The 259987-nt window shown below is 39.6% G+C and overlaps 4 protein-coding genes across 17 annotated transcripts; 2 read left to right on the top strand and 2 right to left on the bottom strand.

Moving 5' to 3' along the window:
* Positions 1 to 19510: 19510 nt before the first annotated feature.
* Positions 19511 to 25761, top strand: CCKAR (cholecystokinin A receptor). The gene is made up of 5 exons (XM_074865050.1): positions 19511 to 19631; positions 20379 to 20630; positions 22601 to 22862; positions 24474 to 24601; positions 25235 to 25761. The coding sequence occupies exons 1-5, from the start codon at positions 19511 to 19513 to the stop codon at positions 25759 to 25761; spliced, it is 1290 nt and encodes a 429-aa protein (XP_074721151.1).
* A 16816-nt stretch (positions 25762 to 42577) lies between these two features.
* Positions 42578 to 199152, bottom strand: RBPJ (recombination signal binding protein for immunoglobulin kappa J region). Of its 8 annotated transcripts, XM_074865940.1 has the most exons (12): positions 198749 to 199152; positions 197202 to 197335; positions 68583 to 68621; positions 64987 to 65082; positions 56949 to 57114; positions 55635 to 55809; positions 53996 to 54133; positions 53670 to 53782; positions 51324 to 51464; positions 48405 to 48560; positions 47597 to 47700; positions 42578 to 46807 (listed from the first exon to the last, which is right to left on the bottom strand). In XM_074865940.1, exons 4-12 carry the CDS (start codon positions 65073 to 65075, stop codon positions 46492 to 46494), a joined length of 1398 nt encoding a protein of 465 aa, XP_074722041.1. In that variant the 5' UTR covers positions 65076 to 65082; positions 68583 to 68621; positions 197202 to 197335; positions 198749 to 199152; the 3' UTR covers positions 42578 to 46491. The 8 variants fall into 8 exon arrangements, with proteins under 8 accessions (XP_074722041.1, XP_074722047.1, XP_074722042.1 ...); XM_074865946.1 differs by lacking the exons at positions 197202 to 197335; positions 198749 to 199152 and adding an exon at positions 103075 to 103129; XM_074865941.1 differs by lacking the exons at positions 197202 to 197335; positions 198749 to 199152 and adding an exon at positions 87509 to 87596.
* SMIM20 (small integral membrane protein 20) lies at positions 175566 to 210180 on the bottom strand. Of its 5 annotated transcripts, none has more exons than XR_012628653.1 (4): positions 209668 to 210016; positions 205808 to 205864; positions 178433 to 178531; positions 175566 to 176137 (listed from the first exon to the last, which is right to left on the bottom strand). XR_012628653.1 is itself a non-coding variant. In XM_074865947.1 (3 exons), exons 1-3 carry the CDS (start codon positions 209774 to 209776, stop codon positions 178485 to 178487), a joined length of 213 nt encoding a protein of 70 aa, XP_074722048.1. In that variant the 5' UTR covers positions 209777 to 210016; the 3' UTR covers positions 175566 to 178484. The 5 variants fall into 5 exon arrangements, 3 of the variants coding, with proteins under 3 accessions (XP_074722048.1, XP_074722050.1, XP_074722049.1); XR_012628654.1 differs by lacking the exons at positions 175566 to 176137; positions 178433 to 178531 and adding exons at positions 203966 to 204494; positions 207534 to 207636 and having other exon boundaries at positions 209668 to 210180; XM_074865947.1 differs by having other exon boundaries at positions 175566 to 178531.
* A 200-nt stretch (positions 210181 to 210380) lies between these two features.
* Positions 210381 to 248268, top strand: SEL1L3 (SEL1L family member 3). Of its 3 annotated transcripts, none has more exons than XM_074865937.1 (24): positions 210381 to 210581; positions 214763 to 215330; positions 216886 to 217012; positions 219836 to 219957; positions 221342 to 221457; positions 224166 to 224221; positions 225237 to 225369; positions 225957 to 226089; positions 226819 to 226965; positions 227388 to 227593; positions 229154 to 229333; positions 230436 to 230555; positions 231191 to 231331; positions 232435 to 232497; positions 234783 to 234959; positions 236588 to 236715; positions 237335 to 237418; positions 239787 to 239877; positions 239979 to 240063; positions 242127 to 242236; positions 243541 to 243668; positions 245408 to 245510; positions 245605 to 245677; positions 246989 to 248268. In XM_074865937.1, exons 1-24 carry the CDS (start codon positions 210510 to 210512, stop codon positions 247153 to 247155), a joined length of 3330 nt encoding a protein of 1109 aa, XP_074722038.1. In that variant the 5' UTR covers positions 210381 to 210509; the 3' UTR covers positions 247156 to 248268. The 3 variants fall into 3 exon arrangements, with proteins under 3 accessions (XP_074722038.1, XP_074722036.1, XP_074722037.1); XM_074865935.1 differs by having other exon boundaries at positions 210390 to 210581; positions 227391 to 227593; XM_074865936.1 differs by lacking the exon at positions 210381 to 210581 and adding an exon at positions 210970 to 211072.
* The last annotated feature ends 11719 nt before the right edge of the window (positions 248269 to 259987 follow it).

Below are 259987 nucleotides of genomic sequence, written 5' to 3'. Positions count from 1 at the left end.
CCTTTGCTTCTGTGTCCTCGTGCCCACAGCCTGGGGGACTGCTTCAGCCCTACGTGCGTGTGCCAGTGCTCGCCTAGCAGAGGCAGGTTTAGGACAGCAGCCCATTAAGGCGTTTGTAGCTGCTGTCACTGCTAGTTGCCACCTGGCAGGACTGTAACTGGCTATGAGCATTCCAGGTCTGTCTCACTAATGAGTTAAGTAGTACCTTACATCATCATTACTTACCTGGTTGGCCTTGCCTTGGAAAGGACTAAGCTTTCTCTTACAGCCAGCTATTGCACCTCAGTTGGGCCGCTGCAGTCAATAGCTACGAGGCATCATTTTCTTGAATTGCTTCTCAGCTAGAGCTGACAGTGAAAGGGCTTCAAACCCACTTCAGAGCAGTCAGAAAGATTAGCTTAAAAACATCCTTAGCTGCGGTTTAAGTGGCTTCACATTAGTATGAGGTAGTGGGATTCATATCATTAAAGCTTGAGAGACACATTTAAAAGCTGCTTTTTAGGGCCTGAGGTACCACATCCAGAAGGTGTTGAAACAAAGAAATTAACAGTCAGAATCCAATCTAACTGTTAAGCAGGTATTCTTTTATTGGCAGCGCTGGGGTCACCCTGGTGATTCTCCAAAGGGCTCCCAAGAATTAGCAAGGGACATCAGTTTACATACACACAAATTATACATATTCATTAGATTTCCTAGAAAGGGGTGTCTTATGATAATGAGTTCCTGGAATTCATTTACATAGCCCAAGCATGCGTAGTGAAAATAGGGTGAGGGTCTGCAGTGGTCAAGGGAGGAAGTAAGTAGTCTTCTTCATGGTGTTCACTAGTTGACCCTCTTTCCAGAGTGTGTGCTGTGAAGTAAAGTCCAGGTGTCTCCCTCCTAAATCAGCAAAATAATTTTTTCTATAATAGGGTCTCTGAATCTCTTTGTTAGAGCCCCCCTTATCTCATTCTATGCGTTGCCCAAGTGTCCCCTGAAGGACTTGAGTCTGCTATCAGTGATTTACATAGGGAGCCTAACGAGCGTTTTAATCTTACCTAAATAGACAAAGAGACCCAAGGAAAGACTTGAGAAATTAGGAGTCCTTGAGAAACAAATGAAGCAAAACACAAGCAAAGCTTTGAAACAAATTAAGCAAAGCACAAGCAAAGCTTTCATACATCACATCACAGTTTAGTCTTAATAATTGTTAGAAATTCATTTGTTTGAGCCCTTTCATTCCCTTTCAGTGTGAAGAGCAAATTCATCCCCAAGGCCCCTTTCTGTGTGCTTCTTGAGGAATACTAGTTGACCTGTACTCAGCTGAAGTTTTATTGTGCTCTTGAATACTTTAGCCCTGTCTGCTCAGCATGGTGAAGCATTATTAATTCAGGCTCAGTACCAGGGGCTGACACAGCCCTCACTTAAGCAGCGCAGCTGTGTGGCACTACGTACATCTCATTGGGTGATGTAAATGCAAGGAACTCTCATCCACTTAGTCCTTCTCAGAAAACTTATTCCTGTGTCCGTCAGTAACAGGACCATGTAATCAAATTCTCACTTAATAAATTAATTTACTAAGCCAAAATATTAATTTTGGAAATCCCAGAATAATTAATAAATAAGCTACGAGAGTTCAAGGAGGTAACATGGGAAAGCTGATCATTGACCTCCAAAGCCAAACTTTACACCCTTTTCAGCTCTGAGGATGGCCATACCCCTGTAAAACAAAGAATGTTTCAAGATTCTGAAATGTCAAGTTGTAAATTTTTCACTGCTGTGAGTGACGTAGATGTGAGGAAATGAAGATAGATGTCATCAGTTACCTTGCTAGACAAAACAACTAGATATAATGGGTATAAAAATGCACCTGTACTCATCTGTCTGCAACCTCTTTTGACTTATCTGTGAGCATTTCTGGGTAAAATAAAGTTTAAAGAATAGTAATAGAAGATCAACATAAAAATTATTTAACCAGCTGTAGAGAAACCTGAAAAAGTCACTTATGGTAAATCAAAACACTGAGGAGAGCTCGCTTCTCAGTTCATGAAGAGCATGGGGATATCAGATGCCTAGTTGTCTACAAATGTCTTGAATGTCTATTCTGATTTACATCAAGTTTTCTGTCAGTTCTGCACTTACATGCGTATGTTAAGGGGAAAGAGTGAGCACATTTTTTTCTCTGTGTATTGGGAGTTAATTAAATATTTTCCTACATTCCCAACTGAACAAGCATACAAAGTGTAATAGCTTTTTGTGCTAGTTCATAATAAAATTCTGCAAAGAGTTCACATGAAGGCAGTAGCTTTCCTTGGGTTTTGTGGTTTTGGTTTTTTTTTTTTTTTTAATTGAGGAGAATTATTTGTTTGTGTAGGAACTTTACAAGCACATGCAGAAAACCAGGGCGTGCCACTAAGCTCCACAGCTCAATGCCTGTAAATCCAGGGTTTTACATTGCATCTGCAAGTGTGAGAGGAAGCCCTCCCGCCTTGCCTGGCACTATCCTCAGCAGCGTTTTCTTTTCCAGTTTTTGAGAGAACCTGTGGACTGCCACAGAGATGGCAATCTTACATTGCATTTGGTAAGTGTGTTATTTATCAAGACTGCTTGATATGTGGGGTCTCAGAGGTTGGGTACATTCCAACTGGTAGCACAGCATAGTGTCTGGCTGTTTCCCATGCTGTGATCTGCAGGCACCACATTCAGCCAGATGACTGGTGGTGGAGCCGCACAGAAGCTACCACACCTTGCTGGTTAAAAGTCTGAGTTCCCCTACTTCTGGGGAGTATGGGGAAATGATACATCAGGTGAATTTTATGTGCAATGCATAAGACTTTGCAGGTGTGAAAAAGACATCCTTATATCTATAGGTCAACAAAACAGGAGAAAAAGCTACTGTCAGCTGTGGATGAGGAATTTCCTTCAGTTGACTACCTCTGCTCCAAATCTGCCTTTGTTTGTTACCCTCTGCATGTGCGCATCTGTCACTCTTCTAGGCTGTTTTTCTAGGCTATTTCCAGTCTGGTTTCCTTCCTCCTATGCACTGGATTTCTCTTTGGTCAGTTACATGTCCAATATGGGTAGGAAAACTTCTTGTAAATGCCAGTCAAAGCTAAAAAGCAAAGCGATATAAAGAGATAATCTTCACAGAATCTCACTGAGGGCTGTTAACAGCTTCTTGTGTATCCTTACCATATCCAGTTAAGAAATCTCATGCTCAAGTGCATGCCTCTTTTTTGTTTCCTTACAAGGAGCTTACTGCATAGCAGCTTGAGAAATACAGGATCATTGTTAAAAAATATCACTTAAATAACAGGCATTGGCAGAAATCCCAACCAACTCTTTAGCCTGTCCCCCTGGTATCACGTGACTGGTTTAACTTGGTTCATGTGATAAGTGTTTGACAATTACTGCTTTTTCATCATGATTTACTTTTAAATTGCAAGTAAGCAACTGCAGTACAGTCAGCGTAGAGTGGTGTTATGATGTCCAGTACCACATACCACAGGTAGCTTGCTGGTTTTATCAGAAGGAGTGGTGTAGGCATCATTGTTTTTCTGTTTTGTCTTTTTTTTTTGTTGTTGTTGTGGTCTTTCCCTCTCTTTGTCTCAGTCCTACACCTTTGAACACTTCTTTCTTCCCCATTGTATTCCACCTCCATTTACAGCTGCAGTGCTCTACAGTGTTATACCTTTCTTTACTGTCTTTTGTGTCAAGTTACTGCAGTTAGCTGTACCTGATACTGGTATCCCAAGTGTCTTTTATTTATCTGCCACTGCAGGTCTGGAAAGCATCAAGAATTTGGCAAGGGAAAGTAAAAATTACATAGTCAGTATCTGAAGTGTTTCACCCATATTCTCTCCCTCTTTCCCCTGGTGGGTTTTTGGTTGAGAAGAGGAGAGGATATGAAGCAACAGATAAATCATACTGTCATATTTAAGGCCACATGAGACAAAATACACTTTAATGCTTCCAAATGATTCTGAATACCAGTTTATTTCCTGGAATGTAAATGCAGTCAGTAAAAAGGAAAAACATCCAAAGGATGCACTGAGTGCCTGGAAGCTTGTCTTTTTCTATACAACTATGTTAGCTGACCTAATAAAAACCAGGGCTGTCTGCAGGTATCACCAAAGGAGGCAGCTGCCTTATATGACAGAGTAATGGCTGAGAGAAGTCAACAAAATCCCAGCAGTGTCAATAAAGTTCCAGCAGTCCCAATTCCAAAATCCCAGCCCCAGCACTTTCAGTCAGCTGCTCCCAAGACGCTCTTCCCCTAAGCAATTCACAACACTTATGGTGCCCTGATCTCACCTTCATCTTTCATTCTTTTGCTGCTAGGAATGCCAAGTCATGAAGTCTCCTCTTAGGGCTGCTTTCTCTGCTGGGGAACAGGAGTGCAGAGGGATGGGAAGGGAGACACTGCCCCTTTACCTGTGCTGAGGGTAAGCGCATTCATGCAGTCAGTGCTGGCAGGGTAAGGAAACAAGGTATGGTGCAGAATAGGACTAAGCATGCAATCATTGCCACTTACTATTGTAGATAAGCCACTTACCTTTCCTTGACACCCTGAGTAATAGGGGGTTAATGCTGTGCAGGGAGGGCTACATATTGCATTCACCCTGATAATGTATCATAAATATTGTGTAGATCTCCAAGCTGTTCCCTTTTTTTGTGCTACATGAGACACTTCCAGGAGAATGAGGACATGTGCAAACTCTAATGACAGACTGGGTCACATGTAAGGATGGCTGTGTCCCAGACAGATCAGTCAAGTGCCACAGAAACTCGGGTTTAAAAAAAAAACAAAAACAAAACCAAAACACCCCAAAATAACCCAACAGCATTTTTGCTACCAAAACAAAAGGATAAGACATTAAAAGAAAAAAAACCCAAACTCAAACCACACACATCCTCCCCACCTCCAAAGCCCTCCAAATTTGCTTTCCTTCAGACAGAGTAACAGGGCATTTTTATCCCTTCAGGTGAACTGGATTCTTCTATTATTGTTTTGGATTTTTTTCATCTAGAAAGCTACTCCTGTCCAGGCCTTCATTTCTTCTTTCTCCACTTGGAACCATTTTAACTCATGAGTGTTTACAACCCATAACCCCAGTCTTCCATCTCAAACTGTCAGCAGAACTTCACTTGTGAACTAAAGTGTCAGGTTCAAACAGCTACTCCCTGGATTTCTCATCCAAGCAGGTTCTTTCACAGAACATCATATTCAGTCCTTTGCTCAGTGTGCTCACTCTTTATATTAGACTAATGTATATTAAACTTTAATCTCCGTTATGGGCCAATCCTGCAAGCTCACCTTTATAACATCCACTGGTTTCCTTGTGCAGTCAGAACCACAATGTATTGCTTGGCGCTGATAACAGAGAAGTGTGACAAAAAAGAAATTTCTGTCAGTGACTCAGCCTCATCAGTTTCAAGCTTTACTGAAATTACTGCCCAAAAAGTGACAATGTATATTTTGACAAATTTCAATCCTTTATTTAAAATAATCAGTTCCTGTTGAGTAATGAGATTTTTTTACCCAAATACCACTGATGCAATCTGAAGAATGTAAGAAGCTTAGATGATGTATCTTCACTTATCAGGGCAGAAAACATCTCTTATTGCAGACTATTGTTCATGAGAAGTAATATATTTTATCTAATACGTGGCTGAACTTGAGAGCTAGACTTTGACTACCAATGACATCAAGGATTATCAGTCTAGTTTTAGGAGTTTCACGTTGCTTCAGTTCTTGATTTTAGGTAATTTCCTACCAGACCTTGGCTTTAGATAGGTATAAGCCTCCCTAGAGAGGATCGTGTATCTCAGGTCATAATATCTATTACTGGTACTTTTTAATAGCATTGCTGGGTTATAGCAGCAACTGTGAGTTATCAGGTATGTAAAACAACTAACATGCACAAAGTCCCTAATTTTTCTAGTGTTATTATATTTAGTCCATTTTTCATGTGTTTTGTTATTAATCAAGTGACATGGGCTTTAGAAGTAACATTCTGTATCTTTTGGTTCATAAAATCCCATGTGTACATTGACCATATATTAAGATATAATTACAGATGTAGGATTTCTTGGGCTTAAACAGAAATGGAGTCTATTGATCTAGATCCATTTTGAAGAAAAATACATGTTGAATCACAAATACAGTTTATATGCTGAGTAGTTTATGCACTTCATACATGGCATATATTTTATATCTTAATTTTGAATTGTATATTCACCTATCAGCAAGTCTGCTCGGAAATTTACACAACTATTGTACATATCCAAACCTTTTAAAAGACATGATTCAGCATTCATGATCAAACATTTTCCCAGTACACATGTAACAAATTAGTTTAGCCACTTTTAAGGGTCCTACAAACTTTAACCAGTTGGTCTGTAAGCAAGAAATGCCATAAAAAGAACTGTCTCATGAGATTCTTCGTTAACATCTCCAGGTCAGAGTTTATCAGTACATAGGTATGCTACGGTGAGATTCTGTGTTCTTTTCAAACCTATTGATTTCAGTGAGGCTATGTGATGTAAATACAAGAAGAACTTGGGTTTCATCTGTGACAGGAAGTATTCCCTTTTTCAAAATATCTAAAAAATATGTGGTGGAGTTTTATATCTCCTATTTAAAAATATCAAAAACTCTGTTTTTCTATTTATCTATTATACAGTATTGAGCATTACTGCACTAACATAACTTCTTGATACCATATCCTAATTATTGCGGTAACGGAATTTGTCTTCTGTGGAAAATGTAATAAATGTTTTAAAGTAGTCTGTTATACTTTTGTTCCCTGCCTGGAATATATACAGTTTATTAGAGTCATGTCAGTGTGTGTCCAGCAACCAGCAAGCCACCCTGAATACATGATTTAGTGTCTAAATAATGGCTTTCTTAATCATTAAGAAGAACTGTAAACTTCAGTGGCAGAACAAGGATATCTCCTGGGCATTTTTTATTCTTCTGATTAAGATTTTATGACAATTAAAGTGGATTAATCCTTTTTAGATTGGTTGTGGTAAATAACTCTTTTTCAAACTGGCAACCTGTCACAAGTGGGGTCCCCCAGGGATCAATATTGAGCCCAGTGCTGTTTAGTATCTTCATAAGTGATCTGGATGATGGGATCAAGTGTACCCTGATGAAGTTTGCTGATGATACCAAACTGAGTGGGGAAGTGGACACTTTGGAAGGGAGAGCCACCCTGCAGGAAGACCTGGTTAGGCTGGAAGAGTGGGCTGACAAGAACCTTATGAAGTTCAACAAGGCCAAGTGTAAGGTCTTGCACCTGGGAAACATAATTCAGGAGTGCAGCACAGGCTGGGATCTACCTGGCTGGGGAGCACCTCTGTGGAAAGGGACCTGGGGCTCCTGGTGGACAACAAGCTCAATAGGAGTGACCAGTGTGCTGCAGCGGCAAAGCAAGCCAACAGCATGCTGGGTTGCATCAACAAGGGCATCACCAGCAGAGATAAAGAAGTCATTATCCCACTCTACTCAGTGCTTGTCAGGCCACAGCTGGAATACTGTGTTCAGTTTTGGTCCCTGCTATACAAAAAAAATGTGGTCAGGCTGGAGAGGGTCCAGAGAAGGGCCACAAAGATGATGAAGGTACTGGGAAGCCTGTCATAGGAGGAAAGGGTGAGAGAACTGGGTTTGTTCAGCTTTGAGAAGAGAAGGCTTAGGGGAGACCTTATCACTGTGTTCCAGTATTTAAAGGGTGGTGGCTACAGAGAAGATTGTGATTCCCTTTTTACAAGGAGTCAGATGGAAAAGAGGAGGGGTAATGGGTACAAGTTATTCCTGTGGAGATTCCGATTGGACACAAGAGGAAAATTTTTCACAATGAGGACAGTCAGCCATTGGAATAATCTCCCTGGGGAAGTGGTGGATTCCCCAACATTGGACACTTTTTAACATTTGGCTGGACAGGGTGCTGGGCCATCTCGTCTAGACAGTGCTCTTGCCAAGAAAGGTTGGACCAGATGGACCTGAGGTCCCTTCCAACCTGCTATTCTAAGATTCTATGATTTTTCTAATTTTATTTTAATATGAAAGATTAGTAGGCTGATTGGTTTCCTTATTTGTTACATTTCCAAATAGAAGATTCAAAAGTGAAGAATAAATGAAGAGGGTCTAGAAACTCTTGTAGGGTTTTTGTAATTCTTTCTCGATGGTTATGATCTGATATTTTTGAATTTATTTTAATATTTCCCACAGAATCCAATTTTAAATTTCCAGCCTTGTCTGTATAAGGTCTTGTGAACAAGATATCCCAGTATAAAATGACTCAGTTTAATAGCTGATGAAATAAATAGTGCTTTACTTTTTATTTTGCCAGAGAATTCGCATTTGACTTCTAATAACAACTTTTATGAGCAGTCATTAAGAATTAAGTGAAGACTTTGGGGAGGTCTGTCTTTACAAAGTATAAAATTGCAGCTGACACTTCTGGCTTTCTAACTGAAATGTAAATTAAATTAAAAGAGATAAGATGACTGTAAGATTATAGTTTAAGCAAGATTACACTTCTGGTACTGCTGGGTTTAAAAGCAGAGTGAGTGAGAGTAGTGGGAGCATTTCACTAGTATATCGCTTAAAATATTTTGAAAACCTTTTACTTGCTCCAGCAACTTCAATAAGCAAAGCATGTAACAATAAAATACTAACTGTGACTTATCTTTTATCATGATCTCATCAGAAATACCTTTCCTACTTCAATTTACTAATTTTTGCCACATTGCAGGATTGCAAAATGAATACATTAGAATAAAAGGAGAACACTGGGAAGAAATAAGGTATCCGAGAAGTGGCACAGTAGCCACAATTCATATGATCTGTGACTGTTTTGCACTGCTTTGTCTGTGCAAAGTATGCTTAACACCAGTGCAGTTGACTACAGAAAGGGCCAAACCATTATGCATGAAATTGCAAATGTAAGATAATGACTTCAGGCCCACAAAAAATTTATTAAAAGAAATCATCCACGTTAGTTACAAATTTTCAAATGTTTGTTAAAGCAAAATTGGCAGTGTATTGTATAACTTTTCTGTTTACATTACATCCCAAAGATCCAACTTCTGATATGTTTGTCTGATTTATAAGCCTCAGAATATCTAGGGATACCATAGCATCCTGAGTCTGGATGTATTAAAAAGTGAGTGTAGAGAATTCAGAGCAAAATTTGTCCTTGGACTTTTATTTCTCCTTTCTTTTGAGAGTTGAGTATTCTCCTTGGCAGCTTTAAAACAGTTTTGTAATGTAAGCAAAGGCTTAACAATGAAAATGAATTTAAAACTTTCATGCTTTCAGTCACATTAACTCCCTGCACAATGTAATATTGTATAAACATGGGCAAATAGTCCAAACTAACTATGGCAATTGTTCCTTGGAGTGTGTTTTCTTAAGCATTATATAGACAAAAGCATGGCAAGTAAGGCAAATAATACTATCCTTTAACAGCCCATCTGTGCTGAAACTCTGGAAATTACTATTGTCAGTGTTTCACTGTTTGAATAATGTTCTGAAGTCACTCTGTATGGAAATACTATCAAATACTCCCAGGACAGCTTAGCAAAATAGTTGAAATAAATCGGAGTATTTGCTCTAGCTATAGGCTTGACCCACCTTTCTCAGTTTCTCAAAAAATTATGGCTGACAGCTTTCTACATCCAGTTATTGGACAGCATTATACCTCTCAAAGAAGTCCAAAATGCAAAGATAATTTGGCTAGTTTACAAATAAAGATAAACATTCTAGAAATGAAGACCTAGAACAGAACTTCAGCTGGGGTAAACTGTCTTTGCTCCCAAAGGTCTCCCTGTACCTCATCTTACTTGGTTCAATAATTAGTCCAAACTGTCAGGTAGCAGAGTTCCAGTTAACTGAAAAAACTGGCCTGGAGATTGTCACAGTAAAAGAACAAGAGTCAAACAATGAAATACTTAATTGTGTACAGTGAAATACATAGCCATGAGCCTAACTTAAAATCTTACTTTCATTGTAGGAGCCCCAGAACTTCAAGGGAACAACCCATCATCTCACTGTCTGAGTATCCTTCCATGCAAAATCATGACAATGGAAAACCAGTGAAATTCTAAACAATCTTTTGCTTTTCTTTTTATTAGATCAAAATCCTATTTGGATTAAGTGCTTTCAGGGAGGGAGTATTATTTCTTTGTGAGGATTGCTGGTAGGCATTTATAGACAATAGTAGCTGTCTGTGTTGCACCAGCAGTAATGATAGAAAGGTCTTCTAAAGGAGAGGCATTTTGCAATAGATCTCTCCTAAAATTTTTAGATATAGCTCTGGATTTAGAAATAGCTCTGGGTAGCTATTTCATAACTAGATACCCTACTGCAAATACTTTATTTCCTGTTCTCTTTTTCATATTCTTTACCCTCACTTCATCATCTGAATTGTCTCAAATGACTAAAATTCATACTCAGAATTCAGTTGTTAGTAGGAGACTTAGCCAGTTAGATACTTTGAAAGAAGTAAGGCTACGTACCCTTCTTTAGCTACTGAATAATAGAAAATTTGTCAAAATTTAAGCAAATTGTATGTTCAATTTCTTGTGCAGACCTGTCCAAATTTATGTCAAATCCAAACACTGCTATTCATAGAAATTTTATGATTTCTATAAAAGCTGAAGTTTTCAAGAATTACTGTGCTGATTAAATGAATTCTTCTTCTGTAAGTGTAATTTTCAGTATTTTTCTAATAGAGACAATACTCCTCTTGCTACCCATAGCTTAGGCTCCCTTAAACCAAGGATTATGTGATTCTTGGGAACTCAGATGTCAATGAACAAATTTCAATAGTATTACCTTAAAGGTATTTATCATCTGTTACAGAAACTGATACTCCTCCAAAAATGTAGATGCCGGATCAGATGTCATGAAACACAAAGTAACTTCTCTCCGTACATATGATACGTAAACTTTGAAATCTTAAATTGAAGCCCTGACTTCAGACATGCTGGTACCAATTCACTCAATAATACATCAGCTGACTTTCTCTATTTCCTCCCTACAAACTGCACAGCCAGTCCCTTAATGACTTAGTTGGTGATGTGAAACTAACATCTCTTTATCTAATTCTGCAGAAATCTATTTGATCTTTATGTCATGAGTATTGCATGGCTTCTTTTGAGAGCAGAGCTCTCTGACAAATATAACACTGGACCAAGTCTGAAGAGACTGCCTTCCTTTTCCTGACTCTTCCACCAGCCCACTGAGTGACCTGTGCCAAATATTTCACTTTCCTGTGCTTCATTTTTTTCAACTTTAAATTGAAACTCATAGTGACTGCAGTTAATTAGCTTCTTTCATATACTTCTGTGAGATCTACTAATGAAAATCTCTAGTGGTAAAATAGTGACTGCTATGTACTTAACTGGAATCTTAAAGACTACTGTTCTTGATTGTTACAGGTAGGGATTTGTTTAGCAGTCTGTTCCAGTTTTGAGCTTTGTTAAGGAGTTGAGTAGTGTCAAGAACAGTTATACCATTTTGTTGCTGACATTATAACCTAAGGGGGCTGTTTCTGGTGGCAGCCCCTGATCTTTTATCTGTTTGTTACAAACCACATCATGACTGTACCTCAGAAAACAGTCTCAGTTAACTGGTACCTTAAATCATGTGACAGAATTTGACTTTGACTGATGCTCATCTAGTATGCAAAAATATGCTCAAAGAAGCCCATTAATGGTACCAACACCTGATAATGTTAAGATAATCCAAAAAAAGTGACTTCTTGGGCCATGTGTTGATGCTGGTAAGTTGGCATGTGGTTTTAGTACCCCCAACATAAGGGTGTACAGGGCTATTTCCTTGCATCTCTAGCTTGAACCCTGACCTGTTTGTTCTGACAAATGAATATATTCACAGGGGGAAGAAAAAAACAGGGCTGTACAACCCAGTGTATAGCCTACAAAAGAAACAAGCACCTTTTGAAAATATCTATGTTCCTCTTCCAAGTGTTTCTATTAATTTGTCATAAGCACTTATGCATCAGATAAGCCACAAAAACGAAAAGGGTTAGCTTCAGTTGTTCATCAAGCATTGTTATAACTTCTTCCCTCAATTTTAACAATTAATTAGAGGGCTAGGGATATGGAGAGAGGGAGATGCAACTGAGCCTAGTGATAAGCCAACATTGGCTGAGAAGTGCCAACATGAGTCGCAACATACACGATAAATCATGTGGGAGGAATGAGTGGATAATGATTCATCCCAGACCTCACTAATGGTATCTTATTGTCTGTCACAGGGTGCCATAAGGAATTTTATGTGATCTTATGTTATACTGGACAGACCTTTTACTCATACTTCCTTGAAGCGGTTTTCCCTAAACTTTATATAACACTTGCATCATGATCTCTGGAGTGAAACTGAATTTCTGGCTGTTCTTTCACCCAGAAAGCCCACAGAAACTTTAACGTGATTATAAAATTGGACCTGAAGATTTACAGAGACAATATGCTTTATTCCTCCTGTTCATCAGTGAGCCTTGAACAATGTACAAAAGTCACAGCCATCACCTGGGAGTCCTCATTTCCTCTCTTCTGAGGAAGATGGTATGACAGACTGACTGGATGCCCATGAAGGCATTAGGGCCAGCTGTAAGGTGTCTCACAGGTAGGTCAGATGGATGATACTGCAAACATCCAAGAAATTCAAATACTATGAACTGGCGCTTCAAAAGAAAGAAAAGTGGTCACCCCGTAAAAAGATACCTTGTGTCCAGCTGGAGTATCATCCATCAAGGCCTGTGGAGTGTTCTAGACATTTATTAAGCTACATGCCACAGCACTGTCATACATGACCACTGGAGATGCACTGCAGGGGCAGCAAGAGCACCTTGTTTGCCTTTGATCTCCTCTATGGTTGGTGAATGCTGTTTCAGAAATCATTGACGGTACAAGGTGCTGTGAAGTAAATTTCATCCTTATGTTATTGAGTTCAGATGAGTATGATATAAACTGGTCTTAACTGCAGTTACTGTGAGACACTGATAGGACTCAAGCTTAGATCACCTTGAAAAAGCTTATAATAAACGTGTTCCTGAGAATTTTGTGTGTTCTCTAAAAGTGTGGCCTAATCCAGATCTCCCTGCAGTTTGTATTTATCTGTGTGAGTAACTCCACTGAATCAGTGGCCTAATGCCAGCGTAACCCTGGCAAGTGAAAACAAAAGTAGATCATGACTTTCCATATATATTTCTTCTAATCCATTTATTTTATTTCATTTGCCAGGACAAAAAAGACCTGGTAACAAACCCAAAATTATTTGTAGGTTTGACACAAGATAAAGATAAGCTTTTCCAAATTCATAATTTTACAAGTGGAGTTTCTATTTAAATTTAAGTAAAGATATTTGTCAAGTTAATGAAAAAACAGAACAGACGCTTATTCTTCAGGAAAAAGAATGAGGCAACTGTAAATTGATGTAGTTCGGTTTTGGATGAGAAAAGCATTATACACATAGCATGAAATGACAGAACACAGCAACTGTTTTGGCTGCAAAGCCAGTGTGTTCAGTATTTGACTTTACAGGGAAAAAAAAAAGAATTAAGACTAAAATTTAAAAAAAAGCCCTAAAACGGCAGATTCTTTTGTTATCATAGATTAGCAGGCCTCCTCTTCTTCAAATACAGGGGAAAAATATTTGTATATACTTTTCTCTAAACTATCTACACAGGTACACTATGGTACCTAAATTATTTCTTAATTACAAAGGCCAATTTTATTAATAAACAAGTGTTGTTAATAAAGCAGCCAACTCAAAGGCAATTCTTGCCTAAAACTTTCAACATCCCAAATAATGCATGATTAAGTTCAAGTGGGACAGACATTGAGGTTTTTGTTTCTCCTAAACAATAAAATTACATCTGTGATTAGCAAGCATTTCATTAAAACGGCATCCTTTTTTTCTCTCTCTTAAAGCTTGCAGGGAGACAATGAGATGATACTGATCTGCATGGAGAGTGATCTATCATGCAATTAGCTAAATGCAGGGGAGAGAAATGATGTTAAAAAGGCACCTCAGAACTATCCAAACATGAAGATTATTGGCTGTACATTTGAGTAAATCTATGCCAAAAAAATGCCTAGAAAAACAAAAGTCTTTGATCTTAATACGTTTCATGCAGAAATCCACTCCAGAAAGGGAGTCAAGGGTTCGTAGCAAATTCTTACTCATTTAGTCTGGCAATTTAACCAGCATACACTGAATCCAGCTCAGCCCAGGACCAGATGGTATTCATCCAGAACTTCTAAAGGAAATAGTAAAATTATTAAACGTGATGTGTAATCTATTGCTTAGAACTGTGTTGCTGTCAGAGAAAAAAAATGGTGCAAATGTGATGCCAATGTTTAAAAAGGGCTCCAGGGTAACTAAACCCTTGGAATTACAAGACAGTCTGTAAGCCTGGCACCCACAAAGGAAAACTGGTAGGGATGGTAATAACAGATAAAAATCTCTGGACACATGTTCTGCACAAATTTTGTAGAGGAAAGATACACCTTGCAGATTTAGAGATCTGAGTATGTGAACAAGATGATCCAGTTTGTTTTAAACAGTAACTACATAGTTGTTGGGATTTGCATGAGATAGCATTCCCTCACTCGTTCCGTGCTTGCTTTTGGTTGAAGTTAGTACTTTCTGTAGTCAATCACAGCTCAGTACTTATTCCTCAGCCCTTCATGTCTATGCTCCACATGGTGCCTCCCAGCACCATGCTCTCCACTCATTTGCACAGTACATGACTATGCTGAGAGGCTTCACAAAGCAGGCTGCATCCAAGGCAGTTTGGCCCATTTTGCATTTCTGCTGACTACATGAAGCCTCCAGCAATGGCTGCTGGCCTCATTGGCTTCAGCCCTCTTGCGTGTGCTTAGGAAGCATGTCTTGACACTGTAGTGGGCCCATCCCTTGGGATGGGGCTAGGTGAGGGGCTCCTACAGTTCTGAGGAAGCTGGTCCTTCATACCTTCCCACATACAGTTGAGACCAATGTGAGAGACATGCACTGGCTTTATATTGTTGTACTGACCTGCAGCCCTGGCCAGCCTCTCACCCCCTGAGAGCAAGGGGGTTAGTGAGACCATGCAGTAGTATGTACCACTGATGACCAGCTGCATCCAGGACTTCCAGAGGTGAAGAACATTATGGCAAGTCCTCCACAAGAGCCCACTCCTCTCTGACAGTTCAGCCTTTTTCATGTGGCATGGGCATGGCAAGCTTTTTTCTGCACAGCCTAACACTGACACTGCCACCACCAGTGGGCTTCCATTGGGAAGACGTGAATGGCGAGGGATGAAGCCACCTGCTCGCATGTAATTCAGGACAATAAGCTTGACATATATCATCTGAATTTGCACGTCCAGAAAAAGTGAGCTGCAATGCAAACATGGCTCTGCGCTATCTTTGCGAAAGTGGAGTGGAAAGGTCTGATTTCCTTCTCTCCCCAGAAAAAAATAAAAAAGGTCAAAAAGGCACTCTCTCCTTAGGCTGTCAATCAGGGGCAATTACTTGGAAGCCAACTTCCTGGCATCCATGAACATCATGTGGACACAGAGCCAGTGAGCCATGAGTGATTCAGTGATGGCAATGCCAGTAAAGGTCTTAACTCAGTAGACTACATGCTGAGTTTTTCAACGACTTGCATGCATACTTCAGGCTTCATGTTTTCTTTCTTTAACTTAAAACATTGTTCCCTCATGCTGTGTGCACAACCCACATCACTGAGCTGCTGTATCACTTGTTTTGTTTCTTCATTGCTTTTCTAGGTGGAGCTTCCTAAAGCCTGGGATGATTTAACACATGGCAATCAAAGTTCACAGATAGTCATGGAAGACTTATCATCTGGGCCGAGGGAGCAAAGTTGGCATGGATTTGCTTGTCAGAAGGAGAATCATGGAAGCAGGAGTTTGGGAGCAATTCAGCATCGTGGACAAGTAGACCATTGGTCTGGAGTGAAACAGGGAACAGCACAATTAGAAGATTGAAAATAAAAAGTAGGAATGAAAAGCAGGAGTAAAAGACAATTATGAATAGAGCCTCACAGGAAGCTTTTCTACAGTTCATCTCTTTCACAAATGCTCCAGAAAATGGGAAGAAGGGTGAGGTAAAAGACTTTTCTGCTCGCTAAGTCATGCAAGGAAAGGAGAAGCAAAAACTGACTTTGAAGAATTGCAGAAAGCTCTTTCTGATAAAATGGGAGAATAAAAATCACTGCAAAGCAGAAAACAATTATGATTTTTCATGACCAGTATACTGTTCATGTACAGAGCTCTAAACTAGATATTACTATGCAGGAAAGAGACTACTGAATTTGCAGTAGGTTCTTCCATGAAAACATCAGTTCAATTCTCAGTAGTCATAAAAAAGGCAAATAGGATTACAGGAATTATTAGGAAAGGAACAGAGGAAAAAACAACACAAAAACTCAATATGCCATTATTTAAATCCTTGGTTCATCTTGTTGGCATCTGTGAAAGACTGTAGAATAACCAGAAAAGATTTTAGACCTGGGCCACAATGCTCATGGACAGTACAAAACCACTTGTTTACAAGGAATGAATAATCAACCTGATGTTCTTCAGCTATGACAAAATCATGACAAGTACAGAGAAGTGAACTTCAGAATGATAATTCACTGTCACGATACAGTGAGAGGCAATAGCCCCAGTGTAATCTCTTTTGATTGCAATGATCCCCCTAATCTTGTCTTCCCTCCTGATCACTATGTCTCCCCCAGATCTCCATTCACTATGTTTCTACTCTTGGTTTTAACCAGGTCCTGAAGACTTCATGGAAGACTCTATGCAATCCAGTTTAGAAAGTCTGGAAGCCCAACAGGTGATGACGAGTGCACAGTCTCAGTCTATATTTGACAACATAAATAAAAATTAATCTTTCTCTTTAGTGCAATGTTGCTTCCTCAAGGTACAGGAATAACCAAGCTGTAACTCATCAGAACACCATCAATTAACCCCTCACCCCAAAAGTACAGTATAAAAAATGTAAACTAAAAAGTAATTGAGAGAGAATCCAACCCCAAATAGGAACATATCTATGGTAAATAAATAATACAGTAAATAAAAATACTGCTAATATCAGCCATTCAACACAACTGTAGCTGAAAACATATCAAATAATTTCTCTAATGCAGATCTAATAGAAGGTGGCAGGAATCCAGAAAGATCTCTTCCACATCAAGAATAATATCTTTTGATACACAACCATTTCTTAAAGCTCAAAATCATTCAGATTGAATGCTACTTTATGACAAAAGAAAATAGTCTAAAATTTAGACTTCATTGAAGTAAGTCACGTTATGGACATGGAAAGCAGGATCAGTATCTCAAGTGTAAAGGACACCTTAGAAAGGCAGACATAGGCTACAAAGTTTGGTCTGAGTTGGTTTGCCCTTGATTTTTCTTCTACGGAAAGTAATTTACAAAGGAAGGAGAAGTTGTTAACCAAAAGTTTGGGCAGCTTAGACTACTCTGCATCTTTCTGTTATCTATGAAGAAGAGCAAAAAACAACCCACGTTCAGTAGTCCTTTCCAAAAAGTATCCATTACTTTTCCTGTGCATTACTACTACTAAATCAGCACCTGTCTTGGCTACCATTTCAGCTGTTTGGGACATTATAGTAATTTTAAATTGTCAGAGAAAAAGTTGAGGAAATACTGAAATAATTACAAATAAATTCATAACTAAAACAACAAAAAAATTCTCGATTTAATTAAATGGGCGACGCTTGTCATTTAATAGAGTGGTTGATTAGGAACACCCATCAGTTTAAGCATAGAAAACATATTAAAAATTTAAAGCTCAGTTAGGCAGCTAAGAGAAAATTTAGTTTCAGAGACATTGGTACCTAATGTTCGATCTTAATGCTCAATCATTGCAGAAATGAAGCATATTTTAACTTTTGTTTCTTCAATATGATTTTCTCCCATTTTGAGATTCATGAGTGGAAAAATAAATGAGAACATGTCATTCTGCAGTATGTTACACCTTTGAAACTGGAATTGAGTCCTGCTGGACTGAATATTTTTTTCAGCTGAGAGTTACACATTGTATACACCGCTTACCATTTTGAGTTGTTTTATCTCAGATTTTAAAAACTGCAAAAACCTGTAAAAGAAATGGAAAAAATATAATTAATCTGTTAAAGAAAAGATAATTTAGAAATTAGAATTTTAGATGTAACTTTTCAATCCACTCTCCTATGTACCTACTCCCATTAATGGCACTATAAAGTGAAGTGGGCGAGATTGGTAAAGAAATCCAGGCCTTCCAGTCTGTATATATCCACTTTAAGGGCTCCAGACTTGTTATTAGGAACCTGTTACTGCTCTACCTCTCTCTTAAAAGAGATTTTAAATGCGAAATTTGTTTTCCCTTGAGTTACAGCAGGGACTCATTTATAATATTAGTTTACATTTTTGGCCATAAACAAGCTGTGTACTGGAAGTTAAAAGCCCATGACTTTTGTAAAAACACCAGAGAGAATGGTGTTTATGTATTCAAAAGGCAGAACTCAGAAGAAAGGGTTTCTTTTAAACAATCAAGATTGTTGTGTTTTACACTAATGCGTAACTAATGTGCCACAGTTTATCAGTTCATCAAGTTTATATTCAAGTCATACACAAGTCCATGCACTGAGAAAATATGTAGGCTTCTGTTTATATTAACTGATAATTCTAATATCATACTTTCATAAGGTTTGATCCAGAACACTGAAATTAGTGAGTCTTTCTACTGACTTGCTGGGGTTTGAATTAGGCACATACAGTGCTTTTGTATGAAGTTAGCACTTCACCAAATGAGATAAATGTAACAGCTCTTGTTTTTCTAAGCATACCCAGTCTTCAGTCTGCTCTGAAAAATACAAAGATAGGCATCATTTTCATGTAAGGCATGCAAAATCTTCACTATGTTTTTCTCTTTTCTGCCCTTTTATTCAACTAGTCTTACCATTTTAAATGTTGTTGGTTGAGAGAAGGATTTATCACTCTCATCACTCAGTGGCTGTGATTTATTGGCCATGGCGTAACAGACTCCCTCTGAGAAATATTGCAGAGATGTGAGTAGAAGCAATCTTGCAAGGGGTTAACACTGAAATCTGTTTCTAGCCTGTTTATAATCCCAACAGTAGTCCAGTAACAGAAGAGGGTGGATCTAAAAAATTGCTGAAGGGGATGTGTGTGTGTGTGTGTGTGTATGTGCGTGCATATGTGTGAGCGTGTTTGTGCACGCATGCTTTGCTTTTCTGAACTGCCTTGTGTGCCCCTGAAATAAATCTTCTTCAGCCTGAACAGAACTCTGTGTGCCGGGTGCTCCTGACAGAGAGTTAGAAGAGCTTCCTTGCACAACTGCCTCTCTTGTATTTCTCCTGAACATTTCATTCAGAAATGTGTTTGTTTACTGAAAGAATGGGCAGATAGTTACAAACCTGCCCTCTTCTTCATCAAAGATAACCTTTGGATACTGAAGAATGGAAATAGTTGATGCTAGCTTCCTCGGGAATGGTACCAATATTACTGCTTTCCTGTGCGATATAATCTTGGAAAATGATACTTTTTTCTGTGTGTCTGATCCACCTTATCCTTCTAAAGGTATGTATAGAAAAATAGATTTTTTTCAGACAGTTTTAGTTCTATCTGAAAGTAGAGATACTATGGAAAGAAACAGCTACACAAGGCTTTTTCTGTGAGGGAGTGCAAAATCAACTGCTTGCTGATAAGTAAGGATGAGAAACAGGCAGGAAATAATTTAGTATGTGTTGTTTTTCCAAGTTAAAAATTCAACTAGAACAAAATTTGGCTATAATGGAAAGCTAAAACAGTACCACTATTGGGCACAAAATGTAAACAGCTGCTAAGGACTTGGAGAAACATGATTTTTACTCTTTGAGCAATTCAATAATAATGAAGTTATCTGATCTGATACTGTGTATGAAAGTGATTAAATATGAAATTATAGCACTCTGAGGCTGAAAAAAATATCCATATTTTAAAATATTTTTGACTGCTGTATTGTTTCTTACTTCTGCATAAAGGAGGATCTCCCATGATGAGTGAGTGGTGCACATGAAGTAGTGTGAGCAGAACGTGCTTTTAAGAAGTTGTATTTGGCTCTCCAGATGTGCATTGTATTGTATTGTAACGTTATGCAATTCAGGTAGATCAGAATAAGTTTAAGCATTTCAGCACTTCCACTGATTTTGCATTGGTGTAAAGACATAAACCTTATTAAAACTGAATAGAGAAAGGCTTTTACCTTTTGAATAAAAGATGAAACATATAATACTAGTCTATGAGCTCTATACTGCATAACTGACTTTTCCTTGTGACAATTTTCAGATTTGCATCAGGTAATTCGGATTCTGCTGTATTGTTTGATATTTCTGCTCAGCGTTTTGGGGAACATGCTGGTAATTACAGTGCTGATAAGAAACAAGCGGATGAGAACAGTTACAAACACATTTCTGCTGTCACTATCAGTCAGCGACCTGATGCTCTGCCTTTTCTGCATGCCATTCACCCTCATTCCCAACCTGCTGAAAGATTTTATTTTTGGTAGTGCTGTTTGCAAAACTGCCACTTATTTCATGGGTAAGTCTTGGAAGCTTATACTTATTTTGAAGACTGACTAATGAGATAGGTGAGAAGAACATTAAGGACTAGTAAAAAACTGACTGTTTCCATCTGCCATTCAAGAGACACCAAAAATCACAGAGAAACAACTTTGTGATGCAAATCTTCATGGTTCTGGTTTCCTCAGTCTTATCCAGCAAAACACAGAGGCATCCACTTAATTTTAACGACATACAGAAGTGTTTTGCTGGATCACATTAAGTGAGAAGTACATTGCATGATCAAACTTTAATGAGGAGCCTGTCACATGCGCTTGCTTACCTGTCACTGACAGAGTTATTAGCAGCGTTCAGATCACCCATCAGAAATAGCAGGGTTGTGCAGTCCTCACTAAGGGCAGATTCTGCCCACAGATTTTTGGTAGCAGTGATACATGAAAAAAAATAGGCCAAAGTAGGTGTCATTTGCAGAGCTGGAAGTTAGAGCAAGCACTTTTTGAGAACAGACCAGGTGTGATCAGAGCTCACCAGGAGACCACAAAATACAGATACAGCTTTTGAAGGCTGATTTTGAGAAGCATCACTTTTATATGCCTTGCTGTACTCCTTTTGGCTGGGAAGCCAGGAGTTTAAAAATGCCTGGATTATGTCAGTGTAAGTGATTTTTGTCTCACATTCAATAATTCCTGTCTGTTTGCTTGTTTCTTTTGGGGGAAAAAAAAAGCTAACATTATGTAAAGTTTTTACTACCTTGGGAGACCCTTGGTTAATTACAGAAACCTTAGCTCCCCTTTCAACCCGTGCCCTTGAGAACTTTGATGTAATGTGAAAGTACACACCTCAAGTGTGCGAATGGGAAATCAACATATTTTTGTAGATAAAACCAATAAAACTAAAGGCCATGTTTAAACAATTATAATGAATTGCTGCCATAAATACCATAAAATATTACTGAAGTGTTGTCATCTTTCTCTTATTCCACACTGTGTAAATTACTTTATAAAAAAAAAAATCCAGTGAAATATTTTTGAACATGAAGTTTTTCATTATGAAGGTGTTTTATTTTATGAGTCAGAATGTGGATATTTCCCCTTAGCAGTTCAGGTCAACAGAAGCTTCAGCTGACAAACAGACACTGACATCCATTGCATCACCTATGCTCAATTTTTCATTTCTAGATGTAGGAAGACTTAGTTTAAACTACAGATAATTTGAGTAAAGCAAACTGTAAAGATACTGACATTTTATATTTTGACCCACAGTAGAACATTCACAAAGACTGTTAAAGGAAAGCTCATTCACTGAAAAAAAAAATTGTGACAAATTTAAGAAGATATATTTATAATCTTGCAGTGATAAACTGGGGCACCTCAGTGGCAGAAATACAGACCATTGCATTATATTTTATAATATATGAACAGGAGACATTAAGGGCACTCAAAGGACAAAGATTCTGCTTCATTACTTCATTGCTCCTGCTTTGTAACTCTATTAGCATCTAATTAATAAAGTGATAACATATTTAATTCTCTTGAATGAGAAAATGGGATCACCAGTCAAGCAAGACACTTAAAAAAATTAAAGCAGTAGAAGAGGGACTATGAACCTCTGTGTTAAAAGTGTAATTAAGAACATAATCCCACTGATTTCAAATGCTTGTCTGAGTTTCAGTGCAATTAGTGGAGTGGATAAACCACAGTAGCAAAGAGAAGAATTAGGAGGAAAAGTGTCTTCTTTCCCTGTTATCAGAATTTCATGGTTTGACACAACGAATTGTTTCTCTTGGACTTCTGGAGTTAGAGAAGAGCAGAGCAGGAATATCAGTCTGGAGGCCCAGACCCATTGCCCACACATTCTTCGCTGACTTAATCAGTATGATATTTATAAATAATTTCCTATGGTTTTAATTTTCTATATGTATACAGAAAGTTAACAAGACTCTTTGAAAATGACATAAACCTTTAAAACCTTTATTCTTTATATATACAGGTGTCTCTGTGAGTGTATCTACATTCAGCCTGGTTGCCATATCTTTGGAGAGATACAGTGCCATTTGCAAACCTCTGCAGTCCAGGGTCTGGCAGACAAAATCTCATGCCTTGAAAGTGATTGCTGCTACCTGGTGTGTTTCCTTTACTATCATGTCACCATACCCAATTTACAGCAAACTGGTACCTTTTACCAAGTATAACAACACCACAGCAAATATGTGTCGGCTCCTTTGGCCAAGTGATGTCATTCAGCAGTCTTGGTAAGACATAACTGACTGTTAGAAAATGCATAATTATCTGGTGGAAAACAGGATTTCATGGTAGCATTAAGCCTATTGGAAATCAAGTATTAACCTTCAGCAAACATTTACACTTCTATCATGCTTATTTAAGAAGTAAAAAAAAAAAAAACCAACAAAAAACCACCATGTTTTTAAGCTGCTTACATTTTGACACTTCTGTGACTTTTCCCTTGTCATAGGAATAATACCCAACATGGCAATGATTCTCACTCACACTATGGTATGCTAAGCCCCTACTGTTGCTGTAAATAAAGCACCTGTCACTCTTCAAGTAGGAATACTGTTTCACTCATTTTATATAAACTTTAATGTTTTCAGAGAAATCCTTGATTAATCTTTGAGAAATGCAGACACATACAAGTGCCCCTCTGTGTGCTGCCTTGCCTGTTAATTTGTTGGTCTGAAGGTCCTCTGGAGCAGAGAAGTAGAATATGAAAACTTGGAGAGGTTGCAAATGCCCTTCTTGAGAACTGAATCCTTTTGGTCACTTACAGGGCAGGGAGATGAGGGGAGAGACAGTGCTCCAAGTCCTACATGTCCAGGCAGAGTAAGTAAATAGTAGCACTGTCAAGCAGCAATATTACTTAGACATTGTGTCCTTGCACTACGACTAAACACTTTAACTGTCCCTGAGAAGATGTAAGATTTTTTTGGATACTAAAGGTCAGTTGGAATTGGGAACAAAATTAAAGCATGCACCACTTCAGTGTGGTGTATCCACAAACAGTAAATTTGTATTAATGCTTTAGGTAGTCTCAGGTATTTGGCAGTGTGAGTTCAGATGAGGAGGGAGGGTGCAGGGTGAAATTCTGTTCTCTGTGATGTCTTTGCAGATAACCAGGTGCATTAGTGAGTTTGGACCGAAGTCCCGGGTTGCAGAAGAGACATAGACTCGTGAATGCATTTAAACAGACATTTCCCCAGCTTGTAATCACATTACAGAAGCTCCCTAGGAGAGTAACAGATGTGCAACCAAGTAAAAGCTGCTTCCTTTAGCAAAGGGGCTGCTGGCCCTGGGATCCCTCCCCAGGTGCTCTGCACGGCCCCAGGGATGAAAGCCCAGGTTGTGGCTGCTCTGTCCCTGCCTGTGTGTGCCACGACCCCTGGCAAGTCCCAATTCACTGAAGTGATGACTGCCTGTACCAGGGACTCCTTTGAGAATCAGCAGCTGCTCATTTGGCTTCTGCAAGGCAATTTTTACATCATTGAAAGCTACAGGGCATCTGATGCTCATCTGGTGACAGCAGGGAGCCCCACTCATGCGCAGAGAGACCTTCTGCCCCCTCTAACCACTGTGGGAGTGCTCATCTCCTCTGAGCCTACAGAGGTTGGGTGATGGATGTTTTGGAGCCGCAATAGCCTTGTTCCTGCTGTACTATTCTGGGGGAAGAAGGAGGAAATGAGGTGGAAACCTTCTACTTTCCAGAGCTGTCAAAATGATGCTTCATATTAGCATGAAAAAATTTCAGAAAAATCTTGAAATCCCCACCCAGTTCTCACCTAGAGAAAAAGGAGTTTTTTCTGGTTTTGTGCTGTTCCCTGTTCTCAGTTTTTCTTTTGATTCTTTAGGTACACTTTCCTGCTACTCATACTCTTTCTTATACCTGGGATTATAATGATGGTTGCATATGGCCTAATTTCTTTGGAACTCTACAGAGGAATAAAATTTGATGCCAGCCAACGAAAATCTTCACGAGGTAACAATACATTTAGGTTTGGAGGTTTTTTTAAGTTAGAGTTGAAGATATGAGCAGTCATCTTGAAGCTACTGAAAGCAAAATTTTCTATTTGCAAAAATGATTATTATGGCCAGTGAACCTGCCAGATGCATTTGTTGATTGAAGTTTTTCCATTATTCACTAGCAAATAATTCCTCACCTATGGCTTGTTTGCAAATACTCTGGGCAGGATAAATTAAATCTCTAATTTGCCTATTCTAGAAATCCCAAGATTTTTTTTTTCTGGCCACGGATGAGGACAATTTCTGTCAATAAACACCACAATAGAAATTGTCAAATTAAGATAGAAACATATAATTTTGAAAACTGTCTTCAGTGAATACTTGCGCAAACGGTATTCTTACATCTTTTGCATCAATTTGTATAGAGTTAAAACATGAGAATATTGAGAGATAGCGGACGCAGAGCAGCTGAAGCAGAAGCAGTCAGCTTCTGACTGACTCGGAAGTAGGCCAGTGCTTTCTTTGCAGCAGTTGTTCAGCCATGAATTATGTTATTTATTTAGACTTAGACACCATTCTTTGTTTTTTATTTTGAATCACTATTCAAAGATATTTTGCCAACTATTTAAGCACTAATTTATATGTACAGAAAGAAAAATAAGTACCTGCAGCACCAAATATGAGGATGGAGATGGATGCTACCTCAACAAAACCAAAAGAAAAAGGAAAATGCCGTTGCAACAGCTCTCTGCTACTAGCCATAGCAAAATAGACAGGGTGAGAAGCAGCAGTTCTTCTGCCAACTTAATGGCCAAGAAACTCGTCATCCGCATGTTGATGGTGATAGTGATTATGTTTTTCCTTTGCTGGACTCCCATCTTCAGTGTCAATGCCTGGCGTGCGTTTGACACCACATCAGCAGACCAGCGTCTCTCAGGGGCCCCTATCTCCTTTATCCACCTGTTGTCCTACACATCTGCCTGTGTGAACCCTATCATATACTGCTTTATGAACAAGCGTTTCCGCATGGGTTTTCTAGCCACTTTCACCTGCTGTGCAAAGCAAAAGCCCCCTGCAATACGGGGAGAGGTTGGTGATGAAGAGGAGGGGAAGACAACAGGAGCTTCACTCTCCAAATGTTCTTACACTCACATGAATGCATCTGCACCCCCCTGAGCTGCATCAGAAGAGTCAGTGAGTGGCCTGCAGAAATTCAAGTATCTATCATGTGGTCTTGGAAAGTGAATGTGGCATCAGCTGAACACGATTTAGTTCTGAGGTAATGAAACACTTCAGCTGACAGTAAACGCAGTGAGAATTTTATGGGAAATGGATGCTATCACTGTCTGAGCTTTATATCACTTTCTCTCTTCAAAAGTACAAAGGAGGAAGAGGGCCCTTTGAAGATAAGGGACTTTATGAAAAGCCTTACAAGATGCTCTATTTATCATAAATTCTCCTGTAAAAATTGGTGTCCTTTACATCAAGTTTTGCTCAGTTTTCAGGCGCAGTTCTGAATATCTCTTAAGATTTCCAAGACACTAATAGATTGTCTTTAAACATGAATACATGTATTGCAGTTTTCACTTCAATATCTATGCCTCATAATCAAAATATTTCAGTTACATTTGTAGTATTTTTTCACATTGTTTTAGCTGAGCTAATACATGCTGAGATCATTTTGGTGTCAGTGTCAATTAAAAGAAGAATTTTAGGGTGGGGAGAATGGGCTTGTCCATGTGAAAATAATGCTTTCAAGTAAAATAATTTAATCTTTTTTTAATTAAATGAAAATAATATTGGTGACTTTGTGGATGGAATGCATTTTCACTTAGGCAATAACCTAAATTAACAATTTAATGTATTTTTGGTTTAAATAAACCCCATAGAACAAGCACAAAGAACTGGCTTTCTTCTGTGCAGCTGCAAGCACCCACACGTGCAAGTGGTAAGGCCTTAGATGAGCCCCAAAGGCTCACGTGGAAATTGTCACACTGGGAAGCACAGGAATAAATGCTTGGGATAAAGGCAAAGAGGTGATTTTACAAAAGACGCAGGACTGAAGACATAGGATGATGTCCACAGTAGGCATACATTTCACAAATATATTCACAGTCACCCCTGGCATGGTACTGCCCACATGGAAATAAAAGCTATTGGATGTGGAAAGGTAGAAAGAGCAGACACAGCAAGCAAAGGCTGAAAGACTTTGTCAGAAAACATAGCTTTTCTAAACTTTGGAACAAGTATTTTCTCCAACTACATGGATTTATAAACACACTCAACATAGAAAAAACCACTTTGGATGATGTAATTATTGGTGTTTTATTGAGCAAGGAGTCCAGTCTCTTTCCTGTGTAGTGCATGGGTGAGTGTGGGTGTTCAGGTCATGCCCTTTGCTCTGTGGAGCTTGACAGGTGAAGTTATATAATTTATTTTGTTTTGTGAAAATATCCTGTTGGAGATGATTCTATCTTCTAGCTGAATCAATATAATTTTAAAAACTTGTTATTAGACACAGATTAAATTTGAGCACAGCGTGGAATGTAGACGTGGATATTAAATATAACCCCTCTCAAGGCTTTTGATCAGGAGAATCTGATCTCTTTACAGAATGATTTTAAATTGGAAATATAGTTTGAGTTCCAGGCACCCAGATCCATGTTCTGCACTCAATTATTGCCTGAAACAGTTTACCCATACAACTTAGCACACAACTTTGGCTATTATTTTTTTTGCATCCATCTTGTCCACAGACAGGAAATTAAAAAAAAAAAAAATTCTAAACACTATTTATGCACAATCCATAGAAACAATATTTTGCCTGCCACGTTAATAAAATAGCACTGTTCCTGGAATGGTGCTGAAACTACTGACATTGATCTGACCTTTTGCAAATACCCACCAAATTAAATTATGGGATTTAATTCATAACAATGACATGAAAATTTTACTTCACTTAAGGATGCAGGATGAGACCCTCTATAAACCTGCCCTGCGTGTTGAAACTGAAGGAACAAACTTAGCTGCTTTTGGATTTATGTGGAACAGTGAGAGCGGAAAAAATATTTGTGAAGTATTTTATGCTGTTCGAAAGTCTGCCTTTACTATGGGGCATAGTTTAAAAACTGTTGTTTAAGTAAAAAAAAAAAATCACATTTTAGTAATATACTGGATATGAATATTGTTGGCTATGCACTGTATAGCGAGACAGCCTACTTCACAGCTCTGTATGCATTTCAAAAGGCAAATTCCTTTTTTGTAGCTGTAGGTTCTCTGGTACCTTTAGAGCCTGTGTAGTAGTATGTGCACCTTTCACCTGCTCCCACTGATTTAGTTTGAGTATAGTGGTTTCAGATGAAAGGCAAAAGCTATTTTCAACAATGCCTTAATCAGATCACAGCTCCCCGTGGCCTCCAGTACCTGCGGCTGAAAGGAGCAGAGTCTCTGATTGATTCCCCACTCATAACTGTCAGGGAGCACAATTTGGAGGTGATGAAGTGAGGGAGACAGGAGAAGAAGATCCTGATGGAGTGGCAGTCGGGTGACAATCAGGGAAGGTGTGAGAAACAGACACGTATTCTTTTGTCCAAGGCTCTGTCTGTGCATGTGTCACTCTTCCCCTCCATTGCTCCCTAAGCACCTTTTTTGTTTTTAAACCAATGCATTAACTCTTTGATCGAGTTCCCAAAGTCATGACCCTTAACCTAAATTCCAGCAAGGAGTAGGAATTAAGTTTTTAAAATGCAATATTGCAATCCAGTCATTTTATCTTCTTCTGCTCTGGTCTCCTAGCACAGCCTTTCTGCAACCTGCATGCATCTTAATGCCATTTTCCCTAATCTGTGTATTTCAGAAGTCATTCCTGGCTCCAAATGTTGCCCTTTCATTGCTAAAGAGCCATGGAATCCTCCTTTAATTCAGATACTGCTGTTAGTGGAAATGTATCTTCAACAATAAATGTGGGTAGAATAAACATATCAAAATAAAAGATCCCATGAAGTCTCCTTATTTTAACATTAGTTTATAGGGGTTGGGGGGAGAAATCCTGTCCTAAAAATGTACAATGGGCAGTACCTAAAGGCAAAGTGTTTCCCAGATGTAGCAGATAAATGGCAAATCAATAAATTTCAGGTGTATAATGCCCATAAATATATGAAGTCTTTCTCTTCCCCTTTCTCCCCTGACTCTCAGGTTTTTCTCTCCCTTTGTCTTTCTCTTATCTCTTTCAGCTGCATGTCACCATCTTCTTTTCTTCTGTACCCTTCCCAATCTCTAGGTTGCTCCCCCCCCCCCAACAATTGCTAGATTTTTTTTTTTCCTCTTTGACAGGTTTATTTTCCTTCCCAGATTTACTTTCCCAGAAAGCACTCTCATCTTCATTTCCCCCTATCATCTCTGGTTGACAGACTCCTGAAACACATTGCTCCAAGCAATATATCCTGCCCATAACACAACAGTTCTGCAATTGCCTCCTACAACCCTACGTCTGAGTTCACACATCGTCTCTCAAGAACACCGGCTCCTGGCATGCTCAAACAAACACTCTATACTAGTTCCTAAAACAAAATCGTAGCATTAAATAACATCCAAGTCCTCCTTTGCTACTTCTGTCATTATTACTTGCAACCTCTGTTATTAGGGTGTGCTTTAAGACAGGTGCCTAAAATACTGCTAAATACAGCACTTGGTGGAGGGTCAAATGAAAAACGTATTTCACTGTTGCCAAGGCAAAATACAGTTACTCTGAATGAAAAGCAGCATGTGGATATGGAGCTTCAGCCACTAAAGGTTTACATCCCCTTACACAAGTCGTGGCCTCTTTTCCAATGCCGCCAAGCCTTTCCTGGCAAGGTGGTGAGGCTGTCCGGGCTCCCACCTGCTCCTCCATCCCCTGCGGCTCTTCCTGCCTCCCAGCCGAGGGATGGTGCAACCCACATTCACGCATCGCAGCTCATCATGACGCGTTTCTGGCTTGGAATAGGTTATTTCAGGATCAGATGATACTGAAATAATACAATACAATAAAGAAATATTGCAGCCAAAGCATAGCAAATAAACACATGCTCACACAGTATCTAACAGCATGTAGCAGGATTTCCCTTAAAACCAGGCACTTGCTCAGACCACATGCACAACCGTACTAGGGCAGAAGGCTGATCTGAAGATAGCTGCCTTTCGTGGGACCTCACAGATAGAGGCTGCCAGGAAAATCTCGATGAGTGACCCTGTAGCACAGAGTATAACACTGGTAGGGTTTCTGAATCAAAGCTAATCTACAGTCAGATATACTCACGCTATGCACAGACCAGAATGTGGTAGGCATTTACTGACTGCAGTCAAACCACCTTGTAATCTTACAATTACAATGGTGAATGCAGTTGTTTTGTTGTTCTTTTTTTTTCCTGATGAAACATTAATCTTGGAAATATTTGTTTAGGTGCTGAGAGGATTTTAATAGCTACTCACCTCCTTTATTTTCTCAGATGCCCGTTTTTCCGTAGCTGATGTTTTTTTATACAGATCAAGATACACAAAGAGTATCTTTAGATTCAAGGACTGCACTTATTTTCTCTTCCATTTCTCAGGACTTTGGTAAATGTGCTACTTTCTTTTTCCTCAGTCTTAATTCAATGGATCTTGAGCTAACCGTAGGGTTCCTAGTGGCAAAAGGTGCCTATTCTCAAGAGGAAACATAAGAAAGATAGAACTTAATGGCTTTGAGGAAGAATTGTATGAAAGGAGAGGCTGTAATCTTTTTATTACAGCATCAGAGACAGGGTGGTAGAGAGTATAAAAAAAGAGTTGGGATTTTTTGGGTTGGTTTTTTTGTTTGGTTTGTTTTTTTCACAAAATGTCTTGCTCTTCCATTTAAAATACGACACAGACCAACCAAATCACACTTCACTCAGGTGTACATGTAGGTCAGCAATTTGCTCACCCTCTGACGACAGTTTTCCTATCCATTTTTCTATATGCATTATTCATTTCTGTCAAACAGCTCCAGCTTTTTATGCACAACCCATTCCTGGCTCTTTTCTCATTAGTTACAGCCACATCATAGTAATGTGTGCCTTAAAGATGGCAGAATTTCTGTCTAAGTAGTTTATAAAAAGACCCATTTCTAACATAACCTTTTTATTTTTTTCCTCCTGCAATGCTTGTTAGGCTGCCTTGTGTACCTACCAAAGGAAAAAAAAAATAAAGCAAAGGAAATGTTCATGATTTGTAAAGCTCCTGCTTTGCTTGCCTAATCACAAATCATCCCTGCTAAGAGTTATTTGTCTGCATGTCTACAAATAATTATGGCATGAAGAGTTTTCTTTGGCTTCTGCTCCCAGTTGTGTCCAAAAAGCACTAATTTTGAGCCAGTGAGATGTCAGTTGTCCACCGTACTGTGAGACAAGAACAAAACATCTTCATTAGCATCAGCAGGTAGAAAACATCAAGTAGGAATCATCGCCTATGGGGTAAGCACCACTTAATTTATTTCCTGCTATTTTAGCAGTTATTAAAAATTTTGAAAATATCTCCAGATATAATAAAGAAACACAACTTACATACCGAGTTTGATTTAAAACCGTGGACAAATCACTGCATAGCTCCCATGAACGTCATACAAATACCAGTGCTACAAAGCAAGCATGAAGAACAGTCACATGTACAGAACCTAAACCCATAGGAAAGAGGAGGAGCTGCTCATGCTCTTAGCTTGCTGTCAATTTTTTTCTTTTATTAGATGGACAGTGGCTCAGGGCCTTGTTCTGATAATATTCAGCAACTGACAAGAGGCCTCATTCATGACCAAGTGAAGAATGACACACAGAGGTGAAAGCACAGGAGCAAGCGCAATAAACAGATGACACTACCCAAGAGAGAACTGGCCAGCCAGCTGCGAATGCTGCATTGGCTCTTACAAACCTGCTAGGGGCCTTCTAACACCCGACATCTTCAGGATTTCATAGCTAAACTGAAGGTAGATGCAGAGTAACCAGAGCTGCTTCCTTGCTCTGAAACTGGCTCAAAACTCAGTCCATGTCCCTGTGGTGGCATCTGGCAGTGTTGCTACGACTAGCTTGCTATTATTGTAAAGGAATACAAGGATAGTAATGTCATCCAAGACATTCTGTCTTTAGAGTTGCTTTTTCTGGTGGCTTCCCAAAAGATGATCCTGCCACAGTCCACAGGCAAGTAGGAAAAATAACATTATGGGTATGGCACTGAAACTAATTCTTTGTATCAGAGGGGGCACAGCTATGGCTTCTGTTGAAAACCCAACCTCATGTTTTTGATCTTCCCAGGGTGCTACGACTAATTTAATGCACCTCTGATCTTCTGATGGGGAAGGACAGAGGTTATCACAGGAGGAGGAGGCTGCTGTGTCTTGAAGACAAAGAGCTTTTGATTTGCAGTCCAATATGGTTAGTGTTCAACCGAGTTACAAGAAAATCAGTAGTGATTAAAGCAAATTGTTGGCCATAAGACAGGTTCTCACAGTGGCTTTTCAACAAGAGAGTTCTGCTGATACCAAAGTCCTCGCTTTCCTGGGATTGCAAATCTAGGAAAAGTATCCAGAAAACGTATCTCAGTGCCCTTGTGTTTATTAGATAGGAAACCTGTTTAAATAGTGTCAACTGACTGAAGTAAAACAATACAGTCCAGGAGAGACTGTCAGGCATAGCTGTGCATTGCCTGGTATTTTTCAAGCATTTTTTTCCTTTTGTATTTATTTCCTTCCTTTTTTCAAGCACTAAAAAGTAAAAGTTGGTGGAAATTCAAAGAACATTTATTGAAAGGCAGGGTTTTCCACAAGACATCAAATGTTTATTAACATCCAATGTGACTCTTCCGCTGCACTAATTTGTCAAATATTTATTAAAACTGGGATAGGCTTGCTTTGCTACACACTGAAGCCAAGACAGACAAGCCTCCAGTTACAGAGGCTGCCTAGAGAGCGAGAGGAAGAGAGAGAGCACGCAAGCTGCAGGTGTACAGCTTTGTCCTATATTGCTTTTGTAAGATTTGTAAGAGGTTAATAAGACTGGTAGAAGAACAAATATTTAGAAAGCTGGTGACTGAAGACAAAGCTGAATCCAATGCACTTGCAGCTGGAAACGTGGTTCTGCAGAGCCCAAACAGGGTGAGGAATGGAAGGGAAGGTGAACAGGAAACATTTCAGCCTTGTAGAGTGAGAGAAAAAATTATAATAAGGAGACAAGAACTATGCAATTTGATCTGTGGAGAGAGAAAATCTTTGCAAACACTTTTGGTTTTGGATTGTCAAGACCTTCCTGAGAGCAAGAGAAAAGGCAGCTGTGCCCTGTATGTGAAGGAGACATGTGCAGGGCAGACAAAAGTTTCCTCAGGCAGCAAGATGGAAGGAAAAATCAAACTTCATTTTGGGTATGAAAGCACTCATTTTAGGCAAGGCTGCAAGTGGAGATTTGAAAAGAAAACAACTATTCTGGAATTAATTTCTTTTCTACAGGCCTTGCATAGGATTTTGCTGCTGAAGGGATTCTGACAGCAGGACAGACCAGGTGACCCCCAGGAGCTGGGAGTCTCTGCAGTGAGCCCCAAGCAGAGAAGCTGGATGGAGAAGTGCTCTCAGGGCCATGGAGAAACTGCTGCATGTAAAGCACTGCTGCCAAGCAGAGAGCACTGTACCACACCTGTACAGGTCAGGCATCTCTCACATGAGGAGTCTGAACAACACTGCCACAATACTGTAATGTTCTAGTCTAGCTGAGGGGTTAAGAGAACATAATGCTATGTTCCTCTGTCCCCAAAGCCTAATACCACAGAACACTGCGCATCCATGGGACCTCCCCAGAGCTGCACCTCCACATCTTGTCCACCAGACGACACAGACCTCATCTCTGCTACCACTGGCATGGTAGGAGGCGCTCCATAGGGACCCTATATTCCGTCAGTCAGAAGTGACAAAGGTTCAGAAACCATAAAAACCAGTTGCAGTCAGGTAAGTAGAAAAACAAGTACCTAAATAAGCAAGGGATTATTAAAAAAAGAAACAAAAAAATCCCCACAACCAACCCGCTCCTCCCCCACCAAACTGTGGTGCTTGCATTTAACAGTTACCGGTAATTGAAAGAGTCTACTCTTTGCAGCATCCTGTAAAGAAACTTAAAAAAAAAGGTACTCTCTGCTAGGAGGGAATAAGTATTGCCTCTCCTGCCCCACATCCAGCTCACTTTTGCTAAAGCTCTTTTTCACTGCAGAGCTTCTGTGTCCTCATTCTGACGACTGACAGCAGCAGTCTGTTACGCATCCTGGTGCTACCAGTTGGCTTTGCTAGATAGTAATTTCCAAATCTATGTGTCTGCTTAGACTACAATGCCTTGTACATTCAATTATTCTCCTAATTCTACCAAGAGCAACATGTTTCTAAATTAATATAAACTTACCAAAATGCAATTTTATAACTGATTCATGCTGCATCTGTGCTTCCTCCAAATTTAGTTTGAATAATGTTTTCTAATCTCCTACTACATAAAACAAACTGAAGAACTTTGATATTATTTCCATATGCCTGTGGGCTCAAATGTAGCCATCTGTGCAACTTCAGGCTCTGATTCTGAGCCAAGAATTGTTATTTACTTACATTTGTCCTTGGTCCTCTCTGGAGGAACATATTTGTGCAAGTGCATTTGAGTACTTTCCTGTGTCTGTGAGACTCTGCATCTGTGTGAACAATTATCGTAGATAGCAGTCGGGAGGGCTTTTGAAGAAGGGACACTTGGAAACACCTGCTTTTTAAGTTACACGATCAAGTAACTTTATGCCATTTTTCAATACTGCAAAATTTCATCTCTGGCTTAAGTTCTCTTTATTTTGTTTCATAGCTTTAATACAAACCTTTATCTTTCACCTCCTATGACTGATCTCTAATTCTGGCAATTTCTCTTTTCCATGTGGAGTATGTCAGACCTGACACTCTCACACACAGATCACCAACAAAACTATTGTTGCTTTGTATCCAGAAAATTAAAGCGACTTTTTATTGCTCCTCCTGATGCATTTTGGTTGGCTTCATCAAACTCTAGGTTAATTTTATTAATATTTCAGGATTTCCATGTCCTCTCTGAAAAGCTGCCTTTTGAAAATGTTGGATCATCTTGCACATTTTGGTTTCTTGCATTTCAACCCTTCAGCTCTTTCCATGGTGTGAAGCAAGATGTGACAACTAATCTACCTCTTATGGAGTGGCCTACTAATGGCACTGAAAATAACAGGAGACACAGATGTATTTTCTAGATTTTACTCTTTGCAATACATTTTAAAGACTGGCAGCGCATTTATATGTATTGTTAAGGGAGGTGGAGGTTTGGGCAGCAAGGAGAGAGTAGATTAAAATTTTTGGTACTTGGTGAAGTAGGCACAGCATTTCCAGGCCACTGAGTACATGGATTTTGCTGTATTGAAACAAGAAGGAATTAGTTTAAAATGTAGACATTTAAATGTCTTTTGTCCTAGGTGAGTGGATGATGTAGTTTATACCTGCAACAGAAATCTTCAGAAAGGGATAAATGTTGCAAGAAATCATGTAAGTAAAGGTGCAGAATACCTGATGCTGATGACTAAAGGTGCTGATGAGTTGGAAACCTCGTATCCTTTATTAGCTAGTTCTGCTTCAAACCCAGCCTGGGGTCAGTCCCATTTAATCCTGTTTGTTCCCAAACAGCAGCCGCTGCAAACAATCTTGGGCTTACATTTGCAGATTCTGTTGTCATCAATGAGAGTTTGTCTGGGTAAGAATGTCAGAATAGAGCACAACTTCCATTTTCTCTGGGTAACCAAGAGGTGATGGTGTATTTATTTTCAAGAGCTTGCTCCCACTGGTCTTAAATACATCAGCCCAGAATCCTACTCAGGTGTATCCAGTGGGACTTCTAATTCTGACTCCAAGCACTCATTTATACAGGGGGTGGGGCTTGGGAGGCCACTGAAGTCAAGAGTCTCCAGCAGGCCAGTTGAAGTGCAGGTTTGGGTTTTGTTTTTTTTTTTTCAGGTTATTTAGAGCAGATAGAACAGTGTCAGTGTGGCAGTAAGGTGCTGGAGGGTTTGTATCATTTACAAGAAAACAATTCTTCTTTTACCTTCCTAATGAACTGAAATTTTAGCTCTGCCTCGAAGCTGAGATTCCTGCACCTCTCCATGCAAAAGCTCAGCTGATTACCAGGCTGACTTTTTCAGATGGCTTAGCAAGTAAAAACCCAGCACGTTATTGGCATACTCCTCATCAAACAACAGCCAGCGGGGGTTTTCTGGGCAGCAGCTACAGTTTGCAGTCTAGTAGGCGCCAGTGTCCCTTATACACAAATCCATTCTTACCCCTTGCATTTTTGTCTATGGTCTGCTGTGCCCAGATCCTTATGAAGGACCTGAAAGTACCAAAGGTGATCGCTCTTTAAGCATCCTCGGTTAACATGACTTTGCTTTTCATTTGTGCGCATCATATCATTTGTATTTATCCATCTCAGGGATATAATTCACTCTTTGAAGAACTTTATACAGTGTAACTTCAACTAGGAAGGTAGGTGAAGTGCGAGTTTGTCAGGAGCTTTCCTATTAAACTACCTAATCAAAACCTTTGTGATGGAGATGAGCCAGTCAGAGTGAACCCTTTTTGGCAGGGGAAAAGCTCCTCTAGTCTAAGACAGATTTCTGATTTAAGATGAGAGAGAAACAGGCTTTAGTTGTTCCTGTTTCGGAAAAAGGATTTAAACCTCAGTTTGCTCCATTCCAGGTGAAATGGACCTACTAAACAGGTGCCTGGAAAACAGACTTTACAGCCTCTCTGGTCTGGGGTTTTATCAATGCCTATAAACTATTCTTAATTGGAAAATCAGGGAAAACAGATTATAAATCCCTAGAGAAATTATTACTGTACTTCACTGGGATGCAAGAGAGCTACTTGTGTCCCAGCTTTGCATCCAAAGCAAGTATCTTAACCAGACTTTTTTTTTTTTTAAGCTTTTCCACTTTAAAACTTGCTTGATGTGGGTTTGTAAAATATATCAAATTGGTTAAGATTAGGTAAATTCATGACAATTTCAACTTGGACAGCACACATGCCTGAGATTTCCCGATAGATCTTGTATACGATTTGATATTTTATACTTGAGCTATTGACTGTTTACCAATGACAATTAATGAATTGCTAGAGAACAAGATTGTAACTCTCTTCTGCTAGTCCAGATCTTATTGAATTGTTATTATATTTTATCTATTATTTGATTTTTCCCATTTTGCATTGTTAGGCTTTAGGATAAAATGATTTGTAAGTTCTGGCCATCAAGGTGACAGATGACAACTGGTACTTGACAGAGGAGATTCATGTGTGATCATTCCTCCTTCTGAGGCAACACCACTGTTGGCCAGTGGAAAAAAAAAAAAAAACCTAACAAACCACATATCCTCTTGGCCTATATGACAAGTAACACTCAGACTTTAATGACTGCATCCATTACATGATCCTTAACTCCCATCACCCCTGAAATTTCCAGCAGTCTGGCTTAAAAACTAGTGTTCACCTTTGCTGTTACCTCTCTCTTTCCACCTTATGTAAAAATCTGGCAGTGCTTATGTTTAACTTAAGGTCTAAACTAATTTTTTCCACCCCCACCTGGGACCAGGACAAATGTCCTTTGCATCAGGATATTACTGTACTGGGACTGTGATTTTTCTGCATCAGAATCATGAAAACAGTTAAATTTGCATTGAACATGCCATAATGCTTTTGCAGAGGACACTTCACAAGCTGTCTAGCATTTAAACATCATTTTTAAAAGAAAGGAACATTTTCATAGACACATATTGAATTGAAAATCAAGATAAACATCAACATTGTTAGTGTTCACTCTAATATGACCAGCTGCAAATAATTTACTTGTTAAAATAGGATGAAAGTACAGGTGAAAGAAAGAGAAGTTAGATTGTAATATAATGTGAAAATGGTTAATAAACTTTTCTCAGATTCCTGGTAGATGAATGGCAAAACTACCCATATTTCATAACTGTACTCCTCAAGGTAGCTTAAGTAACAAGCCGCATGCGCAGATTCACACATAGTTTTTAAAAGCTATGATTGCATGACATATTTAAATTTTCTCCTTTCTGTGAAGATAACCCCATGCAGGTAGTAAGCCTAGTTTATTGTTTCACCATCCTAATGTCCAGGGAGAGGAGATGGATTTTTTTGTTTTCTAATTTAATACATTTATATTGGTAGCTGGTATCTATTTTCTGTAAGTTTACCCATAAACTGACAGTAAAAAGTGCAGAAGTAGAATGTTACCAAAATTTGTATTTTCAAGCTCTGAATTTCTAAGAGGTCCAGGATATAGACACCCAGATCATAAACTTTAGGATGAAACACACTTGGCTCATGACAGCTCAAGAGCCAAGGTACCTGAGGGTAAAAATACAAAACAACAATACAAATCAATTACATTTTTTCTTTGAATAGCATAGAATTATTAACTTGAAAAAATGAACTACTTGGTAGAAAGTGCAGATGTATCTGAAAGCTTAAACACTTGCTAATTGCATTTATCCTCCCAAAATAAGAATTTTCCTTATCAGCATTACTTCTAAACTAAATAAAGAATAAACCATTTTTTCAGACCATTGTTTGATTTGTATGTCTATTAAATCTCCAAGGTAAAACTGTTTACCCTAAAATTGATTTAGAAGTCCAAAACTTTCTGAATGTGTGAAACTGGGAAGATGATATAAACATCAGTCTCACAACTGAGGTCATCGCATCAAGCTGAGTCTAAAACCCAGATGGCTCCTTAAAACCCAGCATGCTGTAAAAAGCAGTATGGAGCAGCAAAAGTACTGTCAAAACAGATGCACATGCCCACACAAAGGTTAATCCACATCAGGCCCTTCAGAAATAACCTAATTTGCTCAGAAGTTTGTAATTTGTAATAACTAATTAGTAATCTGCACAGCACTGCCACAAGACATTTTCATTTGGAAAAAAAATAAACCAAACTCCTACGTCATCAAGAATTTTGTGTTAGTTGCCTACTTTTGTCAATACAAGATTTAATGTTTTGTTGTTTTTTGGGGTTTTTTAATGGCTTCATATGGCATTCTGCTTTGTATTACTGCAGGCTGCCAGACTGTGCCACTTTAGCAACTATAATTGCTGTCATTAAAATGACTGTTACACAAATCAGGCTGCAACACCTATAAAATCTGAGCAGAATAAAGGAAATCTGAGCAGAATAAAGGAACAATGGCACCACTTCCTTTCTTCCCTGAAAAGAAGAAAGTAGATGTTGTTAGAAACTGCACTGACATCAAGAGGCAAATCTGCAGTTGCCTTGTCTGTATGTTGAGGCTTGTTTTCTCTGTCTTGCTAACAAAAAATTTCACAGAACTTATCTTACACAGTGTGAGAAAGTTAAAATTCCTGCTTTCAAAGGCATAGAAACACCTTTTGTTAAGATCAAGATATTAAAAAAATCAGATTTCCTAACCTAACGATTTCTTTCATATTAAAAATCTAATAATGTTGCTGAATCTCCCCCATTTTTGGGGAATTCCCAATTATGTTTTTTAAGGCAGTAGATTCAGTCACCATGAATCCTGCATCTGCCCTTTCCCAATTTCCACAAAGTAAGACCGTTGGCAGTGAGAGAACTGCAATAGAATTTGAAGCACACCTAATTGAGAACAAACAGAAAAAAGTACCATAAGAAGTCATAATTTAAGACATTATAGTAACGATAATTACTGGGGACAAAAGGGAACAATAGAAACTAACAATAAAAACCAACCATTTGTGTCTTTGGGGTCTTTTTTTGCATGTGTGTGTACATAGTGCTGCATGAGATGTTTATGCAGGTAAAGAAATATTCAGAGCTCACACTGAACTAAACACTGCAATTACATGCACATACAGAAGTATCATGCAAAGTTGTCTTGGACAGAGACCAAAAACCAAGTTTGAAGTCACTGCTGTCACATTTGCCATGTGTAATGAACACACCAATGTGGATCTCAGGATCACATCCCTTTTCACAGCACAGATACCTTGGCTGCATTAGCTCTAAACGGATTATGTACAATTCTATCAAAATTATCAAAATCAAGAAGAAACACTAGAACAAAGAGTCTCAAAAAAAAAAAGTCACTGGGCTCAAACCAGAATTAAAGTCACTTGGAGATTTTAAGAACTAATGATATGTTTGTGAGCAGTTGGTTATTAAAACAGACAATTTCAAGACAGAAAACATAGTACATCTAGATCTGTGCTTCTATCTTTTACACAACTGTTGAAGTTATTCAAGCAGAACTATGAAGTTCTTAAAAAGATTCTGATCATGTGGTCTGTAGGGGTACAGCTTCTGTAACGAAATCCTTCCTTCTGTAAAGGATGGCCAATGGACAGCAATTTATTATAAATGTCTTAATGCAAATGCAGTTGCTATTATTTATTTGTATGTCAAAGGCCTCAAAGTCAAGTCATTCAGGAGAAGCTAAAGCAGAAAGTAAGAGATGGAGGTACGGCACAGAAGTAGCTCGAATGGCACAAGGTCCCAACTTGCCCGTGAAACACATCTGTGGGGATTCACAGAGGTGGAAACGGACAAATTTCCCAGTGAACAAATCAGCAAATACAATAAAGGTATTTTAGTTAAAAACAGGGAAGATTTAAGGTTGTAATGAACATCGATGAGGGGGCAACAAGACAGAAAATATAATTAAAAGATGAGTAAGCAGCAAAGAATTTCTAAATTCAGATAAAGATTCACAAGCACCTTTATATGGTTCCAAATACATGTGTCATCTTCAGATAAAGACCTGCAGATCGTTAAGGTCAGGTCTGTAGAAACTTCCATTCAATGTACCTACAAGCAGCTTAAAAAACAACCATCACTTCTTTCTCCCTCACCCCACAGCACAGAGAGATGACAGCACGTTAGCCTCAAAAGTTACAGTTCACCTTAACACCGACTCCTCTCCTAAATCATGCAGCAGAACTCACACATTCTGAGAAAAAATGCAAACTAATTAAGGATCTGGGAAAGTACACATGAAAAGTAAGGGAACTGAGACTAGAAGACAAAGGCAATAGCGCATGGAAAAGACGACAGCAAACTTTTATGCATCCATTTCCCTACTTGAAGAAGCAGAACCTGAAAGATGTCAAATTCTGAAGGTTTTATCAGATCTTTTTCAGACAGCAGTTGGCTTGCAAGCTTGCTTCTACAAAGAATCAAGACTTCCTCAACCTATTTCTCTTTAGCGTACATAATTAATGTTGATATTCAATACAAAAGTATTTCTAAATAAATATGGGCTGTAACTCTTCGTGCTTTTGGCCTCACACTAAGCATGTGTTGATGGGTATCAGAAATAAATATCCGTAAAGCAATTTATGGACACACTAATTGAGCACATACAAATTTTTTCTGTCCTTATTTGAAGCATGCAACTCCAATCTACATAGGGCACTGTGAAAGGTAAACTACCTGTCCCAGTTCTGCAGTTCTGAATGTTCTGAAATAGCATATACTGCATGTAATCCTCCCAACGAATCCTTTCCTCTAGCCAAATAATTTCACACCATTCTCCTTTTAATCCTCTACTCTGGATTTTAACAGGATTTATTGCTGAGACTAGATATATAGCTAACTGCCAAAATTTAGATAAAGATATTTTTTTATGTCTCTAGTTCACCTAAAACAAGAACCAACCCATGCAATTTCTTCCAACTATGCCAACACTAAAGTTTATCAAGTAACGGTTCTCTTTGCCAAAACCTCAGATCTAATTTCTATTCTGTTCCAGAAGAATCAACTTACCATTCCAGAAACAGACTGCAAGAGCCTTTAAAATAATTTTGAAATGTAATCTGCTCATAATGTTCCTGTTTCAAACAGCAGAAGCTCTACCAGTGTTCATTTTCTGGCTATTTTATGTGTCTTAATAACAATGGCATTCACCTTTGCAGATATTTCAATATAAATCTGTAATGCTTCCTTATAGTCAAATAATCTATTTTTTCCAAGGAAATCTCTCTCTTGCTCTTGCCACACCTTCTTAACAATCACTTCTGGCCCCTTCACAGTGTTACTGACAAGCCAGGAGTTCTTGTATTAGTTTAATACAAAACTAGTACTGGTAGGTTTCTGCCATTCTAAATTCTCTCTCTGCTGTGTCCACTTCCCATCTCAGAAACTTTTTTCAAGTGATCGTGTCACTTGTGCTTGCAAACTACAAGTGCACATAATTTCTAGTTGTTCCTTATGGTCCTACTAGAGTATCCTGTCAAAGCAAGAAATAAGTAGCTTGCTAAATTCCTACTTCTAGTTATTAACCAACTGAAAGAAATATCAGACAGTATGCAACTAAGAAAAGGATGAAAGTAAGTCAGATATACTAGTTACAATAATAAAGTTGCTAAAGTTAAATAATTAAACACAGTTCATTTTTTCTTATTTAATAAATAATACAAAAAAGTGAACCGTTTTGTTTGGTTGTTTTTGGGTTTTTTTTTTTTTTTTTTACATTATTAAAAAAACAGTTTCTTATCTAACTCCAGCAATAATACAAGCAATAATGAAACCGATTTAGATTTCTGGGTGGACATTCCATATCCCGTTTAAGTGGGGTCCAGTGTGCATAGCCGCACAACTACTGATGACTTTTCCACTCCTGGGGCCGGTCTTCTTTTGTGTTGTTCTGGTTCCATAGATGACCTCACTGTTTATTCACACACACACAAAAAATTTAAAAAAATCATATTTCTTGGTTAACATTGAAAAAAACCCCAGAAAAACATGGCAAGTTTCAACACCTGATCAAATGATAACTACTTTTATATAATCATACAGATGTTCAATTATGTTTGTCACATGAACAGTAACATAGCATTTTACCTTTAGCCTTGTAGAAAAAAACCCCGATAGTATATGCACATACACACACAGAGTACACTTGACAAAAAGACTTTCATGTGGTTTACATTTCACTTTTATTTAATCCTCAAAACTGCCCATATTGCAGGGTTTTTCTGGATGAAATATGGAACTGAGCAATTAATTCTACAAAATTATGGTAAAAACTTGCTCATTTTTCTACCTTATTGCTAAGAAACTTTACAGGTGCACAGTTTGTAAAAATAACCCTTTTAAGACTGAATGTATACACATGCTACAGGATTTAAAAAAAAATGACATTAGCATAGCACCTCCAGATGGGGCAAATGCAGTGCTGAACACAGACAGAATGTTTACAAGGTTACAACTGCTCATTTATTTTACAGCTTCTAAAAGGAAGAAATTGTTCAGTCCTAAAAGGGTTAAGTAGAAACCCTAATATACTTCTTTTTCTAACAAAGCTGCCACTCAATCCCACAGTACAGTGCTTGAAAACAAAATCAAAAGTCTGGCACAGGAAAGTATACACATTTGTTCAGTACTCATAAACACAGCTGCTTTTGAAAGAAAGTAAATAATATGGTTAATAATTGCAGAGCATCTTAGTTCCAAGACGGATACCTCTATGGAGTCATTTAATCTATAAGTGGGTAGTTTACTTCCAATAGATAATTTGTTTCACTTGGTATTAATATTTTGAATATGGGGAATTCACTGATTTATGTCTTGAGTTCATGTCTTTCGGGTAACCATTCTGATCTTGCAAGTCTGTGCAATGAAAAGAATTACAGAATACCATTATTAACACAGTTGTGGGATGCCCTCAGGGCAAATAATTAGGAAAAACATCAGCAGCAGATTATTAAAGACTACGCTAGTGTTGAATTATGAAATGCAGTTCCAAACAGAAGAAAACAAGAAAAGGCATAGCTAAATTTGAGCACTTAATCTGCTTTTTCTTTCTATAGTTGGAACTATAACAACATTCCGAACACAGACTCAATTTCTATGTATATAGAATTAACAGCAGACTTAACAGCTAGACTTGAACAGTTATAATAGTTTCATACTGAAACATTCTAAAAGTAGTTTTATCAAAATCTTGAGATATTGTTAATATAATGAAAATTGATTAACAGCTCACAAGGCCAATAAATGTAACAATATTACCCCACAGGAAAAAGTTCAGGAAGATAATATATCTGAACAACTGGACATCTTAACAACAGTAAGGACCTGGAAGACCATTTCTGTACTACAGAATAACTACTGGCAACAACAGAGCTACAAGCCCAAGGGAAAAATGGGGTGTAAAATGGTCTTGTAAGCAGAACTTAATAGTCTCTTCTTTTTCACCCACTTGGCTGTAGTGTGTAGAACAGCAGAAATTAGGCTAAGTCATTAGGTTCTTTACAAGTCAAGGGATATTATATCTATTGGGCAAAATTACTGCAAGTAAAGAAACTGAATATAAAAAGTATTGCATTTACATGTAAAAAATTTAAAATAATGAGTACAATAGCATGTGTCAAGTTCTGAAAAGCTATTTGAAATAGTCTTTGAAGGTTAAAAGGCTTTTTATGGTTTGCCTACTGTGTGTATATCATGGTTTGTTCTTGAATATCCTCTAAATCTGATATATGTATGTATCGCTCATTTTAATTCTCAGTCTAATTAGTGATGAAAATCTGTGGCTCTTGTATTAAGCCGTGCTGCAAGATACTTCTGTGCTTCTTAACAAAAACACCATGAAATGATTCCTGCCACAACACAATTAAAACAAAATTTTATAGCACGTACAAAGGTAAACAGATTTGCAAGTAAATGCCAGTAAACAGTTAAAACAGAGATAAGGCCACAATGAATTCTGCCCTTGGTCACCGAAACAGAGATGAGGTGAGGCAGTATTCACTAGTGCTAAGAACTAGCATTGCGACTATGCCAGGGGAATAAGTTTTGTAATACAGAATAGCAAATACGAAGGCCTGTGGAAGAATACGAGCACATTTTAGGACAGTGGCACTGATTTTACTATTAGCTAAGTATGCTTTATAACCAATTTCTTCCTTTAACCACATTGTTTTTACACATACAACAGAGCACTAAAGCAAACAAGCTGAATGGAGCATCAGAGTACACAAATACGGTGCAGAAACAATGCTTTAAAATGGTGGTGGGTGTTGAAACTGGAATAAGTGGTCACAAATAAAAACCCTGTGAAAATGTTCAACAGATAAGCTTGTATGCAATGCACTGTAGGAAGCCACAGGTTCAGATTTACACAGCAGTTGTGACTCTTGCTTCAGGGTATAGAGAAGGCTGAACACACCATAAAATTTGTATTTTGGCTTTTAAAGAGGAAGATCACGCTATCAGAACTTGTCCTATGACTCTATGCCTAGTTCTGTGACTACAAAGGAACTACTGGGGTATCCTTTCAAATACAAATGAAGCAGGCAGGTCTACAAGGAGGGACAAAACACGGCGAAGTCAAAATGAAAAACAAATGCAATAACCAACAAAGTCAAAGTGCAAATGAGCCTTGAATTTATGATGGAGAGAAGACTTGAATGTTGCACAAGCTGTTGGCAGGGAAAGAGAAACCCATAGGAAATAAGGATGGGAGGAGTTGACATCTTCATAGTGCTTTTAGGATTTCCTATTTGCCCATTTTTAAGTCATAAAATTTACTTCTAGTTATTATGGTATGATCACTTCACAATGAAAGCACGTTCTCAATACAAGTGTTACACCAAAGTCTGGCCTAATTTACTGAACAGAATGAAGAAAAACATGCTTGTTGTGATTCTCAAGTGACGAAGGGCATCACCTACCAATCCCATTTGTAGCACATACTTCTCATGGTATTTTAGTTACATGCCAACAAGACAGAAGACATGCCGCCAAATGAAGTTATTGGGAACATTCCACTTTCGAAATAAAACATTTAACTTACACTTAATACAAATTATGTACAAGATTAGAAAAACCTGAACAGATCCTGAAACATTTTCAGATGCAATATGACTGAGCAAGGAAGAGGGGAAGAGGGGGAGTAACCCAGTAACAACCCTTCAAAAACACCAACGTATGCCTGTGACATGAACAATCATTAACATGACTGCTTGAGATGCCACTTTTTAAAAAAAACACTCATGTAATGTTAGAACCTCATGAATTATCACTATAAATACATATTTAAAAAAGGAAAACAGAAATAACTATTAACAATGACTGAAAACAGAGCACTAAAGTTAACATACATTGCATGTATTGCAGGCAAGGCAGAGGCATTTTTTAAAGCTTTTGCACAGACTTCATATAATCTTAAAAAAAATATGCTGGCCTTTACAAGGTTCTACTTGCTGAAATAAAAACAATTTCAGTTCATAAAAAGTCACAAGACTTCAGTTTAAAAAAAGGAACAGTTCCAGCCACAGACCAAAAATATATATATTTTTTTAAAACTGGAAGAGTATGGTAATTAGATTATACAAGCATGGTCAGGCTTGGAACCTGAATATACTTCAGAGCAAAAGCTCAGAGGAAAAAAAAATATAAACTATTTGGTAACAAAAGTGTACTATATGTTGTGATACAAAAAAGGTATGGTGAAAATGTACCTTTTATACTAAAGCTTATACAAGTTCCTTGGTCCATAAAAACTATGTTGTGTTCATGTTTTCTAGTTTGCTCGACATGTATCCCAGCCACATTTTTTGTTTCTTGCCCATTAAAAAAAAAAACAGCTGAAAAATAGATTTTCAATAAAGTTCTTATGTTTCGGATGTTTGGGGTTTTTTTTGTTGGTTTTTTTTGTTTTTTTATTGTGGCTTCTATATTTAAGATCAGCACTTGCAGGTAACAAGGTTCAAATAATATCACCTAAAATGGAAAGGTGTTTTCCCACGAAACCACAAAAATTGTTCAGTTCTCTTGAATGTAGCACTTAAAAGTCAGTTAAAGTCCAGACAAACAACAGTAGTTAGGAAACTACGGTTGCTGTAGATGATGTGACATTGGTTGGATTTGTGCTGACATTTGTGTAACTTCCCTCGCTGTTTGTATTTGTTTCACTGGAAGCCATGAGGCTTGAGTTGGCTCTGAGGATTGCTCCAGCAGCACTGCAGTGTGGTCGTGGCCCTGGTTCCGGTGTGTATGTAAAGGTAAGGCTGGTGGAGTAAATGATGCCATCATTACGGACCAAAGTTACTGGAACCTGGACTGGCTGACGGACCCACCTCCAACCCTCTCGAAATGCAGAAATGTCTGGAACAACACATAGCATGCTCTCTGCGCATCTGAAAAACAGGAGAGTCAACTGAGCACAGTAAAACTTAAGCTTAAAGAATATAATAGAACAGAATAGTTCAGTTGGAAGGGACGGATAACGATCATCTAGTCCAACTGCCTGACCACTTCAGGGCTGACCAAAAGTTAAAGCACAGTATTAAGTGCATTGTCCAAATATTTCTTAAACACTGACAGGGCTTGGGGTATCGAGCTCCTCTCTAGGAAGGCTGTGCCAGTGTCTGATCGCCCTTTTGGTGAAGAAATGCTTCCTAATGTCCAGTCTGAACCTCCCCTGGTGCTGCTTTAAACCATTCCCATGTGACCTGGTACACGGTAACAGGGAGAAGAGCTCAGCACCTCCCTCTGCACTTCCCCTCCTCAGGAAGCTGTAGAGAACAATGAAGTCATCCCCCAGTCTCCTCTTCTCCAAACTAGACAAATCCAAAGAAATTCCTTCCAGCCCTTCACCAGCTTTGTTGCCTTCCTCTGGACACATTCAAGTACCTTCACATCTGTCTTAAATTGTGGGGCCTAGAACTGCACACAGTATTCAAGGTGAGGCTGCACCAATGCCAAATATAGCAGGATAATCACCTCTTTCGACCAGCTGTGTGCAGTTTACCCTCTCGGCTGCCAGAGCACACTGCCGACTCATACTGAGCCTACTGTCAACCAGCACTCCCAGATCCCTTTCTGCAGGGCAGAAAGTATATTCTTGAGCGTATACACATGAGTATACACTATTCAAAACATCCGGTAAAATGTAATCACCATAAAAGTAGTAGGAAATACTGTACCTGTACATGGTTTCAGCTTCCACATCCCCAAACCAGACACGTAAATTTGGAGTGAAGTTCTGTCCTGTAAGTTCCAACATTGCTACATCCCCGCCACCATTCAACTGGAAAGGGAGCGAATAGAAAAAAGAAGAAAAAAGAAGAAAATTGACCAAAAAACATGTATTAATAAAACACCCCCCTCTCAGAAAAAAAATCTTCGCATGTGTACAAGAACTGTAAACAGTGCTGTTTCTAGCAGCTGGATAAAACTGAAACAAACACACCTACACAACTGAACTGTAAAGTAACACATCTAAAAGATACTGCCAATTAATTTGATATCCTGAAGGAACTTCTAAGGTTTGATAGTGGCCACTCAGAATAGAAATCAACAAGGCTTTGTAAACAAAGAACAAAGATTCTTTCAGAGAATGTGTTAGGAGAGCTCCAAATTTTTCCACAGCAGAATGCTGATCTTCTTAACAAGGTTTCTGTCTCTCTTTGATCTATAATTGGCTGTTTTAAGAGCCAAAATTGATTTCTAAATAATCAAACAGAAGTAGAAGTCCTAAGGATATTACTACCATAGTATTTTAAGAAATAAAATTCTTAATGTATAGAACAATATTATATTATTCTTGTGATGGATAAGCTCATGTATTCTGAAATGTACCTAAGAAATTATTGCAACATGAAGTAATATTCCTATTTATAAAGCTAGTAAGAATGCCTTCCTACAGCATTTCACAGAGGTACCATGAAGGTTAAATCAGTATGACAAAAATAATCTCACATAAAAGAGTTTATTTAAAAAAAATAAACTTACTTGAAGACTTTCTACAACAGGCACAGGTGTCACTGGAGCATGGACCGGTCCCATCCCCTCATAAAATGTGTATTCTGCTTTATCTGTACTAATGATTGTCCAAGAAGCTCCATCATTAATCATTTCTTTATTTGGTTCTTTTGGGCATGGAGTGGCCTTAGAAAGAAAGAAAAATTTTAAATCTGACCTGTAACTTGTTTGCTAAGTTTCAGAGCTAAAAAACAACTCAGCCAGTAACAATGTCTATTATTTCAAAAACACGTTTTCTTGTGTTTTTCCTCTAACAAAATGACTTAAAGAAAGAGTCATATACATTTCAGCAAAACTAGTAGAAAACTAAAACCTGTGAGGACACCGTAAACTCTCACCTATGATACTGTCACCTCTCCAACCTTTGGTTTATTATTGGGTTTTATTTTAGTTCAGCTTTCAAAATTTTAACATTATTCAATAGTCATTAATCAACAAAGTACTGCAACTAGAATTAGCTACTTTAAAATAGATCTTGTTTTATTAATTCAAAGTGACTAAAACAGCTACAGACTGAAGTGGAATACTTTTCATTAGTTATGATTTACATCTGGCCAAGATTTCTTTTTTTTTCCTTTTTAAGAGTTCTTCACCATCCAAAAAATGATGGAAAACACAAGCTTGTACTTCAGTGTTTGTGCAAAGACATGGGAGAGAAGCTAAAGTGACAACCTTGCAAATTAATCAGAAACTTTCACTGTTTCCTCGTAAATATTACTAAATAAGTATACATACATATATACATAGAAAATACACTGACAACTATTTTTTATGGCAACAAAAGGCACTCTGAACAATTCCATCATCTAGTAACAAATAAGGAAATTGTGTGTAGGTTAAACACAAGGCACAGAAAAAAATGGGACACAAAAATTCTAATTTTAATACCTAAATTCTGTTTTCTTCCATGAAGTTTTAAGGATATTTAGGTATGTAACTCTAACCTTCACTCTTCAAAACTGCTAGTTAAACTTCAATTAGCAAGCATTTACCAGTTCAGATGAAAGGAAGTTAAGATCAAATCTGCATTCTCATGTGGACTCTTCGTTCTGATATGTAAAAAAGCACTGAAAACAGCTTGCAAGGGAAGTGTGTGACAAGGATAGTAACTACAGATCTTTCCAAGCTCATGACACAACTGATATTTTTATTAGAAACACATGGAGCTTCTAAATTACTAGCCCAACTTCAAAACAGGAACTGTTGTACACTATTTTGGTGCATGACATTTTTCCTACAGGTTGACTACAATTCCTGTTAGCATGGACTGATGTACTTCAACTCATGAAAAATAAACCCATGAATATAAAAAATGAATAACTCCATACAAGATCCTTAACTAGCTTCTCTAGATCTGCTAAACCCCTGCCACAAAGTGGAAAGCAAATGCCACAGAATTTTTTCTGAAAGTCCTACTATGTAAAGAATCATTTCAGGACACATTACTCCTTCTGTCACAGAAATCCTTGAAAGATCATGACTCCTTCTCTAGAGAAGCATTCCTCCTTGTCACTTCCAAATACAGCAGTTTACCTCCAGGCACCTCCCGCCCCACACTTCCATTTTGTAACTAAACTTTCTCAACAGGTGGCACTGGAAGATTGAAATGCCTTACCACCATGCTGAGTACCTCATGTATTGACTGACTTCACATGGAGACAGGATGGGAAACAAACAATTGCATAACATTAATGGCTAAAGGACAGAATTCCCCAAGAACTGATAAAAACAAGGACACAGACAACAGGAATTCAAGGAATATAATATGTTTGGGTTTTTAAAAAAAAAAAAAATCAAACAACCAAACACCACTAACCCATGCTCCCTCCCAAAACCTCAGGAAAGCTCTATATCAAAAAATATTAAAGAAATGAAACTATAATGGATTAGAAAAAGTTGTGGTTTTTAAAATGTAAAACTTATTGGTAATTCTCCTTTCAAAATGCACAAAACCCAACAGTGTAGTCCCCTCCCCAAGTCTGGTGTTGCGATCAGTTTTATTCAACGTCCTCACCAGTGTGCTGGTAAAACCCAATCTTCAAACTTTTGCACAATCCTGTTTTTCAGGTAGTTATATGCTGTTAGAATTGCAAGGATTGGATGTCCAGAAGGACGTCAAAATGAACAGAGGGGGCAAAAGAGTGGTAATAAGCTTCAATTTAGCTAAAAATTAGGTTTCTAAAAAAAATTCTGTAAATGATGCCCATAAAATACTGAACTTGGAAGTGGTAGTTACAACTCAGGCTCCTAGAGTAACCACTGACAGTTTTCTGAAATCACCAGCTCAACGTGCAATGGCAGTCACAAGTGGCGACTTGTACAACATTGGACACCATCAGAAAAAAATATTGAGAACAAGATATCAGATACTACTTTGTCAATGTAAATCCTTTGTTTGTCTAATTCTGGAACATTGTGCGCAGGTCTGGTCTCCCTGTCTAAGAAAGTCATGGTGAAAAAAGAGAAGGTACAGAAGGGGCAACTAAAATCATCAAGGAGCTGGAACTAGGAATCACTCACAGAAACTCATGATGATTTATTCTAGGAATGGACACACAAGTGGTGCAACTCCACTGGCGTATGTCAACATGTTAAGCTACAGTATCATGATTGCATGCACAAGTTCCTAGTGTGTTTCCATTTCTTCCATTGGAGAAAATAGAATTCATTGTCTAGAAAGACATGGAAGAAGGTTATGAGGAAAGAAAAACAGATTTGGAAAGGGACAGATAAAGCTTCTTGCTTTCCATCCTCTGTCTTTTCAAAACGAAGTATTAGACTTGCTTTCAAAACCAACTGCAAAACTGGCACTCATACATATTCTGAGAATATTTGGGAAAACTTCATAACCATGCTTCCCATCTACTGAAATAGTTTTAAACAACTCACTTGAAATTGGATTATTCTCTCCTGGGAAAGGCACAAATACATTCTCTCAGTGTCTTTAAGGTAAAATGCACATTTATGGAGCTGCGATACTGGATCATCTGCATCCAATAACGCTGTTTGTTTATCTACTTTTCGAATTATCTGTGAATGAAAATTGTACATATATATTTAGGACAATTTCTTCATTACAGTGGAGATTACACACGTACTGTCAGTAAAGAAAGTGAAAGGTCTCTTTTTTTAAATTTCCATGCCTCCTGTTGTAATACCAACATTAGATTCATAATTCTCAATGCTTCTGAAACAAGAACACAATATTGACGCTCAGTACTACAGCTTCAGTGTGCTGCATGCATATATATTTTAACTTTTTTTGCTGAAAGAGTGGGGAAAAAACTTGAAGCTTCAGCAAAATCTACTTTTGTTCCATTTCCTGGTACAAAAGAGCAGTAGGTCAAGTATTAATAGTCTTCTGCAGAACCTTTCACCATTGACAGCATCAACAACATTCTGTGGCAGGCTGGTTGCTGAACGAGAACAGTTGAAAACAAGGATCTACTTTAACAATATTGAGACGTCCTTAAGTACAGTTTTGCAAACACATCAATCATAGCATATTTAACAATAGTTGGTCATTAAATATTACTTGAAGACAACTGCAAAGAACAATTGTTTCTTACATCTGGCAGTTCAGTGAAAAAATATCCGCTGACTTAATTCAGAGCTGTTATACTAACTTATTTTTAAAAATTAAAAAAAGTTATTCCCTTACAGACAGTGGAAATCTGTAGCTTGGGATTTTAACTCAACTTCTAGAAAAAAGTTTAATACTTCATTTTATGCAACATCAGCAGAAGCAGCAGCCAAAGTACTTGAAGATTTCTAAGCCGACAATCAGAAAGCCAACCATGTCCTCTGGGATTTCTGATAATAAATGGCATTAGTAGCAATATAAGTTTCAAGGTTAACTTGTTTCTTCAAAGTTCTTTGCATTAACCTATTAAATGTCTGCAAGTTACCTTTTAATTGCATCACCTTCAATCAATCTTGTAAGGCAGCATGACAAATGTTCCCAATAGCAAACACAACAGGAACCTTTAGCTTAGTTTGTTTTAATCTATTTCTACCTACAAATATGGTTTCTGGAATCATAAATGATGACATGTCCTTGTGGCAATAAGAAAATATTAACATGAAGCCTACAAATAAAGCGAGATCCTCTTACTGAATTTCATGTGCACTAAACCAGAACAGTACTAACCAGGTCTGGATTTTTGTCAAATAATGTGATTTAAAAAAAAAAAAAAAAAAAAAGACCTATTTAAATCATCATTTTATACCATTTACTCTGAGGAGGTCATCTTCTTTTTTAGTTAAGTTTGATACTCGGAGAGCATCTCTCACTGCAGTCCTAGTAAAATAAGTCTGGGAAGAGGAACAAAAACCAAAAACCTGCCTGCAGGGGAGACTGGTTTTACATTGACACATTCTAAAAATTGTTTCTAGTTAAGTGAAATTAGCAAAGTCTTGTATGAAATTCATAATGGGCTGACAAACCACAATTTCACAGAAGATCTCATATGAAACACTGTTTATTATCAGTCACATAAAGTTCCACTTAGGCTGGCATTAAGTGAATAAAACAGGAGGAAAAAAAAATTCTATACTTATATTTATTTATAAAAACCATTACTGTGCATCCAGCAATAAATTTTTTTTTTTTTGGTTCACAAACCTTACCTGGTTATAAACAATTTTGTATCTGTGACAAAGACAAGGACTGAAATTGTCTCTTTCTAAAAAAATGTTATTCCAAAGTCGTTTCCAATGTTCCGTATTTAAAATGGACACTATTAATAAATGTCAAAAATGCTTTTGCAAGCTGATACTGGTATAATTATGTATCCTTAGAAGTATAGAGAACTGCTTTTAGATTCAAATTAAGGCTGTGCTGAACTCAACAAATGGAATAGTCCTACTGGCTGCAAAGACTTTACTAATCTATTAGATATCAATATTTAGAATATTTTGCTACATTGGGACCTAGATTACTGTGTTTAAAATAGACATTTTCTTAAGGACAGCTTGCAGATTAACCTACTTTGGCAGGTTTTAATTCTGAAAAATTCTCTATGCTTATTTTACAAGCTGTTCTTTGCTTACAGAATTAATCTGCAGATACAAAAATACACTTTTATTAAAATGAATGCCATTTTCCATACAAAACATGTATTACCAAAAGGAACATGCAAAGCCAAAAATCATAAACAACGCAAACCCAACTATGCAATTACACTAAGTAGCTTTCTACAAATTAATTACAGCATTAGAGAAATTAAACTGTACCAGTCTTGGGAGTGCCATGCCAGTAACTGAGCATACAAGTTTGACAGTCTGCCCATAATGAATGTAGCCATCTCTCACTGTGAATTCTTCTCCTTCTGATTCATCATCATCCACTGCATGAAACAGAAATTTTCACATTATTTGTTTTAATCACTGTTTTCCTCAATAGGAGGAACATTTAACATCACACTATTACATCAAATACACACTCAGTAACAAAACATATCTGCATACGGGCAATTAATATGGAGGAAAAAATGCAGGACTTTTTTTTGTGGGGATGAAGGAAGGGAGGTGAAAAGATACATTGCTTCATTTTTACTTACAGAGGTGAATGTAAAATGCTCCCCACTGTTGTGAACTGGCATGGAAATTGCCACCTTCTACGTGCAAATATCTGGTGCTAACTGTTTGGGATCGAAGTCTATTAAATAGTGCCACTTTAGTCCCTGACGCAATACATACTGCAAGGAACACATACAGACTTGAGATTATAAAATTACTTCATTATTACATAGAAAAGTAACAAAAAGTCACAAATACAGTAAAATAAACTGATGAATACTGCAAATCAAGAAATAATTCTCAACTATTGGTTAATTTAGAAAATATTTATATTTGTGACAGACCAAAAATAATCACAAAATTACAAGTGGCTGTTCTCCAAAGGCATGCTAGTTCACAGAATTTTGCCACTTAGCCAAACGGGCCAGTGCTTGTCAGCTGAAAACTCCCGTTCATAGTTCTCCAACAATTGATTATTTGAGCAGAAGCTTTAGCTTGCCCTTGTGAAGTACTTAGACAACTTGCAGCGATCATTTGAAATATATTTGAACTATCAAGAAAAATTATTCTTACAAATCACAATCAATTGGAAGACAGACATAACTATGTAAAATTGTAACCATGCAACTTGAGATTTTCTCAGATCTGAACTTACTTATCATTCAAGAGAGAGAAATGATAAGTCTGCTCCCCTAAAAAAAATCAGCAACTAGCATTTTGCCATCAAAACAGGCATGTTTCTTCTACTTGGTTCATATTTACTATTGAAGAATGCTTGATTCATGTTCACTGTCCATCACAACTATCTGTCTGAATACAAAGTCAACAGTGCATACTCTGAGCCCACGGGCGTGTACTGCACAGCAACAGATTGCCTTTAGTCATGTGGCAAGCTAGCGGCCCCGAGATCCACATTCCATAGGTGAATGGGTTCCAGCCCAACACAGATGGAAGAGCCTTTTAAAGCACTAGTGAAGAGAGAGAGAAAAACAAACAAAAAAAAGGGTATCTCTTGAGGTGCTCCAGTGGTATGCAGGCAAAAACTTTGGAGGAAAAGCAAAAATGCTCCCAATTATACATTAGCACCAGAGATATCTTTAGTTGAAAAACACGATAAGCAAAGAAATCTGGGTGAAACATCACCATACAGATTTCTTAACTAATTACTTAAAAGGAACCATGCAAAACATATTAAAAATAAAAACAACATGAAAATGGCATGAGACAGTAAGAAGGTGGCTGTGATGTGACGAAGTGCAGTTGGGATAACATGATGCTACTCATTTATCACAATCTGAAAGCTATCTCTTTGATACTGATCAAAATATCCTAAGCACCAGATCACGGCATCTTAAGAAATACAACAGCTTTGAAAGCTGAGGTAGAGCACTCTTTATGCATTTGTCTACAAGGATTCACTCCTCAGAACAAAGGTTTTTTGGTGGACCCTTTATATTTAGTAAATAATTAACCACGACTGCATAAAACTCAACGGTGTAACCTATCTATATTGGAATACTTTAAAATACACTGATGGGTACAGTTCAAATACATTAGAAAAAACAGAAACTGAAAATTTCATTGTATTCACTTTGTAGTCAAACCTGAAGATACATAAGAAAAAATTAGTAGGAGGCAAAATGAACTGCTACGTAAAGAAAAGAACTGTAAAATACTTACAGTCTGCATTTTTCAGTGACTGTTTCTTTTTAGAAGGTTTGGAGATGACTTTGATCCGTTTACTGAGGAACACACCGATGTCGTCACTATTGCCATAGAACATTTTTACTGATAACATGAAGTGCTTTCTCTTGTCTGAGTCTGATATGTATAATGTTTTGGCAGTGCAATAATTCTGTAGGTGAAAACATACTGTTGTTTCTTCTTTCAAGTCAACCCAGTTCAAGAAACTATGTATATTTAATTCAGAACAAAACAGGAAAACTGATGCAATAGTTTCTAAAACAGATCAGAAACTGCTTTTTCCATCTCTTCCATATGGATATCTTTTATGACGACTGTTTAGCTCTGTGAAGCTTAGCACCCAACTTCAGTACTTTAGTGTCTTTCTGAAGACCCTTACTAGGACTGCCAAACAGATGATTAGCGACTATAGCTGTGTCAAAGCCATCTCTGAGTGGTTAAGAGCACTACTAAAAATAACATTTGAGCAGAACTATACAGACCGTACACTGGGCACGCACAAGAGGCTACCTGAGCAGAGAATGTGTTGAGGCAAACTCTTCCTGAAAGAATGGGAGATGACTGGGTTTTGAAACACTAGAAAATTACTTTCGGGTAAGTGTTTATGCTAGGTGACCGCAGAAGCTTAAAGAAAAAAATCTCAAAAAGAACTTATTATTCTTTTCCTATTCAGCACCATATGAAGCGTTTCTGAGTAGACTGTGATGGAAATACTAGGCAGCTATAAAATACTGCTTAATAAAACAACCAGCTAAAATGAGCACTCACATGCTGCTAGTTCTATTCCAACTGTTCAAGTCATCACAAATATCTTTAAAAAATCTTGTAGCAATTTATATCACTGTAAAAAAAAAATCTAAATTTATTAAGATGCTATTTTAATTGTATTTTTATGCAAAGGGACTTAAAAGACCACTTCTAGCAGTAGATGTTGTTCAGATACTTCCTTGATGAGATTATCCATTCATGCAGAGGAGAGTGACATGGAGTTTGGGCCAGAAACCTTACTTCCGTTAACCACTGATGCGTACCAAATAACCTGACAGCTTACTGACTCTGAATTGACAACCTACAAATGAAAGGTTAGTACCCTACTATGATCCCATGAACCAAATCCACCTATTAAATTGTCCTACATATTTCTGAGGGTTTCTTTTAAACTACTTATGTAATATCTGCTACAGTGTAACAAAAGTTGTCAAAAATAAATAAGGGCATTCCTTGAATTATGCACCACGTAGCTATAATATCCTTTGCAGTAATACGAATGATTTATTACAGCTCTTCTACCTTTCCTTCCAAGTTCAGCTGCTGCATTTCTTGGTCACTGTTTCCTATTCCAATGAAGGCGCAAGGTTGTGACTCTTGCTCAGTGCAACCATCCCGTTCCATTTGCTCTTTTTTTTTCTTCCATCCACTGCCCATAAGATACACACATGGAGGAGGACAAAAGAACCTGAAAATGAAAAATGCATTATGAGATTACACACAGCTTTTGAGAAAATTCTTGAGACAGAAACTGTTGTATACCCAAAGGTTCCTCAGCCCATTAACACTTTGCATTCCAGTTGATACATGCACATGCCCTTCATTTGCCTTGAAGGTTTTCTAAAATGTAAATCAAAAGAGAAAAAGGAAAATCAGCATTAGCTGCACTAAATACCTTTCCAATTCAATATATGATAGGTAACAGTCTGCATCTCTATAAAATGAAAACACTTTCTACCCTTACAAAGAAGAGATGGAACTGTCAACTTGAAAAACAACATAATAAACTACCTCAAAAATAAAATTTAACACTTTCACAGTAGCAGCACAAGAGAATACTTCCACTAGCCCAGCCATGAATCATAAAGCTGAAATTTATAGTTATCTGACATTAGAATGGGCTACTGTAACTTTACTGCCATAAGAATAGAAGTTCTGAAATTTGAAAATTACCACAAATAGAAAAAGTAAGCAGTAATAAATCTTATCAAACAGCACACACTGTGTATCCCGTTTTTGCTTGCTATTATGCCTTTTGCTTCTTATCTTCTGCTACCTGACCTCTGTTCCAGCTTTCTTCATGAAGATGTTGAGTGATACAGTAAGGGTATATTTAAGAACAACATGAGTTTCTGTTATATACCAATTAAATCCCCCCCTTCCTACTACAAATTTTTGATCTCAAAACCAGGAATACATTTCCTACTTTTCAACTGCATTTATTTCAAACAGCACAGATGACAGGAACCAATTTCCCTCAAATGCTTCTCTACCCTAAAGGAAAAATGATCTTAAGAGGACTTATGTTTGTGAGGGAGACAGTGCAATGACAGCAGTCAAGATCATAAAATTCATATTAAAATATAAGGTGAATATTTACTTTCTATATGACTAATCTAATTTATATGCCCTATATCACCCCACATCTACATGTATATAGCATAATTGTTGTTAAAAATCTATTCTGAGGCTCATCTACTGGTTGCTGCAACTTTCGGCATGTTTTAGAAAAATAGAAAACCAAAACAAAGCAAGAAATAACAGCTTTAGCATTACTGAGAAAATTTCTACAGTAGACAACTGTGATCACATTTAAAAAAATATATAGATATACACGTATCATATACCCACATATGTGGGTGGGAAGGAAGCAAGAGGATAAGAAAGAGTCACATCTTTATTAGGCTGGCAAGAGGTCAAGCAAGGGCAATGATCATGCCCAAGTACTGTTTAGGAGGTCTACTCTACTCTACTCTACCATCCCAGATAGGGGAAACATGAGAGTGGACACCCATGAACAATACTTTTCAGCTGGGGGTTGTGGGAATTATGAACTAACTCCAAGGTTAGCAAATGCAATTTTTTTTGGAAGAAACTTCAAGTAACAGATGCATTTATTCAAGAGTTGATCTTTTGGAAACAAATTCAGATTGCCAGAAAAAGCACACCACATATCTAGTCAGCTTCTGAACTCTCAAGCTTGAATGACAATACAAGATCCTTTCAGTGTTAATGAACGTATCCCACTAATTTTCTTCTTAACAATTATAAGCTATTTCCAATAAATAAATTATACACAGACTAAAAATTAATATCAACCTTTTATTAAAGGAGCAATGCTTTGTAAAAAAGAAACCAAACCCCTTGTATTCCAGGTAGGTATAACACCATAAAACAAACATCACACATTTACCTTTCTTCCTCATGTACTCTCCTGTATTTGTCTTACTGGCTAGAACACAAGAAATCCCAAACTTTTTTCATAACATTTTTCATTTCAGCTTTATTCTAAACCAAGTCCTTTGAATAACTATGGCCACTAGATGGCAATGAAGACCTATAAGAAACAAGTTTTAACCCACTGGTGAAGAGAAAACATGCCACAACAATTAAAGTGCTCTTTTTAAATTAGAACACAGAGAAAAACCTTGGAAAACTATGACTTACTGAACAAAGAAAGAAACTTTTGAAGCTGAAACAATTTTAAGCTTGGTTAAAACTACCAAACAAGGAGAAAAGAGTGTGGACATTCACAATTTGAAAGGGTTTTCTTATGTATCAGCCTCTTATAAGTCCTTCAGATATAGACGAGTACAGTCTTGGGGCTTTTAACTTCATATTTATAATCCCAAGAACTCATGTATACAAGATATTAACTACAAATTTTCTATCCAAGAGAATGAGAAAACCATGAGTATCCTCATATTTCTAATTTTCACAGAGGATTAAAGAAATGTCTTGGATATGTATAAAATAGCTGCTGTAAACAGGTTCTCTCATTAATAAAACATTTTCGATGCAAATAGGAATGTAAATGTTTATGTGAGAGGTTGGCTTTCAGACAACTATAGAGGAAAAGAGAGAAAAAAAATCACCTCCCCAAAATAACTAACATAATTTAGGTAATTTCCAGTATTACTGATGTGAAATAAGGTAGGACAATGTTTGGTGGAACAAATGAAAATATTCTTCTTTCGACCTTTGATTTACAGGGCCTACCTCTCTTTTTTTTTCTTTAACCACAAAACTAAAGTAAGACTGTGTAGGAGGTAAAAGTTCTACTGAAGTATTAATCTGACCTATAGGAAAAAAGAAAATTATGTTGGAGGAAAAGGCAGCTGTGTCTGGCTCTTCTGAGCTTGTTCAGAATTTTCACTACAAGAAGCAATGACGGAAAATCATGCAGGATGTAATTTCTTCACTGGATTTATAACATATTCTCTTAATACCTCTTCTCTATGCCATGATCAGACTGGCAATTCCTTGCTGAATGAACAGTAAAACAACTCAGGACATTCTTCCATGAGGTACACACCTAACAACTTTATCTAAAAAACACATGAGATCTGTTAGGGATCAACTCTGTGACCTCTTTCATTATTGGAAGTGTACCAACCAGGAATATCTTTCCTGGACAAAACCTGTTCTACACTTGTTAGAGCTGCATGATGAGATGCAGATTCAGTGCTTTCTACCTGCTGATATAAAGCACAGTGTAACATTTTGGGATACCACATCTCTTCAAATACTTCATGTATTTAACATATCTCTAAAACCTTTTGTTCCAGAGTCGTAGTTTCACAGAAGAGGCTCTCTGTGATGCTCCTCCTAAGCATCTTCCAAGAATTTGTGATCAGTGTAATTAAAACAATGGGCAGTTTTAAATGAAGCTCACACTGGGACTGGTATCAGCCAGGAAAGGTCAGAGGATCAATCTCCAAAAAGTAAAGGGCATCCCTTTATAGTGCTTCTTACACTATAATTTCATGGGCCACTGAGGTGAGGAAAGACCATAGTATTACCAACCTCATGTTAGATTCCAGGCTCAGTAACTCAGTACAGCAAACAGAAGCAAGCTGTTACTCATCTGTTCTGACAGATCTGTTCCATCAGACTAACTGGAAACTGAACATTTTTCCATGGCAAGAAAACCAAGCTGAGATTTGTCTAAGGATGCTCCCCCTTTATTCCAAATGACGTGAAGGGAAAAACAAGATAATTTATAGTGGTTTCTGAGTCTTGACTGCAACAGAGAAAGTGGAATAGGTTGAGTCTTTGGCACCACATGGAATATTGTTTTAAAATCAGACATCACTGAAGGAGAGAACAACATTCCTTCAGTCCCTTCAGTCAATTCAGGCCAATAAATACAGAGAAAATATGGTACTTCAAGTAGAGAAGTTACCCTAACTGAACGTGCCAGGATGCAAGGGGTAGAAAATAAAATCAGCTCATGTCATTGCTACCTAGTTCTGATACACTCAATGCTCTTTTCAAACCACAGGCTTCTGTTCAAAAAGGTTTGATTTTTTCAAATCATCTAAGTCATCCCTGTGTTCATTTTACAGAAGTCTTTGCCTTCAGGAGGATTTAGAGAGGTCTACCAGCTAGATTTCTTTATATTCAGGGTGACATTAGCAAGGAAGTTTTTTCTTTATACCTGTTGGTCAATTCCGAGTCGGTCAAGGCAGGAGGTGCATTTGTCAATTACCCACACTGTTCTGAGCATGAAACTACTCAGCAGTCTTCTTTTCTTCTTAGGAGCTGGAAGAACTAACAACATCCACCAAACAACTCAATACAACAACAAATGCAAAATCATTAGGTGGTAGAGTGCTAAGGATGAAGTAGTGGAGCCCTGGAAAAGGTTATGCTCACAATAACAAGAGCATTAACCAGAGGGCAGGTACACTCAGTTTGGTGAAGGGAAGTATTTGAGCAGAAATTACAGGATCTCCTTCACTAACAGCCGTAAAACAAGACACAGCTAGACCATTCTCAGGCTAATCAGTAGTGATAATGTTTAAACTCAGAACAGCATGTAATCCACAAATACCAATCTGGCTCACAGTCTTTAATGAACTATGTCTCAGAATCCAAAACACTTCAGTTCTCTAAACTGTTGAATACTCACACTGTTCAGACTCTCAAGGGAGACGTCTCAGTGAGTGGTAAATATGGAAAAAATACAAGAAACACAAGCCAAACAGCCACACTCATCAGGACTAAACATCACCTGAGACTCTATCAGGTGAATGCCTTTGGAAGATGACAGCCATGCAACAGAAAACATTAGGCAAAAAGTCTTCAACTAAAGTCCATCCCTGAGCTTCTTACCTCTTGGCTTCTTTGTTAAACTAAACAATGTTAACTTTGGGAAGAGCAAGGCTGGTAAGAAGAGTCCACTCAAAAAAGAAAGAAGCGTCCTTTCATTATTGTTATTTACAGACAAGTACCAAGAACACTCTCAAATTAACCTAGAAAGTCTCCATCTATGAGGCAACAACATGCAATTGTGTTTCTGTGAGGCCTATTTAAACCAGACCACACTATGTGAGATCTGCGTCATCTACAGTGAGTTTTCAACAGAGTATTTCACTAGCTACTAAGCCTCATCATAACACTGAAAGGTAGTTATTGTGCTAACCTTTTAATTATGCCATGCAAAGTTTATTAATAATATTTTCCATGACCTCACAACAAACAAGGTTTAAAGACTGGAACAAAAGGTGGAAGTTCGTTTAGGGTTTTTTTAGGTTCTACTTGAAAGACATGTCAAATTTAAGAAATAATTCCTTTTGTAACTTGAATTCTTAGTTACAAAGATAGTGCACTTTAACTTATTCTTTATGGATCAAAAATTAACCAGATTCTATCCATGCCATAATGAAGTCCACTGAAAAACATGAGATTTCTCCATAAAACCAGGTATGAAATAGGTTTCTGTCTATAAAACAGATGTATGCAAAAATTCACTTCAGAAATGGTATTTAATGTGAAAATGGTGAAAACTTGATTGATCAGTTGCATAAAGCAGCCTTAAACCTTTACTAATTTTGCTCAGTCCAGCAATATGAAGAACCAAAGGGCACATTCTGCTATGAAAAAAGCAGAAGCAATTAAAAAAAAGAAAATTAAAAAGAAAGAAAGTAGCTAATGCATCATTCAGTTTCAAGTACCTTAGGGCACACATGGATCCAAGGATTTAATAGCTGGCGTTTTTCTTTACGCTGATACAACAGGACATCATTACTGATGCTAACAGTCTGGGAACTAGCAGAACAGTACCACAGTCAGTCTAAATGGTGCATTAAAACATTAGAAAAACTATTTAAACTGAAAAATGAAATCTTAGTATGTATTCCACTTTCATTTCATACCCATACCAGAATGGCAATCATTTCACCATCATACTATTTTATAACAAACATCCAACCATTTTCCTTCCTCATTGTTTTTTGCAAGGCTCTGAAACTCTCTACACTCATTTGACATGCTTTCATTCTTAAAGAGGTGAATTTGAGATACCTTTCATGAACAAATGCAGCTGCATTGAGACAAGCAACTGAACTGCACCTCACAAAATCTGAAGTGGTAAAAAAGAATGCCTAATTCTACTTAGCAATTATTTCAAGCAGTGAGAAACCAATGACTAGTTTACTGAACATTACTGTTACTTAGGCAATGTACATGCCACAGTGACTTTAACAACATCAAGTGAAGTATACATGTATGTTCAAAGTAACAGGAGTTTATGGCAAGGCTATGAAATGCACATAGGAGCTTTCAGAAACTGTTAGCAAATAACAATTTGAAGCTTTGCCCTGTAATCTTCAGAACATTTATGTAAGTTTCCAAACAGAAATTGAACTTTTAGTAATCGAAATAACATACTTCATCTTTTTATTTTCTCCCTTTTTTTGATGCAATTTGTTCTCCAAAATAATGATACACAGGGCAGCTTTGCACAATGTTCCTGCCCTCATGAACTGATCTGGCCCCAGGAGAACAAACTGACTGAAGTTACAGCTACACTAGAAAGTCACTTTCTTATCTGCAGGCACACCCATCATTTTTTTGGGAGTAATACACTTAACTATTTGCAGTGATGACTTAACCATGCAACTCCTGAATGACAATATAATCTGAGAAGATAACAGTGGTCCCTATATTGTCATGATAAATCTTTCTGGCTGTTTTAAGTTTGCTGCAAAGGGTTGGTTACCATTTACCGCCTGCAAGACCTTGCATTGCAACCCTTTTGCATTTAAGCGTGGCAGTGAGCAAGAGGGCTGTATAGTTATATAGCAGATACACAGCATACTTGTCTGCTTCCATGCCCTTCTTCCTTCCTCTGTCACTGACTTCCATTTGATTCTCAACAAGAATTTCAGAAATATCTAAAAAGCACTTTTGAGTAAACAATTCCATGGAGCTGCAGAACCTGGACACTGCCCAAAAGAAAGGACTTGAGACACTGGCTAACAGAAAAGACGACACATATTGAAAGCCAAGTACTCAGGCACAGAATACTGAAGAACAGTTGAAAATATAGTCTGCATCTCTGTGATTCAGAGACATCAGGAAGTGTGATTCAGATTGGTAGTAACAAACCAAGAACTTTGCAGGCTTGATTCTAGCATTCCTGTTTTCTAACACTTTCATACATAGACATGTTCAAATCTCAGAAAACTAAAAAACCATAATTGTAACAGGACTTACATAACACTGGCAAAAGAAAGGTTAAAACTTCAAAACCATTAATGTGATGAAGTCTTTTGTGGTGAATATTAATAATACAAAGTATCTGAAAACTAACCAAACACCATGCTATTTATTTCAGTGAAATTTAAGGTAGAAAAGTATCATCTATACTTAAAGAAAATTCTATTTCATCATGAGCGGACTAGAAATCTGCATATGAAAGACCATGCAATTTGCTTCTACCAGTCATGCAATAAAAACATCCCATAGAGAAGACTGCAGGAAATTCACCTTTGCCTAAAAAGCATTCATCCTCACGTCTTCCTTTAGATTCTGTCCCTTAGAAAACTACCTATTATTGAAACTTATACTGTATTGATTTTTACAAGAGAATGTTTACCATAAATATAGTTTCAATTGACCTGTCATTCTGTTTAAAGCTATTATAGGTCTGAATCAGGAAAGTGTCTTACTGAGGCTAGCAATTTCCCTTTCACACTAATTTAGAAATACTCAGTAAAAAACTCCTCTACAAATAGTCACCATTAATCAAGCTTGTTTACTCCAGACTTAAAATGGAAGGTTTAAAATTAGAGCCATTTTAATTCAATGGAAGAAAAACTTCAGCCACAGATAAAGAACCTGTTGCTAGAAATGGGCATCACTATATTGAATGCCATAGGTTTGCAGCATTTGTTACATAATTAAATGATTTACTAGAAGACATGTTGCTTTACATTTCCTCAGACTATAGTACAATCTGACAAATTCCACAATGTACTACACACCAGACTACACACCATAGTTTCACTATCTGGGAGTTCTAGAGGGAAGCCAGGAAAGAATAGAGTCTTACCTTTTTTCATTTCCATATGATTTCTGCGCAACTTTCGCATGGAGTATTAGCACTGTTTGATCACCTCGCTCCTTTAGGTAATTTCGCATTGCTTCCCTAAAAATTAAAAGACAGAATAAGCTTCAAAAGCTCTTTTGGTTTTGTTTATAATTATAATAATCCGAAGACAGCTTTAGGACAAAAAAAACCCAAACACATGAAATTCAAAAAAGGCAACCATTAATAGTGTCAAGATGAGTTTGTTTTGGGTTTTTTTTAAGAGAATTACACAGCAAAAAGAAGCAACCATCTTGCACAAATCTAGTAGCAGAGGTCTGTGGTCATTTACAATTACTACATTTTCCAGAAAAAAAAAAGATGCCTGTGATGTAAAATCATAGCAATGGCAACCACTACACCATGTTCAAAGCTCGATTTTATAAAGTACCATGCCACAAATATTTGATTAGAACACATTTTATTAATTCAACATTGTCTCCCTAACCAATTTAGTCTCTCATGATAATGACAAATTCTTCTGAAATTTTGCTTAAGCTATTAACTAAATCAGTGCAATGTTTATATAAAAGTTTTCTTTTGGTTGTGAAGATGCTAAGAAAAGGTTAAATTTTTCAGCTTATTGTTTCATCTAGTTTTCTAGAGACAGCCTTTACTTCCTGCATGCAATCAGGTAAAAAAAAAATTATATTTTCTATCATTCATCATCACTGTAATGACAGATGTCATATAAAAGCTGTAATTACCTCAAACACACCAACTGCAATTCCTTGAGAGAAGTAAGAGAACAATACACTCTATCATTCTTCTGTATAATAATCTAACTGTTCATTAAGCAGCATGCCAAATTCAACACCCTAGGGTTTAGCTGTATCAGAGTGCTGACAGGAACACTTCTTAAGTCCCTGGAGGAGCTTTTGCAGGTTGAATGCCCACCAATGCACTCATCTTCAAAGTCATCAACAAGAGAAACGAATTATGAATTTAACAGGAGGTTATATGAAGACATGAAACCCTATAGAAGAGGGATTTTTGGTTTGTTTTGGGTTTTTTTTTTTTGTGTGTGTGTGTGTGGGGGGGGGTGGTTTGTGAACTGCATCCAACTGTTTAATTCCCTTTGTACAGATCTAGAGAACCAAACACCTCCAGTGAAAAAAGATCGAAGATAAAAAGCAATATTTTGTTGACAAGACCTTTTCCAAAAGAAATCCCCACACAGAGTTTCACAGAAGAAAACAAGTAGATTGAGGGGAGTGAGGAGGGCAGGTTGGACAACAACAACAATCCAGGTTTGGTAACTATGTTTTGTAAATTCTTGCATTTGTCATGCCTGCATAAGACAGTGATCAGTGTGCTAGATTTTCTGCGTAAATAGCAGGATATAAGAACAGAGAAAAAACTTGAATTACTGTTTTAAATTTGGACTAACTTGATATTTTTACAATTGACACTGGTAAAACTGATGTTTATCCATGAAAGCACAGATGGAAGAACTGTCTCAAAGTGCACAGACTTACTTTATGTACAACCACTGCTTAACAATATATTTTAAACCACAAAACATAATTTACTGTGAAATTATTATTATACATTTCATTATGATATATATTAGCTGCATTTAAGTGGTTTAAAAACTTTTTATCTGACAACTTGAAATACTCTATTAAGAGTACTGTCATACTAAATTAAGAACATCTGTCACACTAAAAACTTTTGACTTGACTACCACTAAAAAAAACCCACTCAAAACCAGCAACCCACGCACAAAAATGCTAGGTGCTATCTAATGTTTATTTAACATTGTATGAGGAAGAAATTCTGCCTTTTCTACTGGTCTGTCTACAGTGAACTTGTACAATCCAAGCTCCTAGGAGAACTAGGAATGTTCCCCTCCAACCCCTCCCACTTTTCTTCCCATAAAGAAAATACATAACCATTGCAATTTTTACATGACATTTTTCATTATTAAATCTTTACACTCTCCATGAAGGTAGTACTATTATAGTTTACACCTAAGAACAACTAGCACAGTATGAACAAAATAGTGTTGTTCTGCTGAAGCTTGCACAACAATGAATAGATTATTAAACAAACAGGACTGCCTTTACACAAAAAAGCAGAATAATTTTTCAATTGAACTAAGTGCCTTTAAGGGTTTACAGATACATTTTTTAGCATTACATAAACAAACCATACTCTTAAAAATTCGTGTGACCTTTTTTCTATTTCAGCATTTTTGTCTTCAGAGAAAAAAAGTTAGGTTGCTTGTTTCCAGTCTCTATCATTATAGAAAGGTTTACAAGCCACTGCTTTGAAGTATGGCTAGCAGCTCCCAGATGCCTACCCTGTACTCCCAGGAAAGAGTACCTGGCACACCTAGGAAGTAGCACATGAAATTTAGTTATTATAGTTAATAGAAAACTTACTTAGAAGACCTTACGGTGAACAGTCATTATTTTGGGGGGGTGGTGGTGGTGGTGGTGTTTAAATCATAGAAGATAAAGTCTATCATTAACTTCAGGGTGATACTAACAGATGTTACTGCTCAAGATGGAAAACAGTTCATCACTTAAAACTTAGTATCTTTAAATATCGCTGAAAATAGGTAGTCCAACAGGAAGCAGCAATTATTTGTTCAATTACTTACAAGTCAGATCAATTTTGCACTGAAATGAAGTTTAACAATGATACAAACTAACCTGAAGCTTATCCAGAAATGCAATGAGATGGATATCCCCAACACAAAATGTAAATGCTCCCTCCCACCCCGTGCTTTACATGAGGCATCATAATTTCATTCAGAACAGAAGTAGGCCAGAGCGACAATGGATTTCCATGTTTCTATACAGCACTATTACCATATGAAACTACAAAAAAATTGCACATCTTTTGTACTTCAAGCAAACAGTGGATTTTAATCTCAGTAGTTACATACAATCAGCACAGTTTGTGGCACAGAATAATAAATATTTGCGCAGACTGTGTTACAAGAGTTTGGAAAAATGGTGACTACTTAACAGCTTTTAGTATAAATGCCTCCCAGGCAGACCAGAAGCAAATCAGGCATGATACTCCAGTCACTCTAAACACTTTTCAGAATGGACTGACTTGATGGTACTATTTGATGTTATCTCTGACTGTTTAGGTTTCACCAACTATTGGTTAAGATCGCTCCTTGACAGCACTGTGTTCATCTTGCTCTTACCTGCTGCATGATAGCAGTAACGTAATAGCTGAATTTTGGCAGTAAAAATTGTTATTTTACATGACCTCACAAGCCACTTTTACCCAAGAAAAGAAATCCAGCTCATTCGTGGTGATTTAAAACTAAACAGATTTACATCCTACTGAATAATCTACAGTAACTGATAGGTGAAGTCAATACCATTTCTAAAAAGGCATTTTGAGTATCATATTAAAAACAAGCCACTCACTGTTCAAAATTTTACTTCTGGCTGCTGACTGCATACAATAATTGAAAAGCTTTGTTATTTAAAATTATTGGATTAGCAACACACATTTTTTTAACTTGGAAATACTGAGAATGAAAAGGGTAACTTTAGAAAAATTGTTAAAACCAGAATTTCTTTAATGCTTACCTGGTGAGCCGTTTTGGTTGAGGTCGCTCTCCAAATTTCCTGAAAAAAAGAAGAAGTTGCTAATTTAATTTAAAACGAAAGTGTTTGGTCATAGTTTTACAGTGAAATACTATCCCAATGTTACAGTTTTTGAAAATGTATTGGAATTTGTGATCTTTTCTTTGTAATTTCCCAGATAGATTACTATTAAAATATCAACTACCTCCTTGCAACAGCTTTTCCCACAGTAACAGAGGCGTTTTTTTATTTGGAATACTAAATAACCTTCTTTTCAAAAGCGATTCAGAAACTAAATGTGACTTTATCAAAGTTCAGATATCACAAGTACGTAAATAACCTTTGCCATAGCACTGACCAGAAGTGCCCACAAAAAGCAGTTATTATCAACATACAGAAAATAACAGACTTATCTCTGAGTTGACAAATCACAGCGAATGCTTCCCATCAGGACAATTTCTCAGAAATCTGTTTTTCCTTAATGACTTCTTACAAAAAGGATGACAACTTATTTCATATGTGCCGGTACAGAATTATAAAAAAAATCTTGTGGAATGTAGCCAAGCATGATCCAGAAATATCCTGCTATACACTTAACATTTTTTACCCATAAAGTGGTTTGAGACAGCTCTATTTCTTTCAGGGCTTTAACACTGTTCTTGAGAGAGAGTACACTCTTTACACTAGGTTAAGAATTTCCACAAAAATCTTTACTTACATAACACACTACATTTACACAGGACAGAAACATTTTCATTAACAAAAACATCCTCAGTTTAAACCAAAATGGTCAGGGTAAAAGACCTGAAAAAAGGAAGGCTGTACCCAGCAATGCACATCTGCAGTGTTCATCTGTTCAAGCTGGTAAGGAAGTATAACCACAAACTAAAGTGAGGACAAAGAGGGAAGGGTGGGGGGGGGAAAGCAGGCTTATCTTAACACCTCTCTATCTAAAAATAAACTGAGGCATAAGAGACTGTGATTCTGCTGCTGTTCATAAATAACTCTATGACTTGCCAAACTCTTTGATAAGTAGGCATATCTTTCCCTTTATGCTTCCTGGATAGTGAAAAAACCCTCTCCTAATATTGCCCTACAACACTATTGGAAGCTCCCTAGGACAAGAACTTGATCATTAAATGATGTGACAAGAAATTTCCCTGTGGGTGCAGTGGATCTGTCCTGAACTCTACAGCAACTGGTGGTGGAATGATTTGAAACATTCCAATTTCATTTGAGTAATTCTAGAAATGTACAAAGTAAAAATACATAGCTATTGCCATTTACACAGTTGAGCAGAATAGCACTCTCCTGAAAAGACAGTGACGAGAACATTAGCAAATCTCAAAGTTATTTTTCAAGACTTGAGAAATTACTCTTCCAAAGTACTAGCAGTCCACTCTATGTAGAGGAATTGAATAAACAAGATGAAGCCAAATTACTTTTTCAGTTTAAACAATTAAATTAAAATTAATTTTTCCAACCAGACAGGAGTTCCTTTCACATTTTACTTTGTTGTTGTCAGTATGCTGTTCACTTTTTTGGCTTTATTTTAACTTTACATTAAGCAATGAACCTAAAATTCTTGCCATAAGATTTGGTTTTATATATTTTAAATTTCAAGGTCTATTGGACATGTACCTCATTTATATTTTTTTCTGTGGTATGTGTATCACTGCACTGTCATACTTGTAATGCAGAAAGGTAACTAGAAAACCTGAACAGCTTTGCAGTTTGGTAGCAGTAAAGTTATATCCCAAAGCCTTTCTGCTTCTATCACTTATCTTTTTATGACCTGCCTAGCTTCATCTCCCAAGCACACCCCACGCCTCTGATTTACCTTGGATAACAGTCTGAATAGGTGTGCATACCCCACCTCCTGGGTACTATCTATGTAGTTACTGTTCTCCCCTGAAGCCCTAGGATCATTACATCTGGCAGAGAATTCACCTGTCTGTGACTCACTGATTAGACAACAGATTATCTTTAAGCAACACTGTACAGACAAACAACATCCCTACAGATTAGCTGCCTGATTTTGAGTAGAACTACAGTCTTTGTTTCAATCCCTCTGTACATTTTAATTCACCATGAAAAAAATTAAGAGGTGCCTATTTTGGAGCAAAAGAGGCATTATGCACACCGCACTTGTTTGTACTGTGGCAAACAGATCCAATCCAAGATGAGGACACTACTACATCAAAAACTGCATTAACACAAAAAAACCTCCTAGACAAAAATATTACACTTCCCTAAGGCAGTATCTACCCATGCAGAACTCTTGAGCACAGCAGATACATTCCTTTTGCATGTACACTTGTTGCTGCCTAAAAAGAGCTTTATTAACAAAGCACCTACACAAAACAGTTGCAATTACTTAAAGAAATAAACTACATCTTTTTCTTTAGTTAAATCCTGACTATATAGCACAGGAAAAAGTACCAAAATCCCCATTCTTCAGAGACAGAGCTTAAAGCACTGAGTCATTCTGGAGGTGCACAGGATAAGCTCTGATCATCTGATGCTCAGTGCAGCACCTTTATAAATCACATGCCGGCTTCCTCTGGCCTCCTCCATCCAAAATAAAGTTAATGATGCCCCTGTAATCAATCTGTGAACACACATAAATGCTATCTGTAGCAACAGGAACCTTCCAAAGAGATGATGCAAACTAAATTTGGTAGGTCTTTTATTATTCTTTCAATATACATTAAAGAGAGAGGTAGAATAGGGACAAATTACATATTCATATGTACTTAAAGTTCGATTTTTAACTGTCTCTAAATTAAATTCGGCTACTTTTTCCTCAATAATGTCATCTTGATGGATGAATGATGGTATCAAATTATTGAAACAAGTGATGAATATGTACATGAATAACGTTGATTGACATTGCATTCTTACACATCCAGTAAAAAACTTCCCTAGCTCAATAGCAATAGTCAAAGAAGTTAGAATTCAAGAATGATAAAGAATGGAATAGGAAAAACAAACATTACCATGCCATAGCATTATTCTGCCACATACCCACAATTCTGAAAACTGCCTGAAGTGCACTGAAAATGTAGTGGAAAAAAAGCTATCTCAAGAGTAATAAAAGATACCACAAAAGTCAATATGGATGATCAATAGCTTTAATATGCAATTGGCTAAAACTCTTTAAACTTAGTGAGAGCGAGAGCATGAGAGAAAAGCGACAAACAGACGCAAAGACCTAAGAAACTAGTAATAAAGATATGCAAAATGTGAAAAGGAGACTGTTATGCTCCCTCTCTCACAAATACAAGAATTAGGAAATATATCTAATATCTGAAAATTTCATTTTAGAATAAAAATTTTTTTCTTTGCTCTACAAACACTGTTATAGCTAAGTTGTGAAACATACTGCTAGAGGATATTGTGGAGACTGAAGGCACAAACGGACTCAAAAAATCCCAAACAAAGTCTGGTACAGAACTCCATTAGCTTCTATTAAGCATAATGACCTCTTTTTTACAACCTTGTTCTCAGAAAAACCTAAACCAGCAGCAAAGAAGTTACTAAGAAGAAAAAAACAGTCTACATTTACTCTGTCTTTCATACTCTTTCCTTAATCATCCACTACTGATGACTAGCAGGCACAGTCCACTATGTATACTGCTATGAATCAGATATATTCTACAGCAGCAATTGCATCCAGGATGCCAGATTTTCAGTCTCATTGCAAAATTCACCATATACGAACAAGACATGAAAATTCAAAAAAAAATTTTAAAAAGTATCACACATATTTCATCTAATGGTTCATCTGGTTTACTCTTTCCATATGTTTGCAACTTCATGTAGATACCTGTATCGACAATGCAACCTGAAGTACAAAAGCTATCAGTAACTACCACATAGAAGAAAAGACTAAGAGGCTTTTTTTTCCGATGTTAAGACAGCTCATTTGAAAGCACAAGAAACACACTATCTATGGTTTTGTACTAAATGACAGACATTGTACAAGCTATGATTGCTGTTATTTCAAACTTTTGTATTTGACTAGCACATTGAAAAATGAGTCAGTTCAGACATTTCAAGGTTACCTGACAGAGATAACAGGCTGCAACATTTTTCTCACATTAGTTTTTCCTGGATTTCACTGTTCTGGAATTTATTTTTATATTCAGTATTTCTATTCCTCCTCTTTGCTTACATCTTGAAAACATGCAGACCGATAGATAACAAAACTATACAGAAGAGGAAACTAAAAATGTATCCTAGTTCTATTCCTATAGTGATTATTAAACAAGCTAAATACATATGGTTTGAAATCCTAATTATAAATTAGATATCATTATATCTGAATGCTTACCAAGTTCCTTTCCTGTGCTGTTTATTTTATTTTACTATCCAAGCCTAAGCGCTGTTTCAAGTGTACTGTATCAGAATTCTGGACATACAGTCAAGTTGTCATTTCAATTCACAAAATAATTCAGTGTAAACTGTATTTTATGATTATTTCCCTAACACACTACACTGCAGACATGAGTGTGATGAGCATTAGTCACCATAATTACTTGCTGTTGCATTGATTCTTTTCCCGGTCCTGTATTTTCTCCAACCACTAGTTTGTATTCTGTTATTTCATTTATTTTATGTGTCTTCTGATGCTTTACATAAATTCATTTCACTTCCACATTCTGCACTGCAGGCATAACTTTTCTCCCACATCATGTCCCAAATCATTCTTCTTTTCAAGTCCATCCTTTTCATTTAGCAAGTCCCAGTCTGCCATTCAAACTTTTATTCAAACTTCTTTTCCCCATTCACAGAATGGGAAGTGAACTTACTCTTTTTCTTTTTACCTATTTACTGCCCTTCAAGTAATTACAGAAATGAACAAGTGCACTAACATTAATCTTAGAGGTACACTAACTAGTTTTGCTCAAACTTTTAATATTCTCAGGTTAGGTAAAAACATGACACAACATATAGGATAAGTTTCAGATGTTTTCAGAACATATCAGAATGCCAAATCCTATTTGGAATTCCTAGTTCAGACACAATACATACTATACTACAGTTTTCTGTGGCTGCAGGAGTATGAATTTCCACTATTTCCAGCATCTACAAAGGAGTACAAAGACAAAGAAAATGTATCAGTTATTATATGCCTCTACTAAAAGTACCAAACTTTTTTTCTGTTATACAGTCTTACTTTCTGGAGATAAAAACTGTTTTGGCCAACTGGTGTTTTTTCAATGGTTCTATGTGTCAACTCAACTTTGGAAGGAAACATAAATTAAATAAAATTAACCAAGACAGTTCTGCCATTTGCAAGAACAAAATTATTACCACAAAACCCCCCCAAAAAAACCCAAACCACATGCTGTTCCATCCTCAACTTTGAAAATCTGTGGTTACTGAACTGTTCTAGCATCCTCCTGCCTGCAATATGAGCTTCAAACGTTTCTGGTATTGGCCTTTCAGCCAAGAACATACCTTTTACAGTTCCCTGAGAAAGTCCATTCACCTTTATTTACCGAGCACAGAAACCATAAAAAAAAAAAAACTTCCACAACATTCAAATAGAGGCAAACTTTAGCAATTTGCCTTATGAATTCTATCTTCACTTGGCCTGACAATTTTTGGCATCTAGTAAGAATAGCGTGGATCTTTCTGTAAATAATGCTCTCCAGAGAGGCAAAAGGCAGAAGGGAGTTGTCAAATTTGAATACAGTAGGAATAACAGCTGAGCAGAAAGCAAGCATGTTGGAGAGGCCAACATGGGGGGAATAGCAGGAAGAGTGAGGACTGAGAAGTGGCAAACTAAGACTTGCTAGGTGAGAAGAATGGGCCTGAGAACATTATGGGAGATGAGGCACCAGAAGAGTCCATGGCAAGGCAAATCATTTAGATTTAACTCCAGAATATACAAAAAACTAGTAAAAATACACTACAATTACTGTTTTCTCTGTAGATTTTGTGACAGAAGTTTTCACGGTATCTTAAAAATTTCAACGTACAAAATAAAAGCAAAATACTTGCCTTACCGCAAAGAATCCAAAACCATATTATAGCAGATATCCATGTATTGAGATCTGAGTTGAGATCTCTTTATTTTCTTTCTGCCTTACACAAGCAAGAATAGATCATCGTGGGTGTTGGGGGCTAAGCCCAGTAGGCAGCTAAGCATCACACAGCCACTTACTCCCCCTCCACCATCGGACAGGTAGAGAGAAAAGCATAAGTAAAAAGCAAGAAAACATGTAGGTCAAGATAAAAATTGTTTAACAAACCAAGGAGAAGTGGAAGAAGAGAGAAACAAAACAAAACAAGCCACTCACTCACCACCTCCGATGGGCAGACCAATGCCCAGCCAGTTCCCAAGCAAAAGCTGGATAATCTCTCTAAACCTCCCTCCTCTCCATTTTATTGCTGAGCATGACATTATATGGCATGGAATATCTCTTTGGTTAGTTCAGGTCATCTGCTTGGTTGTGTCCCCTTTCAACATCCCGTGCACCTCCCAGTCACTGTGGAGGGACGGACATGGGACAGAGTGAGAAATACAGAAGGCCTTGACACTGTGCAAACACTGTTCAACAAGAGCTAAAACATTAGTGTGTTATCAACACTGTTTTGGTCACAAAGAATACAGCACCATACCAGCTGCTATGAAGCTAATTAACTCCATCCCAGCCAGATCCAGTACAATAAGAAAACTAAAGAAAAACGGATGCTTTCTACATGGGAAACAAGTGCCGGATTTTGAAAAGGCACAGAGTGCCTGTCCGTTGAAAGTGTTTCACTCCCCAGCATCTGACTGTCAAATCATTTCCAACTGGACCAACACACTTGTTGGTGCTTTTGACTGATCTAGCAAGGGTCTAACATTTTTCCTGAATAGCAAAACCAATTCTTTATTAGTCCAGTTATATTATAGCACATATCACAGTATTTGCTGCAGAACATATTAGAGAAACTCTTTAATAAGCTACAAGAGATGATAGTAATACCTCAGTATGGATTCTGGAAACAATCCCCAGACAAGTTCTCAAAAGGAAACTTCCCTGGAAGAAAGTTATCTGGTAACTGTTCAGCGCAATCGTTCCAGGTGCTTCTCCTGAAGCACAAACCTCTCAATACTGTCAGAAATAAGATGTGGCAACCACTAATCCAGGGCAGTATAAGACCTGGAGACTGATCTGAGTGGCAAGTCCCATCTGCCTTAAACTAAGCTGTCAAATAAATGGGTTTTGAGACAAATACAGTGTGCTTTGCATAGGCTTACTAGGGGATAGAGATGATTAAGAATACTAAATTAAATACAGAATAGAGTGTCTAAAGAAAGTTTTACTTCCTCAGAGGACGTCTGAGGGAAACGATGCTTGAAGCAGGAGGAATCTAAGGAAAATAATTTCAGATTTTTATATGTCTAGAGAAGTTTCAGAACACACTATGCAATTCAGAAAGAATGAACATAAGAAATTCCAACCTCTGCTCTCCAACAATATGAAGTGACAGTGAAGTTTGCTGAGAGGGAGAAGTCAAGTTCCAACATTTCTAGTATCTACCAAATAGCTGTATCCCAAAAGCCATTAAGCGTGACAGGATTGGGGAAGAAGAAATACTGCCATTTCAACTACTACAGGTATATTGAAGTTAGGAGCATAGCAAAAGAAACCTCTGTCCTTCGCTTAATCCCAGTTCTAAAAACAGTCAACTGTCAGATGCAATCTTCTCCTAGATCAGGGGTTCTCAACTTTTCCTTCATCACGGACCCCCTTTAAATACCTTTTATGGCTGCGGACCACCAAGACTTAATTCAAGATTTAAAGCACTAGAGTGCCTCGAGGGGCGGCGCCAGGACCGGGAGTGCACCTTCAGGCTTGTTACTGGAGGCCAGCCCTGAAGAGCCCAGCGACGGAGGGACTTGCTGGGCTGGTGAATCGAGGGCCGAGTGGAGAGTCACCCGGCAAAGGTGAGGGTGCTGCCACCTCTCATGCACGTCAGGGCAGGCGGGGCTGGGGGGGGCGGGGGCAGGGCTTGAGTATGAGAGGAACATTGAGGGAAGGAGGCTGTGTGAAAAGGAGGCACAGGGCTTGCTGTGGGCCAGATCAAATGTTTCTGGGCTGGATGTTCCCCACTCCTGCTTTAAGCCTTCACGGACCCCCTGTGACGACATCGCGGCCCCCCAGGGGTCTGCGAACCACAGGTTGAGAACCACTGTGGACCTAGACCTTTCATATAGCCATGAAATTTGTGAAAGAATGTAAAGAGTTTGGGGTTGGACAATGAGACAAAAGCCTTTTAAGGAAAGAAATTAAAATAAAGCAAGTAATTTCCAGGTATTTTTTATAAAACAACTGCTACATACCTGGAAAGCTAGAAAGTCTTCCAAATATATGTTCAGCTTTTAGCACAAGATGACCCTCATAACAGGGCCTATTGCTTCTACCATAAATAACAAAAATACTTTTCAAAGAATTCAAGTTGCTATGTGATCAGTTATCACAAACCTATTAAACGTGGTGTACTACAAGCTCACCAGTATGTGACCTCACTAGGTTTACTTGGCCTACTGAGGTTATCTAAAATCTAGGAAAGTGAAATACTAGGTTTTCTAGTTTTATATTTAAAGGATTAATATAAAAGTATTCCTTTTCAGTCACTGAGACATCATCTGAGAAAAGCTAAAAGAGATGGATTCAAGTAGTGTGGTGGGACTCTATTTTCTCTCTTTCTTTTAATCCTCTATCCTCTGCCCATTTCCAGCTTCAATTTGCTTACCACAGACAAATCAGTGAGGAACTGAAGAAGCACTGAGGAAAGTTCATACTCACAGACTTTAAACATGCTTAAAATTAGCAAAGCTAACATATATACAACAGTGCCCATGTACAGGACACACTGAATAGTTCTCAGGAGCTATCCCTTAATCTTTCATTTGTTAAAAACGTTTCATACAGGTTAAGCAGTATACTGCAACCTAATGGTAAGACTCAGCTACTCCACATCAGCCCTGTTTTGGTTTTGCAGATTTCTACATTTAGAATAACATGTTACATCAACAGTAAAAGCAAAGCAGCACATGTACATTTTAAAACACAGGGATTTTCTGTTAATGTAAGTATATTTTTCTGCACACAGATTTCTGTGAATGCAAATACTGAAAATATTTCTGTGCATTCACCTACACAACCATATTTTCCTACAAACATTTTAGGACACAACTCCCAAGCAAAAAGATCATCTATCACTAGAAAACATTATCCTGTCTGGTGGTTTCACAGACACAAAGAGAATTCCTATGTATTAAAAAATGGACATTTATGATCCAGCAGACCAAAAAATTTCAGACAGTGGTTTCTGCTAAGTTTGGTCTATGAAATACACATCAAATGTAGCTGTTGATTCACATCACTTAATCTTTGTTTGCTGTTGGAGGTAACTGATTGTGGTGGTTTAGTCCCTGCCGGGGTCTGAGACCACGCGGCCGCTGTCCCTCCCCCACAAAGGGAGTGAAATACAAAGCCCCAAGACTGAAATAAGGAAAGGTTTAATACAACAGTGCAATAGCAACACAACCAACAACAACAATAACAATAACAGTAATAGTGATGGCAATGAACAAAGCAAAATAGCTACCAAATACAGCAGTTTGAAGCACGATGTACAAAACCACGAGTGCACCGCGCTCCCGCCAGGAAAATGTGACCTGCCAGGATGTGACGTCCGCATGGTATCTGAATAACCCGGCTAGAGCTCCCCCCCACTGCTGGGGAAACTTAACCCTATCCTGGTTAAACCAGGACACTGATGCATTTAATTTCTGTAAGTGCACCTTATTCCACAGTGATACGCTTTAAGTGAAGCTGAAAATATGGCACTGTTATGATTTGCCAATGATAAAAATGCACAGCTCAAAAAAGCGTTCTACAGGTTTAACACATGATTAAAACCCGAAACACCTAAAGGACACAACTTCTAAGATATTAATGCAAAAGACATAATTGGATATATGAATTCAGTTAAGACAGAAGTAAACACAAGCAATTAATAATACTTATGCTCAAATAGAACATTTCACATTTATCTTTTCCATGGATGAGGATATTGAATAAAGGAACCATACAAATGGCTAAAACAAAGCCCTTCAGAAGGAAAATTTTATCTTCTCCAAAACAAAAATGGGTTCAATATCCACAGGTCTGATCACTAAGGGAAACAGAGACAGTTGTACTACCAGTAATATCCAGCACTAAACAAACTCCACACTGGAAACACAAACTAAAAGGAAAGAACTAATACAAGCTTATATTGGCAAAAGAAAGGACAGGTAATGAAGTAAACTCTTCTCTCAGCCACTCTATACTCCACAGCCTACAATTCCATACAACCTTCATTCTTCACAAAGTTCTGATCATATTTACTTTTCTCAGGCTATCCCCCTTCCAATACCCAAACAGGTGTTTTTTCTTTGCCTTCCACTGCTCTTTATAGTTTGTTGTAACTTAATGCCATACAGCCCTAATGCAACACAGCCTACACTGTGAGTGTCCCTAACTACTGTGACTTTATCTGCATAGCATCTTAGAGAAAGAAAGGAGTTTTTAAATCCTTAGACTACTCACACCCTAAACATTTTATGGTCTTCTACTATTTCCTTTAACTTAGCAGAACCACAGAAGTTATTGCTGTGCTACTTCCTCAATAAAAATACTGCTGTGGTTATTATTCAGTTCTAAGAAAGGTGTAGAAGACACTGAAGATTATGCAGATCCATTACTTTGCAGTGATATGTGTATCTTAAAGAGTGTTCTTTTTTTTTTGCTATGAACATATTTAGATTTATGTAATATGACATGTAACTAAACACACAGATAAATGATGCATTTCAGAGGCTCTTCTTTCTATAATATCACACACCTGAGGTACGGAAACCGCTGAAGAAATGACACCTATCTCCCCTGTTGCTCCCTCAAGGTGCAACTGTGTTCATAAGCGCAATCCCCTAGAGCTGATGAAGTCAGCAAAATGACAGATTCCAGATCACCCATCACGCCGCAGGCGTTCATTGTTCAGGATGAACACATGCACTAACAGTCACATGCAGTCATCAACCCACTCTCACTTTCGCCTGCCAGCAGCACTTAGGCCCTGATTCTCATTAGGGTGTCTACTGTAATAAATATTGCTATAAAGACTTTGTCCTGAAGATCACGAGTTGAACTAAAAGCTAACCCATTTTTAAAAATAAATACAGTTTTCATATCCACACATAATGTACAAAGAGCCAACCTCAGCCAATCTGCTTTGAAATACTACTGACCCAACGTACCCTCCTTCTTACCCATCCTACAAAAGGAGATAAAATTAATTAAAACCTCACCAATCGAGAATGTCTAAGGGACATGAACAATGCTAACATTTCTCCTACTCCTAAAGTCCTTTTCTTCTCTGTAAAGAGCGAATGATGGGTGGTCCAGCTGCACTGTGGCTTCTTGGAAGTAGGGGGCACAGCAGCCCCTGAAATCACAAAACCAGAAAGTTTTTGATCGATACACAAAACATTCCCTTGCTTCAAGGGAAAAAAAAAAAAAAAGAAAAAAAAAAGACAAAAAAAAAAAAGACCCACCTGCTCCAGGGTGAATGCCACCAACCATGCACTATCACATCTTTGTACTGCATGATCCTGTACTGCTCCGGCCTACACTTAAAGAATTTAAGTCCTCCAGCAAATGGAATATGTTACATGTTTGAAACAAGTCTTCTACTGTACAGCACTATATACACTTTTGGCACTATATCAAATAATACTGACATAAATACAATAGAAAAAGCTCTGCTTCATTTAGTCACGCCCTCTCACTGGAAGTCACTGGTTCAATTAGAAACTCCCTCTCCCTTTTCTGACCCACTTTCATCCTCCCACGTTGCTTTCATTATTGTACTCTCTTTTCCAATCCCCATAAAAAGAAAAATCACAGAAACACCACTGCAATTTAAACACAGGCTGTACCGTATCAGTAAATAGGCTCACTTTTAAACAACTTACAGAAAGTAAACAAATTCACTTCTTTATAGTAGTCCACCTACATTTGGAAAAAAACTTCATTCAGTAAATCACTGTACTTGTACATGAGTCTAAAAATCAAAGGTCTACTCCAGAAAGGACATAATTTTAATCCAGACAGAACTCACACAACTCTGCCACAGTAAGTAAAAGCAAGGAAGTCAGTAATGACAGTTTACTGAAGAACAAGAAAGTGCCTAAACATGTATCTGCAGATGTGTTTTCCCTGCTTTTGCTTTTTGCTGAGGTACCTGCTGCAAGAAGCTACAGTAGCCCAAAGACCTCAAGTATACTAAAGAACTTAGATATTATCAACTTAGATGATGCCATTAATATGTTGGAATGGTGTAGAATGTGAGAAACATCATAAAAAATTACTCCATTTATTAAGATTCCTTTATATTCACATGCTATTATTTCTTTTTTATTGACTCCCTAATAACATTGGCTCAAATATTCGGTGGAAACTGCAGATTTGCACACACTTACCTTAGCAACTGAAAGAGTTATCAGCTTGAAAAATCAGCATGCCAACAGAATCTCAGTCCCTAAAACACAATATAATTTGGCTCAGCTATTGTAACCGCATAGGGAATGTGCAATATAAGGCTCATTGGTTTTATCTTCATTCACTCAAACAAAAAAAAGAGTGACTGTTAGGAAAATAGGAAAAACAACTGCATGTAGTTTAGAAAATTAGCTACTAAAATAATGGTAAACTGCTAAAACATAAAAACAGTCTGAAGCATGCTTCTACATGTAACGTCCCATATTCACAGCTTTCAGTGACAACTACTTTGCTCAGTGTATATGTATTAGGATTCTTCTTGTCCATCTAGCACAGTAATTTTCCCCTGGATCTCACCTTGCACATCACCTGTGAATAGATATTTCACAAGCAAACTTGACTTTTATTTCCTAAGAAAGTGATTCTGTGTCCCCTACTAAACCATAATTTAAGTACCAGCATGCCTTTAAAAAACAAGCAGCGACCTTTTAAGAAATTAAATTTCTAAGTATGGTAAGAACAGAGCTATTCAGCAATAAGGCAGTGCTTTTTACAGTTACCAACTGCCCATAATTGCAAATAAGACTTAGTCTAGAGGATTTTTTTTTAGATGTATGAGGAATCAACTTTAATAAAGCTACTGATTTACCTCTGTTGCCCGATTACTTGACAGAAGTCACAAATTAGACACAAGATTTTTTTAGACCACTTTCCTGCCAATATAGGAACCCTCCACTATACTATAGTACCTGAGAATTCGCTCAACCTTGCTTTCAATGGCTGAATGTCTGCAGAGTTTAGAGAGCAGTTTCTCCTCTTTAAATATACCTTCCACCCTTAACTAGAAGATAAGCATTCATCTGCTGTGCAGAAGGCAACTTAAAAAAAAACCTGAATAAAAAAAGCACAAAAACTTAAGGTTCATTGTTTTCTTTGAATTGCCACCGTTCACTGTAATGACAAAAATACATAATAGAAGCAGAAATTGTGAATGATTTTGCAAGGAAGTGGTAAAGAACCATACCGAACTTGCAAAAGAGGAAGATTCTCAAAAAGCCAGCCTAACCTCACCAACCATAAAGGCAAATACGTATTTCTTTTGAACACATCTTAAAGAGGTAACAGATTTTTGACAGGGATAGTCATTGGTCAGCTCAAAATTTCTAACCCTTGCTCTATTAAAGTAACAGGTTAATCACTCTTCCATGTACTTTTCCTTACTCTATACCCACATAAACATAAACAAAGAAGCTTCATTACTACAGCGACTGCTTCCTATCAGCAAAAAAACAAGGAGAAGGTACAATCTGTCTATAAGGGGCTTACTGTCCTGCTTCAAGCTCCTCAACCCGTTTCCTCTGCACTACCTGCAGAGCTCAGACCTTCAGAGGGAGCCAACTCACTCTGTCAATCTGTCACACCACTGATACACTAGGAAGCAGGCAACAGAGGGAAAACAGTGGTTTTGGTTGCAAAAAGCTATTTGGTCACCTCAGCAAATTCAGCTTTAACAAAAGCCAAGAGATTACACAGAAGGAGCAGCTAAGCTTGTTTTCTCTTACATTCTAGCAATCCTGTAACTCTCATGGGAAACAACTATATGTAAAAAAATAAAACACAGAAGAATTCTGTAAGGAAAATCACTTGCAAAAAAACGAGTCTTAGCATAATTAAGAGATCTTACTGCAGACTAACATCCTTAGTCAAAGTTTAGCTTAGGATAGTTATAAGACTCTCACCCCAAATGCAGTCAGAACTTAATGCAAAATGACAGCTAAGTATATTAACATCTCTAAGGTTTAAGCAGACCAACTCTGACACGCCTTGCTGTGACAGTTTAAGTCACCACTGTCTCAAATGCCTTTCCCACCTCTCTGCGAGGTCAGGGTAAGCAAACAGGTCTGTGTCCCAGCCGCTCCAGTTCACAGTTGGACTGTGGTTTCACAGGCAGCTGAGCTGATTTGTCAGCCCCAAACACAGGTCTTGCCTGCCAGCTTCCCCCTGGCTGCACCGACCTAACCTTACACACCAAACTCCAGTACTTCTGAGACCTTTCCACAGATAGATTCAAATCAGTAACCCAGAACAAAAACTATCTTTTGGGGGAGGAGAGGGATGAAAGGAAGGAAAGAAAGTAAATTTTACTGATTCAGTCATGAACCCAGAGTGCCAGAGCCACCACAATGCAATCAACAGAAACACTCAGACGAGAATGTGACCTCCCACTTTTGTGGCAGCGCGCTATTAGAAAATGGTGCATCCATAGCTTCAGTTTAGACCCACATAATTGTGTTTTAAATAATGTAATAAAAACCCCAACAACTCATACATTCACTTTACTGATCTTGGTTTAGGAACTGTAAGCTCTGGCAGCAATAGAATAGACAGTACTTAGCCCACCAAAACAAAAGTTTCGAGAGCCACTTTTTAATATCTTCACTGTATTTTTATACTTCTAAAAAACACCTGTAGGAAATGGGGATGATTCCCTACCATCTTTCTCCTCTAGCAACTCAAGTCAGTTGAGTCAACTTTTCATATTGTAGAATACTCTTTTTTTTAACACAGTATTATTACAGTCTGTACCCTCTCCTTTCACTCCCTTTCTTCCTCCAAATCCTTCAAAATGCAAAATGGAAGCAGCTCCTTATATTTGTTAAAAAGGAAGCTGCTCGAGTTATATAAGCTTACTTCTACACAACTATGTCTCACCTGCTGATTCTAGACTTGTAAAACAATTCACAAATGATACCAGTATGTAAGCAGAGAACAGGTTATCAACTCATAAGCAGGTTTCTATGCAAACAGTAATTTCCAAATTGGCAAATAAAATTCATCTTTTCAGTAGATTTAAATGATGACACAAAACCTGTAAATGCAGATACTTTTTAACAAAGCTGTATTTGGCACCAACCTGTTTTACAAAATTACAGGGTTTCCTAGACTTCAGATGTTTTCTTATTGCATCACCCAGGAATTATGTGGTTACACTAATATTAACTGGGCGCAGTTGCAAAATGAGCTGTCAGTATCCTAGAATTAATCAATCTTAAGTATATTGTTTCGTAATTAAGCTTATGAATACATCATGCCATGAATATAAAACCAGCAGCAATAAACACACATCCCAGAAAAGGGAGAATCAGAAGGCTCTTTTTCAACTTTCTAGGACAACTAAATCATCTGGAGGCCATTCTTCGTGGTCAATCTTTTTCACTGTGGTTGTGCTAAAGGTCTCCAATTGGGGAGCATTTTACATAAGCAAATTATGCTTAAACCTTTAAAGTCACATAACTAGACAGCAAAATTAGGTGATACTCCCTCTGCAGTTAACAAATCTGTGTTTTAATAAAAACATAAATGTTTTAAAAGATTTAAAAGCTTTGGATTGGTTGTTGTTGTTGAATTGATTCATAAGTAAATTATTTCTATGTTTCTAAGAGATTAATTTATACTTCAGCTACGGCCCCTGCAATAGAGCAGTCCTACACAGGAAAGATACAGAAATTCAGATTCCCATTTAAGAAATACTTGACTATTGAAAGAGAAAGAGGAAAATAGGGTATGTATAACAAGTATATTTCTGTTTAAATGACGTAAGCTACAAGTTCCTTTCAATTACCGCTATTTTCATTTGCAAAACTCAAATATTTAGAAACAAATTGCTAGAGAAATATAATCTCCACAACACCTATCATCAAATACAATAATACTTTTAATAACTGTTGTGGTAAATGGGTCAATGATTCTTGAACAAGATAATTAAACAGACACTCCAAAAATACACTTTTACTCCTCCTTATCACAGTACATTTACAACAGCCATATGAAAAGATTAGATTACGTGTCTGGGATGTCAGCAGGCTAACACCTTATCATCCTTTCTTCTGGTATTATAATATTACAGTTTTCTGACATAAGTTACACATGCTCCTATTGTGCCCAAATAGCTTCTATGGGGCATTTTTCATAAGAAAAAAATAAATCTGCAAAGCACAAATGCAAAGCAATTATTATTGTCCATTTTTTTAAATGGAAATTGTGTGAATCATACTTAATTCAAGTAGGCCTGCTTTTCAGGTTTGTCAAGTTTAAACTCCACACAGATGCAAATTACTGGCAAAACTTCTCCCTGCATCTTAATGAGGTACACTATAAACTATGAAGCCAACTTGAAAACAAGAATGTTTCTGAGACAAATTTTACTTGACCTAGGTATTCTAAGTGTTTAAGGAACGAGTATTTTAAAAGAAAGTTCTACCTAACAGCACTTAACTTCTGCATGATCTTAAACCTGTGACTGCTACAACACTAGTTTCCCAGAATAATGCCTGTGCTGGCATAAATTTTTGTGTAAGGATTTTACTGCATGATAAGCGTGCCTAAGCAGTGTTGTGAAGACTCCCAACTGCTGAGTTCTGAACCCAACCTCTTTTCAAAACATTGTCTCACCCTTCCAAGTACATTCAGGCCAGAAGGGAAAGTAAATTGTCAGAACTGTTTGAAGTACTAAACAACCAAATTTAAGAAGTCATTTCAGTTCGTAGCTACCACCGACTCAATCGTATCTTGACCAGTTTAAAAATGATTGCCAACACAGGACTGCTGCCTGCGTAGTATGTGGAACATGCTAATCAACAGGGAGATTTCCTTCCCACAATTTCTGCTGCTTCCAACACGGCCAACTGAGCTCTCCAAGAAAAGTGGGAAAATCATGGGCAAATGCAGTCATTAAAGTTCAGCAATCAGATAGATAAACTGAACTCCTGAATTAAAACATGCAGATGCCTGCGCAGCCAAGATAAATGAACAAAAAAAAGTCTCAACCTAAAGAAAAGCAGGAGATGACCTATATTAGAAGTATCAGAAGCAGAGTAGGCTTAGTACACTAACAGCTAATACTCCTTCACTGCTTTAGTTTACCAGATTGCTAAAAAATGAAGCTTATGCTATAAAATTGATTAGCCATCCCTGCAATAACTTTGGAACCCATACATCAGTTCTAACCAAGTTTAAAAAGAAGAGTTTTTAAAGAGAATTAAGTTGCTATGAGTTTTATGAAAACTGGAGACTGGAGAGACATTTCCAAAATACTGATGTCATTGAAAAAGACAAGCAGAACTTGGAAATTACATACTTTCACAGCTGGTCACTCTGCTTACGCCATTTGGATAGACAGTAAGCATATGCCTTAGCTATACTACAGCTACACTTTTCCCACTAGGAATGAAGGAGCTCATCGTATTGTCCCATAAACTTTCCTCACCATACAGGGCACATATGTATAGGAAATACAAGTTCTTTAGTCCTGATGTTTATAGAACAACTTGGAGACCAAAGAACCCCTGTTATTTGACAATAGCATATGCAAAATGGAGCCTAAACAAATGAAGAAAAATCAGAATGCCAATTTTAAAGTGCTTAAATTATCTTATATGGTTATGGGAAAGTTTAAATACTGTCAAAACAGCATTCACACATATAGAATACAGTATCAACGTTCCATCACACAAATCTTTTCAGTTTATCTACATGCTGTTCACCCAGGCATAAAAAATATAAAAACCAACTGTTTGCTCTACTGTCAGATTGTAAGCAGAGGGTCTCCAGAATTTCTAATGACCATAAAAAAATTATAAAATGCAACTTAACTGTTGAGTTACACACAATTTTAGGGCCACTGCCTTAAGTGGATTTTTAAACAAAAAAACCCACAAGTTGCATACTAAATTTATTTATGACTATAAACCTCTTGGAACAGGTATCAAATTATGCTATGTTTACTAGCCCAAAGAAAGCCTAATAAAACATTCTGGCAATTTAAAGATAAACACCAGAAAAGTGTATCACTGTGTAACTTTTTTTTTTTTTTTCCATTTCCCCAGCAGTTCACAGGTTGTTGTAATAATTTTGTGTGCCAAGTTACCTATCATATCAGCTATAATGGTGTCTAGCTTTTTAAATAGATGGTATTGCTATGGGGACAGAGGACTGTTGGACTGTTTCTATGATGAGAGGGGTAGTGGGAGAAGTGAAATGTGAGCAGCAGGTTTGGAAGCCTGAGGTATTTTTCACTTCTGTTTTGTATTTTTTCCATATACACAGGAAACTCCCTTGGGGGGAGAGAAAGACCAACTTCCCTACAGCTAAATACAAGAACATGTGTAAAACAGAAAAGCCATTTAATGCTTCCATACCTTAACATAAAGGAATTTACAGAATCAGACAAAAATTTCAACACTGAGATAGCAAAATCTAATTTTTCCATCTCCAAAATTTCTTCAGACAACAAAGTCTTTGCAGTAGCAGAAAATTCAAGAGAATCAAGAGACAAAAGAGGATTAGGATGCCTCCACACACACATACATCATCACCTACCTTCATATTTAGAGAGTTCATTCTCTTCCCCAGCCCCAGACTACTGTCCATGTATTCCCCTCTACTCCCTTTTGCTGCTTCAAAGCAAGTGAGGCAATGATGAAGCACGGCAGAGTTAAGACAGTCCACCCAGAGGTGTAGGGCCTTCTGCTCCCACTGCTGACAGATGCAGGGGTTATTCTTATACAGGCCAAGGCTCTGGCAATCCATTCTGTCCATCTCCAAGAGCAGAAGAAGAGTAAGAACCAGACAAGCCTAAGTGATACTTCCCCTGAACCCTGTCATGGCCATTTTCAGTTCAGGGGATTTCTCAGTCCAGTGTTGATGCCAAGAATGAACACAGCTTTTAATAAATGGACCTCACATGGTCCAAGCATACTGTAGATAGTAAAGGACGCACACTATGTACTTTGGAGACCAGTGGGGCAGAGAAGAGACCAAGGGACAGTTGTGCTATAGAACAGGACTACACTAAATGTGCACAGGATTCCCAAGGCACCTTGGCATCATCAGTATGATCAGCCTCAAAGGGTCACCCCACCCCAGAACTAAAAATCAGTTTTAACACGTCAGCAAAGCCAGTTTCATATTGGCGTGATGCTTGAAAAGCCTGCAAATCACATGGCTCAGAAGCTGCAGGTGCTCACCGCTGACCTGAGCGGTGTGACAGAATGCCACAGCTGTCTGAAAGTACGCACAGAAAGCCAGCTGTCAAGCGTGGTATGATAATACACATGCTTATTACTAAAATTAACTACAAACACTAAGGAAAAGCATAATGAATCTCAACTAGTCATGTATTTGCTTTTCAGAAAGCTAGTTTAAATAAATAAGAAAACAGAGCTTCTACATTTGAGGGTCCCAAGCAGTTTTGCTTTGGTACCATGCAGTACAGCCCTGCTACCAGATGTTTCTAACTTTTGAGAACAAAATAAGACCTTTTCTTTTTTTTTTTTTAAAAAAAAAAGAAGCTGCAGATCCAGCTGAGGGTGGTTGTTGTGGTTTTTTTTGGGGGGGGGGGTGTGTTGTAGGGGTTTCTTGGGTTTGTTTTGTTTCATTTTTTTCCCAAGGAAAGGATTTCCAGTTTTCCCAAGAGACTGGCAACTACAAAGCACAACATCCTTTAGGAAATATATCTTCGTTAACTACACAAACACTGCCGTGACAGGCACCCAACAGCTGCTTAACTATGCTACTTTTAATAGTTACAAGACCTGGTCCACCATGCCAGCACACCTTGGGACAAACCTAAAGTCTACTCACCATCAGAGCACCACTCTTCACAATACACAAGGAGTACAGAGAAGTCCCGAGAGCTCCAGTTACCCTCAGTTATCCTGACTGGTTTTGTAATGAAAACCAACACAGTCCATACCTTTCAGGTATACTAAAGCCCCTGTTAAAAGGGCTCCCTGAACCTGCGTGCCACCCAACAGATAAAGTTTGCAAGCAGTATGAGTTATAGGTGAATACAGGCTACTTACAGGAATGATATAGCGCCAAGACCTAGGGCACTCTGAACTCAAGAGTCCTCAAGAACATGTTTCTAACAGCTACAATTAACGGTAGACACTGTAGAAAACAGATAGAATAAATAATCAAGAGGACTGACACAGAAAGGCAAAAGCAAGTGGACAATGCAATAAACGGCCTCAGGCAGAAGAAAACGTAGTGGATTCCATTACAGATTATTTGGCAAAGGAGAACCTGATAAATGACTCAACTCTTAGGAGAACAGCATGAAGTTACTTTTGGCTTCCAAGACAGAAATTAAGAAAGCAGCTGAAAAAAGGAAGAGGCCACAGTCAGAAGGAGCAATGAAGATCTGGGACAAAGCTTAAGTGTTTGTTTCCTGTTTCTCCAGCTATGGTCCAGTGTTGCAAGACTCAATGTTTGAAGGTTCCTTTTACCAAAGGAAAAAGGTTGCACACAGCAAGCCTCGCTGGCTGGAACTATTATTCAATTCTGATATCCAAAGGACATGCCTACTGGAATTCTTAAATTTTGTTGCTAAATGACGTGGGGAGGAGCATTTTAGCCGAAGGGCTAGATGAGCTGCTTAATCACTGAGAGTAAACTGAGGCTCACTGTTGAAAGAAAAAGTGCACCAGCATTACACATCTACTTCAGGAATACTTCCACGTTAATCTTTCAAATATGTATTTTTTTGTGATGCAACAATAGCAGACAAATTCATGACAAGTGTATCACAAAATCTACAAACCACTAAACACTACTCTGATGAGAACCACAAATGTAGGAGAGAACTGTTTCAATCAAACTGATAATTTTTAACCTGTACTGGAACACCCTAGTATGAATATTATTTCTCTAAAGTTCTGAAAAGGTATTAAGAAAAGCAAATCTAATGTTTGTATTCAATCACCGAACCAGGCAAAAAGAGAAGTTACAATTTTATGCAGAAAGTTACACATGCTCTTTTAACCCATTTTATATTAGGAGAAACTTTCTGTATAGTAAATATTAATTCAAGTTGTATAACAAAGCTGTATAACAAACAACCTGAAGTGTATCTGTATACACTCCCCTCCCCCTTGTTTTGGGCAATGCTTATTTACAGAATTTAGCTTTCAAAACCTGGTCTCAGCTTTACTTAGTTTGCTTTCATCACTACAAAAACAATCCTTTCTCCCAGTTCTGTTGCTTTAGAAATACACCATGCTAGTAAGAACAAAGTGTCCTGTTTCTTCACAGCTTTCAGTACACTCCTACAAAGCCACTAGCAACAGATTGCAGTCTCTGAATTCATTCAAAGTTCTATTTTATCCATCCCTCTTGGAGTAGCAAAAGGAAAACAAAATAGTACTAGCCTCCCATACACTTCTAAATGATAAAGAGAAATGAAACATCAAAAGAGAGAAGGGTAGTGAAAGGAAATAACGAAACGCCTTCAAAATAAAGTTATCCTCCACTACGTTGTCTTCCTACCCCTCCCAAAATACATTTCCTCCCTTCACAATATTAACACTTAGGATCTATCCTTGGCTTTCCCCATATAACTTAATTTTTCTCATCTCTCTGTATCAATGTTTTGTCTTTTGTTACACAAGATATCTGGGATTCTTGAATTCTTAGATTCTATTTTCTCTCCGGTCCTCACCGGTTCTTTAGCTGGGAGACAAGCAGCATACCAGTGTTCATTAGACACCCTCTCCCATGATCAAAGACACCGATATGGCCAAGCTCCAAGCTCCAAAAAGCAAGGAATAGGGTTTGGACCTGACGTAAAACATACAGTTGATAGATTATCACATTGGTTGAGCAGTGACTTCCCCATTCTGTAGATAATGGTGGTGATGCTTTAAGCATACCGCAAGCTTTACAGGGCTAGTAACAGCAAAAATTGGGGGGAAAAAAAGGAACATGACAGATCCAGAGTAAGGAGCAACCCTGTTGGGAAGTACTCTGGAAGTACTGCTCTGGACAAAGGTAAGTGAACACAGACTGCCCAGGAAGAAAGAGAATAGGGCTTATACAGAAACTTCACAGAGAAAAAGTATTCTGGTGTACTACGCCATAAAAGAGAGATGTAGAAGCAAAACTAATTGAAGGCTGGTCACAAAACTCAGGAAAGAACAAGACTGAAAGCAACTAAGTAAAATAAGAAAACCCCAACGTTATACATGCAGCATACAGAAATAATAAGAGGAAGCAGAATTGACCAGATCTGAATTGGAATCAGAGGAACAGAATGTCAAGCAGTGGCTATACACATTTTTCAACTAATGTCAAAACAAAAAGGGGAAAATATCAGTTAGGGAAGCAATTTGAACACTGGTAGAATCTTCCATCTTAAAAAAAAAGTATTATCATTACTGAAGGAAATTGCCTAAAATCAGGACATTAAGTAGGAGAATACTGAACACAGCACAGAAAGTATCAAAAATGCCACCAGTAAAATCTATGTTAAGGAAGTATGTTAAACAACACTATCCACAATTTGAATCCTATGCACTAGAAGAAGCACAGGAAAACTTTCAGTAAGTGAAGAAGCCTCTTATCTCTACAGACGTAATACTCATCACTGCCTAATAACTTCCGGCAAACATAGTCTGTTGCTTTTTGGGTTTTCTAAGAACTGTTCTAACTGAAAAAGATAAACTTTCAAATTTGAACTGATGCAATACGACTTTCATGACTATGCAAACTGACAAATCTAACCAGTCTACTGCTAACTTTATAAGTACCATACAGCAGTAAGGTGAAACAGCCAAGAGTCAGTTTTCTCTGATTGCTTGCTAAGTACGAATATAAAAAATAAAAATAAAAAATTAAGATTTTGTCCAGAAAAACTCTCTGGATGAAACACTGGAAAACCACTGGGTATGTTCAGAGAGTTCTTTCTTATATATTTTATTTCCATATGGAAATTCAGTCTAGATTCAGGGAACACTCACACAAGGACTGGCTTCAAACTGTGTCTTGACAGGTACCTTCAGCATATCTTCTGAGGTCACCTTTTATTTACTGCAATCTCAAAAGCTATGTGACGTCCCTGGTGACTGGAAAAAGAGAAACATTGCACCTATTTTTAAAAAGGGTAGAAAGGAGGACCCTGGGAACTACCAACCTGTCAGCCTCACCTCTGTGCCTGGGAAGATCATGGAACAGATCCTCCTAGAACATACGCTAAGGCACATGGAGGACAGGGATGTGATTTGAGACAACCAGTACGGCTTCACCAAGGGCAAGTGCTGCCTGACCAACCTAGTGGCCTTCTATGATGGAGTGACTACATCAGTGGACAAGGGAAGAGCTATGGATGTCATCTATCTGGATTTCTGTAAGGCCTTTGACAGTCCCCCACAACATCCTTCTCTCTAAATCGGAGAAATATGGATTTGACGGGTGGACTGTTCAGTGGATGAGGAATCAGCTGGATGGTCACATTCAGAGGGTAGTGGTCAATGGCACAATGCCCAGATGTAGATCAGTGACAAGTGGTGTCCCTCAGGGGTCTGTATTGGGACCAGTACTGTTTAATATCTTAATCAATGACATAGACAGTGGGATCACAGAATCATCAAGGTTGGAAAAGACCTTTAAGATCATCTAGCCCAACCATTAACCTAAGACTGACAGTTCCCAACTTCACCATATCCCTCAGTGCTATGTCAACGCGACTCTTAAACACCTCCACCACTGCCCTGGGCAGCCCATTCCAATGCCTAACAAGCCGTTCTGTAAAGAAATGCTTCCTAATATCCAGTCTAAGTGTCCCTCATCAAGTTTGCTGATGACACCAAGTTGAGTGGTGCAGTTGACACGCCTGAGAGACAGGATGCCATCCAGAGGGACCTGGACAAGCTTGAGAAGTGGGCCCACGTGAACCTCATGAGGTTCAACAAGGCCAAGTGCAAGGTCCTGCACATGGGTCGAAGCAACCCCCAGTATCAATATAGGCTGGGGGATGAAGGGATTGAGAGCAGTCTGGCGGAGAAGGACTTGGGGGTACTGGTGGATGAAGAGCTGGACATGACCCAGCAATGTGCACTCACAGCCCAGAAAGCCAACTGTATTCTGCATCAGCTAGTCAAAAAGAAGAACAGTTATCCCTACAGCTCAAGGGGTCTAATAAAAAAGAGTTGTCCTATACTTTCTAGTAGCCTTTAACACTTGCAAATGACTAAGAGCCTGGTCCACTTTTCCTTTGCTACCATTTGAAGTATGATTTATCACTTCAACAAGCTAATTGTGAGTAAAACTTCTCAATAAGATCTTTTTAAAACGTTGTTTCATAACAACTCATTTGTTTTGCCTGTTAACTGTTGTGAAATACAGGTATTTTGCCCACTGCAAATAAAAACACAAAAAGTTCTGACGTTTGTTTTAGTGTAGTTCTCATGTTTGTTTTAACACAGTTCTTAGTATTTTGAAGAGTGCTGCTATCTAAATGTAAGCACTGCAAACACAAATTTCATTTATTATCAAAACTGAACATGAACCTTGACAACATCTGTTTTATTAATTAAAATAGATATTAGAGTAAGTTTTTACGCCTTAACTTTCCTGTTTCTGATGACCTTTACGGCAAAAAAATACTTCAGATCTAGAACTCCCAATTTTCTATCTCTACATAATATAGTTTTCTATCACTTTGGCAGAGAAACTAAGAGGCACTTTCACCTCCATAACCAGCAGCAAAACAATTATTATTAGAAGCCACTCCTGTAAATTTAATATTTATGTGAAGATCTCTTAAACTTTCACATCATGATTAGGATTCAAAGTTAGTATCATCTGTGCTGACTGAAAGAGTTTGTCACAATGCATCAACTGTGCTACAAGCCTGTTCCAAAGAGAAAGTCTGATCCCAAATACGTATTTTGATTAACTGCTCTGCATAGCTTATTAATGACGGATCTGTAATGCACATGTAAACAAAACAAAACCCACATCAATCATGTGATACTAAAAAAAAAAAAATTGGTATGCAAAAGGAAAAAAACCAAAACCAAAAACAACATCCCAGGACTCAGTGCTGGCAGAGAAGCATTGAACAGCAGAAGAAAAAAATTTGGCCAGAAAAATACTTGGACAGAAAAGACACGTCCAAAATAGTTTTGCTATATCCCCTTCACTTCTGGAAGATATTACATTATTAAGGATTTTACTAGTCATCACTGTGTATCTACTACAAAACTGAGAGAGCGTGAAAAGAAACACACACATGCAGAATAACACCAGTCTTTCAAGAGAGCTTTTTTTTTTCTGAATTCTTACACTCACTACTGAAGCCAGAGGTGGCTGGTTGATTTGTAAAGTGGTAAAATATTTTGAATTTTAAAAATAAATACTTATACAGAATTTCTTCAATAGTATAAAGACACAGCTACAGCACACTGCAGCACCACTTCATTTTTCTTCATGTCACATTTATCCACTGGTCATGCCCTATCCATTGCTTTTATGTCTCAATTATATAAGAACGGCATCTCTCTCTAGTGTCTATTCTAATATCCCTCATATTACCAAAACACATCAATTATGAATACAGTCACTCTTAGTCTTCCTTACCATACCTTTCTGTTACGCAAATTAAAAACCTAAGAAAGTCTGTTATCATCTGACCATCTTTCACAGTTGCAGTAGGGAGAGAAAACGTGATGCCACCTGCCAAAACCCAGCAAACTCTGAACAGCGAACAGCCCATAATCACACAGAGCAAGGAGAACCAAATCAGGAGAGAGTAATTCTATTTCCACCTCTCCATGGACTCTGCATTTGACCTTGGCAAGTCACTGGGTTTTTGTGCTTGTTTTTTCATGTTCAGGACACGAAGGGCTTTTACGCAGATGGCTGGAACAACAACAACAATAACTGAGTAAGTTTAATTATTATTTATTCAATTATGCCAAGCCTTAGAAATCTTCCTCAATGGCAAAAATGCAGAGTGAGGGCAAGCACCTCTGATTCTCCGGACCTTCATTTTGAAGTTCCCTTTACGTAAGAGCACTGGTGAAAGCAGTAACCCATTATCAGAGACACCCCCCCAACTGTGTCAAAAACCGACAAAAGCTTAGTTTCACAAATTCTTCTGCTGAGCAAGCAAGTTTAACCTTATTTTCTACACTGTCAGTTCCTAATCCACAGCTTGCAAAAGAAACACTGCCTGCAAGATACTCAGCCACTGCTCCCAGACAAAACTAGAGTTAAAATAAGAGCCGCCAGGAAAAAGAAAGTAGGATATTGCCTAGAGAGTAGTTACTCTGTGCCATTTCTGTGGTCCGGCAAAAATTAGGGACCAGTATTTTACACAATTCAGTTCCCTTTCTCAGGCTTAGATAATTCTGAATTTCATGGCTGCCTGATCAACTTTCATTCTGATAACAAGTTTCCTGGTAATCTCCCAAAGCACCACACACTGCAAATATGCCACAGGAATAGCTCTGAAAAAAAATAAAGTGCAGATGAAATGTTCTATAGACCAAGCAGTGTTATCAAGAATATCAGTAGAAAGACCTTTTTCTGGCACATACAGAAAAATGTCTACATTTGTCCATACTCATAAAGGGAAAATTTATAAATGTTCGTTCTGCTACTCATATAACTATAAATAATTAGATTAACAATCAGAAGACTGACTAGGACCCATTGCAATATATACCCTTGAATCTCACCTACCAGAAATAGAAGAATTAAATGAAGTTACAGGTGTAATCTCATGCAGAGCAGTCAAAAATGACTACTCGCCAATACAGCTTGTACAACAAGTCTTCTGGATTTTGAATATACTGATTAAGTGGCACTTCATACAATTTAGTCGTGCAATTACAATGAAAAGGAGATAGTTCTTGTTCCTGAGTAAGAAGAAAATGAGGAAAAGTTGTACCTTAACACAACCACATTAATGTCCTCATGTTTTCCGGCTGAAGCAATGAAAACAACTTGATTTAAATAATTACAGAAATATATACTTAAATTCTACAAGAACGTTTTAAAGACTTATCTGCATAAAAAGCCATGTTCAAAAAAGAGGTTCACAAACTTACTGAAGAAACACGCCGTTGACTAAAACATTCAGATTGCTTTAGAAAGAACAGATCATGCCCCAGCAGCATGTCATTCATGAAATAATCTGATTAATCGAAATAGTAAAACATTATAATGATTATATTTTGTGGTAAAATTTTATAGATCAGTCAAGCTTTTCAAAAATTACAAAAAATATTATATGGAACACAAAAATAGCATTTACCCTTGTAAAGTTAACCTTGTAAAGTCCCTGTCTATTGTAAGGATGTAAAACCACAACACTACAAACTGAAATCCCTACCTTCTCTCCTTTCTTGGTAAAAAAGTTTGCCACTGCAAGTATGTAGTTCACGCATTTACAAGCAAACCAGCATGAAGATACATGGCCACATATCACTATCTGCCTACCTAAATTCCAGTTGAAGAGTATGGAGTATTTTTCAGAAAATGGAATTCTTTTAAATAGTATACATAGGCTTTGAAAAGTGGCCTATGATGCCACATAGAAGCAGGCAATGAAAGAGTTTCTTTAGGTTGTAAAGGGTAGTTAACATTTTTTTAAAAAAAGGTACCAACCACAAAATATACACACACGCAAATTATGAGTGAAGAGTACCACAACATAAGTAGAACCCCAGGAAAGGAGATAATGTCAAACTCTAAGTTTACCACTTACTTTTCCAAGACTCCAAGTAAGACTATAATGATATGGAAATTGCTACTTTCTATTAATAATTTTATCTTCAAAGAAATTTATCAGCTGTTTTCTGAGCTTTTTACATTGGAAAGAGATAACCACAATTCCGTATTATTTTCTTGCCTCATATAATCTTAATTATTAATTATTGCAATTATGTTCAAGGCAGGTATGAAAAGTGTACCATATTAGAACATTATAAGCATTTCCACATAAAAATAATTAAAGTTCAGTAAGATCAAGAATATAATTTTACACCTATAATTATAAACTTTCCTTGAAATACTATAGACTTAAAAAGCATATCCAGTTGTCAACAGAATTAAGATTTCATCTGACAATATAACTAGTGACGTTTACCTTTTTCCCTTCTTCATCTAAATACACAGGAAAAAATAAGCAACTCTTTAAAAGCAGGCAGACACTACAATTGCTTAATTTTTAAGAACACTGCAATAACATAAACCAACAAACAAAAAATCCTACTTGAAAGTACACCTTCCCTGTGAAATGCTCTTGGGAGGCAGTGATTCAGCACACTACAGTGCCATACAGGTCAATTAATAACGTGCTTGCAATTAACATTCAAAGAATTTAGGGTGGCAAGTATTACAAAGATAGGAAAGATGTCCCAAAACTTCAGAATTCTGCTGACATGATTTGTTCGCTAAATGTGAAACTAATATTTTGCATAAACTACATTCTTCATTCCCAATAGAGATTCAAATGTATTGCGTAAGATAGAATACTTATGTGTATTAAATATGTATTTTACAAATCTAAAATTACAATATCTCTCTCCAATTTTATCAAAAAACAAACATAGTGTAGAATAGTATGTATTGCACCTTAACTGAATTCCACCAAAAATTAATTACTAACTATAAAACCTTTTTTCAAAATCTTTGCCCATGAAGGCACTACAGGTCTTTTAAGAAGATTTAATAAGTAGCTATAGTCTACTTTAGTATAGTCTACTTTAACTTTTCACACTTTTAAAATATAGAAATTGCTTAAGTTCAAAAACAATCCTAGAATGAATTATTACTGCAAAGTAGAAATTAGCAAGTCAGAGGGAAGAATCTCTCTCATTCACAAACTCATGAACATTTATGCAATTCGTTGTATGGAACAGCATACTTAAAAGAGAGTTATTTCTGCAAAGAGATATCGGCAAAGGATATTGCCTTTTAGCTAGCAGTAAAACACACACATATATTATGCCTAATATAACAGTCTACAGATTATTTCTGGAGAAATCAAGCTATAAAAAGATTATTTTCAAAGTTTCTTTGTGCTCTGTATCAACCAGAATAAGTCAGAAATTACAGAGTTACTTAATACAATGAACAAATAATGAAAGCAAATAAAATCCAAATCAAGAGCTTAACTTCACAAAATTGCTCCTACTGAAACTACAAAAGGTTAAAAGAATATTTGCAAGCATCTCGAAAGGCTCCTTCAAGAACATAGTGCTCACAGAGATTTCCCAATAGCCAAACTTAAGACACTGACATGCTCCTTGATAATGATTTAGTCACACAAAACCATCTACTCATTTGATTGTAAATGAGTTTTTCCCAACCTTTAACACTCATCATGTGCATATACACAATACAATAGCCATAGTTATGCTATTACTCAGATCTTAATAAGCACTATGTTTAAACCTCCAGTGACAGTAAAAACTGTAGCCTGAAGATCCCATCCTTGAATTCTGGTCCTATAGTCTATATAATCCTGTTTCCACTCCTTGAGCTTCACTGAAACCATTCTCACTACTAACATCTCTTGCAGCCTAACCCTATGATGAGGCTCAGAATCAATATGTAATTCTTATCTTCCTAGACCTGTCTATCACCCAAGACTACCAGCGATGCTTCTTTTCCGGAAATATTCTCCATGATTTCCTTGGCATTGGTGCTGTCATGATTCATCCCTTATCATTCTAACTGTTCTTTCAGTGTATCCTCCTGAAGGAGCCTCCTCATTCACCTGTACTATTTTCTGAATCATTTAAGAGGTTTGTCTTGCATCCCTTTCCATTCTCCTTCACTTTATCCAGGGACATGATTCAAATTCAACTATTAACTCTCTGCCCTTAATCAGAAACATACTTTCTACTTTGCATCTCCTGCATTTGTCCAAGCTAAGACCTCAGCTTATGTCTCCCTTTCTCCATACAGATGCCTCACTATCAGCTCAGTCTCAGCACAGACAAAACACAGGTCTTACTCTTTCTATCACTGATGCAGTCTCCTTTCCACTACTGCAAGTCATTAACTTTCAGGACTCTTAACTAAGCATTAGCCCTCAAACCATGGTTTTCTACAGGTCCTAGAAATAACCTGGTTTTGAGATCCTGACAATGTCCACCACATCACTAAAACATGCCTTTAGTAGCTTAAATTTTATCCTGTGACCACAGCAGGTGAAGTGAAGCATCCTTCTTCATCTTTCAAAATCCAGAGCTGACCCTGTTCTATTTATTCTGAACACTCCTCTCTAGATAGCTTTTTCAGCCTAAGGTCAAATCACTCCAGTCCTGTGTCCCATCCACCACCTCTTGAGCAGCATCCACTTCACTCTCTACTTCAAGACCCTTACTGGTCAATGTCCTCACCCTAAAATTACTAATCAGGATGTAGATGAGGTTAAAGTTTCAATAAACTGTTACATTTTCATCTCTGTTGTCCACATGGTTGGGAGAACTCCACAAAGCACTTGCTTTTTTCAAAAACCTCCTACAAGTTTTTCCATAGTTCTCATTAAAAACAAACAAAACAACCACACAGCTGGCACACCTAGACCACTATGCTAAAATTCACTGCACTGATGCCAAAATTCTCCTGTGTCATCACAGATCTGATGTGTCTTCCCTTACCTTAAATCATTAAGTATTCTGGGTCAGGAAACACCTCTTAACTACAGAACTTTGGGATGAGTAATTCAGACACGTAACTTAAATAGTCCAATACTTAAAAAACTGTTAATAAAACAATCTTCTACTTTACAGTGCCTAGGGAAAACATCATACCAGTGGTGATAAGCCCACTCAGTTATCATTGACTTTTTCAAGGCTTCTCAACCTGTTTGAAAAATAATCCAGATACTATCTTGTATACTGCTATCACAGAGGTTTTCACTGGTAATCAAGCACTCAAACCAATGCCTAGTGTTTATAATTTTTATCTGCGCTTTCTAAATTGTGTTCAGTTGTTTGCTGGTATAGGAATCTTTTTTTTTTTTTTTTTGCAATAGCTTCTTGCATTATTTTCTACTATTTTAAAGATCAGGCTGTCCCCGGCTACAGAGAAGACACTATTCCATATTTTATGTCATTTTAAAATGACACAAAATTAAGTTCTTAGGATCAGAAAATCTCTGTCATATGGTTGTATAGACCTAGCACAGCAATTTTCAAACTAACTGAGGCCTACAGGTATTTTTGTAGTATCAGTAATTATTTAAAACAAAGTGTTTTGTACCCAAAATGTGCTTCTCTAATTAAATAATATTTTCATTAATTTTGTCATCTTAAAATGAGTTTTCCTAAATCATTCACAAGCAAAACCAAAAATACTCCACAAAACCCCAAAATACTGTCCTATTATCCCAGCCATAAATTATCCACTTCATTTTAAATAATAGTTCAAACAGTAATTCATTTTCAGTTACTTGTTTCGCGTTTCTATGTACTTTCTCATTATATCCAGTTCTGTCACTGTGCAATTTAGGTTCAGTCATACTGTAAACACAAGCAATTTTGAGCAAAACATTCCTTGTGATGCAAGTAGCGGGAGCGTGCCACATGCTGCAAACAAGGAACTGGTAGTGTACTCTGACTGCTCCCCCAAAATAATGCAGTAAATTCCTACTATTCTGTTCCAACACAGCATAAACCTAGGTACTATAATTCAGGCTTAGGCATATTTTTCACAGGAAAAAAAAAAAAGTGGTTTTACATTCAGCTTACACTGACTGCAGAAAAGCCATATGCTTTATCTCAAGGTTTGAGCACCCATAAGAACTGCAAGCTGCCCATTAAAATATAATGCGTTTTTTTCGTACACTATTCAGTTACAGCTTTTTAATTTCAAGCACTTCTTTCCTGTGCAAGTCAGCTTTTACAGAACAGCCTAGAAAGAAAACCGCCTTTACTATTTTGAAAAAAAATTCAGCTACTGGAGTATCATCGATTTTTAATCCTACTACACACAGACAACTCAGCACTGGAGCCACACTCTAGAAACAGGTCATGTAATAAAAAAATCAGGTTCCTTAATGTAATCTAACTATAACGTTAACCAAAGTTAACAGACTTCATTTTACTAATGTTAAAAATATTTGACAATAAAAAAACAAGACTACTTTTTCAGAGAATTATTTGACTTGCAGGTTTTGAAGAATAAATTTAGCATTAAAGTCCTAAACTACACGCAATTATTTTCACTCTTGTTAAAATACTGTTTCCTAATGTTCAAATTATTCGATCATTCATTAAAAAAAAAATCTGCAATTGTTATTGTCAACATTTTAACAGATTTCCGAAAAGGATAAAAGTAACTCAAACATGAGAACACTTCTGACAAACCTGTAACAATCAATAAACAAAAGGAAATGAAGCCCAAATATTCAGATGAGTAAACTAACAGAAAAGTGGAAAAACTTAATTGCTAACTAGAATGCAGACTAACACTTATAGCAAACTTTAAAAGCATTTGTTCCCTTCTTTCAACTCTAACCTCTAAAACAGTACACTCCAGGAACCATAACAAACAAGACCAGCTTCCCTAAGAACATTTAATTGGGAAAACGTGTATGAGCCACAAGATGCCTTTATCAGGAGAGAAATCAAGCAAAAGCTTCGATTTAGTTTTCAACAAACAAGAGTGAGGAATTGGAAACACTACTGCAGCCAAACAAAACAACAAAATACCATAATGCTACCTTCTCCATGAGAACAAAAGCATCAACCACCAACTCCACCCCACCCCCAAGCAGGCTGTTGCTCTCTAACCACAGAGCCAATGCTGTAGACAATGTAATCCCACAGGGAAGACAGAAGGTCACAGACGCACTGTGAAATCATAAAACAAGGTCCACATTTTAGAAGGACACAGCAGTACTTCCACCAGTTAAGATTTCATTTAGAACAAACAGGTGGAGTATAGAAACGGCCTGTTTTTCTCGATTGTCCCTTCCCTCAACACATAGAGGGAGGTCACACGTGCTCAGCGTGATCCAAAATTAAGGGTATGGCACTTACAATAAGCAGCAGAAGCCAAGATGTGGGGAGGATGGCAATGTGCAATGTAACACTGCAGGTGAGATTGCGTACTGTATGCCAGCAGTGGATCTGTTATTATTCATCAGCTGTAGGTGGCTAAGAGGGTGTCACTTATTACAGTGACACACGCTGCAGCTGGCTAGCCGTGATTAAGTATTACCCAGCGTGGCTGAAAAGGATGGCAACTATCATTCATTATGATCCAGCGTGGCTTAGTGGGGTGGGGAGGCTGCAACCCTTCACTGCAATGCAATGTAATGTTTGGAGGAAGGCGGCTGAAACTCCACAAAGCCCTGGGAGGGGTGTGCTGGGAGAGAAAGGGAACCTCGGTCCCCCAGCCTGCGGGGACGGGCGTCCAGCTCGCAGGGGGACGCCTGACCGCCCCGGGCGCGACCGAGCGCGCTCCGCCGCAGCGCCCGACAGCGAGGGACGAAGCCGCTCCGCAGCCCGGGCCGGGGCCCTCCCGCCGGCCCCGCCGTGCGCGGGGGACTGAGCCACGGCAGGAACGCTGCGCTCAACTTCTCCTCACCGCAGGAGCAAAAGCCTTTGTCCGAGCGCTCCCGGTCCGTGGCCGAGGGAGCCCGGGGGTCCCCCTCCTGCGGCAGGATAAGCCGGGGCGACAGAGGAGGGGGAACGGCCCGTGCCAGCCCGGGGCCCTCTCCCCGCTGGGCTCCGCTGCTGTCGAGGAAGCCCTCAGAGAGGGACCCCCTCCGGAGCAGCCGGGATGAGCGCTGACCCCGCACGGAGTCCCGACCGGCGTGCCCGTGCCGGAGACGAGGAGAGCAAGCGAAGCGCCCGGCCCTGCCGGGACCCCCGCGCCGGGGGGGGCCGCCGGAGAGCCCGGCCGCTCGCGGCCCGTCCCTCGAGGCGCGGGGGGCCTCCTCCCGTGTGCCCACCCGGGGGGGGATCCCAGCCCCCCGGGGTTTGTGTCTCGGGGCCTGCCCCCGGGCCGTCCCACGGGCAGCCCCCGCTTCCCCACAGCGCCGGCGGAGGCGCCGGCGGGCGGGAGCCGAGCAGCCGGCGCCCCGGCACCCCCAGAAACAGACGGCTCCCGGCGCGGCGCCGCGAACCCCCCGCACTTACCCTGTCACAACAGGCGCCATCTTCCACAAACTCTCGCCAAAACTCCTACTCTCGCGAGAGCGCCCCCCTCCCCGGGCCCGGAGCGCGCGTGCGCGGGCCCGAGAGACACGCGCGGGGCGGCGCGCGCCGCCCACTCAGCGCCCGGGCGCTCCCCTCAGACACAACAGCCGAGGCGTGGGAACCGCGCGGCTCTCGCGAGAGCGCGCACCGCCGCCGGCGGGCAGAGCGGGGAGCGGGGCAGCTCTCGCGAGAGCGGGGCGGGCGAGGGGGGGACCGAGGGATTCCCTCTGCCCGCTCGCGCGTCTCGCCCCTGCGCCTCCCCCCGCCGGCGGGGAGGGACGGACCAACGCGGGGGGCGGCGGGGGGCGGCGGGAGAAACCATTCGGGGCGAGGAAGCGGGGGGAGAGGTGACCGCCTGCGCGTGTGGGGACGGGGCGCCGCGGGGCTGGGCCGGAGTGCCGGCCAGGGGAAGGGGCGGCCGCCAGCTCCGCCCCCCCCCGCGGGAGGCGCGTGTGGGGCCGCCCGCCTCGTGCTGCCGGTGGGCCCGGCACATGCGCGGCCTGGAGGGCTCCGGGCGCCGCGCGCGGTGGGGGCGTCACCTGCCCGCCTGGGGCGGGCCCCGCGGCAGGGATATGGGGCCTCCGGGCAGGGGCAGCGGCGGCGGGCGGGGGAGAGCGGCGGCGTGCACGAGGAGGATGGAGAAGGTTTCTTCCCCAGTATAAAATTAATGTTCCCTCAGGAGTTCAGAAAGGAGCGTTTGTGGAAGTTTTGTCAGTGTCACGTGCCCACTCTGTCCAAGTCACTGAAATCGTACAAAACCAAACCCAAGTTGGTAACTGTTTAGCAGCTTGGGTTTCTTGCCAGAGCTGTGAAGAAAGTCAAAATCGACCGACTGAAGGTAACCTCTTATCACTGCCTTTGATGGCTCTGTCAGGCAGTACAGACTAAACGCTTTTTCATTCCTTTTTATTGAGTTTAAAAATTAATTCATACAGAGTTCTGAAACCAGTGGGAAATGGAAAAGAAACTCTTTTCCCAATAGTGAATAAAAACTAACAGTAGGAGGCTGGGATCCAGAGGCACAGCTATTAGATCTATTAGATTTCTTGCATAGAAATGTTACATCACTTTTTGAAAAATCAGTTTTAAATTAAAAGCCTGTGTTCCTAATTTTGTTGTCACCTGCAACCAAAAGGCATAAGATACATTTGTTTAGCAAACAAAAATTGTTGTGTCTGCTAAGACTCCAAGCAAGAAAGCGAACCTTGTAGTGACCTCTCGGATAGACTGCTGAATATAGGCAGGGGAACAGAAGGTGTCTGCAAAACAATTATCTGGATGTGCTCCAATGTTTCGACATAACAAAGGAAGACAACCCCAATTTTGGATATTTAACATTACCATTTCAAGGTGAGGGTCTGATCATCCATTAGAAGACCGTGTTTGAAAATTAATCCTTTTACATCAAGGATTTTGTCCTGTCCGTTCAACTTCCTCTATGTCTTTAGCATAACACGTCAATCTAACTTTAAGCACAAATGCCTACATGGAGTTAAAGATCTGCTGAGATTCCAAAACCACATCATTTTTATTACTTCACCTCCATACCTCTGCTGTCTCCCAAATTAGGGAAAAAGATAACATTTCAGTAATCCCATGAATATGATTTTGGGTTTCTCTCCCACATACGCTCTCTGCTGCTAATACTAATTCAATGAATAATGTCTCAGATGACTTAAATCATGTTTTAAGAGATTGCTTGGCAACAAAGATTGCTGTAATTCTACTCACTGTACAAACAGCTATTGTTATCATTAAGGGACTTTCCCCATCATGATTTCCCCCTCCTCATTAGGTATGAAAGGACTTTGATTGGCTCCCTCGTTGGCGCAGTTCTCGGCAAAAGCACAAGGCATACTGGAAATCCTCTGTATTGTTTGCAAAGAGTAACTCATAATCCCTTTGGAAATCTCTTCCTAAAAACATCTTCTGTCTCTTTTTTTTCTTTTTTTTTTTTTTTTTCTCCCAAGGCTAAAAAATGATCTCAGCTTGTGCTAGCTCCATTCCATTAAGAATGGTTTCTGGACATTTGCCACGGACTGTCTCTAGATGGTCATTTTCTGGGGCCCCTCTTTTAGTGCATTTTGAATCAAACTGGAAAATCTAAAAATATAGCACACAATAATCTGCAGTGTCTAGACTCTTAATATTTTACAAAGAAGGCATTTTGATTAATAACCAGATTAATTGGATACTGGAGCAGGTATATTATTTCGTAGAATTAATAATTACAGAAACTATTGTAGTCCTTTCCATCACTGACAGAGATATATTATAAAACAAATAACCACTGAATTTTTCTTTTATTTTTGATTATAAACAATCTGTAGTTCAGAAGGCCAGGAATACTATTAAAATCAATAGTCTGAAATTATGTGAGTAGCTGGTGGAAGCAAAGATAATAAAACCACAGAGGGTTTTTTAATCTTTTTCATGCATTGAATTTTTCTTCTTGCTGATAAAAGTTTGTATTTCGCATAGTGGAGTATGAGCAATTCCTGTTGACTTTACTGGAAAGTGAAAGCATCTAGTACCTCAAGGAACTAGGCCCCGCTTTCTGATCTGTAATGAATGTAAATGATTCCAGAGCTGAGGTAGAAAAAAATGTAAGGTTTGCACCGTCTAAAATTTTGTGTTTGCTATGCAAATCGATAGTTTGACTTTTTGACTTAAGCCCTGCTGAGGTTGGTAGAAGGGTTCTGAATCAGGCCCATCGCTTCAGAGGTGATTTAGAGAAGCATGGCTTGGAGGCGCCTTTGAAGGACGTGATTGCAACAAGTGTTGGGCTTCACTCTTCTTTCGAGCAGACGCTCTGCCGGGTGACTCCAGCTGGGTGCTCAGAACCATTAGCTGCCTTCAAAAATGGAAGGCTGTTAAAGAAGAAAAATCCAGTTTACTCTCACTTGTAAAGTGGAGGATAGGACAACCTCCTACTTCTTTGGATTCACTGACACGTGCAGCTGTGAACAGAGCCAGGTACGCACATCTGTGCTAAGTGGATGCCAGCAGCTTCACTTGGGAATTCATATGGTTCCTCCGTCCGCTCAGGATCTTTCTTCTTGTGGAAAGAGGAGAAAAGACAGGGAGCCTAGGAAGAGCCCACAGAGTCATTAGGGATCAGGCCCTCTGTGTGGACGGGGAGGAGGTCTTTTGGCCTGGAGTTTTGTCTCACCAGTGGTACTGAAGGAGCTGCTAGCCAGCGGCGCTCGAGCAGCCCAGCTCTGGAGCAGAAGGGCAGATGGGAGCAGGGAGCCCGGGATGCAAGCTGTGATAACCAGGCTGAAAATTTCAACAGCTTGTTCAACCAGTCCAGACCAAACTTTCTCCAGCTCAGCCTTGGCTCTGGGCTTCTCCTAAGCTCATCCCTTTGGGCACAGCACTAGCTAACATGCTGGCTGACTTCTTGTTTGGCAACTGCTTCCCACCTTGCTGGCTTGGAGAAAGATGAGAAGACAACAGATCTGCACCCACTTGTGTAGAAGCACCCCGTGTCTCTTACGTGCTTAGCACAAGCACGTAAGAGACACGCAAGGGGACAAGAGTCCCTTGCTCGGTTGAGTCTGTCTTCTTGTAAAAAATAACACATAGTGTGTCTTGTAAAATCCTAGCTATTCATAAAATCCAGTGACCTTAAAAATCTTTGTAGGTAGTAGAACCACACAGTTATCTGAATCTTCATTATAAGCAGCAGGTTTATCTTGAGATGTTGCAGTTTGTATCTGGTGGTGTAAATCACACGTTGTAGTAGTAAGTACTGTGATACAACCTGCTGGAATTTTATAAGCACAGGATGTACAATGTGGTTTAACCGCATGTCTAGGAAAGAAAATAAACAGGTAGTTGCCCACAGAACATATCTTACATCTGAACTTCAGTGCATATGCCAACAAAAGTTATCACCTAAGCTGCTAGCTGGACAGCTCGATGTCAGAGTGCTTCTGCTCTTCGAAACGGATGCTCTTGTTCAACATAGCTCAGAGGATTTGCAATGTTGTCTTGAGGATGATAGGGAGAAAGGATAGGCTAGTTAACAATCTGCAGCAGGAGCGTTGTTAAATAGTTTTCGCTTGTGTGTCATAACCTCAGAGAGGACAGCAGTGCAAAGAAAAATCTGAATCTGCATCTTAATGCCAGATGAGGTGTAAGTATGCCTTAGTATGGTAGTTCCCAAAAGCTACAGTTGAGTTTGGGCCTCACTCTGGAATTGCCTTGCAAACAAATACAGTCCCTTCACAGAGTGTTTTTATAATATAAAGGCAAGATGCAAGAAGTGAGTATAGCAAACAATAGGAAGGAAGAGGGGGAGGGAAGATGAGGTTAACAGTAATAACATCATGTGGTTATGTAGGTTAACAGTGTGAACAGCTTGATGACTGGCTTCTGTAACCTCTTCTTTTTAAATACTTTTCTAGAACACACTGTTAAGACACTTTGCACTGTATTAAATTTTGCTTCTTACACTACCCCAGAAAACTATCTTCGCTTATTTTCCAGTAGGTGAAGTTGTATTTTTCTGTTTGCATGTAAACTATCCTGCATCTCTCTTCTTAGTTCTACTGGCCTCTTTAAAGAGTCCATCTCTGAACCTCTCTTACACAGTGCTCCTCCACTCGTGCACATGGTGCCTGTCCACCAGTTAAGTGTGGCACCGGGTTATTCCCTTAGCCCTGTTCTCCGCACACAGCCCTCTTCTGCAGCGGTGCTGCCTGCAGCGGGGGCTGGTACCATCAGCCTCCCAGTCCTCAGGGTGCCCCTGTGGGTACCACCAGACTTCAGTAAACCTGTGAATCAGCTGGAGAGTAAAATGCCCCGGAGGCTGGCAGAGCCTGCCCACCACCCACCAGGTACCTCCAGCCCCTGCACTCCGACGTTCCCAACCACAGACACCAGCGGCACGGAGGTTCACTGGGCCCCACCTTGGTGCTGCTGGGAGCATGGCTCCCACACCGCCCTGACCTCGTGCCATGGTTAGCATGTGTACCCACCAAACTAGTTCTAAGATTAAGCAGCAGTACACAGGATTACAAAGTCATTACTGACAAGGAGTACAGCAGCATAAACTGTGTAAAAACCTCCATGCTTCCAAAACATGCTAGAGAAGACACAGTTCCTTTTCAGTCTGTCTGCTCCCTGTAGGACTGACTTTGAGTAGAGTACACCAAAGGAAATTAGTTGCATCCCACTGAAATCAAGAGGACAGGAAAGATTAAACCAGTCAGACTGTGAATTATCACATATCATTAAAGCAAAAGGAAGATTTAAAGATTATGATATGGCTCCAGATGTTTTATCAATTTTATTCATATATAAATACAAATTGAATTTGCAATGCTACAGTTCTGAAAACAACGTGAAAACAGATGTCTTTGTGCAGGAAAACTATTTAACCAGAGGTGCTGTCAGAGTTCTGTTGTTTTCATGATGTATATTAGTTTACCATCTACACTGCCAGACACATGCTCACACCCACACCTGTAATTCGGTGACTGAGTTAGAGCTGATTTTTTCAGCTAATCTGCTCTCCCATTCATGAGACTCCTTGAGAAAATGTATGCTGACATGCTTCATCTTTACCTGCAAGTAAAATGTGTTTTTGGAAAAGCCCACAAAGAATGAAAACTCATTTGGTTTGACAAAACACAAGAGAAACCCACACACTCTTGATTATACACATTTTTCTGCTGGATATAGTGCTTAAGGGAATTTCAGACTAACTATAACAAGGTACAAAAAAAGAGCTCAGCAGCCTACTCTAAAAGAAAACCACAAACTGCCCTTGATAAAACTACCACTAAAAACTTATTTTACATTATAAACCAGCCCATTTTACTATGTACTAGGAAAGTCTAGGTCCCAGTCACAACCACACACTATGTCGAATGGGAGGAAACGTAGACAGAAATCCTTAACCTGTAATTCTACATACAAATACATGCACAAAGGAATTTTCCTAGTTATGGGTAGAGAGAGGAAGGAAATTAATTGCTTCACAATGAGTATAAAGCTAGGTACCGTGTAAACACTATTTGGAGAATTCAGTGACGGTTAAGCCTCATGCTGGTCTTGTATGAAGAAGTTAAACTAATTTTGTGTGTTTAGTGGCTTACAGAGACTATCCATGGCCTCAGGCTGTGAAGATAATACTCGGTTTGGGGCTGTTTCTTTATTTAAAACATTGAGGAAGTTACACACTCCTGAATCAGAAGATTTTTTAAAGTAGTCTAAAGGCATGGTCAAAGAACACATAATCCTAAAAAATAATTATCTTGTAATACTGCCATGTTGATAGCTATTTGGATTATTTCTTTTGTCAAGAACAGTTGCACAAATTCTAGTTGTTGTGGACTTAGTCTAACTTTCAAACCATTCTCATTTTGAACCTCTGCCTTTCTGCAGCCCATTTTCCATAATCCTCATCCTGAAAAAAGAAAGACTATTTCTGGCAGTAGTTAATGAAAATAAATTCCATACAAATTGCCTGAGAATATTTCATTGCTCAGATCCAGGGTAGTTGACACTTATGAATAAAATAACCTTTTGAATTTTTTCCTTTTAGGGGATTACACGTGACCTTTTAATGCTAAAATTCATTAGTGCTTGGATATCATATTGATGAGCTTTGTATAAATGAATGGATGAACAGGTAAGTCATAACTAAGGTAATGAGCTTATAGCTGCTATGGATGCAACTGAAGACATGTCATGGATGCTAATTAATTAAAGAATTTCTGTATAATTTTATTTATTGTCAGTCTTGGTTCAGAATTCACTCTCTCTTCTTTAATCTTAACAAGCAGTGTTTCATTTTTAATGTTCCAGACAGCTATATCTTTTTTCTAGAAAGCCAGATATCCAGCCATTCTTATTACTCGTGGCTTCATTATCAGTTTGTTTTTCTGCTCATTACTGGCACTGACCTTGCCAAGAGCTAAGCACATGCATAATTTTACTCATGCGATTAGACTCATTAAAGCTAATGGGATTAGTCAAGAAAGTAAAGCTACTTCTGTTTAAGTGTTTGTCATTTGAGGTAGTGCGACTAGAAACAAGATCAGGAAAGTCTGGAAGGAATTCAAACTGAACAATAATTTTCATTAAAAGTCATATAAAGAGAAATTCAAACATTTTTCTCTTGACCCAACCCTGATGGGTGATGAACACAAGATGGTTTCACACTGGAGGCGAACAAGGATTTTCTAACATTGTTTTTTCTTCAGTAGATGGGGGTTTGTCAGAACTGAAGCTGGTCTCAGCAAACTTTACAAGGTCTTTTCTCAAGTCTAGGATGAAATTTCTAAATGAAGGGTAATGAGAAATATGCATCTCAGCCAAGGGCCTAGCAGCAGAGGCTGACTGTAACCTGATAGCAATGTCATGATGCTGCAGCCTGGGAGACTTCAGTTCCCACCAGGAATATTTCATTAATGTGGGGAGTTTGAGAGGGGCAAACCCAGGACAGGTTTCCTCTGCACAAAAAGAGGGAGATTGCTCTGAATGAAACAACGTAAAGGTGTCCAGTCTCTCAGAGGAATGGTCTGACAGTTTGGATGTGGGTTTATAGGTTGAAGGTCTTGTGTGTGAAATCCTCAAGAGGTGTTTTTGCCGCTATGGAGTGGGGGAAAAGTCTAAAGATGTTTTGTAGAAAAAGAAATGCATTTTCTTGCCATTACTCCTGCCCTACCTTTGTTCCTCATTTTGAGCACTGCAAGTCTGCCTTTCTTTGACCTGTCGGCTGAAAGACTCACAGAAGCATTATAGGAGCCAGAAGTACAATGTTTAGAGCGCAGCTGGTTTTCAGCCCCTTTCTTTGATAGCCATCTCGGCTGGGGCTGGGAGAGGAGGGGAAGGGAGCTGTTATTTCATCCATCCCAAGGAAGTTCCCTTCTGGACCGTCAGGGCAATTTTATGGCCATTGGTAACACAGGCCAAACATACAGTGGATGATTATTAACTCCAACACGCTGTTATTTGTCATTTTTGACCTATTATGAGATGCCCCATATACAATGAATTATAAAAAATCTGGCCTCTTACTTACAAAAACAAATACCAACTGTTCCACTATCATTCTGAAGCAATAAATCTCCCATGGCCTTGGAAAAAAACATCACTTGTGGACTTTCACCCATTTTATACCTTCCTTTCAAAACAAATGCTTGTTTTGGTCCCTGATAAAAACAAATCCAAATGACAATGGAAAATCATGAAAGCTACAGTAGAGGCTATTTGTAGTCTAAAAGTTAAAATATTCAGTTAATACTGACTCCCATAGCCTGGCTTTTTCTGGGTAGAGGTTAAAAAAACAGCAAATCCACCACTACTGACTCTAATATTGGGGGTGGTGGATATCTTTAACTCTTACTCACATTTTTCTAGGAAAGCAACTGATCTATGCCCCAGTGCACACATTTTTATTAACGTTGGAAAGAGCCATGTGTGTTCATACAGTGTTTAATCTCGATGAAGTCTCAGTGCCCAAGGTTTTCTGATTAATGGCAGAGGAGGAAGACTGGAGTGACAGTTAGGGTTTCGCCAGTTTGTACTGTATATACAGCTGTTGCTGCGCAGGGGAGGGAAACGCAGGGTCTGGCTGTCTGTTCCAAACAAAAAGAAATGGCACATGCTATTACTTCCAGATCATTGCAGTCCCTGCACCACCATCTGCTGGGGGTCAGAGCAGTTGTCCGGGTCGGCGTCAGTCATGCACAAACTCAATGCCTTCCACCGAGCTGCGCCCAGCAGTACATATTTACAAGAACAATAAAGCGAACCTGCTCCCTGGACACAGGCACCACAATGCTCTGTCACATTGGGAACAAAGGGGCACAACGAAAGTTGATATGCATTACAAAGGAGGTTCTTGAGGATCACAGCTTTGTGATTTTGGGCCGTAACACAAATTGAAGGGAAGAAAAACTGTCACCAATAAGCCCAAACCTAGTGATCATTGTATCTGTAATTGACGTAGCATTGCTGAAAGGGTGCCTGGGTCTCTATGTTTCCCCTTTTCCTATCTACAAAGTCCTCTAGAAGATAGCTGAATGGGAAAAGCTTTAACGATAAATGTTAAAACACTTGGATATATTATTCTGTAACAGCAGCAAGATGATCTCTGCCACTTACCCCAGCTTGTCTGTGCACATCTCTTTTTATGAGGTGTATGCCATGTGCCAGAGCGAGTTGCAGAGAGCCCTGACTGACGTAAACTGAACAGTTCCTGGAAACAGGACGAGTACAACTGTGTCACTGCTATGTTGAAACTGAATGAGCAGTTTTAGCATCTCTTCAGCCTGAACAACAACTAGTGAGTAATTAATTTCTTCTGCTAAAACCAGCTGCTTCAACACTACCAGTGTGACACATAAGGCAATGCTGCAGGGTAGTGCAAACCTTTCACTTAGTGCTGTCCTGCACCCTTGGCTGAACGTATGCACACGGACGTGACACTCTGGTGCCTAGAACTAGAGGTGGGTCTCCTTGCTGTATGTTAAGGCATAGAGGTAAAGCACAACTTTTCTTTTTGATCTGGACTAGCTTGCTGCAGGGCTAGGTCCAGTGTTTCAGCGCTGCATCAAAATGGAAGCAGGGGAGCAATGGAGCTCAGTGCAAAGACATCTGCATTGCTTGGGACAAACTCAGCAGTATTCACCTGAGTTTATTAGTTTGGTCTCAGCATCAGCACTGTTAATACAGGCAGCAGTGCCAGCATGGGGTGAGAGGAACGGGCAGCAGCCCTGGAAAGCGATGAAAAGGGCAGGTGGAGCTGGACACAGAACATTTCTTAAGTGAAGCTCATTGCCAAATAACTAGAAACTGTGCTGTACTAGCAAAAACACACAAAGGACTGCTGTATTCCCTGCCTCACATGGCTGCAGTGTCTGTCACAGCACTACCACGTACATAATCTTTGACATTTCATCTGATAATCAGCGGTTTTGGTACAAGCAAACCCAATCTTGTTAGGTCCTATCCTCAGTTGCTTTTTACTAAGCTGTGCTCTGGGCATTTTTGCATAAAGCCTCTCTAGTCCATGTAATGTTTGACAGCCTTCTTGGATGCTTTGCCTGAAACATAATGTGGAAGAAGAGACCTCCAGGTAGCTGCACCCACATGCCTTTCAGACTCCACCTCCCAGGCCTTGCTGGCACCGGGACATCCCAGCTGCCAGAGCCGCAGAGCTGGTTCTGGAGCCTGCGGGGGCATGCGGAGCAGGCTTTAGTGTTCCCTTGGAAAACGTCACCAGGCTCAGTTACATATTTGTACTTCGAGGGCACTTGCCCTGAGCCATTCAGCAGGGAGCTGAACTGCACAGGTACGTACTGCAATTAGACTGCCTTTTAGTGTCAGATCAGAACTAAAAGAAGTATTTTTTTTTTTTTTTAACAATCTAGTGCTGTGTAACTGAGTTTGAAGCAAAAAGTTGCAGAATAGTAGTCAATGTATAGTTTAGATACATATTAAAATGTATGCAAAGTGTAAATAACTTGATGTCTCTGATTTTGGAGAGGGGAAGGCCAGGGATGGGAAGCTGGCAGAGTACTCTGTCAGGACACTAGTAATAAAATGAAAGGATAAAGAGCCTTTAACCTGTAGGTAATTGATGTAAATCTGCCCCAATGTCTAGGGACTGAAAGTCTTTCCCATCAGTAGTCCAAGAGAAGTGTTGTGTTGTCCTGTGCGTATAGTCCAGAGTAGACAGGTATCATGGAAATCATGCTTTTTGGTGCTGACTTGCACCTGTGTTGGAGGCTTTATTCTAGCATCCAGTGTCTACATTAGCATGGGGAGTAGACTGGGTTTCTCAGTCATCCTTCTGGACACAGTTCAGACATATTCTTCAAACAATGCTGGAGAAATTTAGGACTGGTTACATGTGTTCTGCGGATAAACAAGGAACTTCAGTATTTGGGAGATATTTTACATTTCCTGTGTTTACTAACAAATGTAGAACTCAAGAATAGATACATTCTGCTGAATAAAATAACTTCTCTGATAAAAATAAAGCTTTTACTGAATGAGCAATTGAACACCGTGTTGGTACTCTTGTTCTATGGCATGTTCCTGTTAAACCATGCTCTTGGTGGAATCCTCCCTCCTCCTCAACCATATTGTGTCATACTTAAAAGAAATGGTGCCCTGGATACACCATATTATTAACTTTTATTTTGTAAACCTGTCATTGTGTGAACTAAAGAGTTCAGTTTATTTTTCTCAATTGCCTAGATGAAATGAATTTATATAGTGTCTGTCCCAGTGGGTATTCAGTTAAGCACACAGCTTAGGAATCTAATGTTGAAACCACATAGCGTCCAGGGGCTGCACTGGAAACTTCTTGTTTAGGTACTTAAGTGGGAGATGAGCTGTTGGGAAAATCTAAGCCAGAATAACAGTTTTTTTATATTGCCTCTCTATTTCATCAACATCACCCTTTATCTCTGAGGCTGTTTATATTATAAAGACCAGTTCTGCAAGTTACCAGATCTCTGGGCAACAAAAATTCAGTCCAGATCAGGCACAACTCAATACATTGAATCAGACAGAGCACATAATACGTACACATAATGGCTCTTTATGCTACCTCAATGACAACTATGGGAGAAAAAGTAATATTTGATCAAACCCAAACTGCACAGAGGCAAGGTTTTGCCTTTTTGAACAAATTTGATCTACTACCTTAAGCTGTACCAGTTGAGTACATTGCATCAAGAGGCAGCAACATTTTTGATCCGGGATTAACTGCTGTGACTTTGGATTTACTGCCTGGTGGAGCCTTGGCCTGATTTTTACCCCCAAACCACTTACATGCTGTTTCTTAACATTTCTGCCTTGAACTCATTTACAAATCTACTAACCTATCTTCTTCCAAATCTTTTCTCTGGATTGCTTCTGCAGTAATGTCTGCCAGTTTCTAATGCCTAATGGCCAGATAAATGACCATTAGGAAATAATGGATTCATAAAATACAATTATGTAGCTTTATGAAAGCAATATTTTAGTGATTTGCAGCTGGCCTAGGGCACACATATGGTTATTGTGGACTTCTGTTGCTTTTGTCCTCCATCCCTTCTCACTGCTTGCTCTACCCACTTACAGCATTGTATTTTAGCCCCTTGAATTTGCCTGATTGAATAAGTCTTTGCAGTCGTATTTCCTAAGCATATAATACAGGAGGTTTCCCAAGCATATTGGAGATGCTTAAAACTTCAGGAGGGAGAAAGATATATTCAAAGCTTTTAATATTTAAATATATTTGTTTCCATTGTTTATGGTCTTACTTTTCATTGTTATAGAAATCTTTTGAAAGGATTATTGAAAGGGTTGTCGTGCTTTAATCAACTTAGTAAACTTTTGTTTTGTCCTTTATGTTGATTACAAAAGCAGCTGACATTACTCCGTTTTACTTGCACCTTTTCAGTCATTGCACTGTGTTAATGACTGAGTAGCACCTCACTGAGCAACAGAACTGTGCTTGCTCAGTTTAAATACTGCTGCAAAAACAGCACAAGAGAAGAATACTGTCTTTAAGGTCCTACAGAAACTGGCTAAGCTGGAATAGTGTACTGGAAAGAGATGTGTCAGAGAGAGAAATCACAGCAGAAGTGAAGGAAAAAGGGGTAAAAAGGCAAAGGGAGAGACTGTTGCTTCAGTTAATAGAGAGAGGGATGGCTGAGCAGACAGCATCAAATTGCTCCCCATCTCTGTTCTGGCACTTGCGAATCTATTGAAAACAGGCCAGAAGGACATGCTGAATTTGTTGCTCCCGTGTGCCAGCCTTTTCTGCAGCAGCGAGAGAAACCAATCAGTGCTGCTTCAAAAGCAGCTGGAAACTGAGAAAACCCTGGTCCCCTGCTGCCTGGCAAGCAGCAGTACAGGGTCTTCTCGGTTTCCAGCCACTACAGAGGCTCCATTGACAAAATGTGTGCGGCATTTGAAGGAGCACAATGTGACAATGAAAGAACCTGAGGGAGACAAAACAAGGAAGGGGGAGAAAAGGACGGGGCGGGGGGGGGAATTAAATGGGAATAAGGGAGCAAGCCGCAGGCAGGAGGACAAAAATCAAAAGAAAAATATGCTAATGACTGCAAAAGGGGTCATAAAAATAAATCATCATTGTCATATTTGACACTTCTGCACTGCTTTATCAAATAATATAGTCGTGATAGTAAGACTCGAGAAAACAAAGTAAGACTTTACTAATGTTTGCTCTCACTGCCTCTCTGAGATACAGACACGCTTACTTTAGTCCCCCATTTTCACAAATATGGTTATGAAGTACAGAGCGATTGGAAGACGCCGGCTCCCACAGCAGGGACCATGTGGCACTGCAAACAGGACAGTTCACATCCTCACCCTCCATTTCAGAGAGAAGCAGAAAGAGTTAAAGAGCCCTGGAAGCCAGGAAGATGGTGTATCTTACTGTTGCTCAGAACAACCAGGAGAGAAAACAAATGCTGCCCGAAACAAAGCCATAGAGCTGTCTCATTCTCTGCTTTCCCTTGTACTTCACTGCATTGGCTAAGAGAACGCATGGCAGAGTGGAAGCTGGGGTATCACCAATAGCTCAGACTGAAGCAGCGTGGCTAGGTTTTCTTTCTTTTACCACTGTCTGCCTGGCTGTGTGGTGTGACATCTAAGAGCGGCATCCCAGAGCTCGGGGGATGTGCCTGTGGTACATTTTCATAACTTCCCAGATGTCCCCGCTTGCGGAGCTTGTTCAGGGTGAAGGGTGGTCTGGGGGTGCAAGAGCTGAATTTTGTTACAAAGCAGCTAAACTGGAAAGAGCTCCCCAAATGTCCTCATATGGCTCATGGCCTTTCAATCCACGGGTCCAACTCAAGCTACTTCAGATTAAAATCTGCTGAAAGGTATACGGGATGAACACAGGGTCTTCAGCACCAACAGTTTTACTCCAGATGTGCTGCTCTTACTGGGAATAACTCAGTAAAGTAGACATGCAAAAGAGGATATTGCTTGGGAGAGAGCACTAATGTCTACAGATTTTCTGGGAATTCTTGGTACTTTCTGAAATGTCAGAGAAGTGCACCATAAAAATTGAGATAGTAGAAATGCTGTTGTCACTTTCAAGAGGCAATATCAGTCAGGAATCAAGAAGGGGCTAAATACTGTATTGCTCAAGTTGGAAGTAGGTAAGCTCAATTTACCTGTATTTGCCTTTGAGCATCATGCTGTCATCATCTTAAATGAGTTTTTCTTTTTAACCAAAGGAAGGCTCCTGTCCTGATGACAGGAGTTTTGAAATTAATAAAGCCTTAAAAAATTCCAAGTTATCATTCAGATTTAAAATAAAATGCTTCCATTTGCTCCATTAAATTGGCACTTACTTTCATTCTTGAGAAATTACTCCTGTAAAGTAGTTACTGCTTAGGTCAAAAAAATAATCTGGTTCTCCAAAGCAAACTTAATTTGAGCATGACCCATGGCATCTACACAATCCCCAATTTTTAGATCAGTGATCAATTTGTCTTTCTCTGTAGGAATAATATGCAGTGCAGAATGGAACTGATTTTCTTGTGATATTTTTACTAGTGAGTTACCGTGTGTTATAATTTTGAAAGAACATACAGTTGTAAATTGAGACCACCATCACGTCTGTCTCATCAGAAATCCCCCATTGTGTGGTAGTTTAAGAATGAGATGGTGCTTACTTTATTATTTAATCTGTTCAGTTCATGTATAGTAGACCAAAATTGATATGGTATTTTCAAATGTACCATTTCAGGATTCTTCCATCTGAACTGTAAGTTAATTTAAAGCAAAGGTATCTTGCTTCATCTGTAAAATCTTAGCTGTACTTTATATGTCATAGGAGAAGGTGATAGCAAGGGCTGTAGAGGAACTACCAGCACGATAAACAAACATGTAGAGATAGCTCTCAAAATATTGTGTGAAAACCTATTTGATACTTTCAGGGATTATTTTGTTTTTTCTTTTTTGTGTATGTGTCATGGGCTGGCTATGTCTACATTAATGAGTAATTCATCATAACAGAAATAGATCACCATATTGAAGTAGTTAGTGCTGAGAATCAGCATGTTCGTTATAAGCACTTAAAGGATTTGAACTTCAGGCTACCTTTAACATGATCCCTTGGACTGGCTCTTCCCACCATGCAAGGGGTTTAAAGCTGCCCAGAGGCCCACCGGTTGCTTTGGACTCTTATGTCCCTGTTGGAAGCTGGAGTGCATTTCATGTGCACTGGGCAGAGTTTCTGGGTTAGTCCCCTGCAAAGGGAATTCAGTGCTTCTGTGCACCAAAACTGCTCTGTGAACCGAACCGACATGCATTAAATAGGGATGGTCGGGATGGGATTTCTTTCAAAACTGTATTACTGCTCTGAACCAAAATGCTAATGTATAGGCAACCAAATATATTTTTGTGGCTTTGGGAAGATACTTCATATTTTTTTGTTGTATGCAAACCCAGCAATTTTGCATGGCAATACTGATATATCTGCTTGTATTCTTTTCTGGCTAGCAACCTCTGGTAAATTCTCTGTGTTTAATGATGCAAAGACCAAAGCCAGTCACACTGAATTATTATGTAAGCAGAGAAATCCTTACATCTGTACTTTACATGTAACTCAGAAGAGTAGATTTATTTTATCAGGTGATAACAATTGTGGTCCTCACATAAACGATATGAAAAACTGGTTTCCAAGCTGCGTGATGAAATAACTGCTCTGTAAATTGAGGAAGTTTCACTCCAATTCTCAAGAAAAGAGAAAGTGATGGGTTTGCCAAATCAGGAAAAGAGGCTAATTGTCTGTGATCGAAGAAGGTCCTGCTCTACATAGGATTTCATGAGAACGCATAAATGGTGAAGGAAATAAAAGTCTGGAATTGAGCAGGTTTCATTTAACGCAATGTGCTTGAAAATTCATTCACTTAAATGTTGGATATTAAAATAAATGAATAAGTTCCTTCTATCTTCTCAGTTGGAAAAACCCACAATACTGATTGCTTCCCCTAGCTGACAAGCTTCGGACAGTCTGCAGGAAAAAGGACACAGATGTAGTAACTCAAAATGATGATACTTGGGATATTTAAGCAGCTGATATTTAACACTTCACACACATTAGAAGTTTGGTTTTGCTGCTAGGATCAACCTTTCTCTTTCATATCACAGCTTGTATCATAGACTTCTCTTTTCACTTATGTTTTAAGCAATGAGTACAGCACATAAATGTATTTCAGCATCGGAAAAAAAGAGAACATTTTCTTTCCAACTCACTTATTTTGGTAGATAATCTTGAAAAGCAAGCTGATACGTTCTAAAGCTCCATGAAAAGCAACCTCTGTCTTCTGCTTCTATATTTCTCAAGGAAAAAGTTAACCAAAAGCATCAGTCAAAGCCTTGAAAGAATCAGATCTGAAGTCTGAAAAAAGTAGTTAGCTTTCATTTGTTCTTACTCCCATCTACCAGAAGCAATTACAAGTAACATTAGAAATGCAGATACTATATAGTACATCGATGTATTGATCATGAGATCGGAAGTCAGAACTCCAGAATGCTAATTCTGACTCTGTCAATGATTTTCAGCTTTTGTCAAGTCATGACTATTTGAAGTTTGCCACCTGAGCAAAGGAATATTAATGCTTCAAAGAGCACAAGAAAGAGTTCAACACTTAACAATTTACCTTTCTGATTTCTAGCCTATTTATTCTAATGATTCATTACTTTGTTCTTAAAACACTGCTCTGAATTTCGTTTACTACTGCTGGCTAACTTTTTGCGCTGCATGTTTTAATTTTGATTAGTCACATTCATTTGTGTAATTTCAGTTCCTTGGCTGGATTGCCAGAGCTCAGGCAAATTTCTAGTGCAGCTGCTGGTCCAAGTACAAAATTTAGTTTCAGTTAATTCCTGCGTATATGATTTTTGCATTTCTTCTCAACAAATGATCAGGCACATTTTGAGCAAATGCATGTTTCCAGAAAGCCAACAGAAAGGAATGTAAAGTGAATAGTGAAAAAGTATTTGACTGATAAAAATGGGAATTCCTACAGTAGTGTAGTCTACTGGCTTTGCTCTAATACTGTTGAATGTCTTCCACTGGGGTCTGATCCATAAAGGGATTTGGTCACTTAAAATAGCAGTTATGTCAGAAAGTTCATAGTATGTGCTGTCAGAACTTCAGCTTCTGTTTAAGGTTAATAGAGAACACACAATCTACCTTCCAGGTTGATTTGCTAGCTGCCAAAGGGAACGCCACCTAAAACTGTGGGCGCTGCAGAAAATTCAGGTAAATGCACTCCGCTGCCATGGATGTGCCTGAGCTCACTAAGAGCCTCCTTATTCTGACTTGGAGGCTCCTTTGGCACCAGCGGTTGTGCATTTGCGCATATTCAGAGCTGCGTCTGTCAACTTGCAGCTTGCTGCCATCGAGACCTGATCAATACACCAGCTGTGGTGCAATGACACCAGGGCTCTCATAAGGGCTGAGTTCGGTATGAGCGGCAGGAGCAGGAAAGATTTCTCTGTAAAAGGCTGCGATCCACTTTTGTGCAATATCCAATTTGGTCCAGATTCCTGCCAATAATATTTTGAGAATAGAGTCCCAAACTCTAATTTTCCTATCCCCAGATGAGAGGATAAGTTTGCCCAGAGAGCTGGGAGATGCTGCTTCCTGGGGAGCTACAGCATTGTCAGTCAGATGTGGCTCCAAACTCCTGGCATGTCACAGGCTAATTAAAAGCTGCTTCTAGAATGTCTTTGGCACTTATGCCCTGAAATGTCATTCTAGTTTAGGAAATTTTCAGAGACAGCCATGCTTAGCTCCTTTCTGAGTCTGAGAGGCTTCAAACCTACATTTTCCACATCCTAGGCATCCTCTGCCTCAGCACACCTTATCTCCCTTTCTAGTTCTGGTCCTAGAACAACTCAAGTGTATTTGTTTCCTGATCAGAAGATATTTTTATAAAGTTTTCCACCTCATTTTTCCTCATAGTCAGGCACTACAGATAGCTTCAGATTTAGTTTTTAATCTGGACTGGAGGTCATCCACAGGGGTGTTCAGAGATAAGATCTCAGTTCAGTCTGATAAAACATCAGGAGCTGTTTGTAAAACCAGCATGCAGATTTTGAACATCTCCTAGGTGTTTCTGATTTTGTTCTCTCAATTTAACACAAAAAGGTGAAGTATCTTCCCTCCCACCCCAGGTTTACCAGTTTAGATCTGCAGGAGTTATAACAACTGCATGTCTCAAACAGATGGTTTTTTAAAATTTTATCAGGCTTTTAAAATTTAAACTTGGTCAGCCTTTTTAAATTTGATCTCTAAAGAAAGCTCGCAGAACTCCTGAGTAATTGTTAATGGGTCACCTGGTAAGTCACGGAGATCAATACTTCTTATCCTCAACCATTACATCCCTGTTATAAGTGAATACACACAGACAGACAGCGCAGGCTTTTACTTTAGCGCAGTCCATACAGATTAATTAAAAAACAGGCGCAGCACAAATGATGCCAAAAGAAAAAGTCCAAAGCATGAAAAAAACAAACAAAAAAAATTACATCATTTCCTTGTATCTTCCCTAAGGACAAGGGATTGGAGAGTATGAGTCAGTCTGAAGAAATGAAGTAAAAACAGCCCAGCTTTTAGTGACTTTTCCTTGTTCTTACCTTATGGAACAGAGCACACTGTCGAGAACAAGCAGCAGAAATCTGACTGCTTGCTAGGTTTCAAAATAGGAGTGAAGGTGTGCATGTGTATTGCTTGGCTTTACAATTTGTGACAATGATACAGTGACCAGGAAAAGTAGACTTGAATATGGGGCAGCATGACCTTGTGGACATCACATCTACTGCTGCCTACAGTCAACTACAAAGTAGGTGTGCTCTGCAGCTAGTGGGTGAAATATTTTCAAAGTTCCTTAGAGAGAAGAACATGTTGTATGTCCTTTTGGGTCCTCAAGCCTCTTCTTTATACCTCTACTTTCCAGTCTGCAATACAGAGATGCTGGGAGAATGAAGTGGTGGATGACTTATACACTACTTTCTTGGTATAGGGACAGTACATTTTACCTGTGACTTATGACTTGCGTATCACTTTGCCAAATAGTCACCTCGCTCTCTGTCTGACATCACAGTGTCAAGTATTCTGTTCACTTCTGTTTAAATAATGCTCAAGATAATGAAGTGTAGTGGTTTAGCCCCTGCCGGGGTCTGAGACCACGCGGCCGCTGCCCCTCCCCCACAAAGGGAGTGAAATACAAAGCCCCAAGACTGAAATAAGGAAAGGTTTAATACAACAGTGCAATAGCAACACAACCAACAACAGCAATAACAATAACAGTAATAGTGATAGCAATGAACAGAGCAAAATAGCTACCAAATACAGCAGTGAGAAGCACGATGTACAAAACCACGAGTGCACCGCGCTCCCGTGCCAGGAAAATGTGACCTGCCAGGATGTGACCGCATGGTATCTGAATAACCCGGCTAGAGCTCCCCCCCACTGCTGGGGAAACTTAACCCTATCCTGGTTAAACCAGGACATGAAGGATCGGCTGTTTGAGCCAGGGGTTCATTTAATAGCATCATTCGCAATTCCTTTAATATCAAGGATATTCACCAGGTCAGTGTCTCTAAAGACACTCTGACAGACATAATTCTGTGTTGTTTACATTAGTGGAGAAAACAAAAAAAGCAACACAACGTATTTTTGTTCACACGCTCCAATGGCAGTGAAGCCTTTCAGTAATCCAACCTGGTAAGTTCCAGGACTACCCTGGGGTCTCCAGATCAGAGCTTACAGGGCAGAAGGCTTAGTTACCCAACCTGTTTCATTGTCCCCTGATTCCTGAGATTTCATTTCAGAAGGAGAGGATTTGGTGTATCCTTTTGCCCATATTTTTACAACTTTTAACTCTTTTCCGTTTTTCACCAGTAACTTCTACGGTCTCTTCTGGTTTTTTTTATATCATGTTCCTTCCCTGCTCCAAACAGCCAGTCTGGCAAGCACAAATATGTTTAAAGGACTTCAACCAAGTGTGTGTAGTACTGAAGGAGGATTTAAGATGAGAAGGTGGGAAAGACCTACCTGACGGTATATGTATATTTTCTTTTAATTGTTTAGGGCCAAAACCTTCTGGGATTCATTTGATTGTATCACAATCTCAGTTTTCATTTAAAAATAAGTCCCTCTGAAGAAATATTGATGCCCATACTGATGCCTGCATGTGCAACCTGAAACAATAGCTGTGAGCAACGCTGATCTGCATTGTGAAGTTCAGTAGTCTTCAGCATCTTCAGGGCTCCCTGACAACTTTATCAAATGACTCCATGTGCCAGGAGGAGAAAAATGGGAAGACCCTATTAAACCCTCCAAGACCTTGGCTTTTGCAGTAATGACCTCCTTGCCTCTGTCAGCCTATGAGGGGCAAATGGGAATGAACCATGGGATGGGTATGAGAAGCCAGGACACATGATCTTCATGTCACGCTCTGCCTTGGGCAGAGGCTTGCAATCATCTGACCCTGTCCTCAGCATCTGTTTCCCCGAATTGCAAATAGTTCCATTACCATCATGCTGTTTTACTATCCTGGAAATGCAAATTTGCCCTATGACAGAATGAGTCCTACCTCTGATGGACTAGATTTCGCCATCCCGTATCGTGTGTGTGCTTTATGTTGCAGATCCTACGTAAGCCTAAGAAAAACCTTCTGATGTGTACTACTGATTGTTTACATATGTTATCAGAGGGAAAAAAAACAGGAAAGGAAAGCTGGCAGCTCATGCTGCCAAGAGACCTGGCAGTGACTAGAATCACATTTAGATCATTTCCAGTCAATAGGCTTTGTTTTCATTTTTAAAAAAACCCTTCCTAGAAAGTTGATGCACTGTTCTTTTTTTCTCTGTTACAATCAGCCCTGAGGAATACTTGCAATGGCTCCTGTCTTTACAACCAAAGCAGGCAACATCAGGAGATGCTTCCAGACAGAAAGTGGAACATGTGGTAAGATACTGTGCTTTATACGAGTTCAAAATACGGAATGCTGCTTGGAGCTGTGTGATAAAGGCCTTTTAATGATAATGAAGTCAGAAACTTGTGATTCAAATAGAAATTGATGCCGAAAGAAGAAGATAAAGTTTAGGACCTAGGCATGTTTCTCATCTTCAGGCCAAGCTCTGTCATGGGGCTAAAAAAGATGAGCACTGGAGGACTTGGGACTCCAGCTGCCTGTGTCTAAGGATTGCCTGTAGCAGACAGAATGTCTCCTTGGCCAGCTAAGCCAGAAGAGTTTACAGCTTTTCTGCAAACAAAATATTAGAGGGAATAGATACCAAAGCAAGTTTAATTAGAGTTTGACTTAAACTGTATCAAATGTGTTTAAATCTGTGTTGTATCAGTTGATCTGTGCCCATTCACATGTACAGGCAATACTGGAATCTTTATTAGGGTGAAATAAAAGTTGCAAATTTACATCAGCATCTCAAGTACTACAATCCCAGCTAATCCAGGCCCAAGGTTCAAGAGTCCTTGGCTAGCGATACAAAACTATTCTCATAAGGTTAAGCAGTTGGGGACTCAAGACTGCAGTTTTTGAAAATGTTGAGTTATTTTCCAATAACAGCCTTATTATTAATTCTGCCTGAAGAGAGACAACATACGCAAAAATAAAATGTAAACTTTAATATTAACATAAGTATTAGACATTCACACTAGCATCATCCAGAGAGGAAAAAAAAAAGGATGTTCAAGTGCAAGCAATCACAGTGATAAAGAGCTCTAGCACAAGTTCTGTGTGAGAAGATGCAGTGTTATCAGCATCAGCATTTCTTCTGACATCTTAGTCATCAGGAGCACAAGGATGACAGCTGCAATGCTGCATTGGAAGTAGGGCAGTGATAAATTCAATTCACGTCCAGCATCAGATTCCAGATGTAAAACCAAAACACAAGGATTATCTTCTGTCATTGTAAGCATGTAGAAAAGTGACAAAAGCTATCTGCTTTTGACATCTAAATGAGATACACTAAGGAGACTAAAGTTAGGATCCTAGTTTTACTGTGTCATCCCTAGATAAGGGAAGACCAAAGAGCACCTGTTAGATGCTGAAGTTGCCTACAGGTTACAGCATATGCTATTTCCCTCTGCTCTCCATGGCCACTAGAGATACAGTCACATCAGAGATTCTGGCTGTTCGGTCACATGCTCCAATACACCAATGCAAGACAGAAAAAGTTGTCAATGATACAGGAAAAACAGAGTAATGCTTGTAGGCTGAGATGTCAGAGAGATGACAAGGAAAGCTGAAAGGAAACAAAAAAAATTATGCTATTCAGTCAGAACTTGGTGGAAACTACCAGCTTCTCCTGTAATTTTCCTGTGAGAGGGACAAAGATGTTTTCTCCTAAAGACTGACAATGGTAGGACTTGGCATGCAGAAATTCCATATCTGGAGGTATTCCAGATGAACAGAAGTGGGAGAGAAAACAACCTTGAAATAAATAGACTTTGGTGCCCAAATCTTCATCCAAAAGACCTAATTGTGATCTGAGCTACTTCAGATGGCAACAGTCATTGGTGCCAGACCCCCAAACATACCCCTGTCTATGAACTTTTTACACATTTGGGAGTAGGGGGAAAGGTTGGATGAGCTAATTCTGGATGAGGATATCCTGGTTCCCTGTTGCAGGCTGACTGAGAATATTTTTGAGTTTAGCTCTTCTGCAAGAACTGTCTGACTTCGTTCCATGGGAAGAGTGAAAGCGGACCAACACTGTTAATCATTTTACAGAAAAGCCATCATCCACCTTCATTTCACACTCATGACTCCTGCAAATGTTAGACAGGCTCTGGCTCAGAGCCCACACATGGTAGTCGCAACAAGAACTCCTTTCCATTAGTTTCTTTAATTGACTGTTTCCCTTACAGATCTGAAAAGAGATTAATCAAAAATAATTGCTTGCTTAAAAAGTAATACTGACTTGTTCATTAAACCTTGTTGGGGCACTGGGTGCCGGCACTTGAATGATCTGGAAAATATGAAAAGAACTTGGCCGGAAAACAAAAAAAGAGCTGATACGTGGTAATGGCAAAAACAGAAGTAGAAGCTATATAATACAGGCAAATTCCTATTGAATGCCTCTTTGTCTTGCTTTAAAGAAATATAGAGAAACACTCAAGATATACAGATAACTAGCCAGTGTTCCTCACTGCAGAGCTCAAGGAAAGAAGGAAATGCTTCAAGGGTTAGTTCCTGAGTATATGGAATATTGTTGGACTGAAAGCAGTCAGCTGGAGTTCATCCTGATAGTCCTGCAAACCATTTTATCACAAAAATGTACAGTAATCAGTAAGAAGCAGTCACAGTATTTTCCCACCACTTTGTGCTTTATAGGCATATGGGGAAGGGGGGAGACAGACTACAGTGTGGGGTTCATGTTGCATGTGAATAATGAGCTTGGTCCATGTTTAAAAAAATGTATTTTGTGGAAAGGGAAAAAAAGGAACTACGATTGCATGTGAACTTCAGCTCTTCCTCTTGCCTACTAATTACTTGTTCTGTTTGTTAGAGCAGTGTTTCGTGCATATTTGTTCATATACCATACCAAAGGAATAAAGACAAGTCAATAAACTAACGGATGTTACATTCTGTAATGTCTTTACATCTGCCTCCACTGCTACACTACCAGCTGGGGAGAGACTCTAGAAGCATCACTCCTGCTTCACAGGCTGATCACTAGCTCAGTGAAGACAAAATTTCTCCTATTTACAGAAGTATGAAATTAGAAACAGCAGAGTATTATACCTTCAGAGAAACTGATATTGGCTACTTTCAGAGATAAGAGTATTGGCTTACCCTTCAACCAAGATCCACAAGAATTGCAGTTTTAGCATCTGTTTTCTATTTATGCCAATCTGGGTCTTAAATTGAATCAATGTATTCAATGTGATGTTTCATAATGTTTTTGATATACAGTTTTCATTGTCTCAACGTAAGAATACAACTGTATCATCTTAAAAAACTACGTGTTGTGCGCCAGCTTAGTTCACAGTTTGGATTCAGGAGTACAAATGCTCTTCAGTTTGTACTAAGTTCCCAGGTCAAAGTGAAGACCTGCTTTAACTGGGTCCTTTGAACACTGACATTGAAAAAAAAAGTTAATTATAGTGATAGTAAATTCAAAGGCAAAGTGACCCATTGGGGTTTCTGATTCAGGCAAGTTCTTACACTGTAGTCCTTCTACTAGTTCACTTCCAACTGATACATGATGTATAGATAGTTGTTAATGACCTGGTCATTAGAAAGAAAATCCCAGTCTTGGCCTCAGCGAGATAATTAAGATGAGTAGGAAGAGTTTTTATCCTATTTTATAGGGTTAAAAAGCCATAGGATTAATGGCATGACAGCAAATGCCTCTTCTGGCATTTTAGAGAAACATTACTTACTCTGTGAAATTATGATACAGTCTTTGTTCAGTCTGAGGCATTTGTATTTTCCTCTTACACATTGCATCCCTGTGGCCAGGGTGAAAGCACTGGTTCAGAGGTGAGCTCGTTGGTTTGGAAAAAAAAAAGTTACAACATTTTTCTACAAATCTGTCAAACCTGAAGTGCTCTCTCCTGGTCCTGGTGGGCTGCAGTGGCATTGCTGCGAGGTTTCTGCCTAGGAGCCTGTGGTCCTAGAGCCCACAGCTCCAGAACAGCCCTCTGCACAATTAATCCTGGGGCCAGGGGCTGGGGCGGGGAGGGTGGGGGGGTGGGTTGGGATCCTACTCAAGCCAAGAGCATGGAAGCCTTGGAAGCTCTGGCTTTAACTTTATTTTGGCCTCCATCTCTATTGCAGTCAGCTTGCAGCCCCAGCTCAAGCCAAAATTTGTCTGCTTGCCAGGCGTCCTGCCATGGAGGAGGCTGCAGAGGTTCATTGCTAATTCAGATTGACCTGGGCCAAGGGTCCCAGGGTTTGCAGGCTCTCAGTCCAAGTCCGCCTGGAGTCTCAAAGCCGTGGCACAGGCTGACATGATTCCTGCTGATTTCACTACTGCTTACCCCAAATAGCAATCGCTTTCTCAAAACTGCTGCTGTGATCCCTAGAGAGTACCTTTCATTTTGGAAATTATGTGTGTTGGTATTTCCAGAATTATTTTTTTCAATTTGCCCGCTCAATGGGAAATTTCACAGTCTTTTTTCCCCTCTAATCTGCATATAAACAAATTTCAAAATGCCAAAATTTCATCCCTTCAGATATTCTGGGATTTGGCCACCTCCAGTGTAAATGTTGGTATTTAAATCCCAAGAAAGATTTAATAGATTCAAATGGCGAGACTCTCTTAAAATATAGCAGGGTTACCCTAACAGAGGGAAAGGTAGAGCTCTGCTGATCAGGTCCATCTTCTTTATGTTTAAAATTTGAGGTTCTTTTGTTTTCTGTACTCTTTACACTGAACAAAGATGCTGAACAAAGCTGAACAAAAACTGGAAATTCAGAAAAGTAAATTTTGCTCCCTCTTCAACTCTGGTAAAGGCTCTGCCCAGCAATTTTTAATGGTCTTTGTGGGTTGTTTTGTAAAATATCCCCTTTAAGGCTGACAAACAAGCACTTAATCGCTCATAAAAAAAAAGTTAATGTTGATGCATAAGAAGTTCATAGCTTCCTAATTCTTAAACTTCCTGCGCTCCTGCAACTGAACAATATAGAATTGTGTTGAGAAGGAAAGCACGTCCCAGTGGTACCTGTTCAAGCTTGGGATTACACCGTAATTTAAGGATATACCTAAATGCAGTTTTAGGAGTCTCCAAAGACAACATTTGCCTGAACATCTAGCATTGCCTTAGTTTTAGTACTGGTTACTAAAACTAAGGCAACATACTAGTTACAAAAACTGTTAACCGCAGTTAATGTATATTTTTAGATGATTCTGGGGTGCTATGGTTTCCAAGCCAGGAAGCCCCTGCAGCCATTGTGCTGGGTCAGATGAGTAGGAAAAATAGAGCAAAGCATCACTGCTTTGTAACTACCATACCTCTCTGCAGGGCTTCTGAAAAAAAATTAAAAGTAGCTTCCTGCTTTAGCATGAAACTTCCTGTTATTTACATAGCCCTCTCTGTCACCTAATGCAAGGTGTCAAGTTTTTAACTGAAATGTAGTGTATCAAGTATTATATCTCCATGAAGCTGAACCAATTCTCATTTCCATTGCTCCATTCTCATGGGTACTAGCAGTGGCATGAACAGAAAAGCACAATGAGGAAGTTCTTGTTTGACAGTATTCTGCTAAAAATTCTCATTCCTTTTCTATTAAAAGGAATTTTGTGAGGGGGCAGGGAAGAGTCTCTTATGTAATATACCTTCAACACACTGTATGTGCTTTCAGCTCTCTATTTTGCCTCCAACCAAGCCATCAGGAGTAGGCCCTTTAAACCTTGTAGATATTTAAAACTCCAAGGCTGTAAACAAGACACAGTAGAATATTTCTTTTGGGTGTTAAGGTAGAAGATAACAGTGTGGTATGGCAGAATGGTATTTGGCACTGTGAGATGATGGGGCTAAAAATTGTAAGCTTGCAGATGACACCAGGTTAAGCGGGAGTGTTGATCTGCATGAGGAAAGGGAGGCTCTACAGAGAGACTTGGATAGATTGTATCGGTGGGCCAATGTCAACGGGATGAACTTCAACAAGGCCAAGTGCCAGGTCCTGCACTTGGGCCACAATAACCCCATGCATCGCCACAGGCTTGGGGAGGTGTGGCTGGAGAGCTGACTGGAAGAGAAGGATCTGGGGGTTCTAATTGACAAGAAACTGAACATGAGCCGGCAGTGTGCCCAGGTGGCCAAGAAAGCCAACGGCATCCTGGCTTGTATTAGAAATAGTGTGACCAGCAGAAGTAGGGAGGTGATGGTCACCCTGTACTCTGCACTGGTGAGGCCACACCTGGAGCATTGTGTCCAGTTTTGGTCACCTCAATATGAGAGAGATATCGAGGTGCTGGAACGAGTGCAGAGGAGGGCAACGAAGCTGGTGAAGGGCCTGGAGAACAAATCCTAAGAGGAGAGATTGAAGGAGCTGGGACTGTTTAGCTTGAGGAAGAGAAGGCTAAGGGGAGACCTCATCACTCTCTACAACTACCTGAAAGGACACTGTAGAGAGGTTGGTGCTGGTCTCTTCTCACAGGTGATTAGTGACAGAACAAGAGGGAATGGCTTTAAACTCTAACAGGGGAGGTTTAGACTGGACATTAGGAAAAAAGTTTTCACAGAAAGAGTGGTCAGACAGTGGAATAGGCTGCCCAGGGAGGTGGTGGAGTCACCATCCCTGGATGTGTTTAAGGGTCGTTTAGATGAGATGCTGGGGGATATGGTGTAGGGGAGAACTTTGTAGAGTAGGGCTGATGGTTGGACTCGATGATCCCAAGGGTCTTTTCCAACCTGAATGATTCTGTGATTCTGTGATTAGGAGACTTATTTTTTCTGCCTCTTTAGTATTTTAATTTTCTTGGCAAGTGTGTCTTCATTACATATGATGCCTTCCATCCCTGTATCATCAGTAGAATAAAGGCTATACAGAGTGCTTGGAGTAGCAGGAGAGAAAGTATAGTTTGGTCCTCTTACTGCAAAGCAGTTCTACTGATACCAACTGCATCTGAATTTGCCAAGGTGCAAGCATGGAAATGGGCAATCTTGCTCCACAGGCAAAGTGTTATTTTACTGGTGTGGATCCAAGGAATCCAGAACCCCAGCAAACAGCAACCAGCAGGTGTCCTTGCTGTGGCTTTTCTTTAGGGAATGAAGGTACAAACCCAAACCAAAGTATTTTTCTTGGTCTGTATTACCACCATAAGAGATTTGTTCATCATGAACAGCTGTGTACAGGTTCCTATCGTCTTAAGTGATAAACAAGAAAAAGAGTATCAAAAACCCCACACAAGCATGTGTTTCCTGCAAAATTCTCTGTGTCCTCTCTTCCCTCTCCCTTGGCAGCAATAAATGGAACAAATCTTTCCAGCTTACAAAGGTGCAGTAGGTTTCTCTGCAGAACGTTTTCACTGCCTCTCCCCAACTGTTTTGGCTTTTGAGGCAAGGCTGGTTTAATTTTTCAAATCTGATAGGATTTGGCTTGCATGTTTTGTTTTCCTTTTCTTGTGTTATTGCAGATTTGTGCCCTTCTTGCTTACTTATTGATTGGCAGCCAGATAATGACACTCAAGAACTGATTGTTTTGTCTTTTTTTTTTTTTAGGAATGTTTTTTTTCCATGGTAGAAAAACTAAAGGCAGTGAAATTGAGTTTAAAAGTTTAGCATTCACAAGCATTGGTTTTGTTCAGAATAACTTTCAATTTTCTCACTTCAAAATACAAACAGCCAGAACTGTTATAACAACAATGGTGTCATAACAAGTCCCAGATTTGTTCATTATGGTCCAGCCTGCTTTTAATTGTCTAAGTGTTATAAAAGTAAATTCAAAAGTTCTGAATTATCAGCGTTTAAAAATCTGTGCAAATCTGGAACTAATAAGGCTTGTACTGAATGTCAGTTCTAAGGCCATTTCAAAATATATTCATTTGTGGCCATTGCAACCTTGAGTTTTGGCCTGAGTTGACTTTGTACAGAACTGAGGAACATTATGTATGATGTTAAGAGAGAAGCCAAGCCCAGAACTCAAGAGGATGGACAATGCTAGATGTGATCACAGAAATAGAGACACCTGATAATATAAGAGTGGTAAAGAAATTGCAACCATATTGCTGTAAAATAACACAGAAAGGCACCAAACAGGTGGGGTAGATGCATGTTTGAGAATTGTGTGTGAAGGAAAGTATCACTAATTTGGATTGCAGAAGAGATGGGAAAAAACCACCATGAATTTGTGCAGCCACCTGCCATTAACTAACCTAAAGTCAAGTGAAAGTTACTGTGTGGCTAGGCAGACAGAAAGGAAGATTACTAGAAGTATTAAAATGAAACAGCTGAGCTCTCCTACTACAGCTACAGATATAAGGCATAAAGTGAAAGAATAATCAGGGAGAATTTGAACCTAGTAATGATTAAATCAATAAAAAAGAATTCGTTTAAGACAACTGGGAACTTAAGAATGTAAAAGCAAGCACAAAAGTGATGTTTCGGCCAGGAACGTCTGGACAGGGAAAATAATTTTTTTTTTCTAATGTCAGCAGAAAACTTTGTCTAAATGTCAGCAGCAAGAAGAAAATGTGAAATCGTCAGCAAAATGAAACATTTATCATTCCTGAACTTCCATGTCACCTATGGCAACTTCTGGGAACAAGCTTTTCTGCAGGGAATATTATGAATATTTACTGGCAATAGATTTCAAATATTTTTAAACATCTCCCTGAAAACAAAATATATCATTGGATGTCCACTCCAGAATGGCCTTCTGTATCTGAGAGGAGAAAAAACATGAACAGTACACCTACTTCTAAGGAAGATCCAGAAAGATTTTCAAAAAAAGCAAAGGCTGAAAAGGGTAGCGTTTTCTGGGTTTGCTGTACAGACACAGTTGATCCTAAAATGCCGAACAAATCAACCCAATGCAATCTTATAAATCGCAGTGAAATTCACCACAGTGAAGCAGTTATTGTAGGAGCCCTTTAAATAACCCTGAATTAAATAAGAACAGGTAGACACAACTCATAATAGGTTGTCAGGAAATAAATGTGAAACTCCTCCCCTGGTAAGTGTAGCCACACTCTGGTATGTACCCAGTCCACCACTGCTTTCCAGGTCCCACAGGTCCAACTGGCTCATAGCACCTTACAACCATAAGGGCTGAAAAATGACAGCGGCATCTCCTCACTGCTTTCAAGCATGTGAAACTTTCAGATGAGGCCACCACAATGCAAACCACTCAATCTGCAAGGCAGCATATGTAACCATAGCAGAAGACTGGATTGTCCTCTATCAACCCAGCTGCCCATAAGAGCCCTCTCCTGCTGTGAAATGTCCCTTCTGACCCGTTCAGAGTAGGAGCTTGTGCTCCAATCTGTCCCTTCCCCACTGAATACTTGGTGGGGGTGTATCCAAGGTGTTGCTGGGAGCTTTTCGTGGTACTACAACCTACTCCTTGTTTTGTGGGATCAGGCAGAGTTCTGGGCTGAGGTTGACAGAAAGTGCCTATGTTGTTGGACAGAGAGCTGGCTCTGCTGGTGGGGTGGAGGAAGAGGTCCTTATCTTTGCAGGTGCTTCTCTGCCTACTAAAATCCTAGTGGGATGCTCATTTTGAAGCTACACTCAAAAGTTAGTTTGAGAATAACCCAACCCCTAGAGACAAGGGGGTTTCTTTGACAGAATGTTTTGGGGTTTGGGTTTTTTCTGTGAATTGTGACACTAGCTGCATGAAATGTATGTCCTGCCACAGAGTCTATGCTAGAACTATGAAACCCAAGAGTTAAAGCATGGCATAGCTTAAGACCACAATAATGCACAATTTCTGAAAGAACTAGACCTATCCTCAATGTTCATCAGTAAATAGTATGAATTCTTCTTTTTCTGCATAGAATAAGACCTGAAGGACTCTCATAATACCTAAAAGGACAATATTTTTGTACCAAATTCCCATTCTGTAATATGCTAGGTTTTTCATCTTACAGCCTGATTACCAGATACCAGACTATATAATCCACCATTTTATTTTTTAGGGTAAATACTTCCAAAAAGTTAAGTGAAACTAATGCAATTTGCATTCATTTTGTCATAATCAGAGGCATTCCTGTTTACAAAAACATACCTCAGAGTTTTAAGAAGACAGTAAGAAAATGGCACAGTACCCTGTCATATCCAGGATTACCATGTAACACACTCAGTAAAGGGAATTTAAGTCACTGCTGTCTGTTGTGTCACAAGATAGAAACTAAGTATGGGGAGGCACAAAGAGGAACTGCTACGACGCTTTAGAGACTGTCTTGGGCCACTGAAATAGTAAAAGTGAGGAGAAGGAAGAACTATCCCCACTTAGCACAATGAATAACCAGAATTCTTAGCAAATAGGCACAGATGGGTTATTTTAGAAGTTAACACTGGAAATTATAATCAGTTGCAACCACTTCACCCTCAAGATCAGAAACAAAAATCCTAAATCTAAGGAAAAAGCAAAGCAGCACCCTCAGAGTACCATATAAGCCTGTTAAAAATCAGTCTATGCTATGGCTTCAGGAATTTAAAGGTTATGAAAATAAACCAAATTTTACCATTCAATACCTAAAGAGGCTAATCATTACCTAAATGGCCTGCCAAAGCTAGCAGTATGCAGAAATATTTAAAGAACACCTTGACGGTGCTATTTAGAACACAGATTATCACTCAAAACTTTCAAAAGTGCAGATCCCACTTCTTGACGTTGCTGAAGATTAGTTGAAAACTTGGCTTTTTCCCATATGGCCTACCTGTCTACATGTTATCTAAAGCTCCTACAGGGTGGCTCACAAAATGAAGCCCAGATTCTGGAATATAATCCCTGACTGGAATTTTTAAAATCTCTTGCAAAGAGAGATAAACATTTGCATTTCCTCTTCTGGATTTGTGTAGTTCTGGACATACTATTACCATGAAAAATTCAGGAATACTTGACAGGTTCTGTTAAAGAAACATGTTAAGGAAAAGGTTAAATAAATCTCATGCCTATGCAATGATTTAATGGATTTACGATTATAAAACCTAAACTCATGGAATTTTGAACCCAACACAATTTTTATTTTGCTGGATTGGAAGAGCAGACGTTTTATCAACACACAGGAGATCCTGCAGATTTCATTTAATCATAGTGCATAATTCTCTTTCCTTGGTCTCAAACTAAATTTCAGTGATCCAGAAAAATCTGGAGTGCCATTTTTTTATATAAGATTTATAAAGTACTTTTTTGTGAACATATATCACACACACATGCACATGTGCATACGCTCACATTCTCTTTGCTGCCATTTCACCATTAGGTTCTATATAAAAACTGTGGAGGTTCTTTGGATAATTTCTGATGGCTCAGAATACCCACTGAGGCTGAGAGCAAGCCAGAGTTTCTGGAAACCTAAATCCTCTCATTTTAATAGTTTTGAAAATCCTTGGCATTTAGCTTTGAACTTTAACCAAGAAAAGTCATATCTTATAAACAATGGCATTTGTTGATTGGATGAAGAACTAGATCAATATTGATTTTGGCAACTTGTTTTGGCTGGGTTTGCCTGAAGAAATATGCTGGTTGTGGTGTTAAAAAGTTATGTCAGTTCCTCAACATGTGCTTCTTTTTCTTGGAGCACTGCCTGAAAATTAGTTTCCAAAGTTACTTCCAGAATTTAACCTAGAGGCTGGCCTCCTCAGCAAAGGAAGCTACACAAAAAATACTGGAATATAATCTATTATTGTGAGTTAACAACAGCCTTCTGCTGAGCTATCATGTATGAAATAAAACCATTCATGAAGACAGATTAAAGACATATAAAGCAATGGATTTTTGTTTCACAGAAGTGCTGAAGCATAGGACCCAATTTTTATTTCCATTGAGTCTGATTTACACTGTTCTTGCAATTTAAAAGTATCTATAAAGTAAATAAGTAGAGTGATAGCAACAAGATTTTAGGCACTATGGGAATTATCTAGTTGATGTAGAGGAAAATAAGAGCCGTATGATTTCCATGAATCAGTTCCTGATTCAAGAGCAGCACTATGAATGAATAAAAATATATCTTTTAGAGAAAATGTGCCATTTTAATTTCAAAGTTTCCACTGAGACAGAATCTACTGCAAACTGGTGAATTGCTACAATTACCATCACAATTAAAATTTTCATCTTGTTTTTATTTGAATTTTTCTCATTTCAGCTTCCAACTGTTTAAGCCTCTGATATGACTGCTACAGGAATGAGTCACTTTGAATGTGACTATCTATCTATCTATCCATCTATCTATCTACCTACTGATCTTCCATTTCCTGTATATGCTGTTAGTTCACATATCTTTCTCCTCTTATAGTGCTCAGCCCTCTGATGTATTTCCAGAAAGCAATCATATCACATCCCAGCCTTTCTTTTGCTATGATAAACAAGACAAGCTCCTTCATGCCTGCTCTACAACAGCAATTTGCCCCATTTCGTCCAGGTGCCTGTTCTACCTATGCACAAGTTTGAATTCTCAAACATGAGTGAACAGAGTTTCCAGATAACATCTTACCAATAGTCTTGGCAAACAGCATTAATATTTTTCCATTTTAAAAAAGAACTTCCCTCACCTTATTCACCCTGAGACTACTTGTCCCTCTTTGCATTCAGGTTACTTTGTTCCTCTGACTGCATCCTGTGACTGACTAGCCTTTTTGGTTTTGTTTTTTTTTTTTTTCTTTTAATTGTGCCCTGATGAAGAACACCACAACAGAACAGAAATTCATGTTCTTTGACTCAGAGGATGGAATTCATCTCCTCTGTCTTTAGGCACTTTCAGAAAGTGATTCAGTCTGTCCTGAGAGGGGAGTCTGAGACAGGTGGGATAAATGAGCAGCAAAAAGCTCCCATTTCTGTACGTTGAATAGAGATGCCTTGAAAACTGCTGTAGTGGAAAGTATTTCATCAACAGATTATGTGAATACAGTATTGCATTCCCCCTCCCCTAGAAATGAACAAAACCACTTACTGAACACTTCTAGATTTTCTGCATTATTTCTAATTTTCCTCTAATAATGGCTAAATACATTGTGGTCCTCTCTGGTCGTTACTTTTGGCCCTTGATTTTATATATAGATATATTAACATTTATAATTAATGTATCTGTGATGTCTGGGAATTGTCCCTTACCCTTTCCTACTCAGAACCAAGGATATTTTCTTAATTTTTAACATCCAAATTAATTATTTCTTAAGGCAATACAAAGGAGACAAAAGAGCCCATACTACTGAGGATGTACATAGTAATATACACTTTTTGAAGATACATATAGAAAACTTTTCCAATTAACTGTCATTATTAAATGTCTTCACTTTCACTTTAGCATCAAGTTTATTTTTAGGAAAAAATGTGCTGTTTCAAGTTTGTTACTGTTCTAAATTATTGCTAATGAAAATGGGTTATGAATCACATTATAAAAATTAAGTTTTTTAAAGATGTTAATCGATAATAATTTAATGGTCTTGCACTTATAGCAAGCTATTGTATGTATAATATGTACTTATTATGTGTACTTATCATCTGTGAAGTGACGTACTCATTCCATAGATTTTATCTTTTTCCCCACTATGATGATGGTAAAATATTTCTGTGACTATTTTGTTAATAAACTAGGTTTGCATCAAACTAAATCTGAGGAATTTGCGCACTTTTTGTGTAGCTGCCTTTCATTGAGCAATTTTTTCCTTCAAGAATTCAAAAGTGTTTTACAAGCAAACAAACATTCCAGCTGCACGTCAGTATTATTGTACTCAGTAAAGGAATGCAGGTAGCACTGAGGTATGAACAGGTCAGTCAGTTTAGGCAAGAGGTGGATTTCAGGTGGGATTTAATTACAGGTTGGAATTTGACCAGTTAAATGTTACTTTTCCATAAACCAATGGAGAAAATTCAATGGCAATAAATATTCTGCACTTGATTTTGCTTCATTTTCCCTTGATACGGAGAACATAATTTTGGAAGCTTGCTTTACATTAGGACAACCACAGTGAAGTGATGTATCAGTACAGCTGGTGTTATAGAGTTTCTTTAAAGATTTTGTGATAACTTTTTACATTCTCTAAAAGTTCTTTCATTATTCCAGAAATCCTTTCCAGTGTACACTCAGTTAAATGTATGGTTTTTATCACCAAATCTAATAATTTCAAGTAAAGGAAAGAAAAGACTTTACAAGTAAGTGGCCCTTTTTCTTTACTTTACAAGAAAAATTTCACCCAGTTTTATAAATCCAGCACTTCCTGCAGTCACCGGGAGTCTGCTGCCTGAGTTTTGATCAGTGCTAGCTTTGATGGCAGGATCTGTTATCAGTTTGAAGTGGTATGTGACAGAAAATTCTTTAGCATTTTACTCAAAGTTTGGCTAGAGATCTGAAATTTTCTAACCCTCTTTTACCTGAAATGGTGCTTCTGAGTTATGATGAGAGCAGAAGTAATTTTCTTATTGCTCCAGAATTTGTCAGACATCTGTGGGAGCAAGCTGTATCATGGGATTTCTGTGTCTCTGCCTCTGACCCTAGGTTGCCAAATTCAATGATCAGAGCACCCAAAAATAAAAAAAAAAAAGTTCTTTCTCCAAAGGCCAAAGTGAAATTTGTTTCCCTTTTTATTCTTACTTGTTTTGCCCTGTTTGCTCAATCATAATTAATACATATTAAAAAGACTGCTTTACCAGGCTCAGTCCATGATACTAAAATCAATCCAGACTTCTGAAGAATCCTCTCAGCGATTCACAGGTGACCTGTCAGTTATATAGCCATTATCTTGCCTGGCTTCTTCTCTAATGCACAATGCATTTGATACAATAGTGTGTCATTGCCACTGAGGCAAAATCAGGGCCATGGCCACAGCTCGTCTTGTTGGAGGCAGTGCCTGCACTGGATTCAGCAGAAGGAACAGTTCCCTCCACCACCATTTCAGTTGGACCAAAGTGGAACTGTTGGGAAAGACCTTCTTTTCTGTTGGGCTTTTAGGGGAGGCTTCAGCTCACATCTTCTAGGTCTTGTACTTTTGTTTACTGGATCAGAAAGCCCTTTATCATCAAAGTGTTTCTTCCTCAATAAATATGACTTGCAGACTCTCCCCTAACTTTATCACCTATCAAATAGATAGGTTGAGCTCCTTTGAGTCTCTGTACACCCTCCAGTTCTTTAACCATTGCTGTGGATCCTCTTTGAGTTCTCTCCAACTTTTTGAGATCATTCTTGAATGGTAAAAACAAGAACTGCACTATTCTAGAAGCTGTTAAAGCAATGCCAGCTACAGAAACTCTTAGCCAACTTGATTGCTTGTCTTCTCAGGTTGGAATTCCACCGCTTGGCTCCACCCTCCTGCTGAGAGGCAGAGAATAATCAATGAGATTATCAGTCATCTCTGAGATTCTCATCAGAGGCCCACAGATATGAGATGTTGGCTCCTCAGCCATGCAAAAGACATGTCGACCCGCACATCCACATGCCAGGTCGCAATTGAGTGAGATTCGGCTGCTCACTGTCTCCCCACCAGCTCCTGGGAGGGACTCATGTGCAGGTGGGAGCCAACACACACGTCAGCCACATGCTTGAAGCAAACAACTAGAAAACAGCCACCCTGAGGTGCTTCACAGCATGTACCTGCTGTATAATTTAAACATATCCAGAAAGACATTCAGACTCTGTTTAGAGGCCCAAAACTGTAGCCATATGGTTCACAGAGAGAAAATAACTAGAATACAGATTAAAAACACAGTCTCTTCACCTTCCAATATGAGATCTCTCAAAACTAGGCATGAAGGGCAGGCAAAATGTAACTGACTTCAATAAAAATGACAGTTCTGCTTCTTTATAGCACCAGGCTGAGAATATTTAATTAACAATCCTTATATCAAGACCTCTTTTCTGGAAAATGTATTGCTAAAAGAGCTAATACAAAGTGGGACAGAGGCAGAGTAACAATGCAGAAAGGTTTAAGGGTATGTTTAAATAGTATGATAAGCACTTGCAAGACTGTCATTGGGTCTGGTTTACAGTATCGGCATGTGACGTTCTTGCTGCGCTTTGACCTCCTGAGCCACAGGATTGAGTCTCCTACTTTATCCCCATCCCTCTGTATCCCTCTGGCTTTTGGACTGGACTCTGTTATTTTTAGTATGAAGTGGAAAAAGGAAGTTATTCAGATCTTTAATCTGAAATTCACTAATGCTACATAAAAGAGTAGACTTCCTGGTTCATATATGGAGCAGGTCATATTCCTCTTTCGCTATGACTGTCAGATCTGTGATATAACCTCCACAAACCCACTGCAGAGAAATTCAGACAGATTTTAGAGAAGTCATTTACTTTTTCTAAATATAAAAGGGCAGGGACTTGCTTTTAAAGACTGAAATTTTGCTTTAAAAGGGATCTTAGTAAGAGAAGGAAAATGAGTCAGTAACATGTGGAACATATATTATATGTGAGACATCTTACCCACGCAAGGGGAGAGGGGATAGGGAGAGGAGTTTTGCCTGCACTTTTAACAACCTCAGAAAGCTTCTTCTCTGTACCTGGCGGGACAGCATATTTCTTTGTTCATATACCAAAAGCCATTATGTGTATCCAATCTTCTAACTGAGCAGGCTACGTAACAACATCCTGCTGTCTAGTACAACTCCTTTGAGTGGCACTGCCAGTATGATCTACCAATAGAAACATATTAAGTGGGCAAGGGAGAATCATCTGAGTTTCAGGATAGGTCTTAATGTAGGATGCCTCCCATCTCACATCCTGCTGTGGTAGCAGCAGAAAAAGGAAGTGGCTGGGAAGCTTCTGACCCAGCCAGCTTTCCTCTGCATTTAATGCCTTCTATAACTCACAAAGCCCCAGCATCAGCTCTGTGATAACTCTGTCTCTCCCATTTCTCACCATCCCTCTGGACTGTTGCACCTTCCAAACATGGATGTGACTAATAGGAGGGAAACAGGGTAAAAGGAGGACTGTGGATAAAATTATGAAATCGGCCAGTTGGCATCAATCAGGTGCAAAATTCACAAAGTTGTCAGAAAGAGAGATCTGACATAGTAGGCAGGTCTAGTACCCTTTAAAAGAAACACAAGAAACACCCACATGCTTTTCTGTCTTCTAACATTTTCCCCTTTACATGTGTGCAAGGCAGGAGGAGGCTATTACTGCTTTCATTTTACACCCAAAGAACTGAGACCCAATGGTTGTAACTAAGCAGCCTGGTGCAGGGACACATAAATCTACTCAACTTAATCATGCAGCAGCAAAGCAGGCACTGGGAAAACAACAGCCATGCTTGCTTGGCTAGTCAGCCCTGCTGGAAAGCAACCTGTGCCTTGCTAATGAGATTATCCAGCTTCCAGAAACCAGGACTGCTCATTCAGGGACTATCTTTTAATATCTGAAACTTGGTACAAAAAGGGTCAGAGTTGGCTTGGTCATCCCTGCATGGAAGAGTACCCAAAGGAGCTGAATGGATCATCCTAAAAGTACTGAAGACTTCCAGAGGAACTCAGGACAGAGCAAGCAACTGTACCCACATCTGTTTGCCAAACTAACCCCCAAACCAGTGAAATGAATGCTATTCTGTCAATAGCTATGGAGACTCTCACTCACATGAAAAAGCTTTGACTTCGGCTCCTGGGTATGTCAATGGTTCCACTGACATTATACTGCTGTTTTCATAAGCTATTTATTTCCTGTGAATACCTTGGAAAAATTCTTAGAAGAGACTTAAATGAAGACAGTATTGTAACTTGGCAAGTTCACTTCAAAATTCATTAGTGCTCGTTTTCTATTTTCCTTTGTGGAGTTCTGGTGCCTGTCATCAATAGTCGAGGGGAGAGATGGGGGCTGTTTTGTTTTATTCTGATTCTACAGAGGAAAATCCTACAGGCTTCAGTGTTTGGCCCTAAAATATTATTGAATTTCCCATAGGAAGCTGCAACTTTAAAATATTCTGTGCTGATGCATTTTTAAGTCTGCCCAGATGTAAAATGTTTATATGAATTAACTTCACTTTTTGAGTACCTGAGACAGAAAGATTTCCTAATTAAAGAAGATATGTTCTGTATTAGTCTCTCCGATCTATTGTGATTCAATCCATATGATCAATCTATTTTCTTTATGTCATGGATTGCAGTGATCATTCAACCGTGGTGATTTAACATAGTGCCATGCTGTGTTTGCACAGAAACAGCGCACAAGGGAGATTCCAAAGGGATTTTAGCAACCCCCGTCTAACACAGGAATTTTGAATAACATTACTTGGCCATAGGCAAAAGAATTTCCTTTTGGCAGTTTTTCTCTCCAAAGAAAACACAAAAAGTGGAAGTTAGATAGTACTGTTATTAGAGCTTTGTTGCAAGGAGAGAAGAGTGGTGTTCACAACTGCATGGATACAGCAGCAGCTGAGAGACAGCTTCTCTGCTGGACCTTCATTTGCTCAGCCTCTTTCCTGGATTCAGGTCTTCACGGAGCTGATCCCTCTCTTGGACCATGCCTGCACATCTCACTTCCTTTTCTTAGAATCCTTTATACCATTGGGAGTTTTGGAGGGCAGAGAGCAAGCAATGAGATCAATGTGGAGATTTTTCTATTTTAAGTGTTAGTTACTAAGGAGATGCTTGGAAATATTAAGGTTTGCTCTGTGTGAAGTTCTAATGGAAATAAAAAGATGAAGACTGAACAATCTTGTCAAAAAACCCACAAGCAAAAAAAGCCAGCCATACTTCCCCTTGGCTGCAACCTGAATGGTGTAGGAAGCACCAGAACATAGCAGGCCTGTTTCATGGACTCACTAGAGCCAGGGAAAAATATTAATATTTTCATAGAAAACATTTCAAAATAATCTCCCTTCTGCCAACAGTTTTTGGGTTCTCAGTTTTTTTCTGATTTGTGTTTTTTTCCCTTGCTCTCCTTCCATTTCACCTTTACTGGTGAAAGAAAAGAGAGCAGAAAGGTGGTAAGTGATCTAGCTAGTTAGATACATAGGTAGGTACCCTGCAGTGACAGGGCAGTAAATATGCCTTGAGTTAATCAGGCCTGTTGAACTGAAATTTAGTTTTCAAAGATTTCCTCCCGTACGCTCAGCATGCACCAGGCTCATGCTTCAGTTCCAGTGAGCGGCACGCCATGCTGAAGGCATGTGTGACACAATAGTGTGACACTATTTGCTGCCCAGCTGAGAGAATGTGTATTCCTGCTCCATTGAAACACGACAGAAATGCCTCTGAACAGTCCATTTATTCTATTGACTGCCATTTATCACCTCTATCTGTTGACTTGTAACTTAGTCTTGTTTCCATTTACTTCTCCTTTATGCTATGCAAGGACAAAGCAGTAGTAGATCCTTGAACAGTTCCCAATTTTCATTAACAGTTCTCATGTTGTTTCTGTTCCTGAGTAACTATGCCTAGAACTGCTTTAGGCTTTAGAGAACTGGCTTGCTCTTTTCCTTTAATCATTTCATGCCATATTCTGATTGCATAAGGTAACAAAATCATAGAGCACTTCTTTTCCTCTGTTAGACTGAGTTCCTGTTTTAAGTCATCCCCCCACGCCCCCAGGTGCAAGGCTTTCTGTATTTAAAAGTTGGTTCTTATTTTTAGAGTCTCTTTTAGAGTTTGGCATTAGATACCTAGCAAATCCAAATTGAAGTCACACAAGATTTTTTTCTTCTTCTTCTTAATACAACCAAATAGATGTCCATGTCCCAGGCAGTTGCACAAAATAACCAGGTGGTCTGTAAAAGGTAGTCACTGGTTCCTCTTTCAGACTTTCTCAGATACGAGCTGCATGCGTAGGTAAGGCTCAGTGCTCGCCAGACCTCTTCGGCACTAGCAGACTGGGCTGTGCCTGCCACGACATGCAGCACCTCCTCACCCCAATCCACCTGCCCAGACCAAGTTGCTGCCACAGATGCTCATGGTCTGCTCATGAGACCCACCTCATGGCATTGCAGCCATACTAATTATGTTTTAGTAGTAGTGCACACGGTAGCACTCAGTAGAGGAAGAAAGCGGGTTTTTGAAATGTGATGTAACATGAGTAACTGAACTGGAGAATGATGCGGAGGAGCGGAGCTGGAAGGGGTGCCAACATATCTCGGAGAACACAGGCGTGACTCAGAGTCACAGGATCCTGAACAGTCAAAGTTCTAGTGTATAAAACTAAATATGAAAACACTACTGGCTTCTCCTTCCATCTCCTTATTTTGTCTTTCTTTGGGCCATTTTTATGGTAGCTTCTCCATCAGCTACATGGCATACCAAATGAATGAAAAAACATGCGGCTTGCAAAATACTAGTTTTCTGCCTCTCAGAATGAAATGTCGTTTGTAACAGGGTACTCCTTTGCACCATGGAGAGGTAATATGTACTGGAGGGTGACTATTTCCATTTCAGAGTTGATTGTGTTACTGAGGCAAACAGTGTAATAAAACCCAGCATTAAACTTTGAAGAACTTGAGACAACTTTGAAAAAGTAATTTCTTAACAGAAGACTTTTAGTCCATGTTTGGACTACCATTTCAATGGCTAATAAAAATTTGGCCATAAGCCTGCTTCTCTTCTTCTCCCTTCCCCCCTTCTCCTAGTGCTGCAATTTACAGAAGCAAAAAGAGGAAATTGATGATGACATTTTTCCAACTGTAAAACAATTTTTGCTTAGTGTTCCCTGAAGTGTTCTTTGCATAATGTTCTCATTTCTTACTCCCTTTGTGCATGACAGTAGGAAGAAATGGTTACTGCAAGACTTGGTGGGCCCAAGCTAGCTTTCCTTCAGAGAGCAAGGCCAACATGAAGGCTGAGGACCCAACTGCATGGCTTTTAGCCAGGGTCCCAGGTAGTTCCCGATGCCCAGGCTGAACCTTGTGCTACTGCATGATCACTTTTGTGAATACTGGATACACTGCCTAGGTCATAGCTAGCATCTTCCACTGATTCTGTTGAGACTACTGTCTGAATATATATTTAAGTTATTTCTGTTTATTATGAATCTTTAAGGAGACAGGCACATAGCACAATGACACCTCCAGCGATTTCCATCAGATGGTCTCAACATATTTTGCAAGGCATGTTTGTGAGAGGAATATACCTTTAGAAACTGGCAGTCCACTATCCCAGAAGCCCTAAAACTACTGGTGTATCAGCATTCAAAGGCCTTTTCTGATAGCAGACAATATCAAATTTATTAGAAGACAATGAAAAAATCCTTGTAAAATAATAGTTTATTTATTTTTAAAGGAAATAATAGTGGCTAAGTCATTGGACGAAAGCCGCTAATCCAAAACTAACAAGGTATGTTGCATGGACACATCAATGTCCAAATAATAAAAACTCTCTCTCTGTTATATAGAAGAGTTTATAAAGTCAGGAAAGATTACAGACAAAAAGGCTTAAGAAGTTCAGGGAAAAATGCTTGCTGAATGAAGTGCTGGGTGAAATTACATCTGAGAAATGAGAGGAATGGCCTAAAACTGACGAGCAGGAAATTTGGCTTACTTGGCAAACAACAAAAAGATAATCCTTTTTTGCTTATTGCCCTTTTGTGTCCATAATTTGATGCCATGAGGTCTGAAAGGAGTCAGATTTACCTTCACGGCACAAAATGCCCACTGTCTGCTGGGACTTGAGAGTTCTTTATGGCACTGTTGGACCTTAGCTCTCCTAGTGCTAACAGATGACGTGGGCAGACAGAGTCAATGGGAAGGATCTGAAAGATAACCCCATTTCTACTAGCTTCTGTTAACTTCTGGATGATATCCAGCACATGAGGCTAAGGTTCCTGTCCCCAACCTCTCCCTGCTATCTCCTTTTCCTTCTCCAGTTCACTTAATCTTTCTCTGTTCTTGCCATCTAGTTTAGTTAGTCTGTCCTAAACTGTTGCTTTTGCAACACTGCTGCAATCTTGCAACCAGCAAGATAACCGAGAGCACTGCCTTTGACAGCCCAACACTAGTGTAAATTTGCCAGATCTCAGAGTGGCTGATAAGGCTTTCTGCTATTTTCTTCTTTCTCTAGCAGGAAGCTTGGAAGAAATAGAATGAGAAAAGGACTGTGTTGCTGTTTTGTTGTCCTGTTCTCCCTCTCAAGTTTTTTTTCTCTTGTGTTGTCCTCAAGAAACTAGTAGTCAGTTTTAAGCAAGAATTAAAAAATCACTTTTTTTCTGTTCTACCAAATGGACAGTTAACACCATAAAAATGTTCAGAACAAGGGAGTGAAGGAATCTTCACAAGAACTTGCTACAGCTAAATGGAAAGGGAAAATGAAGAAGTGTTAACTCCCTCTCCTTCTTTGACAAGGTCTCCAAAAATGTCCAAGCGATTATTAACAGTGATGGTCAGCATGCCATAAAAGAGAAGATCACATTAACACCTGCAAACCTCTATGCCAAATAATTTTGCTGAAAAGAACTCAGAGCAAATGTGCCTCCTCTGCTTCTGCCTCCTTTACTGACTGCCTGTTTGTGCCACTGCTGTAATCAGTGGACATGGCACAATCCACACTTCAGCTTTAATATGATATTTAGAAACACAGTTAAATGTTCTGGCATCTTTATAAGAAGATTTTGCACCTTCAGATTATCCATGATGAAGGGGACAGAACTTCCCAGACGCTAAGTTCTTCTCCTTAATCATTTTATGGCAATGGAAATTTGACATTTATACCTATTTCAAATATGTTCCCTTGAGTCTGTTTCTTTTTAGAGAATGCTACTTTTTACTTCCTTTTTCATTGAGTTCAGCTGATGACAAAGCATAGCAAGGAAGGGTGACTGGAAAATTGGAATTCTGTTTCATTAAACTACGTCTAGTTTCAAAATTTGTTTCCATATGCATGCAAATGCAATCCATGACCTTTCCGCTGAAAACAAAGCACAACTCTGTGACAAAGCCCCCAGAGATGGTTCATAGTGGCTGCGCTCCCCAAGAAAGGGAGAGAGCCCTCTGGAGAGCTTTCACTAACCAGACTGGGGTTGGAAAGTTGCTTTTCCACACCTGGGAGAAAGCCAAGACCTTTCTCTTAGCTTGATCTCTCCTTCCTTCCATATATCATCTGGAGAAGCTATTTTGCCAAATTTTGGTGAACTGACATTTCAATGTTTGAATGCTGCACGAAAATGACATTTTCTGACAAAAAAAAAAAAAGATTTGTCAAAAGACTCCTAATGTTTTATAGTTGAGTGCCCAAATAACGTTCCCTGTACAATTCATTATTGTATAATCTTTTTTGAAAAGAAGCAGACCTCTAATTTTTTCTCTCATCAGTTGCACTGAAAACAGCACTCCAGTCTTGACACTTAAGAATCAAGTCTTTTATCCCACAACTTTGATGACAACACAACTGTAGAAAAATAAATCAACAGCACAACATTTAAGAAAACTGAAGTGTACAACAAACCCAACTCATAAACAAAAATTAGACTCACTTTTTTCTGAACCCTTATATTTTTCTGCAGTATTACTTGTAGGGTTTCACATGCATTACTTAGCATGGAAAATAAAAAAAAAAATTGCAAACAACTGAGCTATAGGTGAAGCTTGGACCAGAGACAGTAAAATGAATTCTTACTGTAGCTGAACTAGCAAAGTAGCCCATTCACCTCTGAGAGCTGAAAAAATACCCTCAAGTGTACTGTGACATACTTTAACAGGCATAAAATGGAACTGCCACTAAAAATATGGATCTCAACCTTGATGCAGTTTATATTTCTCTTTCCCACCTTCATCTCTTCTCTATATGATCCATTCCCACACAGACAACAGCTATTTAGCCTAGCTTCTCCCTTGATCTTGTTCACCATGAGGCCTCCCAAGCATGTGCTAGAGTAAAAAAGGATGGAGCAGAATTGGGAATGAATTAGCAGCTGGGGATGGACAGAAAAAAAAATTTTATTCCAGTGGCAATGCCAGTTTAAGCAGGATTATGGCATTTGCTGCTACCTCGTAGTTTCTCCAGATAAGGTCACCAGAAGCTGTGAATTTCCCTATAAAAGTTGGGTTATGGGGAGACCTATTTTTTATGTATGTCAATTGTCCCTCTGCATTTTCAGTACAACAGAAAGGAAGCATTTGGACCATCCTGAGAAAACCCATTTTCCTGAAACGTAGCAGATGGCCATGAACTCTTTAATAGGTGCTTGGCATCCCTGAGGCCAAGGCTGTATTATATCAAAGGTAACCTGTCTGGCACACACAACAGCAGCGTGTGATGTGCAGAACAACACTGGATTTCACTCTCCCATCAGAATTTGGAAGATTCACATATCTATTATTTCTCCAGCTATTGGGAGTGGGAGTTACATGCTTAAATTCCTCAGTTGAAAAAAAAACAGACTATTTTATTGACTAAACAGTATTGTTCCTCTAAAAAAACACACATAAGACATAAATTCAGATGAACTGTTAAGTCATTTCCAATAGTTTGAAATACTTATATTCATAACATGCTTGTACCCTTTTTTTCATCGGAATACATTTTGCACTCATTAACAAAGATGCTATTCCATTTAAGTCGATTGGGGCTTCTCTAGTGTATCTTAGAACAGAACTGGAGCCAAGATATGTATCTTACTCAGTTCATTAGACTCTCCAATGCTGTAGATTAAATAAGCAAGTATGTCACTAAATCTGTTCAGCATTAAAATGATACAAAATGTATTTTTCGTCTTCCAACTAAATAGTTTTCTTCAAATCTGAACCAGATGGAAACACAGTGAGTTATCTGAGATGAGCTCATCTGGACTTTTGAGTGGAATGTCCGACATTTGGTCACATATCTTGAGATGTGAGTTAGGGTCTGAATGGGGAAACTTTTATCATCTTATGTTTACTCTGGTGGATAGGCTCATGATAGACTTATTCAATGGACAACAAGTAAAATAAATGACTTACAGCAAGACCAGGAAGGATATGTTTCTGTATAAAATCTCTCAAATGTAGTTCACATTCCAAAGACAACTGTCCCCCAAAAGTCCAGCAAACACAGTAAGTGGAAACTCCGCATCAAAATTAGTTAAGAAATCTGTCTTCCATTAAACCTGCTTTTGCTGTTTGTCTAGGAGATAAATATTTCTGGGGGCACACTGACTTGTAAGTCTTTTATGGAACCAAGCATACTGTTGCCATTTGACTAATTAAAAAAAAGCAGGCATCTAAATTATTCCTTTTTATAGTTATGGAAAAAATATGAGGGGAATTTACAAATGTAAAGTGGCAGATGTTAAATCCCCTTGTTTGCAGGATTAAAAACAAACTGGTCCAATGAAAATCATTCCCACATGGCAATGCTACCAGGAACTACATATGTTTCAGCTGTAGAGTCATCTTCTGTTGTCAGGTACACTGAATGCTGCAGTTAAACTGCTCTTGTGTTGAAGAACTACCTGTCCTTTATTAGCCCAATCAGGCTAATCTTGCCTCACTGAATTCAGGGAAGCTTTGCCACTGCCTCCCCGATACTAGAATTTACCCTTTAGTCAAGAGGCTGAATATGAAATGCGTTGAGCTCCCACATCTTCAGCAAAATAAATGAGACCTGAAAGTACTTAGTACCTTTCTACATTATGCACATCCAATTTTTAGACAGTCTGGTGATGGCTGCTTCAAGCTAATTTACCAGGCTTCCTGATAAAATAAATTAACATAGGTGGAACTCCTCTCCGTGAGAATTAAGCTGCTTCTAATATTTAGACTGAACAGGTTTGGTTCTTTACACTGCATTGAACTGGGGCCAGCATACTTTTAATGTGCAAGTCTCCTGACTCCCATGAACAAGTTGGAAGAGTCTATTCCGTGGCAATGAAGAACAGAATATCTGAGAGAGGTTTAGCATCCATCTGCCTGAAAGTTTCTTCAAACTCTACTATAGGTTTTTGTTATTGGGTTTTTTTGGTTTGTTTTTGGGTTGGGTTTTTTTAAACACTTATCACAGTGCTAGAATCAAGACTCACTCAGGTCATCACAGAACATCAAACATCACGGAAATTCAAACAAAAAGATTTCTGATCAGAATGGCCTGACTTTATTCCTCCTATGACTCCACTGCAGTTCAATAAGTATTTTGTATTTATTGTTTCCCTCTTTTGGAAGGAAGGCAGTGAAAATAGCTGCATTTATATGAACTTCAGGCTCATAAGACAGCTTTCCATCCTGAAGAATTCAGAGTTCTTGTGGTTTGTTTTTTTAATCAAAATCAGAGACATGAGATCTAATTTGTATTGGCTAAATTCCAATTTATTCCTCTTGCTAATGTTTTGTCCTGGCTGGCTCTGCATCTTCAGCTGTGTGTAGCCAAGAGGAATCACCAGGCACGGGGACATTAGTGGAATTTAAACTGACTAAATCTGGGCCTTGGTGCCTTCATTTTGTGACTTTCTTTTTTGATATCCTGAAATGTTTGACAGAGGCTTAAGAGTTCGTGGACCAAGATCTAGATTATTACTTGAACTGCAAAAGATGAAACAGAATATTCTGAAACATAAATGAATTTGCACACAAACTCAAAGCTGAATTTATCCAGCAGAAATGTCTCTGTAGGACTTAACAGACACCAAAAAGAATGAAAAATAGCGGAATTAAAAAAAAAACCCTCATACTTACTGGAGCTGTGGACATTCTCAGCATAATTAGTTACATATGTTTTGGTTGTGCCCTAGGGTAAAATAAGTTCTGGGATGAGGTAATAAATAAATTAAATGTGGTTTTGGAAATAGTTATCCCTAACTACCCAAAATGTCCACTGCTAGAAGAATTTGGATGAAGCTGACTTTGGAAATCTGAAAGGACCACAGAAACAATTTTTATAAGATCAACAATACTGCAGAGAAGACACCACAAAAACTGAAGTCAGCACAATCTTGAATGCTGCTGATTGATGCACTGAGCTAATCTAATTGATACATTTTGGAAAGATTTGTTTGAATAAGCTAGGTAATTTAGAAATGAGGTATATAATAATGTACCCCCACATAAAGTCATCAATTATTATAGCACCAACTGAAATACTAGCTGCATCTTTTGTTCACATGGATGGATTCTAGAAAAACTGAATTGCTTTCCACTGCTACCACCCCCTTTTTTTTCTTTTTCACTTTTTAGAGTGGAAAATGTAAATACAGCCTAGCTTCACTAATCAGGTCATATGTTCATTTACTACTGTTATTCAGTCTTACTTGCAGTACCTCTAGAGCAAACTTTTTTAAACTGTTATGGGTCAGATCCAGGTTAGATTCTGTCCTGCCCCTGTGATGAAATACAGAACCTGCTTGACCCAGCCACTCTGAGAAGACAGATTTTAAGTTCTTGACTAATCACTAGGCTTGTACTTAGGGCTAATTTCCACTTTCAGTGGAAAAGACAGATTTCAAGGATTTGACAACATGCTGGGGCTTTATTTTGTCTTGTAGGGGCAAGGAGCTATCAGTAAATTTACCCAAGTCTCTGAGGTTTTGGTAAATTGCATAATTTCCCTCTCACAACATAGCTGAATTGTCTTGTAACTTGTTCATCAAATTTTCCAGAGGACTTCATAGAGATCTCACCATTTTAATTGAATTCTTTGGTTGGACAAAAAATATTAATACTTAGTCTACAGGATCAAACTCTTCTCTACAAGTCTTTGCTGTAAAGTCAGCTATTCAGTTGTTTGACTCCATTTTAGCTCTTCTAATTCCTCCTCCACTAGATGCAGTACGATTCTGGGTTGGCAGCTCCATAACAGCCCCCAAAGTAAGGACTCTCCCAGCGGGAAATAGGAATCAGCAAGTCGCGAATCTGGTGTATGTTCCCAATGCCTCTTTAGCATTTTATTAAACAAATTGACAAATCAAGGCCAAGCCAGCTTACCACTCCTGCCCCTTTGTGCCAGTTTAAGCCTCAGCCCAGTCAGGGGTAATGGAAAATTCAAATTACTCTAACATTCAAAAGACTGTACTCAAGGACTAGACTTTGGTGTCTTCTTAGTTAGGAGTTCCCTAGTCTTTGGATTCTTCCATCAGTAAATTTTAAGAACTTAGCAAAAAAAATAAAAACAAAAATTAACTTCCAATTCAGTCTTGCTGTTCTCCTACTTTTTCCATTTAGAATAAAGGTGTAGACGCTTTTCATTTCTCTTTTTATCGTTGAACAAAATAAAGGAATGTTAGCATTTCACACCTTTAAACCATTGTCAAATACTAAGGAGTAAAGGAAGAACCCAGAAATCCCGCATTAAAAAAAAAAAGAATTAAAATTCTGGAATGTTATATACTGCTTTTTCTCATCTTGAAAAATTCAAAACTACAAGACTGAAAAAAAAATTAAACCATTTTCTTAAAGGAATTATTTCCAGAAAGGTATTGAAATCTTCCAGCTAGCCCTTTCAAGGACACAAGTCTTCAGATTGACACTGCTTTATCTCCTGCATCTAAATGTTCCTTCTTTCCCCATTATGCTGGTCTTAATAATCTGCTCAGTCCTTCCTCTCTAAAACACACCATGCATCTTGTTCTTAGAAATCCACATGTGAAATTATGCACAACCACCAACTGCCCATCACAAGAAGCTATAGGACAACACCAGTTCCATTTCTGCTATCTGGCATATATTTATTTGTAAAAAAGAAAATTAAGAAAGTGCTAAATTTACCAGGTTTTCCATACCTGACAAATACCTGAAAATAATGCAATTTCATCACTAGCCAGCAATGGATCTAGTCTTTTAATCTATTTTATGCCTTAGTGACTATCAGCAGAAGAATTTTACAGGTGGACAATGGCCAGGTCTTCAGTCCCCCACCATTAATAAAGTCACTTACATTAGAGAAAAAACTCTGAACACCTATGCTGTGAAGTTAGCAGAAATTTACTCTCATTTCAGCATCTGTATATACCTATACAAGGCCACTAACAGAATCCATCTGAAGTATTTTACTCCAGAGTCAGGTCCTCACTCATCTGGGTAACTCAAGTGAAAGCTGGAACCTCTGTTCTTTTTAAGTAAACAGAGATGTCTAAGAAATTAAGAAAGTACCCAAGCAACCTAAGAAATTAGGTATTTAACTGAAATCTTGAAGACAAGAAGTAACTCTATAGTCAAAAGATAACATGGAAATGCTCAAAATAAATTGAGGGCCATCAAAATAACAAAAGAAGAGATGATTATTGCTGTATAAGCCTAGCAGAGGTAGACTGACCAGAAACAAAAGACCTGTGTTTCAAATAAGGAGCTTAATCAGTCTTTGCTTGGCTACTTACCTCATCTGAAAACTGTTTCAGCTGTGGTAGGATTTCACTTCAGACTGACTAACTGTAACCACAGCTTCTCCCCACTTCTTGTCATGAAATCAAACACTGCAATTTTACCTTGCATTATTTACCGAGGTTAGTCAAACCTCATGAACACACACCCAAAAGAGGAGAAAGAGAAGATGGGATTTGTGGCTAGCTGATAAGAAAGTATTTCTGATGCTAAGTATCAACAACCAATAGGAACACCCTCACAGATTAGGAATCCAGTGTTGAATAATTTCTTACCAACATGTTTTTCTAGAACCTCCTTAAGAACACAGGTTACAGTTGGGAAATATTGTTCAGTTTTTAAAAATTATTATTATTATTATTACCAAAGCTTCCAATGCAAACCTGATAGTTTGAAAGTTCTAGTTTTGTTTCCCTTGTGCCTGTGTAGCAAACCCTTATTAGTCAGCTCTCTTGCAATGCTTGGAAGGAACAGGGACTCCCCCAGGACTGCCTCTGAGCAACACCATAGCATGAAAAAGTTGCTCCAGGACCCAAATTCTTTCCCCAACCTTGCTTACCTACACAGAACACCCATGCAATCATGCTGCTAGCCCTTTAAGCATTGGCCATTATTTGTTTATTTGCTATTTGTTCCATGTACCTCCTGATTACTTCTCTTGCAATGTCTCTTTGCTGACAGCCTCATTATTCAAGCTTCCCAAGCCTCTAATTGTTTTTCCTTTCTCACTGGTCCCCTACTCCTATATATTCAAGTACCCATGGTAAGAATTCTGCAAGCAGGTAACTAATGAATCAAAGAGGAAGAAATTGTCCACTTAACACCACTCAGATTGGATGCCTCACTGCTGAGTTTCTCAGCTTTTTTTTCCTAGATGTGAAACTATTTGGGGTGACTAATGGATTTTAAAAATCAGTATTGAATATTCACTTTGGGCATGAAAGCTAATACAGGATGCTTGTGCAAGCACCTTAAATCTAACTTACATGGACCATCATCTTACTGTAGAGAATACCAGGTGAGAGTTTATTAACACAGTCAGAACTTAGGAAGAAAAAGTTGTGTTCATTTTCTATTAGGAAGGTTCCCTTCAGAAGACCTTCAGATGCTTTTGTCCGGAATCAGGCTTACAGTAATACCCATACCTGGATCCACATCTCACTAAATACTTTCAGAATGACCTTTACCTGAAAGCAGTATTAAGAAAATTCATCATATTCAAAGGAGAACAAGGACTGTATCTACCTCAGAAGGCTACAGATCAGTGGGTGTGCATGAAAGTAATGTGGGAAATACTGTTGGTTGCATGTCCTGTTCCTTCCCAGGGTGCCTGAAGTTGATCACTGTTCCTCGTGGATTTTCCTCCAAAAGTAATGGGCCTTAGCCAGTCCCTAACAAAGCTGAACATCCTCTGCCCATGACCTCCCAGCAAAGTACATGAGCAAAAGAAAAAGTGGGGAGAAAACAGTGATGGGGGCAACAAATGAAAGAAAGGGAGAGACTTCATGGTCATAGGGCAGAAATGAAAAAACAGTATTTGGAGATGGAAGGAGACAACAGAGGACCCTTCCAAGGGTCCCTGAAACCAACCAGGGTGCTGGTGGATGCTGTGCAGCAGTGCTCTGCCCAGAGACTTGACAGATGAGAGAATGAAAATAGGCTCAGGTCCCTGGGATCCCCATCAGGCATCTCCTCCTGAGGCTGCGACAGAGCAGCTAAAGCACAACAGGGGAAACTGGTGGGGAGGTATCCTACAACATGGTGGGTGTCGAGTTGAAGCATATAAATAAAAAGTCAAGGGGAAAACTGAAACCAAAGATTAATAAGTTTTGGAGGAGCCTTAAGTATGACTGCCATGTGGTCAACTCAATATGCTTGTACATTGTGGTCTTCCAGTTGCCACAGAAAGGACATGCGTCAAGGTACCCACACAAGTTGCAAAGTAGCCTGTGTCCTTGTTATACAAGCACTTCCACATAATATTAAAGATACATGCTACATCTAAAAAAATTGTATGAACAACTATATTTTCTCAACTGAATTTAGCAACACAATTTGTCCAAAGTCCTTGAAAATAATCTTTTAATAGCAGTCACCATCTATGTCCTATCAGCATATTTCTGAAACATATTCAAGGGTGTTACAGAAATATGAGGTATTGTGGGTAGAGGTAATCTGGACTCTGCGGTAAGTGGGCAGTCACAAAACACATTAACCATAGTTGGTGACTAGTGTTAGGTTAGAGTTAAGCAGTTTTCTACAGGATTGCATTTTACAATGGTAGGAAGGAAATAATCTTAATCACATAAGTAGAACAAGTACCGCTCATTCACTTCTTGCCATAATGGTATGTCAATGTCTGTAGACTTTGCTTCAAAATCCTGTATTCTGAGCAGCAGCAATTTGCAGTAACATAACCGGTAGAATTTAAGTAAATTAGGATTCGTAACTACTACATATAGGGCTATGCATTGCATCATTCATAATATATTAAAAGCTAATAATCATCTTGATTTTTTACTTATGTAAAAAACTTTTACTTATTTTTTTACTTTTTTACTTATGTTTTTTACTTATTAACTCATACTTATTTTTTTGGCAAGCAGAGAGCTGCTGCTGTAGTTGCACCACCAGACTGGCATTCAAGAGATGTAGGGTTAGCCACACATTTCCTGTGTGACTTTGTATAAATTGCTTAATCTCTGTTTCTCAACTCCTCATCCATGGAACAGAATTATATCCTTGTGCCACAGGAATGTGTATTAAAACACATGTATTAATGAGCAGGTACAATGGTGACACATACTATATAATATGGCACTTAGGAAAATGTCAGTATTAATTGAAACTAACAGTGAAAGCTCTCTGCATTCATACCTGTAATTCATTCCTAACTTCAACCCACTCTACAGTTTCTGCAGACCTATGCTAATACCCCACTGGTAAACTTTTTAATTTTCTGCTTAATTCCCTAGAAACATTGCAAAATACAGTGTTTATCTAGATAGTATTCCATCAGAATAATGTTTTTACTATTTCTTTCTACATGTTGTGGCTAAAATACATGAAAATAACCTCAAAGTAGAGGATCATCAAAGACTATTTACATGAGAAATGAAGAATCATATGAGGAAATAATCCCACAAAACTTCATCTACTTCAACGATCTTTGCCAGTGATAAAAGTGTTGTTGAAAATGTGTCCAACGTGAAATTCAGATATGTTAGAGAATAAACTGTAGGTCATTTGATAGGTAGAAAACATGTAAATAGATTATAGAAATGCCTACTTCAGGACCTTCGATTAAAAAATGCTCTGGTTACATCTTGAATATATTGGAGCAACTATTTTCATGGTAGGTAAGGGAAATGGGGAGGCAAAGAGTGAGGGATGATGTAAGATTGCACAATTGCTCCACGTGGAGTGAATCTGCTGTAGCACTGAGGAACCATTTGAGGAAGCTGGGAAAAGGAGAAGGGTGTGGCTGGTGAAACCATGTCTCTCAGAGCCATAACCACATGTTTAAAATAGCACTGAAAAAATACACTCTGGACCATCTTTCTTGTTTTTGAGTGCAGTAAGCTTTCTACACAACGCCTTTAAAACAAGCATACAGAAAGAAAAATAGGACCCATCAGTGGCATAAAGCATGTCCTTAATTGGCTCCCAAAGCCAAGACTCTATGTAGCTATTGTCTAACTGAAGTATTCTCTCTAGTGATGCACAGTGACAGAAAATATTTATTATTGATTTCACAGAAAATGAAAGAACAGAAAAATGCTCATTCGCATTCATAATAAAAAGAAATGTGTAGGCTTATGCATCATGAGTATAGATAGGTCACAGCCAGGAGTATGCTATTCTGGTAAAATAAGTTTTCACTTTCTTTTTATTGAAGAAAAATATTTCATTTAGGCAGGGCATGAGATTTTTCAATGCTAAAGAAATAGCAAAGCAAGCCATGCAACTAAAAGCAGTAACTTCGCTAAAGGTCTCTTTCTAACCAGTTATTTAAAGGGGAGGGGAAGTAGACATGGAACTACCACAATCACAGCTACTGTTTGAATTTGACAAAATGCTTCAGGGGACAGTAAAATGACAGAATGAAAACAAAAGAGATCCTCGGAGTGTTTCATCTCAAAACAGGTCAAAAGGCCCTTATGTCACTTCATGCTAGCCCCTATTTCAAAATGGTTCAGAAGGCCCTTTCCAGAGGGCAGCAGCCCCACACCTAGGAGGCTGAGTCAGTTCTGAGTAGCCACGCAAGAAACTTATTTTCTACTTGCATAGCTGCTTTTTTTGTTTGGTTTTGATTTAAACTGGGAGGTGATACCAAGACACGTACCCTGACATGACACCAGGATTTGAGGTTTTCATTGTATGGAGTCAGTGCAGTTGTTTGGTCAGCTACTAAGATAAACGGAGTCCTGAACAAACAGGTACAAGACAGCACATCAAACAACTGAAATATTTTCATACTTGGTCTCAATGTTGTAGATCTTTCTGTATTGGATATGGTATTCACATCCTTAAAATTGTAGGAGAGGGCCTGTCTGAGTCCTCTCACTGAGGTCTCACAGACTATCAATCACTTCAATTCTCAGCTGGACTTAGCCGCTGATTGTGAATATTTGCTCTCTCCTGAATGCTGACTCAGGGCCATATGAGCAGGTCATTCCCTGAAAAGCTGCTTTTTTGTCAAGGCCTGTAAAGCAAAATTTACAGAATTACAGAATCACAGAATGGTTGAGGTTGGAAGGGATCTCCAGAGGTTATCTGGTCCAACGCCTCCTGCTCAAGCAGGGGCACCTAGGGCCAGTTGTCCAGGACCATGTTCAGGCGGCTTCTGAATATCTCCAAGGAAGGAGACTGCACCATCTCTCTGGGCAACCTGTGCTGGTGCTTGGTCACCCTCACAGTGAAACAGTGTTTTCTGACATTCAGAGGGTTTGTGATTGTTTGTGCCTGTTGTCTCTTTGCACCCTCCCTTCAGATATTTATATACATTGATGAGATACCCCTGAGCCTTATCCATGCTGAATGGTCCCATATCTCTCAGTCTTTCCTTGTAGGAGAGATGCTTCCATCCCTTCATCAAATTCACGGTCCTTCACTGGACTCTATCCAGTAGAGGTTTTACAATAAACCTCCTTGGTTTATTAGCCAAGTTGAGAAAGGGCTGTATTTATTTCTTGCTTTCCAAGAAAGAAGTTTTGGCCAACACCAGCCTTGTCAAAGAAAGTGTCATAACTTTGTTCGTATAATGTATGGCACTCTCTCAATCTCCTGCCTTCCAGCTCTGCACACTCTGGAATCTTTTGTAGAGGAAAAATGAGCTAATTTCAGAGCTGAATGGACTTCATTGTGATCAAATAAGCTTTTCTGAACTTTCAAATATTTTGGCAAACTTAATTTGGCTAATTGACCTGACTTTCAGCTGAGGCACTGGCATCCCACACAGCAGCAGCAGGGGTAGGTCCCAGCTATGCCCTCCCATGCAGTGATGTATGCCTGCTGCACCGTGCCAGGGCACACACACACAGAGGCACCTTCCTACCCTGCCCTTCCCACCTGCGGCACAAACACCTGCGGCTCTGCGACTCACTGGTTTGCAGGCACCATAAATGCGTAGCTGTTTGAGATCTTCTCTGTTGTCAGCTATCCGCTCCCTTTCACCCCTGGGGAAAAGGTAGCAGGTCAGGTCCAGCCTCTTCCTCTGGCTGTCCTGGGCCACATCTCTACAACACCACGGGGAACAGTGCAGCACGCTCCAGGTGACAGTCAAGCAAGCGGGCAGGACCAGATCTGGGCAGTTACTATGCTGGATCCCCAAAGCAGTCCTGCTGCATGTGTACACTGTTGCATTGAAGCCCTTAAGCACAGGTTTCAGTTGGAGATGCGAAATACTGCGGTAAGCTCCTGGAAAAAACATAAAATCTTCTTCACGTGAGGTTTATAATGACAAGTTAAAAATGACCTGTCAGGAAGGTGTATGAATACCTGATGCCTGCATCAGTGCTGGGCAGTTTCAGGTCCAAATTTTTCCACCCTGCTGTTTCTACAATGCCTAGCTAAGAGCTTCCTTTCTCCACTGGGAAGCAGTTCTCAGGTTGAAATTCTCCAGCCACAGCTTCCTTATTGCACAGACATGCATAGGCCAGTTGAACCTGAATAAAATCACTTCCAGCACTAATGCTTCTAGTTACTTCTGACTTGTCTCATGAGAAGCACATCAGGATGGCATCATGCCCCCAGGCTCATGCAGCAATCCCAGCCCACCATCACCACCTCAGTGATGTTGCTTGAGCCTACACTCTTCTTATATGGAGAATCATCATAAAGAGACCATTTCACCCTGATTCACCAATTGCACCTGATTCACATTTGCCTTGATTTATTGATCACACATCAAAGTGCAGGAAAGAAATATTTTCATACTAATTTGCAATCTTTTCATGTCATCATGTAAGTTTCTATGCATTTTGATGTGCTATTACAGAAAACATACCTCTTGTTGGGGAGCCCACAACTATTTCTGGCCTAGTAAACAGATAAGAATATTGCAGAAGGGGGAGTCTACCAGATGCTCCAGAATATTTCAAAGATTGATTGCAGATATTTCTTTTGTTTAGATTGAGCTGACTTTAGATTAATTAGAACTGCTGTTAATAAACAGTGAGTGACTTTATGCTGAATGTTGCTGCCAGTTACTTCATTTAACTGTGCTCACAGTGAGAGTATTAAAAGATCTTATGGGAACCATTACGCTCCCTCACTGTGAAAGGATTTCTTCTTGTTTATCTTATATACTCTTACTGCCAGTTTAGCCATTCAGCTTTTAAAAAGTTCCCTGTCACTTTCTTGGCCTGACACTGCCAATTCTCAATGACTGTCACCACCCTATTACCCCAAATGTGTACAGAGGCTGCCATTCAGATCTCTAGAATGCTGCATTTTTATTAATTAACTGTAATATTACAGTTACTACTACAATACTATTGAAGTAGTCCCAGCGTGTATCACGATAGTAACATTTCTGATATGCAAATATAAATAAATTAATATCACAGCCTAAAGTGGTTACAGCATTTCCCTATGATCCCTTGGTTAGGACCCAAACCCTGGAGCAATGATATCTGTATTCTCACACTCATGCCCACTCTGCTGTCTTGGGCCTGTCTTCAAACATCTGCGTCCTTCAGTTTTGTCATTTGTGAAACAGAGACAATGACACCTTTGTAGACCTTCTTTATAATGTTTGTGAAAAGCTTTGAAATATTGGGTTTAAAAGACACTAGCAAAACCCAGAGTAAAGTTAGGAGCTTCGTTTGTTTGATTGTGTCTTACCTAGAATCTGTGTGATCAGCAGGTCCAACTCTAAATGGGCTGGTGACAGTGGGAGAAAAAACCCAGACTGTAGGCATGATAAAAGATCAGAAACAAAAGATGTCTAAAACAGGCTTGCCAGGGTAGCTGGACTCAGGGAAACCCAAGCCCATCCTGTCCATACTCCAACCTGGCCAGCTGTGAGCCAGCTGTGGTCTGCAAGACAGGTAACCATGTCCAAGCTGAGATACCCTGTGTTAGCATGGGACAGGGCTTTCAGGTCAGAGCTTGGCCATATTCAGTTAGCCCAAAGGACTCTTGGACTGTCTACACCAGCACAAATACACCTGGCCATATTCCATATATTCCCCATCTCCAGACAGGTATGGTTATTGTTAAAACTCTCACTGTAATAATTCTGCATCTCACAAATACTAGGTCCCTATTTACCTCTGTTCACAAACTTGCCTCCCCACAGTCCTTGTTCTTTAAGAAAGGGAATTGCAGGTCACTGCATCAAAAGAGACTCATGGATTCTCGACAAAGCAGACAAAAATGTATTTTGCCTCCCTGTGGATGAGAAGTCAGACTCTTCCTGTGATTGGAACGGAGGACAAAAGGCAGAGGTAAGACAAAGACTGAGGGGAGAGCCATCATTACTCATCCTGCTGTTGGAAGAGGCCCTAAGCTCAACAACTCCTGCCTTCCTGCTCATCCCTGCCAAAGACCATGGTGACAAGCCAAGGAGCAGGACCTCCAACAGACCAAGCAAGCTGCTGAGCCTTTTTGCTGCCACTAGACATCTGCCACCCTTGATAATGCTCTGCTTTGCCTATGCCAGCAGCTGGCCCCGACGGAAGCCTACCTCTACAAACAGCACTGTCCATCTCCAGTGCCCCCCCAGCTCTCCTTGTGAGTGTGGGCCCTGGGGTACTGGCAGCCATGGCTGTGGGAGTACAGGAGCTGCTGTTGTCCTTGTGGTCTAAACCTTTGTCTCTCACAGGACTTAATGCCAACTTCATCTGAGAAGGGCTTTAGAAAATCTGTGCAAGCAATTAGGGGATGAACCGCCTCCAAGGAAACTTTCTCTCTAACCCTTATTAGTAGTTAGAGGTTGGCCGCAAAGCAAGTAGCTTTACATTCTCAGACTTGCAGACACCATTATGATGGACGCCCCGACAGGAGCCAATTCAAAACAGATACACGGCACTTTGTTCGGTAACATGGGTGCCCTGGTTTGCGTGAGGTACTAGCGCTGCAACTCCGTACTGGATTGACGTGGCTTTATCTCTTCTAAGTGCTGGTCTTTAAGAGATTAAAAAAGAACTTTTTTTAATCTAAAGCCAAAATAACTTGATTTTGACAAGACTTCGAACTACCCTGAAATGAAAACCAGACAATCTATGAACATTTAAAAATTAAAACTGTTATGAAAAGTCATTTATTTTTAGGGGGTTTAAACTTATTATTATTGACATGTCATGCAGTAGTGTAGCAATGCTATCTCACAGGACATGTAATGTTGTACAATACCTTTAATATTCTATAAGCTGATTCTCATGTTTTATTTTATATATGGACAGCTGCATCTTAGTCAAGGCAGAAACTCTATTTTATGGATTGGGAGGTCTTCCGTTTGCACTGTGACACATTTTTTACAGAATATTTCAACAGAATTTCCATTCCACGGGAAGTTTCAGACTGTTTTCATTCTGAAGAAGAGCAATTTGCAAAGTGACAATATTTTCCATGACATGGAAATCCCAGCTTTTAACTCATTCCTGTCCCAAAGCAAGGAACTGTGTGGGTAACTCCTTTCATCTCACTTAGCTCCAATGCCAATCCTGTCATTTTCTGCATTACTTAATGTTGCTTTTCAGCTCAGGATTTATGTCTCCAAGGTTATCAGGTATGATTCTGAGTATAGGGCTAGGAAGAAGATTTCATGAAATGAGCATGCCATTTTTTTACAGGTGTCTCTCTTCAGATCAAAATCACACTCTAAAGCCAAAGTCACAGCCCCAGATTAAATACATATTGTGCTTGACCAAGCCCTGCATTTTCTAGGGCATAAGAGTTACTATGACGTGGTCTTGAAGGGAGTTGGGTCCCAAGTTGTGCAACTATTTTGCAGATCGTTTTATTTGCATGAACAGCTTCATCTGTAATCATGCATGCACCATATGCAAAGTCCTGTTTGCAATTCACATAAATTATTAATTCACAGCTTAAGCTGCACATTTCCTCTATTAGTCACACTTCTTAGAGGCTTCTCATTACTGCAGCACATGGAAGTCCTCTTTCCTTATGGTGCTGTGCAGTGATTAATTGTTGGAATCAAAAGGTATATAAAAGACATAATTTAGGACCAAACTCAACATAGGAATTTCCTTAGCACAAACAAGGAAACAGTAGAGTTATTGAAAGTTTATATTACTGCAAACTTTTTCAGTGTTTGAAAACAACGTATTTTCAGCTTGTCCAACACCAAATGGACAACAGGAGTCTGAGAACTGTTTGTAGGGATTAATGACTAGCTGGGAGGAGCCGATGGCTCAAACGCAATTGAGGGCCATTAATCGTGGACAGTCATTAGTTCTCAGGCAACACCCAGTGTCAGAGTTGTTATGCTTATGAATTGTTGTTTAAAATCATGTGTATGAATGTTTTTAGGGTTAGGTAGTTATAGTCAGCACGTATGGGGCATTTCTAGAAAATTAACGCTTTGTATGTTAGGCAGATTGCTTATGTCAGCTCTCCCCATAGCTCTCATTTGCTAATATAATTTATTTTTGAATGATGGATTGTGGTTTATGTTCTTATACACTCCCAGTACAGGACATTTAAGTCACATCTATTGATTTTTAACAGCTTCCCTGTCCATTTGTGTGTGTGTCCCTGTCTTTTAAAACAGTGTATTGCAGAAGACAAACTCCATGTTGATACATCTGACATGGCTCGTAAAAAATAAAGGAAAGAATTTTAGGTAAATCACAAATGAAAGGGAAAACCTCCCAGGATGTTGCAGGTTATGTGAGTATGCAAGAAAAGGACAAAGGAAGGTAGAGCAAACTGCTGACAACAGCCATACCTGCAAGGTATTTTTAAGTCAGTTGCAAACATGCAGACACATGCCTGTTGGACACACTGCAAACTTCTCCAAGACGGGTACAGGACTGGTAAAAATGTGCAAGTTCAAAGAACTGTGAGAAGCTCAGGAAAATGATGCTGGCATATGAACTAGTTTTTTTATGAGGCCTCCAATTAAAACCTTGCCAATGATAACCTGTATCTATTTTTATGGGTTATATGAAATGAAGATGTAGTTTCAGTTCCATTCTCAGCAAAGGCCTATTTGCATCACGTAAGTCATCATCAGAGAAAATGTTAATATGACTTCCTTGTTGGGGAAGCCAGGACCTAAAGGACTATGGAAAATGAAGCTTCCTTTTCCTATTAGAGTTGTTTTCTCCAGGTTCTATGGAATGTCCTATGTATGTCTCCCAGGTGTCTCAGCATGCCTAGTTAACACCTTTCACAAGTGCAATATCCATTTTTAATGGTCATTTTAAGGAAAGAAAAATCTATTGGGTTTTGTTTTTTTTTTAATATGACTACTAAAGGCAGCAAGCAGACATATAAAACAAGTACATGAGCAGCTGCAGATGTAATTCAGGCAGCCAAAAGACTAGTGCAAGCATATTCCTCTGGACCTCAAAGCCTGTCAGAGGACATCCATCCTCTCCTCTCCTCCCTTTCAAAACCTTCTGTGCCATCTTGCAGCTCTATTTATTTTCCCAACAAATCCCTAGGTTCTGTTGGGTTTTCCTGAAATAAGAAAATAAAACCCAAGTTACTGGTGGGAGGACTTAGAAGTCCTATTGAGATCAAGGTTCTGTAAGAACATACGAGTCTCCAATATGAGTTTGTTACTAATCTTGCTCCACATTGTGCTGTCTCTGAGGGCAGAGCATTTTAGAAGCATTAGATTGCTCTGCAGGGATAATTTTTATCTTATGCACATGAAAAACAGAAGGGTCAAGGAAAGAAGTAAGGAAAGAGTTTAATTCTCAGATAAAACTGGGTACTTAAGTCACCCTTACAAAACATGAAGACATCCATGCAAATTTCAGAGTTGTATATTTCCATGATAGGGAAACTGCCACATCTGCAGATGCAGCAGTGTATTTTATGCACACCTGTTTGACTGCACAACCGCTTAGATTCTTGATCTTGCAATGAACTCTTCATAAGCAGGTCCCTGTGCGTAGGTGCTTATTTTTTGATAATGCAGCCTCTAAGTCTCTCTTCAGAATAGTTTTAAGGTTTCCATGAACTTTGCTCAAAAATGTGCCAAAAGACTTCCAAGTAACAAACATGCTTTTGCAATTTACTGAAACTTTCCCCTTGTGTTCCAGAGAAGCAACCTCCCCATTACTCACCAGAGAGACACATGAGCCAAGGAGGAAGGAAAGGGAATCAGCTAGTAAAAACAGGCAATTCCCTTCTTTAGTGTCTACACTTAGTCATTAAATAAAAAATAGAAGTGAAATCCAAACTTTTTTTTTTTTCCAAATGGGTCATTGCCTCAGTGAAGATTGAATAAATGAGGACTTGGTTTGGATCAGAACTTTTTGTAATCAGTTGTTTTTTCAAAATAATACTGCTGCACTTCATACCTTAGTAGGGTTTATTGTGCATTTGAGGTACTCTGCATCCTTCCAAAGGAATGCAGTCTCCGAAGTATATCTTTTTACACTTCTTTAAATGACTAGTGAACTGTATTACCCAATAAGCAAGGGGGTTGGGGTATTTTTTGTCAGATACTAATTTTACTTGGAAAAAATTGAGTCAAGGCCAAGACATAAAGTTCAGATCTAAATCAAATTCACTTTCCTCTAAAGTTAGTGTGTTGCAGTCTAAGGTTTCCAACTGACTCTTCTTAAAAATGGACTTTTACAAACTTGCAGTGCTGAGCTTGCTCGGGTTCTAGGCTTGGTTCAACTGGGAATTCTAAAATTAGCTTTTGCAAGCTATGTCACGTGGAAGGATAAGCACAGGAGATCATAATGTCCCTTCTACCCTTAAGAATATGGCAATCAAGTGGAAGTTGAATTTTCAAAGGAAAATGTCAGTTGATACATGATGAAATGGTAATTCCTGTTCATTTCACACTACAATGTATTCAAGGCCCAAGAGTGATATTCAAACCTTACTTCCTGCAAGACAGTACTGTGGTTAGTAACACACTGTGTAGTATGAGTTATTCACTTGTAACTCACGAATTCCCCCTGCAATTTTTCAAGAGTAGTCAATGGTAGGTTACAAAACTCAAGCACATGACTCCTTTTCCTTGAGTTATTCTCTGAAACCTTTTTCCACAAGATCCTTGGAAAGATTTTTGGGGGATACCTCCTGTATGCTTGCTACATCAAAGTGTAGAAATCTATAAAATAATCAGTGTTACATTGTCAGGGAAACATTCTTTCCATGCATCCTGGCCAGAGGAAATTCTGAAAGGCTTTCTGGTGCCAAAGCAGTTGAATTAAATTTTTTAAATGGCTATATTTAGCCATCCCTCCAGATTTCAGTTTCTGAGTATCATTTGGCTGCAGATGAAGGTGCAGAAGGACTCATAATCATGGGTCAAGTTATCACAAATCAGCTGAGCCCCAGGAAATACCTGGCTGTACACTTTTAATTTGGCCAAACACAGGGTAGTATGGCTTAGTTTAGCCATCTTTCCCTCCAGGCAAAGCTGTGTCAAATTGCCTTACATTTTCCATGGGCTATAAGCATTCGCACTGGATTTACCACATCTCAGCTGACAGATGGTAACTTATTAAACATCAGTATGCTGATGAAGATTTTGAGCCCACAAGATTTCTGAGGCTTTGAAAAGAAATAATTTCTAAAGTATGCTACACAGCTTCCACCTACACTGCTAGCTATACATCTGCAAATGCTTTGTGGGTATAAGGTGCCATATTTGCAAAGCCAAGCAGATGTGGCACTTCAGCCCCTCTCTCTCCTCCCTCCTGCTCTCACAAATTATCATCCTATTGAAACAAGCAGGCTATTTGGCACAGTTGTAAGTGTGGTTACATAACAAAGCCAAAAAAAGCAGCTCCCACAAATCCAAACCACAGATTAAGTTCAGTTTTAGAAGATAATATGTACAGTAGTGACAATGAGAATTATGCCATAAGAAGGAACAACTCTCTGACTCTATTGCTCGCAATAAGTATGTTTAAAGGCTCATGTGTAAATATTCCAAAACACAATAAAAATCGAGTATAATAATCAGGATGGCATCTTCCATTCATATCTTTTTCCCACACCTACAACACTGGAGGTAAGCAAACTAGTTTGTACTGGGCATTCCTTCACTAACGTAAGAGCTGTTTCTGGAAGCAACACTAACAGTATTCTGTGTTTACATACACAAAAAGGTGACAGAAGAAGAAAAAGAAAGAAAGGATGTAGGCTTCAGAACTAGTGTGTCTTGAACAACTTCTGGAAGAGTCAAAAAAGAAGCCTTAAGAAGGCTTTCCAGGCCCAGAATACCATTTGACTCCTTTTTGAGGCACACATATTTTAGAGTCAGATGCACAGCCACATTCCTCTGCTTGTGGGTACTGAGTAACAAGTGTTTGGAGATTTTTGGTAGGTGAAACATTATTTTTCTCACATCATTTGGGAAATGCTTCTTTTTACTACTTTTTCCAGCAGTTTGAAATGAGTCATAAAAGAACTGGTTGATCGTCAGATAAGCTGCCTACACGGGGCTCCTGAAGTATGTATCCTCCAGTAGAACTTGACAGTCAGCTAGAGGTTCTTCACTGTTTATATTTGTTTTGTAACTTTGCATTATCATCATTAATGAGGCCAAGAATGAAAATGAAAAGTTATGTGCTTTGTTAATGGGAACTAAAACAAGAACGACATGGCTTTGGCTAGACTTGAATAGAACAGTAGTTGAGAATACAATCAGTGAAAAGAAAAAGAACTTTCATATGCTGTAAATTGTGATATTCACAGGCTTAACAAAGTGGCACACATGTCTTGAGGTTCTGGCCCTATCATGTGTATTTATTTTTTAGTCCCAATGGTTGATGTAGGAAAAAATGCACAGCTACCATTTTATAAAATACTTGATAGAACTGGAATTGATTATGAACGATGAGAAACAGAAATGAGTTTCAGACATTCCAGAAACGTCACAACTCTCATTTGAAAAAAAAGAAAAAAAAAAGAAAAAAAGAGAAAAAGAAAAAAAGAAAAAAGAAAAAAAGAAAAAAAAACCCCAACAAATAAAACAACCCACTCCCCCAACCCTAAAGCTAAGTTGTAATATATGAAGCACAAGAATCCCTTATTATTACACTAACAGTTGTCTTAGATATGTTGGCAGGTTGAATGTTGGGTAAGGACTAGCCAGCCTTGTCCAGGACGTAATTCCTGATGTTTCTTGAGTCTACAGAACTCTTTGTCTGTGAGAACAATTCATAGAATGAACAGATAGAAAATAGAGGGTGGCTGCATTTTCGTTTTAAGACCAGAATCTTCTACTGGACAGGAGACCAATAGAAAAGTATTATCTGCAAGGTTTTCACTGAAAGTGGTCAGTCAAACAGAGAAAACACACTGGCTGAACAAGGTACATGCCCTACAGATATTATGCACAGGATTGAACACTTAGGAGTGGCTGATGGAGTGAAACCAACATACCACTTTTCTGGTTTGATCAGGACATTATCAAGCCCAGGTTCCTCCTTTCACCACTGCTCTCTCAGTGCTTTGGAGCTTTCTCACCAAACAGGTCTGCTTCTAAAAAGAACCTCCTCTCTCAAAAGTTTGCTCACCTTAGGAGAACAGAAATACTCAGTCATTAATGCCTTAACCAGCAGCCCAACTACCTGATGTTAATTGTCATCAACATGTAAATTTCAAACTGCCCACAGTGATAGGAAGTTCATTGTGGTTCAGAGATGGCTCAAGACCAATGAACCAGACAGAAATCACTCTTTAAAAAGTGTAGCACAATTACAACCAGAATAGTTTGTTCACTACGCAAAACAGCTCATCAAGCCAGGCAGTTTAATTAAGATGTTAGACTGAAGCCCTGGAAGCTGTGAAGAATCATCAATATACAGGACTGGTAAAATCAATTAAACCTGCACAGGAAAAAAATGCTCCATCTTTCAACAGATACCATTACCTGTTTCATCACTTCTGGATGATCCTATCCCATATCCATATGGCAAAGCTCAAAAAAAGTGGCAAAAAATTAGAGCCATAAGCAATGAAACAGTTCTGTAGCTTTCTGTACTGGTAACAGTGCAGAAGTTTGCCTGCCAAAGATGGAAATAGCCAGTGCCTCAGTTGGAGAGATTCACTTATCAAGCTCCTTGAAAAATAAGTAGTTTTTCCACTCCTCAGGAAGGAAACACTATACCCTGAAGATCTCTGCAATTGCCATCTCATTTCTGGGCAAAACTATTAAAAACACAGTAACCAGAAAGTGCCAGCAGCACAGAACTGCCAGCTTTTTGGAGGCCTCACAGTCAGGGTTCACATCAGGACACAGAATAGAGACTGTCTTTATTGCCACTCAGGCTACCACTAACATAGAGAGAAGCCTGATACTCCCATTTAGAGCCATATGCAGGGGTGCAATAAGCCATGAAATGCTGGATAAAAAGAGGTGACCCTGCCTGTGGTACTTGCGATGTCTTGTTTGAAGCACAGCTCAGAATGATTTATAATTATATCTTCTGTCCAGGCCTCCACCTGCAGGGTCACACACATTAGCCTTTTTCTTTAATAGCTACACAAGATCACTGGTGGATACTCCAAGGTGGCAGAGGCATAGCTGATAACACTGCAAGGACACTTACTCTCAACAGCTACAGCTATTACTATTATTGAAAAGACAGAACACCTACAGGAATTCAGCTCTTTTATAAAGCATGACTGGTTGGCTCAAGCTGAACTTAGGCAAGACTGAGTCAGTGTCGGTCAGACTGTGGAAAATGACTTGAACTGCCTGAAAATACTCCCGAAAACTTCAGAGTTGATCTATCCCAGTCAAGTGGTGAACCAGGGCATCAACTGACACCCTACTAGGTGTGACCAGAGAGCATCTCTTCCCTCCTTTGCTCTGCTGAAAAACTTGTTCCTTACTCCTTAGTGAAGATCAACACATGCCTTGGTCAGATCCAAATTTAGGCAGCTCCATTTGCTGTAGCTAAACAACTTTTAAGCATTAACAGATTTCCTCTGTTCTCTTTCTCATTGGACTCAGATCACTGTGTCAAGATGCCCTTCCAGAAGCTTTGGAAGCTGGTTTGAAAACTTGCTCCTAATTTCTAAAGCAGTCAATGGACTGGACCCCAGAAACTAAAATGAATTCTGATCAGCAAACCTCTGCAGCTGCTTTATCCTCTGGGACAATGCAATCACAATGCAGCAAAGCCTTCCACCACATCATGGCACTTGTCTCAAATAAGACCAAACAACTTTCCTGACCTGCAAAGAACTCTACCCTAAGCACTTTTTTAAAAAAAATTAGTATGGGCAACATACCAGAAACAACATGAAATCTACTAAGCCTTTAGTTAATTTTTAGAGACAGCATTTGCACATTCTGGTGATAGACAGTGATACTGATCCCATAAATAGATAAGTTCAGTATTGAGGAATAAAAACAGGAACATAGGCAGTCAGATAAAAGCATGATGGTAACTAGAATAGGAAGATAAACACAGAAGATGAAGGAAAAGGAAGGCTTTTTTTACTCTTGTGGAAAGAAGGTGGTCAAGAACAGAAAGGCAGACGCACAAGCTTATGAAGATGGTTTCTCTGCTGAGTACCCTAAATACTGCTCAATTTTATGGTGGATATCATGAAATTTAACGTTTCCTAGTTTTGGATAGTACCCTATTCTTTTTAACATGGGTCATCTGAAGAATAAAATTACAAGAGTAATAGCCTGTGTATCTGGGCCAGAGTGTATGGGACATTTTTGTGCCATACTGGTGATTCAGAACAGGTGGAATGGGCCTTGAATGTGTCTCCATAATCTGATAACCTGGAATCCAAACTGGCTTTTCCCCTTTTCCTTCTATTTTCTTTTAAACAGTCCCCCATCAGTTCTGAAGAGGTACTCCTCTTGCATACTGTATACTAATCACCATTTGTGTGCTCCTCAGAATTAAGCACTGACTTCATTGCGTGGAAAGTCTTTTAAAAAATGTGGAGGTGTGTGTGGGGGAAGTCATTTCCAAGTCACATTCCAAGCCCTTCCTTCTCCCTGGCTCCGAGGAGTAATTACTCAGCTGGAAAATGAAACAACACTGCTATTTTAGTGTGGCTTAGGACCTTGGGCCTGGTTTCATGTTTCAGATTAATGCTTTCTGTGCCTTTTGGAAATTCAGAATAGCAGAAAAGCCACCCTTCAGAGAGAGCTGCATCCTATAGATGCAAGGCATTCTGGAGACATGTATGACTTGCTGCCCCTTTCCTATTTTGCTGTGTCCCATTGAGACACATAGCTATTTTCCCTCCCACTTGAATGAACTTCTAACCTGCATCTACAAAGCCACATCTGTTCTTCCTGACCCTCTGTCCCTGGTCTCTGGTTGCTCTGTGATGAACACTTAGTATACTTTGTTGCAACATACTAATAAAGCAAAACAGACTAAACCAAACTGTTTAAAAATGAAGTACCAAAATGTGCCACTTCAAGTCAACTGTAAAATCTAGTCTTATAATATCTTATGATCCTACCTAATTCTAGTCCTAGTAGGACATGGCTGGCTAGAATCCCAGATCTTTAAAAAAGGAGCTGAAATGCTTTCTTCAGCATATTCTTTAGTATTTCAATAAGCAACATGTAAGTGCGTCAGTTATGGTTCTACCATTTCTTGTACTCCATTGTGGTGGTCATTCCAAGAATATGGACACACCAGGGCAGTGGTGATATGCCACACAAAGGGAACTTTGACATAACCTACCAGTCCGAGGAACAAATTGAAGCAAGGTACCACTTCACAGAAACAAGACAGTCTGAGATCAAAGTCTGGAAACTGAGAACGATTTCCAGATTGTGAGAATAAAGTAAAGAATAAAAGCTTCCAAAAGCAACATGATCAAGGAATTATCAACAGCTAAGGAAAAGAATTATTAGAACACTGACTCAGTAACTTGTTTTTCCAATACAATAACAAATCAGAATGAAATAAACTATGAACTCTGTGAATATCTGTATCCTTGTTTTCACACCGTTAAAGGATTATGGAAAGATATGGGTATCATCTTAATAGCATTCTATAATCTATCTGATCCTTTATTTGTATATTCTAGAAATGGTTTAACATTTAGCACAGGATTTGCCAGATCCACTCAGAAACAAGGTCCATTTAGACCAGAACACTTCCATTTAAGTGTCCGGCAGGAAGTGTTTCAGCAAAGGGCACAAGAAGCCTCGCACACACACCAAAAAAGCCAGATGTGGTATACTTTGTAGCCTTACTTTCCACCCCAGCTCTCCATACACTCTCTTCTTCATCACTTAATAAAAGACAAGGGTCCTTTTCAAAAGTCTGTATGCTCTTCAGTGTACCAACAATAACAATTCATACTGCTATAAATTCTTTCAGCAAAAGACAGTTTATTAATAAAGCATGAGAAGTATGAATTCCAAATACATTCACCTATTAAACCCACATACACAGTTGCCAGGAGTAACAGTTCATAGCAACTAGACTGTGCAGCATCAAATCCCACTGTCTGCCCTCTGCTGAGAATATTATTGACCAGGTGATTGTCTCTGTTTGTGAAGTCTGGGAATGTTTTCAACAGTGCAAAAGCAGACACACAGACACACCTCGGGTCTACCATATGTGTAGAACAAATACCTGTTTGATTCTGTAAAGTTCAGAGCTTATAAAAATTCTGCCAACATGCATTTCACTTCTGCTTTACTAAGGTAAGCATACATTTTATAGGAAAAGTCCAAAAGTGAAATCTCACTACTTCAAATAATTCCTTCATACTTCAAGAATTCTAATTATTCAAAATGATTAATTGATCTCTAACTAGGCTGCCTAGAGATGATCACAGAGACTCCTACAAAGCTTTGCATATTGTCACATTCTTCCTCCTGGTGATAAGATACCCAGAGGTGAAAACTGCCATCCCTTAGCTCCTTAACAGTGAACAGAGATCAGTCTCCAAAAAAACAAATTATCACTCTTTTCCTTATGAAAAGCTATGATAACTCACTCACAGCAATAATAGGACTAGTGTGCCATGTGAGTACAAAAACACCTCCCCCATTCTTTTTGATGTCTTGCATCCAAGTTACTCTTTAAAATCCCTGCAAAAATTCAACCCTAACTGATAGCAGTCATACAAGAAAGTGAAAAGCTGTGCTTTCTTGGGTGAGCTTAAATTTTTCCTCCTGCAGGTGCCACAAGGGTCTTGTTCTTTGAACGACATTAGGACACCACTGCCACCAAAGTGATGCCATCACTTCCTCTTATCTGTTGCTGAGTGTCCACAGGTACTGCATAAAAACTTGCTTCAATCACAGGTATCTTGCAGGACCTTCTGTCAAGACTGAATTTGAGGTTTAGCCTTTGTTTAGTGAAAACACTCCGGAAATGTCATTACACTCTGTCTACCTCCAGAAAAAGGTAGGACTTTGAACTTTATTATATTTCCTGAAGTATTCTGGGACCTAGATAAATTGCTGCTGTTTCAGGGAGCTGTTCCAGGAACTATGAACCAAGTTTCTAGAGAATAATGCAATATGGTGGCAAAGTGACTGGCACAAGGACATAAAGTACAGGAACAGCTGAATAAAGATGGCTGTTGTTCACTGTTGTTCCTTGTACAAGTAGTATGAGTTCATATCTCTAGCCATAGCCACAGCAGTTAATAGGTTTCTTTTTCAACACAAATAAGTTCACTTAGGGAGAGAATATATAAGTATTTTCTATCAAGCAGGGAACCTTACTCCAGAAAAAAATTACTTCCTTCCCTGAAGCCATAAAAGAGATTTCATGAGATTTTCCAACCCCATGCCCTAGCCTAGCAAGCTAAGAAACACACAAATCCTTAGAACAAATAAAACAAGAGGCATCAAGTTACATAATTATTTAATAAAACACTTAAATAAAAGTTGAGAGTATTAGGGACAATTTTGTAATAACTCAGTTAACCACAGCTTTTGACTCAACACCTTTTATTTTATATTTTCTCTGTTTTCCACATTGTGCCAGCAAAAAGATTTTTATTCAAGATCACCAAAATTGGAGACAATTTCTGCTGCAGCATGTGAAAAAGAAGGAAATAAATCCTGATCTTCAGTTTCTGAATGACAGGGCAACATTTTAAGCTTCCTGTTTGGGTCCTGCATGCCCAAATTGTTTCGCTGGCATTTTGGCTGACATAGGTGAATGAAACAGTGAGGAATCCAAGCCTGAAGTTTTCTCACACCAACCAAATGTTACAGCCAGTAGAAGGTCTGGATCCTAAAAACTGAGCTTCATCCAAAAGAATGCAAGAACTTGGACATAGTGGCTGAAGACATTTGAGGATCAGGACAGATTTTACCTTTTAAAAGTGAAGTGGTAGAAGCTAGGACAGTGTTACCTACCAGAGCAGGGCCCATTTGCCTGTGGAACTGACAGATTTCCAGTGTGTTGGGGTGATTCCCTGATTAATTTCCTAACAACTTGTCTGTGTTTCTGCCATATTTGTGTCACTTCTTTCTTCTGTCACCTGTATGTCCTTCCCCTTTTTGCTGCTTTTTCTTTGCCTTTCTTCACCATCTCTTTGGTCTCAGATGGGTATTCCTCACTCTTTCTCAGTGTGATGCCTTCAACACAAGGAACTTTACTGGTGCCAGCATTAGTTATCTGTGTTTAAAGCACCTACAGAAAAAAAAATTAACAGTTTCTCCCTTTGTCCTGGTTGTGAAACACAAAATATTCCTCCTGAGCAACACAGCCCAAGGTCTCAGTCCTACCACTTTTTCATATCCATCTCAATTCCTTGCTGCAGGAATTCTACCTAAAAATGTACTAATCCCTTGCTTGTGTCTTCTTATTTCTCTCCAAAAAAGGAAATAACCTATTTCAAGAGACCAAAGATTCCTCACTGCCCAGGAGTCATGACAAATTCAGCCCTGGGGAGGAGCAGTGGCTCCACATTAGCCAAAGTATACACTGAAATGATGTTCTGGTGCTTATGGTTTCCAAAGAAGTGTCATGTGGCAAAGATGTCACTTGGTACTTGATAGTTTAATCAAGCACTCAGGGGTAGCAGACATTAATTATCTTGCAGTCCAGAAACATTATTCCCTTCCCAAAGTGACATCATTTCAGTATGACAAATGCATCTCCTTTCACTTTTCTCACTGGGAAGCTAACACCAAATAATTTATCAATGGTATAATTTTTCTTTAACAGCATTGTTGCTTGGGTGGAAAACATTGCACAAGTGAAGAATATTGCCATGACCATTGGAGGCAAAAGTCAGGCCTCTGAAATAGACTGAAGTCTCTCCCATTGTATCATCTTTTTCTTAGCTGTTGTTAAGCAGCAGGTTATTCTCAGTTCATACTTATCTGTAAGAAACTAACCTTGGCATTGGGATCCTTTTACGTGTTTACAGATGTTTACCTCTCTGTGAGGTGACTTTTCAGATGTCGAGTGCTTGATGTTCTCCTTCGGTTTCCATTTAAAAGTGCTCTGCTGAGGTGTAAACTAACTCCAGTTTGCAGGGAGACTTTAATTCAAATGGGCATAAACATTTTGATTATAGTCAGAAGTCCAGGCTGGTGCTGATGTTTTGCACTCACCTTTAACAAATGGTTTTGTTTACTGCCTGGCCAAATGATAATTTTGTCTGGCTACACCCAAAAGACATCAGCATTTCTAAAGCATCTCTAGCTATTCAGGAAAAAAGCCAGACTCTAGCAGTCACCCTCTTCTGGCAAAAGCATTAAAATCTGGTATTTGATTAAGTTTCACATTCATGACTTGGAAAAGGCACTCAGGGGAGGTTTTGGCATGGAGCAGGCAGGTGCGTTCATCCTCAGGCCCATGGCCTACACATTCTGCTGCCGGCAGGGCTCTGGTGGTGCTGGTGCCGGAAAGCCAAAGCGGCCCCCAGGGCCCCACCAGCCCCCCCAGGGCTCCCCCACCCTACCCAGGGCCCAGGACCCCATTTCATTATCTCCTGGGGCCCTCAGTCCCTGCCCCAGTGGTGCAGCAGCAGTGCCGGTCTCCAGTTCCTCACAGCTATGCCCTGCCTGGCCATGGACCCCATGTCCTGGCCTGGCCTCAGCCCGTCCCTAGGAAGGTGCCTGATACCCAGAGCTGGGGCTGCCCTAGTGCCCCCCGGCTGCCTTCTCCTGGCTGGGGTGGTGGGATGGACCCCGGCTGCCAGGCCTGGCAGCAGTAAGCCATACCACAATCAGCAGTACCCAAAAGGGAGGCTCTTGCCAGCAGCCCGTCAGGGAACAAAAGCATCCTGGCACCATTTTAGCTGAGGAAAACAGAAAGAACTGTAAAGCAGCAACAACTACCAGCATGGATTTCATTTATTTCTGTGAATGTCCTTACATGCAGCAATTGCTATGCAAGCGGTACGTTTCATAGTAGACAGCTCAGTTTTTGCTTTTAGTTGGAAATTTGTTGGATGATAAGGGTCATTTCAGAGTGACTGGTGAACTACAGTTTGCTGGAAATGGCCATTCCAGTGGTCATAGTCTGCTGTGCCTGGGCCAGCTCGAGATCAGCAGGTGTCACTCCAGTGGAGACCCTGCAGTAAAGAGCCAATTTGGGAATAATGCCTCTTGGGATGACTGTCCCCTTGACACATAGTGAGACTGTGAGAGAACATCTGACTCGCAAGAGCAACTCAAAGCTGTCATACGTGCTTCTCTGGAAAGCTGGGCCCTTAATAAGCACACAGGCGGTTAAAGCAGGTGCAAGAGCGGGCTTAGATGATATTTACAGATGGCTGTGCATAGAGCAGGCAGGCAAGAGAGACAGTCAGCACCCGCTCCCAAGAAGTACTGCAGCTTCTGGCAGTGGTGGGCAGACTTTGCACGGTTCCTCCAAGTGGGATGCTTTGGAAGAAGAAACAAAGCGTGAAACAGAGGAAGCAGGAGACACAACAGAGAGAGAGACTTAGTCATAGAGCTAGCAAGAGGTGAATGAATGCAGGGTGGAAATGACAGATTTTTGTCTTGACGTATGAACACAGGGATTTCCCCCTTTCACGTGGAAGTGAGAGCTTGGCCATGCATGGTCAGATATTGGCATAGAGTTTCATATCCCCCAGATTCACCCCCTCACACAAGCATGTTTTGTACCATAGACCTGTGTTGCTTTCCAGCACCCTGGCGTTTCTCCACATGGCTGGCAGATAATGTAATACCATGGGTGCCACTTACTTTCAGTGTTTTAGTCCCCCGCACCCACCTTTCGGAGTGATGGCAGAGAGTCATGGAGAGAAGAAAGGACAAATACCATGAATCAGAGCCTTCTCCAGCAATTCTGTTTTGCATGTCAGCTTGGAAGGGACAGATCCTCTCCTGCACGGTGCCATTTTCTCCTCATCTGTATCTGAAGGTTTGTCTCAAGTTGCAATCCTATGATCTCACAACCTGCAGTTTTACCTTCACTTGTGCCTTATTATTCAATACTGCAAACATGGTCCTGTTCACTTGACCTGCATACATTACATCATTTAGCTCTACTGGACTTCTAACCCAAGCCTGTGCCATCTGTGGCATAAACAGGCTACTTCCATGTGCTACTTAATTGCACACTAATACTCCTCTGTCTAGGAAGCCACTACACTGACTCACACAGGGTTTATTTACAAGGTACATTGCGGACAGATGTTTCAGCACTCAGAGCCGACTGGAAGCTATGTAGCCATGTTAGAGAAGTGTTAAGCCACAGCTGCAAGTTTATGAGTTGGGCTCTGCACCCTGCTAACTACAGTCACAGCTCGGAGCACAAGCAGAGGGAGCTCATATCTGCTGGTGAGCAACCACATAGCTATAGATATAGAGATAAGGAAGTGACTAATAATAAGAAAAGCCACATACAAAAATTTGCTGGAATTAAGATTCCCGATATGTTTTACTTTGTTGAAGAGTATAGAGTTCAAAGATGGCAACTTTAACTTTATGAAATCCAGCAATTAGGAAATAAGCATGTATCACCATAATAAGGTTATTAATCGTAGCTAGATAGAAGGTCCTGTTTAAAATGAACAGGATAAGGTAATAAAGACTATCTGTGGAAAGTGAAACATCACAAAGCGGCAATCAAATGGGTTATCAAAATAATTGATTTTTGGATGACAGGGGGAGAAGAGTGTTTTTTGATAGTAGCATCTGTAGGTCAAAACAGTCTGAAGTTTATCCTCTGTTCTATAAGACTGAGTCAAATTATGTGCAACAAGCCTCAGATATGGAGAAAAATTCAATGTCAGAGGATACCAGAGCCCTCGGAGTCTTCCTGACTACTGCCATGCTCAGTCCTCAGGGCATCACTGGTGGTTCATCTTCCTCCACTCTTGTTCCCCCCCATGCTTCCCAGCATTTGTTGCTGTCATTACTAGTTAGGGTATGTTTAATGTTCCAGTGACCTAAGTTACTCCTTCATGGCTGGTAGCCACCTCCTCCCCACCTTCAGCTAAGATGTAATACTTTACAACAAATGAAAAGTGTGTATGTATCATCTGGGCTATGAGATTTACTTAAACCCCTCCAGAGATGTTTCAGGGTGAGCTATTTTAGTTTACCCTGAATTCGAACAGGAGCATGCATAGACTTATCTCATTTTGTCTTAGGGAAAAGAACAGAGGAATAGGATAACAGAAGACTAATGTGTGCACCATCTTACCTGTGCTTCACACTGCCATAAGATTTAACTAGTCCTAAACTTGCCGGGTCTCTCATCACCTGGAAGAGGAAGTGCAGTCTGCCTTCCTTCCATGCCCTGACTGCCTTGTAGCTTCAAGGCTGATGCTTTCAAATCTTAAAGTTCTTTTCTCCTAATTTTCTTCCCCAGGGTCTTCTTCCCCTTGCAGGCTTACCTGTAATGCACATCATGAAGTGGTGGTAAGCCCACAAGTCTCAATACTTGAATTACAAGCCAGGCATCAGAGAGTATCTGCCTACACACAACTTAACATCTGCAGGAAGGAAGGGGTAAAACCATCTTAGACTGAGATCACAACCTGCCCAGCTGTAGCTCACAGTGTGGTATAAGTAAAAAGGCAAAAGGTACATATAACTTGCCAAAAAAAGTCTCTGTCTTACCACTTAGTTTTACATGGTAACTAAGGGAGCCCATACATGGTAAAAATCAGTTTAATATAGGAAGTCTCTTATATGATGAGGGAGCTATAATATAGTGTACTGTCTTTATATTTTCCTATGTACTTGAAGCATATGCATCTGGAACGGTTCCACATTTTCAGTGTATAAAATCTAATTTTATGTTACAGAAGTCAAATTAATTCAGTTTCCTGTATCAACAACATACTTTGATAATCAAATTACATATTTAACACTAGCTGTCCTGGTTTCAGCTGGGACAGAGTTAATTTTCTTCCTAGTAGATGGTACAGTGCTGTATTTTGAATTTAGTATGACAATAACATTGATAACACACTGATGTTTTAGTTCTTGCTAAGTAGTGCTTATCCTAAGTCAAGGATTTTTCAGTTTCCCATGCTCTGCAAGTGAGCAGGCGTGCAAGGAGGTGGGAGGTAGCATAGGCAGGACAGCTGACCCGAACTAGCCAAAGGAATATTCCATACTATTCGACATCATGCTCGGTATATAAACTGGGGGGAGTTGGCCAGGAGGGGCTGATTGCTGCTCAGGGACTGGCTGGGCATCGGTCCGTGGGTGGTGAGCAATTGCATGGTGCATCACTTGTCTTTCTTGCATTTATTTCTCTCTCTCTTATCTTCCTTCTCATTACAATTATTATTTTATTTCAATTATTAAACTGTTCTTATGTCAACCCATGAGTTTTACTTTTTTTTCTTTAGGATTATTCTCCCCATCCCACTGGGGCAGGGGGAGGAGTGAGCGAGCAGCTGCATGGTGCTTAGTTGCCAGCTGGGGTTAAACCACGACACTAGCCCATAGAATATGAGCTCTGACAGGTCCTGATCCAGCCTCCTCTCTCAGCTCCCAGCGAAGTCCACAGTCTCCTTCAGCTTGGATTAGACTTGAAGAATTGCACGTAGCAAAACAGTGTGTGCAGAGAGAGGGCAGGAGAGCTGCAGTCTGTGCACTGGACTGTGTTGTGAGAGGAACTGAGGACTTTCCAGGCACAATGCTGAAATACCCTGAAGATGTTATAAAGTGATACCATGTTAAGTAAGGCCACTAAATGGGTTTCATCTATTTTGACAGTTTCAGTTCTCTGCAGCTAGAGGGAGGAAAACAAAGCATCACAAGCATGGAACAGATGTTTAGGCACCATCCAATCTATTTTCTTGCCTTATTACTTCTAGTTTTTAACCCAGGTTTGGAAATTTATATTATTTCTTTCTTCTTTATCGTATTTGAAGATTTACATCCCTCCTCATTTGTCATAGGTACATTTTGGGTTCCTGTCCTCTTAAAAGTAAAGTAAAACAACAAATCACATATCCTAAGCATTGTTCAATCCCTCCTGGGGTCTAGCAGTCTCATAGAGCAAGCTATTTCACAGGGAGGACTATGTGATGTGCAGACTCCATCTGCCCCTGAAGTGTGTGTGCAGCACCAGGCCAGCAGCGTGCTGAGCCGCAGCTCTGTTCCATAGAGACACTTTCCACGTTTATTCTTCCTGATTAGAAAAACATTCCAAATTTTAGAACTGACATTTAAGACTGAATAAAGTTCCAGTTTGGTTTTATCAGGGCAAACTTTAAAATAGATTGTCTATTAGCCTTTGTTACTATATTTCTTTCATGAGTGTGAGTGGCAAGAGCATTAAGGAAGGCCATAAATCAAATGCATACTTCTGGTGAGTGCAGGAAATCCTTTAACCTTTATGTTTCATAGAAATAGGAATAAATAGAGATTTATTCATATTGTCTACATTTTCTGAAACATCACCCGAGGAGGCATTTCCAGAAGCAAAATGATCAGAAGAAAACAAACAAAAAAAATCCCCCCAAAACACAGTGGTGAATAAAGCACCAATTAAAAGCCATTGCCTCCTACTCATATAAGACAGAAGAAGAGACCACAAAACCCCTGCATTTTTATTTTCTTTTGTTTTTTGGGGTTGGGGGATAAAGAAACACCATGGTACTGAGACTTAGGACAATTCTCTTAACACTGATAGCGTGCAAGCATGTCCATTGGAAAATAATCTGCCCTTAGTGACTAACTCCCAGCAGAAAACTTGGCTACTTGCCAAAATGTAAATATCCGTTCATATATGTAGAAAACAATTTTCAGCAAACCCAGAGCTGGTCTAGTACGACAGAAGATTCTGATCAGTGCACCATCCCTATATTCTTATTGGAATGGGTTAAAAGGCACTCACAGCAGCATGTTATGGATGACACCAGCGAGAATTTAAGCATGCAGCATAATGGTAAAGCAATTAATAAGAGCAGTTGCTAACAGTTGCACAACAGAGGAGTGTTTTAAAATTCCTGTGCTCTTTAACAATAACGTGGAGAGACACTGTGAAAAAGGGGAAAAAAAAAAAAAAAAAAAAAAAAGCCTGGCATGGAAGGGACATTCCTTCAGTTCCTCTCAAAAGTTTGAAAAACCTCTGGATAGGAAAATACTATTGAGCAGCCAATTCTTTCCACATTTGGCTAAACCCAATGCCCAAAATACACAGAACACTACTTCAGTTTGAAAGGATTGCAATACTCCTATCTGAGTCATCTGAAAGCAAATAAAATGAGACCTAAACAAATAAACCTAATTGTGCATGGAAACAAATCCAGCTCTCCAGCTTGGCCATGGCTTTGTTTTTGTTAGTTTAAAGCCTGCATATGCAGTTTTAGTGGCATCAGGAGTTATACAAATATTGACAACAAATTGCCAAATGTTGTTTTTTTCCCCTCAGTGCACAGTGTGAAGAAGCTGGGGGAATGCTTCTAGGAACCTTCCCTAGTGCACTGAACCAAATCACAGCTTCATGGGATCTGCTCCAGCCTCTTCTCTGAAGGGTAGACACTAATGAGATCAAGCTTGTTGATTGCTATCGTCAAAGACTTATTTTTCACTTGTGAACTCTGCTGAACACAAACCCAGGCTTTCGAAACGTAGCTCAAATGTTTGCACCATAGCCAAGGCATTGTCACATGCTCTGTCCTCCACCCCATGATTTGTTTCTAGTTTGTGTCATCCTTAACCTGCTTCTGGTGGTTCGGCCAGGAGAGAAACAAATAACGATGACAAGTGAGAAAACCAAGCTGCTCTCTGACATCCTTCCTCTAAAACGCTATTGCCACTTGCTAGTTGTGGAAAATGGGCAGTCGCCTTGAGGTAAAACCACTCATGAAATCCTGCTGCCATCTGTCAAAGGCAGATTTTGATCAAGTTGATCTAAATCCTTAGCAGCTCACAAGGAGAAATGAGAATATGTCAAATCTTAATCTGTCACAAGCCAAAATTAGCAAAAATATATTTACATTGGACTTTTAAATGAAGTGCAGACTTTCCTCTCACACAGAGCCAATGAAACAACACATTTTCTTCTTATTCTTTGCCTCACATTCACAAGACAACTTTTATTATTCTAGCTGGCTGGATAATAAGGTTTCCATTTTGCAAAAACATAAACTTTTAATCCCAGGTTAAAAAAAAAAAAAAAAAAGGAAGAATTTTAGAATTGAACAAAGACCCTGAGAGCTTTCACCCAAAGAAACTGCAGAAACCAGACTCATGCACCCTCCTCAAAAGCCTTATAGTTAGGACACTTATCTACAATACTGGAGAGATGAATTCATATTCCTGTTTTTTCTAATTCATCCTGAGAACTTAGAGCTTGTATATCTCAGAGATCACCCTGCCTTCTCTCTTCCTCTCTTTTTTATCAGAAATTGCATGCCACACATAAGAAACTCCCCTAAGTGTTTCATCATAACCCCTGAATTTCTGTGAAAAGTGTTAGGTTTTAGTTTTAACATCTCCAGTAAAAAGTTCTTGACTAATTGTACATCTCCTAGCTTTCATTATTATAGCATCCATTCTTCAGTTATTACAGCATTATATGCTCAGTATATTCAGTAAGGCGTATGCAGAAGCATCTACATAGTCTTTCTGTATTGTGTTTCTTATCATGGTGCAAGTGCCCCACAGCAGTTGTACAGTAAAGGGTGAATCATTAAATCAGTGGAAGGAAGGCATAATGGAAAGGCATGAGAACTTGTGGGTTTGTGAGAAAGTGGAGTGAAAAGATCCTCTCTATTTCAATAACTCTGGACCTTCATAAAAAAAAAAGCCAACACAATGCTTGGGACTGTTCGTGTTGTGAGCAAACACTGAAATATGACAAGGCATCAAGGCATGTTGCGTTACATGATATTCAGGCAGCTGCTGTGATGGCAATTTCAATCCACCAACTGGTGCAACGAAACAAATCTGAAATGTAAAAGCTAGATTTCCACCAAAATATTTCATTAATATTACATGCATGTAAGTCAGGGAACTCAGACTACTAATCCCCACAGCTACCCTAAGTCAGCCCTGGAGGAAAAAGCAACAACGCAGCTGCACAGATAAGGTCTCAGAAGGTATTCTAGGTTTCAGTTTGCTGACTGGAGCGTGCAAAATTTCTCTAACAATGTTTTGTTAGTGTATTTTCTTCGAAATTTGTTGAAGGGGGAAAATACCCTTTGCTTTTCTGTGGAATGCAATTACGAAATGACTGCAGACCAACATATGAAGATAGCCAGATATAGCCAAATTTGTATGAACACCTACTAGCGGAAAGTCCCGCCCTGTGCAACAGCATGCTTTGGGTCAGAGGACAAGAAGAGAGATGAATCTTCTTCCATCCTTGATTGCAAATTGGGCAACAATGAGCTTACATAGCATATGCCACCCTTGAAAACTGGCCTGCACTAGAAACAGTGCCATCCCTCTCTGAAGCTCCACTAGCCAGTCTGTCAGCACAGAGGGCGGGTTGCCATAAGCCCTCGCAAGAGGTGCAGACCCACTGTGCACAGCACCAAAGCCTTGCTCGCCCCATCTCAGCTCTGCAGGTCCCACATCATGGGGGAAGTCACCACCAAGGCAGGAGAATGGCACACTTCCTAGCAAAATAAGAGAGCAGGCAGGAGGGCAGGTTTTGTCTGATTTAGCAAAGCACCTTCTCTTCATGGAGAGATCCATTCACGCCACTTCCAAATTTCCAGAGATTAAAGCAACAGGGAATAAGGAGAAGCAGAAAGGAAAGCAGCATCTGAAGCTGTCTGTAAAACAGGGCAACATATGTCTGGATAAAAGATTACTAGATGTAAAGGGCACCTCACCAGCCTACCCTCTCCCCACCTCTTCTGTCTCTCTCTTTTTCTCACCCACTCTTCCTTGGGCTGGGCGCCTTTTTGAGCACTGAGACAAATCAATTAAAACCAAATAAAAACTATAAATTCACACATAGGAAGGAGACTGTCCTCCCAGCGCTGACAGCTGCTACTGCCAACCTGAACTGCGCAGGGGCACCGAGTGTCATCCCTCCTGACCCTCCCTCCTGCCAGCTCCCACACCCGACAGCTCCCAAGATGTGGAGATGTCAGTCTCCCACCACAGCATACAAACTCCTCCTGAGCATGACAAGGCAAACTGTCATTTTCCACCCTGGCTGCTGTTGTGGGTGGTCATGTTGGTGTCTGCTCGATTTTGCGTGGTACTGGACACTGTGAAGTGTACAAACTGTTCCATATGGCATGTGGAGAGAAACGTCCTGCGCAGAGAGCACCATGCTAGCAATACATTACGAAGCTGCATTTAGCAGTCATGTTACCGTACAGAGCCCCTGCTCTGGATTCGACCTGGCATGTCTGAATTATTGTAAGGACAAATGAGAAAAATCATACTTCTCAGTTCATGAAAACGCAGGAAGAGTTTATCTCAGGGTTTCTGCCTGTCACCCTTCTGCTGGGTATTTGCCACATGTTTAACTGTTTCTTACACTCTTCATTGTTCTGTTTAAATAGTTCTTACTCCTTCCTCTTAACTTTCTAGGTCACCTACTTGTTTAATATCTGATCTTTTCATGCTAATTATTTGACTGCTATTTCTGAGACACTGTCAAGTTATTTACCTCGCTGAAGTGACATAAGTTCTCCCTCCCCTCCCCCTGCATCCACCCCCTGTCTGTCTGGTTTCCCCCCTCTAGTCTGGCTGAAGTGACAAACTCTCTCCCCTAGCCAAACATTTGTTTTTACAAGGTATTTTTATACCATCACCTCTTCCCTGCATCTCTCCCGCCTACCCACCACAAACATATGCTGTGGTGGGAGGACATTCTGGTTTCACATCATTTGCAATGTTAAGGTGACAAATTTCCCCTCCTTCAAGTAATTTTTTTTTCCAAGATCTGGTTTGTAAAATGCAAATGGCAAAGGACTAGTTTCTCTTTGCCTTTTTTACCCTGTGCACGGAGATGTCCTTTGCTTAGAAGAAATCAGTGGAAGAGAAAGCAAAACCCGCTTGATTTATGTTACTTGAAACCTATTTATGCTATAAAAAGATTCAAAAATATCCAGAAAGAATATTGTCTAGGTTGATAGATTCCTTTTATTCATCCCAAAGAAGACAGGAATGATGAAGATTTCCAAGAAAGTAAGCAAATGTAACCACCCTACTGACTTCATTAGTCTATCACAGTCTGTTTTTCCCTGTATTAAAATGCACATGCAGTCACATTCATACAGTAAAAACAACCTCAAGTGCTCTAAGCATCAGGCCTGGAACCATGAAAAACATGACTGTGGCCTTCATCATACCCAATTAGGGGTATGTGTACTCAGCAGCGATTCTGGTGTGGTGGAGAAATGCCTAAACCAGCTTTAAATTAGGCAGGAACGATCTAGTTAAAACAGCACAGAGCCCAAACTGGGCTCAGCCACTCTAAATATTTACCCTACTCTGAGCTAGAGGTTGCAGGGGCATGCATACTACCAGGACTGGAGAACTTCCAGTACCTACATTCACCACTGCAAAGCTAGGTCTGATGTGCTAAACATCCTGGTCATTCTAGCAGCATACACACATGGAATGGGCCAGATTAAGACTGTTTAGAAAAAGACTGAGTTTACATGGCAGGATGTCTGAAAAATGCTTTTTATACAGAGACTTTGTCTCTTCAGCACACACCGCTAGACTTTTTGAAGTGGGATAAACTCTTATTCCCTGCCCCAGGACCAAACTGAATATTGTTCCAGGATGTCAGCTGCATTTTAATTCCCATTTTATGCAGAACTTTTAGTGCAGCACAAGACAACCAAAAAAAGTATGCACCAATAATACATCTTTGTTAATTTAATCTTGTGATTTTGTCTCATATAAGAAGGGCAAAGAAAGATAAATTTGAAAAACAAAACAGGGCGGGTCAACTCACTGCCAGCAGCAGGGGAACAAAAAGGGAAAGTACTAAACAGAGAAATGTATTTATACTGTGAGGCAACAGGCTCCAGAGAACAAATTACTAGCAGAAGGAGCCACTCACAGCACATGCAAGGCTTCCCTCAAGTCAAACAGATACGGCTGTCACTGTAGGCAGCCAAGGAAGAGAGAGAATGAGAGAGGAAAAAACACTCTCCACAGACTGAAAACATTTTGTAGTTAAGGGACTCAAAGCAGAATGTGGGTAGTGCCTTTTGTTTCACTTTGGTTCTAGCAAGGTCATTTGGGGGAAATGTCCGCAGGAAACCACCAGGAGTGAGCTGAGCAAAGGAGGAGAGGGGAACAATGTGAGTTTCTCAGTAAAAATGTAAGCAAGTTGGAAGGACATAAGCTGTTTGTCCATTCCAAGAATTTTTGGAGATTGCCCCCTTTAGCATGTTGTGAGTAGAGGACCACCAGACCATCGCAGAGGAGCCCTCTATCACAATTATCTGGGAGTTCACCCGAGAGGAATAGCCAGCCCCCTCGTCATCCTGGAGCTATCAGTCTCCAGGGCTCTGCTGGAAACTGTTCAGGGCAGTGCAGTTCTTCTGGGTCCTAACTCATCACCTAACCCCTGGCACATACCCAGAACCAGGTGATATTTATTTGGCAGCATGTTCTTTACTAGAAATCCAATATGAAATTCCTGCATTAACACCCTGCTGTTGGCTAAAGATACAGTCCTCTTCTATATGCCACTAAGGACTAACAAGTGACCTCTAGATCTCAAAATAAGCATCCAAAAGAGCTATCTGTTGGTCCATGAGAAAAATACGCATGCACACAAAGAGACTACTTCTCTCCCTTCTGTCACTGGACACTTCCGTGTATTGGACATTATTAGCTGAACATTCACTCATCACGTAGACATGGCACAACCTAGCCTGAACCTATTTTCACTAGTGATAATCTACTCAGTATTTCACTTTTTCCATTTCTCTCTCCTCAGAAGAAGCAGTAGAAAAGAGAGATGTATCTCTGTGACTTGTCTTTTGTCTTCAGTCCAGGTCTCAGACTTTTTTTTCCTCCTAAAAATAGGATAAATGTATCTTTACATTGTAGCTCACATGTACCTACCTGAGCTAGTCATGCAGTGGCCCACTCAGGTCCTGTTACCAATGTAGCTGTGTCAGCACGAGCTCAGCACCAGCTGCAGAAACCATCTATGCAGCTAAGGAAACACTTGGCCAAGTAGCCATAGCAGTACCAAACTCAGTGGAGGCTGTATGGATGGCAGTATCCAAAACAGGGAGTAAAAAGCTGGCTCAAATATGTCTGCAAACACTGGCATTAGCCTACCTTTGTTAACGCTTTCAAAATGTTCAGAGATTTTGGGTGAAAGATGCTGCATCAACAGAAAAGCAGTCCCGCAGCAGTAAACACACTTGGCTGGACCACTGCCTTTTGAGCTCTAATTTGCTTCAAGTAAATACAGCCATTTATTGCATGTTTCACCTTCTCGTGGAACATCTGCTGTCTGTGAGGAGCCAAATAACAGACAGACTCTCAATCCTCCTGAGATACCTCTGGCTAACAGCACACATAGCTTTCCTCAGAGGCCAGCGTGTCACTGAACAGTTGGCTTACTATAAACCACCGCATGCTGTAGGTGTTTCCAGCTGCCTCACGCTGCATTTGTGTCACAACCCATGTTCTGAGGAGCCTGTGCAGTCTGAGCCATGCTTTATACCTACCCCAGGAGCAGTTCTTTCCATCCACAAAGCAGAAAATTAAGAGAAAAATCACTGGCTCTTGAGGGAAGGTCAGGAGTAGAGCGTGAAAGTAGGGGGGTTGAGTGCTAGTAACATTGCTCAGCTTATTAGAAGAACATCTTTTCAGGAACAGGGAAGGATATGAAAAAAACAAATAGAGGAAGACCACAAAGATAGGGGTGATGTCAGAGGATGCCGGATGGTCAAGATACACACAACGAGCAAAATGTAAATGCTGGCTGAAAATGCACTGAGAAATTTAAATTTCATTCAAAACATAGTGAGCCAATGAAAACATTCAAAGACAAAGGTAGATATGGCAGGAGCCAAAGGAATTTTTGCTGTAGGACTGTCAGTAGACTGAATAGAAAGTGAAGAAAGCAGGACCGTGGCAGGTTGTAGGAATTTGGCTGTGAGAAGCCCACAGGCTGCTCACTGTGGAGGAGGCAGTGTTGGAAATGAGGTCTGAGGGCATCACCAGGCTGTGAAAGAGAGAGAAGCTGGGACAACCTTTGAGTGATACGAGGAGAAGGTAACAGAAATTGCTCCTCCAAAATATGGAATAGGTTAAGGTAATGCCTAGATTCTGTTTAATGTACTTTAAGAGAAGGTGAGCCAGACTCTTACCAGTTTAGATGTCTGTAGAGCCTGATTACTTTCACTGTCTGCAAAGGAGCTGCTGTCAGTTTACACCAGCTTAAACTTTGTACCCCTCTGTATTCAGTATTGCCCATCTTAGTTTTAACCACATAATGGCTTCTAGCAAGAGCACAAAGTCATGTTAATCCAGCCAGAAATTCCTCCATGCTCCCTCCCACACAGAGAAGTTTTAGATATCACAAACAGATAATGACAGATGGCGGCACACAGACCCCTGTGCTAAACTAGTTAAAAGCCCAGCAGCTGAGGCTCTCCCTACATATCTGAGAAGGTAGGCTCACATCTATTTCCCCATTTCAGTTTTTGAAAATTTGAGGAGAAAGAGGTGGGTTTTGTTGTTTGTTTTGTTTGGGTTTTTTATATCTTTAGCCAAGCTGTTTTCTTTTATATTAACATGCTGTATGTGCCTGGCCTATCCAGTTTACAGGTTTCTTCACCCCTCCACCCAAGCTCAGGAAGCTTGCCCCACTCTAAAATAAAACAGGATAGATACATCATTACCTTTTATTCAAGGCTGAACAGTGGGAGCTGCTTCCACAAGGGCAAGATACACCCAACTAGCCAAACAATGGTATCTCATCTATATCTACAAGCAAAAGCTCCCCACTGTCACTGAGCTCTGCACTGGAGTTTGCCTCAGTGTAAGGCAGCAAACTGTTCTTGCATCTGCCTGCAAGAACACAACCACCTTCAGGACTCACACTACCAAGCTGAGCTCCAAGGAGTGGGGACAAAGCAGAGCACACTTAGGGAGCTAATGTGTAGAAGAACATGGAGAACTGTGACTGTGGCTAAAGGGAAACTGAGGATTCTACATTCCTGTGTGTTCAAGAAAAAGCTTTTACTCCTTACAACAGGCAGTATTCAGGGACTGACTTATTTCGAGAGTCAGCGTCTCTTTGGATAAGTACCTCACATGAAGTGTGAACAGGAAGCCAGAAGTGTGGGCAGAAAGCAACTGTGGCCAGCAACTATGGTCACTCATGTAGACAAGTCTGGTGCATCGATAAATGTATAAAAGTGACAACAGCTTTTGGAGGAGAGAATTGGAGAAGATGACCCAAAAGCAAGTAAGGTGATCTTGTCATTGGTACACATGGAAGACTACCAGGGACTCAAACTTGGATCCTTTGCATTCCCGCGAGCGTTGTAAACACCTAACTATTGGCTAGTTTTGGGGAGGGAACACTCATTCTCATATCTTTGCACAACAAAACCTTCAAAAGATTTATTTCCATCCCTGTGTAAAGAAAGGAACATCATTTTAAATCTCAGAATTTCAAGGAACAGAACAATTGTTTACGACACATGTTTGTAAAGAAAATAGTCCAGTTGCGTCAAAGTACGTAATTTACCCTTACAGTACAAAGGTAAAGAGCCTTCAAACTAGACTGTTGAACTAAGAGCCAACGAGAGCTACATTTTAACCCTGCATTCAGAAAAAGCTTGACCATAACTATAAGAGGCTCACTTGCCCCATCTACTGGTCAATGGGAAGACTGGATTTACACTACAATTAAAACCATTACCACCGAGACCCCGATTCAGTCGAATTCTTAAATTCTCATTTCCAACTTTAAACAGATGTGTAAGTACCACTGACAGTAGCATTTCAGTAAACACACAAGTGCTTTGCCGAACTGGAGCCTGAGGCTGATTGTTTGGCATGGCAGGAATTGGCTTATGGCTTCTGTACAACCAAGGAGAAAAATGAATTTTTTTCAAAGAAAATACTAAGATTGCCTGTTCATTAACACTGGCTTGTTAACCATGAAAAATTAAATAAATATGCCTTCTTTTGTTCTGAAGTAGGCTACGGTCATTTAGTACTATAAAACAGCAGCCTGCAGAACCCTTGTCACAAAGCAGCCATATGGATTGCAGCTCAGTAAGGTCATCACAAGGTTACCATGGTTTCTTAGGGATTTTTTTTTTTAATAAGTATTTGTTTACTAAATAGCAAGTGAGATTCCCTAAAGGCCTGTTGACCTTATATTTTCCATCACTGCATGCAGTGCATCCATCCTTCCAAAGTGGGTCTGTTCCTTCAGGAAACAGGCTGGAGTCTAGAGTGAAAATGTGAAGTTTGGATTGACTTGAAGAGACCTTTTACCCTGCCCCAGGTAGAAAGACTTGCTGGATTTCTCAGTTTGAGCACACGCCTCACTCTCATCCAGTTCTTTGAGGGCAGCACCTGAGCTCATACTGTAACCTCCCTCTGTCCCATGACCTCCCATGCTGGTTGCAGGTCTGATCAGATGTGCCTAGAGAGAAGCTACAGCCAACAGAAAGGCCACAAAAAAGCCTGGCAGCAAGCTGCCCACCAGGTAACCCAATACACCTGCAAGCTGATTCACCTTGAGATCTTACACCCAGCCATGCTCTTTCCACATAACCTGTCAAGACTGTGACAGTTTGCTTAGGCACATACTCAGTATGCAAGTAACTACATTTCCTGCAGGACACACAAGTCTCCTGCTCAAAGGACTGCTGGGTCTTGAAAAGTCTAAGCAGAAACAGGACTAAACTACCAGTATGTCTACCTAAGCCCAGGCATGAAAGTTCAGAGAGGAGTTATTGCCACACCACAACAGAGAATGAAGAACCATCATTCTCAGCAATCAGAGCCCAACATTGTCCTCAGGAAGCACAGGTGGCAAAGCACAAGTGCAACCATCTGTCTTAAGGAGCATAACTCTAGTTACCCAGCAAACTCTGTGGGAATAAACCAGCCACAGCAGGGAAGAGACATCCCCAGTGAGGAACAGCATCCCCACTGAGACTCATTCATCCCATGTAATAAACCTGAGAAGCAATTATGACTATTTTTAAATATATCATTTCTATAGCAGGCAAGGAAACAAATCATTGGCAGTAGATCTAGACCTCCTGGTATACTAACTGATGTGTTGTACGTGAGAGTTCATAAAGCACATGCACTACTCTGAAGATCATCACGAGAGGTTTGCTTAGCCTCCTCCCAGAAGTATATTTTGGGCTGAGTTATTTGTCTTAAGGGTATGGTCAAATGTTTCTGAAATTGCTAGAGTCCAAAACTCTATAATGGAAAAAACAATAGACAATGGTGTCTTGGAGCAAATGCTTGCACAGCCTCACAACTGCAGTGTAAGCTGGGATCCAGCATTTCTAGCTGACATCCCTAGAGAGGTCACAAAAATGGCCAAGAGATTTCTCAGATGAAGCATGTAATAGCTAGCACCTCAGTTACCCAGGGACTGGGGTAGAAGAAACATTGTCAGTGTCCAGAAGTGTCTGCAAGGAAAGTCTACTGATGACAGGCCCTGACGGCTACCTCTCCAAGCACCACAAACCTGCCAGGAGATTCCCCACAGGCACGCAACCACCTGGCATATTTGCACTAAACACTGGGGGAGGCAAACAGCTTACAGCTAAGGTGTCACCCAGGACAGTGCACAGAGATGTGAACCATGGGCAATGCCAGAACTGCTTGCAGTATAACCTGGATTCCTCCAGGGCAGGTGCTCTGGGAGCCCTGTGGTTAAGCATGCCTGACTTCCTCAGTAATTCCTCAGCTTAGACCAGCAGCACAATTTAAGAGCATTTCAATTCTTCAGCCTATAAAATACTGAGTGATGGAAGAGGGGCCAGAATTTATACCTGAGAAAACAGATGCCAACTGTGCTTGGGCTTGTGAATTCACACACAACTCCCCACACATGAAGACCCACTCAGAGGAACATATCTCACAACAGCTCAGGCTTCCTCCCTCCTGTGAGAATGCATGGCCCTTAGCTCCCCAAGCAGCCACCCCCAGAGCAAAAGCTTCAACACTTTTGTGCTGAAGGGGCCCGCTGAGAGCAGCTGGTCAGGTGGAAGCTGCTGGAAAAGGAACCATACATAACAGGTAGTTGTGAAAGAGGCAACCCTGCTGAAGAAAGATGCTGAAAGGATGCCGGCCTAGTTTTACTAGCCACAGAGTAGTATCACTCTCAAAAGCAGCCTCCACAGACAAGAGTCAGACTTCATTAATTCTCTAGTCCCTCATGGCAGACACCTTTGATAGGCCAAGTTCTGGCTTGTTAGGCTGGGAAAACCCAGTCTGTTCCTTATACAAGGCCAGATTTAGACATCTGACTTACATCACGGGCCCAAAGCTTATTATGTCAATCCGAGCCGATAAATAATCCAGAAACTGGCAGAAGAAAATGTTTGGCAAGAGCTTTGAATATAAACCAGACTTTAACTGAAAGCTACAACCACGACTGCAGATAAACCATTCAGTCTTTTACTGTTGCCATCAATGCACATGGGAACAATCCTCCTCATCCCATAACTCCCCAATCTCTGACCCATTGTCAGTATTCATAAACAATCTTCAATTGTTATTAGCATGGCACTCGACAGATTAAGGACCCTTTGTTTTTTGTAAAACAAGGTGAATCAAACATCCTTGTTCCTGGTTGTGAACATAATTAATTGTGTTAGTTATATACAATGCCTTTGAGGGGGGAAATCTAGCACAACTCTTCTCTGAAATAATTTATTTTCTTGGTTACATAACAGAATTGAATGCAATTTTTCTTCCCTTTTACCTTTTTCCTGGGAACAAAGTCTGCATTTGTCAGCTGTGATCACTCAGGCTACTGGTTTGGGGTTTTTTTAAATAATAATGCACAAGAAGAATACAAAGACAGGGTTCCCTAGAGACTGAACCATGTCTTTTATATCAAAAGGCAATTTACTTTCACTAGAAAATAAGCAGCACAGAAAATATTAAACCAGAAGTTTCATCCTACATTCAGACACTTAGGATTGATCAATTATCCAGTTGATTAGTCTCTGTTTTGGGGGTTCTTCTGAGGTGCAGGGGTAATTATATCTTTAGTAACAGATATTCTAAAATTCAAAACAAAAGAAATAGGCAAAGCAACTACTATATCACTTCTTGCTACCACCACAACCATTAAGAATACTGTTAAACATGACACTCACCAGGAAATAAACATCAGAAGGAGCTGGAAATCACTGCTCTGCCACCACTCAGCTTTGATACCGTCACTTTCAACCTCCTTGCAGAAGTCCGGCAGCACCTTTCCAAGCAATACCTGCGTCAGGACACACTGTAACGTCCCACGGGATCAGCCAGCTCACTCTGACATTAAACTAGGCTCAGGTGCTGGAATCAGCCCAGGGGCCAAGTCCCAGCTGGCAAATCTAAAATGACTTCCAGCCCAAGGGAAATGAGAGGAGTGTTTGGCAAGAGCCTGCATAGAGGGCTTCCAAACGGTAGTAGCCCTCCTTTAGAGAAACAGGAACACTGCCTAGGCCGAAGATCAGTAGACGCTACGGACCATTTGAGGTGTGTTGGAGTGATGGTTCTCTTCTTGTCCTGGACTGGGTTGAGCAGCCCCCATTCTTTTGCTGATGAGTAAAAGGAGTTCGCACAAATGTGACCGTGGGTCTTGTTTTCCTGGGCAGAGAGAGGTGCGATTATCATTCGTGCCCCACTGCATGTCTGCCTTCCAGCTGCCAAAGCCCTCCTGCCAGTGAGCCTTCAAAAGGGAGCTTGGCTGGCCAGTTCGCCCAGAAATAGCTCCTCACCTCTCTTGGCAGTGCAAACACCTCTTCAAAAGCCCGTTCCACCCATAGTCTCACTAGACAGTAACTGTTGGTTACCATTTCCACATCTGTGGTGGGAAAAGCAAATACAGCCCCCTAGCTTTTCTTTGTACTATGGACATGTAATGAGAGTGTTCATTGGACAGGCCCCTACTCAGGTAAAGACTGAGACTTCATGACCCACCACTTCCCTAAAAATACTGCAGGCTGAATGGAGCCTCCTGGCAGGACAGATAAATCCACTTAATGGTATGATGAACCTGGTGTTGGTCCCCTCAAGAGAGCACAGAAGCTTATTCTGGCATTCATTGATTATGCCATCTAACTAACACACAGCAAAGGGACAAAGGGGAATCACTGTAAGAATGTTTTTTCTCCAAGGCACGGGTGTTAAGTCTGGAGATGATCAACACCATAGTCCCTGGTACAGTCTAATGAGCTTCGCACCAAAACACACGATAATACTTTCACATAGATTTCATATGAGTAGGTACTGATTCTGCAGTGTTCCCAGAGGTGATGATGTTTTGTACTGACTTATCCAAGCCTGGAGCACTAGCTACAAGACAGCATGTAATCCTGAGACAAAAGACCTCAGCAACTTGATCTGACTCTGGAGTTGGCCCTGCTTTGAACAGGGGATTGGACCAGATGATCTCCAATAGTCATTTCTAGTATATAGTCTGTGATTTTGTGATACCACTGCTTTTGAGACAGCACATCTGTGAAGGAACAATGGAAAGACTGCTTCTACCTCAGATCTGGAATTGAGGGTTCAACTAGAGTTAACATCATCCTAGCAAAGATTCTTGATGACCGTTTACACTGGGTTTGTGTGGCAGGGTTTTTGGTAGCAGGGCAAGGGGCTGCAGCAGTGGCCCCCTGTGAGAAGCTTCTCAAAGCTCCCCCAGCTCCAAGTCAGACCCGCCTCTGGCTAAGGCTGAGACAATTAGCGATGGTGGCCATGCCTCTGCAATAATGTATTTAAGAAGGGAAACCTAAGAGGGAGCTGAGGACTTGTGAGAAGGAGTTACGAGAAGGACACCTCTGCAAACACTGAGGGCAGTGGAAAGAATGAGGGGGAAGGGGGGGAGGTATGCCAGAGCAGAAAGCACCCCTGTATCCCGTGGTGAGATGGCAGGGCCACCCCCCTGCCACCCATGGAGGTCACCAGAGGAGCAGGATTCGCCTGCAGCCTGTGGAGCACCCCACACTGGAGCAGGCGGCTGTGCCCAAAGAAGGCTGGGACTCCACGGGAAGAAGCCCCTGCTGTTGTAGTTCGGCACTGGGAGGATTGCAACACACCGGAGTGACCCACGCCAGAGCAGCTAGGGAAACGGTGCAGCCTGTGGGAGGGACTCAGTCGGAGAAAGTTTGTGGAGAACTGTCTCCTGTGAGAGGGACACCATGTGGAACAGGGGAGTACTTCCCCCTCTCTTAGAGGAAGGAGGGGCGGGACCAACTGAAAACCCCCCATTCCCTGCTCCTGCATCACTGGCAGGACGGAGGTAGAGATATTGGACACAAAACTGAGCCTGGGAAGAGGGGGGGAAGCGTTTTTAAGATGTGGTAACACTTCTCACTGTCCCGCTCTATTAAGTGGGTTTTTTTGTTAGTGTTTGAATTAAAGTGATGTTCTTTATCTTCCCCTAAGGAGTCTGTCTTTTGCCCTTGACCTGTAATGGATGAGCCATCCCTCTCTGCCCTTATTACAAATAATTTTCCTCCTTCCCAGTGCTGGGGGGGAACAGCTGCATGGTGCTCAGTTTCCCTCTGGGCTCAAACCAGGACACCCTTGTGACTGATGAAATGCAAACACAGTGGAAACACACTGGACAGACCCCTAACATTCAGAGCAGACATGGCATTACGCTTTCACCTGGTTTGAGGCAAGGGTGTTCCTGCCCAAGGAACACCTCGGGTCCCTTCCTTTGCATAATTCATCTTCAAAAACTACCTGTCACTTCCTACAACAGCAACACTGGAACAACACTGTAGTAAATATAGTAATTCCCCAGATGCCCAGCCTCTGCAAATTTAAGTGGATGTGGCCCTTCCTTCATTACTTTATATAAAGTATCGCTGTGATGTTTTCTACAATGATACAAGATGGTAAATCCATTAGAATTACGAGAAAGACTTTCAATGTAACAGCTGGCATCCAACTCAGAAATACTCACATGAAGCTGACCATAAAGAACACACACTTCGAATATGCAGACAGTTTTAAAGGCTCTCCCCTGCCATGTTTCGGAGGGAGAAGTTTAATGGTAACAGGACAGTCAACAAATTAACTAGCACAAGCGAACAGAGCATACAACTTCTGTTCCCATCCAGGGAAGCATCTCATCCATCAGTGAAGCAGACATAAATACTACCACACTGCTTATATGCAGTAGAGGTAACATTTCATAAGCTGTTTCATATGCAAAGAAGGGTCTTCACCCAGAACATGGTCTTGAAAATGTCAGAAGATATTTTCAGATAGTTGGGATCTGAAAATCCCACTCGGAATCTATTTCAAGACAGGTAGACCATGAGTGAAGAAGGTCCCTACCATAAGTAGGAACTACAGTATTTCCCTTGATACATCTCAAAACCTGCAGATGAGACAAAATTGCTGAATCCTGGAAGAATTAAGTGGTAAGGAGCCTCATACCTGTTGTAGATATTTGCACCAAGAGCCAAGTTCCCAAGCAAGGTAATCCTAAATGCTTCTTCAGAATGACACTGTGTTTGTGACTAAGTGTTTCTTTACTACCTTCAGAACACCTAACATGGACACTTCTACTATTGGAGCTGTCTGCCTGCACATGTAGATAGAAAAAATAATCTAGAAGATAAGAAGTCTTCCATAGATTTAGGGCTAGAATTAGAACCTGGTCTTGAAGATTCATGACAGTCTCAACAGAGAGTAGCATGCAAACTTATTTTATCTTGGAAGACAGAAAATAACAGGAACAAAATATCTTTTGTTCTTCTGAGACTTAGAGATGATCAGAACTTTAGCTAGACCATGCCATCATTGGAAAATTTCTAGAAAAGGGTGGGGCAAAGTGACTGGCTGTAAATAGGGCATGAAATTGTATAAAGTAAGGCATCTTTAGAATTTCTAGGAGCCTACAAAACATACAGATCATATTCCAGGTAGTTCCCAAAGGATACAACAGTTCACAAATGAATCACAAAGTGCCATCAGTAACATTCCACTAAAAACACTGGCCCAATTGAAATATTATATTTTTACCTTTATCTGTATCTCTTCTGTGATTCCAAAGGGTTGAAGCAAAGGGAAACTTCTTATCTTCTTCAAAGCAGTCATTATCTGGATGTCCTGCCTGCCTTGTCAGTAGCCTTTCTAAGTGATAGGCACCCAATGACCTGTGGAAACCAGAACTAGGTGTAAATTCTTCTGCACCCCCCTGAATAATTTTGCTAATGAATGCAGATGTGGCAATTCACTTAATCACATTCTGTCTCAATAATGCTTGCTAATTGCCCTTCCTCTTCTGTGAGTTTGAGGAGTGATGGTTTTTCTGACTAAATAAAACCAGCCTTGTGTTCTTGTACTATGTTTATAGCAATTTTCTATTAGCTGGGCCTGGTTCTTATGAGTCAATAATCAATAGCACAGAGACAGGATGAATATAAACTTCTGAGCTTTTGAAAGGAACCAGCAAACATCTCTCCTTTCTGCCTGGGCTAGAGAGGCAGGTCACTCTCATGATGTTTAAGTACTTCTAACAGACCCAGTCTTTCATTCTATATGCATTACGATGCATCCAGACAGAAAGAGTATGAGGATGTCTGGATACTTCTGGGATTTCTTTTGGAAAACATCTGCCTAGGTGTCAGTCTTTCCAGAAGAGCACACAAGCATCATGGCAAACGCTGAAGTAATGAAAAGTGTGGACACAAACAAAAATTCCCAAAATAGAACAACGTCAGAGTATTAATCTTGCTACCTAATCAGGTAACCAGCTTGTCAACATGACAAAAATTCAGGGGATATACTCCATCTGGACTTTAGCAAAGCATCTGGAACAATGTCACGTGGAAAACAATTAGTAGCTGCAAGAATTGTAAGCCAAGTATGGAAGCAGCTGAAGCGGAAATGACAAACGGGAAGTCATTGGCCTGGAGAGATTTTACTAGTGGCGTTCCTCAAAGAACTGTCTCAGGACAAATTTAACGTAATTGTTTGGCACAAAAATAGCAGTATACTAACAAAATGTTCTGATTAAACAACTTGGGAGGCCATGTCAGTGCATAAGAATAGCTGGAATGGTAGCTATGGGACAAAACTTAATTGTGTGCTAAGTGCCATAAGGAATAATAACAAGAATTTTTGCTATGAACCAAGAGCTTGTCAGCTGAAAACAGCTAGGAGGAATTCTGAGACATATTAGTAGGACTGCCAGACTTCATGTATAGGAATGCCTGCCTTAGATCCTCACAGCTCCTTACAGGCTCCTTCATCTAGTGGTACTGCTGGCATCATTGCTTCGATCCTGAGGCAGAGAGAGGGAGGCAGGGAGCAGGCAGCTGAGGCCACAAAAATCACATAATCCATATTAAAAACACACAGAAAATGCAGGGAGAAGTAATAGCCCACAAGTTCTTAATGTAGGATATGGGATTTTGGACTGAACTATGAGAAATTCTTTGTTATATGGGACATCCAGCAAGCCTGTGTTAGCCACTCACAGGATGACTACGAGAAGGACCAGGGAAATGGAGCTTATTTCAGAGGAATCTACAAGCAGACAGTGAAGATTCTGTTACTAAGATTACCTGCTTTCCAGGCTTCAGAGGACTCCTAATGGTGCTGTTCAGGCAGTAATGGCACAAGTTAGAGTTCTTGTATATACCTTCCTCATATCTGTAGATGGAAGGAGATCTGGATCTAGAGCTGGCCTGCTACAATCACTGGCACCCCAAAAGTCACAGATAACAGACCAGGAAGCAAATGCTTCTGGTTAATATCCACAGTGGCTTCTCTTCATCCGGGGTGAAAGAATAAATACATTCCTAAACTATGCCTGAGCCATCCAGTTCTGGGAGTGAATGGGTGGCTGAGAAGGACTCCTCCTACAGGAATTTCTGCTGAAGCAATGGGAGTACCTTCCTCCTCTACCCTGATTGGTATTGCTGACATTCACTGTACTGAATTACAGGAAGAAGTTGATAGCAAAGAAGCACCTTTCCCTGTGACCTGAAAGATACTTTTCAGCATGAGGTCCCTTCCAACCCAAGTTATTCTATGATTTCTGACCTCTCAAGGTAGGCTAGAGAGAAAGGTACTTATATAACTTCTCCTTAAATGCTCTCTTCTCGTGATAATCTCCTTGTCTTGACTTTAGAAATATTTACCTCTTATCTGCTGGGGAGGAAACAGAAAACAGGGAAAGAGGTATCCCAATTTGCTCTGTGAGCAGCAGAGCTCATGAAGGCCATATTCCAATGGATTTATGTCCTATGACCCTCATGCTCCTGCCCATTCAACTGACTAGTATGCCCTGTCTCCTCTTCATATCCACCACCCTACCTCCAAGGTGTTTCTCCAGGGCTACAGGAAGAACACTCTTTTCCCTGCAGTATCTCCAGCTCTTCCCCACCTACTTTAACTGCCACCCAGCTTCCCCTGCTCAGTACTTGTAGCTCTTTTAGAAGACTTTTAACTACTTTTTTGGCATGCAAAAGTCAGAAGGGAAGATGCACTGTTACAGAAGACAAGGGAAGTGACAAGTCAAAATATTGAAATTGCTGAGTCTCCAAAAATTGCTGAGGTACCTGGGCCAGTAACAAAAGCTGACCAATTTTCTGCTTTTTTGTGACACTGTAGTAACATTCATATTGGGTTGCATTTCAACTTACATATAGAAGTTTATACTCAAATTTGGAGATCTTCTAAAAAAACATTAGTATAGGGAAAAGCAGGTGAGTTTTCTGTTTTGACTCCCAAAATATATAATTTCCATACTCAGAGTGTAATATTTCAGCAGTATGAAGTTCTGGGAAGTTTCAGAAGTCATTTCCTTTTGGAAAAGACTCTTCAGAACATTTTAAGTTCTTGGAACCAGAATATCTGATTCCCACACAAATCCAGATCTATTTTTCCTAACCATGAAGAAAACTTCTCAGACAAGAACCAAAAATGTTTTCTAGAGCAACAAAAAAACCCCACCCCTGTATTTACCTTCATCATGCCTTCCAAGGAAGGGGAGAACTATTACTGCTATTTTACAGAGGGAACTGAAGCTCAAAGGCTAAATTACATACCTGCTGCCAGACAAAAGCATGGTGGAACAGGGAACTGACCACAACAGTCCTAATTTCCAAGACAGTGTCTTAAACACTGCACCATTTTTCTTGAAAGGACCACACAGTCTGCACTATGCACAAATACACCTTGGATCTTAGGCTAATATGTGAAAATGAGAGCTTCAATATGCTTTGACCTGCACTTTGTTTTTTGCTCTGTCCTGTTATAATTGTCCACATGGAAACAGTGTATATTCTGCAGCACTTTCTTAGAAGCTGGAAAATAATTTCCTTCCACTAGCAAACATACTATTTGGGCTGCGTGACACCACAGAAAAAGCCAATGCAGCTTTTCATTTACTGCTGTGTCTGCATGTTAACATGAAGAAGGTCAGTAGGAGTGTACACAGTACTGAGAAAATGAGTAGTTAATTATTGCTAGACTGCAAGAAGGGAAAATACATGATTTATTTTGGTTTAGAAAACTGCAAATCATGAGAACTGCTTCTTTTTTGGGACTGTTTTTTGTGGAAGGGCACATGTACAGTAAAATTTGCAACGATCATTGGAGCCTATTCAATGCGCTTTGAGTACTACAGAAAAAAATCCCCCTCTCATCAGTGGGAACAATCTCAACAAATGAAGTGCAATATTCAGCAAGAAAAATCCCATATTTCTTGCTCATGTGTATAATCTGGCAACTTGCCAAAATCTTTTGCCATATTTACTCCTCCTGAAGTGTTTGTGCTTGAGAGTTTCATTGCATCATCAACAGTCAATAATGTTTCAAAACCAAGCTGCATTTAGACCAAAATGTCAGATTTGCTCTTCATGGCACAAGTTTTAATAATTTCCAAACTTATCAGCATACAACAGCGGGCCTAAACTTAGTACAACGAGGTGTTTCTGTTGGGATGTCAAAGCACTGTTTAAAACTTTCCTCCAGTCCTCCAAGGGCTGAAGTTACATTTGCAGTTCACATTCCAGCTAGAATAAATAAGCAAAATATATTCATATTACAAAATAAAGATAACTCTTTTAAAAACATTCTAAGAACACATTTTTATCAAATGTTTTGTCCCAACCTTTCTATCAGAACAGGTGGAACAAAACTAGCAAATCAGTTCCTCTTGAAAAAGGCGGGCTAGTCCCTCCCAAATACTAAAAATTATATAAAATTATGCATAATTATAAACATATCTAACAACTTTGTGTCACTGTGTTGAAAAATAATAGTTGCAGGCTACAAAAGTAGCAAAAACTCTTATTTACAGAGGAAGATAATAGAGTCCTGGGAAGCACAATTTGGTACACTCAACTTCACCTGTTACTAAGTATCTAGAAGAAGAGGCATTCACTATCCTAACACTTTTAAAGACATGACCAATCAGCCCACTTAATAACGTGGAACACAGCAAGTGAAAAGTAATGATCATTAAAACCAACATATACCATTTTCAGAGTTTAGATTCACTTCAGTAGTATTCAAAAGATATGCACTGCTGCAAATTCAGGCAATTACAAAACTTACGAAGCTGTTTTGCACTGGAATGAACTAGAGAGCACAACCAACAGACATGTACAGTTCTATAAATGTTAAATAATTGAGTTCATGTACTCAAATGTTTTGCAATGTTTAAGTAAAAAGAAGGCAAAAGGCTCAGCACCTGACAGCAACAGCCACTGTTCTGAAACCGTCTAACATTTTTCTAGGCAAGATCCTGACTCAGCAAATTGCTCAACTTCACAAAGTAAACGAGTAGCAGAGATTGTCTTATCTCCTAACTCCAAACTAAGTAATTTAGTATCCTCTGTCACATCATTTATCCCGAAAGAGTGGTTTAATAATTGCTTCACACTACCATGATGTATGTTTTTTAAGCATTTGTGTCACCAAGTGACAGAAGCAGCATTATTGAACAATTTCCAGTCTCTCCTAAAACTGTTTTTTATCTAGTCAGTTATAGATGGAGTATATGCATTTAAGCAATGCTCTATTTCCACTGGAAAGGTATTTTAGGCGAAACAACTTTGCTGAAACTGTCTGATGCATCAGTATATTTTGTTCAAGAAAACAAAAACCAAGGATCCCTCATTTCCACAGTCTCACTGAAGAAAGGTTTAAGTGATAAAAACCTCTTTGTTCTTCAGTTTAATTGATTCTTCTTTTCCTAGCAAACACTGAATTAGCTTTGTGACACTGTTGTTCTGTGCTATATAGCGAATTCTGTTAACATCCCTACAGTGAACGCGTACACTCACTCTGGCTTCAGCCATGTGAAATCACCCGAGAACTCAAAGGAATCAAATATGGTCACATTTTCCCAGCAAGCAAACAGAGAAAACTGTAATGCTTACAAGTGATAATAGGAGACTAAAAAAAAACCCCAAACCTCAGAGGAGGAAACGTGTCTGAATGGGGTAGGGGGAATGACAACCACACGTAGAAAAGGAATAGCAAGTTAGAGAACGGTGATTTGGAAAAGAACACTGTAAACAGAGTCTTTCATCTGCCTTAATACAACTGTGTGATGTCAAAAAAAAAAATCATCAAACTAACATTTGCTAACTTTATAAATAATACTCACTCTTCATCACTTATATGATCCTGCAATGGTCTTTAAAATGTTGTGTACCATAATGAAGTGCTAAAAATAAATAAAGAAGATAGTATATTCAAGTTAAATGTCCATGCTACACCTTGCTCAAGAACAACAGGTTATAGACTGTAACTATAGGTTATATACTGTTTCTTTCTTTTGAAATCTGAAAACACACAGTTTATTCAGAACCTATTATTAAGACAGCCATCCAATTTGGGTAAAGATTTTCAGTAGGGGCAATCCTTTACTCGCCTGTTCTAATGATCATTATGGTCACCATGAAGAAGTGCTTTTTAAAAAAGATTCTTTAAAGTATCTGCTTTTCTATCCCAACATTTGCTGCTAACCTCCTGTATCAGGTGTACCAGTCAAGGCTGGCAGCAAGGGAGGCAGGCTGCAGGAGCTGCCCCATGCTGGCCACAGACAGTTCCAGCTGGCTCGGTAAAGGACCCACTGCAAGACACAGCTCAGCCCAGCAGCCAAGTGGATGGCACCTTTGTGAAAACACCAGACAAGCAGAGGAACGAGAGGAAAAACGTGAGGAACAGCAGTATGAACAGCGAAGTCAGAAAAGAAGGTGCAGGAGGAGGTGCTCTAGGCACCAGAGCAGATACTCCCCTGCAGACCCTGGAGAAGATCATGCTGGAGCAGATATCCACACCACAGCCTGGGGAGGAGCCCACACCTGAGCAGTTGGGTATTTTCTGAAGGAATTGCAACTCATGAAGAGCCCACACAGGAGCAGGGGAAAAGCGTGAGGAGGAAGGAGCAGAACTGTTACAAACTGACTGTAACTCCCCCATCCACCACTCAGGGGACCGGAGGGGAGGACACAGAAGAGTCAGGAGTGAAGCTGATCCTGGAAAAATGGAGGCAGGGGGAAAGTGTTATTTTAATTTTTGTTTCTCAGTATCCAAATTCATTTTAACTGGCAATAAACTACATTAATTTTCCCCCAAGCTGAGTCTGTTTTGCCTGCAATAGTAACTGGTAAGCAACCTCCCTGTGTTTACTGGACCCAATGAGCTATTTTCTCCCCCTGTCCCATGGAGGAAAGGGAGTGAGAGAGTGGTAGGGTGGGCAGCTGGCCAAGGTTAACCCACCACGCCCACTTGCAAAACAAATGAAAAAAAGTACGCATTGGTTTAAAAGGAAGAAATTTTAATGTAAAAATTTACACTCACCATGTTGTATTTTCTGCACTGATCCCTCTCAGTATATACTTCTATCACGTTTTCATAATAAAACCACAAAAAGTAATTTTCAAACTAGAGAGGAAACTGCAGCGGTCTGCACAATTTATTCTATTCATAATTTATTCTACAAGTATTTACAGATTAACAAAAAAAATAATTTCTCTTCCCTTTTCTCAAGAAAATAAATATTTCAATTCTAAACTCAAGAATCATTCAGTGCTCTAACAGCCTGTGTGCTATGCCTCAGCATCCACTGTCAAAACTAGCATGTTTTTATCTCTTGGGATTCCAACCAGTAACCTTTGTTGCTCCTCATGTGCCCATACAGCATATTCAGAATTCTTCTCCAGCGACACCCAAAGACACACTTCAGTGAAAGAAGAAACAGCTGAAGATCTCCATCTTCAGTTTTGCCTTGCAATACACCCAGCCGCCAACATTACTTTCTTCCAAATGGATCAGACCACACTTTTAACCCTACAAATCAAATATGAGAATACCAGCAGTTCATAACTAGACTGTTGGAGGAAAAAAAATAAAAACTGGTCTGCTTCTCCAGCCTTGTGTACAAAACAATGAAAGAACCTAACAATTTCTGCACCAAACTCACAACTCTGCTTAAGCTTGCAAAAATATTTAGAAAGACAACCTCATCTTGATCTTAAGCTTCAGATAATAGAAAAACCTATCACACCTATAGGTAAGGTGTTCTAATACTGTTGGAACAATCAACTAGAATTGCACCTTGCACTTGAATTTGTTTAGATTTCACTTTCAACTAGTGGATCTCGTAACTTCTCATCAGCAGCTAAATTTAGATGAGAAAGTTATACTGAGGAGAACTGATCATCAAGTACCTGCATCTTCAATAAATGAGGCAGTCCAGTCCTCTTTAATGTTTAATAAAAAAGGTAGGTTTATCAGACTTCTATTTCACAATGCCCTTCCTCCTCCTCTTCAGCATTTCACCACTTTCCTGGAAAGTAAGTCCTGCACTGATGATTTAACTGATACGTGTAGTAAGGACATGACATTAATCCTATTTGGTTTTCCCCTGCTGCTGATGTTACACTTTTCTAAAAATAGGAATACATTACACTTTAACATACTCAGATATGAACTGTTTCATCAAGACAAGCACTCTCACGTCTTTGAAAGAGAAGTGCCAACTATTACCACTACCAGTTCCATTACCTATGGAACAAAGAACTCTCAAGGATAGTTTGCCATACTTTAATTTTATTCCCCTCGTGCTTTTCTACACCTTCCATTGGCAACAGCAGGGATCGAAAAGCTATTAGCACTGCATTCCAAATTTGCCTTTACCTGTAATGGTTTTCTGCCTTACTCCTCTCCCCACGAGGCTGGAAGGTACTGACAAAGTGCTCATAAATTGTGTTTCAGCTGAGTTGCAAACCAGTATTCCACAAAACCAGGGTGCAATAATGTATTCTTTACAGCTACAGTTCAGCTCACCCATGGCTATTTGCTCAGAGCTGGTTCAGAAGTTAATTTCTGTTGTGGAAACTGGCATTTGTTTAATAAAATGCAACAATAACAGAATCTCTGCAACTTATTTAGCCAGTTAAGTCAAGTTAAACCAGGTTTCATTAAATCCATAATTTTCAAGTGAATCATTACCCTGAAAAAACAATTTTCATGGTAAGTTTATTATATATGTATTCTTTGATTGTATTCTTCACTGTATTATTTAAATCCATATAAGTATTCAGGTCTTACTTCAAGAAGGTCTTTAAAACAATCAATGCAAACACACAAATCAAGTATACCTGCAGGCTGAATATCCTCTTGAACAATACCAGCTCGGTTTATTGACTGTTCTTTCTCTGGAAAAACAGAACAGAAAGGACACTACTGAAAAAAAGAAAATAACAGACATATTGACTGCACCAAATAAAACAATATTGAAAATTTAATTCATTCTGGATGCTACAAAGAAAAATTCTGGTGAGTATCCACCTATACAATGCAAATGTAGCATTCACACTTTTCTGAGAAACTAACAGCTAGTTTGTTTTGAGATATTACAAAAATAAGATAATTATCTTAAAGTAATGACTACTGTTTAATAAAAGATGCCAAAATACTCTCCATGATCCCATCACTTAAGGAATGATTAATACTTTTAGGAGCTATCACTCATATGCTCAACATACAACTCTTCAAAAGATTTATTCTTTCCTGAATCAGTGATTCCCATTTTTCAGGCCCTGGAAGATCTTGCATCTTACAAGTAGATTTCATGACAGCATCTATCGAATTACTGCTTGTAAACTTTGTGAAATTAAGTATCAAAGGGATATTTTTCCATACAATGGACCTGTCTCAGGCTTTTCTTTTTTCTTTGAAAGATTCAACCACTTCCAAGAAGAGAAATGGACAAAACTATATTATTTCTCCTTATTAAATGCCTCTCCTTTTTTTCCCCTTCCAGTTAAGCACTTCACCACTGTGGTATTTCAAAGCAGGAAGTCACAGCTCAGCTGGATTAGCCTTTTGTCTATACAACTTAAATTTTTAAGCCTTTAAAAAATTGTAGGGTGCACATTCTCAGGGAAAGCTCAGAACTAAGATCATCTTAAAACTGAAATTTTCAGCATCCTATCCCACTGAGAATGCACAGGACCTACATATTATTAGGCTGTCTAGGTACAAGCCTAACACTACTGGAGAGTAGCAGGCATATCACATGGGGGCAGGCACTAGAGGCAGATGCAGCTTTTCCAGTTCTGTTCACTGAGCATGGTAATTGCCTTTTTAGCAGACAAACTCTCAGGGAACTGTCATTTCAAAGGAAAAGGTACAAAACCCAGACAGAGAAAACAGAATAAATTAGGGCAAGGAATCAGGCTTATTGCAGAACCTGAAGGAGAAAGATATTTAGGTGGAGACTAAGATCAGAAGAAAAGCTGATCCTCATTTTGGTCTCTGAGAGGTCTGGGAATGCACTTGGGGTGAAAAGAAAGAGCTGTTAACTGGTCAGGCAAAGAAACCAGTGCAGAGAAGTAACAGATGAGAAATACAGAGATAGGACACAGTCAATAGGGAGACTGGTGTGGGACCTGGAGACAACCTGGAAAACAGGTAAGCCAAAAACAAGACAATGAGGAAGAGCCAGTCTTGATGAGAGGACAGCCACCTCACAGGATGGGGAAGGAGCTGAGTCTCACAGTTCAGCAAAATCACAAAATCTACTATGAAAATGCCCCAATATCAATCCAAATAGCAGCTGCCAGCCCACTGTTTTAATTAATCCAAGTGGAAGAGGTCTGTGCTGAAGACCTCAAAGTTTCAACACTGCCACTAAACTAACTACATGTTTCATATGAGGAAACAGTCTTTTTTAGAGCTAGTTACAGACAGGAAAATACTAGAAACATCAAGGCCACAAACCAAGGTATTCAAAATCTACAAAATGATAGCATTTCTGAATGAAATTAAGTCAAACGCCTGCATGCACAATTTAAGGTTCATATTAACAATTTGACTACATACAGTTTTTCCAAGTATCTTCTATTTTATTTGTTAAACTGCTAGGGACTCCTCTGAAGATGTGTGAGAATTGTGCAGAAAAGTCTTCTTCCTGAACATAGTGTGCCTCATTCATGTAGAATTAGGGAGATACACAAGGAAAACAAGATTGAAGAAAGAAAAAAATAGATTTTCATGTTTACATACTTGAATATCACACCAGAGAAATAAAACCTATTCTTGCATTTTGCAGGATTACTATGCGATGCTAATCCAAATGTCCAGCTTCAGGCTCAGTGTCCCAAAATGCAGAAATACTGAGTATTCACGCACAGCTCAAACCAATGGGGGTGTAAGCTTCTCCAGAAGTTGTCATACAGCTTACTAGACTGTGCTCTGAAAAACCAAATCCTTTATACACCAAAGGTTAAAATACTTCTGCTCAGGTACCACAACTGTGAAATTCCACTTTCTTGTCTAAACTATTATGACAACAAACGCTTGTCCTCTCATACTGCAGTGATGAGCATCAAGAAAAGTACACAGGAAATTAACAAAGGTGAGATCAAAGGAGAGTTTGAGCAGCATGCAGTAAGTAAAGTTTAGAATCAGGTATTAAATAGCAAGTTTAAGAACTCGCTAACTGTGCAACACTAATGTGCTAAAAGGAGACTAAAAAAATCCCTAACCTGCTAGGGAACATTTGCTCATGTAATTCACAAGTACAAAAGAGGACGTTGTCCACTAGTTCTGTCCTTTTGTTAATGCTGAGTCACACTTCTAATATTATATTTTTGGAAAGTGCACCATAAGCAAAAATTAATTAAGAATAAGGTTTTTAAATGGCAACACAGAGTAGAAAACGCATCTTTATGGGCAGCTTCCAACTTCACAAACATAGCTTCCTTAAATAAAAACTTGCTCGCAAGTTAAATTTTACTTCAGCTTTGATGAAAGGCTGAAGTCCATCCAAGAAGATCAATAAGTTTGTTACCATTTTTTTTTCCTCTTCCTAGAAATCTCTTCAATTGTCTCAGCAGATTAACCACACGCATCTTCAGGTTATCATCAACAGCTTGCTTAGTTTAATAAAAGTTAAAGTGAGGGGATGAGGCTGGTTATAGCAGAACTTTTCCCTGCTTCCTTCAGCCGTAGTTAACACAAGTTTAGGGGTAGCAGGTGCTCCTGGAGCCTCGGAAGCTTCACTCTCAAAGCTTCAGGGGTCTTACAGTGCTCAAGAGCTCCCTGGTTACAGAGTCAGTTCCAGGCTTGGTGGGGTGTTCTGGTTTTCTAGAAGGGAAGTGAAATTTCCTCAGCAGTCAGCTTCAGAGAAGACTCTGCAGACTGAGGCCAGATCCAGCCAATCATCGCAATTGGTAAAAAAAATCTGTTACTATGTTTTAAGTTAAACTTTTCAACTGCAGCTGGAAAACATAAACAGCTTAAAGAATCATAGAATAGTTTGGGTTGGAAGGGACATGTAAAGGTCATCTAGTCCAGCCCCCCTGCAATGAGCAGGGACATCTTCAACTAGATCAGGTTGCTCAGAGCCCCGTCCAACCTGATCTTGACTGTTTCCAGGGATGGCGCATCCACCACCTCTCTGGGCAACCTGTTCCAGTGTTTCACCACCCTCATCATAAAAAATTTCTTCCTTGTATCTAGTCTGAATCTATTTACTTTTAGTTTAAAACCATTACCCCTTATCCGATCACAACAAGTCCTACTAAAAAGCCCCTCCCCATCTTTCTTATAAGCCCCCTTTCGGTACTGGAAGACTGCAATAAGGTCTCCCCGGGGCCTTCTTCAGGCTGAACAACCCCAGCTCTCTCAGCCTGTCCTCCTAAGGGAGGTGCTCCAGCCCCCGGACCTTTAACTGCTTCCTTAACTGCATCTCAACTCTCGTCACCGCCTCAGAGAACACCTGAAGGGTGTTCTTCATCACATGCTGGCCAATAACTTGAAACAAGAGTACGACGAGTTTAACTATTTTTTTTTTTAAGTATCTTTAGACGAGCAGAAAATCTCTCGGGAGTTACTCACCCAGAGGCAGCCCCCAGCACACCCGGGCTCCCGTCCCCGCCCCGCCGCGCCACAAACCCGCTCCCAGCGGCACCGCCGGGCCCGGGCCGCTCCCCCCGCCCCGCCCGGGACTCACTGTACTGCTCCGGCTGCAGGAGCGGCCGGAAGTAGATGGGGTAAAGGGCCGCCCCCACCACGGCCACGAACCCGCCGAAGATACCGAGCGTGCGGAACAGCCTGGCCATCGCCGCCGGCGGCCACAGCCCGGAAGCTGTGCGGGCCCCGCTTCCGGCACACCGGCGGACTCCGCCCCCTCCGGCCCGGCCCGGCAGGAGCGGCGTGGCGGCGGGCAGCGCCCCCGCGCGGGCGGGCGGCCGGGGCACAGCGCGGTGCCGTTACACACCCGCCGCGTTTCCTCCTGCCGCGCCTGACCGGGCGAGCGGCGGCGCCTGCGGGGCCGCAGACGGCAGCTGCGAGGAGCCCTTGCCCTGCCTCGCCACCCTAAAGCCACCCCGCGGCCGCCAGCGGGACCGGGGGGGCTGCCCCGGGCCGGGGCCGCGCTGGCCGCGCAGAGTCGAGGCGCGGGGGCGCGGGGAGCCGCCGCGGAGCCCCCGAGCTGCGCTGCCGCCGGGAGGGAGGGCGCGGCCCTGCGCCGGGGTCCTGCCCGGGGCGCGCCGCTCCCGGGACGCCGCCCGGTGCCTGTTGTACTGGGGGGCGCGGGGGGCTCTGAGGTGCCTCACAGCACGGCCGCGGGGGCCCGGCCCTCCCCAGGAGTCTCGGCCCCCGGGTGTCGCCCGGCCCGGCCCCTCCGCGCCCTCCGCACCCCTCCGCACCTGCGGCGGCGACGCGGGGCCAGGCGCGGCCCTGCCCGGCCCGGGCGGCGGCCCCTCCTCCAGGAAGCCGGATCTGCCGCATCCTGGTCGGCGGGGCCGGCCGCTCAATCCCGGCCGCGCTGGGCAGCGCCGCCTCCGCAGCATCATGCGGCCCCCGGCTGAGCCCCCCGCCGCGCCCCGCCGCCGCCTCCCTCTGCTTCTCCTCCTCCTCCTCACGGTGAGTGGCAGCCGACCCCGCACCTGCCCCCGGACCCTGGCCCGGCCCTGCCCGCCGCCGTGGCGGCGGAAGATGGTGGCCGCGGCGAGGGGCCGGGCCGGGCGGCGGCGCCCGGGTGAGCGCCGAGCCCCGCGGGTGGGGGCTGCCCGGCACCCCGCGGCGTCACGGCGGGGCTCCGCGCTCGGCCGGGCCGGTGCGGGGCTGCGGGTTGTGAGCGGAGGGCGGAGGCGGGAGGCGCGGCCCCGGCCGGGGCCAGGAACGGGTGTCCGGGGGGTGCGCGGGGGGCCCCGGGTCGCCTCTCGGAGCAGCCCGGCGGTTGTCCGGTCTGGCCCCGCACCCTCGGCAGCATCCCCCAGGGTTACGCTGCTTTAGCGAGTAGGGGAACGTCAGGTCGTTAAATCAAAGTGTTAAAAAGCTTCCGTCCCAGGTGACGTGGAATTTCTGGATGTGAAAGAAGGGGGAGCCTCTGACATCTACTTACAGGTGCACGTGTGAGTATGGTGCTGCACTGGTTTACGGAAACAACTGCATTTTAGGGGCATCTACTAAACTACTTTTTCCTCTTTTATGCTGCTAAACACAAAATGTGGTTACAGTCTTTGCCTGTACCGTATTGATGCTGACTGGGAGCAGGTCAGCACCCTTTTTGTTGTGTCTCCTTTTCATGGATCTTAAAATCTATCATGATGTGGCAGGAGTTCACAGGTAAAGGACTACGGTTATCTTCAGGCTTCATGCAAACAGGTGCAGTTTCATAGGGTTATGTGGAACTTCTGCAGAGGTGAACTCGGGGAGGGTAATGCTGAGATCTTATTCCAGCAAGTGGAAGAATGGTTTCTCTTCATTTCTGTAATATTACACTATGGAAATTTTTTACTTTCCTACCAATTGTTGTGTTTGCCTCCCACAGTGGTTTTTATCCCAACATCTGGTGGGATGACTTGGACAAATTCATTCAGATTCATCAAGTTTTAAGGAAAAGATTAAGAAAAAAACTTTTACAGCTTTTGTGGCTGAGTTGCTCCACACAACAAAGCCTCTATGTCTTTCTTGTTGAACTCTGCCTAGTTTATGGTAACATTTTGAATCCATCATAGCTGGCCTCTTTGCTGGGAAACTTTTATATTTAAATCTCATAATCACACTCATTGTGTAATCCTTTCATCCTCACTCTCTGTAGTCAGAGGTGATGCACCATTAACGCTGCCTTGTCGGAAATATTGGAGAGGGAAGAACTAGAGTTCCTCACTGAGTAGGGACATTTAGGTAATACACATGCTATGCAGTGTGCTGGGGAGCACTGTGTACAGGCAACCAAGTGGTAACAGAGACTTGGCCATGGTCTGGAAGAGTTTATGGTCTGCAGTCTCTGCCACAGCTGTGAGCATTGGTGCGAGGTTGCTCAGGAGTCTTTGCACTGTGCTCCTTACTGGATGAGCCTCCTGAAGGGTTTGTTAGGTGTGGTGTAACAGCAGACCCAAACGTGCTTCATGCATTTTTGCAGCATGTGTCTCAACTAATACCCATGCACCAAAGGATAGAAAGAAGAGTTTCCTGGGTAGCTCTGTGGGACCCAGTTAGCAGAACAGACACTAAGGGAAACACAGTAACACCAGCATGGCTGAAGCTAACTTTATGCATCAGTAGTTGGTACATCGTGCTTAAGTGCTCTAGGAACGTCAAGGAGTTTGTTCTACGTGGAACTGGATTTGGGTTGCAGAGCTTACTACCTTGGGATCCCCACCACAAAATTTCAGCCACGTTCATACACTGCTGCATCTTTGTTAATGAACTGTGCCAGACCCAAACTGTTTTGCTGGAGGCCAGCTTCCATATCTCTCTATTGAATAAAGCCCTGAAAAAACTGAGAGCTGGCTGTGTGCATTTTGACAGTAAATGTGTGTATGTGGTAAGCACACAGTGATACCACAATGGTTTGTAGTGTCTACGTGGTAGACTTCTACATTTTGTGACAACCACATGGCATTACTTCTGTAATATATTATCATCTTCCTCATGATATAGTCCCCGTATCACAAAGATTAAACTGTTTTCAAGTGCTCTTTGTTGTGAGATAAAAAAATATGTAAGAAATATGAATGATAACCATCAAGTAGAAGACGTTTAGAATAATTTGTGGTGCTGCTATGTGCTTTTAATGCTTTTAGAGGTATCTATAACCAAAGAATAATAATGTAGAAAACAAAAGAATAGTATCTTTGTCAAGTCAAGCTCTAAAGGCTATTTAAATTAGTATTAAAATTAAGGTTCTCTCATCAACTTTTATATCCGTATTTGTGAATGTGTGTTACTACATGATATGGTGGTAACCTTTCCAATGGACACTAGCCTCCTATTGCTATTCGGTACACATCATTTTTACAATATCCATTCTATAGAATGGGAAATGAGGCAGAGAGGAGGGCTGTCACTCTGAAGAGACTACTTATTGTAGAAAGCTTAGATACTGACACTGTGGAGTGGTTTGCGTTTTTATAGCATATATCTTGGTGCTTACACACATGTTTGAGTGTTCTGCACATCTGGCTTCCATGTCTCTTGTTGGACACAAGAAGATAAAGAGCACTCAGTTGTTCTTGTGGAAAGTGGTTTAAGTGACACGTTCAGAAAGACCACTAAATAAATCTAGTTATCTAGAGTTACCCAGCTGCTAGCAATGATACCCAGCTCTCTCATCCAAATGTTATGTCTTCCGGCTTCTGCCTTAAATAAATTCAAGGTCTAGGGGTAAATAATCTCCTCGATGCACAGTTGTGTTCTATTTGCGACTCTAGAGCTCTTTTGTGCCTTTAAGAATGCAGGGATCCAGGGGAAAAATAGCATTTGATCACATAGTTAAATCCAAAGTCCTCATCTATAGTAACAAGGAACTAGTATAGGTAAACTTAGTTCTGACTTTTCCTAATATTTATACCTTCACAGGTTTTGCTGGCTTGATGTTTTTTCAGTATAGCTCTCAAGGAGTGTCAATATATTCTTAAGAAATAAAAAACAAAGTAGTTCATCGTTAGGGATTTTTAATGATCACCATATTAATTATGGGCAAGGTCTTGTCCTCCAGGTGCACAGCACATAATTCTGATAGTACTGATGATATGAATGTACTAACGAATTGGCTGAAGCTTTTAAATCTTTGAGACTCCCAGTGAAAAAGCCATCAATCCAAGGTAGATATCCAAGATAAATTTCAGTTCGATTTGTTTAAGCTTAGCAAAGTTAAAAGTCACCCAAGACAGATCTTCTCGTTTTAAGCAATCTTAACAACCAGCTTCCCTGGTAATCCTAAGTGCCAGTTCTGAATATTTTAGACGGATCAGGGGATCTGGCAGAAGTGCTGTGCTGGTGGCTGGCCCTCTGAGCTGAGTAATCCTCAGTATTCTTGGCAGTGCATCAAGCCGGACGCTGACTGCAGAGCAGAAGGAAAAGAAGCTGGTTGAAACCTTAGAGACAAGAACTTCAGCATGGAGGATAATCCTGGTGTATGTCCAAGCACTCGCTCTCGAAGTATGTTATAATGTACATAGCTGCAGAGAGCAAAAGTTGAGCGAATGCTGCCTGCTGGTTCTTCTGCTCAGATTTGTAAGTCTGTCTTCAGGATAGGAACATTTCAATAATAAGTTCCTAAACACCTCATGAACATTAATTCATTTTCAGCAAACCACTGTGAGCTGCCTTAGTTGTTATTCTGTCCTTAGGTACCTGCATGAGGGTAGCAGAATCAGCTAACTTTTTAAAAAGATACAGAAACATCAGGCTGCAGCAGTACTAGTGAACAACAATACGATGCCAGTACATTTTAGTATATACTCTTTAGGCCAGATCCTTGAAGCATGTTTAAACAGCATGACGTGTAAGTCAGTATCTTAGACCGGATTCCACTTGCGGAAGGGCTGAAGGGTACACCCTGCAAATACAGTTTGTTTGTAGAACCATGTGTAACTTTGAGAACTTGATATAGAGGAGTTATTACCATTATAACGTTGATGGTAGCTCTTCAGTAATCCACATCTACTTGCTGTGTGAAAGAATCCTGGTATTTTGGAGTATGGTATATAAACCTTCTGCTTGTGCAGCGTTCTGTTACTGCTGCAAGTATATTAGTAGTCACGTAAACTTAGATTCTCTGGTTAACATTGTTTGGGTTTTGTTTTTTTTTCCAGAACTTTGTACCATCCTTTGGAAAGGAGACATTACGGACAACGGCAGTTACTCCGCAGTTTGAACAAAACATGGATTATGTGGACTTTATTCATTTAAACATTTTAGAAAAGAAAGTTCTTAACAGTTCTGAGGTTTCAGTTCAATATTTATGTTCTAAGCCTTGTATCATCAACTTGGAAGCAGTAGCTTCCTCCGAGTTCAGGACTGGTGTACCAGTGTATAGAAGGAGATGGAAGGATGAGAAGAACCTTTATGTTAGCAGAACTCGACAAGTACATTTGAAATTTCCGAGCATCATGGTTTACAGAGATGATTATATCATCAGAAACTCAATAATAGTGCACAGTGTGATATTATATGCATGGATTAGCCACAAATCAGTTAGCAGCTATGATGTTGAGCAGAATGAAGACTACCAGGATGCAGTTGCCAAGAATTACACTTTTTTAGAAGCAGTTCCACCTTTTGAACGCCCATATAAGGACCACAAAGTTTGTCTTCAATGGGGTACTGACTATTTGTGGATCCTCCAGGCAAACAGGATACCTCAATGCCCTCATGAAAGTGGTAGGTGTAATGTCACTTTTTTCCTCAAGGAAACTAATGGGACCCAAATAGCATCTTTGGTGAGCTGTTAAAAAGTTCATACCTGTAGTAAATGTTGTGTAGAATGATTTACTTGACAAACATTGTTGCATACGTAAGGTTCATAACTGTAGGATTAGAGTTGCAAATGACTGAAGCCGTCATGTCCTTCAGAGCTGGATTGTTTCATCACAGCCAGCCTGGAGATTTGTAGCAGCGTGGCCTTCTATTTTCTAAGTGTATTCAATCAACTTTATTTAAAACCCACTGATGTCTGTGGACATCATTACTTTGTTTTTAGAGGGAGTTGTTCAGTCCCTTACTGTATTGTTTGAGGGTCAGTCCTGCAGTTCTTACACACATAATTCTCACACAGGTGGTCTGCTTCTGCTTAAGATGATGGCTACACGCTCAGAAACCTATTAAAGTCTTTGTAGTAAAATAAACTTTATAGTACATCATGGACAAGCACTTTTGTTTTAAAAATTAATAGTTTTAAATAAAAAAAGGTGTCTTGCCAATTGTATAAATTACTGAAACTCACAACTCTGCTTTCTAGATTTTCTCTGAGTTGTGATTTTCTTTTTTCCATCTGCTATCTGTAGCTTTGCACCTGCTGATAATTCCTTTTGTCCTCAATATATATTCACAGCAGAACCTAAAAGAAAAATTGTTATTTGCTTTTAAAGGGTTCTGTCCTAGAAAATCCTATAATGGTATTTTTGTCATTTATTTTCACTGCACTGGCATGTAAGTGCTCTGAAGACAAACAGGCAAGCAATGATGTTGCTTCATTCAGGGGCTTTCTAAAATACTTGTTGGAGACAGCATGTGATATCTGACAACAGTGTGAAACATCTTATGTATAATCTAATTATATTATAGATGAAAACAACAACAAATAGGAGAAAATAGCATTTTATTCAAATTTATTGTTACAAGCTTTTTTAAAAAAAAATTGCTTGGGGTTTGGATTTTTGGGTTTTGTTTGTTTTGTGGGGTTTTCTAGGAAAGCTGATGATATGTCGTGGCCTTGAAGATCTTTTTGTTTCTTAGCGGGGGCAGCTTTATCAGATTTATTACAGGATTAGGCATATCAGTTAAGAACAGAATTGGTATCTATCCATACATACAGTGTAAACTGGAGAGCTGAAAATGGAGAGCAAGTCCAAGAGTTGTGGAGTAATGTCATGTAGGCACAACCAAAGATAGGATGAGATTTAAGCGAATAATATAAATGAAGATTTCTTCTTTACTAACTGGTTCTTTAAGTATCTTAGATTTAAATTAGCCTGTTCTTTCCCTGCTTCTAATACCAGCTGGAAATGGACTCCATTTCATTTTTTGTGGGATATTCAGTCCAAGACTGTAACGTATTTAATAAAAGGGAGTGAACTTGTGTTTAAGGATTTACTGAAGGTTTGTGTTAATTTTTAATCTGTTGTGTGATTCAAATGTTTGACTGCATGAGTGTGAGCTAATTAATTAGTTACCAATACTTGTTGTCGGGCAGATTAAGAAAGATTGTATTTTGCAGATGGTGTCCAGTTTCTCAACTTTATATACGCTTCCAGTGGGGAGAAAACAGGAATCGTGAAGAAATTTGAACAATTTGAAAACAGAGAACTTGAGACGGTCAGACGACACCAGATTGATTATCCCATGTAAGTATAGGCAAATAATTGAAGTGGGCTGTAAGTGATTACTGAAGTCTGTAAAATGTACTCTTAGGCTATACCACAGATTAAAGGAATACTGCCTACTAATTTGAGAAGAGGCTCAAAAGGAAACTATTTAGCAATTCCTTCTGTTCTCTGATTTCAGTTTTGGAGAGGATTAAGGTGAACCTCAGAAAGATACTTACAGTGCATGTTAGTGCCATGCTGTGTAAGAGATACCAATAGTAGGTGTAACTGAGCTGGTTAAGCACAGTTAGGGTAAGTTAGCTGTTACATGCTGTCATGATCAGACTGCTGTCTCATGACTAGCAAGCCTGGGGTTTTCTGCATTACAAAGAGATCTGTATTTCAAACATCGTTTGCAGACCAAGTGCAGAGTAGGGTTTCTTGCAAGGGCAAGCAGTGTGGAGCAACTTTTTCCCTATAAATTCATGCTCTATTTTGCAGCTGACAAGCCACTAGTGATAAAGTCATAAGTCTTCCAGCTTGAGCTTACATTGTTTCCTTCCACCACTGCTGTGTAAACTCCTAGTTGGACAGGAGTAAAACCCCTTAGCCCCTGCACACTATTCAGTCACAGGGGAATCGCTCTGGGAAGATCATCTTTCTCTACTCTTCTACCCCTTCCCAAAACTGTCACAACTCTTCAGTCATATTTTGCAACTTTAGAGGGAAAAGTATATATAGAGATATATAAATATATCTCCCTTCCACCAGATGCTGTTACCCCAGCAATATTATTACAGAAATAGGAAATGATCACAGGAACTGGAACTTGCCTGCTGGTTTGCGTTTGGTCTGTGACCACAAGAAGAGTGACAAAGGAGACTTGCCAGATAGCACAGGTTGCATACAAATTACTAGCCCTCAAACTATGGCTCTGGAGTCACAGGTACAGAGCAATTTTTAGCTCCTGGCCTCTTCAGGATGAGTGATGACCTGGATTGCACAGCCTGCTGCCTTTTGCTCACCAGCCCAGCTGCATTCTGCTTCTGGTGCTGAGGCGCTCAAGTTCTGGTTGAGAATATATGGCATGAATTTATGCAGCTCTTTACCTGCTCCACACAGTTCCACCCTCTCTTGCCTTCAGGTGGTGTCTTCAGTGTTGACACAAAGCATTGCCTCTGTGTTGCGGTTGTGTGACAGCCTAGGGTAGCTCTGTTAAGAAGAGGAAGAGGGTTTTCCTTCAGCTCTCTGTATGTGAGTGGTGGTTCCCTGCTGCACCAAAAGGCCAACAGAAGTAGATGGATCTAACTGAAGTTACTTGCTTGACTTCAGTCAGGGATTTGTAAAGAAGGAGGACTGGAGATAGACAATTGTCATTTGAATTAGCTACCAGTGGACAGCCTGCAGCAAGGATAGGCTGGGACTGCCAGGGACTACCCACGCTGTACGGCATTCTGCAGTGATGGGGGATGTGAAGTGAGTCAGCATTGTCCCAAACTCTGTCCCAAGTAATTTGTCCTGAACGGTTACGTGCTCAGATTGGCAATCAAGGATTAAATGGAGACTGCGGCATTTAAGTTTGCTATAGTGCCAGAGATGAAAGATGAAAAGAGCGATATATAAGCATAAGCAGTATTTCTGGAAGCACAGTGTTTGCCTGTAGGTCATAACAACCAATATACAAGTGATTGTGATTTACAGACCCTTTTATCTCACCCATGTACCATATCTGGAGGATATGGTTTCATTAGCTATTTAAGGTGTAGACTATATTGGGGGAAACTTCACCACCCTTGTATTTTTTTTTAAGCAGGAGAGCAGGTGTTAGGCTTTCAGACCTATATTGGTTTAGTTTAGGAGAAGATACAAGGTACTCTGTGTTCAGCAATTTGAGAGAGAAGCAAGGCAAGCTGACCCAATTCCGAAGTGTTATAAACAAATGTTGACTTATTTTCTTAATTATAGAAATACAAAACCCAAATAGTATCTCCTTCTAAAAGTCACTAAGGAAAGAGAACTTCTTCATCAGCGATTATAATAATCGTAATGCTTTGCTGGGTTGTACATAGGAGGTACGGTTTTCAAAGGCGTTCAGCATTGGCCTAACTGCTATGGAAATAGAAGTGGTCAAGTTTCTGTTAAGAGCACTGAAGCAGATCAAGTCTGGCACAGAGGAGCTCCTTAAAATTAGATACTGTGGTATAAATTCTGCGTTTAGTGCCTCAGCTGGCTTTGTACACAAATTTCTAAGTAGATAGTGTTGTCAGGTCTTCGTTCTTTTAATTTACGCTGCTCCATAGTATGCACAGTCTCCACCTTTATTTATCCTGTGATAGCTCTGTGACAGCTATTCATACCTATCTGTACTACCCAAAGGCTGGATTTATTTTTAACTGCTTCTCCCAAGCACATTTTCACAGTTGGCATTTAGTATAGGAGACACAGCTTAGTTTTTACTGGGTTCCACAATCAAGATTATAAGACCATGCATTTGAGGATTTTGTACTGTAGCCCACATGTGGGAAGTTGGCTCCAAGTTGTCTCAGTCATGTTTTCAGTTCCCTATTGATGTGGGATCTGGCAGTAGCTCTGACCCAGCATTCTGGAATTGATTCTGATAACACTCCCTTACTCTCCTCTCATGTTGTTACCACAAAAGTGGGTGGTTAAAAGGACATCACAGCTCCAAGAGTCTTAAGTACTGTTGCTCTGAAGGTTTTCACTGCAGAGGGTGTGTGTTCTGTTCTAAAGATTACATGTGTGAAACAGGTTTGCTAAATTAAAGTGGAATGCATGCTTTTCAAATTACATAGGGAGATTTCTCATCAGGCGTGGATTTTTTGTTTATTTTTGCTCATGCAGGTTCACCATTTCAATCTGGCTGTATTTACTCCACCACTGTGAAAAGGATCTGTGTGGTATACTCTATTTTATTGATCTGAAAGAAATGTATAGTACTCCTGCTGTATTTCTAAATGAGGAAGGTAAGGGATATTAACAGCCTTCAGAAGGGGTCTAACTTAGTCTTTACAGATCTGTGCCTAGGAATAACATTTATAAATATAGTATCCTATTTTGTGAAACTGATCCCTTGTAAAATTCTTCTTTTTGACTATAGTGCCTCAGTAGGAAAGTAGCTACTAAATTAATAGGATAAAACAGAAATAGTTGCATAGCATGTAGTCTTGGCTAACTTCAGAAAACGTCTGCTTTGTCAGGAGAATAGACTGAATCTTGCAAGTCAGGAACATACATACACTGGGATTAAACAGTCTTATCTTAGTGAACAACCTTTGTTATTATTATTGAAGTATTATTTTAATATTGTTCTCAATTCTTATATACATACTATACCTGAAAATTTTTGCGAGTTGAAATAGCCTCAGAAGAAGTCCAAATGATTCAAGGCTGTACCTGTATTACAGTGTTCAAGAAGCACAGTCTATTTCCCTGATCCAGAAAAAAGTTAAGAGGTAGCACTGTCTTAGTCTAGCAACACTTGCAGTAGAGGAACATCCCTGCCAGGAGATGGCTGGCTCTTCAGCCTCTGATAGAGAATGAAATTCGGCAGCTGGGGGCTGACTGGCAGGCTCACAGAAGAAACCAGTGTGCAGAGTTTTAGAAGTGCACACCTGGCTTTCTCATAAGCCCCTCTGCAAGTTTCACAACTAATCTTTTCCTCTCTGTTATTTTTGCTATTTCTATTTTCTCTGTCTTGTAACCAATCTAGATAATTAATCTATCCATTGTATGCTGTATGCTTTTCTTTGAAGAACAGAAAAAATGGCAGCTCAACTGGAAATTATCAGCTTGATAAGAGGTTTGCTTGGAGAAGTTTTAGGGCCAGTTTTATTCTGAGTGTTAGACTAGATTATCATAACGGTCTGTTCTGGTTTTAAGAGCTCAGACCATGAGTAACCACCAAAACTTCTGCAGGTCTAAGTAGTGGAGGGTAGAGTCATCTTGTACTTAGTGGTTGCTCTCTCACATGCAAGTAGTTGAGTGTTAAGTAGATACCATTGTCTGCTGTTTCCCTCAGCTGTTTGCTGCAAGTCATGTCTGCTTTCTGGTGCTTGAGATCAACTGTAGCACCCTCCCTGTTTGCCTTGCGTTTAGTGTGTGATTTTGAATCTGTGGTTTCGTGTGGGAGCCTGGGCATTAGCATCTGAGATGTGTGAGTGAAATGCGGAGCATGTTTCCCTGGGATTCTGTGAGAGCTGATGTATGGCTTGGCAAATGCCCAGATCTCTGGTGAGGAAGAGGATGAAGAAGACAGAATCACTGTCAATAATATATTAGGAAACCCATTCTTAACGTTGTTATTTCTGTGATGTTTATTTCCTTTTTCTTCCTTTGTTGCTCTGTCAGGTTATGTGCATATTCAGATGCACCTCATGAGAGGAGATGACCTTGCAGTGAAAACTAGCTTCAGCCTTCCTTTGAAGCAGTGGTTTCGACTGGATCTCTCTTTTAAGGGTGGACAGGTACGCGTGCTACTGAATTACACGATCAAGTCTGAGATTTGTCTAATTTGATTATGCCTCTGACAAACCCCTTAATAGCTGAGGCTGAGAGAAATACTGTAAATTGTACATGCTCACATAGCAAAAGAATGAAAAATCTAAAAGTAGAAATTGTTCAGGGATGTTCAGACCCTCCAACTTTGGGAAATCAACTTAGATACTTAAGATAAGAACCTAGAATTACTGTGTATTCAGAGGCTATCTTGGTTCATGGTTGCTCTCCAGAGACTTTATTGACTGTACAGGCAACCAGGACTCCTGTCTTGGTTACCTTATGTAGATACTTTAAGTTACGTGGTGTGAATAGCTCTGAGGGACTTTGCACTTGGAGGCTTAGGTGTTTTTACCATTCTCATGCGAAAATTTAAGTGTCTGGGCTTCCGTACAGTAGCATGCCTCTTGCATAGATGGGTTAGCTAACAGGAGGCACATGCAGTTTCCAAGTTTGCCAAAGTGGCATGAGACTGACTAGCATTAAAAGACTAAAAAATATTACAGTATCCCTCTGTAGTAGATAAAATACATAATTTACGTTTTAACAAATCACAATTTTTTTTCACAAAACCTTCCAAACGCAGCTCTGAAAACAGAAACTCCCTGCCTAAGTTCTTGTCTGAACCTCCAGCTATTAAGATATTAAGGTGTGAAAATAATCAAAAACCTTAGTCCTCTATTTCTCAACTTCTTTCTCCTTGGAAATGGTTAAATAGATTACATTCTGAATTGTAAAAATAATTGCTAATTAATGGCAAGAACAACTAAGCAGATTTAAAGTATGAGGTAAATGACTGATAAAGCTGAGACAATGCTGTACTGAGAGAGCAATGTACAGGCTACACTACAGCTGTTCCTTCGTGCCCCACCTTTTTTTAAGTATGTAAGTGGGGAGCAGATTGTGTTGGAAGCAAATCAGGTAGAATCATGTGTTTACTTTTAATATAATATGCTTTTAAATATATTGTTAAAAGGAAAAGTGAAAAAAGTGTTTTACAGAATCAGAACCGTCTTTTTCTGCTTGTTTAAACTGTAGTTATAATTTAAGTTAATGGGAAAGGGATAGCCCTATGGATTTTGAAGTTCAGCTTCAGGTGCAAATGGTGAAAGTTACTGTCAATATTGATATAGTCTTGATTTGTTGGAAATTTGAGGATTGCTTGTACGATTAGATTAAGAAAAAATACTCTTCCATCAGAGAGCACAGTGAATTTATTCAGGGGTGAGATAAAACCTGTGGTCAATAAATTTCCACTTCTGGACAAAATAAGGGAGCTATGAAGAGTTTAATGAACACTTGTGGAAAAAAAGAGGAAATAAGACTTAACTTAAAAACATTTCCATACTTAGAGCCCTTCTCTGGAACAGATAAAAGCTGTGGTTCCATTCCATCTTATTGACATGTCTTCCTGTAGTAAGTTTTTAAATGCTACGATCCTCAAAAGGTACAGAAGAATCTCCTTATTTAGGCACTTCGTGTCCAAAGTAGAACAACAAAGCTGGTAAAGAATCTAGAGAACAAGTCTTATGAGGAGCAGCTGAGGGAACAGGGGTTGTTTAGTCTAGAGAAAAGGAGGCTGAGGGGGAGATGTTATGGCTCTCTACAACTACCTGAAAGGAGGTTGTAGCAAGGTGGGTGTCGGTCTCTTCTCCCAGGTAATAGCTGATAGGACAAGAGGAAATGGCCTTAAGTTGCACCAGGGGAGAATTAGATTGGATATTAGGAAAAAATTCTTCACCAAAAGGGTTGTCAAGCATTGGAAGAGGCTGCCCAGGAAAGTGGTTGAGTCACCATCCCTGGAGGTATTTAGAAGACCTGTAGATGTGGCACTTAAGGACATGTCTTAGTGGTGGACTTGGCAGCGTTAAGTTTACGGTTGGACTTGATGATCTTATAGGTCTTTTCCAACCTAAATGATTCTATGATTCTGTGATTATTTCATTTCCATTGATTTAGATACATTTAGTCCAGCGTGATCTGAGAGAAAATATATAAATTAGGGAAGGTTGGGAAATAGAGGCATCAAGAAATTAAGAGCATCTGAAGATGCAGATGAATCCCTAAAAGTACCAAGGCACTTGAGAAAATTTTGTTTTGTGAGTCCTTGGGCAACTTTTTACAATACCAGTGCGTATGAAAATCTTATCTTGTCTTCCTTCTCGGGCATCTGAATTCCTTTAACCATTTGGCACTTAAAGTCTACTGAAAGTACACCTCTTGCAGAAGTAGGAGTTGAACCCAGATTTTTTTAAATCATGGCCTGTTACATTAGCTTTATGGCCATTCTTCACCTGTAAGCTGCAATTTCCTGAGGAAATCAATATTCTCTTCATTTAGCATCTCTGCTATATAAAAGCAAAACAGCCTTTCACACTTCGGAAGAATAAAAGCTTCAGCTACAGGTTGTAACTGAACACAGGAATGAAATAGCTGAAGTAGGCAACATCTGTGCTATTTTTGCTATTTTTTGTTGCTCATGATTGGTCAGGACAGACCAGTGCCAACGCTTTCTATTAAAGTCTTCTGACACATATCGAATACATGACACCATCTTCTTTAGTGCAGAGGAGGTGCAACAAGCTGCACCTGTAATCCGAACTATGAGCTGAAATGGCTTAATAAGTGTACCTTGTAATATTTTGTTTATTATCATTAATATTTTGTGTTCTTTTAGATCGAAGTAAGTAGTGTTGGGAAGAATTTGAAAAGACATCATCATCAGTCTTTTACGTAAGCAGCATTTTCCTCTTTGTTAAGTAATATGTGTGTATGTGTTTGGTTATGGAAAATGGGAGAAGGAGAGCACAAGTTTGTAACTGAACTTCCAATTTTCAAAATGTCTGTGGTCTTTTCCACTCAACACTTTCAAAACCAGTTTGCATTACTGTGCTTACATTGAGCATGAGCTGAATAACTTTTTAATGCCATGAACTAGTTGAGTTAACATGCTGCGTGATCTAGTACTAGAATCCAATAATCTTCACTAAAAACTGATTGGAAGGTCAGTGGCATTAGGATCAGTCTTCAAATGAAGTCTTGGTGTTACTGAAGTCAAGGGAGGTTTTGCTGTTGCTGTGAGAGAGCCAGGATTTCACCGGTGAAATTGTTACCTGCTTTGCTTAGGTAGAGAGCAAAATTTCTACCAAAAAATGTTCTTGCTCTATTCTATCCTTTTATTGTAAGCAACTGAATAGGTTTTTTTAAATGGATCTTTAATTGTTCTCTTTCGCGGTATTTTACGAGTGACTCTTTCTTGTGAAATAATTAAAAAAAAAAATCCCTTTTAATATGGAAACTATGTAACAGTAAATTGCATGGCAGACTTCAGTGTTGTTCCTTCTCTGCTATGGTTTACAAACCAGAAATGGTAAATTTGTAGCTAGTAGTGTTTAGGAGACAGGTAACTTAAATTTTCACGTGCCAATTTTAGAAAAGTGCAAGGGAGAGGTGGAACTGAAATCTTTGAGCTTGTGTAATGATACATAAAACAGCAGAAGATACCTACAGGTCAGAAAAATCAAACACCCTGCTGGTTAAATATGTTTGTAGACAAGGGGTTTGTTAAATTTACTCCAGAATTTATCACACTAAATTGCAGACTAGATTTTGAGAGTAAACAGATGAGAAAAGAAGGATACTGGCAATGAGTTTAAAGCTGTCAGTTATGGAAATTCTGAGATATGGATTTCTTTTTTTTTCTTTCGTAGTACCTCTTGATAAACAGCTTCTCTTTCATGTTCTCAAGTTTTAGGGAAGATTTCTATTATGATGACACTGCTGGATACTTTGTTCTTGGAGGCAGTGGATATGTAAATGGTATTGAAGCATTTTTTGGACCTGTGAAATACTATCGTCTCAATGTGTTGGAAACAGAACAGGTAAACAAAAGCGGTATTTGGAAATGTTTAAATATTAGCAGCCAGCTATGGCTGTGTTTTTTTTTTTTTTAACTGAAGCTCTTACCAAGTGATAAACTTGCTGTGAAGCATAATAGTACTTGGGAATATATAACCAAATTATGATCATTTTCTGTTGAAATGTAGGAATGTTAGTTACCACTTCAGATGCTTAAAGATAAGACTTCTAGAAGTGAGTATGTAAAACAATGTTCCTAAATCTATATTTAAGTGAGGACTTATTTTCAGTATTGCTTTGTTTCCCAGAGATTTTGATGATCCAGTATTGAACACATTTGATTAATTTATGGTTTTGTTGAAATCAATGGTAAAAGTCGCATAGGCTTGGTCAATTTTGGAAGTTCATACATGGTTTCTTGGATTATGCTGACTGTTTAAAGTCATAGTCTACTGTGGCCAGCATCAGGTTGTCTGGCACATTAACATGATGTGCCAGATAAGCTGATTGTAGTAAACAATCTGTTTCCTTTTGGTATTTGCCTACTAGCCAAACATAGACAATAACAGATACTGTAGATGCCATTTATCCATCATTTGCCTTTTTATAGATTTCTAACCCTCTTCATGACAAAGAAACAGTGGAACAAATTGAACTCTACTATGAGAGATGTATGGACATTCAAGAAATAGTTTATGAGTACAGATACACTGTAAGGCAAGGTGAAAAAGCACGAAGAAGTTGTAAGTGTTGATCTGTGAGATACGAATTTTAAACTGTCATCTTTGGAGACCTGCTTTCTTTCCTTTTACCAGAATCTGGATAACAATCATCAAAAGTAAACTTAAATTCAGCCATAACAAGAAAAAAGGCAATTTGAAGAGTTTAGCCTTGTTACTGGTAGCTAAAACTGATATTTTTGTCCCTGCAAAGACTTTTGTGCCATGGAATACAAACTTAAATCATGGTCTTGATATTTCTTCTCTTATAAGACAAGTGCATAAAGGGACAAAGAAATACTTTCAAGCTATTCAATTGCCTTTCTTCCCTTTCATTCCCAAATGACCCTAAAGGCACGTGCATTCTAAGCCCTTTCCCAAAAATGGGTGGGTTTTGCTAGAATGTCTCTGCCACAGTTGCCTAATGTGCAGTAATTGACAGGTTTATAGCAAAGCAACCACTTCTGTGAAAGAAGAGTAACATAGCTTAAATGTGTGCTGAAAACTAGCTTATGTTTCCAATTAGAATTCAATTGCATGCATTATGACCAGAGTACGGAAGAGAGTAGAAGAAATCTTATGTAAGTGGCCTGTGCTAACTGTATGAGTTTTTAGTACTACTTTGTGTAACAGATGGGCTCATCTTGTCCATGAATTTTTAGTTTACCCTAGAAATTGTTTTTTTCTGCCAGAAGGTTGTTTTAAAGACCAGCCAAATCAGCTTTCATGTCTTAAATATATTGTTTTCGCTAGGTGACTATGAAAACTATTATTTGGAGCTGATTCACAAATATGGAGAAAAATCCAAATGTGATGCCTTCATGTGGGGCAAAGAGCTCAGGGAAAAGTACCACATTTTGTTCAAACTGTTACAAGAGATGGATTTCAGTGCTCCAGATGGTAATCATATTGTATTTTATTGTTCTTAAATAACTCCACAATATATGTCATGTAAGTTAGTATGCTTTGACTTCATGTTTTATACATTTTTTTTCATATCAGCTAACTTAGAAAAGGAATGTCATGTGGCTTACATGTTGTGCCGCCAATGAAGGATGGCTTATTATGTAGCAGGAAATAGAGATACCCTTATATTTTTAGTGGTTAGTTACTTTGAGATGGTCTTTTAGATTTTTATTTGCCCTTCCTGTTCAATAGGACCCTGTATCTCTAGGAATTTTGGTTGTTTGCATTGAGAATACCCTTCAGCATTGAGAAATAACAGAATCTGTCTCAGTTCCATTAAATTAAGGAGGGGAAATCAGTTCCTGATTTTAACTCTTGCAATAACTATGCATCCTGTGTTTTATTTTTTGTGTTAGAAGATGAAAGTGATACAGTTCTAGAAGTTGGCCGGAGGATATTTGAGAAGGTCGCAAAAGGTCTGTCCAGTGCCGATGGCCTCAGCAATATGGGCTCCTCTGTCCCTCTCTTGGTGGATTCCAGTTGTTGTGGATACCATAAGGCTTCCTATTTCCTTGCAGTTATATTTGAAACAGGGCTCGGTGTGTCTGTGGATCGTAAAAAGGTAGTATGTTTAATATGTTTGGTTATGTCTGTGAAATTTATTACCTTTAAAGGCAGTTTAGAAATTGGATGAATTTATGATCAATTGAATTAAATAATGTGAAGTGGCCTCCAGATCTAGGCTGTGGTTGAAGGGATTCCCCAATACAGCCACTCCTAAATAGCCTGATGGCAGTGAAGTCTTTATGAAGTCCTGATGGTGGTAATCTATCCTGCTCATCTAGAACAAGGAAATCAATGATTTAGTAAGACCTAAAAATGGTGGTAAAGCGAACAGCATGGAATACTGCTCTTCCCAGTCACTGGGGAGGTAGGATGAGGTAATAACCCTCAAGTCATCCACTGTCATTTGTAGATGGGTATGAAGAAAGTCTCATGTCAGGCAAATCTCCTAAAGTGGAAAGGTTGCATAGTACAGTCAGGAAAGAAGTCCCATTTTACAGTGTGCAAAACCATGGTACTGAGTATATTATGGTCAAATGATTAAAGCTAACCAAAGTACAACAGTTTTCTTTTAGAAAAAAACCTGACCATGCTTCAGCTGAGCAACTGCAGAGCATGTGAACTCCTGACGTTTTAGGGAGGTTGCAAATAACTGAAATGATTCCATGTGATTCCATTGCAAGGTCAAATAAAGGAAAGGTGTTTATATATCACTGAAGGAGGGCTATGCTGTAATTGCCAACAGATATTTAATTGTGATATAGTAGTGTAATATAAAATGCTCATAAAGAACAGCAGATCTGCTTAATGTGGTTACAGGATACTAGATCAGAAGATCCCCTGAGAGGCCAGCCTGAGACCAAGCTCACTACAGTTTCTCAAACACAAGAAACCTTAGACCAGAGCCCTTTTTATACCCTAATTATGGAGTATACATGCTGCTAATTACGGAGGCTAAATAATTTCATTATTGAATCTACTTCAAATAGTGTAGGAAATAATTTAATATCCAGTGGAGATGGAACACCAGTGTTTTTATTATTGTGCAGGTGAAAAATAATAGTAGTGCTGAAAATGGTTTTGGCAAATGTGCAGTACCTAGGCTATTTCTAGTACCAATTAACATGTATCTCAAGGGAGCTTTTTGCTGAAACCCTGTCAGCCACCAGTCCCATCCTTCTAGTCCTGTCAGGTCCTTAGGGTAAGATTTTCAAGTGCTGTTTGTTAACTTCCATATGTTTCCACTAAATTCAGTGTGAAAACTTCAGCTGACATCAGTGAGACTAGTTAAGTCACCGCTGAGCATAAAAAGTGTCAGAGTATAATTAACACTATAATAAAGTGGCATTAAAAAAATGCTGCACACTTAATGCTGACAGAATAAGTTCAGTACTTTAAAAGTATTTAGAGAGTCTAGTTTTTCTTTCAAACCTTTCTATACATATAGAAGACATTTTAACTACTTTAGGGCTGTGCTTGATTCTGTAACTCTGATTGCATGGTATAGCTATTATATCAGCTACCAGTATGAACACTCTGTTCCCTGTAAATCTCGACCAAAGTGCTAAACTTGTGAGGTGTGAATTCACTCTTGCTTATGTCTGTTGATTTTTGGCAGGGACTGCTGTATAGTTTGGTTGGCGCTCAGGGGAATGAGAGACTTGCTGTGATGAATCTTGGCTATAAACATTACCAAGGCATTAATAACTATCCACTTGATTTGGAGCTGTCGTATGCTTATTACAGTAATATTGCAATAAAGACATCATTGGATCAACACACTATAAAAGGGGAACAGGTAAAAGAGTTATAAGTATCTGAATAAGTTTTCTGTGCAAATGACTTTTCATATATTAATATTAATTATGTGGCCAGAACATTTTCGTCTTGATTTACATGTGTTAGCTGATGTGATTGATGTCCCTGCCTATGACAGGGGTGTTGAACTAAATGGTCTTTAAAGGTCCCTTCCAACCCAAACCATTCTATGATTGTTACAAAATCCCCCAAATTACATGTAGGCATCATTAGTCCAGTTCTTAGCAAGGTTTGTATTTGACACAGTGCAGTCATTGCTGCTGATCTGAGACCAGCAGCAATTGTTCGCACACCTGTCTTTCAGTAAAGTCAAAGTCTTATTCTTGGGCCCTAATTCCTCACTCAGATTTTTAGCTATTAATTGAAACAGCAGATCAGTTGCTTAATAAATAGCCAAACGTCATGAAGTTCATGCAGAAGATTTATTGTCTTCTCCATACATATAGCTTTTCTGTAATCACCTGTAAAGATTTGGCTGTTAAATACAGTACAATGATTTTTAGAGTGAGCTACTAAACAGAAGGTAGCACAACTTTATCTGTAAAGAATACTCCAGGTAGGCCAGTACTAGGATCCTGGCTTATCAGAAAGAATGATTATTGTACAACAAATAATGAGATTTTGATTGCTGAAGAACTAAAAATCAGCAGACAGCCACCTAGAGAAGAGTGCTATAGGGCAGGTCTTCATCGAGCTTTTTGCCAGCCTTTTTTTATCTCTTAAGAGAGATTTCTATAGAAACTAAAGAGCCTTAAAAGGCTTAAAAGCACTTCTTTGCCATTATTAAGTGCATTTAAAACTACAAAGGGGGGAGTTTTTTTCAGTTGTTGACATCTTGGCATATCTTTCCAGTGCAGAGTGGACTTACAGTTTTGTACTGTAACAAAGCAGTAAATGGTTTTTACACTGTATGTGAGGATGGTTCTTAATGCACTGGCCAGCAGAGGGGTGGTGAGAATTTTAAAACCCAGAATTGATCATGAATTTTTAGAGATAAACAGGAAATGAGCAACATTTTCATTTTGGTGGCAGATCTGTGAATTCATTGTGTAATAATTCTTTTCTGTTCACCAACTCTTCAGGCATTTGTTGAAACTATAAGGCTGATGGATGATGAACTTCTGAAAGCTCAGACAAAAGAAAATGGTGATGTCTTTATGTGGCTAAAACATGAAGCAATGAGAGGAAATGCAGCTGCACAGGTATAAAGTAATATATTTCCCCTTTCTTGGTTTTATACACACGTCATGTATGTACATCTATAGACTACGTAGGAAAGTTGTGGAGGAGAATGAAGTGGGACAGGTGTTTTCTCTTTCTACCCAGAACTGCTTCTTTTTTATGAGCTTGAATTATTTCCCATGTTTCTGTCTGATAATATCCAGTGACCATGTGAAAAGCTGTAACAATGATGCAAGCCAAAGGGAAGAGTCGTCAAGATTTAGCAGCCGCCTTCTCTGATCATTTTCCCTGGGTTCTTATTTAACACAGTGCAGTTATTGCTGCTGACCTGAGACCAGCAGCAATATGTTGTAATAGTGAGCCATTTGCATGCATCAAATCTGCCTTTATCACTTACCTCTGCACTTAAATCAAGCCAGACTTTCATGGTACTGACAGCTGTAAAAAATAACCCTGCTATAGATTTAATAACAGTACATTTCACCACTGGGGAGCCATCTGAATATTCCTGACAACCAATTGTTTTCAAAGTGTTGAGGACATATAGCTAGTTTCTTCACACATTTAAAATGCATTTAAGCCTGCAAAATGCTGCTCCTGCAATTCCAGTTTCAATATTAGCATTTATAGCATTAGTGCTTATGTTTTCTTTTAGCAACGACTGGCTCAGATGCTGTTTTGGGGCCAACAAGGAGTGGCAAAAAATCCTGAAGCTGCAATAGAATGGTATGCAAAAGGTGCAATAGAAACAGAAGATCCAGTGTTAATATATGATTATGCCATTGTGTTATTTAAGGTAAGTCATGTTTCATCTTTTCACTTTTAAAAAATCATTCCTATGACATGGGTGTTTGTAAGTTATCTGCAGTGACACACTGTGACAGTGTATACAAGTGCTTTTAGATTTACTCTGAAAATCAACCAATAGTTATGAAGCTAATGTTGAGTTTTACCAGATAGGCGCAAAAATTTTAAAAAGAGCAAGTTAAAAGCAGTTTAGTCACTTTGTTCCTAACCAGATTCAGGATCAAAATACCACCTAAATTGTGGATCCTAGTTTTTCCTAATGGATTTTCAGCTCAAAAATCTAACCAGCTAGTAGGCATAGGTTCCGGTGTAGAGATGTAGGTGAAAGTTCAATCCTTTCTTAGAATGGTCTTTATTAGATCTTTGGGAATTTTTTTTTTTAGTAGGAATTACACTCTCCATGCAGTTAGTTTTTCCTTGCTAGAAGCAGTAGATAGCAGAGGGCTAAACTCGGGCGTAACCCTACCTGAGTCAAATAAGCTGTATCAGCTAAGTCATGTCACCCATAAGACATTCAACAGTACTAAAGGTTAGAGATATTAGTGAAGAACTGTTAGGTCTTTGTCTCATTCCTTTGATGGTGGAGAGCCGTTCTCTACAAAATGCTTCCTTAAGTTTTGCTTGTGTTAATTTTGAGCACCCATAGTCTGTTGGACCCATGTCTGGAATTAATTTATATGGACATCATCAGCATGACATCTGTGTGTTTCCTTTGGAGACACTCTGTCATCCTTCTTCAGGAAGGCTGAGAGCTTTTACTCTTTGCCAAATTGTGAACAATCTGTGCACCCTTGAATGCTATTCATTCTTCTTTAGTTGCCAAAAATTAAAGATCTGTGATACTTACCCATAAAAATGACTTGAATCAACTGGTGAAATAGTTTTCTGAGACTGAATCATTGAGATTTTGTAAAGCTGTGAATGAGGGATGAGCACAATGCTCCTTTTTTTGTTGTAGCTGTTTAAAGCCAAATAACACCCAGTAATAATAGTATCAGTGTTAAAATGCATTTTGAATGTGTATATGTGAATTTTCATCAGCCTGTATTCTGTGTTTGTAAACAATGATTGTTTCACATTTCCATTTCCTAGGGCCAAGGTGTGAAAAAGAACACAAAACTTGCTTTGGAATTGATGAAGAAAGCAGCAGCCAAGGTAAAATGTAATAAATACTTTATTGTAAAAGTCCTATACCAGGTGCTAATAATAATGACTTCTGATTTATATAAAATGCATACTACCATAATTCTGTGTAAATGCTGGTTGCTTCTCCCAGTGTCTTCACCATGAATGGTGAAACTTTATTTTCCCAAAAAGGTAAACTAGACCACTCAAAATCAGCCAAAATTTCTATGGAAGCAAAAGAATTCTCTCTACTTACATCTTTTGAAACTTGATGACAGTTCAGTGACTTAGAGAGTGGATAATTGATCTGGGAGTATGTTTTTTGCCTCATGTTCCTAAGCACTTTCTTCTAGACGATACTAGGTATGTTCTTTCATAGGTGTGTCTACCAGGGTTGAGCTTTTGACATGATCTCTCCAGAGTCAGGGAGATAACGGCCATCTTTGAAAATCCATGCCAGCAGGTTTTGCTATAATAACAGAGTGTCTTTAAGTTGTAATGTGAATGAGAAAGAGTAAAGACCAAAGTCTGGATTGTACTTCTGCAGTCTGCACTGAGTGATGGTGCATTCCTGCAGCACAAGAGCTGAAAGCAGAAGAATGGTGGCTTCCTGTCCCACCACCCCTGAGCTGTGATGGTTTATGGCTAGTTCTTTCTGCTTAGAGTTAGAACTCCTCCAGGGGATGCTGGTGACTGGAAAAAGATTGCATGTGCTCTCTCTGACCAGCTCTTCTCTGCTTCAGACAGAAGACCTGGATGTCCCAAAGCCTTCTGTTTTTTCCATAGCAAGGGGAAATATTGACAGGCACCACAGAGAAGAGGAGCCTCACTCCATTTGATGATCTAAGTACACTCAGATTACCCAGGCCATGATCTGGTCCTTAGTATAAAAGTGTAAGGCCTTGATACCTTCCTAGCTCTAGAACCAGAACTACTTAAGTTACTGACAATGACAATACGACTTCACTGCTGACCACTGTCAGAAAAGAATTGTGTTGGTTCTATCATTCATTTGAAACAGAATCACAGAATCATGGAGTCATCTAGGTTGGAAAAGACCTTGAAGATCATCTAGTCCAACCATTAACCTCACACTGACAGCTCTTGAAACAGGAGAGACTGCGTGTTCTACTGCCTGTTTGGGAAAGGCTTGAGTAAACTGAGTGGCTTTCACAGTGTGATCAGAATTCCCTTGACTCAGGATCTGAGGAACAAATTCCAGGAAGGATCCTAGAGACAACAATTTCTTTACTTTCCTTGATTCCAGATACTTATGTTCTTATGCGCCAGTGCACATTTTCTATACAAAAGTAACACCATAATTATTGAAAAGTTTTAACTGCTTTTCCATTTTAATGGATAAGTTAGTAACACTGTTTAAATCTGAAAGAAAAAGGAATCCTTTTCCAGAGGGCCTTTGTAAGTGCCAGTAGTATGTAGTTCTTTCTACAGAGATTACAGGAAACTGTGCAGTATGGAAGCCAACAGCAGCAAGCAAATAACTTGTATTTGTGCACTGAGATTTTTTAGCTAGTTTTTACCTTATTTCACTGTTCTGGCATGGTTGCTATTAAACATACAGTATAAAATAGGAGTAAATAGCATGTTCATGTTTATTGGTACAGAATAATTTGAACTGCTTGCATACTTACAGCAACCATATGATCCACCAGTTTATGCAAGGAGACAGTGAGTCACTGCACCCAAATTAAAAACTGTCCCAGGAAGATTTTCTCCTCTTGATCTATGATTATTGATGCAAAGATGCAGCTTAGTAATAGCATGTAGCACTATCTTAAGCAGATCTGTATGATGTTGGTTGACATTTTGAAAACAGCATCACAAAGTTCTATGTTCATTGCTTCCTATTTATTCTTAGGGAAATGTTCTAGTTTAAAAGAAGTGGGTTTTTTGATTGCTAATCCTGTCAACCAGGTTCTGGGAGTTCACAAGAATAGATGCCCCATTTTGGCTTTGCAGAGGAAACAGGTGAAAACAGTCACAGTTTGTTCTTGTCAACAAGTAAAAATCTGAATGCAGACATGGCTGAGACTCTGTAGAATAAGACGACACTGGAGTCTTATTCCTTGCTCTCAATATGAAGCCACAAGGAAGAATAGTGTGAAAAAAAGCCAACAAACCTTTATGTCCCTTAGTCCTAGATCGGTGTAATTTTGGCTGGATCCTTGTGCCAGGCATCTAGAATCTAGGCAAGGTCATGAAAGCACCCAGAGTCGAGCAGCAGGTTGGAATTGCAAAGTGACCCAAAGCAGAATCAAAGGTGTGACCTGAGACCGTTCTTCTCCTTCCCTAAGGGCTTGCCCCAGGCAGTGAATGGATTGGGATGGTATTACCACAATTTTAAAAGAGACTACAGAAAAGCAGCCAAACACTGGTTAATTGCTGAAGAATTGGGAAATCCAGATGCATCGTACAACCTTGGAGTCCTTTATTTAGATGGGATTTACCCTGGAATACCTGGTAGAAATCAAGTGAGTGAATATTTAATAGTAATATTTCTTACATTAGGGGCCAGTTTAGAAGTTTTTGCTTTGTTCTTGAGACTGCTGTGTTCACTCTGAGTCAGATTTTGGTACCTTTTATCACAAAGAAGGGTGTTACTGGGGAATTCAGTCAGATTGCTTAGAGAGATGTTACTCCAGTATCTCAGTCATACTTACATGTGTGTGTTTGTATTCCTTTAATTTAGAAACGAAGCAGGTGCAGGTTTAGCTCCAGGGACTGCCTCTGCTTTCCTGCTTCCTGTGACAGCAGCCAGGATAATGGGTGCTCTCACATCGTGTGATCCTTTTGGTTTCTCTCGGTTTTAGGTTAGAAAGTATATAGTGAAAGGATGCTTTCCACAATAGATGAAAGCAGCAGAACCTTGTCCCTGAACTCGTGAACAGCTGTGCTGCATTCACATAGCTTCTGTGAACCTCAGAACTGCAGTGAAGGACCTTCAAGACAGACTTGCAAATGTAACTATTTAATACAGTCCTGGTAGACTGTAGTATTTTGGTTTGTTTTTCTGTGACACAGCCCATTTATTACCTTTCCTCATTGACATGTGCAAAATTAATTTTCCCCCAATAGGAAGGGTCTACTTCGGTTATATTACTTTTCATTTACTAGGTATTTTATGACCAACAGCACAAACATAGTGAGGTAGGCTGTAATAAATGCAAGTCGACTTTGTGCTTGGAGCTGAAAGATGTTTCCAGTGTGGCCTTTGAGTTCTGAGATCTGTATATACTCCAGACAGTGAGCATTTCTGCTGCCAACAGCAGCAGTGCTCACCAACATGTGCATTTAGCAAACACATTTTCCTTCCCTGGGAACCAAAACACACATTCCAGAGTGGACCAATTATAAGAGTATACCTAAAAGTGCCCAGGTTTCTTTATTCACCGAAGCCATGGGCAAGGAGTATTTTGTTATGACTGTGATGGATACTCTGAAGCCCATGCTCACTCACAGAAAACATATATCAATGGTTAAAAATCTCCTGAAATAAATTATTCCAGGCTGTATGCTGCTTAGGTTTACATTACAGATTAGTGTTTCTGAGGGTAAAACATTGAGAGTCACACACCCCTCCCACTTCTGTGACTCTGTCCCTGCCTACTCAGCCTGTGTTATCTTTTATAAACCAGTTTCAGAGGCTTGAGCACTGTGGTTGGGCACTGCTGGACATACTGAGCATTGCTGCTGTTCCCCAGCCTTCACTTAGGCATTGCCAGTGTGAAAGTCCTGTTCTCTGTCTCTTCTCCAGGGTCCCTTATTAATCTCCCTACTAGTGAGTAACTAATTTTACTTTTGTCAGTGCACACAAGACTTGTATGCTACCAGGTGTTAGTTACACATTTAGACGCTTTTCTATTTGACATTCCATATATTACCAGAATTTATGTTTTTAAAAACCTTTTTCCAGCCTAAACTATTAAAAAATTAGAAGAAAGGAATTGATTTCACCTGAGTACATTAAAAGTAGTTAAACTAGCTTGCCCTCATTAGCCAATTGCCTCTTTTAATTAATTTAATGAAATAAGTCCTGGGAAGCAAAACTCAATAAACATTAATAATGCAGAGTTGCTAATTGTGTCTTGTTTCTTCACAGACAGTTGCTGCACGCTATTTCTATAAAGCTGCCCAAGGAGGACATATAGAAGGGACTTTACGATGCTCTCTGTACTACATCACAGGAAATATGGAAGACTTCCCTAGAGATCCAGAAAAAGCTGTAATGTAAGGAATGAAACCATTTGTTAAAGGAGAATATATTTCTGGTGGGATTATTCTGATTACTGGTGATTTTTAAGTCCATAGTCTAAATATCTTGTACTTGATGGTGCTTACCTTCTTGACAAAAGGTTCTTCTGCAGTAAAGTTTGATCCACATGAATATGTGTATTATTTAAATGACCAGTAAATTTTGAGATATGCTGAGTACTTTTAGAACTTTTTTTCCCAGAACAACTTGGAGAGATTATATTGAACAACTCTGAGAGGTTGTATCTAACAAAGCCATGCTTATTTGGTTTTCAAGAAATCAAGAAAAAGGTAGATAATTAGTTATAGCACTTAACTTATGTTTATTTTTTACAAAAAAAAAAGAAAAAAAGTGATTTTGCCAAGAAAAATCATAGGATGTCTCTGATATGCTCATGGAGATGAATGAACAAAATGTTCTCATTCAGTCAACAGTTGCAAAACTGATACAGCAGTTAACTGTGAAATCCCATAGTTTGTCGTACGGAAGAAGTCGGAAAGTGATCCCATATCCTTTTGTGTCCTTGGAGTCAGTGTGAGTTGGGATAACATTACTGGAGCAGAGCTGTTCATTTTTTATTGTTCTTTTCTACAGCTGGGCAAAACACATTGCAGAGAAGAATGGCTACTTAGGTCATGTCATTAGAAAAGCTCTCAATGCTTATCTGGAACTTTCATGGTATGTTTGTTCTGTTCTATTCAAGTTCATTTTCTATTTTTCACTTACTTTATAGCATGATATTAACATTGGGCCATCACCTCAAAAGAATACAAATAGCAGCACCACTGAAATCAGTAGCAAAACACCCATTGACAGAAAGGGAAGGAGGAGTTGATCGGAGGCATAATTTGAAAGTTCTGGCAGAATTGAGTGAAGAAGAAGTTTGTAGAGTGAAATAGTGTTGTATCTGCTGTCTGTGATTTTCATCCCATAGTACTGTAGCATGTAATGTGCACTGGATTAGCCAGAGAAACACGTTTCACTTCTAATTAATGTTCCCTCTGTTCTAAAAACCATACTTTGCTTTCTCTCTTCTGTATAACTCCATGTTATGAAAACTCAGGCTGCTGGACTAGATTTGTTCTTTTTTTGTAGATGGTTAATATTTTCTGTAAAGCACATTAAGAGTCTACAATATCCAATGAGCCAACCAAGAGGTTTCAAAATAGCCTCCAGGTTAATGCTCCATTTTTGCAGTGACATGTAGGCATGAGCCTCAGATACTGTACGTGCAGGCGTCAGACTCGTATGTGATTAAGACAATGGCTCGTTTAGTCCTGCAGCCTCCCCCCTGCTAGTACTTAATTAGTGCTTCAGGCTTAAGAGATCTACAGGAAACTGACAGTGGACTGTTCTGGAATAACCCATTCCTAGAAGTTTCTTTTTCTCCTGAGACATTTCCCCTGAGACTTGACCTCACTTTTCAAGACTGAAAAACTCTCAGTTAATATTATTGTGGCCTGTTCTGATGTGCAAGCCTGTGACCTCTACCCAGCTCACTCTGCATACACTCTCATGAAAGTCCCGGGCACGTGATGGGTAGAGCATTAAGATCCCAGAAGGTCTGGTCTCAACAGCCAGGAGGAAAAATCCGCTGGAGTCCCGCTTGAGATGCCAGTGACTGGGGGTGTATGGGTAGTTGCCTATAAATACTGGTTCTAGACATCTCTGGTTTTAGGAGTACGTTCATGTTGAAATCTTTGCTTCTGAATATTTCTTCATGTATCTTGCATAGGTGTATATTGTTACACTGCCAAGCAGACCAAGTAATATGTGTTTCTCAGTCATTGGTGTTATCAGCCACATGTTCTACACACCTGTTAGTCATCATAGTTGATCAATCAGAGACTGATTTAAAGGCCTTAAATGTAGTTTCTTTGCCCTTTGAGACTTAAGGATCGGAAGAACTGACTTCCCAGCTTAGGTATCCTGAATTTCTTCTGCAGTGCCGGGTCTCCATTGTCCCAGATGTTTTTACTGGGCAAGTACAAGGAGGAATTTGTAATCTTGCAGAAGCAGTTGGGAAACAGGAGGTTACACCTGCTAATTCTGTAAGGGCAACTGCTTTCACAATTTCATTTAAAGTTTCTTCTCTTAAGCACCTGCTCTTGAAGTCAAATGTGTATTTAACCATATTTGCTTCCAGTTAAACAAACCATTGAACCCTGAAACTTGCCATGGCTTTAGCTTTGTGTTGTGGAGAAAGTCACTGGCAACATGACCCTTTAATAGGAAGCTTTAGCAGAAAAAAGGTACACCAAGTGGGTTTTTATCTTGTAATTTTAAAACCAAACACATGATTTTAAAGACTTCCTCTTAATTTTGAATGCTTAGTCTTCATAATATTGTGTCAATGAGTGACAGAACATGAAAGAGATGCTCCTCTCTGGAATTATGAGCAGTGCTGTACTGCTGTACTGCAATACTGAATTGATATACTGCAAATGCAAAGTTAGCTTCTATTACTTGCTTTACAGTCAGTGAGGTGCCTAGAGTCCATAGAGGGACTGAATCTGTTATTTTATTCACACATTCAAATATAATGAGAGACAATTCCCGGTTCAAAGAGCCCATAGTCTAAAAAGGCAAGACAAACAAGTCATGGAAATAAAAGGGTAAAGCACACCAAAGAAGTACTCAGATAAATGTTTGACAGACAACACAGCTAATTACAGATTTTTTTTTTTAAGTGGAGGAGGTAGGAGTCTTTTAAGAATGTTTTGTGTGAAACATTTAAATAAATAATTGGGTGTAATATCAGTTCAACTTTATCGTCAGTCTTGCACTACACACTGGAGCCAATCTAGCTTCAATGCAAGCGAGGAAACACTGCAGATTCTTGAGATCCAGCATGGCTTGTTACACAAAGCATTGCCAGTAGATGTAGCTGTCGCATGGGTTTGCAAGCCTCTTGCTTTTAAACCTTTTAACAAAATTTTGCTCTTAGGTGATTTTACCAATATATTTAGTGAGTTTTTTTAAACTATAACTAAAATGCATGTTATTTTTGTTACGTTTTTCACTGATTTATTTTATCTAACATTAGGCATGAAGCTCTCCTGCATTATGTTTTAGCAGCTGAAACTGGGATTGAAGTGTCACAGTCAAATTTAGCACACATCTGTGAAGAAAGACCAGTAAGTAAATGTATTCACAAGTCATTATCCTAAAAGGAAAACTTGTTAATATTAATGTGATCCTATCTGTGTTATGAATGGATCAATTATTTTCTTTGCAGGACCTAGCAAGGAAATACCTAGCAACTGATTGTGTTTGGAGATACTACAATTTTTCTGTTTCTCAAGTCAATGCACCATCATTTGGTATGTGTAAGGAATTATTTCTGAATTATAATTTTACCTTTTTTTAAATTTCAAACCCTGTGCTTGTTACAACTTCTATGTGAGTGAGCAAGTTAAGGGAAGAGTAATCCCTGCTTATTGTACATTTCCTTTTTAGTGTTTTGATAGGAATATCAGAGGGAAAAAAGGTATTTTAAGTGTTGTGTTTCAGCACAGCTTTTCTGGGAATTGCCTTTTTATGGCATAAAATGTATAAAATTTGAATAAAATACAAAAGCTAAGCCCTGAGAAGGGGCTAGATATTTAGGAACCTGAGCAATTGACTCAAGGTTTAAGAAAAAAAAAAAGCAATAGACTTTAGAAGCTCATGCTGTTTAGTTTATCAAAGAGAAAATCCAAAAGCAAATATACTTCCGTATCATAATTGAGTCATGAGAAACTAATGAAGGCTAAAGGATTCCTTATCTAATTTATTATGAGTTTTTCCGTTAGGGTACAGAGTTTATCGACATTGGCACAGCTTACCTTGGGGAACTAAAGGATTCTCTGTTAGAAAGAAGGTTTATTTACATAAAAGTTACATTCCTCCGGCCTTAAATTTTACTACATCTGTGACTTTAGTCACTAAGTAATTTTGGTGCCTTTGAAAGAGTTATTTAATATTTGAAAACATTGATCTGATTGTCTTACAAGAAGGTTTTAGTGCTTTGTAATAAGCACATGAAAAAGTGGAGTATAAAAATAATTCATGCTATTCATTTAAATACACAGCAGCGCAGAAACTGAATACCACACTAATATAGCCTGAAGCCACAGGAGCTGACAAACCCTGTTAGCTTTCATGAGGAGTTTGTATACACCTTAGCAAGGTGCAGTTTGGTTGACCCTTTGGCAGATCCACTGGTACCATCTTATATTAGAGACACTTCTGAACGTCAGATTCATGGGTTTGAGACTGTGATTCCATTCAAGTAAAGGAGAGGAGACTTGCTGGCTTTAACAGGGGAAGGATTTTATTACTTTATCTCTTCCTCACATGAGTAACATAAGGGGAGTTTTATCTCAGACCCCTTTTTGCCGTAGTGGAGAATCAAATCTCCAGTGTAGGGCCTAGGACAGAGATTCTAACCTCAGCAGCAGAGATTTCCCGGGCTACATTATCAGTGCAATGCAGGGTGACCTCAAGGCCTCTGCCTGTTGCAGGAGTGCTCTCTGGGCCAGGGCTGGAACGATGCAGTTGGTATGGTTGAGCAGAATTCTCTTGGTGATTCACTACAGCGTTCGTGGCCTTCCACTCTGCATCTGTGCCAGCCCATCATGTAGTCTTTCTGCCTTTGCTGTTATGTCAGTGACCAACTTGCTTCCTGGAGGAGCTCATCTATAGTCGACTGTAAAAACAGATGGGATTTCAAGGTAGCTGCCATAGATGCACAATGCAAGGTGTAAAAGTGTTTCAAACCATTTGAGGAAAGGTTAGATCAGCTAAGTGTAGACGCAGTCATGGGAGTTTTTAAACTCTTTAGCATAGATTAGTGCAATGTCATGCTTGCTTCTGTCTGCAGTTTGTAAAATATTTACTGGGCATTGCTTCCTTCTAGACAAGGAAAATTCTATACCTACCATTGTCCTGGGTTAGGTTGGATTTGAAACTAATGAAATTGTTGTCAACAAAGTTCTGTAACTTTTGGGATGGGTTCAGCCACCATAGTGACAGGTATAGAACAAACGCTCGGACAGCATGTTTTTAAGTCTCATCAAGTTAGTAGGGCTAACCTGAATATTAAGGCCACAGGTTGCCCAAAGACAGATTTAGCAAGTGAGGAAGGAATGCAGTATAAAGTCTCTAAGTCTCAGTTTTTGTAAAAGTAGCAATATCATTCACTAAATTTAATTAAAGGGAGACCAGGAGAAGTATTTTCAATGGGCAGGCTAATGGAAGGTAGCTACATAGACAACCAGAGAGAAAGAGAACCTTTTCTTTTTTTCAGTATGGTGCTTTAAATAGAATTACTATTAACTTCTCCATCACATTAATTCTATTTCTACAACTACTCTAAATGATCGGCTGCTGGTTTCTTCCACAGCTTATTTGAAGATGGGCGATTTCTACTACTATGGTTACCAGAACCAGTCTAAAGACCTTGAGCTCTCTATGCGGATGTATGCACAAGCTGCATTAGAGGGAGATTCACAGGTGGGTCTGCTGTTATAACGTGTTTGTAAAACATCAGACTTTAGAACAATCTGAGGATTTATGAGTCTGGTTTTTCTGCTTGGCTACATCTGCACTGAAGAAACCTGCTAGAATAAGTTATAATTATCTCAAAATACCATGTGAGTCAGTAGTTGTTGTTTCATGATAATGGAAGGTAAACCTAGCATAGATGGACAGTCCTAGAATTGTTTTAGTCCTGTTTTGAAAGCTAGATGTGAATGGCCTAATTCAGTGTTACCTTACCTTGGCACAACTGATTGTGACCTTGGTATTTGGCTACTGCAAGGGGAAGAATTAATAGACTGCTGAGTTGTATTCCAGTCCTATCCTCTGCTATTTTAGGATATTAACAAGAAGACTGGCCCATTTCCCTTGGTATACTGAGTGAATCCTAGGGTGAATTTAATTCACTTCACCAACAAAAGCTTCATCTTAAAATGCCTTATAATTAAAATATACACTATATCACATTACCAAAGACATACAGTGTTTCAACACTGAGTTTCTTGCCCTCAGACCCTCCTGAAGTGTTCTGGGTGTGATATTCTGGTCTCCCTGTCCCCATGACAATGTCTCCAGACAGTATCTTGTATGTGAATTTATTAGAGGTAGCACAGTTGGATTCTGCTTTGAGGGTACTGGGACATAACATTACTGCTAACCTAACTGCAACAGAAAAAAAGAGATGTATGAACAATTACTTCGAAGTATGAAAGCCAAACTGATGGGGAATCATATAATACATTTCATGTGTGTTCATCTTCCTGGCTCTGAAGAGACATAGGGATGCCTACGACTTGTCCCAGTAGGCAAAACTGTAAGATTAAGGACCTAAATTGTCTAGAGGAAATTTCTGCTCTCAATTTCACTATTCAGATTACTGTTGATCTATAGAGCTGGGTGGAGAAGAATTAAACAGTAATAGAGAGGAATCCATTTCTGCTTTCAGTCTGTATTTCCCTAGTAGATAAAAGATTATAGTTTGATATCGTGGCTGTGTTTAAAGAGCAACTAGAAATGAGAAAGCTCAGATCTTTTTCCGGATGATTTCTGAAAAAATGGTGTCACAACAAATGAACACTGATTCTTTTGCATTTTCAGTATTTATCTGTGTATATGGTTAGGAGGAAAGGGTCTCAATTTTTCAGTGAAGATGACACTATACTAAATGAATTTATAGAAGACAGTTATAATTATTTAGATATTTGATGCTTACAGTGGACCTTAAATGTACATATGAAAATTTAATGATTAAAAAAATGTGTATGCTTTTTTATTATTAGGGTTTCTTTAATTTGGCCCTTGTCATAGAAGAGGGCAACTCCATACCTTCCTACATTCTGGATCACTTGGAAATTGATCAGGCATTACATTCTAGTAATACGTCACTTCTTCAGGAACTTTATTACAGGTGAGTCTTTTTTCCCCTTAATCAGCATCTTCTGTTTTTCCACGTGAGTAGCATTTACTCTGTAGAACAGCAACTCCTGTAATTATTAACTTTGTTCACTTGTATGATTTAAGGCAGGTTCAGGTCAACGTGCTTGAAATGCTTAAATTACCTAAATATATTTCAGTTTATGCCTGTTAAAGAGACCTTGTTATATGTGGTTGCCTGAAATAGCAGGGACTGGTTTTAATGATCCAGGAGGTCTTTTCCAGTTCAATATATTCAGCTTCCGAAGTTAGGCACTGACAATTTGTATACAGTCCAAAACAATCTTTTAATGATAAATACAGCATAATTTAATACAGAACTTGAAAGTTTGTAACTGGGATAATAGCATTCCTTCCTATTTACTCTGCAAAGATGTTCCAGCCTGACACAGATGTTGTGGCACAGAATATTAAATATGTGAGAAGGTTACAGCTCTGCTGTCTGAACTGCCTGTGCCAGCACTGTTCATGCACAAACCACCTAGAAACCTCTGGTTCCAGTACAGAACTTACATTTCCTTTACCTGGGTAAAGCTACATGTGTTGGAAAGCACCGTGGGAATGGGAAGCTTATACAATATTTGGTGGATTTATGGAATTGCCTTTCAGATATTTAAAGGAGGAGGAGCTGATGAATGGAGCAGTGAACCAAGAATGGGTGGTTTGTCTTCTGTTTTGCTACTGAGTGTGGTGTGACACAAAAAAAGTTGAGATGTCATCAGTTTTAAAACCTCATTTGTCAATTCACCAACAATCCACTGAAATTGTTATTCATTGCAGTTAGCCTGAACCTGTACCCTAAATTACCTCCACTCCATGTGAAATTACCAGTCAGATAAATAGGGCTTCTGGACCAGCTGGTCCATCTGGAGTGTAAGCTTGAGCCTGAGTTCTGCCTTCCCTTGGGCTGAATCCATCTGCTTTGCAGTGAGAGTAACTCCAGAGTTGACAGCATTACAGAGTTTTCCCATCATCATACACTTTTGTACAGAAGGGCATGTACTTTTTTTAAAAAAAATATATATATACACTATATAAATCATGCATAACCTTATATAAAAATTATATATATTTTTATACATATAAGAATTTTTTATATTTTTATATATACACACCCTACCCCTGCTCACCCCTCCCTCCTCATCTTGGTAGAAAGGAATCAATTGTAGCTTAAAATAGGTGCCTGTGATTTAGCTGTCTTAACTCCTAATTGATGGAACTGAGAAAGCTACTCAGCTCTCCCCACAACAGATACCTCATAGCTAGTCATCTAAAGCTCTCTGCAAGCTCTGACTGCATTGTGTAGTATTCCACTGCCTCAAAAGGGGTTTAGGCACCAGTGTCCTGCTTAGGCAACTATATTTTGTACATCTAATCTTACTGCTGTTGACTCACATTAGTTAGAACAAAGTGTCTTGGGTATGGCCTTGTACTGTGACTCCTTGGCAAGGGTAGCCTGGATGCTTAGACCCGTTGCTGACTAATAAGAAAATAAAAAATATGCTCCTAGGGTAAGGTATTTTGTGCTTAATGAGGGTAATCTGGTATTTATGCAGTTTTACTTCATCACCCGTGAGATAGTGGTGATAATATCTGCTTGTTTTTCTGTCTTACTGAGATTTGCTGCAAACCCATTTTGCAGCATTCCCAGATGACAGATGCCACAAAATTGTAGAGGAGGACTAATCAGTTGTTTTAATTTTCTTGTTGTAGGTGCTGGAATAGTAGCAACCAAGAATCAATTAGTCCATGCTCATTAGCGTTGCTTTATTTTTACATGAGAGTTTTCTGGAACAATATTTTACAATCTACTCTGGTAAGTATTGCTCCTTTGGTACATGCACAGTTCATTTGGAGTGCTACCTTGACTTTACACTGCTCTAATTATGTTTTTAAACTTACTGTCACAGATCTACTTCATGGGAACCTTTTTTTTATCGATTCTGGTTGCATTTGCAGTGCAGTATTTTCAGTCTTTATCTGGTAAGTATATGTCATAGTAAAACCGAAGAAAGAGGAGTGATCTTTTTATTTTGATAAAATCTTCAAAAATAAAACCAGGAATTCTGGATTTGGTAGAGGTACCTCCGAACAGCAACTTCTTTGACACACAACTCATTTTTTGCTTATTGAGAAGGGATGGATGAAGTGAGGCATAGGTTTAAGCCTGTTGGTTTCTGGAGATTTCCGATAAAGGAGATTCTTAATAAAAACATTAACTACAGGAGATTATGACTGGAAATAAGACATTATTTCCCATCTCTCAACATGTGGTATTGTTAGAGTAATTATATGACTTTGATTTCATATGTTGTCTCTGCAGTATGCGTTGAGACTGTGTTCCCTGGTTCATATGACTGGATCCATTCAGATACATGAGAGAGAAAAAGTGAGGTTCAGAGAGCTAGTACATTGGAGTAACTTAGGAGGAGGCAGTTCAGCCTCTTCAGACTGGTAACAGAATCAGTAAATAAATTCAATCAGCACTTGCAGACTCCTGCTGTCCTAAACTAGAAAGGTTTGCTGTATGTTCTCTTTTCTCAAGGGACAGAAAACCAAATGCCAGACTTCAGTCTCTTAAAACTCCCATTATTTTCTTACCATATTGAAAGAGATATCAGAGACAAAACTACATTGCTCAGGAGAGGGGAAAAAAACCTCTACCATCACATGCAAAAATAATGAATCATCATTTAAAAAGCATTGCAAGCTTCAACCAAGTGTTTCACTTCCAAATCTCAAGACAGGATCTTGGTCAGGAAGTTGTGAAATTAATATTATCAGTTATAAAATAATTTCTTTCACTAAATACATTGTCTTATGTTGTGGTTTAACTCCAGTAGGCAGCTTAAGCCTATGTCAGAAAATACTGGTTTCTGACATATTTCTGTAATAAAATACAGAAAAAACTACTTTCCACGTGACAAGCTATACCTATAGGGAATAGTATTTTAAAGCAGAACACCTTTAAATATAAAAGGAATACTTGAATTTTATAATTTCTAGATAGCATTTAAGACATGTAACTGTGAATAATATGCTGACTATGGAAATAATTCTGAAACCATGCTTTCTTTTCTTACTAGCTCTAATTTATGTAACTTGGGAATCATACTACATATGTACAAAGTATATAGTTAGTTAACAGATACTCTTCTTTCAGTGTTTCCTAACCTTTGAGTATTATCTTTATATGTGATTTTATATCCATATAATATTTAAATATTGATGAATAGACTTCCTAGGTGCAGTGGGGTCTTTCTTAATAATTTCTTTTGACGTTTTTTTCTGAAGCCCATAATTCTTCTGGAACAAGATCAGAACCATCATCAGATGAACCTTCTTCCTCAGGGAATAGCAACGAGGATGCTACCAGACTTGTACAGCAAGATGAATCTACTTTTTCAAATGATTTAGCACAGCAGGAGTCAAACCCTCAGAATCTTCTTGTTACAAGCTGAAGTGTGATTTTCTTAGGGTTGATGTCCCTTTGGGAAGATGGGATGTGAACAATGACAAATCTAAGAACTAGTGACCAACCATATTAATGACATTAATAATGCAGTCCAACACCCAGAATTGTAGGAAAATTCACTGATCTGATTTCTCCACTATAGAGGAAAACCATCCCTGTAATTTATTTAACACTACAAACAGATAATGCAGATTATATCACTATACCCAACACACGATCATACTGTATTTCATTGAAGGACTGGAAGGAAACATGCAGAGTCTTTGCCTAATTGAAGAATGAGAGAATCTCCCACTGGTTTTGATGAAGAAGTTTTACTCTCATATCTAATATCTTATTAAATTACCTTTACTGCATTTGAGCTTATTTTACTGGTGAAGCTACCAGAGTTTTCCATGTTGGAAGCATGGAAATGACATAAAAACGAAACCCAGCCACCAACACTTTCCAAGTTCCATGGCCCACCAGCCAGGGCTTCAGTACGTGCAGTGATAACAGTTAGTTTTTTGGCATTTTATATTCCATGCTAACTCTTTGATGTTAAAAGTGGTTTGTTTTGAAAGAAAAATACCAGGAAGATTTGCAATATGATCATAACATAGTAGTTCTGCTGGCTAATCCTTGGTTGAAGTTTCTCAAGTGTTAGCAGTTCCCTGGTGGGCACAACAAAACGTTTCCCACCCTGCCAGGAGTCACTGATTAGCTTCCCTAATGAATAAATAATATTTGAGTATGAACAGGTGACACAAAGTGAATAAACCATTTATTTTTTGATTCTTCCATAGATAATGTTGGCAAGGATTTTATTTCATGTTCTACAGTAACTTACAGACACCTACTTAAGTGACAGTTTATTTGGTAAATGTTAGATGGGATATATGGATAACAAGTATGGAGTGCAAATGCCTTCTGATTTAAAGCTCTCTGGTAAGTGGCTGTAGGAAAGGTCTGACCTTTAAAGCAGGTGTGCATGCACCTCTGCAAAATGATGTAGATCACAGACTATAAATTGCATCAATCTATGCATTATTGAGGGTTAAATCCACTCTCCTTGCACTACATTATTTACTCTTGTAAATAAAAATATTTTTCTAATTCAGCCTGTATGTGGAGGATTTTTTTTTAAAGCACCTGTCAGATGAAATAATATCTAGCTGTTGCAAATTCTCAAGAACATTATTTAGGTGTCTGTTTCCTTAGCTTCAGATGGGACAATCAGCCCTTGCTTTCTTTGAGGAATGTAGCATTCTCACAGAGCAGACCTGGAAGACTTATTTTGCTTTCAGTCAAGACATAGGAGTTCTTAGTAAGAAAGGAATGAATTAAAAGGAAAAAAACCTCCAACCTTCAAGAGAGATTTATATATATAAATATATATGTACACATATCATCAGGGTATATTTTGCTTGCAGAAAAATGAAAATTCAAAACTGTTCAGAGAAGAGTTGATGCTTTGAGGCAGCAGTTGCATTAAATAAGCAAGCAGAAAAAAAAACAACAGATGTTGAAACTTTCTCCCCCACCCCTTGCCCTCCAGCCATATAGTCAGAAAGTGAATTAAGTATGCCACATTATTTTCATTTATTCAAGCAAGAAAAGTGCAAAGAGTACTTTTTGTTCTTCGTACATTTGTAAATACATATTTTGTTATTTTTATGTATAGCTAAGCATTTTGAAGTGTTACAAAGGAGCTTCACTTCTACATACTAAACTGTTGTTGACTTGCAGAGGTTATATGCTGTGCTTTTGTTATCCAATGCAAATGGATCACCAGCAGTTTTGAGTCTTGAGTTGTGAAAACTTGTGCAGCTAAATTTGATTATATCAAATTCCTTAACATTTTTACTACCTAATAAAAAAAAATAGTGTGCATTTGTATTAAAACTGGGGCAGGTTTAGATAGGAAACCCAGAAGTATTGCAGAAAGTCAAGCATAGCCTTTGAAGACAAGTAGACAATTGTCACAACATAGGCATGATGTTAGGTACTAAGTGGCATGTACAGTTAGACGGTCACAAAAAGCTATTTGGACATGCATATGGCAAATCTTGCTTGTAGTACTCTACATGTGCAACATGTATTTTAGTATGTATGTCATACATAGCAAAAATGAAATTCCTAGGGAAGTATTAATCCCATGGGAGTTTGTCAGTGGTGGCATGGTTGCAACCCAGGTGTGGAAATCATTGGGTTCTTAGAGCAGCAGTGGTTTAGGTTGTGTATGTATGGGTCAGAGTTAAGTGTTAGCAGTCAGGCTGACTCCATTTTGCTCTCCAAAGTAAGCCCATGTTCTCAACTTCAGTAATTAATTAATTTAAGAAGGCTTGCCAGAAACATGATTTCACATCTGTATTTCAGAAGGCAATTGCTGAAGCTGCAATATATTTCTTGATGCCAGCAGTTAATGGTTAGGTCTTTGTTTATTGTTATCTATTACATCAGAAGTTCTACCAAAGTATATTTAAAGTATGTTAAGATAAGGAACTCTTCACAATAAACTGGCAATACTTAAGGCTGAAATAATAATACTTACATTATTATCCTTCATTTCTTATAAGATCTAGGGGGCTATTATTTGACAACCTAGAGAATCAAACAATTCCCAGAGAGAAAGAGGAGATGGTTAGTTAAGCAAAGCAGCTACATAGTTCAACTACATCCACAAGGAGGGAAGGAAAAAAAAAAAAAAAAAAAGAGTTGCTGTATCAAGAATTACTTTTTGTAAATTAAAACAAGACCACTGAAGTTTATAGTTTCTGCAGCCCATGCTAAGTGGTCAGGATGGGAGTGAGGAAGTAATAAATCACAAGTATAGAGCTAAAATGCTGCTTGTTTATACACATTTCATGGAAGCCCAGCCATCTAAACAACACAGGTAGTGCTTAAGGTGGTATAAGTGGTAGCCATTTTTCTTTTTCTCCCTTGGATCAGCCCAGAATAATCATTAGCAAATAAATTAGAGACAAGAAAGAATTTTTGAGTCGTTATTTATGAAATAGGTGCCCAATTCTCTGAAATTAATGCAGTTTACACCAACTAAGTAAATAGATGTGTGTTACAGCAAGTGACAAGGGAGAGAAGTCATTACATACAGTGTATCAAAGTGCGATGAAAAAATAATTTTTTCTACCAGCTACAGATTGAGAAAGGGAGGGAGGTGAAGATAAGCTTAAAAAAAAAGTCAATGTTGAGTAGTTCTGAGTGGTTAATGACTTTAAGGTTATGTAGTAGGTGATTCAAGCCTGTTATGCAAAATTTGCAACTATGCTGAAAAGTTTGTTCAGCCTTGAATTATGTAGCAAGGTAGTAGCAGGCCATACCTGAATGTGGGCATCCATATGTGGGTGACTTTGTGGCCACTGCATGGTGCTGCTTCCCAATCCACACAGTGATGAACATGGCATCCCAATATACAGGCATGAATGCATGCTGAAAGTTATATATTGATACATGTTGGAAAGTCATACCTTGCAATAGAAATTTCAATCAGTAGTAAAGGGACCAATGCACGGGAATTAGTCCTGGCATACTGATTATGTATTATAAGTATAACCTGTTGCGACTTTTGTATTTCCATTTGAGCTACTGGGAAAGCATCAGATGGTCTTTAAAAGCACATGGGAAATACAGATTATCTGTGAAGAGATTTGTTTTATAGCAGATTCTTGTCTGTGTAAGCTGTCCCCATAGACTAATGGACTATGACATTTAACACTGGCTGACTGTTGACCCTTATCCTGGATGAAATGCAGCACAAAGGTACAAAACAGGTTGAATAAGCCTTGACTGAGGAATTCCACCCACACACCCTCTCCTCCCTCCCATAAATGCATGAACTTCATTAAAAGGCTGGGATGTAGAAAGAGAACAGAAGTAAAAGAAAAAGCTGGAATTTTTGAACAAGCCCAAGTGTAAGGAAGCTAAAGAATGATGAAGGGATTCCAAGCTTGGAGCAATTTCCTATGCTGTCTTCCAAGATCTAGGTGGCAGGAGCAATTCCTGAATAATCAACAGAACATTGTAAATTAAGAAAAAGCAGCTACTGGGATATACATATGCTGGAAATGCATCACAGCTTGGATGTTTATGAAAAGACCTAATTCCTATGCCAGAAGCCCAAATTATTATTTACAGTAAAAAAAGTAACCGAGTCTGTTCCTAAATATAAGGTATCTGTGTTAAAAGCAGCTGTGTACAGATAAGTGAGCATCAAAACCAGAAAAGATTGGGGATAATGAGTAACCAAAATGGAAAGGAAAAGATCATTTGCATAATTGCAGTATGTGTTTATGTTACAATAAGCATTAGACGTGTTTGAAAACAAAACAAAACACCCAACCACTTGCAGTAGATTAGATATTCTGAAGCATTGAGGTTCCGAATTTAAAGTGCACTAGTGCTGTGTGCCCATTGACTTAAGGGACTTGGGTTGTTTGGTAAGTGCTATCAGATACCCATCCACCTTTGGGCATCTTAATAACCCCTTAGAAGAAAACTAGCTGCAACAGGTTCGTTTATAACTGTGTTCGGTGATCTTTCCTCTCTGCTAACGTATTCCTTGACCTTGCTTCCCTCCCCAGTTCGCATTTTCTGATTTCTAGTGTTCTTCATTTGTCCACACTGACCTCTCCTTAATCACTCATCAGCCTTCTAGATAGCTCCTAATAGTCGGCATTGCTCTTTGCTCTTTCCAGTTCTGCCAGGTGAACAGGAGAAAGCACAAGTCCATTGGCAAAGCCTAGCACCGTGTTATGGCAGTTCACAAAAGCAGGAACCTGCATGGCATTTCCTATCTGTTCGTTATGGCATGGCCAGTCATGGATTTACACAGCAAGCATCTTTAATTGTGCAAGTTAAAAGCAAATCTCCCTGGCTAGATTTGTATTAATAAACTAATGAAGGTCAGGCTCCCCTATCTGGCTGTGAGTAGTTAATTTCTTCCTGAAAATCCAGTTGCCTAATGTACTTCTTGTTGGGACCAGTCCTGGTTCATAAAACTCCAAACAGTGCCCAGCCATTGTCTAGGAGGATTCTACTCAAACAGGCTCATTAGGCCAGGAAGCCTACCACCAAATAGCCGAGATGATCACAAGCCAGTGCCCGAGCATATCCTTCAGGCCTTGTTTAGCTTAGTTGTGCAGACAAACTGAGACTGCTGGCCTCTGTTAAAGGCTGTGACACTCCATCCCACCCCCAAGCAACTACTGTAAGATTAATCCCTCTGATTTCACCAGCCTGTTTATCAATGTGTGCCTTCCAGCAGTCCAAACACATTCAGAGCTTTTTTGAAGGTTTGTTTCTTGAGAGCAGTGTGCTCAGCAAGTGTTTGTAGACCACAGAACAGCCTTTCCAAAACACACCAGTACTAACTGACCGGAATCAGTGTCTCCACTCATGCTTTACCTTGTTCCAGAAAGACCAAAGCATAGTTTTCCCCTTCTGCTCTGCAGAGTTGGTTAATGGCAATAATGCTGTCCCTGCCTCCTTGTCCCCTACCGCCTCCGTCTGCTGTCCTACACAGCCGACGAGGTTCAGAGGCTCACATCTGCTCATTGGTGTTGCATTGCTCTTCCAAGCCAGCTCCAGTTGCATGTGGACAGCTCTTCTGATTTCATTTTTGAGTCAATCACAACATACTAGTCCCGGAAAACAAGTTAATCATTTCAATTCTGTTGGTTGCAACACCAATAAGGGAAATCCAGATACATCTGCTCTAATGAAAATAGCCTGGAGTTTTCTACATTAAACAAATATGAGAAGTTGTAGAGTATCAGAAATCTTTCCTCTAGATATTTTTAAATCTTTACTGCTCAGCTGTGTCTGATCCCAAGCAAAAATAAGTTACATATTAAAATCACCAGCAGCCTTCAGAAGCACCAATAGGCCAATATTTAGGAGTTAATTTACTGACCTGAAAAGCTGCCATAAAATAAAGACATGAATCCAAATATTCCATAGCCTAGAGTAATTCTGGCCACATTCTTCAGATACCCAACTTGGACTAACAGAATTAAAAGTGGTGATCTACACTCATTAAAACAATGTAGATGTTCTTAGAAAGGCTGAAATCCACAACAAAGTGACAGCCACACAGGGATAACCTTGGCAAGTGCAGATGCGCCCTCAGAGGCTCTTGGGGCCAGGGTCCAGAGGCAGTTTAGCAGCACGGTGTTGCTGCACAGCCTGTTTCTCGGGCTCTCCTAGGGCAAACTCTTCTATCCCACATGGCACTGCATTAGTGTGCTCTGCAAACATACCCTCTGTGCCTTTCCAGTGTTAAAAGCAGATAAAAAGCTTCACTTTCATGTCTTGCATATCCGGTGAGAATACACAGGAGATCCCTGGTGCTTGGATACTATCAGCTCCACATGGGTTTGTGCAGAGGAACAACATATGATAGTCGGTTACACTGATGCTGATATCAGGGATAGGAAAAACCTTGTTCAGCATTTTGAGTAATAAGATAACTATGTACCTTTCCGAGAAACCTTTATTACCCCATGTGCTAATTCAGTTAGCAACAGGAAAAAATAATAATAAAAAAAAAAAACAGGCTACTCTCTAAACCCCTACTTCATGGCTATTTGTAGCTTGTGCCCAAATACCATTATCCTGGGAATATTTAGATTCTCTCGTGATGCATGAAATGCTTGTTAAGGGAATGTGCATAAAATAAAATCCCTCTTTCAGTTGGAAAAATTTTTATGGTCCTAAGTCTGCCTGTAAAAACCCTAACAGGTAATTCCTCAGGCACCCACCTAACCCACCACCACTAGCAGATGAAAGCAGAAATTTAGATATCTACCCACTGCTTTGTGTACCCGCCTCTCATAATTCCAGAACTATTTGAAGGTCTGAAGATAGGAGGCTGGGTTTAACAAAGGCCCCTTCTGCAAATATGTAAAGATACATACAATCGATTCTTTCACTGAATCCAATAAAAGGATTTTCTTTAAAACATTTAAAAAACAGTGTTAACAACCACACACCTAGAACAAAGAAAAGTTCAACTTATAAAGTGTAACTTTTGAAGACACACGATATCAATTCTACTTACATGAAGAATAATTCATCTAAAAACTCTTGGATATTTGTCTCACCCTTGATCTCCTCAGCACACGTTGTTGTTGAAGCCCAGCCAGCAACTAAACACCACAGAGCTGCTTTCTCACTCCCCCTCAGTGGGATGGGGGAGAGAATCGGAAAAGTAAAAGTAAGAAAACTTGTGTGTTGAGATAAAGACAGTTCAACAAAAAGTTGAACTGTAAAAAGCAGTAAAGCAAAAGCCGTGCACGCAAGCAAAGCAAAACAAGGAATTCATTCACCACTTCCCATCGGCAGGCAGGTGCTCAGCCATCTCCAGGACAGCAGGGCTCCATCACATGTAGTGGTTACTTGGGAAGACAAACACCATCACTCCAAATATGTCCCCCCCCTTCCTCCTTCTTCCCCAGCTTTATATGCTGAGCATGACGTCATATGGTATGGAATATCCCTTTGGTCAGTTGGGATCAGCTGTCTCAGTTGTGTTCCCTCCCAACTTCTTGTACACCCCCAGCCTACTCGCTGGTGGGGTGAGAAGCAGAAAAGGCCTTGATACCATGTCAGCACTACTGAGCAATAATGAAAAAATAACTGAATTAACAGCTTTCGGCACAAATCCAAAACATAGTCCCATACTAGCCACTATGAGGAAAATTAACTATATCCCAGCCAAAACCAGCACAACACACAAAACTACCATGCCAGAGTCTAGTGTTTTAAATTGAGGCCAGCTGAAAAAGAAAGGCATTTTCATTTGTCTGTGAATAAATTGAAGCAAGGGGAAAAGAAGAAGGGAGAAGAACACACAAAACCAACCCCAAACCCCAGAATCACTGGAGTCCTGAGAATCTTCCACAGCCTTTTACAGTCTCCATCACTCTTCCATCCAGAAAAAAAAAGAGCAGTTCTCTGGGTCTTTACTGCAGTTCTCTGATAAATATAGTGACTTTGTTTACAACAGGACAGAAGGGTTTAGAATATTCTCCTGGAAGTCTATGTGTAGCACAAGTCAAGACAGAGTAGTTCAAGGATGATTCATCGGGGTAGCTCCTTGAATGGGCTATCCCAGGTGCTATCAGCAAATTAACCTCTACTTGCTCTTCAATGCAGAGATAACTGTCCCTTTTCAGCCAACAGTACTGGGCAAAGGTCCAGACAGCAACAGTACTTGAACCCTGCTTGAGTTTATAAGCCATGTTAGATTGCTGATGTTGAGTGGTAATGCCACAGGGAGCAGCACAGAGTTTGAACACCCGTAATTGCTCCAGGGTATGGCTGAACTGTGATCTGGGGCATGTACCCTGTAAAGTTTCCATACTGTTGTCCTTACCATAGTTTCTGTTCCACCAGCCCCAGTGCACATCTCAACCACTCGAGGATAGTCCATGCCAACATACATATAGTGGTACAGATTAAGTAAATTCATGAGGTCCATAATCTACATTGCAAGACAAATTTATTTTTTCTCCATCAGATTAAGAACATTGAGTGATTCTCACAATGTCTTCCTTCAAGCTTCTGCTTGTTAGAAGCAAACATAAGAGCATGTCCTCAGGATTTGTGTCTCACCAATAAGAGTATTGAATTAGATTGGACATTTGACTTCCAGATGAAATATTGTACACATTCAGCAGGACAGTTTCCAACAGAAATGGCTTATTGTTGCGGAAAGACTGAACTTTATACCACCAAGCAAATAAAACACTGCTCCAGAGCAGTTCCCCTCACTGTAGAAAGAAATATCACATGACTGTCCTTGTGTTTTATGATAGAAAACTGAATTACTTTGCTAGACCTAACTGTAAATATGAGCCTTGGCAGTGCCCAGGTGGCCAAGAAGGCCAATGGCATCCTGACTTGCATCAGAAATAGCGTGGCCAGCAGGGACAGGGAAGGGATCTTACCCCTGTACTCGGCACTGGTGAGGCCGCACCTCGATTACTGTGTTCAGTTTTGGGCCCCTCACTACAAAAAGGACATTGAATGACTCTAGCGTGTCCAGAGAAGGGCAACGAAGCTGGCGAAGGGTCTGGAGCACATGTCGTACGAGGAGCGGCTGAGGGAACTGGGGTTGTTTAGTCTGGAGAAGAGGAGGTCGAGGGGAGACCTCATCACCCTCTACAACTACCTGAAAGGAGGTTGCAGAGAGAGAGCCTCTAACCAAGTAAGAAGCGATAGGACAAGAGGGAATGGCCTCAAGTTGTACCAGGGAAGGTTTAGACTAGATATTAGGAAGCATTTCTTTACAGAACGGGTTGTTAGGCATTGGAATGGGCTGCCCAGGGAGGTGGCGGAGTCCCCATCCCTGGAGGTGTTTAAGAGTGGGGTCAACATAGCACTGAGGGACATGGTGTAGTTGGGAACTGTTAATGTTTGGCTGATGGTTGGACTGGATGATCTTCAGGGTCTTTTCCAACCTAGATGATTCTATGATTCTGTGAATCTTCATCCTATTCAAAGACCATGGAAGAAAGGCCCACAGGCCTTGGCAAGTGTGAGTATTCAGGAGCTGAATGTCCAATTTCATTAAAAATTAATATTTCTAATAGTTTCTTCCACATGAAGGTAACACTCAGGTAGTTGATTTTTACGAATTCAGAATAGTTCAATTCTCAGTCCAAGCCTTTTCCTGCCTTACAAGCTGGAATTTAGACACCTAATTTTTGCTGATGTCTACAATTATAAACCCTCCAATTCATTTGAAATTTGTCCTTATTTTTGCCTAATTTGTTCCAGCACTCTTCAAGACTCAGAGAAATAGCAATAAGGAACTCAAAACTCAGAGATACTTGTGGTATATCTTTCTGACTGGCTTTGATTACAGCTTCTGGTTACTGTAAATGCCAAAAAACTGTGTGAAGGTGCCCCAGTGCCTAGTATGTCCAAGAATCTGCTACTCTACTTCTGCCTTTTTATATATATATATATAAATAAAATAAAATATGTATACCTAATACACTGATAGGGCTGTGTGATTATACTACTGTCTTTTTATACAAAGGCAGCTTTTTTATTACTAAAGACAGCCTTGTGAATGGAGAACCTACCCAGGATGCAGCAGCACTCAACAGCCTCTTAGCAAGGAGGTTCATGTCTATATTTCTCACTCCATAGAAAACTGCCCTGCCCCTACAAATTAGCAATACATCGGACAGAAATGCAAAAGTTCTGTCAACATCACTTGTATTTGTGCCACAGGAGATATGAATGGGAGCTTGGCTTCATAATGTTCCTAGTCCATAAGCATTCTCAGGAGTTGGATTACACTCCAGTCCTATTCTAACCCAGAACCAGCATCTTGGGTACTGCTGGTATTCATGAGTGGTTTTCTTGGTTGCTACCTAGTCCTGTGGAAACCACTGCAGGGCTTTCTACAGGTGTCTATGCAGAATCATCAGCTTGTTGAAAGTGCCAAGGGAATGTGCAAGGCTGCCCAACCTAACAGACACCTCAGCAGGATTACTCCCCATTTTTGGGGGTTTGGTTTGGTTTTGGGGAATGTGGTGAGATGGTGGTTGGTTGGGGTTTTTTTTTGTTTTGGTGGGGGGGTTCTTTACTGGTGGTGCCTGATCTGGGACACATGCACTTAATGCTCTTCCCGAAAGACTAACAGGAAAAAATGCAGCCACCACCTGCCTCTTATGCTAATAGCTCCTAACTTCAGCAGTCTAAATCTAAAAGCTCTAATAGAGCCTTTGAGCCAGCCCTGGGCTGGAGACACCCAGGCTAGCTCACAGTAACATCAAGTCCCCAGAGCAGTATTGCCACCTCACATCATCATGGAAGTGAGAATCCACGCACACAGTATTGCCAGTATATAGACTACACCACTTGTAGGTAGTACTAGAGCTGCCTGTCACCAGGCTGGAGGATCTCAGCATCACATTGCACTAACCCTCACCTCATTGTCCTCTCCAATGGATACCTTGCTATGCCACATGGTGATTCCTCTCTCAGCTGCCTAACTTTCCTTCCTTTGCTCAGAGGTGTTCAAGTGCCTGAACCTAGGCAGTTAATATCAAAAACTGTGGTGCTTCAGATTTCCTTCCAGAACAGGAATCTTTCCATTCAAGGCAAAGCAAAACAGGTGGGACTTTTGCTATATTAAACACTGTATTGCCTCACAAACTTGAGTTAACCATATTAATGTAGTGTTTGTCAACTCCATTTTGTTTCTGTAATCCAGTATACTGCATGTATTTTTAGTGAAAAGACTTTCAGGTAATAAGTAACAGGTTATGATCCTCCAGCACATCAAGACCTTTGCTACAGTAATATTTTCTGCACATTTATCTTGGTGTGTAATTTGTTGAGACCAGTAGTGTCAGTAGACGACTATCTGATTCTCAAGTGGTTTGGTCAGAACCCAGCCTAATCCCCTGTCAGCAAAGTACTTTTGGCCATTTACTCATATCACTGTTATCCAACAGTTTTCCTAGTCTTTTGTGGGCTGTCTTGCCAGATATAAGCCCTGAATGGCACAGCCCCAAACCAATCCACCCAAGCAGAGAGAGTCTAAACTAGGTTTTAAAGACTGCTTTGCAACCTCAGTTAAGGCTCATACCCATTTCAATCATTGGAGAAAACATCACTCCCTCTTAACCACTCCACGCTGAGAAAGCTGCATTCTTTTTAAGTATTTTATCACATGATAAAACTGCAAAGTTGGTTCAATTTCCATTGCTTTTTATGGACTTACAGAGCCCTAGGTGACACTGGCTCAGTTCAGACCCCCTCTTCTGGAACAGCACAAGCTGGGCCAGTTTTAGTTGGTGGTCCTGAGCAAAGACAAGAGACAGCTAAGAAATAGACCTGCATCAGGATGATTTGGGGTGGAATTTCCTCATGGCTTTCCTCATTCAGGTGCTTCCCTCTTCTACAGGCACAAGCACTGTTGAGGGGGTGGATGCTGATGGAACAAGTGCAAACACACAAAGCCAACTGCAAGACCCAGCACTTACCCTTGTTGCATCTCATACAATTGACCACAGCTCTTCCATCCCTTTGAAGAGCCTTTCTACCCTCAAGCAGATAACACTCCTGCCTAAACTGGTGTCATCTACAAACTTACTGAGTGTGTACTCAATCCCCTCCCTGGAGGTATTTAAAAGATATGTAGACGTGGCACTTAGGGACAGGGTTTAGTGGTAGACTTGTCAGTGTTAACTTTACAGTTGGATTCTATGATCTTAAAGGTCTTATCCAACCTAAATGATCCTATGATTCTCTATCCAATCTCAACTAAAACTCTCAGCACCTCAGTTCCCCCAACATTGTTTTAGATAAGTTTTCCATATTGTATAGTGATGGTTAGCCACATTTTATGCCTTCTTTTTCCACACAAAAAGAAGTAAAGCTTTCTTCAGAAAGACAAGCATTCTGGTCTGTATTTAGTAGCACCCAAAGCACAAAAATCTGATCCATCCCTCCTACAGTATTATAGCAATAATGAACAATAAGTACATGCAGATATCTATTGCCCTACTTTTTTTTTTTTCTTTTCTCTCCTACAGACAGAATAAAGTCTTAACTAATGTTTATCCATCAGGTCCACTACACAGCTAGCAGAGCAAGTTTAGATTGTACATAAAACCTTCACAGAAGTTAGCTCATGACTAGGGAAGAGAGAGAAAAAAATAACACTCCTACAACAAACATCAACAAAAAGGTCCTCACTGAGTACATCTTTCAGAACATCACTGACGTGCCCAAGAAAACATATCCTCCCCTTCACCCAAAACTCCCCTGGTTCAAGAGAACACTCAGAATAGAAA

This window comes from Strix uralensis, chromosome 4 (assembly GCF_047716275.1).
Source record: "Strix uralensis isolate ZFMK-TIS-50842 chromosome 4, bStrUra1, whole genome shotgun sequence".
NCBI lineage: Eukaryota > Metazoa > Chordata > Aves > Strigiformes > Strigidae > Strix > Strix uralensis.
Note: the sequence above shows the minus strand (reverse complement) of the source record. Positions and strands in the feature narration are given on the sequence as shown.

Bases quoted from the DNA above. Each gene is read 5' to 3' on its own strand.
- CCKAR (XM_074865050.1), top strand. From the start codon at position 19,511: ATGGAAATAGTTGATGCTAGCTTCCTCGGGAATGGTACCAATATTACT. The intron at 20,631-22,600 runs GTAAGTCTTGGA...TTATATATACAG, and splicing joins AACTGCCACTTATTTCATGG to GTGTCTCTGTGAGTGTATCT. The intron at 22,863-24,473 runs GTAAGACATAAC...TTGATTCTTTAG, and splicing joins GATGTCATTCAGCAGTCTTG to GTACACTTTCCTGCTACTCA.
- RBPJ (XM_074865946.1), bottom strand. From the start codon at position 103,094: ATGGCGCCTGTTGTGACAGG. The intron at 57,115-64,986 runs GTAAGACTCTAT...TTTCATTTTCAG, and splicing joins TCATATGGAAATGAAAAAAG to GTTCTTTTGTCCTCCTCCAT. The intron at 48,561-51,323 runs GTGAGTTGTTTA...TTTCTTTCTAAG, and splicing joins AGAGAATAATCCAATTTCAA to GCCACTCCATGCCCAAAAGA.
- SMIM20 (XM_074865947.1), bottom strand. From the start codon at position 209,776: ATGGCCAGGCTGTTCCGCACGCTCGGTATCTTCGGCGGGTTCGTGGCC. The intron at 205,865-209,667 runs GTGAGTCCCGGG...CTGTTTTTCCAG, and splicing joins CCTGCAGCCGGAGCAGTACA to AGAAAGAACAGTCAATAAAC. The intron at 178,532-205,807 runs GTATACTTGATT...TCCTTCCTGCAG, and splicing joins AGAGGATATTCAGCCTGCAG to ATGTTAAGTTGTGTGTAGGC.
- SEL1L3 (XM_074865937.1), top strand. From the start codon at position 210,510: ATGCGGCCCCCGGCTGAGCCCCCCGCCGCGCCCCGCCGCCGCCTCCCT. The intron at 231,332-232,434 runs GTAAGTCATGTT...TCCATTTCCTAG, and splicing joins ATGCCATTGTGTTATTTAAG to GGCCAAGGTGTGAAAAAGAA. The intron at 243,669-245,407 runs GTGAGTCTTTTT...TTCTTGTTGTAG, and splicing joins CTTCAGGAACTTTATTACAG to GTGCTGGAATAGTAGCAACC.